The sequence below is a fragment of the Siphateles boraxobius genome, unplaced genomic scaffold, assembly GCF_051911475.1.
Source record: "Siphateles boraxobius isolate OS27281-9 unplaced genomic scaffold, OSU_SipBor_1 25, whole genome shotgun sequence".
Lineage (NCBI taxonomy): Eukaryota > Metazoa > Chordata > Actinopteri > Cypriniformes > Leuciscidae > Siphateles > Siphateles boraxobius.
Window position 1 is genome coordinate 18,042,603 of NW_027508866.1, and position 288,358 is coordinate 18,330,960.

At 37.7% G+C, this 288,358-nt stretch overlaps 12 protein-coding genes across 19 annotated transcripts; 6 read left to right on the top strand and 6 right to left on the bottom strand.

Moving 5' to 3' along the window:
• Positions 1–28,128: 28,128 nt before the first annotated feature.
• On the bottom strand, positions 28,129–29,797 carry ccl19b (chemokine (C-C motif) ligand 19b). The gene is made up of 4 exons (XM_077242008.1): positions 29,641–29,797; positions 29,324–29,444; positions 29,104–29,222; positions 28,129–28,899 (listed from the first exon to the last, which is right to left on the bottom strand). The coding sequence occupies exons 1-4, from the start codon at positions 29,717–29,719 to the stop codon at positions 28,877–28,879; spliced, it is 342 nt and encodes a 113-aa protein (XP_077098123.1). The 5' UTR covers positions 29,720–29,797; the 3' UTR covers positions 28,129–28,876.
• A 5,574-nt stretch (positions 29,798–35,371) lies between these two features.
• pigo (phosphatidylinositol glycan anchor biosynthesis, class O) lies at positions 35,372–48,490 on the bottom strand. Its single transcript, XM_077242972.1, has 13 exons — positions 48,181–48,490; positions 47,148–47,629; positions 45,949–46,092; positions 45,670–45,793; positions 45,403–45,562; positions 44,631–44,810; positions 42,945–44,490; positions 42,266–42,469; positions 41,855–42,042; positions 38,585–38,655; positions 37,924–38,049; positions 36,420–36,508; positions 35,372–36,090 (listed from the first exon to the last, which is right to left on the bottom strand). Exons 2-12 carry the CDS (start codon positions 47,626–47,628, stop codon positions 36,451–36,453), a joined length of 3,282 nt encoding a protein of 1,093 aa, XP_077099087.1. The 5' UTR covers position 47,629; positions 48,181–48,490; the 3' UTR covers positions 35,372–36,090; positions 36,420–36,450.
• Positions 48,491–50,781: 2,291 nt separating this feature from the next.
• On the top strand, positions 50,782–54,771 carry LOC143750144 (uncharacterized). 2 transcript variants are annotated; one of them, XM_077243022.1, is made up of 12 exons: positions 50,782–50,883; positions 51,693–51,746; positions 51,852–51,884; positions 52,073–52,105; positions 52,208–52,240; positions 52,342–52,374; positions 53,034–53,066; positions 53,790–53,819; positions 53,946–53,966; positions 54,112–54,129; positions 54,327–54,365; positions 54,584–54,771. In XM_077243022.1, the coding sequence occupies exons 1-12, from the start codon at positions 50,829–50,831 to the stop codon at positions 54,616–54,618; spliced, it is 417 nt and encodes a 138-aa protein (XP_077099137.1). In that variant the 5' UTR covers positions 50,782–50,828; the 3' UTR covers positions 54,619–54,771. The 2 variants fall into 2 exon arrangements, with proteins under 2 accessions (XP_077099137.1, XP_077099136.1); XM_077243021.1 differs by lacking the exons at positions 53,946–53,966; positions 54,112–54,129 and having other exon boundaries at positions 53,790–53,861; positions 54,309–54,365.
• Positions 54,772–55,128: 357 nt separating this feature from the next.
• Positions 55,129–67,694, bottom strand: slc20a1b (solute carrier family 20 member 1b). Of its 2 annotated transcripts, none has more exons than XM_077243018.1 (11): positions 67,366–67,694; positions 65,507–66,254; positions 65,243–65,383; positions 65,050–65,135; positions 64,830–64,926; positions 60,454–60,573; positions 58,520–58,744; positions 57,878–58,424; positions 57,598–57,783; positions 57,411–57,495; positions 55,129–57,292 (listed from the first exon to the last, which is right to left on the bottom strand). In XM_077243018.1, exons 2-11 carry the CDS (start codon positions 65,856–65,858, stop codon positions 57,137–57,139), a joined length of 1,995 nt encoding a protein of 664 aa, XP_077099133.1. In that variant the 5' UTR covers positions 65,859–66,254; positions 67,366–67,694; the 3' UTR covers positions 55,129–57,136. The 2 variants fall into 2 exon arrangements, with proteins under 2 accessions (XP_077099133.1, XP_077099134.1); XM_077243019.1 differs by having other exon boundaries at positions 57,878–58,421; positions 67,366–67,682.
• Positions 67,695–68,603: 909 nt separating this feature from the next.
• On the top strand, positions 68,604–81,939 carry stard7 (StAR related lipid transfer domain containing 7). The gene is made up of 8 exons (XM_077243020.1): positions 68,604–70,612; positions 74,652–74,812; positions 75,022–75,071; positions 75,460–75,570; positions 76,374–76,456; positions 76,549–76,648; positions 76,734–76,818; positions 79,493–81,939. Exons 1-8 carry the CDS (start codon positions 70,158–70,160, stop codon positions 79,657–79,659), a joined length of 1,212 nt encoding a protein of 403 aa, XP_077099135.1. The 5' UTR covers positions 68,604–70,157; the 3' UTR covers positions 79,660–81,939.
• Positions 81,940–88,073: 6,134 nt separating this feature from the next.
• Positions 88,074–95,094, bottom strand: drg1 (developmentally regulated GTP binding protein 1). The gene is made up of 9 exons (XM_077242973.1): positions 94,899–95,094; positions 94,560–94,683; positions 94,244–94,419; positions 93,296–93,365; positions 92,989–93,158; positions 92,120–92,250; positions 91,871–92,038; positions 90,476–90,598; positions 88,074–88,466 (listed from the first exon to the last, which is right to left on the bottom strand). The coding sequence occupies exons 1-9, from the start codon at positions 94,935–94,937 to the stop codon at positions 88,367–88,369; spliced, it is 1,101 nt and encodes a 366-aa protein (XP_077099088.1). The 5' UTR covers positions 94,938–95,094; the 3' UTR covers positions 88,074–88,366.
• Positions 95,095–98,482: 3,388 nt separating this feature from the next.
• Positions 98,483–131,678, bottom strand: kcnn2 (potassium calcium-activated channel subfamily N member 2). Of its 2 annotated transcripts, XM_077242979.1 has the most exons (8): positions 130,745–131,678; positions 129,372–129,467; positions 117,089–117,507; positions 115,891–116,032; positions 115,705–115,815; positions 114,455–114,582; positions 101,084–101,153; positions 98,483–98,892 (listed from the first exon to the last, which is right to left on the bottom strand). In XM_077242979.1, the coding sequence occupies exons 1-8, from the start codon at positions 131,519–131,521 to the stop codon at positions 98,617–98,619; spliced, it is 2,019 nt and encodes a 672-aa protein (XP_077099094.1). In that variant the 5' UTR covers positions 131,522–131,678; the 3' UTR covers positions 98,483–98,616. The 2 variants fall into 2 exon arrangements, with proteins under 2 accessions (XP_077099094.1, XP_077099093.1); XM_077242978.1 differs by lacking the exon at positions 101,084–101,153 and having other exon boundaries at positions 98,729–98,892; positions 130,745–131,626.
• Positions 131,656–157,828, top strand: smarcad1b (SNF2 related chromatin remodeling ATPase with DExD box 1b). 4 transcript variants are annotated; one of them, XM_077242976.1, is made up of 23 exons: positions 131,656–131,735; positions 137,020–137,143; positions 137,995–138,157; positions 138,247–138,295; positions 138,467–138,564; positions 149,500–149,598; positions 149,695–149,773; positions 150,238–150,629; positions 150,723–150,919; positions 151,026–151,116; positions 151,228–151,327; positions 151,414–151,473; positions 152,062–152,137; positions 152,500–152,635; positions 152,832–152,963; positions 153,179–153,274; positions 153,478–153,595; positions 153,686–153,801; positions 154,961–155,149; positions 155,488–155,606; positions 156,996–157,178; positions 157,282–157,397; positions 157,481–157,828. In XM_077242976.1, exons 1-23 carry the CDS (start codon positions 131,711–131,713, stop codon positions 157,540–157,542), a joined length of 2,820 nt encoding a protein of 939 aa, XP_077099091.1. In that variant the 5' UTR covers positions 131,656–131,710; the 3' UTR covers positions 157,543–157,828. The 4 variants fall into 4 exon arrangements, with proteins under 4 accessions (XP_077099091.1, XP_077099092.1, XP_077099089.1 ...); XM_077242977.1 differs by having other exon boundaries at positions 131,670–131,735; positions 137,041–137,143; XM_077242974.1 differs by lacking the exon at positions 131,656–131,735 and adding an exon at positions 134,350–134,786.
• A 3,721-nt stretch (positions 157,829–161,549) lies between these two features.
• On the top strand, positions 161,550–165,878 carry ska1 (spindle and kinetochore associated complex subunit 1). The gene is made up of 7 exons (XM_077242981.1): positions 161,550–161,658; positions 162,273–162,362; positions 163,177–163,301; positions 163,495–163,598; positions 163,765–163,905; positions 164,670–164,839; positions 165,096–165,878. Exons 2-7 carry the CDS (start codon positions 162,275–162,277, stop codon positions 165,242–165,244), a joined length of 777 nt encoding a protein of 258 aa, XP_077099096.1. The 5' UTR covers positions 161,550–161,658; positions 162,273–162,274; the 3' UTR covers positions 165,245–165,878.
• Positions 165,879–166,009: 131 nt separating this feature from the next.
• On the top strand, positions 166,010–173,240 carry LOC143750119 (solute carrier family 2, facilitated glucose transporter member 11-like). The gene is made up of 12 exons (XM_077242980.1): positions 166,010–166,187; positions 166,258–166,356; positions 166,578–166,738; positions 168,504–168,628; positions 168,714–168,843; positions 168,989–169,137; positions 170,289–170,479; positions 170,758–170,868; positions 170,973–171,074; positions 172,185–172,260; positions 172,360–172,487; positions 172,960–173,240. Exons 1-12 carry the CDS (start codon positions 166,164–166,166, stop codon positions 173,176–173,178), a joined length of 1,515 nt encoding a protein of 504 aa, XP_077099095.1. The 5' UTR covers positions 166,010–166,163; the 3' UTR covers positions 173,179–173,240.
• Positions 173,241–174,502: 1,262 nt separating this feature from the next.
• Positions 174,503–200,612, top strand: nt5c2l1 (5'-nucleotidase, cytosolic II, like 1). Of its 2 annotated transcripts, XM_077242983.1 has the most exons (19): positions 174,503–174,886; positions 186,177–186,250; positions 186,337–186,454; positions 191,172–191,267; positions 192,912–193,003; positions 193,087–193,144; positions 194,655–194,748; positions 195,075–195,128; positions 195,262–195,345; positions 195,474–195,515; positions 195,640–195,741; positions 196,771–196,837; positions 196,953–197,123; positions 197,222–197,273; positions 198,772–198,840; positions 199,195–199,255; positions 199,391–199,567; positions 199,808–199,894; positions 200,093–200,612. In XM_077242983.1, the coding sequence occupies exons 1-19, from the start codon at positions 174,849–174,851 to the stop codon at positions 200,174–200,176; spliced, it is 1,620 nt and encodes a 539-aa protein (XP_077099098.1). In that variant the 5' UTR covers positions 174,503–174,848; the 3' UTR covers positions 200,177–200,612. The 2 variants fall into 2 exon arrangements, with proteins under 2 accessions (XP_077099098.1, XP_077099099.1); XM_077242984.1 differs by lacking the exon at positions 198,772–198,840.
• An 18,667-nt stretch (positions 200,613–219,279) lies between these two features.
• On the bottom strand, positions 219,280–264,183 carry sppl3 (signal peptide peptidase 3). Its single transcript, XM_077242982.1, has 10 exons — positions 263,729–264,183; positions 240,920–240,997; positions 235,290–235,381; positions 229,387–229,506; positions 229,175–229,253; positions 228,068–228,180; positions 227,825–227,931; positions 226,268–226,622; positions 225,466–225,575; positions 219,280–221,484 (listed from the first exon to the last, which is right to left on the bottom strand). Exons 1-10 carry the CDS (start codon positions 263,749–263,751, stop codon positions 221,413–221,415), a joined length of 1,149 nt encoding a protein of 382 aa, XP_077099097.1. The 5' UTR covers positions 263,752–264,183; the 3' UTR covers positions 219,280–221,412.
• Between the last annotated feature and the right edge of the window lie 24,175 nt (positions 264,184–288,358).

Genomic DNA, 288,358 nt, shown 5'->3' on the forward strand with positions numbered 1-288,358 from the left:
TTTAATGTAATTTAAGTTGACATGACTTAAACATCCAAGTTGGTTGTACTTAAAAATTTAAGGCAGCAACTTCAATAACGAACAAGAACCAAACCAACTAGCTATAAGGTGATTTACAACATTACTTTTATTAGAAGCAAAACAAATATTTTAAAATGAGATAAAAAGGTACAAGACTGCATTCTTAAAGGCTTTATTGAAGGAAAGAACTACAATCCCATTAAGCATTGCGAATGACATAATTGAATAAAAAATCTGGTGAAATATAAAACTATTGACTTAAAGATGCAAAATATGCATATGCACATAAAAATATTTAAGTAGTTTAAGAGCATAAAGGGAGACTACAATTTGATTGCTGCAATGCTCTAATTGGTGGAGATTTCTCTGCAGAATCATGGGTAATGTAGTTTTTCACTAGGAATTTTGCTGTTAAACAATTATTTAACAAATGAGTTAATATAAAAGATGGCTTCAACAAAAGCATAAACAATTGCTTAACAACCACTTATCTCACAGATCTATCTTCTATAAAGGATTATAAGTTATGTTGTAATTCTAGAAAGCATTTGATTAGAAAAAAAAAAGTAAATGTATAATGAGTCATTCATATTTTGGTCCATTAAGAGGAAGTCTGTTCATTTTTAAATTTGTAATTCCACTAAAGTTAAATAATCATGTCCAAATTAAAAGTATTAAATGTTGTCAAAATTAACTAACATATAGATGACATATAGACTCTAACACACCCAAATTAAACGTCACAAAATGAGCAGTGTTGGGGCGCTTCAATAGCAGGATTGAGAAAACAGTGTTTGCGCCATATCCAACAACTACTTGTCGAGGTATTACATATTTTTCTGATCTCAAGATAGTCCTATTATTGTTATGGAAATTCCACAGAAGATGGAAAATAATTATCTTTTTCCAGGGCATGACAAAATTTCTTGATATCATGTTATGCTTTTTTTGTTGTTTTTGTTTTTGTTTTGTTTTTTTGTATGGCTTTTTCTTGAGAAAGATCTCTTTTGATGAACTTTGCTACTGAAAACTGGAAATAAACCAGGAGATCTTTTCCTTAGTTCTTTACTTAGAATGTCTACATTCAACAAAGTTAAAAAGGATGAATATTAAAGGTTTTGATATGGGATTGATATTTCCTAAATACACTTATAATAACTGTAAACAGAATACATTCAGCTTGGCTAGGATCACAGGCACAATGTTCGACAAGAGCAGAGGAAACTGAGCTTCAAAGGAATAACATTCATACAGGCGAAAGAAAAAAGCCCCCACTCCATTATCTAACTAGAGTCAATGCCCCAGATGTCATGTAAAGCCTTCATGCACACTGTCTAAAGACAGAGCCAGATTGGGCCCAATGAATGCCAGAGCTCACCCTAAGGATATGTCTCAAGTAAAACAAACAACCACAACCCTATAAATACTTTAACAGAATAAAACTTTTATAATGGCTTTCTTATTCATGCTACAGTTCTTTTGAATAGAGTTAAAACAACTGCCTGCTTGCCCGTGATGGTCAAGGTTGTTTGCATGGTTTTTCATTATATCCTCTAATGCATTTTGTTTATGTTTCCGGGAACTCAAGCCATAAAAGACATAGAGATCTTTAATGTGGTCTGCAAGTTCACAGCCTATTTCTTCAATTGAACGTTTGCTTTAGTACCATGTCTTTTATTCAGTAAATCTTTAGAGTTTATTGATCATCATCCTCTTGTCCTTTTTCAGTAGAACAGACTGACCTTTTCTCCCAAACATCTCTGGCAGCTCTCTCAATGACTTATCTAATATCGTCAACCGTCACATCCTGGAAAATTGGCGCAAAATATCTGTAATGAAAATGGAAGTTGCAGCAATCGAGGAAGCCACTATGGATCTTTAATTCCTCAATCATAAATGACTTATGTGTCAGAGTGAGCAGACGAAATTAATGCGATGAACGCTGTCATGTTATCTTGCGTTCTTGCTGTAGCCTACAAAAAGATCGTCCGGTGATTAGTCCAGAATTATATGATCAATAAGTTATAACAACATATGTTCCCTTTCGAGAATGGTCACTTCGTATTGTGTAGCTAATACGCAGTGGGGAAACTCCTTTCCTCGAGAAATATTGAAGCCTATATTTTAAATTCTATGTTAGAATTCCAAACCAACATTGACGTTTTATTGTTTTATTAGTACTAGTGTTTTTTTATCTAGCTACATCTCACAGTGTTTTATTAACCTATGATAGACAGCAATTATTGGACATTAAAACTGCTCTGGAACTTACATTATGGTCTAGAACGTCTAGTTCGGCAAACTCCTTGAAATATCCATTGATGTGCTTACCTGTACAATCACCTGGAATACGACGTAAACGAAGGAAGCGGGGAGGAGTCCTGATTCGACTGCGGCTGCGGAAAAATCGTGCTCCCCTCCCGAGCATTCTCCTGGCGAACGTCCAGTCATTATACAACAAGCTGGACGAGTTAAGGTCCAGGTTAACTTTCCATAGGGACACCAAGAACTGTAACATCCTGGTTTTCATTGAGACCTGGCTGGAACCATCAATCCCAGATGCGGCTATTGCTCCGGGCGGGCTATCTGTCCATCGGCAGGATCGAACAGCAGAGTCTGGTAAGAGCAGGGGGGGTGGTGTTTGCTTTATGGTAAACAACCTCTGGTGCTCGGATGTGGACTGTATTTCTAACGGATGCTCTCCTAATCTCGAGCATATTACGATCAAATGTCGTCCTTACTATTTACCCCGCGAGTTTTCATCCGTGATTTTGACAGCTGTGTACATTCCCCCGTAAGCTGATGGCAGGTCTGCGCTTGAAAAACTTTTTCGTGTTATCGATGGGCTTGAATGTTCACATCTGGATGCTGCCTTTATTATTGCGGGTGACTTCAACGGCGTGAATCCGAAGAAAGTACTACCGAAGTTCAAAAGGCATGTTAACATTCCGACGCGAGGTGAAAATATACTGGACAATGTTCACTCCCCTTTTGGTCCCGCATGGATACAAGGCCCTCCCCCGTCCTTCTTTCGGTAAATCAGATCACGTGTCGATACTGCTGCTTCCTGCATACAGACAGAAGCTTAAACAACAACAGCCTGTGACAAGGTCCCTCTGCGCTGGACAGCCAAATCAGAAGCTGAACTACGTCATTGTTTCCTCACCACAGACTGGAATATGTTCCGGGAATCATCTAGGGCAGTGGTTCCCAACCTTTTTTGGTCTGAGACCCCCTTTTTCCCAATAAAATATTTTAGGGCCCCCCTTTACATTTAATGATATTATCGCTCTTGTAAGCTTGCAGCAAGGATGACAAAATATGTTGTTTTCAAACAAACGGTATATTTACTATAACCAGATATGTTTATGCTCAAATAATAGCCTATAATATTGAAAATACAATAACAAAAACATCAGTAGGCCCTTTGTAATTTAAAAACGTAAGCCTAGGAGAAGCCTATATATTGGCCCTTATTTGAAATGCAAAACCTGAAAATATTCCCACTGGTGTGTAGGTAAAAAAAGAAGTAATATAGGCTATTACTAAATGACTGCTGTCTGGGGCCTCAATACTTGCCAGTTATTTGTGAGGCTTTATTAATGTGAGGCTTTATTTTTTACGTTTTTGGCGCTTCAGCGAGCGATAATAAACTTGCGTTTATTAACAGAATAATGCGCAGGGCTCGCAAAATTTAAAAATTGCTGGTAGCCCTTCGGGCAGGCACTCTTCAGATTTTGGTAGCCCGAAATGAATTTTACTAGCCCAAATAAAAAGACAATTTTTAATGTAGAAAATTGGTTAGGAGTCAAAACATCAATCAAAAACTTTTTAAAAACACAAATATCAACAATTGGATATAAAATAATCAAATTAGAATCATCAATACAAATATGCCATCTGGTTCTAACTGAACTGAAATTTGTGTGACCAGTGTGGAACATGAATCAGTCTGTGGCTCAGCACCCAATGAGGGTATGATTAAAAAAGTTAACACTTTAGTTTAGAGTCTAATTCTTACTATTAACAAGTTTCATTAACATGCAGATGGCAGGGTTTTATAATTTCTGAGGTCCCGGATGTGAGGTAGGCTAGTTAGGGGGGTTCGAGATAATTTGTATTTCTCTGATCTACATATCCCAAAAATTGGATAACAACAACTTTAAAAACATGTCATGCAGCTGATTATTTTTCTCTCCTGATGCCAGTGAAGAAAGTAAACATAGGATCAACTGATAGGTTGATGTATGAATCATTTTCTCAGATGCGTTAATTTACTGAAAGCTACTAGGAAAGCTAGGTAGCCTAACTAAGTTTATTAAATGCATTCACAATATATACACATTCATTATTGATCTTATTCCTAACACAGGGCCGTAGACAGGGCTTTATAATCAAAGAGGTCCTAAATTTAAGGTTGTCAGGGGGTTCAAATTTTTTTATTTCTCTGATGTGTGCATTTCAAGACATTTGAAGGACAAAAAAGGATAAGAAATAGCTTTAAAACCATGTCAGTGGCAATAGATTTTTTGTCAATACCTGCTCTCTCCTCATCTCCATCACTCTTTCTTTTTCTCTGTCTCCTCATTTTGCCCTGGTCTCTTCCCCTCCTAAAAATTAACTTTTTTAATTTACTGAAGGCTACAAATTGTATTATATTAATTCTCAACATGTACACATTCATTATTAATCTTGTGCCTAACATGATGCAAACGGCTTTAATGTTTCTTGTCACCTCACAATGACAGTAAACTAATTATTACATTAGGCCTACATGAATCACGTTAGATAAGCCTATTTTCAGTATATTAGTTTGCCTGATTATTTTTGAACTTTGAACAATTATTCACGTACACACACACACACACACACACACTGTCCTCTTTTTCTGACGTGCACTCTGCTCGCGTGCCGCTGCGGTTTGAAGATTATCGCGCTGAATCTGATTATAACAAGACTGAAGCGAACACGAATTTGTGAAGCTTACACTTAATCACACATTTTTAGGTGGGCGAGGCAGAAGTTTAGGGGAATTTGATTACACTATTTCAGATAGCCCGTCGGGCAGGCCGGTTATGCATTTTGTTAGCCCGACTTGAAAACACAATAGCCCCGGGACGTCGGGCTAGCGATTTTGCGAGCCCTGATGCGTCTTTCGGAAGAACATTGTAGCCGGAACTACTTCTCTCTGTGTACGTCTATGACGAGTCACGCAGGTACTGGGCTACTCCTCAGCGGCAGCGATCCGAACCAGTGTAAAATAGTCCCAATGTAAACACTTATTATAGGTGTACCATAGTGGTTCAGGATAAGACAAAAACACGGATTGATGGAATCATGATGAACCCGCTCATTATATAAATTTTGAACAGGAAAAAGTTAAGGACTTTTATTTAATGCTCATTGCTCCAAACTTTTCAAAATATGACGCGACCCCCCACAGAGCTCGCTGAGGCCCCCTTGTGGGCCGCGACCCCCCTGTTGGGAACCACTGATCTAGGGGAAACATTGACGAATACACAGAGACTGTGACCAGTTTTATTGGCAAATGCATTGAGGATATTGTACCACGTACAACCTCAAGATCATTTCCCAATCAAAAACCATGGGTCAATAGGGAAATACGTACTATGCTAAGGGCACGGACTACAACGTTTAATTCAGGCAATATGGATAAGTACAAGGAATCACAACGCAATTTAAGGAAGGCAATTAAGAGTGCAAAAAAACAATACAGAACAAAAATATAATCTCTCTATCAGGGCTCCAACACCAGAAACATGTGGAGTGGTCTGAGAGCCATTACGGACTATAAAGGGAACACAGATAGGGTGGTGGAGGTGTCAACCTCTCTCCCAGAGGAACTTAACACCTTTTTCTCACGGTTTGAAACCAACATTGATGGCACGGTCACTGAATGGGAACAGGGCGGGTGCCCCCTCCAAGTAAACAGGTCAGATGTATGTAAACAACTTAAAAGGATTAATATTCGTAAAGCTGCTGGACCGGACAATATTCCTGGCCGCGCTCTTAAAGTATGCGCTGACCAACTGGCTGATGTATTTACTGATATATTCAATCTTTCACTACTCCAGTCAGTGGTCCCCATCTGTTTTAAAAAATCTATCATTGTCCCTGTTCCTAAAAAGTCCAAGGTACTTTGCTTGAATGATTACCTCCCGGTAGCACTAACGTCGAACATCGTGAAGTGCTTCAAGCAGTTAATCAAAGCTTACATTATTGACTCTATGCCTGCGACTCTGGACCCGTACCAGTTTGCCTATAGACCTAATAGATCTACAGAGGATGCCATGTCTCTGTCACTTCACTCTGCTCTCTCTCACCTAGACAAAAAGAACACGTATGTGAGAATGCTGTTCATAGATTACAGCGCAGCATTCAATACCATTGTGCCTCTTAAGCTTGCGGTGAAGCTCAGTGAACTGGGTCTTGATACCGCCTTGTGCGGATGGATCTTAGACTTTCTGACGGCCAGATCTCAGGTGGTACGGATGGGCAACATAACCTCTACCTCACTTATCCTCAGCACTGGCTCCCCCCAGGGCTGCGTGCTGAGTCCCCTCCTGTACTCTCTTTTTACCCATGACTGTGTAGCTACACACTCCTCCAACACCATTATTAAGTATGCAGATGATACCACTGTTATAGGCCTGATCTCTGATGATGACGAGTCGGCCTATAGAGACGAGATATGATCATTGTCTCTCTGGTGTCAGGAGAACAATCTACAACTCTACATCAGTAAGACAAAGGAGATAATTGTGGACTTCAGGAGGAAGCGGCGAGGAGAATATGCTCCCATTTTCATCAATGAGTCTGTAGTTGAGAGAGCCAATAGCATAAAGTTCCTTGGGGTTAACATTAGTGATGACCTGACCTGGTCCATCCACTCTAATATGGTGGTTAAGGAGGCCAGAAAACGGCTCTTTTTCCTCCGACGGCTGAGGAGATTCGGTATGGATGCAAGAATACTGTCCAATTTTTACAGATGTACTATTGAGTGTATCCTGACCGGATGTGTCACCGCATGGCACGGCAGCTGTACTTCCCACGATCGTAAGGCACTACAGAGGCTTATTAAAACAGCAGAGCGCATAACGGGGTGTGACCTGCCATCCATGCAGGATCTTCACAACGAGAGGTGCAGGAGGAGAACAAAAAGGATCATTTCTGATCTTAGTCACCCGGACTATCGATTGTTCATCTAGCTGCCATCGGGCAGGAGGCTCAGAAGCATCCAGACCAAGACCAACAGGTTCAGGGACAGCTTCTTCCCCCTAGCCGTTAGACTATATAACTCGTAATGCACTTCCTTCATTCTGCACCAAACATAGACTGTCTGTCAAGTGTTCTACTTCTTTAGCTGTGCTTTAACCCTCACTTGATAGGGATGTACCAATCATGAACATTAAACTGTTTCACTCAATAACCAGGCCTCAATTGGATCTTTGCCCTTTTTTCTTTTATTTGTCTTCACCTCTTGAAGCCCAGACATTACAGGTGAAAAACCTTCAAAACCAGAAAACACCAACAATTTACTTTTTTGCATGTTTGAGGTAAAACAGACACATAGAGCTCATAAGTGATTAATTATCAAACTTAGCACTAGACATATATATAAAAGTAAATACACAGATCTCTTCATGAACTATTTAAGTTTAAATTCATTCACAAACATTAAATTACTATTTAAATTACAGGAGGCACAATGAATTGCATGAGTATTTAAATATTCAAACAGTGAATTTAACTCATTTTTTACCCATACAAAATATTTTCAGTGCATATTCACTCCCATTAAAATTGTACAAACTACTACTTTAACATTTAAATATTTTTAATTTCCATTTTAGGCAAATATTATATAAAAATAGGACCATGCACGATTTTAAACCATGTCTTTCCAAATCAACAATATCCCAAATGTCGGAGCACATATCAGAATTAAATCACTAAATTAAGTGATTTCGTAAATACCACGTGAGTGTCTACAACACACAAATACTACAGCACGCAAACATAAGTGTCTTCTTCCACCCGCTCCTCAACGCCTCATCAGCGTGCAACAAAGTCTGATTAATGTGGCGATCTTACCAGCTGTCTGTTCAGTCTTTTGATTTGGTACCGATATCTGCACAGCTTCAGTGAAGTCTGATTAGAAAGCCGCTTTCCTTTCTCGCGCTGTACTGGCGTTGTTGCTGGTACTAGCTGACACATTGAATCTGAAATGTGCGTGTCTTTCCTGCTTGATTGCCCACAGGTGAGTGATAATTTGTTCCGCCTGATCACTGACGAAAAGGGGCGTTCGCCGCGACACCTCCCACTCAACCTTTTTGTTCTTGGATGGAAAGGTTGCAGAACTTTAAGCGAACTTAATCACTACAGAGACTGCTCCTCTACAGGCAAAAGGACTACAAGTCGTTTGACATCTCTGCGCAATATCACTCCATTAGACCTCTTAGCCTGGTCACTAGAAACTAAGGACTGGGTCGCCGGCTCTTGATACTGGACTGAGCGACAATTTCCTGGTGTGACAAGAATCTCAACATCTCTCACAATGCCCTTTGAGTCTGGAGCTACGGAGACGACTCTGCCAAGCCTAAACTGACCCCGCAGAGCGTTCTGACCACATGACAGCATCCCCCTTATGGTCTAAAGGCGTCAGTTTGGCCTTCGATTCGACCAGCCGTATGATCACATCATGTGGTAATTTCCAACGTAGATACAATACAGCGCCGTATGAGCGCTCACTGCCATCAGAGAATGTGATACCGCAGGGCTCGGCGGCAGGGTCAGAAGGTGTTAAAGCCCTGGTGAATCTCAACCGACCGAGCTCAGCATAATCTTCAAGGAGGCAGATGGCGTTTTCCCGGAGGTCCTCAGACAAAGGTACGTCCCATGTGTTTTCTGATGGACTATATTTGACCTTCGCTTCTTGAAAAGCTGTCCTCACCAAGATAGCTCCCTTCTGCTTAACGGGTGTCGCAAGACCGAGGGGATCATACAAACCAGAAACCTGACTTAGGAGCTCTCTACGGGTAAGTGGATTTGGCACCTGCGCCCTTACTTCTTCTTTCAACAGGTTTTCTCCCAACCTCATTTTCTTTTTCTTTTTGGAGAAGTTCACAGCTACCATCAAGCGAAGTTTGTCACCTTCTGGATCATAACCAAGGCCCAGAGCTTTATTGTTGTCTTCGGAGAGTTGATTTGGAAGGACCATCACCGAGGGTTCTTTCCTCCCCAGGTCTCTGGGTTCTGGCCTCCCACTTTGGCCAGAGTAAACCCACGGCTTCAAGTAAAATCCGCCGGCTTCCAAGATTTGCACAATATTGGCTGTTATTTGCTTGAGCTTGCCCAGGTCATTGTGCGAGGTCAGGATGTCATCTACATACGCATCTTGTTCCAGCACACGGCGCTCTTCTGCAAAATGGTTGAACATTGGCAGATTTGCTGTCTCACGCATGGCAACTTGCGCAATGCACCCAGCTGGTTTGTCTCCGATGTTAACCCTCGTAATTGCAAATTCCTGAACATCCTCTTCTTCAGAGTCTCTCCACAAGAACCGATGAAGATGTACCTCCTGGTCCTCAAGCCATACAGAATTATACATTTTTTTGATGTCCCCAAGCGCAGCAAAAACACCTTGCCGGAACCGTATGAGGACAGCACGGATGTCATTGAGTACATCTGGACCCTCGATGAGTAGGTCATTCAGGCTTTGGCCCCTGAATTTCTGACTACTATTCCACACAAGGCGAACCGGTGTGGTAACAGAGTGGGGGTTTGGTGCAATTAGATGACTAATGTACCACACCGGTCCAGTCCATCTCTCCAGTTCTTCAGCTGACAGCTTGACAGCAGCGTTCCGCTCAACCATATCGTGGATTTGTGCTTTATAGGCTATCTTCCATTCCAGCTCTCTTGCCAATTGCTTTTCGGTCCTCCGGAACGTTGCTTCGACAGCCCTTCTATTGTTGGACAATGTTACCGGATCCTCCAACCAGGGGTACTTTACATGCCAATGTGGCTTCTCACTGTGACGATCTCCAGTTACATACGTCAATCCACTTTTTATTTGCTCCAGCTCCCGCTCCTCAGAAATGGTCATCTCCTTCCCCCCAGGTTGACAATTTCCACATCTACAGCCACCGCACCTGGGTTCACAGGCAGCCCCGATACTGTCCCATCTCCACCAATCCATGAAATCTCGCCTGGCAGCACATGAAGTGGTTTGGGTAAGTAGAGATGACTGGACTGAGCCATTACAGATGATTTCCTTGTACTCCGCAGCTGCTGTCCTCATGGAGCGTGCAAAATGCGTTCTGGAGCTATGGGCAGTGACTGTAACATCTTCCAAGAGATCCGGGTGAGAACCACCCACCGTTTTCCCAAGGGGACCATCCCATAGGACAAGGTCACCGACGGAATGCACCTTCTGAGGGACGAGCCGGCCTTTTTTATGACTGATGAGGAGCTCGATCTTAGTAGGACGGACCAGTTCGTGAAGAGGAACGTCCGGGAATATTTTTTGCAGTCTCTTGGGTGGCACATGCCGATTGACTTCAGCGATGCTATCCAGCCCGTAACACACAAGCTGGTGGGATCTCAGGGTTCCCTTTGAAGTTGTGACCCGGATCTTCAATAGATATCGCTTAGTCTCGACCGTCACTTGCATCCCGCCAACTCCATGGACTATAAGTGTGACATCCTCACTTCTCAAATTCAGCTCACCTGCAGCCTCATGAGTGATGTAATTGGTGTCGGATGCCAAGTCTAACAAGGTCCCAATCTTTTGCCCAGCATTTGCAGTAACTTCGAGGATCATCATTATGACTGGAAACTCCTCAAGGCCCTTCTCCACCATGGCTGAACTGAACGTTTTTGAGACAGAGTTACAGAACGCATCCCTACACCGCTGAGCCAAGTCAGGGGCCAGGCTTGTCAGGAACTCCTCCTGGGTCTCAGTGTACTTTCTCAATTCGCCTCTTGCTGGGCTGGGCTTCAATCTTCTCAGCCCATCTCCCTTGCCTCCAACCTTGGGACAGAGGTAATAATGATGAGCCAGGCCTTGAGTATCCTTACATCCCTCGTTTTTACACAGAAAGGTGGTCTTGCACTCTGCATCGTTGTCGTGAACCTCGAGACACCTCCCACAAGCACCAAGTTTCTTAACTGCTTCTTTCTTGTCTGCTACTCTGAGCATTTTAAAGGGATACTCCACCAGTTTTTCTTATTAAACTATGTTATTCCCTTAACTAAGACGAGTTGATACATACCTCTCTCGTCTCAGTGCGTGCACTATATCGCTCTGTATTGCCGCAAAACTATGTTAGCACTTAGCTTAGCCCATGCATTAAATATGGGCCAAGCAGAGAAGCGACCAAACACTTCCACGTTTTCCCTATGTAAACACAGTTACTCGAGTAGTGTAACTTGACCTGGGCTGGTGACACAAAATAAACCGTTGCGCTTTTCTAAGCGTTTAAAATTGATGACTATATTGTGTGGCGGAATACCATAACAAGTGCTTTTGAGCACTTCGACTTGGCGCAATAATATCTTCACTCGTGAAAAGTCCTCTTACCGGCTCCCGCTTCCTCTCCCCCTCCCTCTGACATTCCCGTCAATACAACCAACGTGACATGCGCCGGTAGCAGTAGTAGTTCGAGTGGAGTTGACGAAGTAACAGGTTGTTGGAAGCTAGTTTGTGTTCAATAATGGTTAAAGCGTGCATCGTAAAGGGTTGTGAAAATAAGGAGAATGTACATAGTGCTGTCATTTTTCACCGAATTCCAACACACCACATACAGCGGAGAGCTTGGTTGAGTTATACGGTTTAAGGCTTATACTACATGTTTCTTTCTGAGCTCAGTCCTTATCTAAATAAAACAGTAACTTTTTATTTCCTGTCTCAGAAGCGCACTGATTTCACAGATATGTTACTCAGCTAAGGTTACTGACACTTCCAGGACAACTAAATACCATGCAAAAGTACACTTACAGCGTTGGGTGATGATCCTCTTTCTTGTGTAAGTGATCTGAATATTGTTGGTGTAGCCTCATCCTTTAGGCGTGTTCCTGTGCAGGTATAGTCCTCCTTTGTGAAATGTTCGGAGCAAACACGCCACTTCTTCAGAGTCATCAATGGTGTTTTGGGATTCTTGTTCAAAGCAGCTAACCAAGCTCTCCGCTGTATGTGGTGTGTTGGAATTCAGTGAAAAATGACAGCACTATGTACATTCTCCTTATTTTCACAACCCTTTACGATGCACGCTTTAACCATTATTGTACACAAACTAGCTTCCAACAACCTGTTACTTCGTCAACTCCGCTCGAACTACTACTACCGGCGCATGTCACGTTGGTTGTATTGACGGAAATGTCAGAGGGAGGGGGAGAGGAAGCGGGAGCCGGTAAGAGGACTTTTCACGAGTGAAGATATTATTGCGCCAAGTCGAAGTCCTCAAAAGCACTTGTTATGGTATTCCGCCATACAATATAGTCATCAATTTTAAACGCTTAGAAAAGCGCAACGGTTTATTTTGTGTCACCAGCCCAGGTCAAGTTACACTACTCGAGTAACTGTGTTTACATAGGGAAAACGTGGAAGTGTTTGGTCGCTTCTCTGCTTGGCCCATATTTAATGCATGGGCTAAGCTAAGTGCTAACATAGTTTTGCGGCAATACAGAGCGATATAGTGCACGCACTGAGACGAGAGAGGTATGTATCAACTCGTCTTAGTTAAGGGAATAACATAGTTTAATAAGAAAAACTGGTGGAGTATCCCTTTAAACTTCTTACAATAATACAGCTTCCTCCCGTGGGCCCTCTCTCCACAGACAACGCACAATCCTTGGGAGTTTGAGGAATTGGTAGACCTTGTCCGGGCGTGCTTTTGTGGAATTCTTGCCTCCCTCTGACAGGAGTCATCATCCCTTAATTGATCTAATTGCTCATAAATCTTCTCCTGACTTCTCAGAAACTTAAGGAGTATGTCGAACCTGTCTTCAGGTGATACAGCCTCCTCTCCCTTTGATACATAGACCAGCCACTCCTTTTTTAAACTTTCAGGTAGTTTGCTCTCCAGGGACTTTGTTACGAGTGGATTTTTCAAGGCGCCCGTGTTCCCCAACCCACCGAGGTCGTACAAGGCTTTTTCCACAACCTGGATCAAGTCCACAATCTTCCTGGGTTGGTGGCTTCTCACTGGTGGCAGCGCCTGCAGCTCCTCAACAATTTCCAGGGCGATTGCTGTTTTGTTTCCAAATCGATTCTCAAGGATACGAAAAATTTCGTCCGCCGTTCCGTAAGTTGACAGGCGAAGGTCCCTTGCTACCTTTTCCTCAAGGCTATCCAACAGCTGGAATTTCCTCACCTCCTTGGAGCCGGTAGGTTCCCCTTGCTCTTGCAGCGCCTCCCATTCCTTTTTCCAGAGATGGAAATTTCGCTTATTTCCATCAAACTTCGGGAGTGCTGTTGGCCTCAATTTGATAGCAGGTGATCGGTGTGGGGCTTCTCCTGGGGACCCCTCGTTTTCTAACTTCACTTGTAATAAGGTAGCTTTCCCTGAAATCAAGTCAAGCAGCCGCCCTTCCGCATCCCTTATGCGCTGCCGAAAGTCAGGGCGCTCTTCATCTGGGACCCAGCGAGTCCATCGGCGAATGGCTTCCTTTGCTGCTTTCACCAAAACCTCAAGGTTATCAAGCATTAAGTCATATACCTCCAATTTCAGGCCAGATTTATTTTTCTCCAGCCGCTTGCACTCCTTTTCAGCTGCCTCCAATACCAGGGACAATTCAGGATAGCCAAACCCTTGCCACAGAACACTCCGGACTGCCTCCTCCACATCCCCAAGCTTTTGCTCACACTCCTCTGCTGTCCTTTTAACGTCTTGCACTTCACCCTCTTTGGAGGTAGCCGCGAGCTCCTCTTCCTCAGTCCAAGCAGCATTCACCTCCTCATCTGCCTCCATTACCCGGTCAGCCTCCAGTGCAACCTTGCTGAAGGCTTCCTCCAGTTCTTCCGCCGACATCTTCTTGCAAGACTTCATCACTGAGTTTGCTAGTCGGGAAAACCGCTGTTTGGCAGTCGTTCTCTCTTTCTTTAACTGCTGCAGAGACTTTGACTCAGCCATCTTGGGCTTTGGAATGAACTTTAATTCGGCTTACCGGGCTTGGCTTGGCAGGAGCCGTGGGTAGCTCGGACAGAGCAGTGGGGCTGGGGACTCAGCTACAGGTGGACTTGGCGGGAGCTTTGGATGGACTCGGCGTCACAAGAGCTGTTGGGCCAGCTTGATCGGAGTTTCTTCAAGCAGTCTCAGCGGTTTTTCACTGTCAAGTGTTCTACTTCTTTAGCTGTGCTTTAACCCTCACTTGATAGGGATGTACCAATCATGAACATTAAACTGTTTCACTCAATAACCAGGCCTCAATTGGATCTTTGCCCTTTTTTCTTTTATTTGTCTTCACCTCTTGAAGCCCAGACATTACAGGTGAAAAACCTTCAAAACCAGAAAACACCAACAATTTACTTTTTTGCATGTTTGAGGTAAAACAGACACATAGAGCTCATAAGTGATTAATTATCAAACTTAGCACTAGACATATATATAAAAGTAAATACACAGATCTCTTCATGAACTATTTAAGTTTAAATTCATTCACAAACATTAAATTACTATTTAAATTACAGGAGGCACAATGAATTGCATGAGTATTTAAATATTCAAACAGTGAATTTAACTCATTTTTTACCCATACAAAATATTTTCAGTACATATTCACTCCCATTAAAATTGTACAAACTACTACTTTAACATTTAAATATTTTTAATTTCCATTTTAGGCAAATATTATATAAAAATAGGACCATGCACGATTTTAAACCATGTCTTTCCAAATCAACAATATCCCAAATGTCGGAGCACATATCAGAATTAAATCACTAAATTAAGTGATTTCGTAAATACCACGTGAGTGTCTACAACACACAAATACTACAGCACGCAAACATAAGTGTCTTCTTCCACCCGCTCCTCAACGCCTCATCAGCGTGCAACAAAGTCTGATTAATGTGGCGATCTTACCGGCTGTCTGTTCAGTCTTTTGATTTGGTACCGATATCTGCACAGCTTCAGTGAAGTCTGATTAGAAAGCCGCTTTCCTTTCTCGCGCTGTACTGGCGTTGTTGCTGGTACTAGCTGACACATTGAATCTGAAATGTGCGTGTCTTTCCTGCTTGATTGCCCACAGGTGAGTGATAATTTGTTCCGCCTGATCGCTGACGAAAAGGGGCGTTCGCCGCGACACTGTCTTTTATACTGTCTTTTTATTTCACAATTGCTAGTTAGCTAACTGGACTTTAGCATATTATTTGTATATTATTTGTATGTATCTATGGCTATTATATTTATCTTACTGTTAGTGTATTTATTTATCTATGTGGATGTGATAGGATGTTTTTATCGGCAATGTCGGGGGGTGGGATCTAAGCATTTCATTACATAACCTGTTATTGTAATGACAAATAAATTACCTCGAACCTTGAACTTGAACCTTGAACCAGCTAGGATTACTGCATATGCGCCCCCTTCAGCACTGGCTAAAGCGCCGTGTGCCAGTCCATGCGTGGCGGTCAGGTAGCCTGCACGTTCACGCCTGCACGGTGAACCATCGCTGCAGAAGAGCTCTGATCCCCTGGAAAGCCCAAAACTTGTACCAGGTGGGCGTGACCATGGGTGTGGCCTCCTGGAGAACGGTCAATTTCACAGATGCCTCCAACCAAGGTTAGAGGACGCTGTGTGAGGGCAAGCCTGTCTCCGGCCTCTGGTTGAGCCTGGAGAAGAGCTTACAAATCAACTGCCTGGAAATGAGAGCAGTTTGGTTAGCCCTGAACGCATTTCTGCCAGACCTCAGAGGACACCACATCTTAGTCCGCACTGACAATATGTCAGTGGTGTCCCATATAAATCGCAGATCGTACAACCTGTATGTCATGGCTTGAAAACGCCTCCTTTGGGCACAAGCCAACCTGTGCTCTCTGAGAGCTGCTCATGTCCCAGGCGTCCAAAATTTGGGTGCGGACATACTATCTCGAGACAACCCTACCCCAGGCGAGTGGTCTCTCAACCCACAGACGATTCGTCTGATATGGAGTGTATTTGGCAATTCAGAGGTCAACCTCTTCGCCTCAGAAAGCAACACTCATTGTGCCATGTTCTTTTTGAAGAACAGGGACGCGCTGCCCATTCCTGGCCCAGACGCTCTCTATATGCATTCCCGCCAGTCTCTATGATCCTCAGGTCATCAGACGGATCAAGGAGAGCGGATACCCAGTCCTCTTAGTAACCCCCCTCTGGAAAACCCAGGCGTGGTTTCCGGAGCTAGCGCAGATGATGGACATTGTTGCCTTGATGGCTTGTTTCTGTGAGCCTCGGGTTGCTTCCCTAGGTTCCAGTTGGATTAGAGCCAGTTGCTAATAGTGTAGCGTGTTACGTTGCGCCCACACTGCGCATTAGCTACGCAATACGAAGTGACTGTTCTCGAAAGAGGAATTTACTCGGTTACTAACATAACCTCGGTTACCTGAGAGTAGGGAACGAGTATTGCGTAGCCTGCCGCACTATTGCAATCTGTCAGTGTTTGTTGCTTCAGTCGATATAACCTGTATATGGCAAAACATAGGGGCTTCTTATAGCCATAAGCCACACCCATTCTGGCGGGCTCTGACGTGCTCTGGCGCCAAGTCACCTGATTGGTTCGCGCTTCACAGGCGCTTCGCCATAGGATGTGCAGTTGCCGCAGCACAACCAATGGGCGAGCTAGACGCTCTGCTGTGTTTGCTGTGCAGCTGCACTCGGTTTTAAAATATAGGCTTCAATATTTATCGGAGAAAGGTGTTTCCCCACTGCGTATTAGCTACGCAATACTCGTTCCCTACTCTCAGGAACGGAACCAAGGTTACGTTATTAACCAAGTATGTTTTTACGTTGCTTTAACTCAAAATAGGGTTAAAAAATAAAAAAATAAAAATAAGTTATACAAGAATCAACTATTTTTTTTTAAGTCAGTTTGATTTGATGTTTCAAAGCTACAATATATAATATTATTCACAGCTAGGGGTCGCTTACAATAACAAAGTCATAGGTTGATGATGCATAAGCGGAATTATGGAACTTGTCGTCATGCCGATGGATCTAATAATGTTTATAGATGAGTGAATACATTAATGTTGTTTAACATGACTGTGGTATGAAGCAGGGCGCGATTGCTAATGAGAAACAGATGTGCGCCACACACGGGTCCCACGGATATAAAGGAATAAGGACATTTAATTCTACCTTACTACCCGCAAGTGCTGAATTACTACTCACACCGTTTATTTGACAAATTAAACTTGTGAGGTAACGCAGCACTGTTTCACTTGGTTTACACTATCATACTAAACTGCATTTGAGTGTGTTGAAAGTTATAATGTTATTCTATGTGTTAGTTTGTTGACTGTATGAGACTAGCAGTAAGATAGATCAACATTAGAATAACATACTGATCATATTCTAACATTTTATCATGTTGAGCTATATAACATTGATTCGTTTTATGTACATTTGCTCACCTGTCTAATAAAGTACATGCAAGAGCGGCGTCTCTGTCAAGTCATGACTTGTGAAGCTCTGTCAAGTCCAAGTAAGTCGCGGACGTGGAGCTCTCTGCACCTCGAAAACGCCATGCTGATATTGATCCTCGTTTTATTTCTTCTTTATTCCCAAAGTCTGTTTGCCATGGTCCATAATGTTTGAACGAAACAAAAACAATGTGAGCATGCCGCTAGACTTGTTGTCGATTTGTAGACTTGTAGACGCAGTTGTCCACGTCTGTCGCCATGGTTACTATGGCAGTACAAGCGGAAACCAGGGATAACACAGATATTACGTCATTGACAGGCAACAATGACCAGGGACGGGCCATTATTTAAAACTGGAATTTCTCTGAAATTAAAAATCTTTGAGAACTTTTGGGATATTGTAAGTACACAACTGCAGGAAATATATCACACTGTTCAAGTGATTTTTGGATATTTTATTACAAAAATCGTACATATTGTACCTTTAAAGGGACAATGTGTAGTTTTTTAGGTATTTTATTATCTAAAATCAATATTTGTATTCATAAATATGTCCTCAATGGTGTACAAATACCTCTGCCAATTATCTGACTTAACCTCATAAATGAAGAATTTATTGTCTTTATATACATGTGACGGGTAGGACCACAGAGGCTTCCATGTAGTTCCGCCATCTTGAAAACCTATAATAACAGAGAGGGTCAAAAAGTACTAGGCCAACGCGTTTCCACAACGCATTTTCGTTCAGAGCCAGCATCATATAACTGAAAGCAGCAGAAACAGAGGATCAGCAAGTCAGTCAATAATTCATACTGTAACATTCGTTTGTTCGTTGTGTCAAGTTGCAGTTTGTTTGAAATAACAAACCTGTTCACCTGAAGGAAAATTCGATGAAGTGCTATTAGAAGACATCCTGACATAGCTTTTTGGTACATAACAGCTACTGTAGATGCAACACGCATTTGAAAAAGAGAGGCACTGGAGAGCACAATTCGTTTGAATGCAAAATTACTACAGAATGTCCCTTTAAGTCGGTGTAATTTAAGTTGAAATGACTTAAAAATCCAAGTTAATTGCACTTGCAAATTTGACGCAGCAACTTTTTTGTTACAGTGGTATGGTACAACATTAGTTACCAGATGAGAATGTGAAGACTCACCTCTGGTGAGTTAAGGAGCTAAATACATCTGGTTGGTTTTGCTTCCGGTCAGGGCTTGGGAACAGGTGGATAGGGTGGGCACTGAAAAAGTCTGCCTGCCCTGCCATGAAGGCATTGTGCTCATCTTTAAGATGATTGTAAAACCAGGTCACTGTGCTATTAGCATCCGAAACGTCCTTGCTTTGACTGTCCTAGAGCTACAGCCACAGGTAAAGTCAGTAAATATGAAGAAAAAACATCTCACAGAGTAATTCTTAACTGCAAATGTCTTTAACATTTTTCCTCATCAATCCTTACTGATTATCATAATGACATTGGGTAAAAACACCATATGGTCTAGCACTTCAGTTTAAATGTCACTCTTTGTCTGTGGAAAGGTCTCTGTGGCTTGACAGCAGTTCTAATAGCACATGATTTATATTGGGCCTTCTTGATTTAGATCTCAAAGCCTGATATGTCTTCCTTTCATCCAGATGAAGTCTGAGAGGAAGTTAACCACAAAGCTTCATCTGAGAGAGTTGCGTCATCTTTTTTTGCAGGGGTGTGCAAATTCATTTTTAATGGTTGACTTATCTTGTCACAGCCTGTCTTGAACAGGCACTATCCACAAGTTATTGTCAAACTGAAATAGAATAAACTGTGTGATGCAATACATTTACAGCAAGTTTTCACTGTGGAAAGGGCTACCCTAGTGCAACACAATAGAAATAACATCTTGTCTCTCATCACAACTGATTATATACACCACTGTTCAAAAATTTGGGTCAATGATGTTTTTTTATTATTCTGTTTTGTTTTTTAGAAGAAATTAATACTTATATTCAGCAAGAACGCATTTAAAGACTTTCGTTTCTTCGGAAATCTTCGGAACCCAAATAAAGATCTTTTTAATGAAATCTAAGAGCTTTTGGTCCCTCCATTGACAGCTTTCGCAGCTTCCACTTTTAAGCCCCTAGAAATGTAGTAAAGACATCATAAAAGTAACAGGTGTCTCCAATGATTTAACCTCAATTTAATGAAGCAACACGAGAGCTTTGTTTGCGCACAAAAAAAACATAATTTACCACTTAATTTGCAAGGGCTGGAGATTAATATTTTTTAAATAGCAAAGACAATACAGGACAATGAATTGAAACAAACTCAGGGCTTCAATACACAGGCTAAAAAATGGCACAAACAAGACCCAGGTGAACATAATAAGAAATCACGGAAACCAAGCAAACAGGAACTAAACACAGGAACAACAACATAGGAGTCTACAGACAGAAATAACCATTACACACAGGAATAAATATATTAAAATAGAAAACAGCTCATTTAATTGTAATAATATTTCACAATATTCCAGTTTTAACACAAGAAATGTCTTTCAAAAACATTAAAAAAAATCTTACCAACCCCAAATTTTTGAACGGTATAGACTTTATGCCGAACATCAGATGAACAAACAGGAAAACAGGTCTCGTTGCATCCGCTTGTTGGAGAGTGTTAACGGCTGTATGAACTGACAGCGATATCTATGCATTTTTAAGGTAATCAGCCAACCTAGCTAGTTCATTTTATTGTTGATATTTTATTCGATTAAATAGCCTATCACAATATCAGTGAGAAGTAGGCTTGTTATGATAGTCGGTGTTGCAGGTGTAATGAGTGTTCAGCTGCAACAACAGTTACGTCACTCACCCACCGCGGCCAAAAAAAATTCATTATTTTGAATTTAAACCCAATGTTAATAGGGATCCTGCAAAGGATTAGGCCTAGGTGTTTGTAGTTGTCTTTTTTTTTCATTAAGAATAATAACCGGCAAACATTTGGACGTTTAATGACCGGTGAAAAGACGTCCCTCCAACACGTCCCGTCATGGTTCCAAAATGAATGCTGAACGGACGTCTTTGACGTTATCTGTTCTGTGTTACATATTTTTACTAATATGCCGTCTGTCACGATGTGGGTTTGTGTCCTGTCATGTTCTTTGGTTCCCTGTCTTGTTCATTAGTTTTCCCAGGTGTTTCTGATTTTCCCATGCCCCCTTGTTATCCTGTTAGCTCGTTTGTCCCTGATTATTTAAGCCCTGTGTTTCTGCCCTGTCTTTGTGAGTTGTTGTATGTTTCAGGATCAACGTGAGTGTGGGTCGTTCCCTGTGTAAAGTTTTCTTGTTCCACGTTCTGAGTCTCTGTTTGAGTTTATAGTTTGTTTAAATAAAGCGTGTACACTGCGTTTGGATCCAGCCTCATATCTGCCTTCACCGCATCACGTTACAGAACAACTCACCACGAAATGGATCCAGCAGTTGTCAGCAACCGGGCTCTGGGAGAATACCTGTCGACGTTATTGCAAGAGGGCCAGTCCGTCCAAAGGTACGCGAAGGATTTTCTGTCCATTTGCCATCTGGGAGCGCTAGATGAGATCCAGCTCATGGACCTGTTTTGGAACGGGCTGGATTATAAGATCGCTCGATGGATGCCGAGGGATCTTACTGAATGGACTCTTGACCGGTATATTGCTCAGGCTTGCTCCTTGGATGATCTCTTCTCGATTACGGGCTTGTTCTACTCGACACCTGCCGGGCTCTCGTCGCCTCCCGTAAGCCCAACCGAGGCCGCGCTTCACGTGAGCCTCGATGAGCATGCAATTCACGTGAGCCCCGACGAGCATGCATTTCACGTGAGCCCCGACGAGCATGCATTTCACGTGAGCCCCGACGAGCATGCATTTCACGTGAGCCCCGACGAGCATGCATTTCACGTGAGCCCCGACGAGCATGCATTTCACGTGAGCCCCGACGAGCCCGCACTTCTCGTCTGCGCCGCCGAGTCAAGTGACGCCGAGCCAGGTGCCGCCGAGCCAAGTGAGTCAGATGCCGCCGAACCAAGTGAGTCAAATGCCGCCGAGTCAAGTGCCGCCGAGCCAAGTGAGTCAAGTGCCACCGAGTCTACCGAGTCAAGTGAGTCAACTGCCGAGTCAAGTGCCACCGAGTCAAGTGAGTCAAGTCCCGAGTCAAGTGAGTCAATTCCCGAGTCAAGTGAATCAAGTGCCGAGTCAACTGCCGAGTCAAGTGCCGCCGAATCAAGTGAGTCAAGTGCCGCCGAATCAAGTGAGTCAAGTGCCGCCGAATCAAGTGAGTCAAGTGCCGCCGAATCAAGTGAGTCAAGTGCCGCCGAATCAAGTGAGTCAAGTGCCGCCGATTCAAGTGAGTCAAGTGCCGCCGAGTCAAGTGAGTCAAGTGCAAGTGCGTCAAGTGAGTCAAGTGCAAGTGAGTCAAGTGAGTCGAGTTCCAAGTCAAGTGAGTCGAGTTCCAAGTCAAGTGAGTCGAGTTCCAAGTCAAGTGAGTCGAGTTCCAAGTCAAGTGAGTCGAGTTCCAAGTCAAGTGAGTCGAGTTCCAAGTCAAGTGAGTCGAGTTCCAAGTCAAGTGAGTCGAGTTCCAAGTCAAGTGAGTCGAGTTCCAAGTCAAGTGAGTCGAGTTCCAAGTCAAGTGAGTCAAGTGAGTCAAGGTCCAAGTCAAGTGAGTCAAGTTCCAAGTCAAGTGAATCCAGCCAAGTGAAAGTTTCTAGCCCAGTGAAGCGCCGTCGCAGGAGGACTCGTTTTGCTCGCCAGGCTCCGGAGGGCGTTCCCAGATGCCTCGCCCTGCCGGCCCCGCCTCTGCGCCTCGCCCTGCCGGCCCCGCCTCTGCGCCTCGCCCTGCCGGCCCCGCCTCTGCGCCTCGCCCTGCCGGCCCCGCCTCTGCGCCTCGCCCTGCCGGCCCCGCCTCTGCGCCTCGCCCTGCCTGCGCCCTTCAAGCTCCGGGAGGGCTTTCCTGAACCCGTGGATTTCCCCAAGTATTTTTTGGGGGGGGGCCAAGGGTCCGGTGAGGAGACCATGAGGGCTGCGCCGCCATGGTCGTCTGCAGGGGCTTCACCTCCATGGCCGCCATCACGTCCTGCTCCGCCCTGGCCTTCGCCTCGTCCTGCTCCGCCCTGGCCTTCGGTCCAGTCTGGTCCGCCCACGCTCTGCGGCCCAGGCCCGCCTTGCCTAGGTCCAGGTCCCGTTCCCCTGCATGGGCCTGGCCCCCCATCCCTCCCCCAAGACCGCCCTCCTGGACTTTTGTTTGTTTTATTGGGCTTCAGGAGCCGTCCTTAAGGGGGGGGTTATGTCACGATGTGGGTTTGTGTCCTGTCATGTTCTTTGGTTCCCTGTCTTGTTCATTAGTTTTCCCAGGTGTTTCTGATTTTCCCACGCCCCCTTGTTATCCTGTTAGCTCGTTTGTCCCTGATTATTTAAGCCCTGTGTTTCTGCCCTGTCTTTGTGAGTTGTTGTATGTTTCAGGATCAACGTGAGTGTGGGTCGTTCCCTGTGTAAAGTTTTCTTGTTCCACGTTCTGAGTCTCTGTTTGAGTTTATAGTTTGTTTAAATAAAGCGTGTACACTGCGTTTGGATCCAGCCTCATATCTGCCTTCACCGCATCACGTTACACCGTCAACTTCCATAAGAATAAATTGAAAGCGCTCGGTCTGCTTTTATAAATGCCCAAGTGAATGAACGATATAAAAGCTAATACGTCGCACGTCGATTAACCGGCGGGAAAATGTCCTTACCATCACATCCCTAGTGAGAAGAAGAAAAAATAAATAAAACTTTAGATATCAATCTACATATGCGATGGACATTGGTTATGCTCATCTTTGCTTGCTCCTTTAAAAGTATCTTGAGTAAAACAGCTCTATATTTAACAAAGCACGTAGAAAAGACTCGAACCGGAAGCGATGTGACCTGTTTTACAGAATACGTTTATGTATTCTGTAAAACTGTTTATTTGTTCCACATAATGCAATTTTGTCTCACATTCTTTATCACAAAAAAACATTCATTTACAAAGCCTATAAAACATGTTTTTGTCAGTTAAGGCCTAATTATGGATTTTTCTGGCAGGGTCACCAGAATAACAGAACATTCAAATCTTTGGAAGAGAGAAAAAGTCATTAAGGTCCAAGATGGATGACACAAAATCCACAAAAATACGGCAAACTCCATCTCATCATCCCCTTGGTCTGCTGTTCCAGGGTCCAAATGATACCATAAATTTCCCACCATTATTGATTTCTTGTCTTTTTCTAAGGAAGTAAACTAGAGCAGGAAAAAGGGCTCTCGCTGTTTCTCAAGCCCCTGCTTTGAGTAGTTTGTGAAATGGCACCTGACAGATAAAGAGTTTCAGAGAGCCACTCTCACAACGTGCTTTGTCCTCCACTCCACCATCAATAAGAACAAGAGACACTCTTGCTAATTCTACCATCATCACTTTGTGAGGTTTCCAGGGCTATATGTACATATGTATGGCACTTAAGGGAATTACAGGAGATGAATGGCCAAACAGAGAATCCATTCAACTGTCACTAGACTGCAAAGTGTCCGTCAATAAAACTGCATCAATTAGACAGGAACCTTAAAGGAACAGGTCACCTATATAAAGAAATAAAAACCAACCTCATGTCTTTCCAAACCTGAATGAACTTCTTTCAAAAGATGATTTTTTTTAAAGAAAAAAATGCACGAGGCTGAAGCTATCAAGCTCCACAATAACAAATAAACACACTTGTCTTGTAAGTGCTCTTTATGATTCAAAAAACTATATTCCATGTCCATATCCCAAACAGCGGTTTAATGTGAAGAACAGACCATTGTTATTCACTGAAAATCTTGTTTACGAGAGACGTAGCAAAGTCCAATTTGTGAAAACGGTTTACATTGAATCAGACTGATTGAGTTTTTGACTTAAACTCACTAACCCAAATTTCAGTCCCACAAAACTATTAAATGGCTTTAGAAGACTTGGAATTTAACACACAAGTCACGGTTCACTTTTATGATGTCTTCTTATCATTTTGGAGTACGAGGTAGCTAATTTGTACAAATTTCCCAGTAATGGGTAGGTTTAGGGTCGGGGTAATAGGTCATTTGTTCGAATTCATACGAAATTGGGCAGCTCGTAAAATATGTACGATTTAGCAAAAGGAAGTTGTATCAATTCGTACGAATTAGCCACCTCGTAAAATACGAACGAATTGCCGTGAGATCGGGTTGGACAAACCCAGTCCTCATTTGTAAAAGACTGCCAAGGATACTCCTAAAAAATACAGCTCGTAGTCGTACCGGTTTGGAACAACATGAGAGGGTGTAAATAAGGACAAATTTTCATTTTTGGGGCGAACTGTTCCTTTAAACACCCTTTGAGAACTCAGCTTGATGTAGTGATAACCCTGAACCTTTGCATTTGGAGATATGAGCAAATTATTGTTCTTTCAACATCAACTATTATCATAATTACAGAGGGAATATCAGAGAACGCTCAGTACTCTTTTTGTACGGCTGTTCAGCCTTCATCCAACGTGCAGAATAGCTGCATGGTGAGCGAATGCGGGGGAGGAAGGTCGTAATTGGCCTGTGAATAGATTTGTCATTAGAGACGCGGTAGGGGAGACCCCAATCATGGTCGTCCTGTGACACATCTGCCTGATTAAAGAGGTCAATAAGCCAGTGCTATGACACAGATTGCCAATTTCAACTGTCCCCGCCCCGATGTTACATAATAAGGGTTAAAAATATTCTCTACACAGATATTTTTGTGCTTTGTTACCACCAGTTGGTGTTTTTGTCCTAAAAGTAGTGCTAATCAAAGATATTGATTTTGTACAAATGAGGGAATGATTGATCACTGCCAGATTGGTTATAAGTCCAATTATATCCTTGGGGTAGTGTAAATTAATACGGCAAAAGAAAATTAACATTTATAGCACGTCTCCTGGTTTCTGATGATGCTATCTCAAGGGAAGTCAAGGGGAAACTGACACCTTTGCCTCAGAGGTCTGATATCTATGTATAGCCATAGCTATTCATAAATGTTTAAAATAAGCCCCTTTGACCTTTATATAGGGAGTCCCATGCAGACACCTCAGAAAATGTGTGCAAAAATAATAGTAATTAACCTCTTATTTTCCTCTATAATTTTTGTATCATGTGAAAATCAATTGCATTATAATCATGTTTTATATTCTGGGGTCTGTATGAATAAATTATATAAAAAATAATTTTAAAAAAATCTGACTTTTGAATGGTATGGACACTGTGACACTGAAGACTGGAGTAATAATGAAAATTCAGCTTTGCATCACATGAATAAATTATATTTTAAAATGTACTCAAATAGAAACAGTTATTCTAAATTGTAATAAAATGTCACAATATTACTTTTTCTCAAATTAACTTAGATAATTAATGTGGTTTAGATCTCTAATTAATGTGGTTTAGAATCTAATATTTTGAGATTCTATTTATTAAACCAATCTCCTTCATTGTATTAACTAAGATTTTCATTTCAATTAACTCAAAATTTTAACGTAAACTTTTTATTTTAAGTTAAACCAACAATATTTGTTTACAGTATACTGCATTTTTTGGTCAAGTAAATGCAGACTTGATTAACGTCTTTCAAGAACATTAAAAAATCTCTAAACTTTTGTGTATAATCATCTTTAAAATATTAGGATGAAATAATGAAGTGTCAACCTTTTACTGATGTTTTTCAAGCAATTAAAATGATCCCAGAAAATGAATGCCAAAGTATCGCCTACTTTATATTCTTCCTCCTTTTCTGTTTCTATTTCCTGAAGGTATCCATCCAGATTTCTCTATGAAAAATTAACATGATGCTTGCAAGGGTGACTGACCTCTCGAGCACAATTTAGCTCTCATTTTAAACTTCTTTTCAGGAGTATAGCGAGATTGTCCGTCTGGTGGAAATTGTATAGTTAAAACACTGACCCGGGGTTACATGAATTGGGTAGAAAACGGTCTTTCAAGTATTGGTCTGAAAGACATTTTGATGCACTAGATCAAACTCAAATGCAGACAACTGACATAAAAATGAAAGAAAAGAAAAGCATAAACTGTTCTATATGAAATGCTAAGCTTGCTAGGATAAATCTTTAGCTGCCATGTGATCCAATTCATTTATTATCCCTTCGACTAAAAAACGATGTGTCCCAGATTAAAGTACATCAAATGTTGCAGGAGAACACACGGCCAAAGCTACCGCAGCAGCTTTTAAATGTATGACCTTAAGTAATAATTAATTTTAAGGTAATACTTTTTGCTGTTGATTCTACTATGGGGATTTAGCTTTTTGCTACTAGGGGGTTTTGCTAATTGCTTTTAATACAAATTAAAACATAACATGTCAGCATTACAAACAAAAACATTACATACAGTTTGTAAATAATATTCGTTTTTAAAGTATGCTAAAGGGCATACCTGTAGTGCTTAGTATAAGTAAGTGAATTGGGATTGGGCCCGGGTCTCTTGACCATGTGGTGCATTAGCACATGTGTAGGGGGTCCAGGAGCTGTAGCATACTAAATGATCTGACCCCACAGGCTTCATCCATTAGATCTAATGTGCCTCGCTAGTCCATTTAGCCTGCTAACCCCACCCCCACTCTCTCTCTCTCTCTCTCTCTCTCTCTCTCTCTCTCTCTCTCTCTCTCTCTCTCTCTCTCTCTCTCTCTCTCTCCGATCATTCCCTTGCTTCATCAGACTTCTCCTCCAGGATACAGCAAGAGAAAGCAGGGCAACAGAGCAGGGCTCTTTTATCCTCTCCCAGGTCTGCTGGGCACTGAGCAATGCTGAGTCTCGAAGACTGAAAGAGTGGGAGAAAGAGAAAAGACAGAAACAAAAAAAGAGATTCTGAGAGGATGTTTGAGAAGCATTGACTCAAAGAGGAATGAAAGGAAAGAATAAAAAAGGGAAAAAATAGAATACAGAGGCTGTATAAAGGGCAGGAAGGTCCGTTGAGTCAGTGGACAGTTCCTTTAAAATATTAAAGGAACAGATTACCCAAAAATACAAATCTAAATATGAAATCTATCTATCCATCCATCCATCCATCCATCTGCCTACGAGTCTTACTCTTCATGTTTGTCCCGCAACAGAATCCAGTGATATTTCACTTCAGTAATCAGTCCATTTCTTGCTGGAGGGCTGCAAAGAATTCTGTGGCATCTGGATAGTGGGTTTCTGGGTATTTCTGTGCACATTTGTATGTGTGCATATGAGTGTTTGTGTGTACAATACCACTTTCCATGGGGTAAAACTTTCTCCTAATCCTTCAGAAAACTGGAATCAAATGCAGCTTCATCACACAGCTGAAAGCAATGGTCTGGATTAACGCCAGCCGATGGGGTGTTACAATGTCGGCAATAAGAAATACAGTCAATGGTCTTCTATCACATGCACAGAGCTGATATTACCACATATATACACAAAAGATTAGTCATATAGTTGTTTAAATATTGCATTTTTATTATTTAAAAGAATATATAGAGAAAAGCACAATGTACATGCAATGTACTGTGCATTAATTCATTATCGGAACTATATAGAAATTATAGATAGTTCAAACAGGGTTGAATACCCCTTCATTATAGTGTAGAGTGTAAATACTTCATATAATAACCATTTTAAAGATAACTTTGGCTGCTAGAGCTCTCAAGATGTGTATGCTGCTGTTACTTTATATGCAGTGCATGTGTCGCACATATCGTATATATAGCTGGTTATATTGATTTTGAGAATGATTTATTTTAAGGTCATTAGTTCATTTTAAGATTCTGCAAATTGACCACACACCAAAAAAACATGCACCCAATTTTCATGTTTAAAAATGTATTTATAATCCCAAATACAGTGAAAATGTGAAAAAGAAAAATATAGATTTTCATTCAGTGGCTCAGGAAACACAGTAACTTTATACAATGTAGAAAAAAATACAAACTCCACAAATGGTTGACATATTAGCTTAAAATCTCTTCATATAGACCAATGGGGGAAAGGATTCACATTTAAAAAAGATCTCATCTTCCCATGATATGACAGTAGATTCACACTTTGACCTGCTCTATTAGAGTACACATGTAGTAAACCTGAGAATTATCATTTACTAAGGATGAGTGTTATCAGCTATCTGTTCCAGGATCAGTGCTGTACATGCACATAGTGTGACTGAAGGCTAGACCTGCATAATCTGATTCACTGTTGTCTCGGTTTCTTTCCTGTAAGAGAAGAGAGAAACCTTGAGTTACGTGTTGAGTACAAAATGTCAAATTATGTTATGCATTTTGTTTTATCTTTGTTACGTTGCTATGTGTGTGTCATAAATGATATTATTTTTGTCATGTGGTGTGTTTTCTATTATGTTACGTTCTAAATATTATCTTTTACAAACATTTGATGATGAAATAGATACAAACACATACCTTTAGGTTTTCTGGCTTTTGATACAGGTGCTGCCAGTATTTGGTCAATCAGTTTGCTTACCCAGTTACTCTCACTGGGAAAGGGTGCACAGAGCTTAAAGCCCTTCTTTGTGAAAAATCTGTGGAAATTCAATCATATTTAAATATGCAAAATCCTATACACCTTGAAGTCTGTAGCACTACTGAGGCATCATTTTGAAATGCATGTAATGCGACTTACATAGTGGCAGGAATCCTGCAGGCTCCATCACTGGTCTGAATGGTGAAGGACGTCACCACCCTCTGTGGGATGCGCCGGTCGCTGGTGGTTAAACAGCAATCCGCTGCCCCATCACCCTGAGCTGTGGCAGTTAAACAGTGCACAGAATGTTAACCATTAGCCATTTTCACAGTCTCGCCTGCTAAACAATGACGAAATAGCCAGATTATCTTTACAGATAGTTAAGAATTGTAAAACGTTGTTTTATAAATGATTGTAATGATAAATGAAGCACTTGCATTCTTGCTCGTTTAACATTCAGATAAATTTTTCCTCACCTGTTGTACAGCTCCATAGACTGACGCTCAATATAAGCAGAGCACCTGTCCATAATATCATAGAGTTAGAGTACATCATATTGTCCGTCTGTATGTGTTATTTCACTTGTCCTCAGCAGATGTGTGGCTCACTGGTGCATTAACGCCTTTTATATGTTTCATCACAAACTTTCACTTTCTTTATCCTTTAAGGCAACCGTTTCCTGTAAATCCATCCCTATTAAAAGAGCCCTTTCACCTTCTTTTGTTAACTGGAAATGAAGGCGCCTGCCAAGCGAGTTCATTCATCTGAGGTGAAGGGAAAGTTTCGACATGTCTTCGGGGCTTTTAAAATGTGTTTATCAGTGTCACTGTCTCATGAGAAACAAACATGGTGAAGGTAAAGTTGTATTAACGCGTGTCACTCATTGCTGGAGGGAACAGGTAGCACATAAGTGGCTTTTGAACAAATTAGATGTTGCTTAAATTCCACTAAGTGATCATTCTAGTGTGCATCAGCCCACTGTTAGGTTTCTTTTGTCTTTATCAGAATTTTTGAGTGGATTCAAATACATCAAATAAATTAAATAATGCAGCTCTGTATTGGATTCTCATTTGCGCATAGGATTGCAACTAAAATAAAAATAAAAAATGAAAATATTGATTTTTATATTCATTATAAATAAAAATTATATATAAAAAAATGTAAACCCCTCAAAAAATAAGTGCATGAAGCTCTGCATTGAATTCACAATTGCTAATAGGTTTGCAACTGGTCTTATCTGCATATAGACTATCAGTATCGGGTTAATCATATGAGCACACTTTGCATGTGGTTATCTGATGTGATATACCAATTATTGTCATAATGGTTGCGATAATGTTCATCTTTATGACTCTTTTGTGTAACATATCAACTTTTAGAGAAACATACCTTAATATCAAAGCTGGCAAATTCTTACCAAACCAGGTATGGTTTGATTGACAGCACTACTAATGTGTGGGTTCATGTGCTTTTGGATGTGACCCAATAAAAGCTGCAAGAACATGTACCTGCTGTTGCTGGCAGGTAAGCAATGATTGCTGTTGGAAAATGATGATTATCTAAGTTTTACCTTACAGTCATTGACGACTACCTATATTTTATGTTACTAATAATTTCACTGATTTGTATTCTACATTTCTCTGCTATTGTGTTTTGAACCACAAATAAAGAATTTCTTATTTTCTGTGAATGTCTAACCTGTTCAAAGCAGCTGAAATGTGCATCATAATATTCTAATGCACAGAAGTGTTTTGGCAATACTGGTAGTGTTATGTTTCAGGCGTGCATCTACATGTAGAAGCTAAATATATGCATGGAATACAGCCAGCAAACTGTCTAAAGGCCTCGGACATGTTAATCATGCAGAACTAAAATCATTTTTTTGAATTAATGGTCCCATAGCCTGAAATCCTGCTCGATTAACAGCACCTCCAAACGCCAACCAGGTCTTTATTCGATGATGTGATCCGAGTAAATCTCCTAAAGAAGTGAGCCCTAAAGAAGCTTGAAGAAGGAAACAGATTGCTGATCTTCTACTTGAGTTCAAGCAGTTTAATTGCTAACTAAAGCTGCGTTCAGTTTTCACTCATCACTTCAGGATTGTCAGGGAATGAGCAACATGCCGTGTCACTTCCTATCTGATGGCTCACTTCCACCTGGGCCGCAGAGACTTCAGCAGGTCCAGAGGTAATCAAGCTGCTTTGTCAAAGCATGTGACGAGGCAATTACAGACAATCAGGACTACTTGAAGGCTAGTCAAAGTGTGCGATGAGAGTCTTTACAGCCCCTCTAATGAAAGTTTTTTAATATGAAATCTATAACAAATGATATAATATAAATAACTTTGAATATGCATTTTGTATATAGGTAAAAATTAACAAAGAACCCTGTGAAAATAAATCCACATTGTTAATCCTTTTGATCTTTCGTTCAAAACATTGGCAAAAATCGAATCTTTCAAAATAATTAAAAGTGGGGGGTAAATCACATTATGAAATAAATGTTTTTCTCCAAAACACACTGCCCATATTTACATTCAATCATTTAACAGACGCTTTATGCAAAGCGACTTATAAATGAGGAGAACAGAAGCGATCAGACCAACAAGAGGGCAACAAGTGCTGTAACAAGTCTCAGTTAGTCAAGCACAGTACACATAGCAAGGTTTTGGGGTTAGTTTATCAGAAAAACAAAACAAATGGAATAGAAAAGGTAAGTGCTAGTCTTAATTGGTCAGGTGCTGACGAAAAAGATGTGTCTTTAGACATTTTTGAAAATGGCATAAGACTCAGCTGCTCGAATTGAGATAGGATAGATTCATTATTTAATGGCACCCTTTTATTCAGGACTTTTTGTAACCTCCTTTTGCCGAGATAACAGCTCTGAGTCTTCTCCTATAATGCCTGATGAGTTTGGAGAACTCCTGAAAAGAGATCAGAATCTCTCCAGATCCTTCCAATTCACAAGTTCATGTTGGCGCTTCTTCTCTTCAGTTCAGCCCACTCATCTTCTATAGGGTTCAGGTCAGGGACTGGGAAAGTCATGGCAGAAGCTTCATTTTGTGCTCATGAACACATTTTTGTTTTGATTTTAATGTTTGTTTAGGATTGTTGTCCTGATGGAAGATCCAACCACGGCCCATTATAAGATTTCCAGCAGAGGTTATCAGGTTTAGATTTTTTATCTGTTGGTATTTGCTAGAATCCATGATACCATGTCTCTGAACAAGATGTCCAGGACCTCCAACAAAAAAAAAATAGGCCCAAAATTTCACAGATCCAGCAACTGTGGGCATGGGGTACTTTTTATCCCTGTTTGGACCAAACCCACCTGATTTTACTGCACAAAAGCTCTTTTTTTAGCTTAATCTGACCCTTTTGAAGTTCCAGTCGTGTTTGACTCTGACAACTGAATATGCTGGAGTTTGTTTTATGATGAGCGAGGAGGTTTTTTCTTTTTTGAAACCCTCCCAAACAGCATGTGGTGTTGTAGGTACTGTTTGATTTTCTTTTCCTGAGGCTAATTTCTGCAATTCTCCATCTGTGATCCATGGAGAGTCTATGGCCACTCAAACTATTTTCTTACAGCCACTTGCTGTTTTGTGAAGCTCAGCAATCTTTTGCTGCACATCAGAACTATATTTTTTATTTATTTATTTGTTTGTTGTACGATAACGGTATCCTTTTCAAAAACGTGCACTTTAAACCTGTTTTCAAAAGTTTGCGCTTTTTTTAGGCCTCCAAAACGCTGCTGTTGTTTAAATGAATGACCAAAAAGATTTTCGTTTTTAGTTGAAAACAGTGTTGTGTAAACAGCCCTTTTTTTACTTTGACAAAAAAAAATCTAAATGAATTTTAATATAGGAATTAAAAGTATGCTCATCATAGAAGATGTGTACTGAAGTCAGTGTATTAATGAATTGCTTTTTTATGCATTTTTGAATATAAGGGTCTGTTTTAATGTTGATAGCAACAGACCTCCACTTAAAATCACAACTAGAGTATCACTCCTAAAATATTGCATTATAACATTCATCCAGTTATACAATAAATCTGTTATAACACGTTTCTTCATCGGTATTGATTTACTTTTTCTCATTTACTGTTGAACATTGGTTGGCTTTCATTTACACAGAGAATACATAAAACATGTCTTTCAAATGTACATTTGTTCTCAATCAACAGATATAGACTTGTCATAAGTTCCGAGCAAGATTCATGAAATATTTGCGGTTAGTAATTTGCCAAAGATGTTTAACTTGCAAAAGGCTCCAATAACAAAACGTTCTGTTCGTTTGGAGGTTCAACTTTCATCGTGCTCATGATGAACAGCAATGATCCATCTTCCTTGTATAGACTCGCCCACATCTCTAAGCGCTTGTTTATATTGGAGGCTCAAATTTACTGTCCTCCAATGAACAACAGAAGAAAAAGGAAAAAAAATCAAGCCACTTCCCGCAGTCAGGCTGTGCACTTGCCAGATCTGTCTGGAATCCATACAAGATAAACTCATTGCAGAAATCTACAGGTCACCAAAGAGTTTGATCCTTATCATTGATGCCCTGAAGCTAATGAGTTTCAAGTTAGTCACGTATAGTCACAAACCTCACACATACAAAAGTTTTATGGTATTTTCTATTACAAAAAGCAATATTTTTGTTTTTATCATTGAGATTTATATGCCTATGTCTATGGATAGAGATACAAATGTAATCGAAATTACATTTGCAACGGGGGTTGAATATTTTCGATTACAACTGTAAACGGACGACGACAATCTTCACAGTTGTGTAGAATCAAGCTATGTTTGCAGAAATCCCCCTTTGACTGTCAGATAAAGTTACACGGGAGTGTCATATTCAAGAAGTCAGCTGTCAGGCATGCAAGATTGTATAGATCTTTCTCTGCAGATAAGCAGGATATTCCGAGCAAACTTTGCACCCGTAACACAGACTGGACCTGAGGTCTGATTTTAAGCACATTCAGAATCGCTGAAGGTATTTTTGTGATAAATAGCAGCATTGGTTTGCTAAATGGAGCTTGGAAGTTTACGGTCACGCTCAATGGGACGTTTCGTTGATAAAATGTGCTTAATCTCTCATCTTTCCTTGTTTTGAATCTGTTCTTTATGTTTGTGCAATGAGCCTGCTTTAATATGAGAGAGTGCAGGGACAAAGGCCACTGGAAAGTCCATAAGATTAGTTTGTTTATGTGCCAACAGGTGGTCATGGGTAATTTCTTAACATGAAGGATGGGTATTTCCACTTTGATGTAGGGCACAAAGGGGGACAGATGTCTTTAGGTGCCCAACTTGTATTGGTTAATTGTGTTTTGTAGGGGTGGAAATGTAAACTTTGTTTTGTATAGTTTTTTTAGTTTCTTTTATTTCTGCATTGCTGTCATGTGTAACAAACAAACTGAAGCTGAGGAAATCACCTGGTTTGGTTTGGTTTTGGTTGCGTTTCTGCAATGCGATCAGAAACATCACAAGTCATTCCTAGAACATTTTCATGTCCCAATATATAGGATAAAAAAATGTAAATCGTATTCATTTGTTTTCTTTTATCATTTTACTACTTTGAATGGGTGTTGTAATTTTGCAATGTCCCTGCGCACTGTGTAATTCGGAAGCAAATAATATTTAATTTCTCTATTCAAAATATCTAAAAGCATGTTTTTTGGTATATATTCTTATCTGTTAATCCATCCATTACTTTCTATACTTTTAGTTTTTAGTAAAAATAAAATAACTACTTAACTAGTTATCGCCATAACTAGCAATATGTTTAATAAAAAAATCCAGCTCCTAAATCTGTTTTTTTGTTTTGTTTTGTTTTTCATATTGTTAATTAGCTTTTATTTTTTATATTTTGCTAATTTAAGTTTAATTGTTAGACATTTCTTCATCCGATTTTGTAAATTTTTTATTATTTAAATTTTGTTCTTGGTTTAATTTATATTTATTTCAGTTTTAGTTTTAGTAAAGTTTTTGTTTTTATCGAATTGCTTCAAATTAAACTTATTTCAATGTATTGCCAAGGCAACATTTAATTAAATAAGTTTGCTAAAAATATATCTGATTTCAGCTTTATTTCAATTACAAAATATGTTTTTAGTAGTTTTAGTTAACGATGATATCCCTGGCCTGAATGACATCATATCCAGGAGGTGACTATTTATGGTGGAAAAAACAACAGGGCAAACTTCAGTAGGTATAAGCAATATATTTGATGAATTATATGATGTTTTTATGAGTGTTCTCATTTTAAACACTCATATACAATAATCTCAATTTAAAAAAATGAAAATAAAAGCATCAAAATGAAAAACGTTGAGTCCCTCATGTAAGCTAATTTTCAATCTCTCACTGAGCCTTGACTAACTTTATTTATTCCATTCTGTTTGCTCCCATTTTGTTCATTTTCTTAGCATTGTGTAAATAAAGTAAATATTTAGACACAGACAGAATATGATTTGGTTGTGCTTCAGCTCTGCGTGACTATGTGGATCAAATAACCCTTCACAATAGATAATGCTTAAATTAACTCTTTTAGAGAGCTACATATGGCAATTTAGCAGTTCAATAAAATAACTTACTCAGCAGTTGAGTAATAAAAAAACATCTCCGCATGGCTTTTACAACACATCAAATCCCTGTTCTCCCCATCTCCAAAAAGCCAAGCCCAGGTTGATTCCTGTTCTATTAAGGGCTCTGTCGTGTTCTCTTTTTACCAGCAGACTCTCCTCTGTTCTGCGTTTTTTTTAATAGATTCCCCGGAGGTTCAAGATGAATGCATTCAAGATTTAGCAGCTCCATGTCAAGCTTTCTCACTCGTTGTGACTGAAAACTAACCTATAGCACTCTCCATAGGTGGAATTTCCGGGTGTAACATGTCCCCACAACTTTTTGCCAGGGTCTATAGCAACCTTTTAGGATAAAAAAAAACAAACATTTTTTGCCACAGGACCAATATACCAGACCCATAACTACCATTGAAATTAGAACATTACATTATTCTTGTGCTTTACACCAAAAATTTAATTTTATTTCACTTCTAACCATAGCTGAATTGAATGGTTGAGCTTGTAAATATAATAAAAGTTTTATATAATATTGTTCTAAAGAGGAAATGTCATAACTGGGTTGAACAGAAATCACATTGACGGATAAATTCTGCTTGTTGGTCATTCCTGAGCTTAATGTCCACTTATACAAAGAGAACGACCTATGACAGGGCACTTTGTAGTGAATTTACCCTGGCACTTGCTGACCCACCGCAGAAGGAATCACATTTCATAGGGTGTTTCTAGATCAACAGTGCACTCTGCAGGACAACAGCTGCTCCTGCAAACACAAAGAAACTAGAATGCACACACAAACAACCATTTCAAATTGTACAAAATATTTAATTGATTTTTTCCCCTTTATCAATGAATTTAAACAATTTTAGGACAATTAAAATGATTTCTTTCACAGCTCTAATTCAATCATCAACCACGCATTAAGATGTTATTAAAAGCCGACTGTATTTTGCTTAAAAAAAAAAATACAAAAACCAGCCTCTCACACACACAAACAAATGCACACATGCAGAACAGACTATTATATTGCATTATGGCTAAATTAACCTGAGCATATGATCATGTAATTATCTTCCCCATGCATTTCTCACAAAAATGAGATGAGTAAAATCATTTAATCCATTAGTGAACTAAATATATGACAGCTAAATAAATAACAGTCATTGCAAATTGAATGAACACAGATTTCATCCACTAATATCAAACAAGGCAACCGTTAAAACTAGTGACCTGATATCTAGGTGAAGAATTTACCTAGCCAAAAAAAAAAGGTTCAGAACACAACATGTTATTGGTTCAATCCTGATGCTAGTTATTGCTAGGGAATAGACAGGACACCACATTAACAATGAGCTATTCTCACACACACACACAGAAGCAGGACAATATAAAGAGAACTGAAAGAAAAAAAATCATGAATAGTTCAGTCCAGCGGTGAAATTACTGATGCCCTCAAGCATGGCTTTTAAAGAGACAGTTCAACCAAAATACAAAAAATGATTCTGTCATTTACACTCCAAATCCTGCATGACTTTCTTTCTTCCATAAAACACAAAGGGAGCGCTGTTGCAGAATGTTCAAGCTGCTCTCTTCTATTCAATGAATGTAAATGGTGAGAACAATTTTCCCTGGTTACAATCCACCATTATTGTATGGAGCAGCTTGGTCAGCTAGATCACGACATGAGGGTGTAAATGATGACAATTTACATTTTAGTTGAACTAGCCCTTTAAATCTTTTGGTCAGTGGGGGGTTTTTATGAGTTTATATCATTGCAACAATGTGGATTTCATGTAGCCCTTCAATAAAATATCTTCTAATATTCTCTTGAATGACCTTGTGGACATGGCAGTAAAAAAGCATGCACAAAGATCTTCTCCCTTTCTCTCTCTTTCTTTCAATACAAAGGCAGTTAAGCAACCAATGCCAGTCAACATTTCAATAGCTTATTGAAAGCATAATGACTGTTGCAGTCTTCTAAAATAGCTTCGGTTTATTGACTTCTCTCACATGTTCAAAAATTAGGAGATGCTTTAGACCTCTTTGGTCCAAAGTCAGATGCGAAACAGATCTGGTTTTCATTTGTATGGTTGGCAGTGGAGCTGAGGAGGATGACCAGGTGTCTTCAACACATCTCTGAAAAGTTCTAGATCAGGTTCTTTGGGTGACAAGTGCTACCTGGAGTTCTGAGGGAGGAGTTTCTTAAACAGACCGCCCACTGACATGTCCACCCTCATCACCATGGCAACCCCCAGAATAACAAACACGCTGCCCATGATGAAGCCAGACGCCTCAAACATCAGTCTGCCGGGGGGGAAAAAAACAGCTTAGGATAGAGTTATGAGGAGTGTTTTTTTTTTTAATTGACTTGTGCTGCAGTAGCGCTGTGTCATAATTACAGCAATTACAAGATGAAAACTACTCAGGTTTCAATGCCAACGCTCAGTGCCACAATGGGTCCCTGAGTGGGTTTGTTCGTGATGACAGCAAAATACTTCACTACATAAATTCACCTAATGTGAAAGTCAGAGTTTTCAAAACTCCGAATTTATGTTATAGTTATAATTCAGTGTCTGTTTAGAAAGCACTGGACTGGAAGTCTACGCTGACAGTTAGCTTGCTAAACCTTCTCAACATGAAAAGCAAATGCTGCGTGGGTGAATTTTAGAAAAGTTTTAAAAGGACCTTGTACAAAACAACACTGTCAAACAATACTGAACTATTCGGTCAACCCACCAACAAATCTATTTCAAAAATGCATTTTGTAAATTTAACAATACGTTCAAATAAGCAAGGGATAAGAGGTCAAATAGAGAAAGAGATGGAGATGGCAACTCACTTCGGTGCAAACACTTTCCACACCATTAGGTGTCTCCTGAGGATAGCAGCCGCACAAACCGATGCAAAAACCTAAAGGTAAACAAGTTATTTATCATTTATTTTCCATTTTACATAAACAATGTTAGATGAGAATACACCAGCCTGCTAAGCCTGTTCACACCTAGTCTTACACGACTCTAGGGCTGGACCCGAATATTCGTTCGGTGGGTTGGTATTCAATTTTCAATTTTTGGATTCGAATATTCGGGGGAATTATTTTTTTTACCGCACACCTGGTATCCCCCTCGAAACGATTGAAAATGTTTACACTATCAAATATGCCGAAATACAAGACTCTTTTTTACGATTATCTTAGCTTAGCCGTTTTTATAAGGATGGACAGTTGAAGCCAGTATAACCTTGTTATATAATACATTTGCTTATTCTTAGCCTACTAAAGTATTTACCTGCACCTGGAGTCTTCTCGTTCTAAAGTGCACAACTGCAGCTTGTTTTTTGGGTTAAGCTAAGTTGCTTTGACATTGTGGAAAACAGAATAATAGAAACAAAATGCATTAGCCTTTTTACTCGTTATTTAGGGCTGTGCTGGTAAATTTGACAACGCACCTCCACGGCACCGCAGCAAGTAGCACCGGCGGTGGTCCGCAAAAACTATTTTGTTTTGTATGTGAATGCTGTTTAACTGTTTTACATGAATATTATGACACGGGTGAAGCACAAAGCATTGTTTACAAAATAGACAATAGATTTATTTAACAATTAAATGTTACATCGCAGCCATGGAAACATTTGGATTCATGACAAATGAGAGAGTTGTGCGTGAGCCCATAAAAATGTAAGCTTTGTCGGCTTTGTATTCTGGTTTGCGATCTGGTCTCCCGATAATCAGAATTTAACAAGATTCAATTAGTTATTCCACTGGACATGGAATCTTTTTTTCTTTTCCCAAATATTCACTCACATCTCACCCATTTTTGCAGAGGATTATAAATGTTTCTTCCTTTTTTTCGCTTTTAATTAGGCCTATTATATTCGCATTCTTTACTGTGGTAGCCTGAAGTAGGTAAAAAACACTGTAGGACAGGTAGCCTAACTTTTTACTTGCATGTCAAATTCTTTTTAACACAGCTTGTGCTTGTTATTAGACTTGGTAATGCACGTCAAATTTATTTGTAAAGCGCGTTTCACACACACGTGTGATTTTAGTTTCGATTTCTCTGGCAGCGCAAAATCAAACATAGCGTAAATGTCTTGACACTGATGAAGATAAAATTCACTCTTTTACAAGAAGTAGAAAACATGAAGATATTAGAAAAGAGATGGTCTCTTTCCTTCTCGTGTCCCACATTCCTGATCCCTCTCAGAGCGGTAGGCTTAGGCTATATCATGCGTCTTTGTGTGGAAATATAAAAAAAAAAAAAAATTAAATAACTTTATTATATTATTTAAGTAACCATTATTTACTGATATTTATTTCAGTGCTTTACATGCATTGGTGTATTGTTTCAAATAAACACGCATGTCTGTTACGAAATGGATGTTTGAGCCTCGTATATTATTATTTTTTATTTCCCTCCAACGTTTTGAATATTCGATGTTGATTACTACGGAAGCTTCGAAGCTCAAAAAATGGTATAAGGACCAGCCCTACACGACTCAACACAAATGTATGACATTCGCAAAAAAAAACTTTGACCAATTCACATCTGGTGAATTTATTTTTTTTAAACTGCCTAGCCTACAAAATAAATGATCACTGTGGAATGCCATTTCACTTTAAATGGCGATCACAGAAACATACGGTTTGGTTTAAAAAAATGTTCTGCACGAATTTCGTGTCTGACTTAAATGGTTAGTTTTTGAAGCTCCAAAAAAGTAAATCCATCATAAAAGTAATCTATATGACTCCGGGGGGTCAAAAATGGCCTTCTGAAGCATTTTTGTAAGAAAAAGATCCATTTATAACTTTATAATCTAGAATCACTGGCTTACATATGAGAGTCTAACGTGACGCATTGACGAACACGGAAGTGCAGAGGACAGAGCAAAACAAAAAAAACGTCACAAATTAGAAGTCTAAATCAAGAATTTTTACAGAGGAATGTTGGAGGAGCTTGAGTTTGTTGCCAAGCCCTATTTGTTTGAACCGCGAGAGTCATCTACTCTCACCTAAGCTTAAACGCTGCACCTACATCCTACGTCATACCAGGCATCAATCCCGGGACGTGTTTGCGTTCACACAGAATGCAAGCTAGCAATTTTACGGCAATTTCCCAGAATCAACGCAATGTGAAAGGGGCTTAGGATAGCTTGAGGGTGAGTAAATTAATGTAAACCCTTTAAAGGATTAGTTCACCTCAAAATGAAAATTTCCTAATAATGTACTCACCCCAATGCCATCCAAGATATCCATGTCTTTCTTTCCTCAGTGGAAGAGAAATTAAGTTTGAGGAAAACATTTCTGGATTTTTCTTCGAATAATGGACTTCAATGGCAACCAACGTCCAACGTTTTGAAGTCCAAATCAAGGCAGTTTCAAAGGTCTTTGAAGTGCTTGAAACGGCTGTGCACGATCGCAGCTGAGGAAGAGGGTCTTATCTAGCAAAACGACAAGTCATTCAAAAAAAAAAATATATATATATATATATACTTTTTAACTACAATTGTTCGGATTGAGCTGACCTGCAACGCGCCAGGAACTACGTCATCACGTTGAAAGGTCACTGTCGATGTCGCGGGCGCAGGCGGAAGTACCGCCCCACTCGACCATGCGAAGGAGGATAGTTCAAATTGTATTGGTCACTTTGTAAACAGGAGGGCGGTACTTCCGCTGGCGCCCGCGACATCGTCAGTGACCGTTCAACGTGATGACATAGTTCCCGGCGCGTTGCAGATCAGCTCAATCCGAACAATTGTAGTTAAAAAGTATATATGTATATTTTTTAAAATGACCTATCGTTTCACGAGATAAGACTCTCATCCTCAGCTGTGATTGTGCACAGTCCGCTGAAGCACTTCAAAGACCTTTGAAACTGCATTGATTTGGACTTCAAAAAACGCTGGTTGTCTTTGAAGTCCATTATTCGAAGAAAAATCCAGAAATGCTTTCCTCAAAAAACTTAATTTCTCTTCCACTGAGGAAAGAAAGACATAGATATCTTGGATTGCATTGGGGTGAGTACATTTTTAGAAAATTTTCATTTTGAGGTGAACTAATCCTTTAATGTGAGCATAAGGCAATTTGAATGTAGGCATAATTTGAACGCACCTGTGCTCCATTCACAAAGAGGTAGCGTGCAGCGAGCTGCAGGAGACCCGAGCTGAACTTCTGAGGGTTCTCTCTCAGTCTCATCTCCATGACAGCGTCCTCACTCTCCTCTGCTCCTGCTGAGCATGTAGATCGGGTCCCACGCACCTCGCACACCAGTGGCCAGAACAGCAGTAGAGGACAGCCAACTGCATGTGCGAATTAGACAGTGATCATTAAAAATTGAGAGAATGTATGGACACAAAGGAGAATCTCAAGCTTCAGACAGATTCAGATTGTTTTATTTTGTGCCATGTCTAAGCTTCAAACAAATGGCTAATCAAAGTTATGACTGGTTGACCAGTATAAGGTGATACAGAAACATCAAATGTGAATCATGTGTATCCTGCACCTAAGCTAAGGTCAAGTTACCCGCAAAGATGATGTGAGAGGAGAAGGTGTTGAGGGTCACCAATGAGGCAGGAAGCACAGTGCCTGTGTGACCTTGAGGAAAACCCACAAATGCAGCACCCCACTGAATGGAGGGGAAGGTTGGGAGGTGTCCAGTAGCGTGGAAAAACTGGGTGGCCGCCAGAGACCATGAAACCACTGGACCCCATGGCACACTGAAACCATCTGGAAGGGGTCAAATAAGAATATTTGAGGCATCAGTAAAAAATTTAAAAATTTGATGCTTTGTATTGTATTTGAATCGTAAACACCTCTGATTGGCCATTGTGCTCACGATCGCTCATCGGATATGTCGGTGATTGGCTACAATGATCAGCAAACGGGAGTGTTTGAAAGTGTTTTAAAAGCGGGAGCGTTTGAAAGCACAAGCAGGTGTCTCAAACGCTCCCGTGTGCATCTGTGTAAGCGCTCAGTAAAGAGTGTCATTGATGTATATTTACAACATGTTTTTGAAGCACTGATCATTGTAGCCAATCACAGACATATTTGATGAGCAAGTGAGTACAATGGGCTATCAGAGGTGTTTACGATTCTGCTGAACGATAAAATTTCAGTACCGAAGTCGGTACATTTTGACAACACTAGTAGTAATAGCTTAGCAAGGCATAAGGGGTGAATGTAGAAATGGAGTGCATCTTACTGGAGTGTTTGTACAGGCTGGAGAGGGTGGTGCTACAGGCGTGCATGTGCAGCACAGCTCCGGCCTCCAGCAGGAGAAGCAGGAAGGCAAGGGCCATTCCCTCTGGATGCAGTAACAGAAGCACCAAACCCAGGAGTTCGCACAGCAGGACCAAGGGCGCAGAGTACACTGTACCCAGCCCGTAAGCCTCCACGGCCGGCCTGCTGTCCTCTTCGTTACCTTCCCTGACCCCATCCTCCAGCGAGTGTCGGATACGCTGATACAGCTGGGGAATAAGGTGGTGCAATTCAGCCTGTGGACTGATTCCCGTGCTGGCTCGGTACTTGGGGGGTGGCAGAGATGTTCCTCGAGAGTTCAACGGAGTCCTTGACTTGATGAACACAGTCATGGGATCCACCCACAACAGGAGCAATCCCAGGCCCAGCAGGCAGAAAGTGGTCCGCGGCAGATAAACCTGGGCTAGGCCGATTAGTTCTGACAAACTCCGGAAGGTGTCCTGTGGAGTGGCGCTCACTGCCCAATGCAACCCCATACAAACACAGGCCAGTGGTACAAGGAAGCAGGCCAGAAACAAAGTCACGCTGGAACAGTTAAGGTTCCCGTAGTGTCTGAGCCAACGATGTAGAAGGTACCCCCACATGGCTAATGAGACCACGGAGAGGACATAGTGAAGGTTGCGCAGTTGGCTGTCCTGTACACGTGAGAGCGGGGAGAGGAAAGGTGAGGGCTGGCAAGTACCCTGCTCCTCTCGGCAGTTGTGGAAGGAGAGGGATAGGTAAAGCGATCCAACCAGTACTCCCAACCACACCAGCAAGATGGTGGCCTCCTGTCTAACCACTGAGGACGGCAGAGCTGTTGGGAGCAGCCGAGGTGGCTTCTGGGTGTCTGGTGGAGGAAGTGGGACCAGGAGTCCATCCCAGTTGAGACGGAGAGGAACATATACGCTCAACGTGAAGAGCAAGAAGGTAACAACATGGCCCTCATAGATGACATAGCTATCCGAGAGTAGCGAGGCACAGCGCAGGAAAAGAACCAGCAGGGCCGGCGTGAGGAGGCCAGAAGGTGACCACCTATCTTTTGGAGAAACTCCATGAGTTCTCCATAGAAACAAAACCTCAGAAGAAAGTGCTGCAACTCCTAAACACCATGAGAGCTCCAAATAACCTTGCATGAACAGCTGACCTGCAGCTACTACTAGTCCCATCACCAGCCCTGAGAGTATAGGCAACTTCAGGACGTTCTCCTGAATTACTACATGAGACAACTCGGAAAGGACATAGCACAGCATACAGGAAACCCCTAAGATTAAGAGCCCAGCAGCCATTTTGAAAGGGTTGAAACGGGCCCAGGAGGCTCTACAAGTCTCTCTGACAGCCGTCAGATAGTTCTGCATGGAGACGACTAGCTTAGGAGAGGTAAGATGGCCATTGTGGGCAGCGGCTAAGTACTGGGAGGAAATGTTTGAGAAGTGAGCCCGAAGCTGAGACAGACTGTCTGGTGGGATGTCTTTGGCCATGTTAGAGTAGGTTTCCAAGAAGCGGTGTACCTTCACAGAAATGGAAGAATCAGACAGAATTAAGCTAAGCTCAGCACAATTGTAAAAAAAAAAAAAAAAAAAAATTTACTATAATGGAGGCAAAAATATAATTGCATCCTAAAACATAGGCTAAGAGAAATTTCTCTAACCTGTTTGACGTTAATCCACAGCGCCTCAGCCTGGCTGAGTCCTGTAAGTGCACCTCGGGAGCCATTCTGAGGAAACAGTGGCAGAAGAACCTGGCCCACACTGCTATAGGGAATGGGAACTCCCAGCAGAAGTGCTAGGGTGGGCACCAGATCGGTCTGAGGTACTACCTCAGGTTCCACCTAAAACAATATAAACATGCAGAACTCCAAATGTATGGAAAGAGTCCAAAGATAACCAAAGCACTAAGGTTTTATAAAAAAAAATGTATGAAGTGGAAATTGTGAAAAAAGGCTTATAATTCTGCTAAAAATTAAACAATTTGTTTTTCTTATATTAGATTATGATATGGACTGAAAGTAACATATACGGATTATGATTTTCTTTCCAATTTGAGATTATTTGATATTGAGTAACTATGTTTTAATGACACAACTGAATTAACGCTGCACCTGCCATTTGATTTTGGGGAATGCTTCTGACTTAAAGCTCATGTGCAGTCAGATGTGTTTAAACTTGATGTATAAATGTAACATCTATATAAACAACATTTTTTTATTTCATTATACAAAATTAAAATCTCTGCACTTATAGGTAACACAAGTAAATAACTAATGATATTATCATGCAACACAGACCCGTAGTGTTTACTATAGGCTTACTACAGTATATATACTCTATCTTTCCACACAGCTATTTTTTTCCTGGACACCACAACTGGTTGTGAAATATAAATATAGACAAATATGGACAAATCATAACAGTGTCTTTTACCTGGGAGCCTGGTGCTGAAAATAAGGGAGAGGAACTGTAGAGGAACAGGGCAGCATCTGTTTCTTTCTGGCTCTCTCCACCATGATCCCCAGTGTCTGTCATTCCATGATCACCCATCACAACCAACAGGGTGTCATTCTTCAGACGCTTTATTACTGACCTGGGGTTAGTGGTGAGACAGCAGCAGATAATATTTAAGAGAATATATTGAAACTGTAACAACATGGCAGAGTGTGGGTTAATGAAGCTAACAGCCATGCAGCTAACCTGATAACTCCATCCATCTGGGAGAGTTTCTCAGCCATCGCAGGGTGATCCGGGCCAAATCTGTGCCCACAGTGATCCACACCCAGGAAGTGAGCAATCAACACGTCCCAATCATCCCCCTCCACTGAAGAGAGCAGACAAAACCTCTAAGCCACTAATTCAGCCACTATGTTTACAGTGTAAACATGAGATGTGTACATCTATTTACAAGGTAAACAAAGTGAGATCTTAAACCAACCAGGCAGGTTCCTAATTGATAGGTGAAATAATTCTGCTTACTGGTAGGATAAATGTTTTGGAGAATGCCATTGTCCACGGTGTGCAAGTCCTTCACATTGAAGGAGGGGAAGGGCAGAGATTTGTGGAACTTCTTGGGGAAGAGACTCACCCATGTATCATCCCCCATAAAAACAACTCTCTTGCCTTTAAACCAGGAGAGAAAACACAACTATTAACAAACCCTCTAGCAGAAAAGCTACATTTTATGATCATTTCAATCTAATTATTTAAAGCACAATATGTAGGATTTGTAGATTTAAAATATCCAAAAAACACTATAACAATATTATATATTTTGTTGACTGGTGTGCTTAAAATATCCCAAATATTTGCAACAATGTTTTAACCAGTGTCTCAGCCCGTGTCTTTACATCGCCTGTCAATGATGTCATATCCATTTTACCCTCCAAACATCTTTTGCAGCGATTTTTGTGTGAGCATATCAGTGAACACCCCAGACCACTCGGTGAGTTTCACGTCTTTGTAAACTAATGTTTAATGCGTTTTATGAATGATTGTTCAATCTTAACTGTTCTATTTCATCAGAAACGATCTTAAAACAGGGCTTTAAGTGTAAAATACCTAACTTGTCCTTTAAGATTCATTTAATTCAATAAAATAGTGACTAAATAAAATTCTATTAGTTCCAATAATACATTATTGTAAACAAAAGAATTATGAAAATATTCTGCAATGTTATAAATATTGCTTTTTAGCAAAGCTCACAAATGTAATAAAAAAAGGCCCAAGTCACATTTCACCATAAGAATCCAAAGAAAAAGAACGTCAAACTTCAAAAGTTTGGAGTTGGTAAGATTAAAAGATTTTAAGATCAAAAGTCTCTCATGCTCACCAAGGCTGAACCGAAATACAGTAAAAACAGTAAAACTGTGAAATATTATTTTCAGCATCATTACTGTTTTCAGTGTCACAATCCTTAAGAAATCATAAAATGATGATTAGGTGCTCAAGAAACATGTTAGATTTTTAAGTTAGAACATTATTTTATGTAATATCAGCACAAAAAAAGTGTAGGGTACTTTGTAAATAAATAAATATATATATATATATATATATATATATATATACATAAATAAGATATACAATTCTGATTGGTCATAGAATACTATTGTCTTAATATTCTAAATACTCTTGACAGGTTTGGTGAAAAGGAAAATGCCAGTTGCAGATTCACTCACCCACTTGGCCCAGCTGGTGCACTAGATTGTCTTCCAGGATGGCATTGGATGCAAAGTTGTTCCCCACATCAATGAACGTGGGCAGGGAACCAGTCGTAAAGCCTTTGATCCTCTGCATGGTAGTGGTGGGTGGATCGGCCCGGAAGGTGTAGAGTCTGGCATGTGAGGGGTGTGATGATGCCATCTCATCTACCACCGGCAGCTTGTTCTCAAACGGTTTGGGTGCTGTGTTCTCCGGATCATATCGGGTGAAGTCGGCCTTCAGGGCGTCAATGATCAGGACCACTGCCCTACGAAATCGAGGCTCGTTAAGGCAGAAATCTCCCTTCATCTGGGCTCCTGGAGATAAGACATCCGCACAGGTGCTGGTTCTGTTGACCTCCAGCCTGACGAGAAGGAAGCCTCCCACAAACAGGAAGATGCCCACATAAAACACTGAGCAGACCCAGATGAGGGCGAACAGGACAGGAAGTCTTCTCATTCTAGGCAAGACGGAGATCATGGAGAATCAATATATGGCTGATTTTAAAATTGGGGTACATTTCACATCAACAAAACTGTGATTTAAGGCATTTCCAAGCAAACTGAAACATTAGAGATACAAAATATTTGTGTAAGATAATATGCTTTCCTTTAATGAAAATTGTTAGAATCATTATAATTTAACAAATGACACGAAATTTACTCTAAATTGTAGAATGACTAATATACATTACATTTAGACATACAATACAAATAGAGATGTTGAGTGCCTTTCCTAGACATTGTGCATTCACTGTTCACAAAAATGCTGTCTAGGTAACGTTAGGCAACTCACTAGGTTGAGACACAGACCGGCACAAGCAACGCTCCATAGTAAGTCAAAACTGAAACAACACAAACCTTTAGGACTTTGTCTAAACGTAAAGGGAAATGTGCTTTATTGTATGTATGCACCAGGTCAGACTAGTACGGAACGCCATAAATGTAAGCAAGCGAGCGCGCGTGTGTGTGTGTGTGTGTGTGTGTGTGTGTGTGTGCATCTAGTACTGACCTTGCTTTTCTGTGTTCGTCCTCTCTCTCTTCAGGGATGTAAATGTACACCGTGCGTCCACTGCAGGGGGACTGAACTGCCGCAGGTTCACCCACATCTGGCGGCGGTGCTATCAGAGCCTCACTGCTGCTCTACACTTCGACTTCGGGACATGCAGCCTAATCCATGTCGGTTTGGTTTTAATATTGGTCATCTCGCAGCCCGGTGTCCACTTCCGCTAACATGCGCAGTACGCATGACGACGGTTACAGGTAAAGCCGACTGTCAAAATAAAAGACACTGCTTACTGATGTTCAAAATAAAAGACACTGCTTACTGATGTTCAAAATAAAAGACACTGCTTACTGATGTTCAAAATAAAAGACACTGCTTACTGATGTTCAAAATAAAAGACACTGCTTACTGATGTTCAAAATAAAAGACACTGCTTACTGATGTTCAAAATAAAAGCCTGCTCGCGCAGAATCTGTTGTACTGGCTCGAATAATTGTCGATTGTAGTAAAAATCATTGTGTCCAGGCAGAATTTGTATTATTATTTATTATTTTATTATTATATATAACGAACTTATTTCAATACGAGTAAATATCGTTTCAAATATTTAATATCACGTTAGGTTTAAATTAAATAAACTTAATTTGTCCTAAAAAAATACTGGGTCTGTTTGTTAATGGACATTATACAGTTTAAAAAAAAGGCAAACCAACTATACTGCATTTATTCTGGCGTAGAACCCACTAAATGACCATTATACATTATACCTGGAACATGACAGATTACTTCTGAAAAGACACGTTTTATTTCGTGATTTTTTAAATTATTTTATTTTTGAATTTATTTTATTTTCCAGGAATATTTAAAACAAAGTTAACACAGCAAAATACATTATACCTGGAACACGGAATATGACAGATTATTTCAGTACGCAGCCCCTAAAGGGACATGGTGATGGAAAAAAAAGTTTTGGGAGCGAACACACAGTTTATTGGTGGAATGCTAACGTTTTACTAGCGAATGCAAAGTTTATTGGGTGAACGTAAACGTTTTGCGAGCAAACACAAAGTTTCTCAGGGGATCACACATTTTGCGAGGGAAGGCAAAGTTTCTCAGGGGAACGCAAATGTTTTTCGAGTGAATGCAAAGTTTCAGGGGAATGCAAATGTTTTGCGAGTGAACGAAAGGTTCTCAGGGCAATGCAAACGTTTTGCAAACGAACGCAAAGTTTCTTGCGGGAACACAAAGGTTTTGCGAGCGAACTCAAAAGCATTGACTTATTATTTTTCCTACCATCTCATATTTTATTTCCACAATGTCCTTTTAGGGGCTTCGTATATAAGGACTCCGTAAAAAGTTTCTTGGGGAACGCAATAATTTTTCCGAGGGAGCACAAACGTTTTGCAAGTGAACGCGTAGTTCTCAGGCGAATGTTAACATTTTGCGAGCAATCGGAAAAATTTCGAAATATAATTTTTCCTCCTATCTCATGTTTTTCATGCAGTTTCTCAGGGGAACGCAAATATTGTGCAAGCAAACACAAAGTTCTTGGAGGAATGCAAAATATTTGTGATTCAACGTGAAAGCATTGAAATATAACTTTTCCACACATCTCATATATTTGTTTCCATTACTGTGTCCCTTTAGGTTCTCCACACCAATGGAATACCAACATTGTGATTTTTGGTAAAGTTTATTAAAGTTATCTAAGTGGCAAGTAACAATAAAAGTTCTACCATTAAATTCTTAATTCTTTTTAGATTAACAAAGGCTAAATAAATCTAAATTGGCCCTAAAAACTTTTGTAAGCCACATTTGATTTGTTTAAATGTCATTTCCATTACATAACAAAATATAAGTGGAATATATTGTAAATACTTTTAAAGGTCAAAACGGTCTGCTAAGGTTAATAAAAAATAATGTACACTTGATGTACACATGCTGTGCAAAACAGGTGTGTATAATGTTTGTGATTTTTCATGTTTCTGAGTGTGGATACTTTTATGTGACCATCATGTTTGTGATTAATTGGAGAACATGTGAGAAGTACTCAAAAATTATTTTGTTAAATTACAATTTCTACATAGCAGCTATCTCAAAACAGATTGGAAATATCATGTTGGTGACTTGCTAATATTTAAACTTATTTACCCAGAGTTACTTTTCTCCAAAATGGTATGGGAAAAAGTGTGACATTAATGTAATCATCGGTCATGCTTATCATTTCCTCTAGAAGAGTGTAAAACATAATCTCACTCTAAACACAACAAACCAATGTGCCAACTGCAGTGACAGATCTCTGAGCACAATCATTTCCTTTACTAAGATGCCAAACGCACAACAATTTGGAGAGGAAATGACCATTTACTTTTGAAAACACAAATTAACATCTATCACATTCTCACACCAGTCACCACTGAACACAATAAATTTACGTCTGATCACAAAGTCAACAATACAAGTCATTCAATGAGGGAATAATGCCACATCTGTGTGTCGGGCGAGGGGTGCCATCCAGCTGTTGGCAGGTAAACAGAGACGAGCCTGTTCCACCAGAGCATGTGATGCCAGCTAGCATATAAAAGGCGGGATTTAAAGCACACTGAAATTTAGCACTTTGTTTCAACTTATTTGGCATCCACTCTTCATTCGAGATGAGAACTGGTATACCCATAATGCTCTTTGTTGTTGTGGCAGGATTCCACAATGGTAAGATTACAATATAACAACATTTGTGTCTGTTTAGTTTATCTGTTTTTGCTGTTGTTGTATTGCCAGTATTGAACAAACATGCACTGTAAAAATAATAAAGGTGCTGCCTTAAATTTTTAAGTACAATCAATCAAATCATTTAATCTTAAATTACATTAAACTGACTTTGAAAAATTAGTTGAATCTTGTATAACTTAAAAAACAGTTGAAATTGCTTAACTTACTTTGATGAGTTAAAGCAATGTAAAAACATATGCTGTCATAAATTATTGATCATATATTTTTTTACTGCGTGTCTCGTTTTTTAATTTAATACATACAATGTATAGGCCTATATCTATTTGAATATACATTATACACACACACACACACACACACACACACACACACACACACACACACACACACACACACACACACACACACACACACACACACACATATATATAATACATGATATTTATAATAATATTTAATAATATTTTAAATAATATTAATAATAATATTTTATTTTGTTTCTGTTATGAATACTAGGCCATGGATATGTGCAAGGTTTAAATCAGCAGTAATTGACCAAGTTATTTACATAGCTGCATCGTTTCCATTTGTTTTGCTTTGCAATTATCTGTGCTTAGTTAACGTTAATGTATGAATTAATTTACGTCATTGATAACCATTTATTCTTACTGGATTAGCTGGCCAAATTAAAAAAGAATTTTCTGTACATAATCTGCATGTGTAGTAGCCTAATATGAAACCTGTGTATGAGAGAAATTATAGTTATGTTTACATTTTTGTTTTTGTAGCGATTTCAGCATCTCTGGAATTCGATGATAGCAACAAATCCCCCGAAGAGAAAAGTAACTATATTCAGCTTGTTTCGCATGTTTTCCCTCCAATACAACATACAGTCAAAGATTGACAAAGATAAAAAAAAATTTTTAAAAAAATGTGTCTGCCCTCAGTGTATGAAGAGAACGTCACGACAACACAACCAGGTGGGTCAAAGTTTCTTCTAAAAATATATATATGTATAGCCTATATTATATAGACAGAGTAACTGACTCATGCAGCACTGATATGGTTTTTGCCAGACAGGCTCTTGTAAATCTCGCGCACATTTACTTATCGCAGCAGAGTGCTGAGATTCTCACGAGCTGACGTCATTGTATATCTGTTTCCTCAGATGAATCGGAATATGCGGCTGCTCATGTGAACGGTAGGCCTACACACATATGGAAGTCAAAAGCTGATCGATTCAAATGCTTCAATTGATGTTGGTTTTGGGCCATTTACTCACTCTCAATATTCTTTGGCTCAGTGACAGAAGATCTCATAAAAACGACTCATATAGGTGAGAGATGGGTCTTTTTTTTTAGAATCTAAATCATCTGAAAATGTCCAAATAAATAGCCTATTTGTTTATTTCCAAATTTGTCTTGAAAACTTTAACAGATGGAGAGACAGAGGCACTAGCCTTTGATACAGGTAAAGGGAATTACTTTTTCAGAACTTTATTTCCTGGAAAGATATACATTCAGTGCAGAACATAATATGATTGATGATGCAGTGCAGGCAGCTTTAAAAATGTTGTAGATTTTATCAATAAATAATATAATTTAAGCCCATTCTTCCAACTTAAATTCCAAATAACTCTCCAATACATGCAATAACCAGCTCAAATCAGCTCATAATATCACACATTGGGTCAATTTGTGTGTCTGTTGAAAAAAAATATATATACCATGATATTATTTTCATGAGTCTTGCCACTAGGTGGCCTTATAGCTCTATATGGAGCGAATTAGATGTCCCGCAGGGTCCTAAACTCAGTTCTTGAGTTTTTCTCTTCAGTATGCATTCAGATCATAGACTGTGGGATACAGATACACATGTAGACATTATAAAATATTTTTTGGTAAAGCTTTAACATTTTAAGTTTTAATTTTGAGATTTTTTTAGGTTTTTCTGAGGGTTTTAATTACAGGTTATAATTATAGTATTATGTATTATGGTATTAATATATATATATATATATATATATATATATACATATTCAGTGCAAATGATGGTGTATAGTCATATTTGTTTATTTCCAAATATGTCTGTTTTTTTCTAACTTTATACTCCATGAATAATCCTAACAGATGGAGAGACAAAGGCACTAACAGTGGATACAGGTAAAGAGAAAGAGTATTTCAGAACTTTATTTCCTGGAAAGATATACATTCAGAACATGACAGATAATGCACTGCAACATACATGTATATGGCACTTTACGCAAATGGGGCCTGGAAAAAAATGTAATTGGCATATAATTAGCAAAAATGTTGCTTGTCAAGCATTAAGATGCCAAACTAAATATTATATGAGCTGTTTTATTTTGTTCATTTTATATTAGGTTTACAATGTTGTGTGCAAAAATAAATGTTTTTGGTCATTACAATGAGTTAGAAATAATGAAGTTCCTTAATATAATTTGAAAAGATTGTGTCAAAACGATGTCATAGTCATATGATTTAACTGTTGGATACAGGAAGGTTTAATACTGTATAATGGTGGAGATACAAACATTGGATGCGTTTAAAAACTAGCTAAATTTCATAGATATGGCCTAATAGTTTATGCTGTGTATTAAACAAGGGTCCTAATGTTTATTTAAAACATTTAAACATTTTAAATGTATAATTATAAAATATTATAAAATAATATTAAATAAAATAATATTAAAATATTATAATTTATATTTACATTTATAATTATTTAATAATCAAGACCCTTCACACATATGTCTTTCAATGGACGGTATAAAAACTATTTGTTCTTTATGTAAATTTTTATGGTAACAAACTGTGCTAAGGCACATGTGACGAAACACTTACGCAATGTTTGTTTTGACGTAGGAGAGAAATCCGGAAGTGACGAGTCCGTGGGTACGTGCGGAAATCCATTCGTCACCACACGAGGGCGACAGTGTGTCACTTACAATGCAGACTGTACTTTGAAAAAAGATCACGTGAACTGACCGCAGGTTGTGTTGTGTGATTTTGTTTATTTAGATAAAGACTCTGAGGAAGACAGTAAGTATATTCATTTAAAATATAGTAAATTATATAGGCTTATATTTTGTCTTATTAACTCATCTGTTATTTGATTTCTATGATTGGTGTGGCTGCTGTAAACTGCTAGTGTAAAGTTGTGTAACACATGTCTTTTATTGCACAGCCTCTCAACAGAAGACAGGTAAACGCTTCACGTTACATTATTTGTATCCATAATTTAAGACGAAAAACAGTTAGTAGTCTAACATATGTCCTTTCATTAAAATACAATGATTGTATTCATGCATGTGGTATATATTGTCAGTAATTTAATGGATGATTTTTGCAATCTTTTGATAATTGACCTGTTCTCTTTTATAGCCTCTTGTTATTTTCTAGAGCACAGCAAGCAGGTTGAAAAGACTGTGAAAAGTACAGGTGAGATTTGCGCTCTCAGTACTTCTTTTCACTGTTAATCTGTTCATTCAGCAAATGAAATAAAAAAATAATAATTTTAAAGAATATGTAACAATGGTTTAGCTTCATAGTACTCAAATACAGACAATGTTGAGGGCTGAATCTTAAAAAATGTCAAAAACATGACAAATTAAATTAAACAATAAAAAAAATTTTCTCAATGTGACCTTTCTTTCTAGAGGATCTCATTGAGGAAGATTACGAAGAATGCTAGTGTGTGTGAAATTTATGTAATATCTTTTAAACCTGAATGTCTGAAATGCAAAATTGCTAACCTGTGTACTACCTGGACAAAAGCCACTGCGTGTACTTTTGCACTCACAATTTCAAAGATCAGTTTTTTTTAAATAAAGACTGTAAACACTGATGTTGTCCAGCCTTCTTGTAAATGAGAGGCTGCAGGTGGGTGTAATAACATGATTACATGTCTTCTCACAGGCAGCCGATGTAGGTGGTGTTAGAGAACATATCTAGGACGGTTATCCAGGCCAGCGCCGTCTACAGTCCACGGGGGCTCATTTGGGCTTTATTTATATCATCTGCATTGTCCTAGCTTATTTTTGGACCAAAGATGCAAAGTTGCATATACCCAAAAATACCATTAGAACTAGATGAAACTGTATACTTAATTCAAAATTAGGCATCTAGAAATATTGATGTAGAGTTATAAAAAAAAGTAAAGTATACTTATCTATACTAAGAATAATTCACAGCAGGAGATCAGTAACAATTGCATTTGATTTTAATTTCATGTCGACTTCAACACTTTCGAATCTTAGCATGGGATGGGGTGGGGGAATAGTAAACTGAATGAGAAACAAACAAACAAAAGTATAAAACTATCAGCATAAATATGGCAGAAGAAATGTGATCTCATTCACTGGTGAAATTAAACAGGCAAAGACAGGTGATAATCAAAAAGACATTTTAATCTTTAAACCCCAAAGCGCAATATACAAAATAAAACATGTTTTTTTTCCCTCTTTGGTAAAAAAAAAAAAAAGATCAATCCTTAAGGCAACTACGTAAGGTCTAAATGTGTTGAGTTTATAACCAAATAACCAATCACAAATGGCTCCACAGCAATGCAGATCCTCACCTCCAGTCAAGGAATGCTGGGATCTTTCTACACCACTGGTACCTTCATACCAAACCATTTAACACCACTGTCCCACACCTATCTAATAAATTGGGCAAGTCATAGTTGTGCTGTAGGGTTTGTAAAATATATACATATGTTTGTATTGGTATACATTCAAGCACTACAGTAGGTCTTTGAGAAGGCTGGAGCAGATGAGCTACACCATTCAACTGGATGCCATCTAGTTTTACAGACACACCAATGGTCTCAAATCAAGCGCTAGTAAACTTCAGTCACTTCATCAAAGTTCAATTCACTGTGTCAGATATTGAGCACCACAGCAATGCATTAATGTAATTCACTCAAAGGAAGAGAGGCGTATTGGTTGTTTTAAACATAAAGAGGTCCATTTTTGCAGGGGAGTTTATATATATAAAAACTTAAATTTCCAAAGACGGATCTTTTGGCCCCTGGCCAGCCTTACACTGGTAATACGGGAGTTTGGGTATCTTAGTAACACTTCAACCAACAGCCATGGTGACTGAACACAAAGGGCCAAAATCCACCGTATGGAGTTCAATTGTCTACAGCAAACATTCGAGGACGCGCTGCATTTAAGAGAGAGTCGCCAATAGCATACCAACTACAGCAGAGTTTAGTCTGCACATTCTGTGCTTTAAGGAAAAGCTGAATCTTAGCAGTAGCTGCTGGGATGTTTAACTGCATCTCCAAGTACAGGTTGGTCCGTTATAGTTATTTGATGCTGGGCAAAGCAGAGCAAATATTAACAGCTCAATTACAGTGGTGTTTGATATTCAGGAACCCATTAATGAAAAAAAGAGGACTAAAAGAACGATAACAGAACGGCTGGACTACACATTTCTGCAGACTGCGTAGTTTACCAAGAGGCTTGTTTTGTAGTGTAACCTACAAAATAACTAAAAATAGATCAAGACATCTGGAAAAGGGCACTGAAATTTTATTAAGGAACATGATGTGAGCGACCAATTTCCTTTGCAAATTAACCCTCACAAGACTAAAAATGTGAGTCATAAGGCTCTATTTGTGAGTTAAGTCAGGCCTGCTTAAGAAAAAGTCGAAAACTCATGCTTACCGAATGTATTGAAGGAAAACAGAACTCCATTGCTCTTCCCTAAATTCTTCACACCGAAAAAAAAATATATATATTTTCTACGGAAATCAAATGACAAAGTAATGAAAAATGCATGTCAAAGGAAGGCTAGCTAATACTGCATTGTATTTGTTGTTTTACCTTTAAAAAAAAACTTTAGTTATGTACATAATTACATTAAAAAAACAAAAAAAACTTGTGATTTAACATATGTACAAGAGGGAATTTAAATGGCAACCATTCTAGTGATGAAGACATTTTCTTCCCTGGCCAATGGTATGTGACTTGGTGCACTGCAATGCACACAAATCATCAATACAGGCTAAAAATGATGCAACCCAGAATCACAGGCTCAATCGAAAGGGGCCTTTTCATCCCCCACTCATCACGAGGATGACAGGAGGGAGGAAATTAGAGCGAGACAGAGAAGGGAAGGTTGAAACATGCCCTCATCCTCTCTCTGGGGATCCTTGTTCCTCCTTGAGAGCAGAGAGGGAGGCAGAGAGGACTTTTAAGGCCTCACAGAATGACGTAGGTGAACACGGCCATGATGGCCGCGCTGATAAGGCCAGAGATGGGCACAGTGACAAACCAGGCCATGAAGATGTTTCTAAACAGCCGCCAGTCCACTGCCTTCCTGGAGCGCAGCCAGCCGACAGACACCACTGACCCGACCTGAAAACGACAAAATGATACGCCCTCAACAACTAGCTGTAGTTATCAATCTCATTCAAATAGTCTCTGTCTAGCACTTGCTTTGCATCAGTTTGTTTTGCATATAGGCCCATCTTACCTTGCAGTGAGTGGTGGAAACTGGAAGACCGATGTTAGAAGCAACTACAACAGTGATGGCTGAGGCGAGCTCGATGCTGAAACCACTGAAATTAAAAAAGTACTGTTTAGGGAAGTCTGCCAATTGGGAGGTTTTGCTCTGTACAACACGTGCTGTCTGATATTACAACATGGGCGTGTGTTTATACCTAGACGGGGTAATGGGGGTCAGGTCCTTGCCCATGGTCTGGATGACTCTACGGCCCCAGACCCACAGACCGACACAGATGCCTACTCCTCCATACAGCAGCAACCAGATCGGAGTTGGTGCACTTGATATAACAGACCCACTCTCATAGACCAGCCACAGGGCAACCAAGGGACCAATTGCATTACTGAAAGCAAAAGAGATAAGACATTCTCAAATCTTAGTTTTAAAATCTGTGAACACAATTTTAAGCACTGTACAGTTCAATACATCTGCATTACCTGACATCATTTCCTCCATGAGCAAAGGAGCCAAAACAGGCGGTTAGAATTTGCAGGAACTGGAAGAGCATCGACACCTCAGGTCTGTCAGCATCGGCTCGATCCTCCTCCAAAGAACTACGGCTGCTCCCAGGATCTTCGTCAACGATCTCCAAAGTGACCTCACCCTCGCCGAGGCCTTCAGATGCACCATTCTCTGCCACTGCATTACAGTAACTTGTGTAGCTGTCCATGCGGACACGCTTCTTCTCCTGGGTGCTGGCTTTTTCCTTGTCTCCATCTTCGGAATCACGGAAGTCAGCTTCTTTGGGCTTGATGTCTCCGTACATGCCAATGATGGCCATAGTGTAGGAGGTGTAGCTGTTGTTGCGGCGGATGGGCCGGTCGCCACCCTCCCCCATGCAGTCTCCCACTTTTGCCAGATGGAGTTTGTGCAGCAGGTCCTTGTAGAGGCCGGAGTCCTTGTGAACTGTGTGGTACTGAGAGTAACCATTGCTAGGAATCTGACTGGGGCCGGTGGTGAATTGAACGTGGGTCCTCGGAGCTGCTGAAGACAGAATATAGATACATGATTGATCTGCAACAAAAACAGTAAGCGTGTTATGATTGGCATGGCATGTGAGGCATCACACTCAGACTTACCATTGCCTGTCTCTGACTCTTTGCAATCTTTTTGATCTGGGTCATCTAAATCCCCAATGTTAAAGGTGACCTTGCGCTCCTCAGAAGGAGGTGGGGAAGAGGGGGTGTTAGAGGACAGGGCACTGGATTCCTCAGGGACAGGTTTCAGGATGGGACTATGAGCTTCTTGCAGCTCCCTCTTCTCCATCAGAGGACTCTCAGAGGGACTGGAAGACTTTAATTTACCTGTATATCAAACAAGATAGATTAAAGATGATTGTCAGCTCCACGATTGCTAGCAAAAGAATAAAAAAGTAAAAACAAATATGTTCTAATTTTTTTTAAATCAAATTTGTATTCATTTACGTTTATTGGTGTGTGTGTGTGTGTGTGTGTATATGTATACATGTATATATATAAAAAGTTTCTCAACTTTTCCACAGACCGCTTAACACTTCCTTGGCCTCTTGGGGGTTAAAACCCCTTATTCTGATATTTATTATAAATATTAATAAACTTACATACTATATTTTAAAATATTGACTGGTAGCTTGATAAGATAATGAACTTTGGTCAAATAAAACAAATTAAGACAGAACAGCCTAGTTTATTTGCTTCATTTACATATCATTGATATCATTTATGGAATGCAAACTTTTAGTCTTTTCAAATAATTAATGTTATTAACATTTAATAGAGAACCATAATTAGTTCAGTAAAGGTGAATCTGATCAATCATTTGTGAGACGTACAAAGGCTGATAAGACTTTACTCATTGGCAATTCACATGGCCATCACGAGCGCTCGATTCTACAAACTTTAAGAGGCAAACACTCTGCTTAAATGTTTGTTTAAATTGTCACTATAACCCTACACTTCAAGGACGGTCTGACATAACTCGGTCCATCGTCCACTGATCAGCCGAGTGGTGTCAAAGCATTTGTATTCTATTTTAGTAGCAAAAGCCACCTCAAACTGTAGCCATACACCTTAATCCGACGAGACTACTTCCGCCAACACCTCAACTGAACCACGGCTATTTCGCTTCACTAGCCAAAGACCAATTAGTGGATCACTATGACCCAATTAGGCTGTTAATAAACAGCCAGACTATACAGCTCTAGATAGACAACACTAGAACGACTTGGTTTGTTTGTGTTAAAGAACCATATTACAACAAACAGATTGTCTTAATCTAAAGCTGGTATTTCTTGAAAGTGCAGTTGGTATTAGAATGTTTTGTGTGTTTTTGACTGTCACATGACTTTTAGGGAATTAGGAAACATTTGCTTGCCATAAAATTTCTGCTACTGTGAACTGTAATTGAAATCAGAGATGTTACATTACTGATACTTATTACTGTATTTTTCAACTTTAGCTGTGCGACAGGAAAGTCTTGGGTTCAACACAAATGAAATGTTATTTTATATATATGTATATATATATATATATATACTGCTTACAAACTGCTTACAAAACCATTCTGCATAGATTCAGTATTTTTGCACAGCATGCGCAAGCATACAGACACAAAACATTTACACAAAGAGAAATCCAGAGTTGACAGAGCTTAACTTGTATTGAACCCAGAACATTCCTTTAAACAGTATAACGTCTTTCTAAGTGACTAACTACTATCCACTCCTGTCCACTGCCATAATCTGTAGGGTATTATCCTCACAAACAACTGGTGCTAGGCCTAAGGCTAATAAATCTCTCATGTCCACAGATTGCTATCCGGACTTTTATAGGACCTGAATTTCTGATTTAAAGTGTGTACTTCTTAAATAAAATTTACTGTAATGCTGCAAAATAAAAAATACTGACATTTTCAGTAGTCTACTTGGCATTGGTTAAGTTACCCAATCGTGTTGTGGAAGTGATATTGTGCAACCAGTAATGACAGTTCTTTTGGGACTGATAAACAATTACAAAACTGAAAAATGGTTACTTACATTCAATCTTCTTCTTGAGTCGAGGGCAGACAACAAACCAAACGAAGATGCCGGTGACCAGGCCAAAGCCGATGGAAATGAGGAGCACTCCCCACCAGGCCAGCCTATCGAATCCCAGCACTGCAATCCCATCAGTCACAGGGGGAAAGGGACCAAATGGGGTTTCGAGGGAGAGGAGGGGAGGAAAGGAAAGGTGCTTTTGAGACAACAGGCAGCATGTGCTACCAACAACACAAACAGCATTAGGGAATGGACAGGGACATTGTGGAGTCCCGGTTGTTAGTAATGGTGTTGGAGTTGAATATTATATTGAATATGTAAGAAGTAGATTCGCTGCATCTAGAATTTGCTTTCATGCCCTTTCCGAAGAAAAGAAATGCATATTCAGAGAATAATACTTAGGCCACTGGCTCCCATTTATCATTTTCAGTTAGAAGACTATTATGAAGAGTTTTAGAAATTAACTTGCTCCACTTGTTTAGGAGTGCATAGAAACGCAAACCAAAACAACCGCTGCAACCAAGTGTCAAATATCCTTGTCGCATTCAGAATGCAAGAGCAAGGCTTGTCCTCTTACATAACACTTCAGGTGAGATGTGAGTGCAAACAGCAGCAAAATGTTGCAGTGACAAGACAGCGCACAAGGCCAACATACCATGTTCAACAAGTGCGGGTGCCTTAAAAGGCAACTGCGGCAAGATATCACCCCCCACCACTTTGGGAGGACGAGTGGGGGGAAAAAAATGTGACCACTCCTGCAGAAAGGTTATATCTGAGCCAAGACTGCGGTGTTAGCTGTGGTAATGAAGAATGTGTGCTGCATGTTCAAGAAAGAGTGCTGGCTGAGCAAGTCAGCCATTTACAAATTCCCATGGGGTCCAGAACCACAGACAATGAAATGTGTCAACATAAGTTCATGGGACCAAAAAGGTTTTGGAAATATTTGGTGCAAGACTTTGTCCAAATGAGATGGAAAGAAAAGGGTTTGGTGGAGCAGGCATGTGAAAAATAAACAGAAAGAGAGGTTTAGAGATAAGAGGACAGGGAGTAGTGGGGCATAAATTCCCGTGCCTTGCCACAGGCACGTACTACTGCAGGGCATGCAGTGACGCTGTGTGCTTTGGTTATGCAACTCCAGTTCAATCTCAGGAGACAAGATTCAAAGAGAAGAGTCACATTCTTTAGAGAGAGCACTGAGGTACATAAGGGAGGAACAGATGAACTTTCTAACATGACTTAGCAGCATCTAAAGGGACAGAATAGGTGTGGCCAGCAGAAGTGAGGGGGTGAATGATGGAAATAAGAGAAAGGACGACAAATGGGGCCCAGTTATCACTTATGGCCGACTTGTACAGATCCTGCTCTGTGTGTGAGAAATGCAGCCCTGTGCATGTGGTTAGGCAGGGAATGCATTCATGCTTGCATCGACGTAGTTTGAATAACAATCTCCCACAAAAGGGGAGCAGCCAGGCCACAACCATACAGTGGGATGAATGAATGGAAGTGGATTCATTTCCTGCTTTGCCTCACAATAAAATCTGCTATCCCATGGCCTTTATTACACAATAACACGAGTTGTTTTTCCAGACACGTTCAAGCACTATACCTCATCCTGGTGACGTGTTGATGATGGTTTATGAGTCATTGTGGGCTGGGAACTGGTGTTTATGCCAATTGTGGTATTTGACTGCCGTGTGTCTCATTGCAAAAGTTACACAGTTTTTGATAATTAACAGACATGAAATAAATGGTGTCGTGATATTCTAACTCTACCAGAATATTTGGTGTGGAGACAGACCCAGTTTTTTTTTTTTTTACCCATGCCACTAAGTCTGGCATCCGCAAATGAATCTGGTGCTTCATACAAAACGTTCTTTTTGACACCGTAAACTGTTTTGAGTCATGCGGACTAAGTCTGGGCAAATATAAAAACATTCCATTTCAAATCCACAAAGTCTGTTATTGCTGCATTTCTTGTTTGCTTTATATCCCCAGGGCAACCAAAACACCCCACTGTCTGTTTTTCCAAAGAAGAAGCAGACCGGAAAACAAGCATAGACGCACTGGGGGCGGGAGGGTGTAGCCAATCATTATGGCCCTCATTATTAAATTAAGAATACCGATTAATAAGTTAATGCCTGAAACTACACAACTTTTAAAATCTGAAAAGATTTTAAACATTAGGCATCATACACTTAGTTGCAGAGAAAAATTAGGCATAATACAAATTAGGCATAAACGACTGAGGATCATTCACAACCAGGGGCCGGATTCACAAAAATCTTCTAAAGAAATTTCTAAAGACAAATTGTAAGGAATTCGTAAAGGAATTCGAAGTGCAATTCTTGAAAAAATTCTTACGTTTTCTGATAATTTCTAAAGAACTTCAGGATTTTTTTTTTCTTAAGAAGAAATGACAGGCTTTGTTGTTATTTGATTGTATGGTGGTTCTTGTTGAAGAATCGAAGATAAACAAAGAAAAACACATTAAAAAGTGTTGTTTTTTTGTACTCTTTTTTTTAATCTTGACAGAAGTTCAGGAATTCTTTTTAATGCGCATGGTCCCTATCCGAGTCATTTTTGTAGCTTTGTTACTAAATTTTTAATTCAGCAAAAAGTCATATCACACAATCATGACTGATCATTGTTTACATTATCTACCATCCGACGTTTGGCAATTAGTGCCAACTCCTCCAGATTGCAAATTAGGACAAAAGTCATGTAGTTTATTCCAGCTTTTAAATGTAGTCATTTTGAGAACTAGCTGACTAACTGAAAGTAATAATTCAAACAAATAAAACAAACAAATAATTGTTTGCCTACTTCGGTTTCAAATGCTGAGGGCTGCAGGCATTAAAAACAAAAACAGGGTTTGTGTGTCATCTGTATTTTGCACGGGCAGAACTTTCCAGGCTGAATGACCGCATGTCTGTGTGCTGAAATTGGGGGTGGGTTACAGCACCATGTTAGGGAAAGGGGGTTTATTAGAAAAGGTCCAGTGACTAGATGAATGTGCGTTGGAATGAGTTGTCATCCTCATATTTCAGAAACAGTTAAAGTAAAACCAGAAGAACAGGGAGTACCAAGTACCAGTGCAAATATACTGCTTCAAGGAAACTCCACCTAGTCACGTTCTGACTGAATTTTTACAGGTCAAGTGCACCTGCATTCAGCACCCTTTAGAACACAAAGGAGGGTGATCAACGATTCATGACATGCCGCATGACACCCCCCCCCCCCCCCCCCCCCCCCCCGGCGAGGGCTGGTATTGTCCTGTCCTGGGAGAAGCTCTGTAACAACTGAACTTGCGTGAACAGCCTTAAACAGGTTGAGAGAGGGAGGAGTTAAGACGGTGTCTGGTGATCTGCTGCCTTTAAAGCTAATCCAACAGCAGTGTGGCTACAGATCAAGATAACCCTATGTTAAGATGGCTCTATTACTATATTGACCTGAATTGACTATGAGAGGATACATGTCCTTGTCCTGATGCTTTCAGACAACTCAGCTATGAATTTGACTGATGAGAAACCTCATTCTAATTGATTCAGGGTCCTGAAGTGATATTGCAATTATTAAGTGGGCTCTAGAGGACAGACTTTTAATTTTGAGAGACTATAAATCTTTAAAGTCATTAGAAACTCCATGTATCAGATGAAAACCATTAGGCATAATCTGAATGGATTTATCACTTAAGTTTTGTAACAAACTTAATCTTATTCTAATATTTGAGTACTAAACAGAGACTTTAGTCAGAAAGCACACTGGCATCTCATACCTATGACTGTCCAAATATGCAAAAACTTGATGCATTAGGGTGTTTGAGGCAGAATGTATGTGTGCTGCTATGTGCATGTGTGTATGCTGCACCTTGCTGTGCCTACGTAAAGAGCACCCGCCTGGAGTGCACATGTGTACACACTCCTAGGCTGCATATCACGTCATACTCTGGCCTGTAGCCTTCATTTAATGGCCCAGGCCAGTTGACTTCTTGAATTGTTGAGCCCTGTAGGTAAAGGGAAACAAAAAGGAGCAAAAGTTGCTCATTTAATAAGGTTTCAAATAAAAAGGCAAAATTATTCAGAGCTCAACAGTTAGCAGCACTCAAAAACGTAGTGCTTCTCTACTGAGGCTGACGGTTCGTTTTGATGGGCGTGAATTCTTTATTCCACTGTTTTTTTCTCTCCTATGATGGAGAAGGAATAAACTCTGAGGTCATGAATACAGACACCACATGTCCATGTCATGAGTGCTCCACAGAGTTCTCCAGAGCACACTGGTTAAACACAGCCTTGCCTTATGCACTGTAAACACAGTCTAGCAGAGTCTGGGCATCTGCTCAGGATGTTAATGGGCATGAAAAGGGCAGAAATACTCACACGGAGCTCCAGTAAACATTATGGAGAACAGGTTGATTCCCATTGTAACAGCGTAGAAGAATGGCAGGGCCCTCAGACCATTGGGCACTGGATCCTTCTGCAAAGGACAAAATACACTCTTAGTCAACACCCAACCTTGTGTGATATATTATATTCTTCTTATTCTACATCCAAGGTACTCATTAAGACCAAGTTTGAAAGATAAGATAATTTTATTTACCTTATGTAAAATGAGTTTGCGAACAAAGTAGAAAAGAACGGCAGACATGATGCCGGAAAGGAGAGGAGAGAGGAACCACGAAACAACTGTAGGGGAACAAAGAACAATGAACTATAAGGAAACTAACACACCTCCAGTATCTTGACAAGTTCATATGACAAATGGATTGTCTTCGTGAATGCAGCTGACTCACCGATTCTAAGAATCTCCCACCATCTGACTCCCTGCTGACCTTTGGCGACAAGTGAAAAGCCAATGGTAGCACCCACGATGCAGTGGGTCCCAGAAATAGGAAGCTTCAGAAAAGAAGCAGCCAACTGCCACACAGCAGAGCCTGTTGAGTGGTGGGGGAAAAAAGCACACTCAAAAAGAGAAACCTCAAATTGCGTATATAAAAATAAGTAATAACATATGATGTACAAGCACTTCATAAGCTACTCCTTCATAAGCTACTCACCAAACATAGCGCTGACTGAGCCAGCCATCAACACATGCTCTGAGCCGTTGTACATGGTCACGTCGATAATGCCTTTGCGGATGGTCTCGCTGACCTTGGCTCCAAGCAGCACAGAGCCCACAGTCTCAAAGATAGTAGCAAGAATACAGGCCTGCCTAAGGGTAACTACACCTGAACCCACTGCCGTACCAAACGAGTTGGCGACATCATTAGCACCCACTGAAAAGGCCAGGATAAACGCTATGACGAAGCCTAGGATTAAGAGCCATAGATAGTCTGCCGTATTGATTCGAGCAAACTCGGCAATGGTGCTGCTCACAAGCGCTATCGTGGCCAGAGTTGTCGATACCATGGTGCCCAGATGGTTTTCAAGTTATACGGATTTTTTTTTTTACTTTACAATCTTACAGGTAAGAGAACCAAATATGTATAAATAATTAAAGCAGCAGCACACTGGATATTTTATCCCCAGAAAATTGAGGTACTAGTGTTTCTAAATCCGTTTTTCTGCCTCAGACCTACCTTCGCCCTTTACTAAACCAGCAAATCAAAGCAATCCAGACACCAGAGAGAGAATCTGCACTGCTCTAAACTGATATGTATCGTTAAGGGAGAGGGTGGAGTGAGGGCCTATTGCTATCCTCTGAATAGACTAGATCTGTTACGGTTTGTTTTGGCTTGGGCAATTAGGCAGACAGAGAGGACATCCATTGTGCAACAGACACGATGGGTGAATGGTAGCTCATTCCTGGAAAAAAAAGAAAAAGAAAGTGGTAAGGTTCCCGTGTTACGCAACAATTTCACTGCAAATGGCCTAGAACTCGGACATAAGTCCACCCTAACGCATCATTAGCAGTACTTTATTCGCCATAGAGGGGAGCTGAAAGTTTCTAGAAAACTCTTTCACTGTACAAAAGGGAACGCATCGAGAACAGACAAACATGAATGCATGCATGATCATTCAACAAAAACCTTTGAAAATATATGGCATCTAACTATGCATGAACTAAATACAATGTTAATATGGCTTTTTGGCTACAATCATTAAGTCAAAACATTCAAAGTAAGAAAATGTAGCACTAAAAAGCCGATCTTGTTTAACATGCCCGAGGATGCAACACTTTGATTCATATTTTAAGCATTGTGACAACAAACAGCAACTTGCATTTAAATTAAGCTGCCAGCGCATCCGTGTCATGTGGCTTTCCAGCACATTACTGCAATGCAGCCTTTATTGGTAAAGAAAACGCAGAAAATAAAATCACGAAATGCGTTTGACTGTCACTGTAGGGCTGTTTCAGCCAGTTCTCTCCGCTCGCGCTAGACACGCACTTCCTCGCTAACGTTAGCTTGAGGAAACAAATCACTCACGGACGGACCCTAAATCGTCAGCTTTCAACCCGTTTTAGATTCACTGATATAAACATGACAATAAAATGGTACACTAGTGAAATAAACGAATTTGAAACGGCTTTTTAGTTTAACAAGGCGAAATTCATCTTTTCTGTGCGCGCCGGGTGTCCTCTCCGCACTACACGTGTCGTCATTCATTCACACCCACATAAAGCTACTGTTATGTTATAAATCATAAGTACTTCATTAAAACATACCAAACTAACAACAAAATAAATATTGCATACATATAAACAACATATATCAGTGACACCGTTTCAATTACTAATGGTAAATAGACGTGTGTATTTTTTCCACATTCGATCACAGCGAGTCAGCTGACAAAGCCAGGAGCTCGCGCTCATTCTAACCGTTCACAAATTAGCAAAGGGAAAAAACGTCGACGACAAAGTACGACAAATACCACTAAGTACTAGCTAGAATAATAAAAAATATTTTGTACTCACCAGTCAAAGAAAATTGTCGAAGAAATCGATTTAGATATTTTGACACAGTAGCCCGCCCAGTCAACTTCCCGTAGACGCTTTCCGCGCGCGCGGGGGTAGATACAATAAATGCTCTCGCTCTTTCTTAAGCACTAACGTCGGGTGAATAAAGTAAATTCAGATCTTAAAGCGACAAACAAGACACTGACGATTGCTTTGAGTCCTTGATTAAATAAATAAAAAAATCCTAATAAACCGCTTTTAGCCGGCTTTAGATGATGAGTTCCTGCTTGTCCACGCAAGACATATATCATCGGACTGTGAGGGCGGGGCCGTCTTCAGTTGATGGTGGCGTCAAACAATAAACCCCGCCCTCTGGCCTTATTTGGCGAGTAAAACGACTTTTCAACCATTGGCAGTACTCTGTAAATGTATAATCTGGAAAATGCATGGATGCTGCTTTTGCATTACAAATAAAGGTAAATTCAACATCTACCCCACAAATACATTGCTTTAAATGTTTCAGATGCTGGAAAAGAATGTTCTTTTTGTAAATCTAAAGCATTTGTTTTTTTTAGTTTTAAGCTACATGTTTACATATGTAAATTATATATTTTATATTATATATTTACATTTTGTCTGAAAAAAATGGAAGTATAACTGGCTATTAAAGACATCTGTATTTGTGAGTATGAGGATAAAAGTACAGACACATTTAACTATTTATTTTTTATTTTATTTGGTAATTTGGTCAGAATAAATGTAAAATAAAACGATATATTAAATTCAATTCAAATTTATTTGTATAGCGCACTTCACAATAAATATCGTTTCAAAGCAGCTTTACAGAAAGTGCATGCCTACATTACAATAGAGTGATCTTTTATCAGAGCTGACTGTGTCCAAGTATGTATTTCAGAAATGTACATATCATGCAGTTAGCTAACAATGTATTAATTGAAACAATGTATTAATTTAAGGCAGAAACATACTGCCCTTGATATAAACAGGAGTGCAGATCTGTTGTAAATTATATTTTAAAAAAAAGTGGAATATCTAAATTGATTCAAAAATGCTTTTTGTAAAACATCTCTCTCTTCAATGTGGCCCCTAAATTAAGAATAGGAAAAGAATGTTTATTGCACAATGTTAGAATCTCTCTCTCTCTCTCTCTCTCTCTCTCTCTCTCTCTCTCTCTCTCTCTCTCTCTCTCTCTCTCTCTCTCTCTCGTATATAAATATCTCTCTCTGTATATACAGTATACATTATGTTTGTGTGTGTGTGTGTACACGTGTATAAACACACACAATGTATACTGTATATACAAACAGATTCAAATATAGCTGGTTTGGAATTATACATAAAGGTAAAACTGGCCTAAATTGTTGTCTGTTGGAGATGATTCATGCTGGTCATGTGTTCAATTTTCAAATTTCAAAGGGGTATCCTATTTCCCGTTGTTGCGTCCTCACTAATTCATCTATGTGACCATCATTGGATAAAAAAGTTCTATGAAGATATGCTGTAACCATAGACAGTAAAAGGCTGTAACTCCCCCACCTGGCCAAAGCAAAACAACTCTAATGGCAAGAGCATTTTTACCTTTCCTGGTCAAGGATTTATGTATTTCAAAAAAGGGCATTTATTGCCCATGGAAAGAAAGAAAGGATGGATGGAATTTTTTTAAATAGTTCTAAACACTGTTTTATGATCTGTCCTGACAGTTATATTTAAAGAATAAATAGGATACGTTAATATTACAAACTGTTTCTATGCATTTATTTTAGATAGATAGATAGATAGATAGATAGATAGATAGATAGATAGATAGATAGATAGATAGATAGATAGATAGATAGATAGATAGATAGATGCCTATGCATGAATTTACCAAAATAAAAAAATAAAACGTCGTGGTTACTCCAAAGTGTGATGATGTAATAATAAATAATAAGTAGGTGTGTCCAAACTTCTTACTGGTAGTGTACATACATACTTATACTAATTCTGAATATACATGAAATAAGTGGTTTATCAAGTCATTTCATCGTTACAGCACGGACCAGCCACGTGGTAAATGTTTAACCTTACAATTGTAGAGGACCTTTACCATGGGGTTGACTTAAGGTGAGTCATGCAAACGTGCTGGTTGATCCACGGTCTGGAACAATGAAGACAGACAGCCAAATCAGCCTATTAGAAGGAAATGTGCATCCTTGATGTAAGAGACAGCCAATAATAACTCCCAAAGAGTGAGATGGGCGTGGCCAACAGGCTTGTTTGTCACGCAAACCTGCATTTTACTAGAGAGGCGTGAGGGCATGAAGCTAACGCACGAAGATAAAAGTAAGATTAATTTAACCATAAGAATACGAAAATAAATGTAGCTGTTATAAAATACCGTGTATGATATACCGTTAAAACATGCGAGTTGTTTTCGTTGATTTAATCATAGTGCCCGTGGTGGCATGTCTAGAAGGCTTGGCTAGCTAGTCAGTTGATCTGTTTTTGCAGTCGTTCGCAAATGTCAAACTGTTTGTTTATTTAATAAATGACTCGTATAGCGTTTATAACATGAGGTGAAAATACGAAAAATTTGTTTATTTTGCTCGTGCATTTCAGCTGTCGTTACCTAGATTGCAAGATAATAGCTAACGTTAGTGCACGTCCACTTGACATTGGGTTGCACTTATTATCTGAGCCCTATGAACGTTACCACATGGGAACTAATTTGTATAGTAAACCATTGCTTTTTAGCTAATTCAGTGCATCTCTAAGTCGAATTCTAGATATAATCGATTCGTGGTTCTAGAATGTTCTCCTCCGTCCAGCATCGCCCAGTGTGTATCATGGGGGCCAGTGCTGTCCGACTGCAACGCTTTAGCACTTTTAACGTTAATCAAACTGGTGCGGTAAGTAGCAAATCGTGGAGTTTCTCGTGGCTGGGTGAGCGCGCGGGCCTGCTGATGTCATGGCTCCAAAAATCAGGAAGGGGAAGGAACAAACTGGCCTCCGACAATAAGAAAGGGAGACTATTGTCTCTATTCGCCAGCCACTGTAGTTTTGTGACAGGCCAGAGGCTGAGAAGGGCTCTTCAGATAGGAGAGCTGTACTCAAACCTGTACTCGGAGAGAAGTAGGTGGACACTCGTGAGCAACATATGGCGGCGACTGCAGAGCAGACACGCTCCCGCGGGGAAGCTCATCGCGGCACTGGCTGGAGTCTTCATGTGGGAAGAAGAGAAGATCCGAGATGATGAGCTGATAAGGTACTTCCCTCACTTCTGGATAGTTTTATGTAACATCAAGGTGCTTTATGTAATATTAGAAATACGACACATAATGTCTTCCCATTATTTGAAATTCGCAGTGCTTAAAGATAGGGTAGGTGATTTCGGAAAGGCTAGCTTTGAAAGCATAAGGTCCCACTGTCCCTTCTGAGTGTCTCCAAAGCCACGCCTCCTCCAAAACACATGAACGCACGCAGCAGAGTCTGCAAAGCATCACAAGACAAGAGAGACATGTTAAATTACCTCATGTCACAAAGCACATTAAACATTACAATAATAATAAACGTAAACAACCTACAGAGCTCTTATTGTACCACTTGGCAGCTGCGGATTCATTTCGGCATTGATATTGTTAGCATAGAAACGCACAAATCTGAATCAGGATGTGAACCACTCCGGGTAGAATGTCATAGGTTGACATCCCGTAATTACAGTTATGACATTGCGTGAACGCAGCATAAGCCCATTTTGGTTCTCGAGGAACTGTAAAAGGCGGCTGCCGTATGGAACGCGCTGATGACGTGTTATGTGATGTCTGCGCGAGCAGGGTGCATGAAGGTATGGAAATACATATGTTGACAGCATAGACTGTAAAAAAATATGGACGTAGTGTTCATGACGTCACCCGTAGGTTTCTGATAAGCGTTTTTGAAGCCTAAAGTGGGCGGAGTCGCTCGTCGCCATCTTGGAAGCGCGTCACAGTGCGTCACTCCCGGATAAACGAAAATGGGCAAAAAGGCGGGACGTGGGTGGAGTTGAGGTGCCTGGATGCTGAAACTATGCCCACCTTGCTCGAGTTTGCTCAGGCTAAGAGCTAATGTGCTACTGGCCTCGTGCTAAAGTAACAGCTGACTTGAAGAAGTAGACCTAAAGCCAATAGTTAAAGTTCATGTTTTTGCCCCTTTGAAATACTATAATAGTTAAAAGACATAACCAGACGTGAGTAGTGGTCGACCGATATGGGTTTTTTGATGGCCGATGCCGATATCTTAGAGAGCAGGGTGGCCGATATAAAGCCGATATTTATAAATATACACACACACACACACATATATACATATTTTATATATATATATATATATATACACACATACACACACACACACACACACACACTTTATATTTATATAAATCAATTTTTAATAAATTTGATAAATTTAATACATATTTAAAAATCTTTAAAATAAACATGCTTAGGCCCTATACTTTAGATGGCAACTTCTTGAATCTGCAATCCTATTACAGAATTTTTCACAAATAAAGTAATTGTTTAAAAATATATGAATATGTGAATAAAAAGGAAGTAAACACTGTAACAGGGCACTCAGTAATCTGGTAATTAATCAGTAATCACTGATAATCATATTTTTTCAAATAAACACTTTTTACTTTGACTTTTGACAAGGTAACGCTAATTTTACATACAGCACACAGTGAAAACGACATGAATATGACACAGTGGGCCACTGGATATAGCACAGCATATTTTAAAATGAAGGATTTAGAGTGTTTCGATCGCGTCTCCTGTGAAGCTGATCTTCTGTTCGCATTCACTCACTTCGCACTCGCAGGAACATGTTTATGCAGGCTACAAATGCACACTTCACAAGATATCACAGCTGGATTCGATTAAATCTGCAAGGTTTGTGAAATTAAATGTTTATTAGATATTCAGAGATTTGTTTAAATTATGTAGATGCACATTTGCTGAATGTTGACGGTAAATGAGAAAGTATTTTAGTCTGATTGTTTGCCTTTTCGGTTACAAATAATATAAAAGCAAACATATTACTTTTTCGCATACCATTTATTTTCTTTGACCAGTTCTGTAGCCACCGGTTCTGTCTAACAAAGTATTAGATCTGACTGACAGAGATCGTAAACTAATGAAGACGGAGAATGTGAGTGAGCGCTGTGTGATCAGGCGCTGCCGTTCTCTTCCGGTGCTGGTGTTCTCAGCGCCGCCCGTCAAAATAAGAGTCTGCAAGGCCGTCAAAATAAAAGTCCCGCTTCCAACACATCGGCCAATCAGAAAAACTTATCGGCCGATGCCGATATTTTAAAAAAGCCAAATATCGGCCGATATATCGGCCATGGCGATATATCGGTCGACAACTAAACGTGAGACTGTGTATTGTGATGCATTATTATTCTGCTAGATAAAAATGTATTATCATGCAGTAACTTACAATATTTGCTCTGAGCGTGTGTGTGACAGTGATGCGCATACATGTCAGTCAGCGCGGCACCGCACGTCAAGTTCGTAGAAAGCTTTATTCAGTCCATTTTAAATTCTGATAGATATTACCTAAGAAGTTCAAGTAAATGCACTAGAAATACGCGCTCATTTAAGGGACGAATAGAAAGCACTGACACCTGCAGGATTTAATCTGACGATACTTTTTATTGAACACTAAAAAGTGAAATAAACATATTATAGTCTATCTGCTCCGTAAGATCAACGGTACCGCAGAAAGAGTGTAGCCTCTATATCTTAGACGTTTTTAAATCTGAACTCCAAAAAGCAACGATATTGTCAGACATCCATGAGTGCATGTTCACAGAGGAAAACAACTGAAGAACAGCGCTGGTTGTTCACTCGACAACGACGGAATCCAACGGCGTGGGCGAAGGTAAGGGCGGCGTGTAATAAACTGTATGAAATAATACCGAAAAAAGTACAAACACGGCAGAAATGACAAGTTCAGCAGCTGGAATCAGCTGAGGTGACATGATGGCTAAAGCCTGTTTTATGCTTCTGCGTCGAATCGACGGCGTGCCCCCGCAGACCCCTCTGCGTCGCCGCGAACCCCTCCGCCGTAGCTCGACGTGCACCTCCAAAAAATTGTAACTACGCGACGATGACCACAAGGGATGTGATTGGTCAGATGCACCGCGATGCAACTCAACCTGACGCAGAACCATAAAACGGCAACGACGCCGTAGGAGTGACGGCGTAGCTACGCCGTGGAGTTGACGCAGAAGCATAATGAGGCCTTAACAAAGAGCAGACAAACAGCTAGTAACAGCAGCGGTAATCCACTGTCATGAAGGGTAGAATTAGCTGTATAGACCAAAACAACTTAAGACACCAGGCTGTAAACATTTTTTTTTCTGCGGTAAAGTTGGGCATTTTAACATGGGGGAGATACAGATTTGGCTCACTTTTGCAGTCAGCCTCAAGCGGCCAGGCGATGAATTGCAGTTTAATTCACTTCCGTGTTGGTTTCAAGAGAGAGACAGGGAGGTTGCCGCTTGGTTGACAGGCAAGTAGGACATTGTAATTCAATGATTAGACAAAAAGTTTTTTGGTCCTGTGAATTCAACAGAAGATATATGTAGGCTTACATGTTTTAGTATTTAGACCACTTCTATTATTGATTGCTAAACACCTCAATATAGGGCCCTGTGATTTTCGCGATGCAGAAAACCAGGACGGAATCGCGGAATCCAGTCATAAACGGAATTTACTGTATAAAGCGGAATGTCACTGAATTTGTCAACTTTTTGATGAATTAATAAAAAGCAGGTCTGTACAAATCAAATCGAATATCAAGCCGCAAAAAGACTATTTAAACATAAATCCTGCGTGTCTCTAAATGAATGGCGCAGACACGTGATTTAATTTACCCCACACACTGGAGAACGCGTGACGCTTGCACTGTTTTCAGCCTCAGCCGCATCATTATATGAGGACATGATTGCATAAACATCATCTTAGAGCCGCTTAGTCACTTCACAACCTTAATTTTTGTTAAACTAAATAAATTGAATAAGTTTGATGACTTCAATTAATTATAAATGCTTTTTGATTACTAAAATGCAATTTAACCATTAAAATACAGTCCCGAATCACTTTTCGCGTTCAGGTGTACTGACATCAAATTGGCTGTGGGGATTTCAAGGGTGTGGTTTTGTTGAGGGGAGAAGAACAGTTCAGCAAATTGTCATATTTTAACACATTTTGCATCTTTTCATGTTCTTATTTTTAAGCAATTTGTGTGAACTTGTGCTTTAGGTGTGCATGGGAGCTGCAGGCCATGGAGTCGGTGAGGAGCCAGAATGTGACCCCAAAGACAGCCGCATATGTGGATCCAGGCTGGGAGGTGGTCATGGAGAAGAAAAACTTCAGAGTTTGGAGGAGACCTATCCAGGATAGCCATCTTTTTGAATACAGAGGTACGTTTTAAATGGAAACATTACATGTATTTGTTGTCTCATTACTTCATAATAAATTTATTTTTGTAAATTAATTTTGTGTTTTGAATATGTTTGTGAATAGGATATTTCTGCAAGGGCACGTGCACCTTTAAAAACGTTGATATTTAAATGATAATCCTCATAATCATTTGTCTAATACTATTCAAATAATATTTACATCTTTACAGTGTTTGGTTCATATACAGACGTCACCCCCCGGCAGTTCTTCAATGTTCAGGTACTAAATAATTGAATTAATAATAAACTTGTGCAGTTTATTTCATTATTCCAGCTAGTTAAAAACTACTTTTTGGTTTGTCTTGGGTGATTGTGTGCCTCAGGATTGCTCAGCCTTTCAGCACATAGCCTAAAGCCCAAAGTATACTTCGCTTCTTGCGTGTACACTAGGTTATGATCATGACGCGACTTTTGGCGTCAACACAGTATTCGTACACCATGTGTGCAGTCATTCACATACGCGTAAAGAACGAAGTATACTTTGGGCTTTACACTTTTCAGGCATCACCTGCCTTGCACTCTTGTTATCTTTGATATTTCTAGGTGCGTGCATGTGGTTGGAATTTGAATGTTATATTTAGACTCCCAAATATTTCCCTTCACACCAGTTGGACACAGAGTACAGAAAGAAGTGGGACGCACTGGTTATCAAACTGGAAGTGGTGGACAGGGATGTCAACACAGGCACCGAGGTCGTTCATTGGGCGACGCATTTTCCAGTAAGCTATGAATCCAGTTCTCTGCTGCATTCTGTCATAAGACATTTTGCAATGGAAAGTGAGTCGGCCTGAGTTGAATTAAAGGAAGTGTAATCTAGTACTAGTTCACAGAAGATTTAAAAGCCTTTAATCTTAATCGGCTTTGTGCTTGTGAATTCGTTGATGAAGGAAGTTGCTTGGATGATTCAAACTCCAAAATCTTAATAGGTTGACTACTTTAAGTGTTACCAAGCTTACATAATTTATTTAAGTGTAAGGACTTGTGGGTATTCACAAGTTAACAACAGCCTTGATTGTGTAGTTAATCAATTGATTTATTAAAATTAGGATTTTAAGTATTTATCACATTACAATAATGTACCAGTAGTGTTCACAGTGTAACTTGTTTAAAATGACAAAAATAACAAATTACTAGTTGTTTTAGAGGCCCGTTTACTGGACACCGTTTTTGAAAACAATACCGTTATTGCCTCCATGTAAACTACAAAAACGTGAATTTGTATGGGCGTACATATCACGTATTCAGTCTATAGGCGCGAAGTGTTTCTTTAAAAAGTGACATCGCCATCTACTGGCCTGGCATGAATAATACAGCCGTTTTCGCGTATCCGTGTGAACTAGGATCATTTTGACAACTTTGTCGTCTGTACATGAAAAACGCAATAGAAAACCGTTTCCATTTTTAATACATCGTTGTCATGTAAACCTACCCGTAAGCTTAGTTTTTTAATTTGATGTATCTGTTAGTATTTACATTGTTTAATAGCAAAAAATGTTATTACTTGTTGACCTTTCCTGTGCAGTATCCTATGTACTCCAGAGACTACGTCTACGTGCGCCGATATCACATTGATGTGGAGAACAACTTAATGATGTTAGTCTCCAGGTAAGTGTTATTGCCATGTTTTAAAGGCATTATTAGTGTTTATTGGTTTAAGTGTGTCCCTTATATTAAGTTTACCTTTTTTCTCCACGCAGAGCTGTTAAACACCCCATTGTCCCAGAGACCCAGGAATTCGTCCGAGTGCACTCTTACCAGTCTAAGTTGGTCATCCGCCCACACAGGTCATTTGATGAGGTGAGAACAGGGAATCTCCTGTGTGTCAGTCTGTCTGCGGTTGGTCTTAGTATGCAGTCTTAAGTTAATTATGTTGTCTTAACAGAATGGCTTTGACTACCTTCTGACCTACAGCGACGATCCCCAGACGGTCTTCCCTCGCTACTGCGTCAGCTGGATGGTGTCTAGTGGTGAGCCGTCTGTCTTGTGCACTCTCACTGTTCTGAAACGTACGCTCCTATTTGGGCAGTAAATATAACTTTAGAGTTTTTTTTTTAAGTGGGTTGTATCCAGTAGGGGTGTTGAAATTAATCGTTTCTACAATGCATCGCGATGCAGACGAGGACGATTCGGTATCGGTTCAGTAATAGACCATAACCGATTATAATGTACTGACGCTTTTCTGACGTCATTTGTCGCGTATGTGTTTTGTCGCGGTAGCATACAATGGCAGAGGGAGGCGAGGCGCGAGTGAGTAATTAAAAATGCTCCAACTACTTTAAAAGACTACATCTGGGCACATTTCGGTTTTTATGAACAACCTGGTAAGCACGACCTGGAGAAGACATGCGCTGTGTGTGCTCATGTCACGCACAAATAGAATATGCAGGAGGTAATACCACTAACTTGATAAACCACGTTAGCCGTTTTAACCCCGAGCTGTTAACGCCTGGCAGAGTTTGACTGCTTTAAAGTAAGCAGATGAGCTCCAACGTCACCAGAATCCACAGCCAAAAACAAATCATCCACCCGCCACAATAATTTTCTCTGATTTAAGTATCCGCACCCGATGGTCAAATTATTCTGTGTTGTTACGCGTGATTATAAATGCATGATCGTCACCTTCAACAGCGGACTCGGCGACGGTTGATGCGCGCTCTCTAGGATAACATTATACACTGAATGAGCGCTGCTTTTAAATGAACATTTCTTTAAAACAAAATTGATTTGCCAGAATTTCATTTTCTTAATTGCATAAACAGGCTTTACTCCCTTGAAACTTAAACTGGAATGTCACTGTTTCTGTCACTGTGACTTCCCGAACAGGCGAACACACACACACACGCACGCACGCACTCATCACTTTTGAAGTAAAATTTTAAATTTAGGATGCAGTGCATCGTAATGCATCGCGATATCGAATCAAATTGAATTGAACTGAATCGATGACATAATCATAATCTAACCGTGAGACCAGTGTAGGTTCACACCCCTAGTATCCAGTGTTCAAAATGACCTTTTTGCCACACTTTATTTAGCAAGGGCGCTTTAAATTGATCAAAAGTGACAGTAAAGACTTTTATAATGTCAAATAAATGCTGTTCTTTTTAACTTCTATTCATCAAAGTAATAATATGTCACTGTTTCTGAGTATTAAGTAGGGCTGCAACTAACGATTATTTTGATAATCGATTAATCGGACGATTATTTTTTTCGATTAATCGGATAGAAATTTAATTAGATTTTTTTTTTTTATTATAACTAAATAAAACCGTAAATCAGGGTATTTATGTGTAAAAGTGTACTTTAAAAAGTGCAAAAGCCACACATTGAGTTTTACTAATATCAATATTTGCATTGTTTTTAATGATAATTGCTGATGGCAAGTTGACAAACATGATTATTGTTAAAAAAATGATATCCAACATATTATGTTTTAACACAATTTTTGTTAAAACAAATTTACACAGACATGTTGCTCAGATGTGAATATCTGAACTAAAAACAAACTAAAAACATCTAAAATATATAATTCATTTAATTTTTATTTAAAATTAATTATATATAAGGAATATAAGGACAAAGAATATAATATATATTATATATATAATATATAAAAGAATATAATATAAGGATAAATTGATTGAATAAATATAGAAAGACTGAAAACAATTGTGTGAATGTAGAGCCGCAGTAGATCGTGTTTGAAAAACAATTAAAACTTAGTAGACAAATGCTATAAAAAGAGAACGGAATGGAGGTAACGTTACCCAGCAAGATAACAGGCTTGAGTAAAGGACAGGAGAAATTATGCATTAGTGCACAAGCATTCGCTGAAAACCACTGAGTACAGTGACTAAAAAACAATATTTTACTGCTGCTGTTATTAACTGCCTTTGTATTTAATGCTTCACTTTGAAAACACCGTTTTAATTTAACCTATTTCTGCGGTAGCGCTATTTTAATCCATCACTTACGTTGCGAGCGAACTGATTGCACAACCTGATGCTCGAGACAAAATACAGACATCCCGGAAGTCCCGGGAGTCTCCCGCATATTGATTGCGGCTCCCTGATGCCCGCGAATTAGTTCAAACTCCCGAAATCTAGAGCGCGCAAGCAAGAGCGTGCATGCGAGACAGAAGAGACTGCTCCAAACCGTGTAGCGCGCGCGCTCGGCAGAGCGCCTGAGGGAGAGAGACCTTGCGTGTGTGTGCGTACCAGTAAACGCTCCCCGTGACGTAAGCAGACCAACTAATCGATAATGACATTCGTTGACAACGATTTTCATAATCGATTATAATCGATTTTATCGATTAGTTGTTGCAGCCCTAGTATTAAGATGAAATATTAAGATGATAATAATAAGAATTGTTCTTGAGCAGCAAATCAGCATATTACAATGATCTTTGAAGGATCATGTGACACTGAAGACTGGAGTAATGATGATGAAAAATCAGCTTTGATCACTGGAATAAATAGTATTTTAAAATATATTCTCATAGAAAACTGTTATTCATGTTAGTATCACAGTTTGGAATTTCACAGATGATTTGGTTGCCGTTATGAGAGTCGTCCTTGAGTTCTGCGGCTGCTGTTTCTTTACGCCTGTTCGCATCGATTTCACTTCCTCTCTGCCCCACAGGCATGCCAGACTTCCTGGAGAAGCTTCACACTGCTGCTCTCAGAGCTAAAAACATGGACTTCATTGTCAAAGACTACGTCAGCGTCGTAAAGCCTACCCAACCCACACAAGACCGACAAGGAGCTGACAACGCTCACACCAGAGGCCCAAGCCAGATCTACGCCTGAGCGTCTGGCTGCAGCGATTGATGTACTGTGGCAAATTGACCCTGATCCGAATTTTTTGTTGTTGTCAGGTCATTAATTAAAGCCACAAAGAGATCCGAACCATCTCTTCCCAAAATTCATTTATGCCATTTGACCAACTGAACTAGCTGTCAAACTGAGCGCTCGCATCCCTCACTTTTTGTGCTGTTAGTTTACTTCCTCTTTCTGTAGGGTGCATCTATCTGAGATGAGCCAAAATAACGCTTTTATGAATCGTAGACGCTCATACCAAAGCAGTATTTCACTGCGCATTTCTGCATATCACGCTCATCAGAAAAGATCATGCAGTTGAAATGCAGAAAAACAACTGGAGAACCGTGTACACGCCCTACAAGCTTCAAGTTCAGGAAGTTGCTTCTGCACAAAGCCACGTATTTTTTCTCTCTTTTTGTGGTTCATTTCTCCAGCTTATACTGTGGTGAACTGCTCTCGGCAGAGCCGGATTGACTCCCCATCGTCCTCATTTACTGTGTTGAATGTTCATTGCCAGTAAAACCCAAATAGCCTTCATAGGATCACCAAAACCTGCTCTGGAAACAAAAGAGAGGCGTGTCTTATGTGAACCGCAACATATTGCAGCACTCACGAACCGGCTGGACTTCCTCCTGCGTTCTACAGGGCTGTTTGAAGTCTAATACATCTTTTGTACTTTTAACTCCAGCAAATGAGGATGCTATGAGAGACAGTTATGCTGACTGAAACCATATTGTAATGAAAGTGGAAGGGCAGGCTGCATACAAACTCACTGCAGGATGGATTTTGTGCAAGTGCAAAGAATAATGGGATTTTTTTTGTGTGTGTGTTTGGGAATCCACTTTAATAGGAATGTCTGTATTATACATGTTTATACAAAAAAAAAATTGGTAGAGTCAAGCTTGGCTTCTTAATGCTGATTACACACTTTAAACAGAATGACTTTGAACATCCTGAGGACATACCGTAAATCAAGTTTCTGGTCTCCGTCCTATCATTTCATACTGATGTTTGTCATAATGTAGCAGCAGTGAAGCTACAGATACAGTAGCACTTCAGTTTGCCGTGTGGAGAAAAAAGTATGTTAATCGTCTGAGGAAATGCAAAGGTACATGCACGTTGACTTTTGTTATCCGTTTCTTTTCATTGTTTCTTTAGTGGGACAATTAAAATTAAAGCAGATCTATTGAATCCCAAGGTGAGATGTTACTTGGTGGATGTGTGCAAAAATATACTCTTGTATGACATCTTCATTTCAATGAAGCACTTGATGGAGACTCTTTCTTGAAACATCAATTTCCTGTGTTGCATATTACGTTACTGGAGTGGTAACTAAACTTTTAGTGGAATTATGATTCATTTGAAATGTGATTGGTCCCAAAAAATGCATCCATGTGACTTTTCGCTTTTGAATATCCATCCTGTTCACTCTTATATTTAATGAAATTGTTAATTCCCCCAGTTGTTTGTATTGTTGTGTTCTTGTTTTTTTTATTCAATCATAATACACTTGTCATGCCAGGTTCATAAAAAGATGTATTTGTGTTTTTAACACTGATAACTCCGCCCTGTTTACATTCTGGTGTGTTTAAGTAAAAAAAGGCTGCAGAAATACTATTTTTGTTTTTGTTTTATTGAAATCAACTGCTCTGTCATGGTTGGTGATCATGGTTTTCTATGATTTTGTTTCATCTTCAAAACTATTGCTCACAGAAGTCAGTCAAAGGTACGTCGTCTTTTCCTAAGGAATATTCCAGGTTCATAGAAGTTACGCTCTATTGACATCTGTGTCATGTTGTCGAATACCACAGAAAAAGGCTCTTGTAACTACACTTTTTTTTTTTTTTGCTCAATACATACAAATGCAAACTTTCCAGTGTCATATCCTTTTCTGTTTCCCAAAAGTAACCGTGTTTATTTCCAGGCGATTTGACATGTCTCTACCGGTCCTAAATATGGTTGTTGAGCATGTTTACTGTTTCATCATGCTATTTCATCATGTTGAAATCTCATTCTCTAGTACACTGAAAAAAGTACATTGCTGTGGTGTCTTGAGTCAAAGCACCGGATGTTGTATAAAACAGAAGTTTAATGCACTTGATAGCATTTTCACTTTCTAATATCTAAACTAGAAGTGTTCTACTGTAATATCAAGTGAAATAGAATGAACGAGTGAGAGGTCTGGAGCATGAGTTCGTTTTTTTGCTCTACTGTGAAAAAATAACCACCTAAATTATTAAATGGTGAAAATAAATTCATTTTAATTCATTCTGAGTTTTGTTTAGTTTTTATTGATTTAGACATAGAATCGAGTAATGAAATTCAAAATAGTTTACTAAGTAATGTTTTTATAGCTTTTAATCATCAACTTCTGGGTTTAACAGCAAACAAATGTTAGTCCAATAACATCATATTTCATAGATAGATTGTAGTCTACATGTTTATTAGTAGTGTTCGGTAGGGCCATGCATCAGTATTATTATTGCTCATATTTAGGGTTGATCTAAACATCCCGATAACCTAAATGTAACAGTTGTACCGAATGATTTTCAGTGGATGATGAAATAGGCAAAAAAATAAAATAAATAACATCATATGTGACCCTGGACCACATAATCAGTCACATCATGGGTCAATTTCTTTTAAATTGATTTATACACAATATAAAAGCTGAATTAATAAGCTTTCCATTGATGTATGGTTTGTTAGGATATGAGATTATTTGGGCGAGCTACAACTATTTGAAAATCTGGAATCTGAGGGTGCATAAAAATCAAAACATTGAGAAAATCGCCCTTAAAGTTGTCCATTTATGTTCGCGATTGTACTGCATTCACTCACAAAAATAAATGTTTTATATATTTACGGTAGGAAATTTACAAAATATCCTCATGGAACATGATCTTTACTTAATATCCTAATGATTTTGGCATAAAAGAAAAATCGATTATTTTGACCCATACAATGTATTATTTGCTTTTGCTACAAATATACCTGTGCTACTTTTGACTGTTTTTGTGATCCAGGGTCACATAGACAAAATTGACTTTTTTTGTTTGTTTTTAGACTTTATTTGTCCCCATAAGGCAATTGGTTTTGCAGCAAGATAAACACAGGACAGTCACAGATGCACAAATACAAGACAAAAACAGGCCCTGGATATAAAACAGAGTATTGAGAAAAATAAATGTGACCAATAAAACCATTGTTAAAATAACATCTGACAATTCATAATAAAGCAACATTTCCATAACCATCCCTATTTCAGCAGCAACATCATCAAAAACAAGCAATACTATACATATTATAATAGTAATAACCCCATCACTATTTAATAGTTATAGTCTGTCTACTCCTCCGGGCTGAATTAATGAACAAGATGGCTCTCGGGACAAATGAATGCTTGTATCTGTTATTCTTCACTGGAGGTAATCTGTACTGAGACCCGGAAGGCAATATCTGGAACTCAGAATGAAGGGGGTGGGAGCTATCAGAGATAACTGCATTGGCCTTCCTAACTACCTGTCTATCATACAGGTCAGAGAGGCTACTCTGCCGGACACCTATAATTTTAGTGCTGACCTTCACTATATTGGAGAGAGACGTTTTGGCCTTGACAGTGAGACTACCATACCAGCAAATTAATGAGAATGTTAAAACAGACTCAATGTATGATTTATAAAAAAGGGTCATGAGAGTCTTATCTACACGAAATTTTGACAGTTTGCGAAGACAAAACAGTCTCGCAAACTTCGCATAATTGCAAAGCAAAGCCCTGGCTACACCCAGCAGTGTGTTCAGCAAGCTTTGCAAACACTACTGCCATTTTCATTGGCTGGAATTCTCTGGTAGCATTTATTGATGGACATATTGTGATTGTAATACATCTTTTTATACCGCTTGACAAATCAGCTAGTGTTCATACGGTGCTATAAACAATGCGAGCTGCTCTCCTGTAGAGGTTGAATCTCAAAGTATTAAATAAAAGATACTTGTGCACAGACGAACCGATGACACAATATCCAAGCAGAGTCCTTTACTTTGAAAGTGACTCGAGCTGAGCAGTGCAACCTACCATGACCTCTGACGGTAAAACAGAGTGGTTCATTCATCTGGAGACTGACTGTAAATGCTGCTCTCTCTGCAGTGAGCTCCACCCATCATGACCTCCCCGATTTCATCTAAGATTGCATTTACTCCAAGATTTACATTACTAAAGCCTTTTTGCCCAGCTTGTTTCAATATTGAAACGGTGGCTGTCAAATTTATCCATACATATTTTAGGATGAATGGGGATGCAGCTAGACTTTGGCAGTGCAATTGCCTTATTCATACCTTATTTTCAAACAAATTGTAAAATTAAAATAAAAGCAAAAATCTACTATTAAAAACACTCTCCATGCGGATTCGGGGGGTGGGAGGTGGGGGTATGTGTCCCCCCGTATGTTTATATGATTATGGCACATATTTTTCTAAAAGGAAATTGAAAATACAAAGAGAGAAATATGCCAAGCCATGGTATCAGCTTTGTTGAGGAAGTGCTGGTTGGCAACAGAACTAACACTATTTTGACCACACTGTCACCATTTCCACTCGTTTCTTTTTGTCCGCTAAAATGATCATGTCACACTCAACAAACAAAACAACACAAGGGATTTTATTCTTTAAAACACTCTTGTTTGGGACAAGAACATTACACTTCAACAGACTTTTGCACAAGGTTTGATTCTTTAAATTGTGGAAATTAACAAAAAGTAAGAAGAAAAACATGGAAGAAAGTGCACACAAGTCTCCAAAGTGCTTGGCACAACCATGGACAGAAAGGGAACTGCATGGTTAGATCAAGCACAATGGTGTCTTGCGCAAAATCGTAAAGTCAGTAGAAACTCGTCCAGGTTCTGGATCTGTTACAAAAGACAAGATAGAATGTTCCATGGACATTAAAATGCTGTTCAAAATCATGCCGATTACAATAAAGGATGTCTGGGAACTGGTCATGGCTCCAAGTCAAGGTGGAACCGCAAACTCATGGATCACTGGTTGAAGGTAATTCAAAAAGACCATCAAAAGTTGTCATGAGGAGTCTTCTTTGGCCATCCTTCGATGTTGTATCTATTTTAATAAGGACTGTATTAGGGTTTCCGAAAACTGGAAGACACATGAAATTGAGAAGAGCAGGAGAAGTGCTGAAAAGGTGTTTGTGATAGACTGCGACTAAGGAGGTCTGCAAAATTTAAAAAAAGAAAAGATTACTCATAGGTCACGTTCTCACTGCAGAGATTCGTAGGCACCGCCCTTACTGCGCAAAAACTGCGTCAAACCCCACCCTCTCCGAAAATCGTACACGTCCCTACTACCTATGCCTGATGACCAGTCAACAAAACTGTCAATTTTCAAAAATTTCAGTAAAATAGTGACATTGAACTCAAGAGAGCTCCAGAAAGGGGGTTAACAAACGAGAGTGGTTTGGTAATTAAATGAGTTTGCTGTCATTCAATTCTTCAGAGGTTTTCAGAAAATCTATAGAAATAGAGTTTGTTGGAGCAAAGGTTGTCTTGTTAAGGGACATCAATAGCTCCCCAGCTTCTTGACTTGCCCAAATTAACTGCTCTAGGGGGCAAATAAGAATAAACTACTAATGTCGCTTTCTTTCACAGCAAGCCAATGTTATCTATCCCACAGCAATTGGACCTTAGGTCTAATTCTGAACTTGATACTACAAAATCTCTTGTGGTAAGGTTTCCTAAGGTATCCCGGAGTATCCCTAAAAAAAACCTGGCTAGATTCTGTCCATTTATCTGGGTGGTAATCACATTACCCTCTTTCTTGCCATGCCCCATGGGACATCTTAGTGGGAATGGGAAGGAAGGGTGCGCTAATCAACTCTAAATGTCGGACAACTGAACCACTTATCAAGATGAAATGGAAGGAAACATTTTCAAGGATGATGGTTTGGGATGGTGGTGGAGAATGGAGGGTGAGGACCAGAAAGAACAGTTGATAAAGAATGAATGGATAAAGACATCGTCTATGCCTATATTCTTCGACAAATTTCATGGTACATTTGGTGTCTCACTGACCCGTGAGTCTATCCTATAAGCGTGTTACAAATTTAAAGCAAACACTACCTCTTACCTAGTTGGTTCAGAAGCGTATTTCGTCCCCCTCTCTTGCACAAGGAAATCTGTTACCTTGAAGAGGACTTGTCCAAAAGGTTTAAAACAAATTCCTAGAGTGCACTAAAACTGTTCTAAGGAATTGTCAGAGCACCTCTGTGAGAAGAAAAGAAGGAACGGTTAAGACATTCAACGACTTGGCGCATAAAGGACTCTCACCTCAATCTTGCAGAAGACCATCTACAAGAGGTCTTGTAGAGGATCTTCCAACAGGTTCCCAGAGAGGGAATCTTCATGCAGAGACCAATGCCTCTTGCTCTCGACTCATCGGCGACTAAGACCAGCTGAGGGCGAGGAGGAGCTGCTGTTCTGAGATGGGCGTCTGGACTGGACCTGTTAGCCAGACTGAAGGCAAATTGTCCAGGATGTCTCTCCTCCAACACCCCCATACTCCGCCCCTCCCTCCGCCTTGCGGAGGGGGGGGGGTCACACAATATCACCCAGGATAGGTGGTTTGCCGAGGAGAAGTTGGGTGGTGTGGGCCAGGGTATGTGTCATTGGGAGGGGGTAGAGGGTCCAGCTCCGCAATTCATAAATATTAATACAGAGTCCTCCCTCTTGAGGAGGGGGCAAATTCTTTAATTTTGTTAGAGGGGGAAGCGCTTTATTCACTTAATGGCTTTTATTAGTGCCCGGACTTCAACTCTTTCATTAGCTAAAGTGCTGCTATAATTTACAGGGGAAAGTGCAGCAGGGGGAGATGGGTGGGGGAAGGGCGGAGCTTGATGGGTGAGCACTGGCTCCTCTACCATTGGCGTACGTCCCTACCATCTTAAAAAATAAACTCGAATCAATGCCTGAATATGCCTCCATTTCATCTCCATGAACCCAATAACCCCACCAGAAGAAACGAACGGCAGACTAAAGCGTTTGCTGATGCTGCGCTTTAAGTTCTCAATGATAACATACTGCATCTTTCAATTACACTTTCTTTGAGAAAATTATTTATTGTACTGTCCACATTAGCTATTGTTTTGCGAATAGGGTGACTGGTATGATGCTTTTTAATCAGTCATTTTGAATGGAAAAAGACCAGACCTGAATAATTTTGGAGTGTACACAATTTTCCAAAACAAGAATACCAACGAAGCATTCAGTGCATCCCCATTTTCTAGATGATCTGAAAAGGTAGATCATTTTGCTGTTTAATCTCAACTGATTTGAGAAACGATTTTGCACTGGCACAGCTTAAAGCAAACTGCCCAATAACTAAATAGAATCTGCAGTGTGAAATATATGTAAACTTTTGTAGTCAACACAAGATGGACTTCTTTAAGGATACCTCACATTTTAATTAATTTGTTGTTTGTGATTACTAAATAAGCAATGTAAGAAATTGTTCTATACACACTCTCACAGACTCTCATAATGAGCAATTACCAGCCAAGGAACATTGAAAATCATAACATAACTTGAAAGGTGTATTCACTCTACAATTTTGTAATTTTCATGAGTATTCCAGGTCTGAAAAATCACAATTTAAAAGAAACTTATCCAAATACACTTGCGAAAAGAATTGCTTTTTATTGTAGTTTTGTTGAATTTCTATTAGCTCAAATGCAAAGGCAACAAAAATGCTTTTTGGTTGATTAACCTTTGAGGCAGCTTGCACCCATCACACATTCATAATGTCAAATGTCCCTAGTGAGTGGGGCGATTTAAGGGCATCAGTGCTTCTGACGGGGTGTGTATCATTCCCCGTCCGTTTCATCCGATAAGTGGCCTGGTTATCCTGAGTGATTGATTGTCACAGCGGGGGAGGGTTTTGTGTGAACACAAGACTACTGGATTAAACCATATGAAGTGCTGGTTACTAGATATCTCAGTTGATTTTTTTGTTATATCTCAGTTGATCTGGTAAACAATGCTGACAATTCCACAAAAAGACTTGAATCAAATGTTTTGTCAAGTATTACTTCAATTAGCTCATTGTTTCTGCCTTAAATTATTACATTGCTTAAATACTTTTTTTTTTTGTTGCATAAATTATTGACTTGCACATTTCATTTGTACATTTATTTTAATACATTTTTAGGTAACTGTGATTTGTATATGTACATTTCTGAAATACAACTTAGTTACCTCTAATAACAGATCACTTTAAATTGTAATGTGGACTCATGCATTTTCTGTAAAGCTGCTTTGAAACGATGTATATTGTGAAAAGCACTATACAAATAAATGTGAATTGAATTGTCATGAAAAACAGTCACATTTAGACATTCATGGATTTTTATACTAGGGTTTTATTGAAGTTCACTTTGTTTTGCAGCCCACATTAGCACTTATTCTATAACTGCATTCAAGCCATTTCCGATGCCGAAAAAAGCTAAATCCATATGAGAAGACATATTATTTAATATGCTAAATGAATTTTTGTGATTTACAATCATCCTTATCCAAGTCCAAAAATAATATGAAAGAAACAACAATGGTGCCATGGGAACCTTCGGGGCATTTAGAAATGTCTTGTTACTTCTTTTTTGAAGTGTAATGATCATGCAAAGCATCAGAGTCCTTTATTTCTTAACCAGCTGGATTACATCCTCATCTTCTAGCACATGGTCTTTTCCGACTTTCTGTGGGTTATGCTTCACTGACGACCCCCACACCAATGCACTGCAGAGAGAAGAGAGAAATGATGCTAGTAGGCACGTTTCAACACAGTAGCATTTTACTAAATGTTTCACATAGAGTTTTAAATCTTCTTTCATTGACAAGGGACAATTTTAAAAATCTGCACCAAATTCATTCTGACAGGTTATAAAGTCTTGCTAGTTTGGAGAGTCACTTGAAATGAAAAAACAAAACAAAAGCGCACATTAAAAAACTTCCTTACTTACCGCAGTTTCAGGTTCTGCGGTTACCATTAATGAGAATTAAAAACTGTTACCAAGAACTTGAACTAATTAAATAGAAAATAAGAAATTAAATGATATACAAAAAATGAATAGCCTAATAAACCATACATTAATAGGGGATCTCCTTTAAACAGTGCGAGTTGTACAATAACTGCAGTAACTATTGGCGCTTTTCCACTACATGGTACGGCTTGGTACGGCACAGTGCGGTTCGGCTCGCTTCGCTTTTTCACTGCGTGGTACGGCTCGGTTCGGCACGGCGCGGTTCGCTTTAGCTCGGTTTGCTTTTCCACTGCAGTTAGTACCGCTTCAAAGTGGGTGGGATTTAGACTGATCGTTATAGTTTATCCGCTCCTCAGCAAATAACGAGAGGAAAGTCTGCACTTAGTCCACTGACCACGATTCAGCCATTTCTTTTTTTGGAAGTTTTTTTTCCTTTATTTTTTCTTCAAGCAAGTCAAGCAGGTGCTACAGCTGTGTCAGTTACTGGCTATTTAAATCTAGCGGGTTTGATGTCTCGCAAATACAATGACGCTGGTAGTGACGATTCTGTCTGACCAATCAGTGATCTGCAGTGTTTTCACGTTACATGTTAGTATCGGTACGGTACGCTTGGAACCTCAACAGAGGTGGTACCATTTAAAGTGAGCCGTATTGAGCCGAGCCGTACCGTACCATGCAGTGGAAAAGCGCCACAAAGTGAGCCGTATTGAGCCGAGCCGTACCGTACCTTGCAGTGGAAAAGCGCCACAAAGTGAGCCGTATTGAGCCGAGCCGAGCCGTACCATACCATGCAGTGGAAAAGCGCCAAAGCATGCCGTACCGAACCGTGCCGTACCATGCAGTTGAAAAGCGCCATATATCATTTTGGCAAAAAGAAATTGACATCTTTGAAAGGCTTCATAAACCAAAAAAAATGTAGGAGATAAAACCATTTAAACTAAATTGTTACACTTTTTGTGTTCGGGTCAGTTTTAACCCGAAAGTGAAGTGTGGATTTACACATGAAATTATGCAGTTTTTTTTTTTTTTAAACATTAGGAGGGTTAAATTTGACATTGTTATCTGATTCTGTCCCTTTAAAAATCAGTGTTGCAATTGTTAAAGTATTAATTGAAATAAATAAAATGTAAATTTTAAATGAAAAACCTTTAGTTTAACTTAAAATACTAAAATTACTAAAACTAAAAAGCTTAACATAAATATAAAACACTAATACAAATGACAAGCACCAAAAAATTATTAAAATATAAAATTAAAATAAAACTGAATAAAAAAACTAATACAAAATACAAATATTATAATACTATATTAATAAATAGATATTAAAATTCATAACAGACTAAATATAACAATATATCTAAAGGTTAGAGATATGTGATCAATGTGTTTTCTTTTCTTCTTTTTTACCGAAATGAAGGGCTCTTATGCAGAATTTAGGAACAAGGTCTTCCCATCCAAAGGAGGTAACGTAATGTACACTGTAACCTTGGAACTGAGTTTAAGATACTGTGCTCATCATGTGTGAGAAATAAAGATACCCAGTGCTGCCATTACATCAGAGCCATTTGCTATCAACACAGATGAAAAATGACGCACATCATAAAAAGGAAATAAACACTTTCAATTTGACCAGACTAAGTTTCAAAGCAATCTTAACTGAGATGAAAATCAATGACATCACTAGTTCCAGTCCACTTGCAGAACCCCCCCCCAAAAAAACAAAAAAAAAACAAGAGCCTCCTTAAACATTTTAAAGTCACTTACTATTTAAACTCTTTGATGAGGTTTTTGTGAATCTTTAAGCAGAAGTCCTCAACAGCTGTCTTTTCATCTGGAAGCACTACAGGTGACGTGTAATCAGGAAGCTGTCCTTTCGGCTTTGTGTAGCTGTGAAATATCAGTCAGTGTTATTACACATTATGAAGTGGCTTTATGATACATAGTGCCCATTGTAAAACATTAAAATAAATTATTCTGCGTTATGTTGCTGCAAGTTTCACACAGGCAAAAGGACGTTTTCACTGAAAGTGACATTTCAGTAGACAATGTGTAAGAGCTGACCCCTAATGTTCGACTTAACGTTAGTCAACGAGAAGAGACTTAGACGACCAAGATTTTATTACCCGGGGGGGGGGGGATTGAAACTTGTGAGGGACAGATCATTCACGGCGGTTCTTTGTGGTAGGTCTAATTACAGTATGTCGGGCAGGAAATCCAAACATTCGCCTTTCATCCATCAACCTCAAATATGGCTCATCATTTGAAACATGCAACTTTACACAGCTGCTTGCTCTAAGGTTAACCTTGATTAAATGTGCGCTACTATTAGGCGCATATCCGAGTGTTTGTGCGGAGTGGGAAAGCTGAAGTATAGCAGGCTAACTGCATGACATGGAGGCGCCAGCGCCATCACTAGCATTTTTTTCCTGATAACAGCGGAAACGGCTCATCATTTTTTGTTATGCATAAGAGTAATACATCATTTGAAACGGAATGAAATGAACTAAAGTAGGGCGGCACAATTAATCACAAATTCTATTAAATCGCACTTAAACCGATTTGGCCTATCGCGGTTATGAAATCGCAAAGGATGCGATTTTTTTTTATGCGCAGCTTGTCATTGATGTACGGCTCGGTAAATGCTGCTCAATCTGAAAGCACTGAGTTTGAGTCACTTATAACGTGCATTTGAAAAAGCAACACGCATCAAACAGCTTTCCAAACATGAGAAGCATTTATGAACCTCGTACAACAAAAGACAACATTTAATAACATGCTTTTACTCTAAACTCACTTCATAACAGTTGAGCACCCTTCTGTGAGATGAGGCTTCTTACATAGAATAAGGCAGTCGTGTGTTTAATAGTCATGTTTAATCAAAGCGTTTCAATCTTCTGTTTATTCAGCTACAGCGATGATGCCCTATAGGGATTTCCTGGAAGGATGTGCATTACCTACTTCTGCGGCAGGGCATATTTGCCGTGTCTGTGTGAGAGCAGCACTACAATATGTACAGCAAATCACTTATTTTCACTTTTAATTATTTTTATTAGTGCTTGCAAAGTACCCGCTCCCCCCTAAAACAAGTTGTTCAAGCCAAATTCTAAACATGCAATCCCAGAATGCATTGCAACAAGCTCAGTGGAACATGTAACTCACATGCGCACTAGTTGCAGGTAGTCCCAGATCCTTTCCAAAAGGTCGTCAAAGTTCCAGCGGTGGTGAGCTGAGATTGGCACACAGTGAGGGATTTTGTAGATAACGTCCAGCTCCTCAATAGAGATCTGGTCGATTTTGTTGAGTACGTAGATGCAGGGGATGTAAACCCTAGAGGAGAATAACCAACATGTAAAAAATCTCTTCTGAAGTGAGAATGACTGAGGTTGGATGATGTGAGTATGGTCCTACCGGTTTCCCTCCACCACGTCAATGAGGTCGTCAGCTGTGGAGTCGCTTCGTAAGGTTATATCAGCGTTGTGGATCTTATACTCTGAAAGGATGCTTTTCACAGTCTCAGCATCCAGCTCACTTTGAGCACACTAAAACATAAAAGCATGACGACAACTGTTAACACAACTGATCTGATTTATAACATACACTAAGAAACAATGCAAAAGATGGAAAGGAAATGGTTCATAATGAAGAAAAGACTTAAAAAAGTAAATTGCTTTTTCTAGTATTTAGAGTAAACTTACATTTAAAAACATTTAGAGACATACAAATTATGTTCCTGTCATAAAGAACTGCTTAAAATCAGCATGAAACCAAAATTGCTGCCATCTTTTCTTCTCTATTGTGATCTATATTGTGAAAAGGCTTATCAAGCGGAAAGAAACTTGATTTTGTCCATCAGGAATTGATTGGCACATGTCGTTTGCTAATTGCTATGATCTCATGTGAGTGACAGGTTATAACAGGGAAGATATTATTTTTATAATATAAAAAAAATGACATGAAAGGATTAATCTATTATAATAGACACCGCAATATTGCATGATAAATACAGATTTTTGTATTATTATTCAAGTACATAACTTATTAGCATTTACTTAAATTACAATTACTATTTATTAAACCAGGAACAAAGTCAAAGTGTTTAAAAATGGAATAAACATTTATTTCATAAAATAAAAACCTTTGATTAATATTATATATACATATTTATACTTTGATTATATATATATATTTTTTTTTTTTAAGTTCATTTTATGCAAGAAAAGTGACTTTAACAATGCTTTTATAAATGTATGCGGGTTAATAGCACACTGAAGTCGTACAGTTGCAGTGAAGTTGATTCCGCCCTTGTCTTTCTTCTTGAAGCCAATATTTGGTGGTTTCTTGTTGAGCCGGATACCAAAACCTTCCAACTCATGTTCAATGAGCTTCTTGTGTCCGAGAGGCTTCAGGACGTCCAAGACGATCAGGATAAGGTTGCAAGTGCGAGCAACTGTTGGAAGGAGGTAAGATTAGGGAAACGCTAAGATCGGTGAGTGAGCGTAACTGGTACTGAAGCACACTTAAAAAGAAAGAAGTGCACTGAAAGTGTCTTCACATAAGTCTGTGTGTTAATGGTTTGTTACCTACCAGCAATGACTTGTCGTCCTCTGCCCTTGCCATCTTTGGCCCCCTCAATGATACCTGGGAGATCCAGAAGCTAATAAAACAAATAAAATGTCAAACTTTTGAATGCCTCATTTATTTTAGTCACTCACCAAAATTGTGAAGATTTGAAAATCCACATTCCAGGATGTTGAAGCCAAGGGAAATATATTAAATACAGCGTATTGCACTGAATCTGCACATATTTTGCTTACTTGAACATGCACGTCACTATGCAACAAATAACGGCGCGCTTCTTCATTTGCATTGAAGCAATAGCGAAGATAAAAAAGCATTTGGTTAACAGAAAAGACATTGTTTTTTCCCCAACAAACTACATTATTTTGATGTTCTTTATACTGTATTGATCTGTCCACCTAAAATACATTTTGGTCGAAGGGATCACGGTGAAAAAGGAAGGGAGGAGATGGCTGGATGACAGGTGACATTGTTTGAATATGAAATGAATATATGAATTACAAACTTATATATTGATAGATATAGCCTATATATTTACAAGTTGTGACAAGGTTAACCTGGTTTATTTCTTTACGGTTCTGAATGGCCAATAATTAAAAAATGTAGCAGCCAAATTGGCCAGTGAGTGAAAAAGTTAATTTCAAACCCAGTATCCTTTTAAGCTTTAATATTGTCATAATGTACACACTGACGGTACCCTGCATAGTTTACAGCATTAGTTGACATGAAACTTTTTCCTTGAGAAAAATTAACGTGTACTGTATCTCATGTACATCCAAATGAATCAATACTACTGAATCGAATTTAGATTGTTATCGAATCACAAGCTTGTGAGTCGAAATCGAGTCGAACTGTGAAATGCGTAGAATACCCAGCCCTACAGAACACACTATTAAATATCACAATTACAATCACTCTGCCTGGCATATGATAAACTTGTGCGATGAGTTTCACCTGAATTTTAGCTCCTTTATAGCGGATGACTCCTGGTACAGTTGTCAGTGTGGTGAACTCATAGGCAGCCACCTCAGAATACACACCAGCCAAGTTACTCAGAAGAGTGGATTTGCCCACTGACGGGAAGCCCACAAACCCAATACGGGCATCCCCAGTCTTTGCCACATCAAATCCTGAGGGGAATATCAGGTTAGTGAAAAAACAAAGCAATAACAAACCAGTTTAATCACTCAGGACCCCCTAATTAAAACATGGACATGAAGCTCCCGAGACAAGATATTGCAGGATCTGTGTGTGATGGAGCAGTACTGACCCTCTCCAGTGCCTCCTCCACTGCCTCCTTTAGGAGTGATGAGCTCCCTCCTCAGTTTGGCTAATCTAGCCTTCAGCAGGCCCAGATGATGAGCTGTGGCCTTATTCTTCTGAGTACGAGCCATCTGCAGGACAGGCACTTTATTAAACCGCACATTTACCATGACAGTGTCAAGACAACAAAAACATTCCACCGCTTTCACTGTTATGTGAGATTTAACTGCTGGGTTTATTGAATACCAGGTTAATTTCATCAAATACAGCAGGATTCACTATTGAATGGCTTTGGCGCTAAAGTGCTAACGGCTATTTTCATACATTAGTGTAAATCTCAACCCACCTCGTTCTCGATTTCGGCTATTTTGGCGAGCAAACTCATTTTAGCGTTGGTCCTTTCAAAGCCGTTACTTGAAAAATAAAAAGTTGATGTTACTTATTTAGTTACTAAACGTGTTGGCTCGTAAGCACACCGTTGACATGCTTTGCCATGAGTTGTTCACGCCAGACGCCACGCTCTATTCTCGCGATATTTTGCCTCTTCTCCTGCCTGACAAAAGGGCTCCGCCTACTGGACAGGAGCGAATACTTTCCAGAGATATTTTGGAATACCAAGCATAAATGTTGTAAGACTGGAAACACTGGAAGAACTGCCATTTGAACTGACTCTTGTGCACCATCGAGACGCAAGTCTCACCCCAGAATCATTCTAATACATCTTTTACATTGACCCCCCATTCTCCCCCACACACTTCTTTCCTCTCATGCTGAAATAATCTGAAATTCATCCAAAATATTTAGAGTTTTAATGTGAACAATTATCATACAGTTTTATACATGTTTGGTATAATTTGAAATGTCTCAGTGCGACTGGTAAATGTCTCATTCCCAAAGAAGTAAACCAAAAGGTAATAAAGTTCTTAAGAGTTTAGAAATATCTTGAAGAGTGTGTCTTACAGACAAATGGTCAGAAGGTGTTAACTCAATGCAAATTTCCAATGTTCTCAAATGGTTGTTCCCCCCCCCCCAGTGTGAACTCATGTTTATATTTGAAATGAGGTCTGTCTATATAATGAAACGCAACCAGAGCTCAGGCCCTTTCTGTATCTCAGGTCAGCCGGTGAATGCCTAGACTTTCAGCATTCATGTACCTATTTCCTAATGTCGGGTTTGCATCTTTTCTCTTTATTCCAGAGCATTTGATGTTATTGTATTGATTATATTTGAACTGATTATAAAAATTGGCATACATTTACCTGACATAATAAATTATTACATTTGATTATTCTAATTGACTTTGACATTATTTTCATTCAAGAGTTTAAAAAGAATAGTAAAACATTCGCTCACACTTAATGATGCACAGATATAATTAAAATCTTTTCATTGATGGAGTCAAATGAAAAAACGAGAAAATACATATGAAAAATGTATTGCATTTAATCAAAAATACTTGTGTTCCAAAAATGGAAAAAACTCCAAAGAAAACGTCTGATTTCGTCAGAAAAGAGAAAGATGTACAAATATTTTCTGCAACTTAATGCCAAGGTTATATAACACAAAGTAAATGTACATTCATTTTAAATTTTAAATTATATTAAAAAAATAATTAAAGATATATAGGCTAATAAAAGGTTTTACTGTGGATCCATGGCGTCATCACGAGAAGGATACATAAGATAAAATGCTATTTCACCAGGCCCCGAGCCGTTGAAAAACATATTTAACGGCTCTAACCAGGCAGGCCAATCAATAGTAATGTACTTTTTTTTCAACTAATGATTTAGATTCTACCTAGAATTAGGTAATTCATTAATTAGTTGTTAAATATTCATGGTGATCTCAAAAGCTTAATTGAATTTGTTATAGACATTATCAGCCACGACATAGGGAGCCCTGCAGTTTTTTCTTTGTTGACGAATTATAAAAATGTATTATAATATATTAGATATGATATAATATACATTATAGGCCACTGATTGTTTCAAGGGCTCAACCAGATAAAAGATAAATAATACACATTAGTATTTCCATGTAACTGCCATTATAATAAACAAAATAAAAGTGCCACTTATTTTAATAACCAACAGGCTTTTTTTCCTATTGAGGAAGTTGGCATTAATTGGAGGGGCATTCATTCCCACTCTAGAAAGTAACTGATTGGACAAAAAAATGTACAAGAAAAAAAAAAAAGACTACATTTTACAGCATGCTAACTGTTATATAGCATATACAGCCTCAAAGCTAACACGACATGGGTAAAAATATATAAAACATCAATGCTCAAACACACCTTTTCTGTTAAATAGCTTCATTTTATTGTTTATATTCATTTTGCATACAGTATTTAATCACTCATAGTTTCTATGTTGGTGAAGTTGCTCGATCCACCATCGTTTCGTTAGGTTCTGTAACCCATTAATGACATTCTGGGATGTGTTGTTGCTGGGCCAGGTTATGAAATGCACCAATATATCCAACATGAACCCATCATATATCTTTAGAATCTAAAGTGCACAGATCTATCAATAACATGCTATCAATAAATGATAGTAAAGTTTGGTGAACTGGTCGTATTCTCTTCCACAATAAATACAATTGTTTGCATCAGACAGACATTTGTGTTCACATTTAGAATGGCGTGAGACAGATCGCTTGGAAAATAAGTATGAAACTCCTTTATTTTGATTTGTGCTATGGATTTGTTTAACCTTTAACACCAGTATGAAAAAACAGAGGCTGAATTCACAGGACATGCCAGAGGGCCATCCCAGAGAAACCCGTTACAGAACAATGGTACGGTTCAGCTTACTGGGAAACCGTGAGGTTTTCCAGACGACCATCCATTTCCCTTCTTTCTGCCCATTTTGAAAGCTTTGGTTCTACATCCACTTACACACTCAAACACAGTTCTTTACCACACATCCTTCGAGAAAGACATACGCATCTGGAGGTGTGCTTGTCCTCATTAATATACAAAAATAGGCATTTCCAAACATATACAAGATAGTTGCTGCTCTTAAACAGATCTACAAACAGATCTATAAATAGCATCCAGTAGATCTCTTCTCGTTTTGAAGACTGTTTAAGCGTAGAGCACACAGTGAACCAAGAGCGTTTCCTCTCAGCTAGTCCATAGATTGCCGTTGGAACTAATGGAGAGTTTGAAACGTTGGTGCATAAACAGCAGCAATCTAACATCTACATTTTAAGCACAGTCATTTCAGTCGAGGTCTCATTGCTGCCCTTGCCGTAGCCTACACAATCATTATCGTTGTACATTCTGGCCATTATCCTATGACTAAAGGTGTCTGTCTATTTGAATGAGCAAAATAAATTCATATTATAGTCAGTAAGCATTGAAGTGCAATGATAAAAAGTGCAAGTATAGATTCAGATGCATTCATTTCGTAAATTGTTTGCAACAGGGCCCTCGGAATAGTCACTTTTAGAGGCATCACAACAGAAGAACACTACAGCTGATGCCGTTTCTAACCTAAAAGATATATGCTTTCCTTTGAGAGTGAAAATCTAGGGTTTTCGCCAGTTGGACAGGGAGGGGAAGCATTCCTCATCTGCCCATCTTGGGTTCAGACATGCTATTAGTTCCTCGATAAAGTGTTATTAATGCCTGTTGATTCAAGGAACAGGTCAAATCTCATTCACATATGCAGAGACAGACAATTCGGTAGGAAGCACTAGTAGCACTGTTCAGTGCCGTTTGAGGTCATCACATTGCTTTCCTGAATTAAGTCCCCCGGAAGGACTTGCTCACCTGATAGCCCCATCTTTCCATCATTAGTTACTGAGAAAAGTCTCTCTGTGATCCTGTCAACAGAGAAACAGCATCATTTATTGATGTAAAAAAACAAAAACAAAAAAAAAACGACAAGATATGTGTGGAAGCTATCCATTTCAAACGCATTATCCCCGGTAACCTCTGATGGTGCCATCAGAATTTGGATAATACTTTATTGAAACCGTAAGGCTTTACAGTAAAATGCAACTTGGCCATATGATGGCGAAAGTCTTCTCCGGAGATGCCGGCTAGGCTGGGAGCTCTAGCTGCTCTCGGAAGAAGTGGGCGGCGCGGTGGAGGACGACCGGCGCCGGGAGGCGGACTGCGAGCGCTCGTGGCTGTTTTTGTCGAATGGCTGGAGTTGCACCTCCAGAAAGTCCCGGTGTTGCTGGCTGATCACCTGACTGATGAGGCCCGGAAGAGCCTGTAAGTTGCTGAGCAATGTCTCCAGTTTGGTCTCCAGCAACCCAATCCTCTTTTCCATGTCTTCGCCTCGCTCATTCAGGTCCGAGACCAGGTCGTACATGATGTTTTGAGTCTGAGATAAAGTGAGGAAAAGGGTATAGTTAACAGAGATTCATTAAAGATTGGTCAAATAGAATGGTATTATAAGACTAGCGCTGCGTAGTCAGTAGCAATGCTAAAATACAACTTTCAACTGCGAGGTAATGCTTGCTATTCACTCATGCTAAGGTGTAGAGATATGCCGATGATCCATTTGATAGATATTTTTTACCAATATTCGCACTTTTGACAATATCTTAAAAATCGATACTCAGATTTGTGAATATTGGTAAAAAAAAATAAAAAAATGAAAAATTGCTACGTTGCCAATAATTGGTCAATGACCCATTGGTAAACCAATGTTTACCAATATTCACAAAAGTCTGAATATCAGTAAACAAAAAAACATTGACAAAAGTGCAAATATTAGCAATGCATAATTTATTAAGGAATTACAACTTTACAAAAGATCTTTTAAAAATATTGAGTCAAACAATGGCAACATTTGATGGGGGGGAAATGCAACTAACAACAGTATTAATTAACAGATAAAGTAACTTATTTAATGTATTATTTGGATAATTACATGTCCCTTTGAATAATAGCCAATTTTTCTCGAATTAGAAATGTGTAGCTTAACAACAACAGCAGTTGTTGTAGTCTAATGCTCATTTAGTTATGCCATAAAGCATAAATAAAACAACAATAAAAAAACAGCATATCAGTTTTCATACGTTTAAAAAAATAAATCGCTATCATCAGTCTTAAAAAAGCAGTATCGGTCAATCTCTACTAAGGTGGTCTCTCTATTTTTAGCACATTATTATGTAGTCGCTAGGGAGTTCTGTGCATTTGCTAGTACGGTATTATGGGTGGCTGCTTACTGACATAAATCAAAAGAGTATAACACTGATATTCTGGTCTCAAGATATGGCTCAGCTCCCTCCTTTAATTTAATTAAATGTGATTTTTTTTCTCCTATTGTCCACCAGGTAAAACTCATTAGGCTGATAGCTTAGAAAAATAACAGCACACCTTTTCTCAAGAAGCCACATGATTTGAAGCACAATTCATGTCTGTAGCAGACAGTGTGTGACAAGTTATGCAACGAAGTTTAATACTTTGGCTTAGAGGTTTGTTTAAATCCCTCACCTTCAGTATTTGCAACAGTGACACTGTTAGCAGACACCACTAAATATGAACAATCTGCCTTCATACATTTCTAAAGAAAAACTTAAAATGAAATAGAAGAACTTGAAAAATCTGAAAAACGGGTCACAGAAGTTGTAGACGCGACGTATCTGGGTCTGCGGGCTGTCTGAAGGTTGCAGAAGCACTGCAGCTGCTTAAGTTATTTTAAGCTGCATTATAGGATTCATTGCCTCTGGGAGCAGCTGCTGCCATGATTAATGTTATACCGCCCTCTTATGGTGAGAGGTAATTATGGCAATGATAAAAGGAGGCTGAAACCAGTATGAGTCATATCACGCTCCGCCTCAATGTCACCCTCTCCGGTTTCTTCGGGAGGTGCGGGACAGGAGGATAATTGGGTAACACTAACTAATGACTCTCATGGCAAAGCCCAGACAGAGGTTGCTGGCATATGACCACTGCGGATGTTTGAATGTCACAGCTTCGGCGTGTGTGCTCGTGCGAGAGGCTGTTCCAGCTGACTCATCAGATCTCAAGTGTATCCCTTTCCCAGGTTGCTGTGGGTTCTGCAGAGTCAGGCTGGCACCATGCCTGGTGTTCCCCAGGGCTCGCTCTTAAGCCCGTCTAAAAAATGGTAATAAGGGAAGTGCAAATGCAGTGCTTCAAATTTATCAGGCTGTTTTAACATCTCAGGTGTCTCATCAGTTATTCTTTTTTTCTCTTAGGAGATGAAAGCTTTTACGGACCATTAAGCAGCATGATGTATTGTGCGTAGAAAGAGGGAAATAAATAATAAAAGCCAATGTGAGAATGTTTCGTGAAGAAAAAACAATAAATTAACTAACATCAACCATTTGCTAAGTTGCTCTTTGAAAGGAAACAATTTATCTGTACCATATACGAAAACCATATTGTAGATGAAACGTAAAGAATTAAACAAATTTATAAATCACGTCTGTTCATTTGACACCTGTAGACTTACAATATGTGCACTTTAGAATTTGTACTAAAACTTAAACGGGCCTCCTATTTTCCCATGATGCATTAGTCAGACATTCAACTCATTATCTTACCTTTGCAAGGTCCACTAGAGAGTTTGCTTGGTCATTCAGCTTGCGTTGCTCCATTTTTACACTTCTTAATCTGAACACAAGACCATTCAGAGCCCAATAGTGGCAAGCGGTCAGTACAAACATCTTTTGACAGGTTCTCCACTCACAAGCCACACATTTCAGAAGCACTCCTAGGACATGCACAAGACATGAGGAGAGAATGCAGGGATTGAAGGAGGACTGAGGCGCATGCAAGTAAAAACTTCAGAGGGAAGAGGCTGTGGGCACGGAAGGTCTCTTCAATTTTTGAGGGATATTCTTTTCCACATCTCTTACAGGAACAAAGCAATGCTTTATGTTGAACTTATTGATGCATACTAAATTACACCAGGTGCTCTGATGAGAGACTTTCTGGTTATTAGTGACGTAGGGATAAATGATATATTAAAAACCTATTAAAAAATATTACAGAATTTACATAAATTACTTACAAAATATTTACAAAACTTTACAAAATTTTCAAGACAAACCAGTCACTTCTGGTCCTAAGAAGATATTAGAGTTTAGTCTGAATTAGCAGTAATAAACTTATGGTAGAAGTCTATGGGGTAAAATAAATGTTCAATAAATGTTAAAATATACAGTGTATTAAACTTGAAGAACTGTAATGTGATAAAATCGCTTACTGACTCTATACTAAATCTATACACAGTTATATTAATTATTCCATGACTATGTACAAACAGTGATCCCGCAAACATTCAAATTAAACGTGTAAAGGTATGAAACACAACATTCAAAGATATTTACATTTACATTTATTTATTAAAGGGGTCATGAGATGGATTTTTCATGGATGTTCTTTGAGGTTCCCTTATAATGCTAATAAGTTGGGTTTTTTTACAACAAAAAAAAAACAAAACAAAAAAAAAAATTATATATATATGCGGAAAAAACTAATTTGCAACTTTCATACTGACCTTCTGTCTGAAATGATCTGTTTTTAAGGGGAGGCTTCTTTAAGGCTTGGTAGTAAGTGGCCAGTGTTATGATTGGTTAACATCATTGCGTATGTTTAAAGGACTTAAAGGAACTTATGTTACAGGCATGCTTACAAACAAAGAACATCGTCTTATGTTAAATTGCTTGTAAGGGAAATAAGTACTTCATTAAAAGGATAATTTATAAACTTTGTAGTTTTTTCGAAGAATTAAAGGGTTAGAAAATGAACAAAAATTTTAATTATCCCATAATTTACACACCCTTAAGCCATCCTAGGAGTATATGACTTTTTTCTTTCAGCCATATTTATATTAAAAAATATCCTGGCTCTTCCAAGCTTTATAACATTTGAAGATTTGAACATCCATCCATCATAAAAGTAATCTATATGACTTCAGGGGGTTAATAAAAGCCTTCTGAAGCAAAGTGATGCGTTTTTGTAAGGAAAATATCTATAAACGATAACTTTATAAAGTAGAATAACTGGCTTCCAGTAACAGCTGTGCGCGAGTCGTTTACGGCGGAAGAGCCGACATTTGGCTGAAAAAAGTAAGTCATTTACACCTAGGATGGCTTGAGGTTGAGTAAATCATGAGATTGAACTAACCCTTTAATATGAGTGCTTTAACAAAAATATGAGCATCACATTTTGCTTTTAAACCCTTCTAATACCTTGCCCCATAGACTTACATTAGTGCCCCATAAGTGCATTGCTGTAAATGCAGTATTTTTTATTTTTTTTTACAAACTGAAGAATAATCTAACTCAACAGCATGTACATATAGAGTGTAATTTGTTTTTAACCTGGAACATTGCTTTAAACTAACGACTATATTGGTTTCGCTATATTCTAAACGGATCACTGTGAACTGTAAAGAAGCGGAGATAAATAGCCTCTAAGAACTGAACACTACATCACACAGCTTTGTAAACCAACCCTCTCACTCAAATCCATACCACTAGCATTAATTATTCATCCGCTCCATTTAATTAGGTTTCATAGGAGCTACTTATCTTCACTATACATTAAGTGCTTTCTTCTCTCGTTCTCAAGGGCATATGACACACATAAACGGTTTGCAGTATGTTTCCACACTCACAAGGGAGAAACACAAGAAAGCTGTACTCCGTTCTGGGGGAAATAGATTGAATCACAGCTGGAGATATTTGTAATCATTGCTGAGAAAGAGCAACAATTTCACGATTCGTTGTGGAGGCTGGCGCATTAAGCTCAGGGTTAAACTCTCTAATGAAACTGATCAGATCAGAGAGGAGAGAATAAGGGCGGCCTCTGGGGACTGGAAGGTGTTTGGCCCAGATGTAGCCATTTCCGCCCAGGAGAGCTATGGCAAGCCATTTTAACATTTAATCCTTAAAACCTACTAGTCTCTATTTTCATGCTACTAATACTTATTTTTTAGATACTAGTATCTATTCCATTGAGTACTAGTACTTATTCATTAGCTACTAGTGCTTATTCTTTAGATACTAGTGCCTTTTCTTTAGATAGTACCCTTTTAAAAGATACTAGAAGTTATTCATTAGATTAGTGCCTATTAAATTGGTACTAGTATGTATTTATTATATACTAGTACTTATTCATTAGCTACTAGTGCTTATTCATTAGCTACTAGTGCTTATTCTTTAGATACTAGTGCCTTTTCTTTAGATACTACCCTTTTAAAAGATACTAGAAGTTATACATTAGATTAGTGCCTATTAAATTGGTACTAGTATGTATTTACAACGCGTTATCATCCCAATGCGTCATATACAACGCTTTAGGAAAAGCGTCTTATATGACGCATTGGTATGAGGACGGGCTGGTATTTATTATATACTAGTACTTATTCATTAGCTACTAGTACTTATTCATTAGATACTAGTACTTATTTCAATAGTGACTAAAGTAACTATTCTTTTGTTACTAGTAACAATTTCTTTCTTTTTTTGCCATTGACTTCTATGGGGATCTGTCATTAAGATATCAACTATTCAGTTCTGACTAGTATGTATTCCGATTGTGACTAGTACATATATATTAGATACTAGTAGTTATTTATTAGGTACTAGTACTTATTTTTAGATACTAGTACCTATTACTAGATATTTATTCAATAAATACTAGTACTAAGTCATTAGATAGTACTTATTAAATAGATACTAGTACTTATTCATTAGCTATAATTATTCAATACATACTACTACTATTTATTCAGTAGATACTAGTAGCCTAGCTATTAATTAGCTAGTACTTATTCGCTAGATACTAGTATATTTATTAGATATACTAGCATTTATTCCAAATGTTACAAGATTTTTTTTTACTAGTAAGATTTTTAATTGAACTCTACAGTGGCCGTCCTGACTATTAATAGCCTAAGACGAGTAAAATAGCAGTTGTGACTAGTAAAATAAAATATAGTTAGTAACAATTACAAAAGATACTAGTGTTTAAAAAATGCAATTATAGGGATCTCTAATTTAATTTTTACTAATAAAGAAACTAATTAAAGATATGTATAATTGCAGAGCTCTGTAATTGAATTAAAGAGCTCTGCAATTCCATTCTTACTAGTAACAACTGAAATAGAGAGCTCTCTAATTTGAATTGTTACTAGTAAAAATTGAATTAGAGAGATCTGTAATTGTAATTGCTAGTAAGAACTGAATTGTAGAGCTCTCTAATTGAAATCTTACTAGTAAAAATTTAATTACGACGAGTAACGCTGGATACAATTTAAGCTGATACGGCTTGCCATTTAAGTACTAGTATCTATTTAGTAGGTACTAGTATCTAATGAATAAGTACACTAGTATATAGTAAATACGTACTACCGATTTTATAGGCACTAATCTAATGAATAAGTACAAGTAACAAATGAATAAGCACTAGTATCTAATAAATAAGTACTAGTACCAATTTATTAGGCACTAGAATCTAATGAATAACTACTAGTATATTTTAAAAAGGTAATATCTAAAAAATAGGCACTAGTACCTAAAGAAAGAGCACTAGTAGCTAATGAATAAGTACTAGTACTTAATGGAATAGATACTAGTATCTAAAAAATAAGCACTGGTAGCATGAAAATATAAACTAGTAGGTTTTAAGGATTAAATGTTAAAACAGCTTGCCATACGAGAGCAGCATTAAAAGGCTGCAATTCTGCTGCCAACCACTGGAGGGCGCAAATCAAGCATCACACAGCAGAAACACATGTCCAGAGTCTGTCCAAAGATTACCGAATTAATCACACAAGAACAAGGCCAGATCAGATTTTACCACTTAGTAAAAATAATAAACAAGGAATTATATTTTGTATACAGAAAATTAACCCTGTTTTTAAGAGTATTAACATTGATTGGATTGACATTTTCATAACTTTTTACCCTAAAGTTCTCATTATTGTAATACTTCAACTTAAATTTACTTTTGTGTGTTTTCCCCATTGTTCTCATATATATATATATATATATATATATAAAAATTGTATTTATATAAAATATATTAATAATTTGCAAACACTTATACTAATTAGAATGTTATAATAAAAGTAATTCATGTAAACAAAATAAAAGTTACAGTAATAAAAGCAATAATATATTTTGTTTAATTTGTGTGGAATTTGTGTGTGTGTGTTAGAATTCCCATTATAAATAAATAGTTTTTCTATTTATGTATAAATATTTAATTTATATTATATTAGAATATTTTAAAATATAAAATAGCTGATGTGAACAATTAATTTACGGTAACATTTGCTCTACATTAAAAATATATATAAAGTAAAATAGCTTATGTAATCAAAAAAAAAATTTTGTTATACAATGATTAAATCATAAAGAATATATATATATATATATATATATATATATAATTTTTTATTTTTTTTTCAATTTACTTTAGAATAAAAAAAAGTTTATTTTATTTTAATTAGCAAAAAATAAAGTAAATAGATACCACCATTTTAATCGGCAATGCCTGTCATGAAAATAATGTCAAAATATGAATGGTCCTAAAATAATTAGGATTTTCTTTAAGTAAGCATTTTTGAGTTTTTTTTGCGGTGAAATATGACTGGGACATTCCCACAGCAATGGGTAATCCAGGCACTTCATGTACACAAACATAATTGCTTTTTAATTCCAATTGGTGAAATATTGTAATTATGTCTCGAGAAAATGGCTCCATTGCGTTCATTTTACAGTTGGATGACCGATAGCGTTTAGAGAGAGAGGAACTACATTTGACATGAAAAGCTTTTCAAAGCATACAACTAAATCTAATTTATTTGGAGGGCTTTGCATCACATTTATTTGTCTATTGTGCTAATGCATTTGGCAAGCATCCGCTTTTTACATCACAGGGACATCATAAAGCGGTAGCCTGCATGCTGTACCTGAACCAGGTTTCATTCATGAGGCTCTTTGTGTTCACTGAGACGGGTGTGTGGTGAACATTAGCTCCTGCTGGGGCAAAGGGAGCAGAGCATTTTGGGATAAAAGTCATCCAGAGGTTCCCTCGGGCACCCGCTGACCTTCGCGTCTGAGAGCTCTTGTTCGCTCGTACAATCCCACACAGAGACATCGAGCTGGTTCTGTGTCTTTCTCCCTGTGTGTGTCAGTCTGATTCACCACATGCTGCTCTGGGCTGCAGTGAACAAATGTGATCGTTCATAACAAGTGTCGTGCAGATGAAGCAAACTTCATCCCCGTTTGCCTCGCTGCATAGGCTTCACGAAATAATTCAGTGTTTGAATTCGGCAGCCGGCCGATCCACATCATGACTCGCTAACATCTGCACAGTTATCGGTCGTCCAACTGGGAAATGAAGGGGCGGTGGTGGGGTGTTTGAAGGAGGAGGAGGAGGGTGGGATATGCGGAGACAAATGTTTCGGATTCCATGAGCCCAAAGACGCTTAAAGCCGTATGAAACAGATTTGAGAAACAGTATGTAAATGAAACATTTCAGGAACAGTCATCCTTCGACTCATGGAAGCAAAGTCAAGTTTTAGTTTTAATCAGCGGCTGTCTGATTAAACGTCCCAAATAATCACATCCATGCAACAATGGAAAGAAAACACCCTCTATCATTGATAACTGGAATTCATTCAGTAAAATGGTAGTGTATAGCTGGTTTAGTTTGTTTGTAAGCTCTGGTTTTAGGACAGTCCAGAAAATGCCGAAAATACTAATTGCACAAGATTTTCAGGTCACATTTCAGGCCAAAATAAAAATTATTTAGAAAAAAAAATTATTATTTTTTATAGGACCATTGAGATATATTGCTTTGTGACTATATATATATATATATATATATATATACATTAGTACAACAAATTCTACCATATGTATATTATATACATCATTTCATAATTTTACTAATATATATTTATAAGAATTTATAAGCTTAAAAAATACACTTAATTGAAAAAAGAATCCAAATTATTTTCAAAGTATGTGTAAGTAAAATATTTAATAATGCCTGATGCACTTCAAAAATATTTGTACATTTTTTTTAGAGAATGAATTTCACTTATCAAATGAGGGCGTGTACATTTTGTTTTCTTCTCAGTTCATCAGATAGAAATACAAGCTCTCATTTGCATGCACACAACATATCTTTATCTAAAGGTGAGGCGAAGACTTACTTTCGAGCTCTATTGCATTGTGTTGACACAAACAGGAAAAAAAGGAAACATAAAATAGACAAATGATTTATCACAACAAGTAAAATGTGGCATGATTATTGTGTTCAGCTCTCCCTGCAATCTCCATCAACACACAGTCATCAGGTGATACACTTTTATATTGACGTCCCCAAAATCCCAACACAAGTCCTTTCAGCACAACATCCACAATTATCCATGCTTTTTGCCCTTTTCTGCATTATCATTTTCGCACTAGTGGCACCAAACTGGATTAGCAAAAATAAGAGTGTTTCCGAACAAGATTCCAAAAACATTCCCTTTGGATCCGCCCCTGACTGCCATTGTTAAACTTACCAAACTACAAACTACTCATAATTCAAAGCTAGCCTTTTTAAAAAGTAGTTAGCTACTAAAACAAATACAAAAGCTACTTTCACTTTTACCTATGAAACCCCATTAAATCGCAGTAAAATTGCTAGATTCACTTATTTTTATGTAAAATTACCACATTTTGTCATTCACACTTGCAGCAATTTTCCATCTTTTATCCGTATTTTTATTAAACTCAGAATCTATACAAGGGGCCGTTTAGACAAAACGTTTTAAAACGGAAATCTTTGTATGCGTTTCGGACGTTCATTTACACGTCAACGGTGTTTTGAGGGCCTGAAAACGCAAACTTTTGAAAACGGGTTTCAAAGTGCAAGTTTTTGAAAATGATATTGTCTCTGTGTAAACTACAAAAACTTGAATTTGTGAAAACGGTGACGTCATGCATATTACGTGTTCAGTCTATAGATGGGTTTCCATCCAATCATGAAGCAAATCTTATTCAAAGTTCACAAAAAAAAACAAATGTGAATTAGGTGTGTTCGAGTGGATGACCGTGGTATTGGTAACCTATTAACCAGCAGTAAGTAAAACAATATCATGAGGATAGCCGATTTATTCCCATTAACTCTTTTTCGCACAAGTCAAAAACCAAGCGAGCGTGAACTTTTTTGCAAATTATGGAATTTTGCTTTCGAAATGTGGTAATTCCATCACTCGTTTGTGATGCGATTTTTAAAATTGCAATAAAAACAGGTTGATGGAAACATAGCTTATAGGCATGAAGTGTTTCTTTACAAAGTGACATCGCCATCTACTGGCCTGGCATGAATGATACAACGTTTTTACTCATGTGAACCATCATTTTGACAATGTTGTCCTCTGTACATGAAAAACGCAAAGGTCATTTTTTTCGGTTTTTAGTACATTCTTGTCATATAAACGTACCCTATAAGCGACTAAGTGATTTGTAACAAACAGCAGCAATTAACTGGACATCGTAAAATGACATTGCGACAAAAGCATAGCATTACACCGTTAAAGTAAAGACTTTTGTGCTACTGAAAAATGGCGTTTAACAATTCCACTGCATGACTTTTCCATTGTATTTCTATGTAAATATGCACTAGACGGATGTGTTGCACTCAAGTTCAAAGTTCAACTTTGCGTCTCTAGACTGTGCTTTTTTGCCTTCATTTCAATACCCTGCATGTTTTGTGTGAATTGCCCCTTCCGCCCCAAACTCACGGCATTGGTTGACGTAGATGATGACACACTGGTTTTGAAAGAGCCACAAATCCATAAAATTTTTACTCTTTGGACACTCAACCCTTTATCTTAAACCATAAAGTAAATATTTTAACATCATCTTTCATAAAAAGACACTTTAAACACCAGCATCTTATTACTAGAGCGTGTCAGATTGGGCCTGACCTCCATCAAAGCGGCAGATGTGCTGTGTGTCAGTCTTGTGCCACTCATTTAACTAGCACCTCCCTGGCCCATATGTGCTGATCCTACAGACCCCACTGTTGATTAAAGCAGGTGGTTGGTGGCACAGTAGGCGGTACATGGGATGTTAAAGCTGGCACCACCCACGCAACCACCTGCCCCTCTCCTCATGCTCTGCATGCGCATACGTGGATGTTCTCTCCTAGTCCCCAAAGCCACCGCTCGCAACCTTCATCGTGACATGCCATCAACAGCGCATTTGCTTATCGCAGCTCGGCACCTGTTTCCACAGCAAAGGACAAACAGACCTCCATAAACAAGATGTGCTCCTTATTTCCTGTGTGGCCCCGGCATGTGTAGGACACAAAGATGACCTGAAGATAATTTCAGGGCTATACTAGACTAGCTAGCCTAGTACTAATACATGGTAAGAATGGCTTCGATCAGTGGAAATCGATCCTAGTCGTCCTCATTATGCAAAACGGCATGATTTCTGTGTTAAAGGACACACGCCGGAGCCATTAGTACAGACAGGGCCAACTGGGAAGTTTTAAATTTGGCCTGCAATGGCAGTTTCCTGTCTTTATGCATTTGGAACGGGGCCAGGTGCTCTTCAAATATAAAGGACACTGAACAGGGAAGTGAATTAAAGTAGAAGATAGAAAACCACAAAGGTCTGTTAAGATGAGTGTGTGCACACCTGAACGGCCGTATTGATGCTCACACATAGTCTAAATGAAGGCATGTGAACTCATATACAACCATAAAAACAAAGGAGCACACACTAATGGTTTTGCACAGAGCCGGGAGCGAATTGACCATTAATCTGTGGTGTCATGTGTGAGCAGTAGTCTGTGGTTTATGTGCGCTGACTGAACATTAGCCCACTCGCCTGTATTCCCAACATCTCTGCTCCAAGCAATCTCAGCCTCTTTTCTTTCAGCTATGCATGCACCTATAAAAAGAGCCAGAACATTGTTTGACGTTACCCTCAGCGTTATTAGTTGTGATGCATCACGCAAACCACAGCCCGACGGCGTCTAATTCCATCTCGTGGCAAGAGTGAAACAGCAGACAAATCAGAAGTTTGAATACACTGTCTCTGTCATTATCAACTTAACATAATGAAAAAAGGTAATTTTGCAGTGGTTGATAATGGCTAGCTGGTGGTAGCTAAATCTTCTATGTGGTAGCCTATCTGGGCAGTTGCAAGAGGTTCTGGCTTGTTGCTAGGTGGTTGATAGGATATTCTAGTTTAGACCCGGTTCTTGGCCGCTGTAGAAGTTTGGACTGGCAGAAATAATGGATGGGTATTGGATGGGTTGGTGGGTGGGTGGGTGTGTGTGTGTGGGGGGGGGGGGGGGTAAACACTAGAACAGATAGATAGATAGATAGATAGATAGATAGATAGATAGATAGATAGATAGATAGACAGACAGACAGACAGACAGACAGACAGACAGACAGACAGACAGACAGACAGACAGACAAATAGATAGACAGACAGATAGACAGACAGAAAAATTAGATAGACAAACAAACAAAAAAACAGACAAATAGAAAGACAGACAGACAGACCCAGACAGACAGATAGATATAGACAGATAGACAGTCAGAGAAATAGACAAATAGAGAGACCCAGACAGACAGACAGATAGATAGACAGACAAATAGATAGACACAGACCCAGACAGATAGATAGAAACACAGACAGATAGACAGACAGACAGACAAACAAACAAATAGACAGACAGACAAACAAATAGACAAACAGTCAGACAGACAAACAACCAAACAAACATAGACAGACAGACAGACAAACAAACAAATAGACAGACAGACACACAAACAAATAGACAGACAAACAAACAAACTAGACAGATGGACAGACAGACAAACAAACAAATAGACAGACAGACAGACACACAAACAAATAGACAGACAGACAAACAAACAAACAGATAGACAGACAGAAAAACAAACAAACAAATAGACAGACAGATAGAAAGACATACAAACAAATAGACAAACAGACAGACAGACAAACAAACAGATAGACAGAAAAACAAACAAATAGACAGACAGACAAACTGATAGATAGATAGATAGATAGATAGATAGATAGATAGATAGATAGATAGATAGATAGATAGATAGATAGATAGATAGATAAAGGACAGAACGTATTTTTCCATTCCACTGTGCTTCAAAAAAATCCAGCAATAAAGTTAAAAGAAAGTTTTTAAAAATGCGTTTCTAGACCTTGTTCTATTTTTCGTGCCACTCACTGTGTCGTACATTTTTAACAACAAAAATGCATTCTCTGTGAACCGGCCTAAACAGATTGAAAGATAAAGTCTTATTTCAGTGTTGTTATTTAAGCACAGTTTGCCTTGTACATTCAGTTTTTCCGATTTAGCTAATTATGCGGAAAGAACATCTTTCAATAATGAATATTTGTCTTTATGAGTAGCATGGTTGATTTAGCTAATTAAAAAGACCAGTGCAAAACAAAACAAACAGAAGGGATTCAATACAAGCTTAAAACGGCGACCACACATTTCAAAGCTTAACAGGACACATAAATCTTATCACTGAAAAAATGTAATGTTTACTTTATAGCTAGCATTAAACTGGTCACAACACTAATGTCATAGAGCAGATGAAAAGTGGGACAGAGTGATGAATAAAGTTTAAATGAGCAGAGAAAAGAGAGAAAGGAAGAGAGACTGACAGAACCCTAAAATGAAAGGCGGTGAAACTTGTCCCTTGACACCTTCATGAATAGTGAAACAGGAGTAAAGGACAATAGGATGTGCTCTCCACATCCGTCATGGTTTCCAGTTGCTTTAGAGATGCTTCTTATTCAATATTAGCTTACACGGCCCTCAATAACAGCGCCAGCCATAGACTTCAAAGCCATTCACTGCTTTGATACTGTTGCTTTGAGATATACACCTAAATTCAGCTGTTCAATTACAGTATTTCCTTATGTCTTGTTGAAGAGTGTCTCCTGACCAATTCAACCTTTTCACAGGTTTTGGTAGAGCACTTTTTGAATTATGATATACTTCTGAAAAAGATTTTTGAACTAAACTTAAAGGGTTAGTTCACCCGAAAATGAAAATTGTGTCAATAATTACTCTCCCACACAGAAGAAAATGAATAGTTGAATAAAGTCGTTATTTTAGGTTTTTTGCTCACAAGTATTATCGTCGCTTGATAAACTTGAGGTTGAGCCACTGTGGTCACTTGGACTATTTTAACGATGTCCTTACTAACTTTTCTGGGCCGGCAGAATGAAATTACATAGAAGTCTATGATGGAGTGAGCCAGCTCTCAGATTTAATCATAAATATCTTAATTTGTGTTCTGAAGATGAACAAAGGTCTTACGGGGTTGGAACAACATGAGGGTGAGTAATTACTGACAGAATTTTCATTTTTGGGTGAAAGTAACAAAAATTATTAGTGAATGAGATAATGAAATTCTGTCTAATATAGCGAAGGTGATAATCGTGGTCGTGGACTAAATAAAAAAAATAAAAGCTAATATCAATCGGTTTATACAATTTAGGCATTGCAACATTATAATGTACTACATAAAAAAATAGATTTTCGTTTTGAGATTCGCTAAAGGTTACATTTAACAGCATTATACAATTTTTTGTGTTTTAAAGATTACCTTTAGAGTAAGTATTTGGAGTCAGTAAAATTAAAAATAATAATTTTATTCAGCAAGGGCGCATGAAATTGAAAAAAAGTGACGGTAAAGACTTATGATGTTGCAAAAGATTTCTATTTCAAATAATAACGTGCTATTGAAATAGAAAATAGAACAAAGATTACATCACAGTTTTCACAAAAAGCATAGCATATCGTGTGACACTGAAGACTTGAGTAATGATGCTGAAAATACAGCTTTGATCACAGGAATAAATTACATTGTTTTAAATATATTCAAATAGAAAACTGTTCTTTTAAAAGGTAATAATATTTCACAATATTACTGTATTTTGATAAAATAAATGCAACCTTGTTGAGCATAAGAGACTTCTTTCAAAAATATAAAATATCACTAACCTCAAACTTTTGAACGGTAGTGTAAATGGTTCTGATGTATCATGCATTTCTACTATTTTGACTCATTTTAATAAACTAATATACTTTATATAGATAAAAGACTGATTTATATCGTTTAGAAGTTTAACATAACCTACTCTAATTAAAGGACGAAGGGTGGTGATAAGTACATGTAAAAGATAGAAGTGGATTCAGAATGCTGAAGTCTCTTTTACTATTACTCTTTTACTATCTCAGCTGTTTGGTGGAGGCTCATAATACAAGGTTTGTAATATTTCCTTTAATGTATCATATTGTATTTCTGAGAAAAGAGTGTTGCTGTGGTAAAGACTCATGGTAAAGTGCTTTATAACCCAACTTTAAAGGCCACAATTTCAAGCCAGTATCTCTGGAAGTGGCTGAAAATAAAACCTAGTGAAGAAACTACAAACCCAGAAGGTTTCAGCTGAAATTAGGTGGTTTTATATTACCACATTTTCCCTTTTGGGTATGCCAAATAATCAGTCACTGGATGAGTGTGACATTTACAGGGCACTTACGTCCTCTTCTAGATGGCTCATAAATACCAAGAGTGAGACTGATGGGGGAAAACAAAGCAAGTGTCCTTACTAGTGCCTTACTGAGGGCTGAATTAACTCTATATTGGAAGAGCAGAGCATCAATACAACGAGCGATACTAAATTTCTCACATTAGCAAAATAGATACGGTACAAATGGATTTACCCATTCAAACATGACAAAAATTAATCCATTATCAGCAGCTCCTACACTGGGCTACAGGTGTCAAACAATTCAGAGCTGGAACCGTTTAACTCTTACAGAAAAACAGAAACAGTGAGAAGTTCTCAAGGCTCTCCAGAGGTCTGACTTACTGGTGAATGGCTTGAAGGAACTTGCGTTGATGTTTCCTGACTTTGGCGTGGTCCATCTTCCTCACCAGCTTGGTGTTTTTATAAATGAGCCACGTCTCCCTGAGAACATTAGCAGCTGTGTTTTTCACCTGTGGGAGAGAGTTAGCATTGTAGCATTTATCAATCAGTTCTGCTGAGGCGTCCTGGGCCCTGATGTTTGAACGTGGCTTACTTGGTTTGCATAATATGTTTTAGTACAGAGTAAACCTGGAATTTCTACTGGAATAGTTAGCTTGCTAGAAATCAAACAAGCTAACTAGCTGCTAGCAAGCTAAATAACTAGATTTAGCTAACTAGCTGCTTTTTAAAGCTATAAAAGTGAATAGGAAAGGGGCTCAGGGACAAGAGCTGCAAAAATGTCCAGAAAAAAAGCGCCATAAAGGTTCACCAAGAACATCAGCTTTACCAGTATAGCAGATAGGAGACTGCTTGGGAAACCTGTTCGAAAAAAATCCTTTTGGTAACACTGAAAAGTGTAACTGTCAGATTCCAGAAGTAAAAATCCCATTTTCTCCGTAGGGGAACTGATTTTTAACAATAACTTTAAACCATTAAAAAGATAGATCTACTGTGACCTACTAAGTTTTTAATCAATAGTATATGCTTTTGTTGAAACCATCAGCCTGCATTACTCAAATGTTTTTTTTTTTTAAAAATTATGTTCAACGTGAAAAACTACATTACCCATGATTCTGCAATGATTCTGCAATGATTCAACAAACAAATTCTCTTTGAAGAACTTTTTAAGAACTCTTTAGTGTCCACCCACTCCCATGAGGCACTGAAAATGACAAGTCAGTTTCTCTATGGCTGCATCCGAAATCGCATACTTACCTACTATTTAGTAAGCGAAAAACAGAACGTGACAAAAGAAGTAGAATGAAACCTTGAATATTTAGCCTATTCATTGACATGTCCAGCCTATTTCTCACATTTCTGTCAGGCCAAACATTACTGATGATTTCTTCTCAAAAAAGCTTATAAACCAACCACTAAGGTGAATTTGTTTATTTAGATTTTTTTCTTTTAAAATACTGTTCTGTAAGCATAGTGTCACATTAAATGAATTCACACATTTTGTTTATATTTAATAAATGCATCTTATTTTCCACTTTGCATAAGCTGGATATTATTTTCAAAGGTTTGCAGGGATTAAGAATAAACTGTGACATAAATCGCCACAAGGCTAAGATTCGGGATTTCAGACTTACCCTTTTTGTCAGCTGGGTGTCCATCATAAAGTTATGTACATGTTTTTCGGCTTTGGTTAATTCCAGTTTCTTTGCGACCACAGCGACCACCAAAGCAGTGCACCCGGCACCCTGAAAAAACAAACACCAGCCTTAAGCACTCAGTCAAAAACAAAAGCTCTGTTATGCCTGACATACGCTACTTACCATGATGCCGGTGAGGAGACAGACCCCTTTCCCACAGTATGTATTAGGAACCATATCTCCATATCCAATCGTTAGAAAAGTTATTGAGATCAACCACATGGCTCCAAGGAAATTGCTGGTTACATCCATGTTGTCATGGTATCTAGTAAATTTTAAATGACATATTAGAATAACAACTACAGTTACTATACATTGACTGACTTAAATGTAAGTTAATCTATCAGCCATGAAAATGTAGCTAGTTTGTCTGGCATTATAAATAGTGTTGACTCCACTACAGAGTATTGGACATGCTGTTGTTGCTGTAAGCTAATACTTAATTGGCTAATTGAGAGATCTAGCCTGTTGGGACACAATTGACTCAGTTTCCAAACCTATTTAACTGCTGTTTAAAAGGTTATGCAGCACACAGGTCTGCAACATGAGAAATGTGATACTCCATAGGGTATAACAGGTTGAGAAAAAGGCACAGTATCTTTTTTCTCTGAAATTATACATTATGATACTTAGATCTCATTTTGTAAAAATCACCTAGTAACTGTGAATTATTACAATTGTATACAATGAAAAAAAATCCAAAACATGAATTAATGATAATTGTATATATATATATATATATATATATATACACACACACACAGACAAACACACATACATACATATACAATATATATATATATATATATATACACAAACACACATACATACATATACAGTATATATATATACATATACATGCTTTTTGGAAAATTAGCACAATTGTTGTGTATACTGCACACACACACACTTAAATATAGTATAATAATTAAATAATACGTATTCATTATATACAATTGTACAACAGTCAAATTAATAATATATCAAGTTTTTCCAAATATTTATATATATATATATATATATATATATATATATATATATATTTATTAACTATACAATTATCATGAATTCATGTTTAGGATTTTTTCCATGTTATACAATTTTAATAATTCACAGTATATACACAATTGACAATTGATCTCCTTTCTGAACTGAATTCATGAAGTCATGATAATTAACTGTATATATATATAGATATATATATATTATATATAATTATTTTCATAAAAAAAAATTTCTGACTTAAAAATAAAAAATTTCCCTATGAAAACTGATTTCCATTATTGCTGATTTCTATTGTCAGAGCAACAAACTGGTCCACCTTTCGCACGCCCTCACAGTCCAGGCGGCGATGATCCACAGAGAAATGGTGAACACCAGCAGCACTGTCCCGGGACATATAGTCATGAGGGTCTTCATGACAAAGCGTGTGTTGAAGTTTATCTTGTTGAGAGCACCGATACTGCGTGACGAAGCATCGGTAAAGAGTTTGCTGTGCAGCAGCATGACGCGAGCAATGAGGTACAGACGGAGAAACATGGGAATGGACAGGATGATATCCACGTCGGCGTCAGTCTTGGAAGGGGCGTAAGAAAAGGCTAGCCGTGCCGTCCACGTGAAGGTGTAGTTGCCCGGGATGGGGTGTATCGCGCACACCAAGATCTCCAGACAGATGAAGAAGATGCGCTCGTAGGTCATGGCTATCCTCCAGTCGTCTGCGGCGTTGTCCACCATGAATAGCTATTTGGAGAAAAAAAATTAAAAGCAAAGCTGTAGAAGCAGGAAAAAAACGAAACAATTTCATGTTCCTCCAGAAATGTAAAACAGTATAGGGTAAGAAACTTAATTCAATTTAATTTTTTAAATAATAATTATATGTAATAAAGATTTTTTTTTTTTTAAATGAAAATAAGTCAAAATATCTCAAATCTTTTTGCACCTCAAGTAATTTTTTCTTTAGCAGCAGGATTTATTCAGTGCACATCATTTTCCCCCACTAGACTGTATTTTCAACCTTGGCCTGTCAGATTCTGCCAAGGTGCGCTGCTCAAAGGCTTCTCTCGGGTTTCTCTCCATTTGACCAGCGGCCCTGGAGCCTCAATGCTTTATTCTACTCTTGCTACATAGAATTTCCCTCTTTCCTCTTCTCCACAATCCCATACATATTTCTAGGCTAAAACAATATATTTTAAGTTTATTGTAAACAATTCAGACATATAAAAATATGATCGAAGTTCGAAGGCCAGTTCACACTAACACAAATGCTCGGAATGAAGACTTACACACACATATATATATATATATATATATATATATATATATATATATATATATATATATGTGTGTGTGTGTGTGTGTGTGTGTGTGTGTATATGTACATATACATATACACAGGCACACGCACACACACACACACACACACACACACACACATATATATGTAGGCCTATTGAAAAAACAAAGTCGCACAGTATTTTCATGTTTTCAAACAGCCATTCAGATTTTTGTATTCCCTATGGTGTTTTTCAAATAACACCAAACACAAAAGTATAGAGACAAGAGAGCCAGATTCTTCATCTCCTATTCACTGTAGCTTAGGAAAATACTTTGTTTGTGAATGACACCAAGTCCGAGTTTTATGTAGCAGCAGTGTCTCTAGGCACATGACCAAAAGCACAACTCAGTTTAAGTCGCAGTGCAATGGAAAAGAAGGAAAATGGAAAACAGAGATTAGTACTCAATTGAGGGCATGCTAATTTTCATTTCAGACAGAACAGACGCATTAACTACCATTCAATTTAAAATGTTTACCGCACCAAACATTTGTGTTGGGACTGGGAGTATGTAAACTCTTTTACATCATTTGCAATGCTTAATGGGAATGGGCAGTCAGGTTTACAGACAACATGTTACAATGACTGGTACTGTGTTTTAATTAGGGCAGGGTATTGACACAAATTTCCCAAATCCAATTCAATTCGGATCAATATCAATTAATTGGGATACATCAGTCCATACATATTAATTTTCTCAAATGCTGATAAACTAAACAGGGAACCCTTTCAGCCGGTACTATAATATTAAAGGTAAAAATGAACTAATTAACTCTTTTGTGTACAATTGCATATAATGCAGTTTTTATATAATAATAACGTTTTTAACATTACAGGTAAAAACCACTATAAAAAGTAAAAATATAATAAATATGTAATATAATAAATACTTTTGCATTATAAATGCACCTATCTGGAGTTTAGTCTTCTAGCTGACTATCGAGTTTATGGTCACTGAATGGCTTTTCTGAGGTAAATGTAATGTCATGTGACATATTGTTAAAAAGTTTGTTGAAACACTGATTGAGCGAATACATGAGACATGATACTTTTCAGTAAGTTGTACTGTATCTTTCAACATTCCTTCTGATGTTCATTCATGTTTATTTCATGCTATAACTAGTAGTAAAGAGGAAGGGATGATCGGTTCACTTGCCTAAGGCGCTACAGTCATCGGTCACGCCACATTAAAGAGTGCCAAAGCCACATTCATTGTTTGAATTTCATAATAAAATTGACAGAATTAGAAAGCTGACACTTTGTTTCATATCAAAATCATAATTATAATAACAAACTATTCATATAGCACTTTGTTTTCAGGAATAAAATGCAGTTCAAAGTGCTTTACATAAAAATGATATAGTTTCATATCAACAGCAACATCACATTCAATAAAAACATAAGAAATAAAATAAATAAAAAATAACCTGCTCTGTCTTGTCTGTCAGCGCGTTTTTACTGCGTGAGGATATGGACGTGTGGCGTGAGAGAACAGTGTCAATTGAGTGATTCTAACGGTGAATGTGTGAGAGTTGGCAGCTCTGCCTCACACCACAGAAAATCTGATAAGATAATCTGTAGAACCATCATGATAATCGGGACTTTGTCTAGCATTGTCAGAAGGGGAGAATTGGGCCCAAAATCGACCCATTTACCTTGTAGTGTGTGGGTGCCTTAAAGGGTTATTTCACCCAAAAATGAAAGATGAAAAACTAGAATCACTGGCTTCCGTACACAAGTCTAGTTCTGTCGGAAGAGTGACCTCTGACCCGACGTATGACGCATTGATGAACACAGAAGTGCAGAGGACAGAGCAAAACAAAAAAACGGTCACAAATTAGAAGAATTTTTACAGAGAAATTTGTACAGAGAAATGAGGAGCTTGAGTTTGTTGCTCAGCCCAGTTTGTTTGAACCGCGAGAGTCGTCTACTCTCACCTAAGCTTAAACGCTACGCCTACATCCTACGTCGTACGCCGGAACTCAACTCTCGTGAACTTGTGAATGGATGTTACCAGAAGCTAGTGATTACGGTTTATAAAATTATAAATATGGACATTTTTCTTACAAAATTGCATCGCTTCGCTTCAGAAGGCCTTAATTAACCCCCTGGAGCCGTATGGATTACTTCTATGATGCATGGATTCACTTTTTTGGTCTTCAAAATCACTAGTCACTATTCACTCCCATTATAAAGCTTGGAAGAGCCAGGATATTTTTTGATAACATTTTTTTTTTTCAAGATTGTGTTTGGCTGAAGGAAGAAAGTCGTATATACCTAGGATGGCTTGAGGGTGATTAAATCATGGGACAATTTTCATTTTTGGGTGAACTAACCCTTTAATTGGTCGAGGTCTTTTCGGCATTATGGAGAGTGTAGTTCTTCACTAGGAATTCTTCAAAAATGAAGTTGAAATCACACTGATCTTGATACAGTAGGTCTGTCTTGAGGCTTGAAAGATTTATTTATTATCGTCAAAAATCTACTTCTCTTTTGAGATAGTGAATGGTATTTTACTCGCGGAAGCCGTCTGTTGCGCTCAACCGTCAGATCCCTGCCCTCCCTGCCGCTCTGTGCCGATCATCTGCGGTTTCATCCTGTGCATTCAATCACCTCAAGGTACCCGACAGTCAACATCAGCGAGAGATATCTCACTGGAGTGGTGCAGTCAGCACAATTCAAAGGCTTCGGCTGACAGATTTTATCCAACGAGACTGTGGCTATCTGATATGAGAAAAGGCGCAAATGATGAACCCCCGATCCAATATGTGCAAACAAGTTTCCTGCCCTCTCACATCACCAGGCTATTTCACGAGTAATGGGTTTATGCGGTGCGTAACTGAATTATTCTTTAATATGACTCTTGCTTGCGGCGTTAAGAGCTTGCTTCAGTGCTGTCCTGTGGTTTTCCACTCGCGTAGTATAGCACATGTATAAAACCTTAACGCTTGGACAGTTTAATCACATTTATGGTCACTTATTTACTCAACCTGGTTTGCTGGATCCACAGTATCTGAATCATCATACAGGTGATGTTTGAATTAATCAAATAAAACCTGGCAAAAGAATAATGAACGGTTTATAATATAAACTGACACCCTGCCAAATAACGGAATTCCTAATATCTAAATTCTTCATTAAGAAAAACAGCACCACTTCTGGAGGCAAATGAGATTAATAACATGGATCATATAGTATATTCAGTGATAATACATTAAAACATTACTTTAAATGGTGCTAGACCGTACAAAATGGTGTTGGAGTGACTGCCAGCACATTGCTATACTGTTGCTAATAACTTCTGAGTAGTTGCCAGGATGTTTTGGCTGGTTGCTAGGTGGTTGCTAGGACACTCTTTGTGGTTTCTAAGTGGTTGCTAAGCCATTCTGTGAGGTTTCTAGCTAGCATTCCTTTCTTCAACAAAAACTGCATGATTTGAGGTATTGATGTCCGTAACAGAGACAATGCAATGATTTTGTTACAAATATAATTTATATTTCAGATATGTTTAAGTAAAATATATTTTTACTTTTATGTTTTGTAACAGCAAAAATTTCAGCAACTCAAAATTGCTCATTTTTATTTAGGCCCTTTAAGCTCTAATATAAGAGAATACAAAAAAATAACAGCAATATTCACCTATTGCATATTAACCAAAATGTATGAAACTTTTAATGTATGAAACTGCCAAAATGCTTTTTTTTGTATTTTCATATTAGGGCATAAAATTATTATATATCATTCTTCTTCTTTTTTATTTTGACTGTATTTTAAATTTTACATTAAATATATTTAAATGTACTTGGCTACAAGTTGAAATTATGTTCCCCCGATAGAATAAAAAAAAACTTTTATAGCAAATACATATATTTTGAGATTGAATATTTAAAAAAAAGCCAGAAAATATTGAGATTAAAAAACATTGAGCTCCTTTTCCCAGATGAGCAATAATAATTAATGGTGATAGTAACTCTTGCTTTAGCGATCATCACTAAAAATCTTGAATCGTTCGCACGGAAAATAAACCCTTCACGCTTCAAAGCTTTTAGTATGTTTTTTTTTTAGCCCAAAGACTAATAACAAAATGAACATCTCAATTTTAGACCCTTGTAGTCCCACCTACACATGTTAGTCACATGAATCATACAGCCTCAAAATACGACACTAATCCTTCATATTCATATGACGCTCATGCAAACATAAAAGCACTCCTACAGCATACTATAATCCAAAGTATCAAAATAACATCAAAAACATGGGATGCTCCCAAACATAAAAATAGATCAAACCCAATCACGTTTTGTTTTGGACATTCTCATCTACACTGACTCACCACAGAAATCGTAAGGCCAGAAGAAAGGGAGATTTTAGACCAGATAAGACACATCAACTGTCTTAAAAGGCCTGACAATTGCCAGAGATGCTGTAACATTAACCAGCCTGTCTGTTAGTTTAGGCTGTTGTTCGACTTTCCGTGCGGGTGTAACTTAGACAGCGAAACACAAGCTGCCTTTCTGAACGGTGACAGACGCTGTCTTACTCAAAACTTAGCAACAACAACAACAACAACCAACAAACCACATAGCCTGCACAAAGGATGATAAGCATGAAGCTTTAATTTTGTTCATATGGGCAAAACATGTCATCAAGACACCGCTTTTAACTTGCTAGCTTCAAAACGGAGCAATTAAACATTTAAAATGGGTTACGTGAGGAAACCTACTGGGTAGGTAAAACCAATTATGGTAATGGATGACCTGCAATACAATACTCAAGGGTGCTTCACCTTCAAGCATCCAATATTTCAACTGAGTGCTTGAGCAGGTAGTTATGGAAAAATGCTGAATTTGACAACAGAGGGGGAAGGTGCACATGTAATGGCCTGGTTACAACAGCTAAGGGTCGAGCAGATAACCTCAACAAGTCCGAGAGCGTAACTGCGGCAGCTAACTCAACAAAGACAAAGCAGAAGTGCATATAGAAAAATGATCATTTTAGATTTGTTCCTATCTGTTCCTTTCCTATGAGGCATTTTAGTAAAATGGATTGGTATTTTTAGGGCTTTTGAAACTATATTTTTTTTAATGACAATTATTTCAGGGAATGACATTTTTTTAATAGTACTGCTTGCTTTAGTTGTCATCACTAAAAATCTTGATTCATTCGCAAAGGAAAAAAACACTTCAAAGCTTTTAATAAATAATCATGAAAACAATAATTGATCAAAAAACGGCCAATTGTAGATTTATTCCCTTCTGTTAAAGCATGATGATGAATTTTAGTAAAATGAATTGGTATTCTGTAGGGTTTTAAAAAAAAAAAAATTCTTTCTGACAGTTATTATTATTATTATTTAATTTAATATTTTATTAATGTTATGTTTTTGCAGTAAAACAGCATTAGAATCTTTAAGTTTGATTCATTTATATTTACAAACTGTCCATTTCAATGTTTCCATTCAGAACTCAACTCAATTTAATGATTCGCTTACATTGTCATTCATTGCCAGTCAACATTCATGTGGTACTTTTCATATATTAAAATGTTTGAAACTGTATGAATGCTGATAAATATTACTGTTTAGTGCATATGGGGCCTATTTTAAATAACTGTTATTGTAATTTCTCATTGTAATCTTCTTTGAATCACTCTTTTAAGTAATTTTAGAACAAATACACATATACTGATATACATGTACATATCATCTTTAATATGTATATAATATATACAGTAGTACATATATTTTTGTCAGTTAATATGACGTTTACACTGTTGCATAGTATCACCAGTAATGAAATAGAAATTGTTTGGCTAAACTGAACAGTTTAATTGTATATATTATAAAATGTACAATTAAATCATTTACAAACACATTATAAAACTATTTAGTTGAAGACTCGACAACATTCAGTATTTATATAGTTTTTCTTATCAAGTCTATTAATGTTAGATTTACTTTTGACGCATTTCTGTTCTTGTATGAAAGAAGGCAGCAGGTAGATTTGTAGTATTAGCCCCCCCGGTCTCCTCTAATACAGAATGAGATACAGCGCTCAGTGGAATGATGGATGCAAGGCTGACTTTGGCAGAGCATGTGGATTAATGAAAACCGCAATAAAAAACGGCCTAAACTGATCAGCGCAACGCGAGGTCGATGGCTCTTCTGAAGCAACCGCACTCATTGTTGCCTTACCAGACCTGAACTCTGTTAAAACACAGAGACAACAAAATAATCTATTAAACACGTGTCCATACAAGGGGCTTGGATTGTGCTCCTGTTGACATTTCGCCTTGACAAGGGCACGGACACAAGGTCGTCTGCCTTCGTGCTATCCGTCTGTCTAGTAGGCAGCAGGGGTTGGTTACTGGTTTCAGAAGACCTCAATATAACTAATGGAGCATGGCTCAATATTTAATCTGTGTAATGTAGAGAATGGGAACATATATCTTGTCGCTAAGAAAAGAAATCGCTCAGTCTCATTAGAGAATTAGGTAGAGAGGTTCAGCCCAATTACAAATTAATGCAATGGTTAATTTATGATATCAAAGTGTGTCCTAAGAGGCCACTTTTGCTAAGTAAATCCTCAGTTGTAGGTTGCTTTTTAGCTTTCAAGATTCTTTGAAGAAGGACCCGCATGCTTTCAGAGTTTGCATTTGTGTAATTGAACGGCGTCAGTAAACGATGACAGCTGTTGTTTTATTAAGTCAACGGTAACTCAGTTGAACTCTGTGTGTCTAGTGATTTAAATTCAAAATTTATATAATAAAATAATATAATATAAAAGGCACTGGTCATCTCAAATTAAATGAATTCAATTAAAAGTAAAAAAAAAAATACTTAGTTTAATCTTAATCCATACTGTAATTTCACTTAGACAAAACGCATGGGTCACTATTTTAATAAACTGTAACTCTCTTTATCATTTTAAATAAATAAAAAATACATTATTAAATCCAATTATTAAGGGATTTTAGATCCTATTCCTTTAACTGAATTTGAATGCCCACTAAATGTCTTCAAATTTTTTTATAATGTTAAAATGATAAAACCTTTCATTTCTCTGAGCTACGTTACAATATATTTCCAGAATTTTAAATAAAATAAATTAAATTAGCAGTTGTCTCAAATGAATTTACTTAAAAAAAAATACCGTTTAAATTAAATCAGCTGTTGTTTCAAATGAATCTAATAAAAACAAGAAGCTTCTAATTGAATCTCATAATAATCCAGCTCAGTGAAAACTCAGGGGTCAGTGGTGAAGGATGGATACGTGACACTCAGCAGTCGTCTCGGGTAGAGTTTAGCTGTCACAGAAAAAGGTAGTGCACATCCTATAGTGCATCAGCGCTGCAGCTCAGTTGCATTAATCACATGTTTCTGCCTTATATGTTATGTTAAACACACTGGAAATCAAGTGATTTGTGGTTCAATTGCAGCTAACAATCATATATAACTGCTTCTGCAAATGAAGGTTATTAGTTAAAAGAATGAAATATTTTGTATCAATATGGCAATGATGTGCATGTATTTCTAATGGGTAGGGCCACCTACCAGAACATTTTTCTGGTAAAGCATTCCCATGATTGATGTCCCTCAGAGGCTTTTGGGCCCTAAATATTACAGAGCGCAACTGGCTCATGAATACACGCCGTTATAATTCAACAATGTGAAAAGTAATAAAACTGCTCAGGCATTTATGGTTGCAGAGCCAGGGCCCTTAATGGCTTTTTTTAAGGGGGTGGATTTGCATGCATATTACAAAACAGTGATTTTGTTTCATGTACACGTCACACAGACATGTACAAACACACCTATATATGCTTTTATATATATTATGTGACAATTTCATGTGTGAGATTGAACTTCTAAAACATCTCTACGCAGTGCACAAGCATTATTGTATTATAAGAACAGTACAACCCCAAAATGAAATTTATGTCATTTATGTTGTTTCAAAGCCATATTTATTCATCCGTGTAATACTTGAATTGAGCAATTTCTTCTGTGCTTATATTTCCTAGAAATTGAACCCATGAGCTTGGTGTTACAGCCAGCATGTACTACTTTTGGCAGCAGAAAATCAATCATTATCTGCATCTATTTTGTGGAAAAGAGCAGCTTAGACATTGTGCCAAACATCTCCTTTTAACGTTTCACGGAAAGACATAAAATAACATAGGGGAAGAACAACATCAGGGTGAGTAAATGATGACGGGATTTCTATTTCTGTGGACTAATCTTTTTTAACACTAGTTCTATGAGAATACAAGATCCTATCCAGTAAGTTGAAAACTTAAGGTCCACTTTCTGCACACTGCATCCTCTTCATCAATGCCACAGAGGTCATCAGCCTCAAGTTAGATCATCTGGTTTCACTGTCATCATATTGCATCATTATTCTCATTCCTCTCATCCAAAACCACTCATTGCCTTCAAATCAATGGCCACAGTGGGGAAATCTCAACATGGGTCTTTGACATCTCAGGTGGAAGGCTGTTCATCGCCTGCGGTCTTGGCAAATTCTACGTTTTTCCATCCCTGTTGAAGGTCAATGTATTTTCTTCTTGTTTTGACTCCCAGTCCATCAAAAACCATGAAGTAATGCTGGATCACACCGCAGAAACAGTCTAATTGAGCAACTTCACAAGTCAAATTTGAAGGGATAGTTCCCCTAAAATAAAAAAATTCAGTGATTATTTACTCACCTTCAAGTTGTTCCAAACCTGTATGAAGTTATTTCTTCTGCTGCACTCAAAAGATATCTTGAAGAATATGGGTAAGCAAACAGTTGATGGACTCCACTGACTTTCATAGTATGGGAAAAAATACTATGGAAGTCAATCAACTGTGATTACTGACATCCTTCAAACTATCTTCTGTTGTGTTCAGCAGAAGAAAGAAACTCATACATGGAACAACCTGAGGGTGAGTAAATGATGACTGAATTTTCATTTTTAGGTGATCAATCATTTTATCATTCTCATGGCCTTCACCGGCATTAGTCATAGTCAGCTACATTACGGCAAATGGTTTGACTTTATCCGCAATGTGAGCTTTTACAGGAATAATTCACTGGAAACTGAAAATTCTGTCTCACCCTTATGTTGCTCCAAACCTGTAAGTCTTTCTTTCTTCCGTGGAACGCACAAGGAGACGTTTTGAAGAATGGTTATGCTGTTCTTTTCCAATTAAAAGTGAATGGGGATGGATGCTGTGAAGCTCCAGAAATGACAAAAAGAGCCATGAAAGCAACATAAAAGAAGTCCATATGATGTATATTCTCAATATTCGTATGATGTCCCATCAAACGTATGTCAAACCTGGTGTGATGTGTCTTGATTCACAGTTTTCCAATACCAATAATTGTATGCACGTTTATGGTACTTTAGTTATACTGTAAGTAAAGAAGCAGCGTGAACATTCTTAAAAATATCTGTTATATTAAGGTGTGTACATGATGATTTATTTTTTTTGTAATTTTTGGGTGAATTACCCGAAATGCTGCTACCTGGTCACTAAATGAAATCCTATGTCATCCTTTTGAACAGGTGACTCTAAAAAAACATGCGCACTATTAACTAATAACACTTTATCCATTCTGCCAATAGAACTACAATCTTGTTGGCACTATGTACCTACTGGCAGTACAAGCTTATTGGCGCTCCTTGGCCTTATCTAAGTGCTTGATTTATATATTTTGCCATTAACGCAAGTATCACTCAAAACCAATATATCCACTACAGTACGACAGCTTCAGCCATAAAAATAAATAAATAACATTCTGATCAGCTAGTGAAAATATAAATGGGCAAAAAACAAAAAGCAAACAAAAACCTTATGCAATATGCATACATGCAAAAAAATTATAAAATTAAGCTTTTACAGACATAAAATTCAAACCCCAGGCAATAAACGTATGTTAATCAATATGAAATTGACATTGCCCTCTGTGATTAAATCCTTTTGGGCTAATCTGTCCATCCCACAAGAAATTAAAAGTGATATTTCCCTATTGGAAAAGCCACACTTGGTTTCACTTCATAATAAGCCTGTCTGATTCAACTTGAATGAGATATTTGTGTTTGCAAGTTGAATTAAATAATAATAAATTAATAAAACATTCCTACAGGGTTCCCACACTTTTGACAATTGGATATGGTTGTTTAAACATGTTTAATAGTGCACATAAAGAGTGATTTTTATTATTTGAATTGTTATTCAGTTCATTTCTGATTTTATTATGAATTTTAATCTATTTTGCTTATTAATGAATTAATTGTATTCATTTTAATTATTTTATTCGTCTCCCTGGCCTGTAACTCAGTTTTAAAATCCACTCAAATTTCTTGGTTTCATATGACCATGTGAACTCTGAAAGCATGAATATGAAAGAACGAAACAGAAAGAAGTGGAATACATCAAATAAATCTTTGATGCTACATTTCCTTGGCTGCAGAGTATTTTAAGAAACATCACGGAGACTGTTCAGAAACTTACAGTATTTCATTCTCGTCAGCACAGGATTAATGGCATCGTTTGCCATTAATGCATTACTAAATGCATAGAAACGCATTACAGAGATATAGATGCTGAATTGCATAAAGTTCACCAGTAATACAGTAAAACAACAATTCACTGATGCAAGGTCATAAGACTGAGTGCTTTCCAATACTACAACCCTCAAGTGAAGTTCTTTCTCTCAACAAATATGGGCAAAAAACTGCCTCAAGTGCAGATTTTGGCGTTAACTAATAACAATATGGAGACATTGTACTGTAAGCTTCTACCTAATCTATAAATTACATTTCTGTTTAGAAAGCGCAAGTGCCAATCCATAATCAACACAGGTAATAGACTATGAATCTCATGTTATGCTCTGGTAGATTTCTAAAACGATTCTATGAAGATGAATAAATACTCAACATATTTTATAGGGTATTCAACCAGGACTTGTCTATTCAACTAGCTAATAAACTGTTAACAGCCACTGTTTAAGCCAGGTCAACAAGTCACTGACAGGATTGCATGGCATGATTCGATTAAGGAGAGGATGCAGTGCTACTGAAGATAATCCGATTGTAATTCAATGGTAATGGATATCATTCAAGTGCAATGTGTTAAGCATTAGTCTGTAGGAGAGAATGTGTTAAGAAACTCACCGACTCTCATGACAGCAGAACCTTCTGCAAAAACCACCCAATTTGACAACAACAAAAAAACAGCAAAAAAAAAAACAGTAAACAGCTCTTGCTTATTTTTGAGTAAGTTACCTGGATTTCCCTGGCATGATATATGATAATCAACCCAAGAAGAATGATTGTAGAAAGACTTATCAGGCATTTTAGGGCTAAAGAATACAGTGACTCCTGGAAAAAAAGAAGAAAAAGACAAATTCAGCTCATTTGGATTAGTCAGTTTAAACATACACTATGATTGGATATTGTTTGAACCTGTAAAATAGCACCGCGACACATTACAATGTTGTTTTTTTTTTTTTTTTATGATTATGAGACATTGTACACTTTCGTGAGTGTTTGGATTAAGTTACACCTTCCTGAAAATGGTATCAAAACATAAGAACGAATGCAAGCGCATTTGACACCATTATCAAAAACAATATTATACTGTTTTAAGACAGGACCATTGATTTTCCTGGGGTTTTCCTTACAGGGGAGAGACATGCTGATATAACTCATTCTGTTCATTTCTTTCAGATGTGAATTTTTCTGATGTAGTTAAATTGCTGTTATTGTTCAAAGATCAACTATCTAACATTGTTTTACAATAGAATATATAGATGTAAACTGAGAATAACTAATTCTATGTGCCAACTATGTGCCAAATTGAATTGAAATAACGTATATCCTCTTTTGGATTTTTATAGATAGAGGCATCAACTAAATTACAATTATTGAAATATTTTAAGTATTTATAGTAATATATAAGCATTTAGAAAAAAACTAGTTATGATTTTTTTTCAAGTAATATTCTATAGAAAGTCCATGAAGAAGGGTGCACAATTGGCTCTAAACGTGAGGATAGTTATAGAATTTTAACTTGATTTATAACTTAGGCTACTTAAGAATTTAAGTTTCAAGCTGTTGAACTACAACAGTTAGTTCCAGTAATTTGATTGGTTGAGCTTCCCAACTTAGTGCTGATATTTATTATAACAACATGAGAATATTTTAGTTTGTTTGTGTTTGTGACATTACAGTGTTTTCTATTAAACAGAAAGGGAGTTGTGTAATTTGTGCATGCACTGAAAATAATTTTGTATATTGAGTTGTTCTTTAAATGCAATTTCACCTACATATTACCTTTATGCAGCCAAATCACAGCCATGCTGATATAACAAACAACAGCACCCTTGATTGTGTATAAATATGTAATTCATAAAAGAAACATTAATTTAATCGGAGTAGAATTTGTGAGAAAAATATCTATACAACAGTTTTTATTTGTTATTGGAAAACAAAGCAAAACGTTCCCCAGAAAACGTGACCTTGCCACAGTTCTTCATACATCCACTTTCCAAACTTGTAGTTTTCCCTCGCTCGCCAGCAGGCAGACTCGAATTAATGAATTCTGACCTAGATGAGGGGGGTAACCTACAGGATTTGGGGACTATTGAGTTACGCACCTTTCCGTAGGCTCCCCACGAGAGTTCAGTTTCAATGACCATCACCACGATCCCAAACATCCCAAAGATGAGCGCGTAGTCGCTCAGTCGCTTTCTTTTCTCAAACAAGGCCCTCCTGTGCCCGAGCTTCTGTCCGATGTTCTGGTTCTTCTTTTTGCCCGATTTGCTCCCGCTGTGGCTACATCCACCCCCTCCTCCACCTCCTCCTCCCCCGTCCCCCGTAGCGTAAGGCATGAGGGTGGTGGAGTTGTTCTCCGGCTTGGAGGCGAGCGTGTCGGACGCGTCCGCCGCAGAGACTGGCTGCAGTGGCTGGGACTCCGAGTCAAACTCGTGCAGGTTTCTGCGGGACGAGCTCAAGTTGCTGAGCGGCCGCATCACGCCGCCGTTGTATCTGCAGCTGCTCATGGTTATTTGGGTGTAAGAGTTACTCTCTCTGTGGCTGCTGGCCGGACTGCCCCGAATCTGCTGCCGGTTGAGCTCGCGGTGAGGATGGTGGTGGTGGTGGTGATGATGTCTGGATGAACTACCATGACTAGAAGGCGTGAACTCGCTGTATTGAGCGCCTTGCCTGGTTGAAGATGAGACGGACGGTGTCCTTAAAGTTCCCAGCGGCGTCCCGTGCGAATATTGGCTTTTCCTCGCATCCTCCCAGGTGGAGGAGTTGTTGCAGGTGCAGTGCCTGATGGAGCGCTCTTCCTCCCGCCCGCAGTAGTGCTGGTGCTGGTGCTGCTGCTGCTCTGGAAAGAAATCGTTCTGCAACTGCAATGGGGTTTCCATGTCAGAGCTGCTGATTAAAGCAGAGCCCCGTTCATGCACCCTACCGAGGGGGCGTTGTGATGAGGAACGGAGGATAAAAGCTGGCGCGAGGATGGACCCACATCGGCTTCTGTAGAAGTGCGAGCCTGCTTCCGATTGGTCGAACGACCCAAAACAACTGGACTGACGTCACGCAAGGAAGGTGGCAACATGCGGTTCAAATGTGCAGACCGTGGTAAGTTTTACATTCACAAATGTTAATGGTCTGAAAGGATATCACGCATTTCAAGGCTGACTTGAAGGTTTGTTTTGAAACATTACAAGGACTTTCAAGCCGCGAAGCAATCAGAAATATGGACATTTTACAAATAATTAAATTCCTCTTCTTTATTTTGATTACACCCCGTACATCTTCCTCTTTTATATGTGAATATATATTTCTTTAATATCTTTGATATTAATGTTATCCCCAACGTTCATCATATACAATATTTGTTGATAAAATGTTATTAATGTTTTATGATGATATGGAATTATTTAAAACATTATTTGGAACATATCTTTGGAACATGTATCTTTTGAAATGTTACATGTAGGCCTATATTTTATGGAAATTAATGTTGTTTTTTTTTTAAAGTTCAAATGTGCTGATATTCACATCTAACTGATCTTGGTTGTTTACTCTTAATTTTTGGAAAGATTTGGTCTTCACTGATCATAATGATTTATAGACTTATTCTTGGACTTATAGGAATACAATTTCAGGTTATAGACTATACATTCATGTTTTATTGTGAATTTAATTTTTAAGCAGAGAAAGAGGGCAGATGAATTATAAATCACTTAAATAACTGATGGTCATAAATGCATGGTTCTCTCTCTCTCTCTCTCTCTCTCTCTCTCTCTCTCTCTCTCTCTCTCTCTCTCTCTCTCTCTCTCTCTCTCTCGATAAAGGTTTTGACCAAAATGGAGCATGTTAGAGTTGTAGGCATGCACATTTTTAATTAAAAAAAAAAAGTAAAAGTGAAGGATTCAATAACTCACTCATAATTCACAAAATACCTAGTTGGCTGCATCTGAAATCACATACCCTCTTGAGTAATTGCTTATTTTGAATAAGTATCACTATGTGGCTTAAAAAAAGTTCTATAATAAAAAAATGTGTGCAGTATTAATGTAATCTGGACATACATTCGCCATGTTGTCATTATCATGTGACCTACCGCATCAGTTGCGTTGCTTTACTGCCTTTGGCTGCACCGAAATCACATAGGCGAAAAACAGCATGAGACAAATGAAGTATGTCTGAATGGATGACCGGATGACCTACTACTTCCAGCAAAAAATCTGAAGAGTACATACGATGAACACTTTACTATTCCATGAGGCCACGGGAGATGATTTATGAATGACAGTGCAGCAAAGAGAACTGACACTAGGTCACATGATAATGATAACATGGTGAATGTAGCATGTCTAGATTACATTCATACTTCACACGAATACTAGGCTATAGAACATACTTTTTTAGCAGTAGTGAAGTAATTACTTATTCAAAACAAGTACCTACTCAAGAGAGTATGCTATTTCAAACAAAGCCATTCACAAATCCTCTTCTGTGGCCTCATGGGATTGTAAAGTGTCCATAGTATGCACATTTCAGAATCTTGCCAGAAGAAGTAGGTCATCCGGGTACTTTTTGCCTACGTCTTTGTGAGAACTGTGAATTCTGATATTCTTCTTTTGTCACATACTGTTTTTCTCCTACTAACCTATAGTTGGGAAGTAGGCCTATGTGATTTGATGCAGCCATTCACTTGTAATGATGTTACCTTTAGAAAGTATCTGAATGAATGAATTGTTTTAGTGAACCGATTCAAAAGATCCGATTCACTTGGGTGAATAAAAATCGCCACTATTCAAAGTAGTGACAGCTAGGCTACACGTGCATCTGACCACCTGGTTTACTCGCGGGACGGACATTTTAAATGGCAGAACACCACAAATTGAGTGAAAGCAAACAAGTAGCCTATATTTCAACACTTTGCCGACAAAGCCAAACTGGTTCATTCTCAGTGATTAAACAGCGGGTTCCTTTTCAAAGCCTATTATAAATGATGGTGCACTTTCGTTTAATGTAAGTTTACATAGTTATTATACCATGCGTCTGCTCAACAAAACGGTGTCTATATGGATCCAGGGAGAATTAGTCCGCTTATGTAAATCCATAATTTGAATCTCAGCACTCGTGAAAGAGTCGCTGCAGTGTTACCGCAGTCAAAGTACGTCACCTCGCAGCGTCAGCAGCCTCTGAAACCCGTTTGTTATTGTTTTCTCGCTTCTTGCCAACCTGCATCTTTATGAAGCGAGATCACAGGACTGCTGTCAATCAAATCACCAGCTGCTCACAGTCGGGCATCACGGAGACAAAGTTTGAATGAAAGGAAAATGACAGGATGTGCTCGGAAACGAGATCGATTTACTTGTAACAGTGCATGTTTCAACCCATGCTGTCATAATCATTCAAAGACATGTGATGGTTCTGTGCTGCTGCATTCTCCCATAGGAAACGAGTTTCATGTCAGTTTAATTCAGTTATGTCTCGTGTTTTAATTTACTTTTATATAATTTTTATTTTATTTCAAAAACGGATGAAACAATTAGGCCCTACTGTTTTAATTTTGGTTTAACTATTCCCTTTCGTTTACTACACTACAAGTATGTCAATACATTATTAAATACATACATACATATATAATAAAAATTGAGATACAGTACAAGTGTAATGTATTTAAGTTCATAGGCTCTTTCTCAGTCGACTGTGACTACACGTGGGTACCTTTACGGCCACCGTAGTTACAGATGTTACAACCGGCTAGCGTATGATTACGCTGTCTTCATTCATTAAATACACTAGATACACAATTCAGCCGGTGAAATATCCCAAAGACTCAGAACGTGCATAGAAATGGTTCGAGTTAAACAGGGTTATCTGGTCATTACCGATGACCGAAGCCGATGCGAGGTTGTTTATTGACAAAGCAATCATTCATTAGCTCGCCGTGCTTTGTTAGAGAGAAATGCTACTCTTGTCCAAAAAATCAGCTCATTACAGTTGATAGATAGTGAATTCGGTCAGCGACGAATGATTCTATTGATTGAATCGATTGATTTGCATGGCATTATGCGAGAACCTGGATTCAGCTGATGTTAACGTATAAGAGAGAGTGAACAATGAGGAGAAAGAAAGGACAGTCAGCATCCTCACATCATGTGGATCCCTCGGGTAGGCTGTGTTAAATTTGACAGTATGAACTTGAGATAAGAGCCTGTTCATTCGCTTCCATAATGAATGATGATGCTTTAATAATGTTTTATTTAATGTGACTGGTCATCCTACAATGGTTAGATAAAAGAGCATTATTTTAAGTGTGCAATACTCATAGCAATGATAAATAGATGCAAATGAATAACGTTACCAATATTCGTCATCGCCGTTTATTATATATTGATTTATATTTATATAACTTATATAAATATAATGATATACACACACACATACACTCACCTAAAGGATTATTAGGAACACCATACTAAAACTGTGTTTGACCCCCTTTCGCCTTCAGAACTGCCTTAATTCTACGTGGCATTGATTCAACAAGGTGCTGAAAGCATTCTTTAGAAATGTTGGCCCATATTGATAGGATAGCATGTTGCAGTTGATGGAGATTTGTGGGATGCACATCCAGGGCACGAAGCTCCCGTTCCACCACATCCCAAAGATGCTCTATTGGGTTGAGATCTGGTGACTGTGGGGGCCATTTTAGTACAGTGAACTTATTGTCATGTTCAAGAAACCAATTTGAAATGATTCAAGCTTTGTGACATGGTGCATTATCCTGCTGGAAGTAGCCATCAGAGGATGGGAACATGGTGGCCATAAAGGGATGGACATGGTCAGAAACAATGCTCAGGTAGGCCGTGGCATTTAAACGATGCCCAATTGGCACTAAGGGGCCTAAAGTGTGCCAAGAAAACATCCCCCACACCATTACACCACCACCACCAGCCTTCACAGTGGTAACAAGGCATGATGGATCAATGTTCTCATTCTGTTTACACCGAATTCTGACTCTACCATCTGAATGTCTCAACAGAAATCGAGACTCATAAGACCAGGCAACATTTTTCCAGTCTTCAACTGTCCAATTTAGGTGAGCTCTTGCAAATTGTAGCCTCTTTTTCCTATGTGTAGTGGAGATGAGTGGTACCAGGTGGGGTCTTCTGCTGTTGTAGCCCATCCGCCTCAAGGTTGTGCGTGTTGTGGCTTCACAAATGCTTTGCTGCATACCTCGGTTGTAACGAGTGGTTATTTCAAGTTGCTCTTCTATCAGCTTGAATCAGTCGGCCCATTCTCCTCTGACCTCTAGCATCAACAAGGCATTTTCGCCCACAGGACTGCCGCATACTGGATGTTTTTCGCTTCTCACACCATTCTTTGTAAACCCTAGAAATGGTTGTGCGTGAAAATCCCAGTAACTGAGCAGTTAGTGAAATACTCAGACCGGCCCGTCTGGCACCAACAAACATGCCACACTCAAAATTGCTTAAATCACCTTTCTTTCCCCTTCTGACATTCAGTTTGGAGTTCAGGAGATTGTCTTGACCAGGACCACACCCCTAAACGCATTGAAGCAACTTCCATGTGATTGGTTGATTAGATAATTGCATTAATGAGAAATTGAACAGGTGTTCCTAATAATCCTTTAGGTGAGTGTATATGTAAACAAATAATTTTATTTTAGATGCGATTAATCGATATATTAGCCTACCTATTTTTGTGAAAAAAGAGGGATGTTTTGAAATGCGCAAAAAGTGAATAAATGGATTATAACTATTGCATAAATATAACTTAGTACCATAAAATCCACTAAAAATTAAAAATAGTAAATAAAAAACATTATCGACCTAAAATATAGTACAACCATTTCATTGAAAGAAAAAAAAAAGACTATATTGATCGACATGCGAACAGAACCAGAGGGTTAAAAATTAATATTTTAATCAATTTTTATATTTTAATTAATCAAGACCGAGATTTTCACTGTTATGCCATCCTTTCCTCATTGGGACGCTCTCATACACATTATAAACATCTACGTTTGAGCTGATTACCTCTGTAGTCTGTACCTCTCATTGGTTTCATATGAAATACACAATTAAATTAGATTTTGACTTGGTTTATTTAAATGTTACATTTCAGGCTTCCTATAGATATAATTCTTATCCTGACCAAGGGACGTAAACACTAAGTTTTGACGTGCTCCAGAAAGGGAAATCCCCCTCCGCCCCCAAGCAAATCGCCACCTATAATATCACATGTATACTGCATATATACATATATGCAGTATATATGCTCTGAATATTAGAGCAGTGTTGTCTTGCTAGCACAGTAATAAGCCTCTCAAGGGCATGCATTGTGGTTTTGCCACAGTTAAGGAAATGCTTAATTCCAACAGAGCCAGACACTATCATTCCAGAGACTCCTGAAACCAAACGTCCATCAGGATCATCTTTCTCCACTGCCCTTTCTGACTCTGACTCAGATATTGAGATATCAGGCAGTTCCATGATGCCAGTCAGGTCAGTCATCAACTTTAGTATTTGTGCTTGAGGCATTGTAAATATAAATGACATAATATAAAGCACCCTCTCAATTAAATATTTTTGTAATTTTACACAGACACTGTATGCTGCCGTAAAGTCGGCATGAAACAGAAGTTACGATAGTCTTTTCTTCCCTTTTGTGACGTATATCTGAGTGAAAAGGCTTCTCGAACAAGAATACAATGTAGGGCGGGACTTTTGTCATTGGGGAATTGATTGGATGGTCGGATGGTTGTGGGGAGCTATTAGTGGATCTCATGTGAGTGACAGGTTGCCCCGCCCTCACGCCAGTAAACACATCATCAGAGAAAAGATAATGCTGCAAGAGGGAATGATTACATTTCAATTAAAGATTACGAGGGCACAATAATTTAAAAAATGAGCATGGAAAAATTATTTATAATAAATAGCCTACTGGAACATTCCATAAAAAATTAAGAATTGTCCATTTTGATTTCATAATGACTTTAATTGGTTAACTGTAATTTACCTTACCATATATGATGAAAACTAGATGGTTTATCATTGCATTATACAGTACAGTATGTAATTTTACTGTAAAATGCTGTAAAATGTATGGTTTTTGAAAGGAAAAAGTATGAATTACTGTGAAATTTATGGTGAAAAACGTATAAGGACATTCAAATCCTTGCATAATCATATATGGTTATATTTTATATAAATAAATACTAATTTTTGTAATCAGTAATGTAAATTAGGGTGTTTTGTGTTACATTTATTTTAAATGTACTGATAATTAAAATGATTCCATAAAATAGTTGTAGCCTTTATGCTTTATACGGTATGCTTTGTACTTTGACATCAAGACAAGTAGAGCGTAAGAAAAAAGCGTCATCGTCTGAGGATGAACTATCACTGTCTGACGAGGAGGAAGTAACTGTGGTGAAGACGAAGAGAAGACTGAAGCACAACAGAACAACAAGATCTACCTCAAAAGCTCCACAAACACAACAGAAGGGGTCACGAATGGTAAAAACAAGCATTTTCTAGACCCAGTGTGACAATTTTGTGTGCATCCCTGCCATTGTTTGGCAATAATCATCTCATTGACGTTTTAGGTGACCAACAACGCGCACCCCTCGCCCCTGAAGACGTCTGGGATAGCAGGTACAGATGAGCAGTCACTCCATCAATCTAAGCTGCTCCCATGATAAAAACTCATTGATCGCTTGGATGGTTTCAGTATTGCTGAATCCAGCTGAGTCTGAGGTGAAGATGCATTTGCTGCATTGATTCATGTGTTGCTGAGCTTTGTTGACATGCTGCTCTCCTTTCCAGCATCTGATTCGGTCCAGGAGAGGAGACAGCAGCAGATGTGTGGCACTTCCCAGGAGAGCGACAGCTCCCGTCGCAGCAGAAAGAGGCGGGCTTCTGAGGTGAGCTCACACACAGTCATTGGATTAACATGGGTCGTTCCCTCTCTGATCCTCTCAATATTGACAGCAAGGAGTTTTGAGCCGCTGCAAATCCACTGAGGCTAAATTGAAGAGAGTGTCCAGATCAAGGACACCAACAGTATGTCTTTCTACCTGTGACTGCCAGGTTACGGTTAATCCCTTTTCAAGATAATGTATTAGTCTATTTGTCATTGGCGAGGGTGTGTGCGTTCGCACTAGGCTTATGGAGCGCTGCAGGGATGATGTATTTTTGTTGGCCAACCCAGAAGTTTGCATCACCCTGGTTCCCACGACAAAAACCCAATAGGATTTTTCCATTGGCCTTTGAATTGCAGAAAATAAGATCTGATATCAACAAAAGTTTACGATTCTTACGTTTTTTGTTCATGGTAATCTTCACCAATTAACTTTTGAAGCCTAAATACAATCTGCAGAAGTAAGGAGCTAAATATAGGTTATAAATGAACAAGACTATTTTAATGTTATGATTGTAATTAAGTAAATGATTAAATGATTGTACTATATTTTAGTTCAATAAATGTTTTTACTAAATATTTTGTATTTTTAGGGGATTTTGAACGGGTAAAGGTCTCTGCGTGTTACTGTCTTTCCGCGTGGCAAAGTAATTTAATTCCATTTAAGCTTTTATCTGACACCATTTTATATATGACTCCATTTTATCACGACTTTGAATTTAGGTTAGATTGCCAATTGTTTATTGGTCAATTATATAATAAGTAAGCAATACATTTGATTGTTCTATTTAACGCTTAACTTACATTTTACTCGTTCATATTAGAAAGCTATATCGCTCAGAGGTCCTCACGCCTTGTTTAACGTGGGTCTCACGATCACAAGGTTGTCAGCTTCGGTCACCAAACAGAGGTAATTGCTATATACCTGAGATCGGTCGCATTCACGCTTACACAATCAAAGATACTTTGGTATAGCCCCCATGGAATGGCATACACTTGAAATTAAAGTAACATTTACTTCAGTAGAGTTATGGCCACTTCTACAGATATAAGTCAAACAACTTTACTTGTCTTATAATAGCTTTGGATTGGCCATGCCGTGGTTTCCCACGTACACTTATCTAAAGTAACATTAAATTAAAACAGAGGTAAGACACCCAGATTTAGGTTGGTTAAGCAGCACTTTTGCTGCCCTAAACATAAATTCACTTCTTGTCACTAATATGACGCAAAATTTGCGGTTTCCGTTTAATCTACTTGGGAAAACAATTTCAGAGTCAGTCAGAATAAAATCAAATGTAACAATTTATCATGTCCAGTACATGTATCAGGTCAATTTCCTAATCAGTTCAAAGATAATAAATACAAAACATAAAATGCTCTGGGATAAAGAGAGAAGATGCGAACCTGACATTATAAAATACACTCTGCATCACGGGCTAATTTGAGTTACAAATTGCCACAAGCCTTTTTCAGCATCTTTCTAAATACTCAGACCAAGGCAGAAACCTCTTTTCAAATTTAAACATGTCGAGTTCACAGTGGGAATTTGCATTAATCACCGTCCCAGAATTACTGGGGACAGAAGTTGATTTACATGGGGTCACACTCACAGCAGTTAACAAGATTTCTCTAAACTCTCCTCACCCTATTACCTTTTTAGTTTACTTCTGTGGGAATGAGACAATTCAAATGACACCAAACATGTATAATACTGCATGATAATTGTTCATATTAAACCATATAGATTTTTGGTTGAATTCAGGTAGAGATGGGTGAAGGGAATGATGTGGAAATTGGGAGGTGATCAAGTCAAGTCAGCTTTATTTATATAGCGCTTTTACGATACAGATTGTTTCAAAGCAGCTTTACAGAGATAACAGGAAAATAATGTTGTAATAATATTGTTAAATATAAAATTAACTGTCCCCAACTAAGCAAACCAAAAGCCAATGGTGAAGAAAGGTGAAAAAGATGACAGTGGCAAGTAACCAAAACTCCATCAGGTGGCAGAATGGAGAAAATAACCTTGGGAGAAACCAGGCTCATTTGGGAGGGCAGTTCTCCTCTGGCCAAAGAACGAACAGTGTATGATTATGATTCAGGCAGCATTACAGGTCAGAAGTCAGATTGGATCAGAACATTATATTATGCAGTTGATCTGTTTGAAGACGGGAGTCATCACGCGCGTATGGGGACGAGTTTGTTGAGGATCAGTGCTGATGGCTGTCGTGTCGATGAGGCCTTCACAGGGGAGAGTCTAGTTGACACAAGCTCTGCTGACACTTAAGGGATGCGTTGTGGTCGTGTCTAGGTGCAAGTCCACCATCTGATCTGGATACGGCCTGGGTTCGGCTGATTACAGTTAACCTTGGAATAAACAGAAAGGCTAAAATCAGCGTAGATGCCATTCTTTTTATGATGTAGCGAGTACACCAGGTGTTATAGGAAGTGTTCCCGGTTCCGGCCGACCTAATCTATGCAGCCTAATAATCATTTAACTGATTTGAATAATAGGAATGTATAGTGTTCTATGTGTATGCCAGGTTGAAGAGATGTGTTTTTAATCTAGATTTAAACTGACAGAGTGTGTCTGCTTCCCAGACAATGTTAGGAAGACTGTTCCAAAGTTTAGGTGCTAAATAGGAAAAGGATCTACCGCCAGCAGTCAATTTTTATATTCTAGGTATTATCAACTGGCCGGAATTTTGAGATTGCAATAGACGTGAAGGACTATAATGTGTTAAGAGCTCGCTCAAGTACTGGGGAGCTAAGCCATTTAGTGCTTTGTAAGTGATCAGCAATATTTTAAAATTTATACGATGTTAAATAGGGAGCCAATGCAGTGTTGACAGAACCGGGCTAATATGGTCCTACTTCCTGGTTCTGGTAAGAACACTAGCTGCTGCGTTTTGGACCAGCTGTAGTTTGTTTATTAAGCGTGCAGGGTAACCACCCATAATAGGATTAAATAGCACTATCTATAATTATGCCATAATAGCAATAACCTAGCCTTGATGTCATGAACGCATGAACTAATTGTTCTGCATCTGTCATTGACAGCATATGACGTAATTTAGATGTATTTTTAAGATGGATCATTTATTTATAGAGCACATTTAAGACACAACCAGGGTTGATCAAAGTGCTTTACAAAGATTAAAAGACACACAGACCTAGGATTTATAAATACACACAAGGATAAGTAGCCTTATCAATAAAAATTCATTTTCAAACAGAAGGTAGCTATATAGTGTTAAAAGCTAAAGAGAATAAAATAAGTCTTAAAGGGTCATTCCACCGGTGGAGAAATGAATATGTATTGAAAGGGGGTCATATATGTAGTAGAATAGTATCATAAATTTCTAATTTGGGACCTTCTTGGCCGATAAAAGGCAGAAAATTACTTTTTAGTGCTTGTCGATTGTAGACAACAATCCCCATAGTGCATTGCAATGCTCAGCTCCGCAGACCACTCCCACTACAGTAGCTAGCTTAACTGCAAGATATTTGTGCAATGAACCTGCCACGTTAGCGTGTTAACAAAATGAAAATAAACTTACTTTACAGAAAGACGACCATTTGACCCTGTAGGCTTTGGCTGACGTTGCCAGTTGACGTTAGGTATTCTAAAGTAGGTCTCCAGGACGCCGCTATCCATATGGGGTGCGAAACTCGGGTGAGCAACAACACACACGTCCGTCATCCTCCGATTCCATAGCACCGCTGGAATTCTCGGCAGCAGACAGACTCTTGTTCTGTGTCCATTGGCGCACAGTGAGAGCACAGACACCACCAATCTGCCCCAGCTCGAGCCATTGCAGGCTCCTCGTCCGCGGCAGGCAGATCGTCTGCATCGGCTGTGGTGACAGCAGCTTCAACCGCCTCCGGTTCCTCCATAGCCCTCAGCTGCTCGTCGCTATACTGTGGCTCATAAAGGTAGCCACAAACATCTGTTTCTACCATAACTTCGTCAAAATCCAGATCCTCCATAATGCATCCGCCCGCGTATTCAGTACCTTCGTCCATATTTTCAAAAAGTTTATGCCGGTGAAATCAAACGAACTGGCACTGATCTGTGATAGGTCTGTTAGCGCATTAGGTCCAACCCCCTATGGGCGGGTTTGAAAGGGTGGGAACTAGTGCTTGTAGTCTTCACAGAAATCCCCCCATTTTACACTTCCTCCTACAATGACGTAAAATGACGATTTTTGCGTCATTGTAGGAGGAAGTGAAAAAGGTAAATAGAGGATTTCTCTCGTCTCAGGGGAAAATGAAAGAGTGTTGCACGACCATTCAATAGTATGACTGGATTTCTAACAATGGAAATCTTAATGCAAATGGGTGGTGTGACCCTTTAAGCTGAGTTTCAAAAGTGGAGATAGATGGAGCATGCCTAATAGACAGAGGAAGGCTGTTCCACAGCCTCTGTCCAGCAGCGCCAAAGGTGCGGTCACCACGTTTTTTACATTTTATTTTAGGGACAGTTAAATGAAAGATTGGTATCAAAGAGCACACCCAGGTTCCTAACCGACGACAAAGACTTTACAGAGCAGCCATCAAGTGTTAGACAGTATTCTAGGTTATTACGTGAGGAAGTTTTTTTGTCCAATAATTAGAATCTCTGTTTTTTCAAAATTAAGTAGTAGGAAATTACTAGTCATCCAGTTATTTATATCAGCTATACATTCCGTTAATTTTGTGAATTGGTAAGTTTTGTCAGGGCGTGCAAAAATATAGAGCTGAGGATCGTCAGCATAACAGTGAAAACTAATGCCGTGCTTCCTAATGATATCTCCTAAGGGTAGCATGTACAGAGTGAACAGCAGCGGTCCTAGTACTAAGCCTTGTGGTACTCTATACTGAACTTGTGATCGATAAGACATCTCTTAATTTACTACTACAAACTGGTAACAGTCAGATAAATATGATTTTTAACAATGCTAATGCAAATCCACTAATGCCAACATAATTTTCAAGTCTATTTAAAAGAATGTTGTGGTCAATAGTATTGAATGCAGCACTAAGATCGAGTAACACTAATAGAGAGATACAACCATGATTGGATGATAAGAGCAAATAATTTGTGACTCTAATAAGAGCTGTCTCAGTGGTACGGAGACCACTACTATGGTACGGTCTAAATCCTGACTGAAAATCCTTGCTGATACCATTTCTTTCTAGAAAGGAACATAGTTGTGAGGATACTGGCTTTTCTAGTATCTTTGACAGAAAAGGTAGGTTCAAGATCGGCCTGTTATTAACTAATTCTGTAGGATTAAGTTGCGTTTTTTTAACAACCAGTTTAATAATAGCCAGCTTAAAAGTTTTTGGTACGTATCCTAATGACAAAGATGAATTAATGATATTAAGAAGTGGATATATGACCTCTGAGATGATTTAACAAGTTTGGAAAATTCTTCCTCTCCTATAGCAATGAATGAATCAAATTTTTCCTCAAGGAGACTACAATGCACTGCCTGATGCGATACTGTAGTAGACGGTTGCATAGTTATAATTTTCTCCCTGATATCATCAATCTTGTAAGTAAAGAAGTGCATAAAGTCATTACTGCTGTTCTGCTTCAAAAAGTCTGGGGTTGAAGCTTTATTTTTAGTTAATTTAGCCACTGTTTAAAATAAATACATTGGGTTTTGTTTATTTTCTTCTAATAGGGTTGAAAAATAAAAAGATCTAGCAGCTTTTAAGGCCTCTCTGTACGCAATTGTGCTTCCTTTCCATGAAATGCAAAAAAACTGTAGTTTTGTTTTCTTCCAGTTGCGCTCCATTTTTCTGCCTGCTCTCTTAAGGGCCTGAGTGTGCTCATTGTACCACGGTGTTGGACTATTTTCTTTAATCTTCTTTAAGCGCAAAGGAGCAACTGTGTCTAAAGTGCTGGAAAAGAGAGAGTCAAAAGTTATCGCAATATCAAGTTCTTCTAAGCTATCTGGGATGCTGAGGAGATGAAACTGATCAGGAATATTATAAATAAAGCGATCTTTAATAGCAGAAGTGATAGGTCTTACATATTTGTAACACAGAGTTGACTTTGCAGCCTTGGCTAAAGCAAGTTTACACAAGACTAGATAATTATCTGAGATGTCATCACTCTGCTGTAGAATTTCAACGGCATCAACATTGATTCCATGTGACAATATTAGATCTAGAGTATGATTACGACAATGAGTAGGTCCTGACACGTGTTGTCTAACTCCAATAGAGTTCAGAATGTCTTTAAATGCCAATCCCAATGCATCTATTTCGTTATCTACATGTATATTAAATATTAAAATCACCAACAATTAGGACTTTATCTGCAGCCAGTACTTACTCTGATAGAAAATCAGCAAATTCTTTGATAAAGTCTGTATGGTGCCCTGGCTGCCTGTATACAGTAGCCAGCACAAATCTCAAATGTGATTTATCATTTACACTAGATAGTATTACATTAAGCACCAACACTTCAAAATAATTATATTTAAAACAAGACTTCTCAGTAGTTCTGAAGATGTTACTATAAATTACAGCAACACCTCCCCCTTTGCCTTTCAGACACGGCTCATGTTTATAATAGTAATCTTGCGGGCTGGACTCATTTTAAGTAATGTAATTGTTTGGTTTAGCCAGGTTTCTGTCAAACACAGCACATTTAGGTTATAATCTGTAATCGTGTCATTAACAATAAGTGCTTTTGAAGTAAGGGATCAAATATTCAGCAACCTGAGCTTTATCATTTGTTCATCTGTATTATATCTGTTTTTTATTTGTTGAACATAAATTAAATTTTTACTTAAATGGATTTGGGAATTTTTTGTATTTCCCTTAGTTGGGGAACAGACACAGTCTCTATATGATGATATCTAGGTGAAAGAGTCTCTATGTGATGGGATTTATCTGACCTCAGTGACGTGAGACAGCTAGCAGACGGTCGGTTTAGCCAGTTTGTCTGCTTCCTGACCTGAGCCCCAGTTTGTCATGTTTGAGCATGTGCCATATTACTAGAGAGAAGAGCAGCACCATCCCAAGAGGGATGAATACATCTCTTTTCAACAGGTCAGGTCAGGTCTGCCCCAAAAACTTTTCCAATTGTCTATGAATTCTATATTATTTTGCGGACACCAGTTAGACAGCCAGCCATTGAGTGAGGACAGTCTACTAAGTATCTCATCACTCCGAAGAACAGGAAGGGGGCCAGAGCAACTTGCAGTGCCTGACATCATACTTGCGAGTTCACACACCTCTTTAACTTTAATTTTAGTATCAACTCAAGCAATAATGATAATAACCTTTATTTTCTATAGCACCTTTAAATGTACAACTCAAAGCTCTGTACAAAAACAATTAAAACAGCAAAGATACATCACACAAAGAAACATAATACACAATAAAATAAACATTAAAAAAACAATAAACATAAAATACAATAAATCAATTAAAAGCGAACCTAAAAAAAGAGAGTTTTAAGCTGAGATTTAAAAATACCAAAAGATTTGGCTTGCCTGATCTCAATCGGGAGAGAATTCCAAAGTTTTGGAGCTAATGAAGAGAAAGCCCTACTTCCCATTAATCTCAAACGAGTTAAGGGAACAGTTTAAAGACCAGTTTCCGAAGAACGAAGATGACGTTTTGGAGTATATGGCGTTAAAAGTTCGGTCAAGTATTGAGGTGCCAAACCATGCAGTGCCTTGTAAGTAAGCATCAAAATTTTGAAGTCCACCGTAAACCTAATGGGAAGCCAGTGCAAAGACTCCAAAACCGGAGTAATATGGTCTCGTATATTAGATCTAGTCAGGATTCTGGCAGCCAAATTTTGCAAAACCTGCATTCTGTTTAAGGTAATTTTTGACATGCCAGCTAACAAGGCATTACAGTAATCAATATGTGAAAACACAAAAATGTTTATCAATCTCAGCAACAGTAAATAACAGCATTGGACGCAATCTGGCAATATTTCTAAGATGGAAAAATTTAATTTTAACAGTATTCAAAACATGTGGCTCAAACGTTAAATTGGCATAAAAAATTACTCCTAAATTCCTCAATTTTGTTTGAAAGTCCACAATAGAGCCATCAAGAGTTAGAGTGACCGGCTCTGCTTTGCGTTGTCGGTCGGGTGAACCAACAAGCATAATCTTAGTCTTTTCACTGTTAAGACAAAGAAAATTATCTGTCATCCATTCCTTCATCTTAGAAATACACTCAGAAAGAAAATTAGGTAACATTTTATTTCGATAGTCCACTTTAGACATTCAACTAACTATAAGTAACTTTGCAGCTACATGTCAACTAACTGTCATTAGAGTATTAGTAGACTGTCTGCTTAATATCTGCTAACACTTTATTTTGTTGGTCCCCCAACAGATATTCTACTGACTATAAGTAACTTAACAACTACAAGTCAACTTGTTCTCCTAATCCGAACCCTAACACCTAACCATAACCTACCAGTCTACTGACAGTCTACTACAGTCTACTAATACTCTAATGACAGTTAGTTGACATTTAGTTGAAAAGTTACTTATAGTTAGTAGAATGTCTAAAGTGACTATCGAAATAAAGTGTAACCGAAAATTAAGAGGCACAATTTCATTAGGTCTAAAATGAATGTAGATTTGGGTACCATCTGCATAGAAATTAAAGTTTAGATCTCAAAAATTGGCCAAGAGGATAAACATAAATATTAAAAAGAAGAGGGCCCAAAAATTGACACCTGAGGGACGCCAGACTACACAACATTAACCTAAGATCTAAATCCACCCATGGCAACAAACTGCTTCTGATCGAAAAGGTAGGACTTAAACCAATTAAGAACAGTATTTGAAACCCCAAATGCAGTTCCAAGACGAATAATTAAAATTGAGTTATCAACAGTGTCAAAAGTGGCACTGAGATCAAGTAGGATTAAAACTGCAAGACTGCAAGAATCTGAGGCAATTAACAAGTCATTGGTGACCCTAACCAGAGCTGTTTCTGTACTATGTAATTTACGAAATCCTGATTGCAGAGGGTAAAAAATAGATTATTCTCACTAAAGTGAGAAATTAGTGAAACTAGTGAGAACTAAGTGAAAATTAGCGAAGTTCTCATAATCAATATTTGACTTTTTAGGCACAGGGGTAGTTGCAGCAGTTTTAAAAGATGCTGGCACAACCCCAGTACACAGGGAGTCGTTCCTTTTAAAATATTCAAAACGAAAGGGCACAAGGAAGCAAAACATGTTTTAAAGAGACCAAATGGTATGGGATCTAATAAAGAAGTAGCTGCTTTCATTTTTGAAACCTCTGCTAAAAGAGAATGTGCTAAAATATACAGAATTTAGACAACTTAGTACCAGAATAAAAAGGAATAGTAGTGGAAGACAGTAGAGTTGAAGTGCAAAAACCTCTACAAACATTTTCGACTTTGGTGACAAAATAATCCAGAAATTTATTACAGAGATGATCAGAAGCAGAAACATAAGAGACAGTTTTATGGTTCAACAAATTGTTAATTGAATTACAAAGTTGTCTAGAATTACCATCAATCATTTTAGAAAAATAGTCAGATCTTGTAGAAACAATTCCAGCCTTTTATTCTTGAAAACAGTCTTTCCACATTTAATAATGAACAGTCAGACCTAAAAGATGCCACATAGGCTCCATTCTACGGCAAGATGTTTTCATCATACGCAAGTCCTCATTATACCATGGAGCAGGACGTACGAATGAAACAGACTGAGACAAGTGTGATAGTGTCTCGAATGGGGATGGTAATATAGCACGAGAGTTCAAATGTTAATTTCCTTTGTTTTCTCAGAGAGTAGCCCTCTCTTCTAGTTCTTCCAGTTCTTCCAGTCTTACAGTAATAAATTATATTTATGCAGTAATATATAATGTATAATCCATTTATTCACTTTTCGTGCATAGACCTGAAAATTAAATCTCCAACTTAAACTGTCATAAATCTTTAATGCTTTGAAGCACATACTTAAGTTTTTAAAGAAGACATTTGGCAGATTATCGCTGAAGTGAAAAAAGTTTTAAAAAGTGAGCTTGAAAAAATTTATACAATTTTACATTTATTGTTATGAAAAATGCACAAAAATACAATTTTCAAATTTTATATGAAATATATATTTTCCAAAACATGTTTTACTCTAAAACTGTGAGAAAATCAAAGCCATAAATGTAAGCAAGCTTTGTTCCAAATTTGAGGTTGATATCTGAAAAAATTTGCTTTCAGTAAGAATCTGTTTGTGCACAGTACCAAATGTTTCCACTAGATGAAATTCGTCATTTTTGACCGTGAACAATACAAGTGTGACTATTTTTTCAGGACCATTTAGCCTTTTTGAATGATGTCCATGATATTTTTGTGTGTTCACACAGCAAGAGCCAAAACCTTTACCAAGTTTCGTACCTTTCCAATAAAGTAAAAAATGTATGTAAAGATTTTTGTATTAAATTGTAAATTTTTAAGGTAAATAATGACCGAACAGGAACATATTCCCTGAAAGTTTGAGTTAAAATAGTTAAAGAGTTCCATTATAAACTCAACGAGGCTGTGAAAACGGACTAGTGAGCAGATGAGTTTATCTGTTCGACATGAAGATGTCTCGAAAACATCTGTAGTCCCATTTAGACACTTGTTAGCGAGTAAAAAGCTTTAAAAAAGACAAGTAAAAGCAGACAAGTACACAAGTAAAAGCTTTAAAAATATCACAAGGGGGTATTACCGATGTATGTAAAATAAAACATCCATCAAAACATATAAAACATCAAAATACATTTAGTTTTTGTTAATCACAGACCCTTTCAAATTGAAGCAAAAATCCGTTCATTGACTTAATGGAAATGGAGTGCTAAAATGCGAACTTTTTTCTGGGGTTTGGCCTACAAAAAAGCATCATCCCTGCAGTATTCAGGGAAGTGGGCCACAACAGTGTTTCATGTCTCATTAGATGGATGATTCAGAGGAAGAGGGACCTGAGCCAGGATCTAAAGATCAGGAACGTATGCTGAGAAAACTCCAGAGGAAGTTCCCTCATCTGAACAAGAATGTGAGTCATCACTGACAGAAGCTGGCCATTCTGGTATGTACACCAGATATTTATTTGAGCTTGAGGGCTAAAGTTGAAGTGTGCGACTTCCCACAGGAACTCAGGGATGTGCTTCAGGAACACAGCTGGCTTATTGAGGATGCCTTGGAAACACTACGAATGTTCTCTGATCTTGGTGAGGTTTGATAGGATATTTATTGTTTATAGCTTTAAAATCGCAATTGACATTATAGTATTATAGTATTTCAAAAGCAGTTTGACAGTAGTAACACGGTTCTCATGAAACAATAGCCAAGGACACTTTACTATCCCATGAGGCCACTGTACAGAAGTATTCATAGTTATAAATTGCAGAGAATGGTGTTACAGTTGACATTGTAGATCACAACAATGACGACATGGTGAATGTAGTATGTTTGCATAAAACAACAGCATAAATCAAAACTGCCTAACATTACTGAATGAAATGTACACCCAGGACGAGCTTTTGGACTGTGAAGCTTTGGGGGTGTTGATGGACTGCATCTATGTTTTGATTATCGTTTTAAATCCGATCTGGATGAAGTCTTTGATAAAAACACGAGATTCAACGTAAGTGTCATAATTGTCCTAAAGCTTACATTCTTTCTGTACGTTTAGTGGTTGAGTCTGAGGATGATGCCTCTCAAGTATCCACTGCTGCCAAACGCACCAGACAGGTTGCAAATACCCGCCAACAAGCTCAGGTTCCCCAAATTCCCAGCCCACCCCAACCGAAACCACGCAGACCTCTTGCAAAGCAGTCGGTAGTCACAAAAAACATATATGTGAGCTCGTCTGAGGAGTGCAGTGACTCTGAGGCCTCTATGGTGAATGTATTACTGGACTCTGACTCTGACCAATCAGATGAGACTCTATCCAAACTCAAATCAGAGATCCTCAGCTTCTTTCAGACCGCTTCTGTGGATGAGCTCACACTCATTGCAGGATGCTCTTTGAAGAAGGCTCAGAAAATCACAGAGCTGAGACCCTTTAAAAGGTGGAAAGACCTGGTGAGAGAACTGTAAATTTTGCTTTCTGTTTATAACTGCCAGATCATTTAGGTCATGATCAAAGAGCAACACTTTTGCACATCTCTTCATTAGGATGATGTCATGCACAGAGGAAATGGTCTTTCCATTGAGCTGCTGGCAGGATGTCGGGAGGTTCTGAAGGAAAGGGAAGTTGTTAAAGGTCTCATGAGCAAGTGCGAGAAGATATCTGTAAAACTGATCCAAGACGTGACCCAAATGATGAACAATGACCTGGGCTCTATGAGCCAGCCCCAGATCCTCACTAGCACGTAAGATTTAACATCATAGATTGTGGAAAGATTGGCATTTTCATTGTCGAGTGATTGATTCTTTTAATATTTCTCTGAGTTAAATATTTTTTATGTTTTTGTCTAGATTCCAGTTGAAACCGTACCAGCTGATTGGACTGAACTGGCTGGCTTTACTACATCAGAACAAACTTAGTGGAATCCTGGCAGATGAAATGGTAATGGAATAATAGTCCTTTTATAAATGTTTAGTGATATTTATGATCTCAATGTTCATTACATGGCAAGGAATGCACATTTAATCACTAGAATGTACTATCTTAAATTAGGGTTTGGGGAAGACCATCCAGGCCATCTCGTTCCTGGCATACCTATATCAGGAAGGGAACCATGGGCCTCATCTGATCACCGTTCCTGCTTCTACACTTGGTGAACAGAGCAATGCGCATCTAAATAACCATCAGTATAAAACAGCCAACCATCTGAATCATCTCAATTTGTTTTTACTTTTACAGATAATTGGGTTCGGGAACTGAAACTTTGGTGCCCCAGTTTCAAAGTGCTTGTATATTATGGTAAAACTATGGTTTTATATCTTTTTGCAATTTTTTTATACATGATTTTTTTTTTTTTTTCACTAAACACACAAAATGCATTTTGTAATATATATATATATATATATATATATATATATGTGAGGGGTGTACTCACTTTTCTGAAATACTGTATGTATGTATGTATATATATATATATATAGAGAGAGAGAGAGAGAGAGAGAGAGAGAGAGAGAGAGAGAGAGAGAGAGAGAGAGAGAGAGAGAGAGAGAGAGAGAGAGAGAGAGAGAGAGAGAGAGAGAGAGAGAGAGAGATTATTCTTCAGGTTATTTTCCCCAAACACTCCCTGAACCTACTGATGGTCGCCTCACACTCACATAGTTTGGTTGAACCAATGCTCCTGTTTTTGGCTCGTTCGGAGATAAACCAAGGCTTTGATAGCACTACAGTGTTTACACTTTTGTGGGAGAAAACAACCTACAAAAAGATTAATTTACATTACATTAATTACAAAGGAAATGTGTTATCATGAATAAATTATACACTTAACTTTTAATGTAACATTTCAAAGAAAATGTTGGTGTCAATCTAACTGATTTATTTTGGTAGGGTCTGCTGAGGATCGCAAGTATATGCGCTACGAGATTCTGAATCAAATAGTGGATTACAACATCATTGTCTCCACGTGAGTATCAAAATTCAAGCTCTCAAGATTGCCCTGAACCCTTGAAGAAAGCCTCGAGGCGTCATATCCTTCATAGACCACCTGCATGCAAATCCGAGAAGGGTACCAAGCATGAGGCGTCTGGGGAAATATGTATCTCTTGAACTTTGTTACACACACAGAACCACAAGCCATGAAGCTAGCATAGAAAAGCACCCTTGTTAAAGATATAATAATGATGAAATACTCAGCGTTTGAGTGAACGTGAAAAGGTCCAAGTAAAATGACCCTGTCCCATTCATTATTTATGGTAATGAAACATGGCTGTGCCTCATGTCCTGCCCCTTAATAGCTCAGCTCATTAAATGGTCTCTTGTGCACAGTTACAACCTGGCTATTGGAAATAATAGTGACCGCAGCTTGTTCTGCAAGCTCAAGCTGGAGTATGCCGTGTTCGACGAAGGCCACTTGCTGAAGAACATGAACTCGTTGCGCTACCGACACCTCATGGCCATCAACGTAAGATCCCTATAAGTTGCATGTATAGCTGTCGTCCATAGCAACGTGTCAGTGGTCATTAAGAATAAATGGCTTGAGTTCTATTACAGCCACATGTCTGTTTTTGTAAAAGCAGGACTGTGTGTGGCCCGGATGGGGTTAAACTGCCTTTGCCCCCTCAGGCATTCAGGTTTCTCCTTCATTTGTGTCCCTCCAGGCCAAATATCGACTGCTGCTCACTGGAACCCCACTGCAAAACAACCTACTCGAGCTCATGTCCCTGCTCAACTTCATCATGCCCAGCATGTTCTCCAGCAGCACTTCACAGATCTCCAAGATGTTCTCCATGGTAGAACTTGCACACACCTAAATGTCCATCTTTTATCCACCTTAGCAACCACCTAGCCATGACCTAGAAAGCATCCAGAACACTTTAGCGATGTCCTAGCAACCACTTTGCCATGCCCTAGAGACACCCTAGACTCAAGACCAGCACCATTCCAATTGTCTTCAGTAAATGTAAAAAATGTAGTTCCAGATATTTCTTTAATCTGTCTCCACCAGAAATCTTCCGAGGAGCAGAGCAGTTTTGAGAGGGACAGGATCACCCAGGCCAAACTTATCATGAAACCCTTCATCCTCAGACGTGTGAAGAGCGAGGTGCATCAGCATGCATAGTCCATAAGCATTTTGCATAATGCATGTGCTCTCAGAATGCATGCCAATGTGGGAATATGTTGGACAACATCTCAAATGCATTATTCAGTCTCACAAGCAGATGAGGCACTTTGCTTGTCATGTCGACCCTCTGTGACTCTAGGGCACTCTAGTGGTTCACTGACAGATGATGATGTGCCCGACAGGTCCTGAAGCAGTTGCCTGCTAAAGAGGAGCAGGTTGAATTTTGTGCCATGTCCGAGAGGCAGCAGGAACTCTACAACACTCTTTTCCACAAACTGAAGTGCTCCAGTAATAGAGAAAGTATGTATTTGAGGGAGATAGTGTTGTAAAATGTACTGGCTTCAGTATACAGTATGTGAACCATAGTTTTTTAACCATGTCTTTCTGCAGAACGTGAGCTGACCAATGTGATGATGCAGCTGAGAAAGATGTCCAACCATCCGCTCCTTCACCGGCAGTATTATACCACAGAAAAACTCAAAGCCATGAGCAAACTCTTGCTCAAGGTCTGAGATATTTTCATATGAAGTTTTACATGTTGATCAACCACATTTTAGGTTCAGATCTTATCAGGTTCAGACTGAATCTGTGGAATTCTTACATTTTCTGGCTGATTTTAAGTAAACAGAACTCACTATGGCACTATCATTTCCATCTTATTCTATCCAAGAACCATACATTTATTAGGATTATTTATGAATATGAATATGAATGATGTTTATGCAACAATTATTATTGTTATATTATAAAAAATTATTGGTAACACTGGTGACATAGTTACACATTACTACATGTACTTACTATAGTAATAACAGTAAATTATGGGTAATTACAAGTAACTAACCCTAAACCTAGCCCTAACGGTAACTCTATAATTTAAACTCTGTAGTACATGTAATTAATTAATATTACTCGGTACTTATTCAAGGTAGTACAATACAACTACATCACCTTAAAATAAAGTGTCAGCAATTATTGAACAACAAAAAAATATATAATTTTTGTATAAATATATTTTAATTATTATTTTTATTGATAAAGAATTATTATTATTATTATTATTATTAGGCTGCTGAGGAAAGTATGCATTTAATACATTTCAGAGCAATGGTTGTCAATGAACAGCTATTCGGGAAAATAAATAAATAATTCTATTTTTGTGATTATACAACAACAAAAACAATTACTGAACATATTTTATTTAAGAATTAAAAATACTATGTATTAGTAATATTATTATTATTATTATTGGCCACAAACAGCTGTGTGGACAATAGTTATAATAATAAGTTAATTCTATTAATTCTTTAATTCTCATTATTAACAATAATAATAAAATATTCTTGAAAATATGTTAATTTTTAACGTAAAAATTTAGTTAATTTTTGTTAAGCAATTTTTAAAAATTGGTTCTGCATTTTGGTCGTACACAAATAAAAAAGTATTTGTATTAGTATAGGTCATAAAACAGATATATTGGTCAGTCTTGTCTTTGTGTTTCATAAAGAACTGCAGCTGGGAATGAGCACAAATAGGGCAGATATTTATTGGGATTGTAGTTTTTAGGTTGCCATCTATAACTGTATATAACATCTTGTATTGTTACGTGTGTATCTTATCTGAAGAGTCTGTGTGCTTTACCGTTAATTGGCTGAAACATTCCAGGAGCCGAGTCACCGTGACGCAGATCACGCTCTCATCAAAGAGGACATGGAGGTTCTCTCAGACTTTGAGTTACACCGCCTCTGTCAGCAGTATTCTGCACTGCAGGAATACCAACTCGACACCGAAATAATGCTGGACTCGGGGAAGCTCAGCCTCCTCGCACAGCTGCTGAACTCCCAGAAGGAGAAGGTTGGGGGAAAACAGATTCCTGTTTATGTTCCGCAGACCAAATTACATTTTCAATAACCCTACAGAGTATAATGAAAGTTATTTACCTGTGCAGAGAAATGCACTTCCAAATTACACCATACTGCATACTTTCAACTATATTAGAAGTAAGTATATACTTGGTTTTAAGTAATGCACACAGTAGACATCATCATAATCCAAACCCGTATGACTTTCGTTCTTCTATGGAACACTAAAGCAGACATTTAGCAGAATGTTCATGCTGCTTTTTTCCATACAATGAATTTTGTCCTCTCATTTCCATCAGTGTGGTCACTTTCTCTCTCTTTTTCCCCCAGGGTGATCGAGTGGTGCTGTTTAGCCAGTTCACGATGATGCTTGACATTTTGGAGGTGTTCTTGAGACACCATAAGCACAGATACATTCGGCTGGACGGTTCAACACCCATGAGTGACAGGTAAACACACTTATATGTCCAATCTTGCTCAGTATAGGAGTCGTGAGAATCTACCCTTCCTTCCTTCAAATCATCATCATGTATGTCCTTCTGGCATCGGCTCAAGTCCAGACTCATGACAGGAATGAGGGACAGCGTTGTTGTTGGCAGTGTGTGATGAGGTGGACCTGATGATTATTGTGTCTTGTCACAGCTGTTGTAAATCAAGGATGGTGTCTCCTTCAGTGACACTCAGGTTCCCCATCCGTGTCCTTGAAGACTTTGTCTGTCTTAATTTGATGGTTTTGTTGGGTTACAGGGATCTTACGTTATGTTTGAGCCATCTTGTTTTGTGTTCTACCTGTGCCGTTTTTGTTTTGGGTTTTGTTTGCAAGTAGCTGTTTTGTTTGATAATTTGACCTTTGGACAGCCTGATGTTAGAATATTATAACCCATTTAATGAATGTTATGAAAAATGTATAATATTACTACTACTACTGATAATTTTTCTAGGATTTTTATTATAATATTTTATTCATTGATTGTGAGATTTTATTGTTTTGAGAGAAGACTCTTGTGTTCACAGAGGATGCATTTACTTGAAAAAAATATATAGTAAAAGAGTGATATTCAAAAATATGATTAGCATTTTAAATGACTGTTTCCTATTTTAATATATTTCAAAATATAATTTATTCCTGTGATCAAAGCTGAATTTTCAGCATCATTACTCCAGTCTTCAGTGTCACATGATCATTCTAATATCATGATTTGGTGCTCTAGAAACATTTATTATTATTATCATCAGTTTTGAAAACACTACTGCTTAAAACGGTTAAATATTTGAGTGGATCACGGTCATCAGACCAATCAGAGATGAGCAGACCAATCACAACAGACTCTGTCATCTGACCAATCAGAGACGAGCAGACCAATCAGAGCAGAGTAGACCAATCACAACAGACTGGGCCATTTGACCAAGTTGGTCTGACCATCAAAAGTTTTTTTGGACCGCGGATGCTTGTACACCTATTGTAGGAGACCTGCAAAACTAAATTAAGAACATTTAAAACAGCATAACAGGGGCACTTTAAAATATACTAGATATGAATATAACATGAATATAATAGATATTAGCTGATAACCGGTGGTACCAATATATTCTGCATATAATGCGTGGTAGATGTCCACCTTAATTGAATTATTGTGACAAACCACACATTTATTCATATAGATCACTGCCCTGTTCCACCACCATTGTTTTCTTGGCCAAAGCACTTTACCCCATTATCCATAGGAACCTTTGCCACTTTTAACGTACTGTAAATCACTTTTTCACTTGTAAATCAAAGTGAAGTAAGCCAATTAAGTAAATGGACAGTAACTGTAAATCTGACTGGGCTTTTACAGAATTGGGCTGATTGACCAGTTCAACACAGACCAGGACATATTTGTGTTCCTGCTGTCCACCAGAGCCGGAGGGCTGGGCATTAACCTGACTTCTGCCAATGTGGTCATCCTTCACGATATTGACTGCAACCCTTACAATGACAAACAGGCAGAGGGCCGCTGCCACCGGGTGGGACAAACCAAGTAAGAGACATTGCACATGTGTGTCCCACTGTAGTCTTTGCTGTTGTTTCACTGGTGTTTTGTCTTCATTCTTTTATATCTGAGTGCATGTGTCCCGTTAAAGGACGGTGAAGGTGATCAAGCTGATAAGTAAGGACTCCATAGAGGAAGCCATGCTTCGAATTGGAGAGAGAAAACTCAAACTAGAGCAGCACATGACCGCAACTGCAACTGAGGAGGGTGAGAATACTTTAATGAAACTCGCAGGGATTTTCGCCTGTGTTTTGTTGTAAAATGAATACATATATGTTTGGTTCTTCCAGATGAAGAGGACACGTTACCTGATGATATGACCTCGCTGCTCAAAGCTTCTCTTGGACTCTGAAATCTGTCTCAGACACCAAACGTACTGTGATATCATGACACTCGACTGAATCCGAAAGAAAAGAAGTACTGTAGCACATTTAAGTTTGAATTTTCCTACAACACCTGCAAAATGAGGTTCAAATGAGCAGATATGTTTACTTTTCTACTGTACTTGGAAAAAATACTGTAATGTTTGTTTTGTTTTTTCTTGTGTGTTTGTGGATTTTTAAATCTGCATTTGTTTGAATACAAAAAAAATGTGGTTAAAATGATTTTTGTTTTGCAAATAAATTGTTTATTTGCTATTTCCGGAGTTAGTCTTGATTTTGTGGTTTCGGTCTTGACTTAGCATCTCAGATAAGGTCACAGTCAATTTCCATGTGATAATTACCTCAATCACTGATTGGAACGGTATCTCCACCTGTACAGAACATGGCATGAGAATCAACTGAATTACATGGCCCTGATTTAGCTACTGTATAGTGTGGCTCACTGCCTAAAATATATGCTTCAGTTAATTAAGCATTTTCTCTTTTTTTTACATTTTTTTTTTTATTTTTATTTTTATGTCAAATCCAGCAGTCAAATCTACGGAAGCCCCTGAACTGCAAGGTGAGAAAAAAAGGGAAAACTTATCTCGTTATTTCGACTTAAGTCGTTATTTCGACATAATATCTCGTAATTTCGACATAATATCTTGTTATTTCGACATAATATTTCGTTATTTCGACATAATAAGTCGTTATTACAACATAAGTCGTTATTTCGACAATATGTCGTTATTTCGACATAAGTCGTTATTACAACATAATATCTCGTTATTTCGACATAAGTCGTTATTACAACATATTATCTCGTTATTTCGACTTAAGTCGTTATTACGACATATCTCGTTATTTCAACAAATATCTCGTTATTTCGACTGTTCGACATAATAAGGGGACTTATACATTAAGCTACATTTAGCTTTAGTTTCTATGGGAGGAAAGTGCTTAACGTCAATTTAAACGCTTTGCGTTCATATCCTGGACTTATCTGATTTTTGTAGTATACTTCATTATGATTTTAGTAACAGATTGATTAATAAATGCACACACAATTATCCATGAACTTGATAAATGTTGAAGATATGTTTTAGGCTATCCACAAACAAATTGCTTTCAATTATGTGTGCAAAATTCAGAATTCAAAGAATGTGCAGCAATTTGTACAAATAGAGACATTTTTGTGTATAAAATAGCCTACATTTGTTTTATTTTGTATTAGTGATTATAATTTGCTTGTCCATTTATTGACGTCTGAGTCGATCTCATTTGAGTGTATTCGGCAATTTGCTTAACGTGTAATTAAACGCGTTGATTTTATATTCTGAGCTCATCAGATTTTGTTGTACACATACTTTATTAGTATGATTATTTACTGTGTTTGGTCTGTTAGTAAATAACACTGTCCGTTATGTTAAGGTTTGTTTCGAAATGCCACTAGAGGGCAGAATAAGACCGGGAATTAAAGATAGCATTGTAGTTATGTTGACCTACTGTTTTCATAACACTGGATATTCTACTAATTTATACTTTTCTAAAACGTTGCATATTAATGCCAATTAACTTATTTAGCAATTACACATAATTTTGTGCTAGTTTTGTTGTCAGTATTGATTAATAAATGCACGCACAATTATCCGTGAACGTGATAAATGTTGCAGATATGTTTTAGGCTACTATGATGGCGTTATTTTTTAGTCAAAAGTTATGAGCGTGTAAGACATGCTCACGAGCACATTATGTTATTTCACACGCGCAAAAATGAACCTTCAGCTGGCATGATAAAAGTACTCGCGCACAAATTCAACAACCGAGAGGTGTACAGGTAGCTGCGAGCGAGCGCCTGGCATACTCTCATAGGTTAACTCTGCTTGTACAGTGGAATCCTGCTCGCGCGCAGCGGGCTTCTGCTCGCGGAGTGCTGTTTTGCTCGCGCAGTGGATTCCTGCTCGCTCAGCTGATTTCTGCTCCCTCGAGTCTACATGACTTTTGACAATTTGGGGGCGGAAACCAAGGAGGGCACTGACCCTCTTATGATTGGTCACTTTCATCGTAATCGCAACCACAGGGACATCTTTGTACCTTGATTGACAGCTCTCATTACAGGAAGTCAGAGTCAAAGGATCTGACGGAGTTTTTTTTATTTTATTGAAATATCAAGATTTACAGACAAACATGGCTGCATAACTTCCTTTTCTTTAGAATAGGATACAAGGACAATATAGTCAGAGGGAGCAGCTCTTAATATAACAAGAATATAAATGTAGTCTTAGTACAAAAATAAGGATATTTGTAAGCAAAATAAATATTTTAATAAATAAACGGTAAGGAATTATAATATAACATGACATAAGGGGAGAATTCAGTCTTTGTTCATCCATCTATCTTAGTTGGGAAGTGTTTTAGGGTATCATATATTTTTTGTGCTTTAGGACCTTTCAAAGTTTTTAAGGATTTTATATACAGTTTAAATTCATTTAAAAAAAACAACAACAAAAAAAAAAAACTCCGTCAGATCCTTTGACTCTGACTTCCTGTAATGAGAGCTGTCAATCAAGGTACAAAGATGTCCCTGTGGTTGCGATTACGATGAAAGTGACCAATCATAAGAGGGTCAGTGCCCTCCTTGGTTTCCGCCCCCAAATTGTCAAAAGTCATGTAGACTCGAGGGAGCAGAAATCAGCTGAGCGAGCAGGAATCCACTGCGCGAGCAAAACAGCACTCCGCGAGCAGAAGCCCGCTGCGCGCGAGCAGGATTCCACTGTACAAGCAGAGTTAACCTATGAGAGTATGCCAGGCGCTCGCTCGCAGCTACCCGTACACGGTACACCTCTCGGTTGTTGAATTTGTGCGCGAGTACTTTTATCATGCCAGCTGAAGGTTCATTTTTGCGCGTGTGAAATAACATAATGTGCTCGTGAGCATGTCTTACACGCTCATAACTTTTGACTAAAAAATAACGCCATATACTATCCACAAACAAATTGCTTTCAATTATGTGTGCAAAATTCAGAATTCCACGAATGCAGCAGAAGCAACAACAATAATACTTAAATTAATATTATTAATAATAGACCTACTACTAATAATAGCCGCATTTAGTGCTAGGCTAAGGCACTGCCTTATCCTACTACTGCGACTATTAATAATAATAATAATAATAATAATTTACTTATTATTGTTGTTGTTGCACTGCATTCGTTGAATTCTGAATTTTGAACCTTGCGGTTCAAGCGGGTTCAAGGCTTCCAAACACTGATTCGTGAAAAAAAGTTTTAAGTCACTCATATAGTAGCCTACCGTAATTCACCTAGGCTATACTCTCAAAAATATGCTTTATTTGCATATTTAAAATTTGCTTTATTTGCATTTATGGTACCATAAACAATCTTTAACATCAATGGAACTTTTTCATCACACAAAAAGTTCTTTATATTAAAGGAATATTCTTCACACTCAGAACTGTTTAAGAACTGTTTACTGAAAAGCTCTTTGGGGAAATTATTATTCTATCTATGTCATAGCTGCAAAAACCTTCTTTTGAAAATATTTTAAGATGCAGACACAAAATGTGTTTTTACAACCATTATGAGTCAACCATCATCAAAAATAAATAAATAATGCCATGCCTTAATTGCCTACTCAGGTGAATTCTGGAAAACATATTAAGATCTCTGAAAAGATGCTTGTATCAAGAATCAGCGCTGCTAAAGCTAAATCTTATTTTTTTTCTTATCTTTAGTTGTTGACGTTCAGTGAAAACCCGAGCATAAATAGATTAATATGCACAGCATTAACAAAATCAGAGAAAGACTTAATAATTACACATTAAATCGAGATATAGCCAGTCTTAGCAAAAATACAATAAAAATAATTCAAATAACATAACATTTAGAATGGTCTTATCAGAAAGTACAATTTATTACGTTATTATTAATTTGTGCTGAAGAGTTTCTCTCTGACGAAAGTGCGTGGACGAATCACAAAGTGTCTTCTGCGCATGCGTGTGTGTTTAAAAGTTGGCGCGATCTGACTTCATCACGTCCCCTTTCAGAAATATACTACTCAACCCCATAAAATCCATAGGACAGGTAAATCTCATTAGTTTTGTTTGTATTTTCTTTCCTAACTGGTGAAGTTGGTGATTTATCCACAACTGTGTCTTTAGATTGAGAACGGGACTGTCCATTGTCGTTTCTGCTTTTTTATATTTACACTGATGAAGAAGTGTTTGTGGACAATGATTTATGTCTGTAACAAATCATTTTGACTGAAGAAGTACCGTTAAACGGTGTTTTATGTGTGCAGTGCGGTCTGTCAGTCACTAGATTATTATTATTATTTGTTGTTGTTGTTGTTGTTGTTGTTGTTGTTGTTGTCGTCGTCATGTGGCTGTAGCGTTCATCGCGCGAAATGCTTAAAATCAAATAAATATAATTTGAATTTTGTTACATGCCTTGTAATTCTGCAGGGTTGATGCTAAGCGGTTTGATAATGTGCTCTGAGTGTGCGTTTGCTGGTTTATTGGTGTTTAGAGTGGTGGATGTTGCTAATGTGTGGTTGGTGGGCCGTTGCAACGAGCATCTGTCTTGCTCTTAGGGTGTTGTTAGGCGGTTGCTAGGTACAGTCCTGTCTTTGGTCTGCATGGTCTGTCTTTGAATAGATGCTCTTGTTGAACTCTAATATTTTTATCTCCCTTTTAAAGAAATGAATCACTGTGAGCTTGAAGAAGTAACACAACATATTAACAACAAAATTTCCATGATCAAAAGACTGCTGGAGCTTCGAGCTGTTGGTAAGCTGAATTTATTGTACCTGTTACTAGTGATGCAATGAAATCTTGTTTTTTTTCACACTTTTTTTTTCTTCATTTAGGTTAAAAACTAGGATAATTCACCCAAAAATGAAAATTGTCATCATTTACTCACCCTCAAAGATTTCTTTCTTCTGTTGAACACAAATATAGGCTAGATATTTTAAAGAATGTTGGTAATCAAACAGTTGATGGACCCCATTGAATTCCATAGGAGGAAAAAAAAATCCATTGAAGATAACTGTCTGGTTACCAACATTCTTTAAAATATCTGCTTTTGTGAGAAAGAAACTCATACAGGTTTGGAACAACTTGAAGGTGAGTAAATTATGACAGAATTTTTGGGTGAACTATCCCTTTAAATTGGGATAACTGGATAATTTGCTATGCTGTTCAGAGTGTCGTGTTCAAATGTGATAAACTAAACCAGTCATAGTAACGTTTTTTCGCAATGAGCCGCCTCTAAAATATTTTAGCCCAACATTTTTTTGCATATTACTATACTAGCATCATTTCTGTTATTGGTGAAGTGTGTCCACACTGCTGACATGTTTACCAGTCAAAACAAGCCAGTGGATGAGAGCTAATTAAATGTCACTATTTAGGCCCTCCAAAATTAATTTATTTAGCGGTTTCAGCCGAATATTTCGGGTGCCAACATTTTCGGTGCATCTCTTCCCGTTAATCTGGAATAATGAAGGAGCTCGTAACTTAACTTATATTTTGTCATTTTTAAAGGGTATTCCTTGTTGGTGCTATGATTCGTTACGGTATATCTCGTGTGAATTTTCTTTAGCAAAAGATCCAGACAAACGGGGAACTCTTCTCAAAATCGAGCAAGAAGTTGCTGCCATCAATGAGCTTCTTGATCGCTTTGAGAGATATGTGAGCCAGCAGAGAGACTTGCTGAAGCATTTGAAGGTGTAATATTTTCATTAATATTTATTTTATTTTGCAGATATTCTCTGTAATTGTAACATTTAGTGATGGGGGGAAATTAGGTCTTTGTGAATCAATTGGACCTTTTTTTTTCAGATTTCAAAAGTGCATATGTTCAAAGCTACATTTTTACTTTTGTTCTCTTTTCGGAATCTTTTAATTATCTTGCCAATAGGATCTAGAAGGGTTTTTCCAGGAGGACGAACAGGATGCCCATCACCTCAAGGACAACACCCCTCCGCATATGCCCAAAAGAGGCCAACAAGCAGCTCCGCAAGGGTATTTCCTGTTTTTTTTTATATCTCTCTATTTCCTAACTATCCCTCTGTGGGATGGTGCCTTATTCAGTTCGGTTCATCATTAGGAAACCCCACAAAAATCTCAACAACATAAAGCCTCAGCCAGCTTCTCTGAAACTGATGAGTTTGTCTTTTTTTGTCTTCAGTGGAGGACAGGTGGCAGTTCAGAGCAGGCAGACAGATGCGCCCCCCGCCCCTCAGGAACAGGGGCCGCCCAGGAAACCTCAGCGCAACCAGATCAAAGAGATGGAGTTCATTACCGTCCCAGAGTTTGACAGCATACCACCGTGAGTCCTTCCACAACTGTCTAAACAAACTCTGTGAGCAGATAATAGTAAAGAACAGTAAACAATAGCTGTGTTCCAAAACCCAGTGAGCCTAGAGCCTAGAACTAGACATCATAGTAGGCGGGATCCTGATGTTGTGAAGGATGTTTCGATCCCTCCATAGACCGCTACGCAACTACCACTTCGATGCTTCAAAAAGTTCATATAGAGTTTGAGCGGTTTAGTTCCAAGTTTTCTAAAAAGACATGATCGCTATATATGATCAGCAGATTGAAGTGTGAGTAATTAATGACAGAATTTTCATTTTTGGGTGAACTATCCCTTTAAGCAATTGCGTTTTAGACCATACGTGGAGTGGCGATTGAGTACTTCCTGAATGCACATGTCTCTGTATCATGTGAGTGATCTTTTATTATGTTTTACGCATTCGCAGTAAGATGATTTAAGTGTCTTCTTAGGTTTCAGGATGATAAACTTTCTAGTGTGGAGGGAGAGCACTTTGAAACGAAAATGCAATTTTCAAATGTATCCGGATAATGTAGACACAGCCTACATTATGTAAAAAGGTATGTAAGGAAGGAAGAGAGTTCACTAGGTTTTGGAACAAGCATGCCACGATTGACCAATCAGAGTCAAGTATCCCAAAGAACAGTTTTTTTTATTTTTTTATGAGGTTTCTGTTTTGATTCAGCATCTTTCAAATGTTTGCTAAAATTCACATGCAATTTAATGAAGTTTCTTCAACTTCACTTGTGCCGTTACAGGTACATGAAAGGCCGTGTGACGTACGACCAGCTGAACGCGGCGGTGCAAAGCATCAACACAACTGTGACGTCAAAATATAAGATCCTCCATCAGTCTGTCAAAACCCTGAACAACGTGTCCCGCACGCTCCACCAGCGCTTTAAAGACCAAGAGACAAAGGACACCAAGGGTATCACAGTTTTATCTGTCTGTTCTGGAGCCACAGGTCAATGGCTGACCTCATTTAGCTCTGCAGTCCGTCATGTATTAACAGTCTTGTCATATCAAGAATTGAGAGTCAACCGTTTGCTCCAAAAAACTATTAATGCCACGGGAGCATGAACTGGTATAATTCTGCAATAACTAAGGTCATTTATCCTGGTCTGGAGTAATAAGCTCTAATAGGCTGAAAGAGGTAATCCATCAAATATTTTTGTGTCCCAAAGGTCAGTTTTTCATCGTGGAGCAAGACATCAGAGAGTTCACCCAGCTGAAGGTGGACAAACGGTTTGTGGGCATGTTGAACATGTTACGCCACTGCCAGCGTCTGAAGGAGGTCCGAGGCGGTGGTCTCACACGCTTCATCTTGCTATAAGGGTCATGGACGCCCACAGGCACTGTGCACTAAAGGATATGTTTGTTTGAGAGCTGTTTGCCTTGGAATGAACTTTGGTATCCAAATTATTTGTCAAATCATCCTTATGTACATTAATTACATGTGTAGGCCTTAAACCTGAAGAGATGGATTTATGTGTAAAATACGTTATTTTATTGCCTGAAGAAACTTTCACATTTTGTTCTACAACATAAATCATACAGTACACAGTCAAACATCAAATGCTAAAACCGTTGTGTGCTCAATTTTGTAATAATTCATGAATTCACATTTGAGGTATAACTATGTGTAATTTGTTGCTGTGCAAAAACTCATTATTTTGCTAAACAAACTTCTCTTCAATCAATGTCAACAACAGACTTAATTTACTCATAAATCTCGTTCTGAAAACCCATTAGAAATTCTCAGGAGCACCACATGGCGAATTTGCGTTCTGTGGCCAACCTACAAATTGGCTTTGTGGATACACACTTACACAGTTGATGATGTAGATGGGTCACTTTATCTGTGATGATGAAATTATAAATTGATTGCTGTTGTATTGTATTATTTATATTGGTGTAAAGTGGAACAATATTGGAGCTCAAATAAAATTGCATTATTGGTAACCTCATCTCAAATGTCAGTGTCATTTCAAAAAACTGCGAGATTGCTGTATTGACTTTTTAGTATTAGTTTTTGAGACAAAAGAAGTGGCTTCAGTTAACAGTACCCAAGGGACGTGTGAAGATGAGTCTGAGTCGTCAACTTTACTCCGTTTTCTAACCAAAACTCAACCAAGCATGAAAAGTTACACATCAACAGTAAGTTAGACATTTTTTTTGTTCTTGCTTTGTCATCGTCATTGGCTTAGAAAGACATCAAGACTACATGTAGAGTGCGCTGCCTTGCACATACAATGACGGATGCTTTAAGGCAACTGGTATGCTAACTGTTAAATTATATGATGGTTTGGTTGTCCAGTTTTCACAAAAATGTTTCATTTTTTGCAGGCAAGAAGTCCAGTGCTCGTTGCAGCCATTTTCATAGCAGGAATAGGAGGGACCTTTCAGTATGGCTTTCATATCTCTGTCCTGAACTCGCCATCACTTGTAAGTATCTGCTTGTTTGGTTATAAGTATCTTAGGGTGATTTACTGCCTCTTGAGCTGCAAATTGGGGGGGTTGGAGGGAATCCGTATTAATCACATGCATTTCTGCTGCTGTCTTGAGATGGGACATTCCCAAAGAGAATCAATACATATCAGAGCTTATGAGTTCAATAAAATGAAACGAATGGCATAATCAACTGAGGCTTGTGCTTACATTGCAAGTTTATTAAAGAGCTGGTGAACAGCACATGCCAGCAGCGTTATGGCCACTCTCTTGAGCCGTGGGAGTTGTCGCTCATCTGGTCCTTCATTGTGTCCATATACTGCATCGGAGGACTGGCCGGAACCCTGTATGCTGGACATCTGGCTGGCGTGTATGGAAGGTACTGGAAGTGCAGTCAGGTCATCGTCTGATGCTGAATGAAGTTACTTACTGGGGATAGGTCACCTTAAAATATAAGATATTTTAGTATTTTGTCCATACAATGAAAGTTAATGGGTTTAAGCGTGTGTGTAATATATTTGTGGAAACCATTATCATTTTTTTCCAGGATTCTTTAATGCTTAGAAAGTCCAAAACACACAGCCCAGGGAAGGGAGGGTGAAATAGAAATAGAAATCTTTAAAAACATAAATGTCTTTACTGTCACTTATGATCAATTTAATGCATCCTTGCTGAATAAGTTATTCATTTCTTTAACTAACAAAAAACCTTTTGAACACTAGTGTAAACTAGGTTGATTTTCAGGATCCTAACATGGATCCCTCCACAGCTCTTTATTCTATATTTTAAGAAGCAACTTTTGTATCAAACATTCTTAGCATGTGAATAAATGACCAAATGGGAGAAATTAAATGAGCAACATGGACTTTTAGTTCCAAAATTGTCCTGAAATAATGCTAACATAAAGCCACAGATATTTCTTTAAGCCAGTCTATCCTAGATTAAGCCTCTTCAGGTTATGTTCTGTTCCTTTAACCCAGCTGGCAGAGCAAAACATTTCAAATGTAAACACTCTGGCTCGTTTTAATATTTCTTAAAGGGACAGAAAATTTATCATCATTATTGGCGCTTTTCCACTACACAGTACCAGCTTGACTCGACTCATCTTTGTTTGGTTATCCACTGTGTAAAAGTTGTACCTCTACCTGCTTTCGGGTACTTTTTTTCAGATCACCTCCGGTGAGGTTCTAAGCGGGCTGAGGCAATACTAAAATGTGACGTGAAAACACTGCAGACTGCTGATTGGTCAGAGAGAATCGTCACTATTCACCGTGTCATCATTGCACGCGCCAGACGGAGCTATTTTTTCAGCAGTGTTTCGTTTTGCTGCCCTCAGCCTCTCCTGAAACAACGTTTGTCTTTTAGCTGTGAGAAATGGGCACATCCCGAGGATCAAAAACAGCATACACTCGATTTCCTCCATTGTCCTGTGTGTGTGTGGGTAGCGGGTGTGTGTCACTTAGTTCCTGAGGCGTCGCTATGACAACCAGGTACTATTGTGGAGGTACTATCTGTAATGGAAAGGAGCGAAAAGCGAGCCGAGCCAAGTTGAGCTGATACTGGTAATGGAAAAGTGCCATTAGTCAACCTTATGTTGTTACAAACATGAATACATTTATTATACTTCCACAGGGGAAAAAAATGTTTAGGAGAATATCCATGCTGCTCTTTTCCATACAATGAAGAGTGACCAGGAGATGAACAGCTCCAAAAATGAATAAATGCACCATAATGACTTGTGCACTATATTGTTCATGTATGGCTTCGAAAAACTTGAAACATGGTGCATATAGACTTCATTTATAGGGTTTTGTAGCCTTAACATCCCCTGCTCATCATTCACTTCTATTAAATGGTAAAGAGCATGAACATCCTGCCAAATATCTCTTTGTGTGTGTGTAGAAAGAAAAAAAATCATAAACATTAAACATTTTGCTGGACAGTAATAATTCTACCCCTTTGAGTTCTTATTTAGTTTTATCTTTTAATAACTAAACCTGGCACTCGCCATGAACATAGCCATAGAAGTTGGCATGGTGTTAAAGGATTTGGATTTGAAATGACATGAAAATGACGACAAAAAAGATTTTGGTAACCATTGCATTTTTGCTATTTGCACAGTGTGCGTTTTTAACCCTTCACAGGAAGAGAACTCTGCTTTTGAACAATGTGGTGGCAATCTGTGGAGCTGTCCTGATGTTGTTGAGTAAAACCGCCCTCTCGTTTGAGATGATCATGGTGGCACGCGTCCTATACGGCCTCAACGCTGGTCTGTTGGAAAAATCTGTACATGTATTGTCTGTTTTGTGATGTGCTGTGTTTCTGTATAAACTACTTGAGTGATGTCTGTGCAGGTGTGAGTTTGACTGTACACACCATGTATATATTGGAGTGCGCCCCCAAGAGGCTGCGTGGGATGGTTGGTGTTTCTGTGGCCTCTTTTGTCTCATTGGGGAAGTTCTTCGGTCAGCTGCTTGGGATTAGGTGGGTCTTTAACAGTAGGTTCATTCCCATAGCATTTTCAGTTACTTTCACTGTCCGCGTGTTAATCAAATGAACACGTCTTCATCACACATTTTAAAGATTTGAGCTCTGGTTTTGCGTGTGTGTGTGTGTGTGTGTGTGTCAGCGAGGTGTTGGGCACTGAGGAGCGCTGGATCTGGCTGCTGGCCTTCAGTGGGGCGGCTGGTCTCCTGCAGATGCTAACTCTGCCCTTTCTCCCAGAGTCCCCGCGGTACCTCCTGCTTGAGAAGGCAGACAAACACGGCTGTGAGACGGGTCAGAACCACAGACTCCTTTGACTTTTACACATACATCACTGGTTAAATGTTACATTTTTAACGTCTTTGAATTAAGTCTCTGTTGTCACCAATTCTATAAAATACAGTAAAAAAATAGTAATATTGTATAATATTATTACAATTTAAAATAACTGTTTTCTGTTTGAATATATTTAAAAATGTAATTTATTTTCAGCATCATTACTCCAGTCTTCAATGTTACATGATCCTTCAGAAATAATTTTATTATGCCTATTTGCTGCTCATTTACTGTTGTTATTATTATCATTGTTCAATTATTAATAGTGGTTCTTATTATTATCAGTTTTGAAAAAAGTGTTTTTATATATTTTTGTGGAAACCACAATATTTTCAGGATTCTTTGATGAATAGAAAATAGAAAACAGCATATATTTGATAAACATTTAAACTAATATTGTATATTTTATGTACTGATATTTTGTAACATCATACATTTCGTAACTGTCACTTTTTATCAAAGTATTAATTTATTTTTCTTTAATCTTACTTACCGCAAACTTCTCAATAGTATATCAGGGTTTCCACAAGCATGTTAACTAGGCAACAAAAACTGTTTTCAACATTAATAATAATAAATGTTTCTAGAGCAGCATATTAGAATGATTTCTGAAGGATCATGTGACACTAGCTATGTTTCCATCCACCTATTTCTATCCGCGTTTTGGGAAATCGCTTAAAAAAGCGCTGGATGGAAACATCAGGATGTGCATAAATTCTATGAATTATGAATTAAAAGTCGGATAAACTTTTTAAAATAAATTCCTTGATGCGCATCAAAAAAAGTCATGATACTTTGCAATGGGACGGCATAGCTGGACTAACCAGCGGACCGATCTCATTGCACAGAATCTGAACATGTTGTTTTGGTCGTTCTGAGCAAATGCTTGAGCAAAGTGAAAAACGGTGCTTTATTTGCAAATGTTTTATATTTGATATTACAATTTAAAGTTAAATTCGCAACTTTGGATGAAAACGTAAATAATGAAAACTGGAGTTTCTCAAGCCCAATTGTGTAAAACCGGTATTTGTATCGCAACGCATCATGTTCTCTTAAATTTTACAGTCTGTATTCTGTCATGTTGTTTGACGATGTTTGTTATGGCCCAGCTCTGCGCAGGCTGTGGGGGGCTAAAATGGACCCTGGACCAGAGATGGAGGAGATGTTGGCTGAACACACCACCCTGAAAGGAGTGAAGATCCAGGGGCTCATGGACCTCTTCCTCGACCACAACGTCCGCTGGCAGCTCGTCACCATCCTCGTCACGTTCGTCACTCTGCAGCTCTGCGGCATCAATGCTGTGAGTCACAGAAAAGACACGTAGCCGCCCGCACCTGCTCAATCAAAAAATAATGGAATCGCGAATGCTTATTTTATCAAAACGCACAGCTACATGCCACGATCTGCTCAGGAAATTGACTTCACACAGCACAGAAAACACATTACCAAAATTGTCTTTCCCCCCATTCTTCTTTTTTAAGAAAGCCACCGTAATTATTTTCATCATTCAGTTTCAAAGATGAATAATAGAATAAAAGGTATTGGTGTTCATATGGCCTGTGATTGATGTCTTTGCAGGTCTATCTCTATTCGTTTGATGTGTTTCAAGCTGCCGGCATTGCCAAGGAGAGCCTGCGCTATGCCGCTTTGGGGACAGGCCTGTGTGAAGTCTCCACCTCCATTGCCTGCGTGAGCCCCTCTTTACCACCTCAACCTCAAAACATGATGTGACCTGGTTTAAAGGAAGCTTCTGTTGGTTTTGTGTGGTTGTTTACTGTGCTATTTTTACCCAGGTGCTGATCATTGAGAGTACAGGGAAGAGAGTGCTTCTCTTTAGGGGTTACCTCTGCATGGCGGCCTCGCTTGCCCTGCTCACACTCACTCTTTACCTACAGGTTTGCTTATTTTTTTTAAATTATGCAATAGTCCAAATATACATTGTGTGGTCAATTTTTGAATGAGAATACAAATGATAGTTTGTGTATATGGCTAATAATTCAGTTGTTAACAAGATAAGTAGTGATTGTGAGGCTACATTTAAAGGAATAGTTCACCAAAAAAATTAAACGAGCCAGCATTTACTTAATCTCATTCCAAAGCCATATGTGAAAGAGATGTTTGTAGAATATCCAGCTGCTCTTTTCATATAATCGCTAAAAATAATGTCAAAAAGGACAAAAAGCATCATGAAAGTACTGTATAAGTAGTTCATATAACTCATATTACAGATTTATGTGAGGAACAGACTGAAATTTAAGTCATTATTCAATGAAAATCTTCACCGCAGCTTTTCAAATCTCAGGTTGCTGTTTTTCATATAATGAAAGGGACTGGACTTTATTGTTTTAATTTGAATTTATGTCTTTTAATTTATTTATTTTTTATTTTTTTGAGGAATGGGCTAAATTTAAGTTATTCACACAAAAAAAATCACCACAGCTCTCAAATGTCAAGTTGATAATTTTGTATAATGGAAGTGAATGGGGACCGCAGATGTCAAGCTTTAAAAATGACAAAATAAAGTTATAAAAGTACAAGGAAAGGACATCTATTTTGTGAGGAACAGGCTGAAATGTAAGGCTGTTATTCACAGATAACCACCATATTTCAGGTTGCTCTTTTAAATGTATTAAAAGTGAATGGGGACTGGAGCTATCAATCTTTAAAATGACTAAAACGTATCATAAAAGTACAATAAATGTAGTTCAGATGTAAGCTTTATTCCATGTCTTCTGTGATCAAATGATTGTTCTGTGTGAGGAACAGACACAATTGAACTGTATTCACAGAAAACCTTATACATATATCCACATATTTGGGATTTCATTGAAGAAAGAATGTCATAAGGGTTTTGAACAACAATTTTAAGTGGATTATTCCTTAAAGACAAATCAGGTGAATTAACAAATGCGGTACACATCAAAGAAAAACTGTATGACAAACAAGGTACTGTTTATATTACATGAAACTATTCATGAGATTGGATATGTCTGGTTCTCTTATAGGACTCTGTATCCTGGATGCCATATTGCAGCATGGTCCTCATCTTCACCTACATTTTCTTCTTCTCTAGCGGGCCAGGTACATCCACACACTTTTCTGACGTTCAGAGTGCATCTTAGACTCGTGTTTGTGGCTCTATTGCTCAAAAAATACTCCAGTGAATTCTCTCTTCCACAGCCGGGGTGACCGCACCACTTCCTGGTGAGATTTTCACTCAGTCTTATAAACCTCCAGCGTTCATGGTGGCTTGCATCCTCAACTGGGTTGGACTCTTCCTAGTGGGCATGTTGTTTCCTCTCATAGTGGTGAGATGGTCTGCCTCAATCATTTTATGACCCATTTTTAGCTTAGAATTTACACATGCAAAAATTGTACATAATTTTAAACATTTTTCAAATGTAATCTCACATGAGATGAAGACTCCACTCATATTAGTACACTCCATGTGTCCATTTTTTTACATGGAGTGGGTCTCCTTACGAAGGCTGCCATTTTTAGATAACATGACCAGTTTAACACTACTCAACTTTATTTGGTTACTTCTTATTACCCAACACTTTCACTTGAAGAATAGCCTAAATTTATTATGGCTTAATGTGAACATTGCATTTCATCAGTGGAATCTGAAACTGAAAACAGAAGGGTGCTTTTACATACACCCACACCACTAGGTGTCAGTATAAGTGTAAGATGACATAAACCACAATATATAAGGTACACTTTTGAAAACATGCCTATTTGCACCTTTTTTTTAACTAATGTTTTTCTACATTGCAGGAACATTTGGATTATTTTTGCTTCCTCGTATTTTTTGTGTTCTGCTTCTTCTCTGGTGTTTTTGTGTGGTTCCACGTGCCTGAGACAAAGAATAAAACTGTTCTGGAGATCTCCGAAGACTTTAAGAGAATGCACCAGAAACGCAGATACTCACTACAGTCCAAACTGAGCTCAATAAACATCAAAAACATACAAACTGCCATATCTACCAAGCTTTAGCACCAGAATTAGTCATGTAGCAAAATCAGAAGCTGACCAATAAAAAGTCATCTTACACCCAATATTCATTTCTTGTTTTGATGGCTGACGACTCTGGGATCTGTTTGGCTATTCTGTTGGTGACATCTAGTGTGTTAAACTGTAAGCCACATCCTATTTGTTAACTCAAAATCTCATTTTAATTAGAGGCGAACTGAATGTTTAATCAATTTATTTGTACTTTGTCATGACGAGAGACACCAATTCAGGTTTGGCCTGATACAGTTGTTGTGGTGCAATGACTTTATTGACATTGTTCCTTGGATGGTTCAGTAGTGATTAGTAAGGCTTGAGTATCAGTCCTCAGAGGTGTGTTGACCTCTTACCACACCATAAAACTATCAAATTAAAAATTGGACTCCACCAAAATGACTGTATAATGTGACATCTCATATAAATCATCCATACTTATGAAGCATACCCAAAATAGTCTAAAAATTGCTTTAATGTTTATGCCAAGTGGCTGTTATATCCTTAAATATTATACAATTTATTTGAATTACATTTTCTCTAAAACCATCACATTTTTTACAAAAAAAAAAATGAACATTTGAGATTTAAAATTTTCTAAACCCATAAACACCAGAAGAAATTTTGCTTCTGTATAACACAAAATAAGATATTGTAAAGAATGTTAAAAATCAAAGAGTTTTGGCTAAAATTTACTTCATTATGGACATGAATAAATAAAAAACGTGAATCAAGACTTGTTTTCGTTAATTGAAGTAAAGCTAAAATAAAATGCAAATATTGGTTGAAAAATTTAAGTAAAAATTTTAAAAAATCAACAAATAAATACAATTGTCCAGAGCACATTACAAAATTACTCAAAAATGAAAAACTGAAAATATAAAAATAAAAGCTAATTTAAAAATATTCCTGAGAATGGCTTGATCTCTATTATAGGACTTTATCATGGATGTCACATTGCAGCATGAAGGAAAATGGTATGGACAAAAACCACAGACATTTCTCAAAATTTCTTCTTTTTTGTTCAAAGAATAAAGACGCGCGCACACACACACACACACACATATGCAGGTCTGTATAGCTAATATATTAGCTTGAAATTGAATTGTTTACATTTTATTTGTTCAAAATTTAAAACAGTTGACAAGTTTGTCTTTCAGTAAGCGAGTATCATAGCCAATGTGACAACCTACCCCGGCGTCAGGGACGCACTCTCTAGTCGCGAATATGAATGAAGGGAGGAACTCTCATGCGCTAAGAAAAAATATTATTGCGCGGTTAATTTGTAAATGCTCATGACTGTAGTCGCATTGGTGGCGCAGTATCGATGGTCTCGTGTTTGGGCGCTGAACGGGACATTTGCGTCCTGAGGCGAGCGCGCGCCTGTCTGATACTGATAACACAATCTACGTGCTCGAGCTGCGCGCTGGAGCCTGTCCACAGCGTCCGATTTCAAACTTCACTCGTGTTCGCGTGCACCTCATATACGCCCAAACTACGTACTTAGGGTTCCTGTTTACAAGCCAAACCCAAGGTAAATTCACACTGGTGATGTCAACATCATGGTACAATTTAAAGCGCAAAAAGGGTATCGGGACAGCTCAGAGTGATCAGAGAGTGATTCGGGCAGCGCGAGCGAACACACAGACCGGACACTCGCGATGGAGATGCGCAGCGCCAAAAAAGAAATACATCACAGGTAAGAACAGGTACTTTTACACTGTCATACAGGTGAATACCAGCCTTTAACCAGCTTAAACCATCTTTAGAAACACGGGTCTTAGTATGCTGTTATTTAATCATATTTTCAGTTGATTTGTTTGTGTTTTTATTTAAATTGTGTTGTTATTCAACTGCAATACCACTTCTCTCTCTTTGCTACAGTAATTCTTAGCAATTGTCTCGGTATTTGTCATATTTCATGCTGCCTCATGGGATATTTATTGGACAAAAAATGGCATTTCGTGTAGTTTGATTTCACAATAATGTGGCAATACTCTAGATCCACTGACAGGCTTTGAGTTTCTTGCCTCTCAATGACATAAAATTACTTAAAGCATCATTAGACATAAACCTGGGCCAATGCTCTAGATAATATCTAAACAAAATATAACTTTTTCAAAAAATAATAACATCAGTTATAAAACAATAATTAGCCTACATCTGAAGAAAAAAATAATGAACAAAAATATTTTTGTTTTTGTTTATTTGGTTACACTTTATTTTAAGGTTTCCTTATTACAGTGTAATTTGAACTGAGCACTATTAACACTTATAGGTTTAGTTGCTTGTAATTATGCATAATTTTTGTTTTATTGCTATAGTAAGTACATGTAACATGTAACAAGGACACTTAGATAAAGTGTTATTTATTTGTTTATACATTCATTCATTTGATTTATTCACTTAGTTTGTCCTGCAGTCTTATCTATTCAAAGATAAAAGACTGATTGTTTCTTTTCTAGTTGAATATTTAGTCACAGAGGACAAGTCACTCATCTATTTTAGGTAATTAACTGTGCTTTTTAATCATTAAGACTTTGGACATACTTAGGAATAGTTCGCCCCAAAATTTAAATGCTTTACTCACTCTGATGTCGTTTACCAAACCTGAGTTTATTTCTTCTGCTGAACACAAAAGAGCGAGTGAATGATGACAGAATTCTCAGGTGAACTATTTCTTTAGAATTCATGTGAGTAGTTAATACCATATGGCAACTGTCAAAATGATTGATTGACAGGTGGGCGTGGCTTTCCTTTGATCTTCCCCCGCCCCTTCCGGTTCCTCCCCTTCCTGTCCCGCCCCTTGTCCCGCCCCTTCCGGTCCCTCCCCTTCCTGTTACCTTTGACCTAGTTCCGCCCCTTCCTGTTACCTTTGACCTAGTTCCGCCCCTTCCGGTTACAGCTTCTGTCAAAATGATGGATGGTTACCTTTGACCTAGTTCCGCCCCTTGCGGTTACAGCTTCTGTCAAAATGATGGATGTGTGACAGTTAGTTTGGTCGTTTGAAGTTCATTTGATCAAGAAAAGGGAGGTATTGGCCTTTGATATTAACATAAGCTTTGATGTTACAGTTACAAAGTGATGTGACAGTCAGTTTGAGACGTATTGGCTTTGATGGTGACAGTTACTTTGATTGTTTGAAGTTGGTGTTTTGGTCACTGAATTCCTGAGCTTTATCAAGGGGAGCTGTGAAAGTGATAAGAAAAAATGCTGGAAGTTTATCTGTTCTGTAAAAGAATATAAAATAAAACCTCACACAAAAAGTTTAAATAAAATGGAGTCACAAAAATATTCCAAACAGTTAAAAATGTATTAGAGAGTTGAAGAAAAAACATACAGCTTATGTAAAACCTCACACAAAAAGTTTAAATAAAATGGAGCCACAAAAGTATTGCAAACAATCCAATGTATGAATGATCTGACTCTGTCTCAAAAACATAGGGAGCACGCGCGTCTATGTGTGTGTGTGTGTGTGTGTGTGTGTCAAAGCAGGAATTTCCCCCCCTCCGCATTGCTGAGGACCTTGAAAGTTTATCTCACACAGAAGTTGAAAAAGCATTATGTTCATTTAAATGAAATGATTATAAAATTTACATTTAGTCATTCACAAATATTTGACACTGACTCAAGTTGAAAAACCATGCTGTTCAATTAAAAGTATATAAATTAAACAAAAATAAAATCATCTTACTGTTTCACCATGGTTGAAAAAAACCCACAAGTGTTTCCCCTGAAGTCTTTTCTCTCTGTCACACCAGCGTGTGGCTGGCCTGGTATCTGTTTTTGTGACACGTTCCTGAGCCCATTGAAAAGCATTGTGTTCCTTTAGAAGTGTATAAATTAAAATATATCATATATAAAATAAATAGTTTACTAATTGTTGTTCATTTAAAATCTTACTAAATTACTGAAGTTGAAAATCATGCCGTTCATTAAAAAATCTTACTAAATTAATGAAGTTGAAAAGCATTCTGTTCATTTAAAATAAATATTTTACAAATTTACTGTAGCAATTATGTTAGATTTAGATAAAAATAAAATCATCTTACATTTTCACCAGGGTTGAAGTAGCTCCTATCACATAGATGTCCATATTGACCATTTAAAGTTGAAAAGAACCCCAGAGTATTTCTCTCTTTCTCTCTCTCTCACACCAGCGTTTGACAGTCAGAGGGCTGTGTTCAGTGATCAGAATGAGACTGTGAATGTTTGCTAAATTTATTTCATAGTGTATAAGCATTAAAAGTTTGAAATAGTTTCAAACTTATTCAATGAATTCATAAAAAACAATTATGCTATATCGATGGTCTCTGGGGAAAACTTGACTATATTTTTTTATTTATCAGGGTGCATGTAAAGAACTTTGAAATTTGCGGCTCTCACAAGTTATCTCACACATTGTGTGAAATGTTTAATAATTCCTCAAGTAGTATCTGTGAGAAAATCCCCACATAGGCCTATCTGTAGTGAGAGAGCAACAATGAAGACTTTGAGAATCTGTGATGCCTCAGGCCGAGCCCCATTGATAGCCTGCTTATAAGCTCCTTCCGATCACCAGCACATCTTCAGAGAAATACGTTACTTTACAATAATGTTAGCTTCAGGATATAGGGTGACAGAGCAGATGAGCCTCTGTGCATCACGTAATGTTAGTCTGCTAACGCCTTTCCAGAGCCAAAGTTTTGTTCGTACTAAATTTATTTCAAAGCATAATCGTAAAAGTTTAAATATGATCTTTTAAAAATGAAAAGATTGTTTAAATGAAATCTTTACATCTTTACAATCTTTTTTTTTAACGGTGCCCCAAAGTATAATTGTTATTAATATAACCATAATGATTTTTGTACTGTAACAGCATATTCTACCCCGTACACCTAAACACGACCATCACAGAAAACTGCATTTTTACATTGTTTTTTACATACTGTTTTGCACTCTCACACACTAAGTTGGTTCCATAAACTCAAATAAAGTATATAACTCAATGTATAATGACAAAATGTATTCAAACAATTTAACCTTAGTTTTAGCTAAATAATATATATACAAATTATATATATATACAAATATAAAATATAAAAACTCCTTACATTTTCATAGAACTGAAGAAGTAGTAGAAACTAACAATAAAAAAACAAATAGTTTAAGATGTCATAAACAAAAACCCTCCCAGATCCTTCAGGGATAAACTACAGGGTGAGATGAAGCTTCACACCCTCACAGAGACGAGAGGCGTCACAGGCCAGATGAGCCTCTGGGGTCACAATGCCCCAGCATATGCAAAGTTAGTCTGCTTTCCACTGTTTTATTCATATTAAACTTGTTTAATTAAAAGCATAATCTTAAAATTTTAAATGAGATCTTTTCGAATTAAAAGACCGTTTAAATCAAATCTGTAAAGTTTTATTAAAATCGTATCTTCTATTTATCTTCTACTTCTGTATGATATAAATGAATTTCATAAATTTAACCTAAGGTATTATTTTTTTACTAAACATCGTTTGTTCAAAAAATAAAATACATTTTTTTATAAATCAAGAATTGTGCTTTGGCGTCTTAGATCTTATTTCAAACAGTATTTTTGTCCATGCGACATGAAACATGTTGTCACAATGTTTTTGTTGTTTTAAAAGAAATCCCAGGACTCTACATTGCTCTTATTTAGATTAAATTGTATCATTTAGAAAATCACCACACATGTTCAGAGACGCGATGTGCCTCTGTGGTCCATGAGTAATAAGTAAAGTTTGTCTTGAGCGAATATATAATTTTACTCGTCTTAATTCAAAGCATGATCTTACTTTTTCTACGGTAGCTATGATCTATTGTACGTATAAGATCATTTTTACTTTTCTTGTATCTCCCAAACTATCCTTATTCATTGTGGAAACACACAGGGTGAACCCCTTTACTGAGAGTATACTATCGGTTATCTACTCAAAATATATGTAGAATTTTAAAATGTTAGCCTTTGTTGATGCGACAGGCCACATGAACAGACTTTGGAGAGAGCTGATGATACTATAGCGGGAAGCATGCCCCTTTGACCTCCTCCATTTTTGTAGGCTTTTTGTTAAATACCCTATAGCTTAGTCCTTAATGGTACGCTGTGTAGAAATTTCCCCATCTAGCGGTGATATTGTATTTTGCATTCAAACGCATAGTGCTCTCTAGCGCTTCGCTTTTTCAAATGCGTATTGCAACTACGGTAACCGCTATGTGCCAAGAAGCTACGCCCTGTCGTCCAATTGCACTTCATCGAGTTTAACTATACACGTTTTACCGTTATGTTGCCTATATAATGAATTACACAACCACGGAATGAAAAAGCTTGTAATTTAGACCATAACACTGACTTAACTGTCGAGGAGAAAGCAGGACTTCGGTGTCCCTTTCAAAGTCTTTTCTCCTTCATTAGCTCTATCCACCTGGGAAAAGCCACCCCCATATTTACCCTCGTTTTAAATTTGCCGGTCGCGTTTCCTTTTAGATTAAATTTTTAAGCTTTATCATGGCTACGAGGATTGCATTATGAAGTGCCGTGCAATCTTTCAAGCGCCTCTCACTGACCGCTTCAGTGGTTTCAGTCAGCCGGCTCTGAACGAAAAGGTTGGCTAGTTGAGCTAGGCTAGTGCTTTTTGTCCCTCTCTGCTATTATAGTTTTTCAAGATGGCGGAACGACATGGAGGCCTCCATGGACTTACCTGTACCATGTAAATAAAGATAAGAAATTCTTTGCTTACGAGGATAAGTCAGTTTGTTGGCAAAGGTAATTTTACACCAACGAGAAAATATTTATGAATAAAGACATTGATTTTAGCTAATACAATACTTTATAAAAAAAACTACCATAAGTTTAATTTCAGATGTGTAAATTACGAAAGTCAATTTTTTAACCGAGTGAATCTACGCATGAGAGATCTTCATAAGTCATAACTTCAAACCAAAAGATTAAAAACCAAAGATTAAGCTAAATGACACTAGGTTCCAGCGTACCTAAAAAGTTAAAAAGTTAAAATCATGCATACGTGTTGTGTTCTGACACAAGGCCATTAGCTGATTCTTTTTGTTTTATAAATTTACTTTACTGATTTCTACAAATATCAGCCTGATAATATGTACTTAATACACGATGAAACAAGATAATCATGCTACCAATTACGTCTGACACAATGTTTTTAAGAAAAGTAGAGTTTTAAAATGCAACTAAACCAGATGATTTTTCTTTTGACAAACCTACAGAAATGCATGTCGATTACTAAGTTTCAGGCATAGTGCAAACATGCAATGTTCGAGAAAGTGTAATCTTTGCGAGGTCTCACTACAGATAGGCCTATGTGGGGATTTTCTCACAGATACTACTTGAGGAATTATTAAACATTTCACACAATGTGTGAGATAACTTGTGAGAGCCGCAAATTTCAAAGTTCTTTACATGCACCCTGATAAATAAAAAAATATAGTCAAGTTTTCCCCAGAGACCATCGATATAGCATAATTGTTTTTTATGAATTCATTGAATAAGTTTGAAACTATTTCAAACTTTTAATGCTTATACACTATGAAATAAATTTAGCAAACATTCACAGTCTCATTCTGATCACTGAACACAGCCCTCTGACTGTCAAACGCTGGTGTGAGAGAGAGAGAAAGAGAGAAATACTCTGGGGTTCTTTTCAACTTTAAATGGTCAATATGGACATCTATGTGATAGGAGCTACTTCAACCCTGGTGAAAATGTAAGATGATTTTATTTTTATCTAAATCTAACATAATTGCTACAGTAAATTTGTAAAATATTTATTTTAAATGAACAGAATGCTTTTCAACTTCATTAATTTAGTAAGATTTTTTAATGAACGGCATGATTTTCAACTTCAGTAATTTAGTAAGATTTTAAATGAACAACAATTAGTAAACTATTTATTTTATATATGATATATTTTAATTTATACACTTCTAAAGGAACACAATGCTTTTCAATGGGCTCAGGAACGTGTCACAAAAACAGATACCAGGCCAGCCACACGCTGGTGTGACAGAGAGAAAAGACTTCAGGGGAAACACTTGTGGGTTTTTTTCAACCATGGTGAAACAGTAAGATGATTTTATTTTTGTTTAATTTATATACTTTTAATTGAACAGCATGGTTTTTCAACTTGAGTCAGTGTCAAATATTTGTGAATGACTAAATGTAAATTTTATAATCATTTCATTTAAATGAACATAATGCTTTTTCAACTTCTGTGTGAGATAAACTTTCAAGGTCCTCAGCAATGCGGAGGGGGGGAAATTCCTGCTTTGACACACACACACACACACACACACACACACATAGACGCGCGTGCTCCCTATGTTTTTGAGACAGAGTCAGATCATTCATACATTGGATTGTTTGCAATACTTTTGTGGCTCCATTTTATTTAAACTTTTTGTGTGAGGTTTTACATAAGCTGTATGTTTTTTCTTCAACTCTCTAATACATTTTTAACTGTTTGGAATATTTTTGTGACTCCATTTTATTTAAACTTTTTGTGTGAGGTTTTACATAAGCTGTATGTTTTTTCTTCAACTCTCTAATACATTTTTAACTGTTTGGAATATTTTTGTGACTCCATTTTATTTAAACTTTTTGTGTGAGGTTTTATTTTATATTCTTTTACAGAACAGATAAACTTCCAGCATTTTTTCTTATCACTTTCACAGCTCCCCTTGATAAAGCTCAGGAATTCAGTGACCAAAACACCAACTTCAAACAATCAAAGTAACTGTCACCATCAAAGCCAATACGTCTCAAACTGACTGTCACATCACTTTGTAACTGTAACATCAAAGCTTATGTTAATATCAAAGGCCAATACCTCCCTTTTCTTGATCAAATGAACTTCAAACGACCAAACTAACTGTCACACATCCATCATTTTGACAGAAGCTGTAACCGCAAGGGGCGGAACTAGGTCAAAGGTAACCATCCATCATTTTGACAGAAGCTGTAACCGGAAGGGGCGGAACTAGGTCAAAGGTAACAGGAAGGGGAGGAACCGGAAGGGGCGGGACAAGGGGCGGGACAGGAAGGGGAGGAACCGGAAGGGGCGGGGGAAGATCAAAGGAAAGCCACGCCCACCTGTCAATCAATCATTTTGACAGTTGCCATATGGTATTAACTACTCATGTGTCATCAAAGAAGTTAACAAAAATTATAAGGAAGGTTGCATATGGCATTGCAAACATATGACTATCACAACCTGTTTTACATCTTCAACTGAACCTGCACAGTGAGTCAATGAGACATACTCACTGTAAAATAAAAAAGGATTTTTAAAATTCAATGCAACCTGTTGCATTCGCATTTTTAGATTCTCTCCATTGTACGAAATTATTTTCATGATTTATCACAACTTTTTCATTTGTAAAATCAACTTTTTGTTGATTGAACTAATCTCTTTCTTTGTAACAAATTGTTTTAGTTTCAATGAACTCAAAATTAAGGCAACCAGATTACTTAGTTTTCTTAGTTAAACCAACAATAATTTTGTGTATTGTGCTAGAAAATGTCTTAAGTAACAAAACAAAACTTTTTGTTCTCAATTTGAATTTGTTCGTTTAAATACAAAATATCTCATTCAGCCAATTTATCAAGGCAACTAATATTCAATTTATAACTGCACTGTGCAGTGTTTCATTATTCAATTTCTGTACCTGTTATTGAGCCCTGATATATTAAAGCCACAGCTAAATACAATGGGTCAACTTGTACTTGGGTCAAAGATTGATTTAAGTTTACTTAAATTAAAAGTTGTTCTTTTTTTAAAGCCTATAAATGTTAAATATGTTAAAACGTTTTAAAAAAAAATAGATAGCTTTCAGTTATACTGTAATGTTGAATGGCTATAAAATCCATGTAATAGAGATATCAGTATCAGTACTGGTATCATAAGATTAATTCATAAAATGACATTATACAAATATTCAAATTAATGTTAGGCATGATTACTCGTGATTAATTACAGAAAAAATTGGGATTGTTAGGCTAGTTATTTTTTAATCGATTGACAGCACAAATCAATATATATATATATATATATATATATATATATATATATAGGCGAGTATATGAAACTGTCAATCGTCAGTTGGTCAGTAATATTTTTTATGAATTCTAGCAATGCAATCATGTGATATACAGATATCAAATATTTAAACCTCAATTCTTTTTAATATTAATCATAAATTGACCGTTAAGCATGCAGCATTTAAAATATCATTAGATTTAATCAAGTTGCATTGTCTTACTATTTTTATATTGCTTAGTCAGTTCTTTCCTTTGGAAATATAAAAACATGACTTGTTTATATTGAAAAATTGCCAAGAAGAAAGAGTGCCAGTTGGCTGTTTCTTCACCCTACGTCTTTACGTGTTTTGAACGGCAGTGACCTCACGCCAGCTGCACTGATGTCATATGCCAGGGACCTGATAAGAACAGACCTAAACTGCGCTGACTTGATATATAGGACAGTGTGATAAGCCCTGCACGTTTGAATACAAACACTATGTAAATGACCACTTTTCTTACGACCACTTTTCTAATGACCACTTTCGTGTTCTTGTTGCTCAGCTGATAGAGCATGATGGCGCTAAAGTCTAGTCAAGTTATCTACATTTCTACAGCACTTTATACAAAACAGATTTTTTAAAAGCAGTTTCACAGTAATAATCGATCAATGATGCAAACTTCATTAAATATTAAATAAATTGAAATTCTGCTGTAAGCAGCTCTAAAAAAAAACAATGGTGTCATTATTCAGCTTGAGTAAGTTCAGTGTTGATTCAGTTTAGTTTAATAACTGTAACATTCATCACTATTGAAATTAGTTCAATTCAGTCATAAGCAGCTCTACAGAAGACAGTAGTGTCGTTATTCAGCTCGAGTCAATGTTGATTCAATTCAGTTCAATAATGTTACAAAATTCAGCATTTATGCCAGAGTTACTACACTTACACTGAGGTTGTGGCTTTAATTATAAGTTAAAGGATGTTTATTTATTTTTTTACATTTTCATCTTTCTTCATGTGTAATGTTACTGTTTTAGCATGAAAAATGTCTGCCAAGTCACAAAGCATGAAGACTCCAGAGAGTGATTCTCTATATCAGTGTGCACTGTTTCTGAGCCCCCTGAAACGCTTTGTTTGTAGTCTTGAGTTTTCTTCCAGGAACAAACACTTCACAATATTCCTCATTTAAATAATTCCCACCCAAGTCATATGCAAAAAACAAAAAAACAAAAAAAAGGCGACGTGGTAGGGCTGGGCGATAAATCGATTTTATCGATTAACTCGAATGTGTAGTTTACGCCGATTTTTTTGAATGAAAACCGGTTTTCTCTTTAACAACCGCCGACGCTCCCATCTGGGCTCCCGTAGTTCCGACCGGGCTCAGCGCTTGCCATGATAGAGATACACAAACAACATGGCAAATGAGCGAGACCGCGGCATTAGAAGCACACCCGTCGAAAACATTTAGGCTACAAGCTGAATCTGCAGGGCCACCAACTCTCACGAGTTCACTGTGTGAGACGCAATTCTGTCACTTTTTACACGCTCTCATGCCACACATCCCTTTTCTCATGCAGAGAAAAATCGCGAAGCAAAGAGGACACTGACACCGACAGACAAGGTTACTATCGATATGAAACAGATTCTCAGCTGTCAGATTCTGTAAATTTTATTACAAAATTCAAACAATAAACACCGTTTTGGCGCTTGTAATTGTGACGTGAAAGAACGCTGGCAGATCTCAGTTCAAGCGGCACGTGAACCAAACATCTGTTACTCTTTACTACAAACTTACCGAGATGTAATAAAATCGATCGATCAGTGTTTTTCAACCGCGGAAAGATGTCCATAAAACAGCTGGAGAACAACATATGTCACGTAACGTTACATTTACCTCAGGATGGCTTTTAATGACCCATAGCACGCATGTTAGTTAGACGCATTATAAAATAAAAAACGCATTATATTTAATTTGAGTTGGTTTTAACCTTTAATAATACCAGCTGACAGGGCTCTCTGTATGTTTACAGCATTAGTTGAATTTTTTTTTTGGGAGAACAATTAATACATTAACGTATCTACTGTATCTATTTATCCAAATGAATTTATATTGAATCAAGATAAGCAAATCACAAGAATTGAATTGAAATTGTGAAATTTGTGTTAAGCAATAATAAAAACAGTAGCACCAGTAAACTTAATAAAATTATGTTTAGTTACCAAATAATTTGACAATCGCAATACACTTATTGTGATGCAAGTGTTTTTTTTTTTTTTTACACATCCCCCCAATCCCAATCCACCCATTTTATTTTATGTTACATTTTCATTGTTTTCAAAGACAGGGCCTGTCCTCTTGTCTTTTTGGCTTGTTGTTTCTGATTGCACTTTAATGGAGATCAAATCCCAGAAGGGAATATTAAAACAAAATAAAGTTAAAACTTGTTTTGAACAATGTCTTTGTCATCTGCAGATTGATTTTAAGTAGGGAGAGAAAAAAATCGATTTAAATCCTAAATAGGATTTTTTGTGAAAAAAATCGGGGATTTTTTTTAGGCCATATCGCCCAGCCCTACGACGTGGCCCAGTTGAGTTAGTTAGTAGCGTGACATTTCCCAAACACGCTCAAAGCAATTCACCAATCACAACACACTGATCCAGTCGACCAATCGGATCAGTGAGCTTATCAGAAGGAGGGGCATCATAGAGGAAATAAACAGAGCGTTACTGACAGACTGGGCAGAGAGGTGCTGCAACAATGTTAAATGTGTGAAAAATAATGTGTTTTTCATAAAAAAAGACTTAAAATGGCATAAAAGGGTCCCATTTAATGCAGTGGAAGTGTTCTGTGGATGAAAGTATATATAAATCGATAACTATAAGAAAGGTATGACCAACCAATCAAATAAACAACCTCCTGTCTTTCCCTTCAGGGTGTTTGTGAACCGGAGTTTGACACTTGAAAACATCAAGTGCTATGGATTTGACATGGATTACACTCTGGCGGGTGAGTCCATTTATAGTACTTTTGGGACAAGTTGTCAGGCTATGTGTGAAGTGCTTCTTTCACATCAACTCTCATGTTTTCAACAGTGTATAAGTCTCCAGAGTATGAGAGTCTGGGCTTTGAGCTGCTCAGAGACAGGCTGGTGTCAATCGGATACCCACACGAGCTGCTGGGCTATTCATACGACCCTACCTTCCCCACGCGGTAAGTGTTGCGCCATTAATGGGTCTGGATTAGGCTCTATTGGGTAACTGAGCTCATTGGGAAGGCTTTGTGGCGGTGCAAGCAAAACATTGACTGTGTTTACATGCACATCATCTTCTTAATATCCGTATTCTGCTTTACGTTGCATCAGGGAACACGATTATTCCATTAATTTCAATGGGAATGGTGCGTCACTGGGGGGGAAAATAGAAATGTAAGCAGTAACAGTAACAACAGTTTACAGGTCCTTCTAAAAAAATTAGCATATTGTGATAAAGTTCATTATTTTCCATAATGTAATGATAAAAAATAAACTTTCATATATTTTAGATTCATTGCAGACCAACTGAAATATTTCAGGTCTTTTATTGTTTTAATACTGATGATTTTGGCATACAGCTCATGAAAACCCAAAATTCCTATCTCAAAAAATTAGCATTTCATGAAAAGGGTCTCTAAACGAGCTATTAACCTAATCATCTGAATCAACTAATTAACTCTAAACACCTGCAAAAGATTCCTGAGGCTTTTAAAAACTCCCAGCCTGTTTCATTACTCAAAACCGCAATCACGGGTAAGACTGCCGACCTGACTGCTGTCCAGGAGGACATCATTGACACCTTCAAGCAAGAGGGTAAGACACAGAAATAAATTTCTGAACAAATAGGCTGTTCCCAGAGTGCTGTATCAAGGCACCTCAGTGGGAAGTCTGTGGGAAGGAAAAAGTGTGGCAAAAAACGCTGCACAACGAGAAGAGGTGACCCGACCCTGAGGAAGATTGTGGAGAAGGTCCGATTCCAGACCTTGGGGGACCTGCGGAAGCAGTGGACTGAGTCTGGAGTAGAAACATCCAGAGCCACCGTGCACAGGCGTGTGCAGGAAATGGGCTACAGGTGCCGCATTCCCCAGGTCAAGCCACTTTTGAACCAGAAACAGCGGCAGAAGCGCCTGACCTGGGCTACAGAGAAGCAGCACTGGACTGTTGCTCAGTTTTGCATGTCATTCTGAAATCAAGGTGCCAGAGTCTGGAGGAAGACTGGGGAGAAGGAAATGCCAAAATGCCTGAAGTCCAGTGTCAAGTACCCACAGTCAGTGATGGTCTGGGGTGCCATGTCAGCTGCTGATGTTGGTCCACTGTGTTTTATGAAGGGCAGGGTCAATGCAGCTAGCTATCAGGAGATTTTGGAGCACTTCATGCTTCCATCTGCTGAAAAGCTTTATGGAGATGAAGATTTCATTTTTCAGCACGACCTGGCACCTGCTCACAGTGCCAAAACCACTGGTAAATGGTTTACTGACCATGGTATTACTGTGCTCAATTGGCCTGCCAACTCTCCTGACCTGAACCCCATAGAGAATCTGTGGGATATTGTGAAGAGAAAGTGGAGAGACGCAAGACCCAACACTCTGGATGAGCTTAACGCCGCTATCGAAGCATCCTGGGCCTCCATAACACCTCAGCAGTGCCACAGGCTGATTGCCTCCATGCCACGCCGCATTGAAGCAGTCATTTCTGCAAAAGGATTCCCGACCAAGTATTGAGTGGATAACTGAACATAATTATTTGAAGGTTGACTTTTTTTGTATTAAAAACACTTCTTTTATTGGTCGGATGAAATATGCTAATTTTTTGAGATAGGAATTTGGGTTTTCATGAGCTGTATGCCAAAATCATCAGTATTAAAACAATAAAACACCTGAAATATTTCAGTTTGAAATGGTAAGTCTGCAATGAATCTAAAATAAATGAAAGTTTAATTTGTATCATTACATTATGGAAAATAATGAACTTCTTTTAGAAGGACCTGTAGAAGAGTGCAGTGAATTTCAAAATGTATAGTTCAAGGGAATCTTCACTGCAAAATATAATTTTCTTCCTCAGTATTTTTGCCTTATTTTTCAGTACAAATACCTTAATCAAGATTAAATTACTTGAGAAGCAAACTTACATCAGATGACAAGTGTTGTTTTCTGAAAATTATATCAAAATTAAAGCAAGTTTACACTTAAAACAAGATAAAAATGTCTACCAATGTGAGCTAAATAAAACGGATTTCCCTTTAAATTAAGTTTATTTTTCTTACCCTTTCACTTAATTGTGATCCATTTTTTCAGAAAACAAGACTTACTATCTTAAGTAATTTTTTATTTTAATTTAATGTATCTTTTTTTGCAGTTTCAGTATTTGTACTAGTTTATGTTAATTTGCTTTCAAGTCGATACTAAATGCCATTCATAACTTCAAAATCAAGTCATTTCCATCAATTATTGATTGGATTTTGAAAAATAGGCATTATGAATATATGCAGGTACTTTGAGGGGAGGGATTAGGGCTGGACGATTTTGGCTAAAATCATAATCGCGATTAATCGAACAAGTTACCTCGATTACGATTATTGAACGATTATTTAAAATAAATTATTTCTCATGTGTCACTGGCAAGGCTTATACTGTAAATATTCATGGTTATTTTTTTTAATGAAAGAATGCATAATCCTATCTTTGTGATTCTAAAATAAGGAAACACACAGATAGCTTTTAATGCTTACTTATTAAATATTTCAAACAATTGAATCAAACAAAGCATACAATGCTTGAAATAAAAACGTCTTATAAAAAAGTAATTAAGTTTTAATGTAAAAAGAAAGTTTCGTAAAAATGTAGAAAATAGTTATTTTTGTAAACAAAATAAATTATTGTTAATATTGCCATTATAAAAGTAAAATATAACTTGTATAAAACTAAAAAAACTAATCCTTTTCATATTGTGTAGCATTTGTAAATGCTTTTGTTATCGAAACCTGCATTGTGGAGTGGAGGCACTTGTTGCTGGGCGTTTGTCAGTCTCTCTCTTTTTTCGCGTGTTTCTTTGGTACAAGCGGCACATGTTGCTGAGTTGACTCAGTGTTTGAGTTCCCTTTCACACAGAGATTCCGGAAAATACACGGATAAAGTGGCGCGGGATTTAACCCGGGTTCGTTTGACTTTGGTTCATTCACACTGCCAGTGATTTTCCGGAATCAAGAGAGTGCTTTCACACAGACACACACAACCCGCAAAGACACGTGACCTGTCCCAGCGGCGTGTATAGTTTGCTTATGAGCTGCGATTTCTCTCGAGAAACCACGCTTGTGCATTTTTTTTCTCTGATCGATCATAAACTAGCGCATTACGAACCGTTTCACGCTGGCGAACGATCCCGGCTTAGCGCCATCATTACGACACGGCATTCATTACGGCTTTTGTTCACACAGCGCGCGTTCCGGGAATGAACACGGCAATGTTACTATGTCCCCAACCTGCCATCAATCCCGGGTCGTGTTTGCGTTCACACAGAAGGTGTTTGTTCTGGCAATTTCCCGGGATCAACGCGCTGTGTGAAAGTGGCCTAGTTGCTTCAATGTCGCAGACTGGACGAGGCGGAGTTACATGACTACACACACGCGCTAATATGTTTTAAGGGGAAAGTACATTAACACACAGTGGGCGGAAATATTAATAGGATTAAAAAACCGAAATAACCGACATGGTAAAATTACGTCGGTTATAGGCTCTGAATTTCGGTTTCGATTAGAGGGTTTCGTGAACTAAATTTGTTTCAGAATTGGAGAAAGTTATTGCATTTAGATTTTTAATTTAAAATAATGTGCAGTGTGGAACTGTGGAAAAGACGTGTATTGAAAAATTAAAGGATCAGTTTTGATTTATGATGAATATTTGCTTCTTTCTTTCGCTAGTTTTATTTTTCATAGCTTTTAAATTAATTATTAATAATGCAATTAGGTTAACATGGTATACACACTAATATTCAAAAGTTTGAGCTTAATAATATTTTATATTTTTGAAACACAATTTTTATGCTCACCACGACTTCATTTATTTTATCAAAAATACAGTAATATAGTGAAATATTATTACAATTTAAAATTATTGTTTTCTATTGTAATATATTTTGAAATGTTATTTATTTCTGTGATGGTAAAGCTGAATTTTCAGCATCATTACTGTGTGTCACTTCAGTGTCACATGATCCCTCATAAATCATTTTAATATGATGATTTGATGCTCAAGAAATATTTCTTATTATTATCAATGTTGAAAACAGTTGTGCTGCTTAATATTTTTGTAGAAAGTGTGATTTATAATGAAGTAAAAAAGAAAAGCATTTATTTGAAATAGAAATCTTTTGTAACATTATAAATATCTTTACTGTCACTTTTGATCAGTTTAATTTGTCCTTGCAGAATAAAAACACAAATGTAAAGAAACGAAAAAGATCATACTGACCCCAAACTTTTGAACGGTAGTGTAAATTATCAGATAATTCCAATATAAATTGATCTCTCTAGTACAAGATGGAGACCTTAAGTCCACTTAATTTTGTGTTTGTAGTCATTTTTGAGCCTATAAACCATTCCTGAGAAATTTTGTGGGTATCATACAAATAAAAATGCCCTGCATTAATTACACCAGTCTCAAAAGTCTCATAAAAGCAATAGTGTTGCTTGAGGTCATTTTTTAAAACGTGCTGAATGCCAAATGCAGACAGTTTAACTCTCTGCTCAATGATACTGCTGGGGGAAAATATAAATATGAATGTGAACTCTTGTTTTAACTCCTAAGAGGGCCATATTTTGCTATCAATTATTCACTTGTCTGAATGCTCCCAGACTCTTGTTCTTTCCAACATTCTCTCTCTTTCTCCTCTCCTCTCCAGAGGCCTGGTGTACGATACTACGTATGGTAACCTGTTGAAAATAGACTCCAATGGAAACATCCTGGTGTGCACTCACGGCTTTGAGTACCTGAGAGGGTGAGTGAGATGATTCATTGTGGAGCGAGTCAATGGTGTATTGAGTGAGAGTTTGCTCGCAAATGCCCCCTCAACCTTTCTCTGACAACAGAAGATTCCAACAAAGTAGAGTGCTGCGTGGGACAAAACATTCAAGTGAGGCAGGTTGAAAGCCAATAAATCGAACGTGAAGGAATGACAGGGTTGAGCGCTGTTGAAAACAGATAAAGAAATACAAGGATCTGTGCTAGGGACATGCACATTAGCAATGAAGGGGCTTCAAAAAAAAACAATTTTTTCAAATGAATATAGCAATTGTTAGCCTAAACTAAATATCTTAATCACACATGAACAAATGATTCACTGATTCATGAACAAATCTTTTTCTTGAATCATAACAATACAAGCTTACGTAAAAGCAAACAGTAAAAGCTGTTTACTTGCTCATAATTGACAAGAAGTTATTTTGGATGTGTTGACTCATCTGCAAACAGAGTGAAACACACAGAACCTGATTTTTGACAAGTACAACATGTTCCTAGATCAACATTTTTGTTGATCCTGGAACAACGTTCCAATCAACCAATCAGAATTTTCTTTTGAGGAAGTTTAGGCTTACACCCAGGGTTTTGTGCTTCAACATCAGTGTTATTCACCTATCATTTCCCTCTGATTTTAGGGGTATCGTATGGGTAGTGTTTGGTAAAGGTGTGGATATGGTAAGAACAACATTTTTGGAGCAGAATGTTATTCAAGGACCAAAATATACTGACCCAGATCAAAAACTATCTATCTTTCTGTCTTTCTTTCTTTCTTTCTTTCTTTCTTTCTTTCTTTCTTTCTTTCTTTCTTTCTTTCTTCCAAATAAATGCTTTTCTTTTGACCTCAAAGAATCCCAAAAAATCTATTACCTGTTTGCAACATTGATAATAGTAAGAAATGTTTCTTGAGCATCAAATCATCATATTACACTGATTTCTGAAGGCACTGAAGACGACTGGAGTTATGATGCTGAAAATTCAGCTTTGATTCACTGGAATAAATTACATTTTACAATAGAAAACAGTTAATTTGTTTTGTGATAATATTTTACTGTCTTTTGTTCAAATAAATGCAGCCTTGGTGACTTCCTTTTTTTTTTTACTCAAAAAAAAAATAGTTAGACCACCTGAGGAGGAAGACCAACAGAAGATGTTGGTTAAGAAGTTTAAAAAAAAGGAGTTATAACCACTATTTTGTTCCATTTGTGTGGAAAACGTCTAACTTGAGACCCAACACTCTATTTAGATTAGAAAAAGATGAAGTAATGAACTCATAGTAGTATATTTATATCCAACACCTGCCATAGAAGAGCGGTGTGTAGATTTTGTTAATGAGGTTATCCTCACGTATAAGACAGCGTAGTAAAGGGTGATTCATTAGACAGGGGGTATTTTGGGCACGGTTTTATTTAGCAGGGACCAGTTGTTTGAGAACAGTTATTGTTAGCAGTCTCTCAACACTGGCTGGTGATGTGACACATTGGCTGGGCAGCTCAGTGACACACTGTTATTGTTTCGTCACACGCCTTCTGATATGTGAATGTATTTCCAATGATTTTGTATGCTTTGTCATACAGCTTATTTGTCTGCTAGTATTCTCATTAAGACATGTTTCTGTTTGCAGTGAACAGGTTGATGAGTATTATCCAAACAAGTTCATCCAGAGGGACGACACTGACCGCTTTTACGTCCTCAACACGCTCTTCAACCTATCAGGTACAATGATACTGTTGCATCTAAACAACAAGTGAAAGGATAATCGATTCTATTAACATGATTTGTCTCTCTCATGTTCTCAGAGACATATCTTTATGCGTGCCTGTTTGACTTCTTCGCCAAAACCACCAGATACAAAAAGTGAGTTGAATTATTCTTAACGGCAAAAGGCTCTTTTACAGCTTAGTCATGAGAATAATGTTTATAATTTAGTTTTTCTGAGGCAAGCATCACTATTACTCTTGCTTATGTTTAAGGCTAGAGGTTTCAAACTATTATCATTTTCAGACTGTTCATATGGCAGACCCAGAACACCCTAGCGACCAATTTGAATACATTAGCAATCGTATAGCAAATCTCTAGCAACCCAAAAATCTTATTTAAAAAATATCTTACTAAAAATTGCCATCCCTGTTGAGTATATGCCAAAGAAGGAAACTTAGGGTGCTTACTTAAACACTCGCGCATTTGTTTCAGTACCTGGTGCGTTTCTCCCTTGGTTCGGTTCGTTTATTCATATGAGAACACGTCAACCGTGCTCTGATCCGCAACAAAACAATTGCTCCGAGATCAACTAAACATGGTAGTCTTGGGCCAATTGCAAATGAACTCTGGGACGGTTCGCTTGAGGTCTGAAAGCAATCTAACCCAACGGACCAATGAACCAAATGATATTCTAATTCATAACAGGAAATGTGCTATATAAAAGCACATCAATTGTCACAGTTGAGCACCTCTTCATCTTAAAATGTTTTGTAATTGCGCTTCTCAGTTTGAGAATGCTGTCCCGAAGAAGCCTTGATCCCTGCTCTAGCTGCATTATAACAAGCGTATAGTGTTTTACGTGTGTCTTGATTCTAGACAGCGCTGGGAGATCCAGAGAGAGCACCTTTGAATTTGCTGCAGTATTAATATGAATGTAACGTTAGTATAATTTAACAACGAGAATGAGAATCTACATTCGCTTAGCGTTTGCGTGTCTCGACAGTTACAAATAAAGCCACAATAAGCTCATGGAGCGAACTTGTCAGTCATCTTGATGAATGATGCATAGGAAACTTTTCGTTTCTAAAACGCGCTGTAAGCAGTAGAACAATCACAACAGACTGGACGGTCTGACCAATCAGAGCAGAGTAGACCAATCACAACAGACTGGACGGTCTGACCAATCAGAGCAGAGTAGACCAATCACAACAGACTGGACGGTCTGACCAATCAGAGCAGAGTAGACCAATCACAACAGACTGGGTCACCTGACCAATCAGAGCAGAGTAGACCAATCACAACAGACTGGGTCACCTGACCAATCAGAGCAGAGTAGACCAATCACAACAGACCAGGTCACCTGACCAATCAGAGCAGAGCAGACCAATCACAACGGACTGGGTCATCTGACCAATCAGAGCAGAGGCTATCAGGAAAGAGGGGTTTAGAAAGATAGAATTCTTTTAAGACACTGTAAGAAAATAGGTTATGCTGCAATGTATATTATGACAAAGTGAAAGTGTTTTTTGACATTGGATGCATGTAAACCTATTGTAGGAGACTTCCAAAACTAAATTAGGAACCTTTAAAATTGCATAATAGGGGCACTTTAAAAGATGCTCAAAAGATTTCTAAAATCTGTCTCACTATTCCTCTCCCATTTTAGTTGCCTGAAAGGGTTCAAACATGGTGACTTGTTCATGTCACACAGAAGCATGTTTCAGGATGTGAGGGACGCCATGGATCACCTTCACGACACGGTAAATTTGACCATTTTCACTAACATTTTTGTGTAGATTATAAAGGGCCGATCACGCAGAGGACGATAATAATCATTCTAATTCTATGAAAATAGGGAAGTCCACAACTATAACAATAAACACACAGAGGAACGCTGTCGTTGGAATCACTTTCTGAACGATTTTCTCAGTTGATGAACGAAAAAGACATTGACAGCTAATCGGAATCCATTCATATATATATATATATATAATATATTAGATATCAGTTGTCCTCTGCAATTGATGATTAATGCTGTATATTCAGGCATACACACATTACAGTCATTATTATTTTTGTCTTTCAGGGCACTCTGAAGGAACGAACACTGAAGAACCTGGACAAGTATGTGATTAAAGATGTAAGTAATAATTATATATTTTTTTCTCAAATTGCCTGAGAGAAACATTTTGTATGCTAATTATCATTATGATGATTATAGATTATATTATAGATTTGCATGTGCCTAAAAACTCATATATCATTATGTGTAGCCTCGTCTTCCTGTGTTACTGAGCCGCATTAAAGAGGTCGCCAAAGTGTTCCTGGCCACCAACAGTGACTTCAATTACACTGAGGTAAGGAGAGCGCCAGTCCCCTAGAAATTATTTACACTGCCACGGACAGGCAGCATATCATTGCACGCTATCATTAATATTCATAACTGGATTTTAATCACGCTGTATTATGTCTTTTCTCAAATTAGGCTATTATGAAGTACTTACTGGATTCCCCGGCTGGCTCTAAGGTGAGCAGCACGAGTACTCTCTGACTGACACAAAAAATACTAGGCCTACTTAGTATTGTTTACTCTGAAATATTGTTTGCACACATAAAGATATTAAAATTCTGAAATGTTTCATGTTGTCTAGAGCCCCAAGAAACCCTGGCGCTCCTACTTTGACCTGGTGGTGGTGGACACTAGGAAGCCCATGTTCTTCGCAGGAGGGACAGTATTGCGACAGGTCGACACGGTGGGTTCCTGGTGTCTGGTGGAGTGCACTGCTACTCAGGGCCGGTCCGAGGCATAAGCAAACTAAGCGGCTGCTTGGGGCCCGTTGGCCACCAGGGGCCCCCCCAATCGAGTCGAAAAATCAAAAAAAAAAATGTTAGATGACTTAAACAAGTGACATAAATGAATGAATTAATATGAATGAATGAATGAATGAATAATTAAAGACAAGAAAATTCTGTCAGGGTTTAAGTCATGCGCATATTCTAGACACCTCGCGCGTGCATGGACAATTCGTGCGCAACTGCGCATAGTCGCGGTAATGTTAAGCCATGTCACAAAAAATGACAGAGGAGGAGAAAAAAGAGCAAGATAAAAGTATGTTTGCATGATTATTTACAGTATTTTTTGTGCAGCAATTGACCCATTCCTATCTACAGCAAGCCCCTGGGGGAAAAAACATTGCATACACACATATACAACGAGCGCCAGTACATCATTACCGGTATTATAGTAACAGATTCTGTCATGTACAATCCAACAAAGTCTGTTACAATAATAATCAAAACAAAACAAAAAGATTTTGAGGACAGTTACACTGTATTGACACAGTTGAGAAATAATAATATTTTTAGTTTTACGCAAAAAATATCAGCATCTATAATAATAAGAATATTTTTCTTGAGCAGCAAATGATTTCTGAAGGATCGTGTGACACTGAAGACTGGAGTAAATTCAGCTTTGCCTCACAGGAATAAATTACATTTTAAAATATATTCAAAATGGGAAAAGTTATTTTAAATTGTAATAATATTTAACAATATTGCTGTTTTCACTGTATTTTAAATCAAATAAATGGTGAGCATAAGAGACTTATTTAAAAACGTTAAATCTTACAGACCCCAAACATTTGAATGGCAGTAAATAAATAAATAGCATTGTACACTATATATTTTTATAAACATTAAGGCACTTCATGTTCAATGAAATATCAGGAACCGTCTTGCTTGAGCTTGGATTGTACTAAACTTCTGATCATTCCCTGATGTAGGTCACTGGTAAGCTGCGTATTGGCACATACACTGGAGACCTCCAGCACGGGACAGTGTATTCTGGAGGTAATGCCAGAGGAGTTTTCACATGTTGTTCTCATCATCTTCATGATCTGTTTGCTAGGCTTGCATGAAGACACTACTTTTGCTTATGTCAGTTATTCTTCAACCCCTTTCTTAGGATCTTCTGATATTGTCTGTGATTTGCTGGATGTTAAGGGCAAAGACATCCTCTATGTGGGGGATCACATCTTTGGGGATATTCTCAAGTCAAAGAAACGTCAGGGCTGGAAGACTTTCCTGGTGGTTCCTGAGCTCGTGAAGGAGCTGCATGTGTGGACAGACAAAACCAGTAACTAATACCCTTTCATTTTCATCATTTGATAAAGAATTGATTTGCAAAGTTGACTGCTAGAAGCTAAAAGTACTGTCTCTTGTGTCTTTTTATAGGTATGTTTGAGGAGTTAAGACATCTTGACATCTTCCTTGCAGAGTTATATCAGTAAGTGTGATTCTTTCTCTGCCAGAATCAGTGCAATACTAGGCATGATGGATAGATGGCAGTACAGTACTCCATGTACTTGCATTTCTGTGCACAGACTTCACATACAATCTAGTGTTGTTAGTTCTAATTAATTAGATCAATCATTAATTATATTTTATTTAGGCTTTTATTGTATAAATCAAGTCTCTTTTTGAACCTTTTTTGGGTACTTAGAGACAGCAAAAGCTGAAACGCTCACAAATGAACATTAATCTGGTTCTCCTCATTTAGGGGTCAAAAGTTATTTATTTAATATTTTGTGGGAATGCCACCAAGTAATATTTATGCAACAATTATGCTCCATTTATTTCCACAATTGTTTACAATACAATACAATTCATTAATCCATACCCATTTATTTATTTATTTTTCAACTATTGTTATGTACCCTTCAAGGGATAGTTCACCCAAAAATAAAAATTGTGTCATCATTTACTCACCCTTCGTTCCAAACCCATAAGACTTTCTTTCATCTTCAGAACACAAATGAAGAAATTCTTAATGAAATCTGGTAGCTTTCAGTTCCTCCATAGAAAGCTACGCAACTGACACTTTGACGCTTCAAAAAGATCATAAAGACATCGTAATCCATATGAATTGAGCAGTTCAAATTGAGGAGACTCAATCTTTAATTCACATTTCAACATTCATCAACACACATCAGTTGTGATAAACGGAAGTGTATTCCCTTGATGTGTGAGAACCAATGAGGTTCATTCTCATGTTACGCAGCACGTGTGAGCTTCAGCAAGAACCAATGAGGTTCATTCTCATGTTACGCAGCACGTTTGAGCTTCCTCAAGAACCAATGAGGTTCATTCTCATGTTACGCAGCACATTTGAGCTTCCTCAAGAACCAATGAGGTTTATTCTTGTGTTACGCAGAATGTTTGTGCTTCAACAAGAAGTTTGTTCACACGTGTGAAGCAGGTCTGTTTGAGCTTCTGTTTATGTTCGCTGATCCATGGTCATGTGAATAAAAGCCTAAATTCAATCTGTTCATCATATAAACGATCATTTTTGACTGTAAGGAGTACAAGTGTCACTTTGTTTGGACCATTTAACCTTTTTAAATCATATCTGTGATTTGTGTGTGTTCACATGGCAAGTTCCACAATAGTCACAAAGTGTCATACCCTTCCAGTGTTGGGAGAAACACATTACAAGGAATGTGAGTTATGTAATCAGATTACTTTAAAAAACTATAAAGTAAAACATTACTTTTAAATTTATAACAAAATATCTGAATTACTTGTTCAAATAAGTTTTTTTTCCATATATTGACTGACACCTCTCCTGTCCCCATGTTGAGAGAAATCGGGAGTAAGTGCAGCAACGTTGTGTGTGCACTGTGTGTTTGCTGCTGACATTCGATGATCCAATTCAAGGATAGTCATAGGCAAAAATAACCTTAGTCAAACATCACATTTGTGTTTCTTTTGTTGTTGTTTTTAAGTAAGAGTGATGAATTTTCTTCTCCTGAGTCCTTTTCTTCTGCAGTCCAGAATGGCAGCACAGCTGAAAGGTTTGTTTGAGCTGCGCCTTCTTCTGTACCGGCGTGAATTCGCATTTTCTTTAGCCTTAGGCTGATTTGTTTTTTTTTGTTATTAAAAAAACAAACAAGCAAGCCGAGCCCAGATGAGGAAATGGAATACATAAGTAACGTAACGCATTACTTTCCGTAAAAAGTAACTAAGTAACGCAGGTTGCATTTTACAAAAGTAACGCAAAATTGTAACTTTCTCCGACATTGGATCATTTCGATGAAGTAAAACATAAAAACTATTTTTTTTCTTGGTCAAAAGTGACCAAAGAACACCAGAGGTTAACACTGAATGACATTGAACTTTTCAGCTGATCTCTTATTTTATCCCATCAGGCATTTGGACAGTGGAAGTCAAGAGAGCCCGGATATTAGTGCGATTCAGAGCAGGATAAAGGTGAGTTCTCAGGATCATCTCAGCAAGTTTGCCACACATCATTTAGCCCTTTTCATTCAAAAAATATTCTGAACTTGTGTTTCTTAAAATTGTATTCCTTCCTGTAACATACTATTTTTTCGATATGCATTACAGATGGTGACATACGGCATGGATCTGTGCTATGGGAAAATGGGCAGTCTTTTACGCTGTGGTTCCACAAAAACCCTCTTCGCCAGTCAGTTACTGCGCTATGCGGATATATACTCTACCACCTGCCTCAACCTCTTAAACTACCCCTTCAGCTACCTCTTCAGAGCCCCGCACGTCCTGGTACGCTCTCCAATATAGTTATCCAATTAATTATAAATAATATTTAATAAAGATGTTATAAAATGATAATATAATTTTAATAATTATAGTAAATAAATATTATAATTTTTTAATAAACTATTTATAGCACTATTTTAAAACTACTAAATTGCTCTAAAAAAGAAGTAAAAAAAATAGGTGCTGATATTTTCGTCAAAATTCCTAGTGTGTGTTGAATGAATGTTGTGTCACTCATAACAGTTGCCACACGAGGCCGCTGTGGAGTCTCAGACCAAAGAGCAGATCACAGAGCTGCCAGAGCACATGCTCAAAAGCACAAGCATCAAGGTTTGAATGGCAATCTCACTTTCACTTTTTATATAATAATTATTAATGTTTTGTTATATTCCTAAAATGTACTCTCAAACATCGTAATTTGCATTAAGTAATTTGCATTCATTTAAATGTAACAACATTGTTTTCCCATGTTTTTGTTCTAAAATTATGTTTTTTCTTTGCTAAGTGATTTACATCTTTTGCACACAGCGGCAGTGTGAGTGTGACGATGGAAACTGCGGAAAAGATGAAAATTGTGCCCGAAATAACCCAGCTTCATCCACAGAGACATGAGGACTGATGTTTTTATTTTTTATTATTGCTGTAAATATGAACCTTTTTATTTAATCTATATGTTGTACTTTATCAGTTTCCATATACCTTAAAACTGTGTTTTGATACACAGCAGCGCTTGTGTGGTTGATTTGTAGTTTAGCTTAACTTAAGTATGATTCTGGCAGAAATGTGTGATTAAAAGGAATTTGCCAAGTTTGCATTTCATATGGTTTAAGTTAACAGCTGTTTTGTTATTATTTGTAAAGCAAGTGTAAAATCATTATTTAACCATTTTATAAAACTTTTATATTTTGTTTATTCGGTGTTAAGAGCTTTTGATAAAGTATTTAGCCTTTTGTCTCATTGGTGAAATGTTTATTTACTTTTGTTTATTATATCATTGACCTTATACAATAATGCAGACATTGATCTATATAATAACTTAATCTAGAAAGTAACTCTAAAACTGTTCTATTCTGCCCCTATGACTGATCTAATATATATAATATTTAAAAAAATAAAAAATAATATAGGCTATATATGCTATATTTTTTGTTTATGCTTTTAGGCTACTGTTTTTCATAAGTAGCCTATAATGAATTGTCATAATTAAAGAGCTTTATTTTAGACTTATTCTGTTGTCATATTTATTTCTAATTTGATTTACCTCAGACACATGTGAAAATTTCCTGTTGTATAATGAGTTAAACTTTGTCCCTGCATGGGAGCCTTTATTGCTGAATGAGATTTTTAATATGCCATATGGAGGTCGAGGAAGCGTAGGCCTACTGAAACGGCATGTTCATGAAAACGGGTAAATATATATTACTTTTAATCAATAACGAGTAAATTAACTAGCATACGGATATCTTAGGGCAAATTTCTGAATGTTGTCCGTAAGATGGCGGCAAAGATTAGTCTGTGCTCGCGACTTGAATCGAGAACTTTCATTTGATCATAACCAGCTTCTGTTAGAGCATGATTAAAAAATTAGACCATATGCCCTGCCTTTATACAGCTCATATAGCCTACCACACACCGCTACTGTGTTCAAACATCAAGATTTCGCGCTATTTTGTCCTGATTTCCGCTAGGAGAACAGCTAACCTGGTGAACAAGGCCTGCCTTTTTTCTTTTTCAAATGACCATAAAACGGGCAGATTAATTTGCTGCAACAGGTATCGATTAAAATACATTTAGGCTAAAATGATTATCCTAAAAATGTAGCACGTGTAGCTAAAGAAGAAGGGTTATAATTTACTGTTCACATCAAGCATAGGCTACTTCCGATAAAACTCAAAGAATAGCGTGTTGTTGGAAACAAAGTATTTTAAATAATCCATAACTACATTAGTATTCAAGCCAATAAATGTCATGTGACTTTTTGTCTCAAGCATAGAAGGCACAAATCGCGTGTTTTTGTCGTGATAATTACATTTTGATATGTTTGTAAAACTAGATTGTTTAACTTGAATCTTCTCTTGACCTTCATGGGAATCGAACACTTAGTCATGCATCAAACATCATTTTGACACTAAATTCATTCATGTACAACCTTTTACTGAACATTTTGTTTTTAAAAAAAACAATTTAGCATTCAGCCCTGTTGCATGATTTAAGGATTCATCATGAAATAATATCACCCCATTCTATTCAAATAATTGTAAAACCTAATAGTTGTTCTAACTAGCCCTTTGGCTACTTAATGCCCAACAATTTGTTGAACTTATTGTACAAATCTAGAAATATGTACTATTCATATATGCCTTTGTTACTCAGAAAACCCCAAATTAAGATTACTTGATTGGTTTGATTACCAGTTTACCAAGCAAAATAGTTTGAGTCAGGGCAATTCTTAATATAATTTTCACTCATTTCCTTCACTGCAGTCATCTTTCTCCTTAGTGGGCTTGACATTTTTGAGAGAACATTATCACATAAGTTGACTTCATAAATTGAGGTTGATTGAACTTAATTGTTAACCTTAACTTAACATCACCATTATGGTGATTAATATTCCATTTGCAACCTCATTTATATTATTATATTATTTTTGGTTTCAAAGGAAGAGAAGTAGCCTAATAAATATTTTGTTTTAAAGATGACCCTATTCTCATTAAATCACTATTTCATGTTGAATTGGTCTATTATAATTATATTGCTAACAAAAATTGTTACCATATTGTGAAACATCAAAAATGTAAGGGGGTTGATCCCCCTATAGTTGTAGAAATATGTCTTGCAATCAAATTTGTCACACATACATCAACATTCAGCATGCATTAATTAATTTTGAAATTAATTAGACTCTGACCATTGCAAAACAACTTTATTTTCTGTCTTTATTGTGCTAATACTGACACAAGATGCCACATGAAATTGTCAAATAAAGCAAAAAAGATAGTAAAACAAAGCAACTGCTTAATTTAATCATGCCACAATGCATTCTGGAAGTACACTGTTCCTCAGATCGCAGATACAATTAAGTTAACAACTCTAAGGAACACTTTTAATATATACTTGATAGAATTAAGTTAAGGTTACTAAATTGAATTTAGGCAATGAGTTTGCACAATTTAATTAAACTGAACAAATTTGTTTTTACACTGTAAAATTAGTGAAAATTCTATTACGAATTGCCCTGTCTTAAAAACTCTTTAACTCTTAAAAAACTCTTTAACTGTTTTCCGAGTAGCAAAAACATAGTATGTAAATTGTACAGATTACTAGACTTTTACATTTAAGTTAACAAATAGTTAGATATGAAGTAAAGTTAACTAAGAAGGGTTATAGAAAAAGTGTTAACTGCATTTGTCAAGCTTCAACCATTCAAGCCTGTTACAAGGAAATGATCACACAAATATTTTTCTTTAACTTACAGGAACAATCAAAATAGAGTCAAAATACAAAAATGTTGTATAGCAGACCTAATTAAAAATGTATAAGAAAATTGCAAAACCACACAAATCAGGGAGTTAAACTGCCAACAGGGTTGCACAAATTGCTAAACCAATATAAAATGAAACTTGTATAAAATTTAGCATGACCTGTGGCTAATGACCAACATTTGTACTTGCTTTTTAAGTATTTCAGACAGTAAATTTTCCTGGAAAGGTCCCTTATGAATACAATTGGATAAAATATGAGGTCTCCAACAGAAGACATTGAAGGCTTTGATCAGTAATAATGATAGATACAACGGGATTTCCCTATGTGTTGAGGAGGAAGTCTTGTGTACGTGCTATTCCTGTGCTCTTTGAAGGTAATGGGATCTACTCAATTTCAAACAGACCCATCCAACCACATTTAAGTTTGCTGTAAAGTTAAGTTACTACATCACGAATAACATAGTGCTCTTAAGACACCAGATATGGACAGTTTCATATCCTTATAGGCCTGAGATGAGGCGAGTTAATGAACACTTAACACTCAATTGTTTAACTCAAGTGGTCTTTGACCCTTTTTGAGTGACCTTCAAATGAAACTCGATAAGCACAAACACTAGAGTGCAGTTCGGCAGTAAATAACTTGTTACATCATGTCTAACAGTACTAAATCGGGTTGAAACAATGCGTAACTGGAATTAACCAAACACTCATAAATGCATGTTTTTTCTCCATAATCAAGCGGTTGTGACATCGCATTGAAGACGAGCAGATTGAGGGCCCTGCTTGTGAGAAGCGAAAGCTCCGTGTGATGATGTGTCCCGAGCACCACAGACACATATCATAGCCATTCCTCGCATTCCACTATTTCCCAGCAACCTTTGCAAACGTGCCCTGACAAGTCACATTCGTTACTGAAGTATTTGAGGTGCTCCATTCGCTGAGAGTTTACCACCCCCATGAATAAACAGGGTTAACATTTAACCCCAGGCGTATTCCTAAAATTATGCCACTTCGGTGCAAAACCTTTGAGGAACATTTTTATCACTTAAGAGCTGGTAGCACGTTTACAGCCTTAACGTGTGAGTTTCTGTTAATGGAGTAACCTAAGCTTTAGTATTCTGCATTTCAAGTCAACACCAGCATAGAAGTATAGATACAGGGCAAGTACAGACACCTTGTGTGTAGCGACTCGCCCCTATAGGGTTGATTCCCTCAGTTATGTTAAGGACTGTCTCAGAAATGCCGAGAGACATGTTTAGCAGTCCTGGGCCCCTCTCCTGCCCATCCCCCACCCCTATACTCACAACTGGACTTGGCTCACTGCATTCCACTGAAAACATTCCCTTCCCCCTGCTAACCTGCGACAAGGGAGGGTCCGACCGTGCACCTTTATTTCGGGCCCTTTAGCTCCAAACTTAGCCTAACGCATGGCACGAATACCCAGCCAAAATGGCGTGGTCGCCAAAACAAATGACGGCTCAACTCAGTTTAAGTCGAAAAAGAACCGATTTTATTTATCAAGCGTGCGTTACACCGGTTACAGTTGCAGGGTAACGTAAGGGGACAACCGTAGCAATCCGGCACTTGTTTCGGAGCGTTTCCAGACCGTTGAGCATATCAGAGGCTAAATGCTATGACAATACTATTGCACTGCTAGAATAGATGGTACAGTAGTGCAACATCGTCAGAGCAGCTGACCTCAGCAAATCAGCACATCCACAGCCATCTTCTCTGGACAGTGACTGCTGCCACACACTCTTTTCAACTATTTTACACATTATTTATATTCTATATGCATTTAGATATATATATATATATACATACACACATACACACACACACACATATATATATATATTAAATAAAATGCAGCAACAACTATAAACAAATAAAGACAATATTATACTAATAATACAACAACAATTATAATAATATTTAGAAAAATAAAAACACAGACAAAAAAACAAGAAAACATAAAAACGTTAATGTGTATATATATAGGCTATATATAAAATTACTAAAAATATTATTTGCAATTATTCATTTACAGATAAATTGCTTCCAATTATATATATTTAATATGTAGTAAGCAAAAATAGTACTTTAATTAAACTGATTCAAAGCAAGTTTGTCAAAAAAAAAAAAAAATATTTTCAAATTATTTTAATTTACATTCTCAGGCCTTTTGCTATATATATATATATATATATATATATATATATATATATATATATATAAAACATATAATAATTTATGCAATATATAAATATGCAATATATAAAACGCAGCCACAATAACTACATATAAAAACAATATTATGCTATAACTTTATTACTATAATTTAGAAAAATGCTGCTTCAAAAACAAAAAACAATATAATAACATTATATAGCCTATATGTGACGTAATAAGTGAAAATATGTAATAAGCAAAAATATGTGATATTTAATAAGCAAAAATAGCACTTTCATGTTTGTCAATCAATCAAGTTTGTCAAACGTTTAGAGTTTGTAATAAATGTGCTTTTGCAGGTTTCCAGTGTACTGACTGTAGCTCCACATGTTAAATAATGTCAAACAGAGAGGGGTGAGAGGTGAAGGAAATAGAGGGAGGTGGAGGTCTCTGTTCTATCAGCCAATGCCCTTTTAATATTGCACTGCTCTTCTGATTGGCCAGTAGTACAACAGAAAAAGGGCAATGGACAAAACATGCTCAATATCACAATTCCCTCATCATGTTTGATCAATTACAATACATACAGATTTATGTGTGCTTGATTTATAGAGATTTCATGCACTTTGGTTATAGAGAATCAAAGGAAAGAGCAGTGAACTCTGAGTGGTTCAGTTCAGCTTCAATCATTACTCATGACCAAATAACTAATCGACAAACAGCAACAACAACATCAGCTAAACAAATTTAAGGCGGCATGGGAAAATAAAATAAAAAATGTACAGTAACATTTTACCACTGAAAGCACATTTTTGTCCACATCTGTTTCCTTTTTCTCTGTGAGGATCTGCTTTACAATGAAAACGACTTTAGTGTTTTTGTTTTAATAGTACAATTAAATGAAAATGTATCTTTTTAAACAGATGTCTCTCTGATCCTCCGGTAGAGTCTTGGAAATATGCCAGGACTAGTGACATGTTTAGAACAGAGAGAATCATAGTATTCCTGAAAAATGTTGAGACATTGATAGTTACAAAAGATGAAGTGAAATCGAAACAAACTTTAAAAAAAGTAAACAAAAGCAGAAAGAGGCACCTTTTTTAAAAATACCAATGTTGATTTTAAGTCAGGTTTCCCACACTTTCTTAGTGAATTTCCATAATTCGTCTATGGCTTTTCAAACCTTTTAAGACTGATTTTGGATTTAAAAAAATAATAATAATTAATTACAGACGCAACATTATATAGTGTTTATCTTGCTTAAAATAGTTTTGTATAACTTGGCATAATTAAACTTTATATTGACTAAAGAAATTTCCACGACTTTTCCATGCCTGGAAATTAGGCTACTTATGAAATACCCTGATATTTGGTTTTCCAGGACAGTGGGAACACTAAGTTTAGGAAATTATGCGACTTTATAAACCTTTTTTTTTTAAAACAAAAACACATTTAAATGTGTTGTTTTACTGTGGTGAGAGCTATAAAAGTAATTAAACATTTTAACAGTTTGCTTAATTCGCATTTACATTTTCAAAGACTTGTTGATAACCGTTACAAACTTCCCGAATTACTATCCAGCCTTCCTTAATTATACAACAATTTATATTCTCATTAGATGCATTCTGACCCGGTTATTAATAAATATTAATCGCCGTTTGACACTTTCTCGTGTTTGTTTTGATTCGGATTAAATGTAAAGCATCACTAGACCAACTAAACTTCAGCAAACGAATTTACATTCTATAACGGTGGTGTTTACATAACCTCACATTCATACATTTAAAAGGGTAATTCGTACCTGATCACACTATCAGCGCGTGCATTTAAATAGTGACAATTCATTCAGGCTTCTCTGTTTTCTCAGACAGCAAACATAACGCGCATAAACGCTGCAGACCACAGAAAATATCTCGTACCCAGTGTTTGATAGCACACGGTCCTGATGCGCATGAAAATGAGGCGAGTGGATTGGTCCCATCCATCCAAACTCTCCTTTACGCCCCACAGCTCCCGCCATTTCCGCCCAATCATCCCAAATGCTTGAAGAGCACATAGTGAACCCCAAATTCATGAATGGCAGTGAACCAAGGGAGGGACACTCCGTCAGAGAGAAAAAAAACGAAGAGGGAGAGTGAGAGAAGAGGAAAAGTTGAGTAAAAGGTGCAAAACCTGAACGTCTTCTTCTTCTGTCCTTTTTCAAATGGTCAATGTTTTAAGACTCTCCGTTTTCGAGAGCACAAAGTTAAAATCTTATCGCGCGGTTCAGCGAAATAAACGAGTGAATGTAAAGACGCGCGGCCTCGCGGCCATCCAGCGTCAGACTCCATCTTTGACTAGTTGACATTCAGATCCAGCCGGAGCAAATGCTTCATTTGCATGCGCGGCGCTGATTGGTCTGCTGCTGCGCTAGTCTCTGCCGTACGATGCGCCATTGGTTGAATTCTCAGCTTCTCGGCGCTCTGACTCGCGAAGTGATTGGACGCAAAACGGATACCGCCGCTGCATAATTTAATTGAGCAACAAATACGCGTCGCACTGTCTCTCATTCACAAATTTCCATCGCCGCCTTCCGCCTATCCCGGGTGATAGCCTATTACTACTGAAACACAATTTCATTTCACACATCTCGTTTCCATTTTCTATTAACATCATTATAGACTATTAACAGTTTTAATGCAAAACAATACTTTTTTGAGTTACTTAATATGGTTGGTTAGGTTTAAAGAGTTGTTTATGCCTATTTCACATATCTGTGAACTAAGTAAAAGTTCGGACTGTTTTGATTTCATGTGAATAGTTTTACATGGCTGGTGTAGTCAATTTTAATTCATAGCTGTGTAATTCAATTTTACCCTTTGAAAGATGACATTATGAAGTAGCCTACACAAAATGTTTGTTTTTATGTAATATTAAGATTACTCTGTCTAAATCATGATCACATGGCAGTCGTCAATGTCAAAGTCGACTTTTTGAATAAGTAGCTGATTCTCATTATAAAATTGTAGATTTTAAAGTATTTTATTATTAAATTAATCAAATAATGATGAAATAAAACTAAAATAGCCTACATTATGCATTGACTCCTATATTTCATATTGGCTATAACTGTTATCAGAACAGGAGTCTTTAAACCTTTTTTTTTTTTTTAGAAAAGGTCTGCAAAAAATATATACATCTTATTCACATACACTGTTTAAAAAAGTTGCTGCCTTAAATCTTTAAACACAATCAACGGATGTTTAAGTAATTTCAACTTGAATTACATTAAACTGATTTGAATAAATGAGTTGAATCTTGTAGGCTATAACATAAAAAAGGTTGAAAATTGCTTAACTTATTTTGATGAGTCACCGCAATATTAAAACATATATTGTCATAACTTAGGGCTATTGATTTTTACAGTGCAGGCCTATTTACATATATTTGGTGTTTACTTTTATAGCTTATTAATTACAATTGTTTATTTTATTTGGAGGTTTACAGAGCAAAACAGATGCACAGATGTCTAAAAATACATCTACATTTTAACTAATTACTTTAAATTGTTGAAACCACTTTTTTATTTCTCTTATGAGGCAAACATAAAACAGTTTATGGAAGATGGATCAGAGGAAGCAGTCAGATTTTGTGGGCGTGGTCACAGTGGTGGGCCGGTCCTGGGAGGAGCTAGAGTCGCAGTGAGCTTTGATTGACATCTGGAGGAGGGTAGTGGGCTGTGAAATGTGGCATTCTTGGCCAAGGGAGCTGAAATAATGGTATTGTTTGGTGAGAAAGGGCCCATCTCCCCCTCCCCTCTCTCTGTCCCCCAATCTGAAGGGATCTGATTGTGCGCTTACTCTGTTTAAAGTGTTTGATGTGGGCAATGCATTCAACAGGCTGTAAGGAAAACTATAAGGGATGTTCTGCCTCTGTCTTTCAGTTGGCTATTTGAGATGATAACTAACAGAGATACACCTCGCCTTTTTTGTTGTAGCACACATTATCAGTAGCTTTTCAACAAGGCACACTATTTTGCCGTTTTTAATAAAAAAAAAATTCATTTATACACTGTAAAAAATTATATGATCAATAAGTTTCACTCATCAAACAATTTAACTCATCAAAATAAGTTAAGCAATTTTCAATATTTTTTATAAGTTATATAATATTCACCTCTTTTTTAACCAATTTAATGAAAAGTTGAAATGTCTTACGTTGAAATCATTTAAAAATCCAAGTTGATTGTACTTCAAGTGAAGTTTTTTTTACAGAAACCATTAATGACTAATTACAGCTGTTGCATTCTGCATATCATTTGAATTCACATACACTCTAGTTTCGACAGAAAAAATAAATGTATATGTTCTGTAGGTTGATTCTCTTTAGGTTATAAGGTTATCATGTCATGCTGTTCAAGGGTTGATGTGCAACTCAAAAATCCACAAGTCAACAATCATGCATACTGCTTCTTTGTAGCATATTGACAGAGAAAACATTATACAAATCTAGGCTACATTAATTGAAGCAAATATTTTTTGTCATGTAACTGTAAAAGTGCTTATTAAAAGTAGCCTGACTATTCATTTTAATTCAGTTATTTTCATTTGTTTCAAACTGCATTGGCTTGTTTAAAAAAAGTGCTATAAATTGATAAACAAATTAGATTGATTAATGTTATTAAAAAGGTCAGTGGAAATGTATTTTGTATTTGTAATGATTTTGGAAAGAACAAAAACAGTTAAAAGAAATCATTATTCGAATTAAATTTTTTTCCTTATACTTGTATTTAGTAACAACATGTTCGATAACATAATCAAATGAATACAGTATACAGAATAAAACCAATCTTGAAATAAAGTAAATATTTCTCTAAAATACTTTATTAAACCTATATATGTTATTTACTGTTTGACAGGTAAAATATTCAGAGAATTAACAACAAAATTGCAGCTGAAGTAATCCTCAAGGAATGATTTAGAAAAGTGTGTTTAAATGATTCAGAGATCTAATTCTTTTGAATGGATTTCATGGTACGAAAGACAGGCTTTTTTGATTACAAATGTATAATAACTATGGTATTACACACACACACACACACACACACACACACACACACACACACACACACACACACACACACACACACACACACACACACACACACACACACACACACACACACACACCGATTTACACAAAAACAATCTACATGAAATAAAATACATTTGAATGTAACTGATTACCATGATTCAAATTCAAATAGTAAATAAAGACATTTATAATTAAATAACATAGTTTTAAACAGACTTCCTAGAGAAGCTTTTTTACATTTCTCTGGAGTCAGACTCATATTTGTTATGTGTCCCCATATGTGTGTCTCTTCGGGGGATTGATTTAATAAATAAAAGCTAAGATAATTTCTCTGAGAACATGTAGCCTACTTTAGTGTTTTCAATACCTAAAATATATATTTTTTTCAGGGTTCTCATGATATTAATTGAATTTTTAATTCTTGCTAAATCTTTAAAAATACAAAAACATGTTTATAGGCTACAATTTAAATTTGTTTTGTAAACGGTCTAATTGCATATCATTCTGAGTTTAGTTTAAATCATTCAGAAGTCCTTAAAAAACAAACTAAAAGTCACACACATTTAAAAAAACATTTTGTACATTTATTTCAATAATAAATAAATAAAAGAATAACGAATGTTAACAGAAACTGTTATGTTTTGATTGTTAAAGCAACATTTTGACTGTTAGATTATTATTTGATTTCCATCTTTTAACTGGTTTTAAACGTGTCCTGGATGATGTTCAGCGGTCATACCTGCGAAAACAACAGAATTCGAGATCCTTCAGACCTGGGAGGTAAAGTTTTGTTAACTAATTCCCTTCCTCCAAAAATGTTCCTCCCCTCTTCCTCTGCCCTTTAACCTTTCCCTGCCTACCCTCTTCTCCTCCATCCCAATCCTCTCCCAAGGAAAATCAGCAGTGATAGATAGTCATTGATCATTTCCCTGAGCCCAACAGAAGGTTAATGGATTAGCTTCATCTATGGCCATCACAGTGGGTGCTGACATGGACGATGGGATGCGAATCCTACTCTTTTTGGAGTTGAGAGTTGAGACCCCACCTCCAGTAGCCCGACTTTTCCCCCCCTGTCTTGCCTTAAGAAGCGTCGTCAACCCTTTCCACCCCGAGTTAGCGCATGCCCCGCATTCCAGCTGTGTGTGTGGCGGACCAGAGCAGGGCGAGGAGTTTCCAGCTGAACGTGACACCAAACATCCTGCGCTTTCTGGAGGGGGATCCCACACGCATTCAGGGCTTTAGAGGTGTTCATGACAAGGGAGTTTTCCTTCATTTTGCCTTACACTATACCTTACACACTGTTCTTCATTACCTAAAGCCGTTAACAATGGTTGACATAATATTTCAGAGGACAATCAACACAGTTATGAACTAATAATTCAATGTTTGTAGAATTTGATGAAATATTTAGGAACCAATAATGATTTATTCAGAAATCAGCTAGGAATATGTGCTTGTGTCATGTTATCTCTCTTTTGGAAAGTTGACATCCTCTGATGTGTGACGTGCTAAAACTATTTTAACAGCATTTTGCTCTTTCTTTTGGTATGCTTATTCACTGCTAAATTTTGGGGCTGGTAATTTGTTAATATTTTTTTAAAGAAGTTATGCTCACAAAGGCTGCATTTATTTGATCGAAAAACAATAAAAAAGTGAAATATTTTTACAATTCAAAATAACTAATTTCTGTTTGAATATGTCTTAAAATGTAATTTATTCCTGTGATCAAAGCTGAATTTTCAGTGTCTTCAGTGTCACATGATCCTTAATCATTCTAATATTCTGATTTTGTGCTTATATTATTATCAATGTTGAAAACGGTTTGTTTTTGCTTAATATTTTTGTGGAAAACATGATTTATTTTTTCCCAGGATTCTTTGATGAATAGAAAGATCAAAAGAACAGTATATATTTTAAATAGCAATATTTTGTAACATTATAAATGTCTATTCTGTAATGCATTCGTGCTGAATAAATTAGTTTGATTTCTGACAAATGTTTTTTTTTTTGGTTGTAATTATTTTGTCATATTTTTCAATTACTCTTTTACCTTATAACTAGTTTGCTTTGACTGGTTGTGCAGTGTAAATGTTGGGCTTTTATATTATATTATTATATTAAACAGCATTGTTATACATGCCTGGGATATTGGTACTTAATATAAAATAATTAATAAACTGTATAATATTAAACATAATATAATATAGGCCTAATGTATATATTATAATTTTTACTATATATATATATATAATAGTTCAAAATGTCAACATTAATTTTCAAGAAGCTATTTTTTTATTCTTATAATGCAACAACCATCCAACAATGTTTACAATTGTGATTCTGAATTAGAAATGGTGAGTTGCACCTATAGTTACAGTTACACCTAAAATATACATTTCCAATAAATTAGTCCATGGCCACAGTATGCATCAACAGCCCAAAAGCATTGGGTTTCGTCATGACCTTCAACACATCCGTGCTCTTTGAGAGCCTGAGGTCCAGCATGTGTTCCTCAGTAGCTCCTCCAATCCATTAACTAAACTTCAGAGGAATTCCTCACTTCATTTCACAGAATACACACGGAATGTCCACAGGGGTCAAAGGGCAACGGGCTATAGGGAGCCTGAGCAGACCTTATTCAAACAAGCCCTGAGGGTCGAGGTGAGGAGCGTTGAACTGCTGCTTTAGAGATAACCCAAAACACCGCCCTGCATCACGCTGAATCAAATACAATAGCCTACTTATTTCTTACTAATTTTGTGGTGCTGATTCTAAAAATAGTGTCTGTTTCACGCTAGCACGTCAAACTTTCCCACAAAATATGATGTGCATTAGGTGAAGTCTTGTGTTAGAGACATGATTCCTCTCTTCCTCTGAACCAGGTTAATATGTTCAATTCTCGGCCGATTTCCACATTATTTTATGTCTAATCCTGATTCCAAGATTAGAATTATGGCCAGTGACAGAAGAAAATGCAAACATGATCCAGATTTGGGACCCAGTTTCTGGCATCTGTTTTGCGCTCACATCCAAACAGGGACAGTGACAAAAAAGTATTTATTTGTAAACTATGTAAAGTTTTTTTTTTTACATTAAATCGAGTACCCCCCCCCCCCCCCCACACACAATTTTGCAGAACCTTTGACTGCTTTTATTATTTTGATAAGTGCATTAAAGCTGATTTACAGAGCTGTGTAGTAACTGATTACATGTTATCTGAATTAAGTAATCGGTTTCCAAAAAAGTACTTGTAATTAGATTTCATTATGTTTAATATGTAGGCTACATTTAATAAGTAAAATACTCATAATCAGGCTACAGTTACTTTTTTATTGATTACATGTTATTTATTCTACCTACTACTTTTTTCTATCTATAAAATTTTCTAAAACAAACGAGCCATATTTCATATTTCTTCAGGTTTTTAGAACTGCACACAGACCAGCCACTAGTCATGTGACTTTCCATAAAAAAACTCTGAATTTACATAAATCATTAATCTTTTAAAAAGGGTTTTTTTCAACAATGCATATCTAATCCTGACAAACACATTATTATTTGTATTATCACTCAGTGAGTCTTTGAGTATTACTGTCTTTGGAAGGCTTTTGTCTTTCATACACATTAAAATGCATAAATTTACATTTATATTTACATGCAATGCAGGGAATCCACAACTTTTTTGTCAGCTAAAGCTCTTTGACCTAATATATTTACTTGAACACTGAGATTAAGTGAGGTCCATAATAAATTAAGTCAATAAATAAGATTTAGTTCACGGTTCTCTGAGGTCAGTTAATTGCAGGAAATGCAGGTAAAAATAAATACAACTGTTTTGTTTAAAAAGTGTTTTATTTTTATTGTTTTTATTTAAAAAATATATTAATTTACATTGTTTTATGATATAATTATTTAATAGCTTTTTTTCAACTCCCGAACCTCTTGCAGTTCCCTCATGAACCCCAGCTTGGGAAACTCTGACGTAATGTAATATTTCAATAATACTTTGTTGTTGATAACAAATGGAATATATTTTCTTTCTCTTTGTACTTTTATATCAATATGGTCCAAGATTATCCTATTCAAATCAATGTAATAAACGAGTTAGATCAAAAAGTAATCTAAAAGTAATCAGATTATATGACCTAAAATGTGATGTAATGGATTACGTTACTAACTACAATTTTTATCATTTGAAATAGTAACTGACTACAGCTTGTAAGTAATCTAGCACTGCTGACACATTTAAATAAATAAAAAAATCTTATTTTGTGAAGGGGGGGGGGGGGGGGGGGTCGTACTTAGCAGATTTTTTTTTTGGATAATTTATTTTATATTTTAACTCTGCATCATCATATTAATTAACATTAGCCTTTTTTCAAAAATTTTTTGTTGCAGAAATATGTTTTTCAAGATGCATGGCTGTGTAATAACCGGCCTGCATCAGTCCTGCGCAGTAACTCTACACCCATTTTATGAAGTACGCCACTTATGTGTGTAAATCATGTATTTCTATTAGAAGCAAACAAACTGGCACTGCTACAAATCTCAGGCTCTACGGAACACCCTCATTGTCTTCCTGTCATTTAATATTGCACTTTCCTGTTTATCTAAAGTAAATATTCCATTCAACACACTCCTCGTCTGCAACGCAATAATTTTTTACCCCACAGATAACATGCTACAATCCACAACGTCCCAATGGAATCCTGCATGGCCACGGGACTTTCGAGCCTTTGGGTGCACTGGCCAATACGTGAACAGGGGTGGACCCTAGAAATTCCTCAGCCCTAGCGTCTCTCTAACACTTGCTTGACCTTATCGACCCCCAGTAACCCCCCTCACCCACAACCCTGATGCCCTGAAGGCAAGCTGATTAACCCTACAATTACTACTGGATCATATTCGATACATTCATTTCTAAGAACTCTCAATTATCAACTTGAGCAAAACATTTACGTACTGCCTTCAATCGTCTGATTGATCGTTTTTTAGTAAGTAAAAGGCATTTTAGTATAATTAAAAATCCACTTTCATGGTTCATGCATCATCAAGTAAACGTAAGAATAACTTTCACATTGTTAGTAGGAGATGAACACTTACTGGCTTAAAGGAATTTAGGGTATTTACTTACATTTAGATTACTTTTTTATATAGCCAAGAAAAATCATAAATGTATATGATACATAAGGCTTTGGAAGAACGTTTAGCTAGGCTATTTCTCAATTATCATTGTATCGTATAGCCTGTTTTGACAACCCAAATAGGCTACATTAAATTATACGAACAAAACTAGTTTTATGGGTTAAATCAGGTAAGGATAGCTCTTTTAAGGCAATTAGCAATTTATAGTGTATCATATAGCCTAATACAAAACATAAAATATATCAGCTACACAAACTGTTTTTACATTATTGTTCATAGTTTTTACAATGTTAATACGAGAATTAAAGTGTAGCCTAATGTATCATTTATTTTATGTTAAAAAAAATTCTCCTCACTATGCAGACATGTTAAGGCACTGATTCTTCTGAAAAAGGCAATCACGTCACAAGCTCGATCAAAAAGCTATATTCCACGTCTTTTTTTTAAATCCAGATGTAAGATTTGAGCTGTATTAAGAAACTTTAGACTAACCCCCACTCATCTTGTAAAACTTTTTACACTGGTGTGTTAGAGAGAAGTCAGCAGAGTTCAGTAAGCCTCTCTTGTGTTTACAGCACTAGCTTATTCAGCGCTCGCGCATCACATGAATGAGCGGCCATTTTCCCCTCAAAGCATGAGAAGAAGTGACGTCACAAACTAGTGGTCACGCGATAATAAATTGAACAGTTAATATTATTAACTCCAGATAGGCGTTTGATTAAGAAGCATATAAGGAAAGATTTTATCGTATTAATTTAGGAATTGTATAGGTTATAAATACTCTCAACACAAGCGTATTGGTTATATTTTCCATATTTAAGTTAGGTTTTTCACTACAATCTTATTTAATTATACTTATTTTAGCCAAACTAATGCTATTAAATAAACAGTAATGTCCACATAATCATAAAATAACGACGGCAGCTGTTGTAACCACAGATATTATGCATAATTGCACATACTATATCTAACAGTCAGCTTCAGTCAGTGAGGTTACAGTGCCACATTATGGACGCAAAGTGAACTTCATAATAGAGCTTCCAATGTGTGTGACTTCATCAGAATTTAGATGACATATTTTAAGGACTTCTAAACCATAATAATGAGAACATTAGACAAGTAATACGCTGAAAGACCATCCTGGACCAGGAACAAATATCAGCTGTGGCAGGTTGCATAAACTGATTAGACTATAGTCTTAAAAGTTAGTCATACAATGTTTTTTTTTTTTCAAAGATTAGTCCTAACTTTTTATGGTCAGTTACAGAAAAAGTTAGATCGGTCTAATTTAAATGTGAAAGGTTAGCCTGACTGCTCCATTGTTGCCAGTTTGTCAAACTAGTTCGTAAACAACAGTCTTAGTGGAACTATAACGACCCGATTTGACCATATAACCATACCAGTTTTGCAATATACTGCACTACAAACATTCAAACAGAATGTATATAATATTATTTATCTCCTCTTACTGGGAATTCATTACTTACTTAACGTTTGTGAATTATGATGATCTTATAGCAGGCAAAAACTCACACACATTAAATGAAGATTGAATTTGAATATGCCTCATCTCAAACTATTCAATTTGTGATAATATTCCCCACAACTTCACAACTCAGTCAAAGAACCAATAGCATCTTTAATTCTTATGCAGGTTATAGCTTGTTTGCACATGACGTCGCAGCTGCGGTAGGAAATGCAGGAGGGCAAAGAGCAGACACCATCACAAACTCAAAATGCACAGGTTTTGCGATGTTTATGGTTGCTCAAATTAAACCGAGAGACCACAAGGTGTTAAAAAATATAAAAACGCTAAAAAAAAACGTTTTAATCGTTTTTAACTTAAAACTTTGTATAGGCCTATCAACCAGGGACACATTTAAGTGCATTTTATTTTGTGATTTCATCGGAACGAATAGTCTCCGAAACACATTAAAGCGCGCGTCCGTGTGAAGACTGTGCGGTGTGCGTGAGTCACAAGAGAACACTGTATCTGCACCACTGATCGCAGTTAACGAGCACTTTGATCACTTCAAAAACAACACATTTCAGCATGGTAGATCACCTCTTATTTAACAAACGAACGAAATGAATACTCTGCAAGTTAACGATGTTTTATTTATTTGTATGGGTACATCCGTGCCGCGAGATGTGTCAAAAGCTCTTGAAAGTAGTGGGGACATTATCAACCTTAGCAAAAAGTGGTGGGGACATGTCCCACCCGTAAATTACACCCCTTAACCCCTTCGTGGTATCGTTTGCAGGGAAGAGAAGCTATTTTATTCTATTGCATTATCATTTGATGTTTTCACTGATGTTTTGTAGAATTCCGGTCAGATGTTGATCTGGTTACCGTGAAAATAGTCCAAAAAGTGTAGGCTACAATTCGGAGGGTCACATTCAGCGGACAGACAACTGACACACTGTATTTTTTATTATATTTTATTTTAAATGACAACCAAAATCAAATCCATATAGAGTTGTGAACAGTTTTGAAGTGGCTGCGTGCAAGTCATGCTAATTCACAAGCCGAGTGAGTCCAAATGTAATGTTGATTATTAAATTAAACAAGCTTTCAAAAACACTCAGCAATGTGATTATTTTATTGAGGCAGTGGTGGGTTTAATCAGTGACATTATTACTAGACTACTGGCAGTGTTGGTGAAAGTTACTTTTAAAACTAGTAATGCATACAATATTGCGTTATTACCTAAAAAAGTAACTCATTGCGTTACTTAGTTACTTCTTATAGAAAGTAATGCGTTACATTACTTCTGCGTTGCGTTTTAAAAAAATGAAACACAAATGTGATGTTTATCTAAAGTCATTTTTGTTTATTTTTATGGTTGAAATGGGTCACTGAAGGTTAGCACCAAATGCATTGGTTAATAAAGATTAAAGCATATTTGTGTAATTTAATATATTTAATTATTGCAGGTTTTTGTAATATTCTGAGCTTGTATTTCACTGTTTTTATTCATTTTGAGTAATAGTACTAACTGTTTTTTTATGCAAGTGAAATGAATAAATGGCTGCTCACATTTATTCTAAAACCACAATAACCATCATGTACAGCAAACTCAATGCCTGTGAACTTATTTCTCTCAAAATGGGGACAGGAGAAATGCCAGCCAATAAAAAGAATAACAAAGTAACTTATGTTACTTATTTGAAAAAGTAACATATTTTGTTGTAAATTTAAAAGTAATGTTTTACTTTACTAGTTACTTGAAAAAAGTAATCTGATTACATAACTCATGTTACTGCATTACACCCCCAACACTGATTATTGCCCTAAACTCACTAGCAAAAAGGCAACACAAACCAGACCTCAACACAACAGCTTCACAAGTGTTTCAATTCAGTCGATAAATCGCTCCTCTTCATAACATGAGGATCACGTCAAACATTTGTCGGGATTTTTCTGTTTATACCTTTCTAAACCAGCACAGTACAGACTTTCCTCCATCTCGTCCATTCTGCTTTTCACTTCCTGGTCTCCATCTGTATTTCGTCATCAGAATCACATGTCTGGAAACAAGCTATTGATGATCACAGCTCAGCCATGATATGTAGGTATGGCTCACATGACATCACCTCTTTCAATGCACATCTATGCAATTTGGGCCATTTTAATGTTGGCCAGAAAAAAAAGTAAAGATAATTTAAGGAATCATTCTTTTTTGTAGAACAAACATTGTAATATTTACAATATCAATACTTGAAATTGTGTCAGGTTTGTTCAGATCCCAAACCCACAATAAAATGATGATACCATAATAAATCACTAAATAATAATTGAATTGTCTTGTTGCGGCACTTGGAAAGGAGACCACTTGAACATACAGTTAGAGTCATGTTTATTTACAGCAGAATCCTGACTGAGGAGAAGAAAGGTTATGAGAGCTGAAATGCTTTCAGTACAGCTCATTTGGATCCACATTTCACTACACCTTTTAATTTATTTATTCAAATTTCTATACAGAATCCTTTCGGCTGTTAACGTTGACAGCCAAACAGAGCTTAGTGCCCTCTACAGGCAGGGAGGACGATGAAAAAAAAAATCAAATTACAAAATGAAAAACCACAGCATTAAATGGGAAAGTTGAGAAAAATACAAACAATGGGATATAAACAAATCAAACAAAAAAGCAATCTTTCATTTAAAAAAACAATAAACATTTGCATTTATTTTTTAAATGCAATCACCATGATCATCATTTATATTGTTCTCTTTTTTCGTGTAATGTCTATAAGGGTGGCAGAGGGACAGTGAGGAGGCTTGTGAGTAAAACAATGTCCGTGATGCTCAGGTTAACTGTGTCTCAATGCCAGGCAAACGTTCATATTGAATATTCAGGCAACACACTGCCAAAGTTTGCGCGAGGTCCTCCCCGGCCGCGGGGGTCAGAGCGGTCCGGACTTGTTGACCCTTCTCCGTTTTATGAATTATCTTGTGCGACTGTTTGTCCACGACCCCATGTCTGCGTCTCAGTTTCAGAGTGTCGCACTAACGCGCTTGCTCTGATAACGCAGCTTTGAAGAACGACACGCTGTACAACTGACATGCAAGGCCAGACGACTAACAGATTAAAAAACAGGTAACAACAGGTAAAAAAAGAAAAGAAACAAAAAAGCAAACCTCAAGAGACTGAGCCAGCAAAATGCATTATTTTCTACAACATTACACACACACACACACACACACACACACACATTCAATCCCACAGAACTCACTCCTCAATTCCAGTTTCATCATTACAGAGCCAATTGTGTTGAAGGAATGACTACAAACAAAACAAATTAATGCTTGAAATACTAATGGAAAAGAAGAAAAAAAAACTTGGCCTTAAATAATGGAGCTTAGTACAATCTTTAAAGATTCCCTCCAGGAGCGTGATAGAGTTCCTCTTTAGTGGTCCATCCAGAGCCCATGGAGGTAATGGCATACATTCATACATAAACACAAGCACTCCCTTCTCTTCAATGGCCGACTTGCACAAGCGGTCCATGTGCGATGTTGCATGGAAGAGGATGTGTACATCACGCAAAAAAAGTGACATAGATTGAGCTCTTAAGACTCCTTTATAGGGGGAAAAGAAAGGAAATGAAAAAAATATTTCCCATCTGCGCGTTTCGTTTATGACTCGTTTGGATCTAAAAGCCCTTGCCCTTGTTCTCATACGCACGCGATCTCACGCACACCTCGACATGATAACCCCTAATACATGTGTACACATATATACATAGAGCTGTACGCCCCCACAATTTATAATGCATAATTTCTGTATATGCCAAGAATAAAATCTTTCTAAATAAAATACATGTTTCTGCGAAAGAAGGGGTGGTTAGAGAGGGAGACGGGCGGGTGGGGTATTATCAGAAAGGGAAAGAGGAAGAGAGAATGAAGGAAGGAAGGGGGGAAAACAACGGTGTCCTCTAATGTGTGCTGGTCCCTTACAGGGTCATCGTCATCCCAGGCTGTGGCAGAATCTATGTTCCTCATCCACAGTTCGCTTAGAGCAGTAAATATTAAAGAAATCTCAGTCTGTAAATCCATAATGGTGCCAAACGGTACAAATGGAAACACACTTGGAGCTCAAAGGGGCTCCAGTCACGTCCAGACAAAGACTGATCCAGTAAAGTGTGGCTGAGTTCAGTAGAACAAGAAAGGGATGATTGGATAGAAAGAAAAAAAAGAGAGAAAGAGAGAGATGGCATGACAAACATGGAATGGAGCAGAGAAAGAAAAGATTTAAAGAGAAAAAAAAAAAAAGGAGACAGAAACTGTAGTAGGATAGAGACGTGTGGAGCGCATGAATCCATCTGGCAGTGAAGTCCGCGTACGTCTGTTCATCCGCTGGCTGGAGGATGACAACAGGAATGAGGGATGACGAGAAGACGAGTGCAGTTCCTCTCTTCTGACCTCTCTCTCTCTCTTTCTCTCTCCGGTTCCCTGTGCTGGTCAGAGCAGCATCATACCTCCAGGAAGCGTGTGCTGCTGGCCTTGGTGTGGAAGGGCTCGGACCACATGCGGCGCAGGTCCCCCTGTGGAGCGACACACACCCAAACAATTAACACCCAGTCACACGGAACGTTAGGGCTGTCACGATTCCTCCATTAAATTCCAGTACTCGTTTGCAATTTACCCGTGTCGAGTAACCGGCAAAATAATGGAAGTGACTCATTCCACGGGGTGAGAATCAATGAACCGCATTGTTAGACTGTTTTCTAAGGCTGCATGATGTATTAATACCATTAAAAAAAAAAACATACTATAGACCTTATGTGCCAGGGAAACAAGCGCGCAGCCATCTTTAGAACGTCTTTGAACCTCTGATGTCTCTGGCATTGCTTTCGAAGTGTAATTGGCAGGTGGAGTGGATTTACTTATTGTAGAGTTAATGAAAGTTATCATGAGAATTGTATTGTTTGAAGCGGATGTCAGTAGACCGGGAAGATTTTAAAATGATCGGTTCATTCATAAATCTATAAGATCTTACCTTCATGCTGTGGAAATACAAACAAACGAGCACAGCACTGGTGTTATTGTGAATTTACAAAGGCTGTGATTTGATTGAATAAATATATACCCTGCGGGTTTAATACATATACTGTACTGTATTTATTTACATTTTAATTTTTTTTATTTACATGCATGTTCAAAGTAAATGCTCCTCCACATGAACTGTTATTTACATGTGTAAAGTGTGTCTCAAACTCTATCACTGCATATGCTGTGAGTGGGTTGCTTATAATGCAATATGCGCTATTTCAGCAGATTGGTAAGGAAAATCATTTATAAACCTACGCCAACACAGGAGAATACATCAATATCTTTCTAAATATGCAAACTGTTCATCGCAATTTCAAAATAAACGTTTTGATTCCACATGTTCTTGTTCAAAAAATTACAGAGGCCATAGGATGTGGCCAAATATGAAAGATTAAGTAAACATTTGAATTAAAGGATTTGATTTTATGTAAACTGTTACACAAGGCTGCTGGCGCAATCTGCAGGCATTTGTTATAATGGACATACGATGATTGTTTGTATTTGTATTTTATATGATGTATTTTACTTCTTGTACTATAAACCTGATTACTTCTTTTTATACTTTATTTGAACCAAATATGATTAATGACAGCCCTACTGAAAGTGAAGACATAACATCAATACAAGCTTCTCTCTCAATGGTCAATATGTTTTTTTTAAAAGAATAAATAAAATAACGGTAATAATGATAATAAACATTAGTAATAAAATAAATTTATATTATTATAATTAACTAACTTTTACTTTACACATTTTCCTTATAAATTTTAATTGCATTAGTCTATATTAAAGGGGCTATGTGTAGCTTTTTACTTAAAAAATCTTTAAGATAGAGTTTTCATTTGTACATTCATGAGCCAACCATAATGTAATAGAAAGAATGACACCTTAATGTCCATCACGGTTGCCTCTATCAGCCTGTAAGCTCAACTGTGTGGGGAGGATTCGGGTCCAAATTAGCGCGAAAATTCACAAAATGTGACGTCATGCGTGTTCTCGTTTACTTGACAGGCTTATATCCGTACGGCAGCCATTAGTAAGCAGCGGCAATCGCTAGCAGTAACGTTAGTGTTTCAAATGGACTCTGCGGACGGAAAGAAGCGACCAGCCTCCAGCACAATCCAGACACCCACGGAAACTCGTAAGTTAAAAAAAAAAAAAAAGCCTTATCTAGTGCGGGCAAAATAGAGAGTGACTGGCGTCGGGCAAAGACAAGAGTCAACATCGGAGCGGCATTTGATTGGGAGCACCGGTCAGCGCTGGGTATAAAAACAGACCCCGAGCTGGCTTTCTTTTTACTGCAAAGGTAAGACGTAGTTACAACTCTCTGGTTGCTGTGGTCGTGCTCATACGAGCGTGCGCACCGAGAACGAGCATGAGACTGGCTGCAGTTTCTCTAACGGCCACTGGTGTCAGTAAGGTTAGAAATTTCAGAAATTACGCAAAGCTCCTTTAAGTAAATTTTTCCACATGTTTGTCAACCCATTCAAAAAAATGAATAGGTTCATATTTTATTGTTATTTTTGTAGTTGTTATATAATAATAATAATAGCCAATTAAATTATTTATTTTGTTGAATCGGTCTATTATTTTTAATGCATAAAAAAGTAAATAAAACTAAGACTTCTGCAATGAAAAATGTACAACAAAAATTATATTGTTCGAGTAAAAAAATGGAATAAAGTTCAATAATAATTTTAAATTAAAAATAAAGTTCAATCAGAAGTAGTTCCTTAATTTTTTTGGTTTAATAACTAAACTAACTTTTTTTTTATCTTACTTGTAAATATATTGTATATAATAAGTAGCATTTAAACATTTTTTCTCACCTGCTATATCTGGGCTGAAATGTTTAATTAGATGAATAAAGTACATTAAATAAATGGTCTATGTGAATGGACTCATGCATGAGATAAAAACATACTTTCACAACAAAACAAGTCCGTCATTTCTGCACATTCATTTGACCCATTATCCAGCATTATCTGGAGTGCGCACACACACCACAGCTCACAAACGTTCTTCCACAGATTATTATAGTAAATGTCAGTGGGTCTGCATCAGCATTACAGGAAGTTACAGATAATTGCGCCATTTTGCTCAGTACACTAAAATGCGTTATATTCTGAGTTACAAGAGGCTTAATGATGGGAGCATAAATTCTTGACTGCATGTTTTTCCTTCTACAAATATGTCCATTAAAAATAGTACAAACCTGTGCAGATCAATTTACACATACCATAATTACATCCTCTTGTTGTTAACGCCCGTTCACTTTCTTAAACAGAAACATTTTTCTGTCAACAAGCACACACGCTTACGTTGCCTCACCTTCTCTACTGTGTTTGCACAGCAATCAATATTGCTTTTAAGAGTCAGAAAGGTTTCAATAATATGTTCAATTGTGCAGAAGCGCTGACGAAAACAGCACAAACCTGTGTGGTTCTCCTTACATCAATGCTTACGTGCCTTTTCAATCCACGAAGATCACACACGCACGCACGCACGCAACACACACACACACACACACACCTACCCATCCACCCACCCACATACCCTTCCACACACACCCACATACCGATCCACACACTCATCCACACTCACATACCCATCCACACACACACCCACACACACACACACTAGGGCTGGGACGGTATGGATTTTTTCGAACCGTGGTTGTAAAGCAAGAAATTCCCGCGGAACTAACTAACACTCACACACACACACACACACACGGGAAAAACACTGCTTCCTTTTTGAGAAGTTTCGAATCAAATTTATTCTAATGCAAATTTGCTCTGCCTACTTCTGTTTTTTGGCACACACAACATGCTTTAATAGATTTCATCTTCTTGACTGTTATCACACGTCCAACAAGTACTAAAGCATATCTTGACACAAAAAAGCATAGTATTTTAAGCACATGTACCATGGGCTAAAATAATGTGCCATGCATATGATTTAACATGAATGGTTTGGGTTTAGCACTTAATGAACTTTTAAAAGATGTCAAGAAGTCCAAGCTGGTCAAGCTCCATGTAGCTACTGTAACAGCATTTCAACTACCGTGTGCAAAATCGTTCCCACAATTGTTCGTTTCCATGGAAAAGTGAGACTGTTGCTATGGTGACAGCACTACACAGAACTGATCAGATTATGTTGCAACACATGCAGAACAAAACATCTGCCACAACAAAAAACGGCCTACAATTGATGCTTCAATAAAATGAATGCGGAGTACCTGCACAGACGTACATGTGCTATCGCATAAATAATGCAGCGCAGTGCTACGGATATGGCACACACCCAGCTCAAATAACCGGATAACAACACCATGTAGACTTCTGCATTGTTTCTGAGCAAGTGAGTAAATGGCGATTCCACGAAATGAAGTTGACACTGCTTGGATGTTATTAGAAATGAGGCATCTCGCGCCCCACTGAACTTTCAGGTGTCAGCTCAAACCGACGTACCTTCAGGTAGGCCATGGTGAGCAGAGGCAGCAGGGTGAAGGGCACCAGGTACAGGAGGGCAGGCTGGGCCGCGCGGTGAATACGAGAAGCCACCGTCGCCGTCAAAAGACCTGAGAGTGGAAGAGAGAGAACCATCTAACGTGTTGAATCCACAATGAGTCAGTCAATACAATTACATGTAGCACAACCAGTGCAGTCTGTTTGCAGAAAAAATAAGCTAGCTTTACAGTGAATCAGAAACGAACAGCGCAACCAGAGTAGTCCAACTGATTCCCAAACAAATGACTCTTATGAGTTAATCGGAATCATACAACACAAACAGCAATTGACAAACAAATGACTCTAATAATGAGTCTTTCAGACTACTTAGCACACAGACAGATAGATTAACAGATGAGACTGATAGATAATAGACAGACAGAACGACAGATAAACTGATAGTGCGCTAGCCTGGAAAGATTTAGGGCTGTGCAACAATTAATCGTGATTAACCGCATCCAAAATAAAAGTTTGTGTTTACATAATATATGTGTGTGCACGGTGTATAATTATTTTGTATATATAAACACACAAACGGATGTATATATTTAAGAAATTTTTTTGTGTGCATTTATATATACAAAATAATTATACACAGTCCACACACATATATTATGTAAACACAAACTTTTATTTTGGATGCGATTAATCACGATTAATCGTTGCACAGCCTTAATTTCTATTGGAATTATTCTATCAATCACAATGCAAACCACAATCTTAATAGGAGGGTGTGTTGGGATGATAGCGTTGTGACACGCACCAACAAAGTAACCAATGAGGGTGCAGTGGAAGTAGGAGACCCGCTGCATGCGGCCGGACACGTTGGCAGTCCCGGGCACTTCTCCAGAGGCCTGCTTCTTATAGTTGTCGTATCGGAGCACGAAACACAGCAGCAGACCCGGCATGACGATATCACCGATGCCCAGCATGGAGAAGTGGCTCCCGGTGGAGCTTGGGAACACCAGCTTGCCGGGCAGGGAGAGGCGCGGAACGTCCCGCCCCATGCCAGGGCCCAGATGCAGTTTGCGTGAGAGCACGTCGAGGGGGTTGTCGGCAGGTTGCGTGGCCACCTTTACCATCACATTGCTGTTGAAGATGTAGGCGGAGAAAAAGACCTACAGGAGAGAGAGGGAGATGAGTCAGAGGGACAGGCCAGCTTGCCCTGCTGTTTGAAGACGCTGAGAGAGAGGGATGTCAGGCTTGTGTAAGCGTGTTTGGAGTGATTTTCCACACTGACGAAAATGTTGGACGGCCAGCACTGGGATGGGATGGGGAACACGTTTCAGGACATTTTGATGTACTAAAGTGGGTGGTGTGATCTAGTGGTTTCAATTCTGGAATTTGGCAGCCAAAGGATTTCAGCTTTGCACCCAAATGGCACTCAACCGCTGGTGCATTTGACTAAGTAATAAAGCATCTGTTAAACGGTGACTCAAAAGCAAATAAGTAAACCGTTACAGGATTCTTTGAATATTTTATAACAATCTAATGAGCTGTAACTACAAGTTTTATGACAGCAGCAGGGTGGAGTGGTACAGAAGTTCATACCATGTGATGATAGACGTGCCAGTCTTAATGGACATGATTACTTTACAGTATCTGTATGTAAGAGTGACAAAGAAACATGGAAGAATGTGAAAATGCAGAGCAGGATGTGTCCTACACTGTCAAGACAAGGAAGAACCTGTTAGGCTACTAAACAAAGCACATGTAATTTTTACAGCTGCCAATCACCACCACTTGCCGCACTAATATAGAAAGCAATAGAGAATATGATGAAGTGTGTATATTTTTTGAAAAAAGTCAGGACTATCCATTTTATAATATTAATTTCAGAGTTTTTTGTTTTAAAATCAAGTTACACAATACAGAGTTTTTGCACTAATGCTAGGCTTATTTTTTATGCATAATTATATTGCTTGGTTTGAATTCAAGTTCCTAATAAAAAAATAAAAATAAAAACAGTAACTTGTGAGCTATTTAATTTACTGGATTATCTAAAAATTCACAAATAAAATTAAATAAGATTATCTTAAACTTTTTTTTGTTTGTTTGTTTAAAAGCAGAGACTCTTCATACAAATATTCTGGGGCCCATGAAATATGAGTGAAAATTATAAAAAAATGCTGGCAAAGGCAACTTAAAAAAAAAAAACATAAAGCAAAAGGCTTTAGATCGACAGATTTATATAAACTTGTCTAAACCTTAGACTGGTAGTGTATATGCACATACTGTGACATTAAATTACTCATGGCACGATTTAAAGACTCCTCCCATTCCTCGGAACCATGTATGACTTGCTGCATTAATTGCTTACCCAAAAGACATCATAGATGAGGAGGCCTGACAACAGCAGGCATGACACCTTGAGACTAGGCAGCCGCACAAATGCGATCATGGCCACACAGAGACCCATTGCAAGCGCTGCAGGAAACAACACAGTATTGAGAGCAAAATAACACCACTACATACGGGAAAAGGTGGTAAGAGGTAAACCAGAGGACACGTTTACATCATCTTCCTACACACACAAACACAGAGTAACAGCATGCTGACGCACCATCCATGAGCAGCCAGTGGCCTGTCAGCACCCAGATGAGAACCAGCAATACAGAGAGAGAAAAAGACAGCAGCTCCGCCAATGTGAATCGGCCACAGCAGCCGAATGAGATCCTGCAGAGAAAAGAGACATGCTGAATACACTACCAACCGCATCACATCACATGGCTGGGACATGAGGCTCTTTTTCACACCCCAGCATCTGATTTCAAACACTGTTGTCCAGTAATACACAAGCAGATTGTTCCACCCAGATCAAAAAAAGAAAAGATTCTAGATTACAATGTGAGATTGAGTGAAGCCGCACGACGAATCCCTACGAACAAACACGAGCATTATCGGTTTGAAAAAGGTGATTTTAAAAGCTGATTTTGTATGATTTGGAGCATTCTATCAGTCAAAAAAAACAACGATCAAGTGTTAATAAATTGCATTGAACATTAAAGGGGTTTGCACACCGGAGGAGAAGAGGCGTGCCATGTTTAAAATTCAAACACATTGTTTTCTATGAGTGTATGCACAATTTCTCCCAAACTGTCATCAATGTACATACTGACTTCAACTTGTGCTGCAAGATACATTTAGTATTACAGCTTGAATAAAGTCTAAAAACACAGGATTTTTTTTTATAAAAAGTAGCCCTCTCTAATCTTTCATTTTGCCCAGTTGTCTGTTTATTCATCCATCTAAAAAAAAAAAAAAAAAGCATATTTAATTTTTTGGTGACTTTTGCCTGAAGTGTCACAAACCTCTGATTCTTTAAATACAAAATACGAAAATCAGCTGCATCAAGGAAGATTGCTGATGTAATACAAAATACGAAAATCAGCTGCATCAAGGAAGATTGCTGATGTAATAGGATTTCCAGGTTTAATTGTTAAACAACATAGTAAAGATGTAGATATAATTTATTTCTACATTTAATTGATTAATAAAAAGTTGTCATCAGCCATTCATTAGACATTATAAAGACGGCTTTCCTGAGTGAATGTCAAATTCGATTTTTACCTGAATAATCTGAATCCCAATAAGACAAGGTTTGTTGACATGTGAACTGAGGTAACTGCATTTAAAGGCAAAACCACATGAGCGAGTAAACATTTCTTACTTGTTCTGTGGGGAGCAAGGTCTGGTCAGATACTGGCACATCGGCAGCAGGAGGAATGCAAAAGCGATGGTGGCTAGAACTGTTGAGGAAAAACAAACAGAAACAATTACGTAAATATTACTCAAGCATGCTACAGCGCAGCGTATAAACTAGGTCAGTGTGTTAGAAAGGAGCAGTGGATGGTCACTAGTGAGTTTGCATGTGGCACGTACCTGCGGTGCATATGGTGAACACCACCTGAACAGAGTCGAAGAAGAAAAACATGACGAGCAGAGACACTGAGGCTCCAATGGGTAGGAACAGAGCCTGTGTGGAGTCTATGGTCTGAATACCTGTGCAAACACATTCATATGAGGATTCAGGTTCTGTTCAGAAGAGCATACTAACATACTACTGCAACTGCATGCTATACTGTATCCTACATGCATCCTACATCCTTCCACTTCTAGTGTGATTAATAAAGCAGAAGTAATTATAGCTGTTTTTTAATACTCTTTGTGATAGAAGTGATTTTTGCAAAGGCCTTAGAATTGGTCAAAAGTATATTAACTTTGAACGTGCAGAAAAGTGCAGACTAAGGATGCTTAGGTCAAAGACCATGTATACATCACAAAGAATTTAAACTTACCCAAAAAGTGCTTAACACAGTAGAACTAACAGTCATATGATTTGCTTAGATCAGTACAAAATAGGGCTGCCCTCGACAAAAGATTTTTCTAGTCGACTAGTTGTTAATTTAAGTGAGTAGTTGACTAATCATGCATTTACATTAATAAGCCATAAATCATAATAATGAGCCTTTAATTTTATATATATATATATATATATATAAATAAATAAAATTAAAGGCTATATATATATATATATATATATATATATAAATAATATTAAAGGCTATATATATATATATATATATATATATATATATATATATATATATATATAGCCTAATCAGCACTCAAATGCATGCATAAAGCTTGCCACGGCGCACCAGCAAAAGTAATGATTATTAGTGTGTCATGAAAAAAACTATTTATTGATAATGTTTTCTGTGTTTCGACTGCAGAGATTAAGTCGACGATGCTGACTCGTCATCTCCGCAGTAGTGGACGCGCCTAATAAATTTCATACGGATTACATAATCTGAGAATGTTTGTTTTTTATGGAAGCATACGAGTAGCAATATTCAATTTGAAATGTAATATGCAAAATGACAATGCAATATGTAAAATGGCAATACATTTCTGTATTTGAATTTACATTTTCCATTACATTTGTGCAACGTTGGTGCAAACTGAAAAATCAATTATATGATTTACATTTGCCATTTCATACACTAGTTTTAATATGTAAATAGAATACATATTTTAACGCTTTATAAGTTGCAAAATTAAAATTAAAATGTATGACAGAAATGATTAGATATTTTAATGTTCAAGCAAAAACTGTAGCAAAACGATCATTTCAATGTTATTTTTCTTAATTGCATTTACACTCACAGTTAAGACACTTGCGATTGCATTTTCATTAAATGTCCCGCAATGAATGTCACAAAATTCAATGTGCAAATTGAAAATGCATTCCGAGCCGGGGCTCGGCAACAGGTAAACATAGTCTATATATGTTACATATTTTGAGTTGCTGGAAGGGAACATGGTGGCGGCAGAGCTGATACGAGCATTAAATTTACTGTCAGATGAAGGGGAGCGTGAACAGAGAAATTGTAGTGTTTCCGAAGATTATTACGCGTCTGCAGGTGATAGAACCAGTATGATGTTGGAATGTCTGTGATAATTTTCTGCCTTATACGGAGTCGACACCCGTTTGGTGTGACAATTATGCTGCGCTGTTGTTGTCTGATGCTGGACTGTGTTAATGATGATTTCGTTTTGTATTAAATATTCTCATTGTCTGATGCACATTTGCTTACTATTAACTATAATTACCAAATAATGTTGAAGATCCTACAGTTTTTCCTGAGATCACAGAATATGACGGGTCAAATTCATAGCTACCGAAAAATGTGACCGCTCTTTATTTCTTCATAACTGACTGTAATGTTCAATAAAGTGACTTATGTAATGTATACCATCTCCCATTTATTTTTTAAACATATTGCTTAGATGTTAATAAATATATAAGGTCACGGAATCTGACGGGGCAAATTCGAAGACTAGCCTTTTTTGGGTGAATTGTGGAGCAGGTCCGGGGCTGGTGACATCATCGTCTATAATTCAGTGTCTAATATTTTAAAAACCGAAGCAGCAAAAAAGTAGACTAGAAATCTAGACGCACCCTAGCGGCAGCAAAAATTATTTTGCAGCAAAGTGTGGTCTAGCAACTCTCCGTTGGCATTCGAGCTGGAAAAACCAAACTCTGGTCAGGCCAATCACATCGTGTAGAGAGTTGGTGGGCGGGCTTAACATAATGACGGCAGAGTTGTGACGGTTCCCCCGCGTGATTTCCATAGGTGATTTGAATTCCCTGCTACTTGAAAACAAAGAAGATGCTGCTGGCGAACAGCAGTCTTTCGAATCGGCTTTGGCCGCGACTCTGGATGATTTGGAGTTAATAGAACGTCACTTAAGTCATTCTTAAAAAGGAAGATGTGTTCGGAGTTTTGAAGACCGGATACGGCAAAAGTTTAATACATCAACTAGCTACGCTGGTGGAAAAACGCATGGGACTCACTCAGCCACAACCGTTCGTTGCTCTGGTTGGTTGTAGCGCTGTCCTATTGCGTGCAGAGGGAATTTGAAAGACAACCGTTTATCCCGCCCCTCGGATTGAGGTATGCCAATTGGGAGACTTCACGCAGTGATTGACAAGACCAGGGCGGGACGGGCACGTGAACGGCTCGGAATGCATTTTCAATTTGCACATTGAATTCTGCTTCAAAATGCAATCGCAAGTGTATTAACTGTGAGTGTAAATGCAATTAAGAAAAACTAGTGCAAAGCCCGTGCAAAATGCCTATGTTTTTAGTAATTGTTGGTTTGGTATGTTTGAGTTGCTGGCCTAAACTCTGAGAAAACGATAACGTTAAGCGCACCAGAATAAAATATAATCTTCAGAATTAAACAGTGTAGCTGACTTAAAGATACAGTTAACATCCACAAATGAATAAGAGTGACAATTCAGGGGAGGTTCAGACCTTGGCTGGAGCAGCGACACAGTGAACTCCGAGAAAACGCTAGACAATAGACAATGTTTAAATACTAATATCAGCTTACGAGGGAAACGGAGGCTGAGTTAGTGGTGCTTCGGAGGCTGCTGCAGGAGATGATTCGGGAGAGGTCTGTGCCCCTTTACTGATCAGAGCGCGGGCTGACACAGAGTAAAGCCTTGTTTACTCGACGTATCCGCACGAGCACGAAGATGCGCCCGGCAAAAATGACGCGTTGGGTGCGCAAGACCGGTGTTGTGCCGAATTTCGACCGCCTGCCACTCCATCTCGGTTGGCTGTGTGCACGGCTTTTTTTGTAACAACGCGCGCGGCGCCGCATCCGAGGTTGAACACTTCAAGCCGAATCTGCCCGAGCATGTACGTCTCACCGCACCGGCACCCAGTTTGTGCGTCTAAATTGCAGTTCATTGCAAAGTTTTTTTTTTGTTAAGGTTTTGTTTACTGTGTGTGATTTATTTAAAACAAAGCACGTTCACTTCTAGTTGTCTTGCTTTTACTTTTAAATAAACGTAGAGCAAGTAGCTAATCAGTGTCTGCTCGTTTATTCAAACTAATGGCGCTTTTCCACTGCATGGTACGGCTCAGTACGGTTCGGCTCAGCGCGGAATGGCTCGGCTCGCTTCGCTTTTCCACTGCGTGGTACGACTCGGCGTGGCTCGGTTCACTTTAGCTCGGTTGCTTTTCCACTGCAGTTAGTACCGCTTCAAAGTGGGTGGCGTTATAGTTTATCCGCTCCTCGGCAACCAACAAGAGGAACATCTGCACTTTTTCGACCACTGACCACGATTCACCCATTTCTTTTTTGGAAGTTTTTTTTCGTCAAGCAATTGGTTTTAAAACAGGTGCTATAGCGGTGGCTATTTAAGTCTAGCGAGTTTGATGTCTTGCAAATACAATGACGCTGGTAGTGACGATTCTGTCTGTCTGACCAACCACTGATCTGCAGTGTTTTCACGACACATTTTAGTATCAGTACGGTACGCTTGGAACCTCAACAGAGGTGGTACCATTTAAAGCGAGCCGAAGCGAGCCGTACCGTACCGTATCATGCAGTGGAAAAGCCCCACAAGTGAGCCGTACCAAGCCGAGCCATACCGTACCATGCAGTGAAAAAGCGTCAGAGTGCCGTACCGAACCGTACCATGCAGTGGAAAAGCTGTTGTCCTATAACAGACGAACGTCGCAACGCAGACAGACACACAGACATTCCTGTAATTTATAGATATATAACATTTAAATGATCATTTTGCTACAGTTTTAGCTTGAACATTTTAAACAGATCTAATAATTTCTTTAATACATTTTAATTTTGCAACTTATAAAATGTTAAAATATGTATTCAATTTACATATTAAAACTAGTTTATGAAATGGCAAATGTAAATTATAGAATTGAATTATCATTTTGCACCAAACGTTGCACATATGTAATGGAAAATGTAAAATTAAATACAGAAATGCATTTCCATTTTACATATTGCATTATTATTTTGCATATTACATTTCAAATTGAATAATGCTACCCATATGCTTCCATAGTTTGCCACTTGAATTGGTTAATTTAAAACTAGACATTTCAAGCTTTCTATAAATAAGGTGCTGATGTCTGTGAGGCAAGTATACACTGAGTTTCTGTTCATTTTTGTGACGCATTCATTAAAGTATCTTTCATCTTTCTTTATTAGTTCAGACCAATAATAGACTGCGCAACGCCACAAGCTACTCGCCAGTCGCGGGCCAATCTCGATCATGTGACACAGTTACTACACAGCACCGGGAAATCCAGTGAAGAAATCCATTGAATTCGCCAGAGAATTAATAACATCGCTGCGAGATCCATCGAGAAACATTCAGATTCGACGCAGAGTTGTGTTATAAACCATAGATATCAGATCAAACAACGCTGGCTTTGGAAACCAGGGAAAACAATGTGCCATGAATGAACAAGTTATAGAAGGCTTTAAGTCCACAAATCACCAACATTCACCATGGATTTAATGTAGTAACACTAATCGTAACTACACATCTTTTACCAGCACTTCAAAACTATAATATCATAATTGTTATTTTTATGTGATGACCAAAACATTTTTTGTTCATCCTTCAAAGATTGTCCCCATTTAAGAAACTAAAAATTTCAAATTGTAGGAAAATACACTTATTTAAAAATATATATATATAAAAAAAGATTAAATTGCCATTGTAAACAGTAGGTAGCTGCAGAGGATGCTTATTGGATATTTTCAGTACCTACTATTTTTTCACTCGTTTTACTTTTGAATTAATATTAAGACATTATGAATGATTATAATTAAATTTAGTAAGCTCAGTGCTTTGTCAGCCCTCCATTGCTACCAAATACTCTCTGTAGAACTCAGTGGCTATGGTGCTGCTGCCCTCAATTGTTAGTCTGGAGCCCCTGTGAAGTTAAAATAAACTAAATAAAACTGCACATTTTAATTTCTGTTCGTTAAGTCTATTTATTATCAAAGCATTTGTCAGTAATAAAGATATTTTGGGGGGAAATGTGAATAATTGCATTGCAAGCTGATTTAAGGTGTGCCCCTAAATTTTCTGCTTGCGCTCCTAAATTTTTTTGTCAGGGGCTCACGTGCTCCTAGAAAAAACAGTTAGTCTGGAGCCCTGGAGAGAGTATAGATGCTAAAGACCTGTGTGCTCATGTGTGATTGAGGTAGTGATAGTACATTCTTGACGGCACGCCGTTACCATACTTCAGGGAAATATTATATGGTAAGTATTCGGGAAGGGAATTACCTCAAGATACTGTAGTATATTATTTTATTATATTAACAACTGTAAGCTGCTTGAATTATCCGAGGTGAAGGAGGCAGATTACTAGGCTGTATTCGTATTGAGAATTTCCACAACACTTTCTTGGCTCATGACTAGTAACTAGTTCAGGACTCACTGTTGTTAGTGTTGGCATTGTTGAAGGAGCCAGGGTTGGTGGGGTTTCCATCCTTGTCTTTCTCCTGGTTCTCACAGTCCATGTTTAATGACCTGTGTGGACAGACAGAATTTATCCACAATCCACAACTTTTTCCGGCCCTAAGTGAACCAACATTGGACAAAACAAGGATGTCTGAGCTTTATGTTCTATGACAGAGGTTTTGGACACAGAAGTCACAGATGGCATATTTAACTCGAAGAGAAACTAAAGGCTATAAGGAGCAGAAGTACAGTCCTTTTAATAGTGATGTACAGATCATGATTTTTCATGGCCAATTATGATTGCTGATTTTCGACCGGTACATCTCTACTTTTTAATATGTTATACTGTTTAAGCCACATCTAACTTCAGTCCATGATTATAAGAGTTGTTGTCCACTGAAAATTGGGAAAGATATAATTTCAAGGCTTCATCAGATAAACAATCGACACTTCTGTACCTCACAGATTCATTTTCTTTCACAACAAATTAAAATTGTCATAGAGAAAAACAATTATGCCCACTGATTCATTCAATAGATATGTGTAAAGGTCCAGGTTCTAAGTGTAGATTGTTTTCTGCCAACCCAGGCAAGTAATTATTTTTCACTTGTAATGACAATGTTCATTGGCTACGCTACATCACGTAAAAAAATACATTTTATAAGCATTTTTTAAATATGTACCAGAAAAAAAAACATTGAAAGAAAAATGTAAAAAAAAAGTATATAATCCCCAGTATAATAAATATTTGTGATGACGTTTTAAAATCAACGTAATTCAACAATGCTCAAAAATCATCAGAAGACCAAATGACAACGTTTGTAAATGCAAAACGTGCACATGATCAACAAATATATTAAAGCTGCGAGCTACATTTATCGGGGTTCAAGCGGTTTAAGGATTTTGAAAAGATTTGGCATTTGAAAGATTATATTAACCTTTGGTGGACAAACATGCACCTATGAAAAAATGTACAGTGAAGAATGTTAGGGCACCATGGATATTTTACGGATTTTTTGGGCGGGGCAAAAAGGGTACTCGATGACGCACTGGAGTGCCTGAGCTCCTGGCCGCGCCCCTACCTAATGACGCACTGGAGCCCCTGAGGCTGGCCGCTCCCCTAACAATATAAATAGAGCACATTCGCATCAGTTTGCCGCTCAATCGCGAGTTACTGTCAGTATTATTAGTTACTACAGCTTACAGTTTGCTAGTTACTACAGCTTACAGTTTGCTAGTTAGCTATGTCTTCGTCACGGAAATGCGTACTACCTGGATGCGATCACGTACAAAACAGATCAGTGTCCTTATTTAAATTTCCTAAAAACGATCACATCAAGAAGAGGTGGATTCATTTTGTGAAGAGCCACCTTGACGGAGAGCTGAGGATCACCACCAAAACCCGCCTCTGTAGTGATCATTTTACACGGGATTGTTTTATAAACTTTAGTCGGAGACAACTGGGATTCACTGATAATCCGCTTTTACTGGTGAATGGGGCCGAACGACTATCTCCCGCCTCGGCCTTCATCCTGTCGCGCCGACAACTGGTGCCATCATCGGCACTGCGTGCCCACCAATGAGTTTAAGTAGCCTTGTGCGCTTATGTTATAATTAACCTAATAAGCTGCTAGGAGCATCCATTCCGGCTGTAGCGGGTGACAGTTGAGTGTGGCAACGGCAGCTGTCCCGCGAGTGGGCCTGGTTTCAGCGCAGCCTGCGGACACGCCCCCAGCGTTTGAGAGCAGAGACTACTGCTCATTTTTTCAAGATTTTGATAGCTTATTTTATGTACTTGCCGGCTTTTTTATCATTCAAATTTGGCTGGGTGTCTAATAACACATTTTTCTGTGATATGACAAACTCAGAACACATACTTCATTTTGACTTTACAGGGACTTTAAGAAATCAAGTACAAAATAAAAAATAACAAAATTAAAATAGGTGAATGTTAATATGATTGTAAAAAAAATGTGTAGTACACTCAATGAAATAATGGATAAGAAATAGTCAAATTCCTTCTTTTATTGATAGAGGTGACTCATTTTTAACTATTTTTAAACCATATGAAATTGGAAAGTATTTTAATGATTTTTTCATAAATAAAGCTGATAAATTTAGAGAATAAATGTTGTTTGGGAGAACCAGTTTGCCACACCTTTAATATCAGTATTGAAAAGGGATTTTTCCTTTAGCTTGGAAAGATGCAAAGGTTATTCATCTTTAGAAAAATGCAGCACTGGGTTTTAATGGTCATAATAGTCGACCAATAAGTTTGCTACCAGTTCTTAGCAAAGTATTGAAAATTATAGTTTGTGAGCAAATTCAATTATTCTTTAGGGAGAATAATTTGCTCTCTAATTTTCAGCATGCATATTGAGAGAGCACAGATTGATGACAATGACTTAGTAGGAGCAGTATTGTCAGATTTTATTTCAGCTTTTGATGTAACGTTTCAGTTTATCCAGCAATAATGTATGATCCAGTACAAGTTTTCTTCTCATATACTGTACATTGGTTTAAAAGTTAACTGTCTAATGGGACAATGTGTATTTTATAATGGAAATTATTCAGATGTGAAAGAGTTGCAATGTGGTGCGCCTCAAGGAAGTTGTTTAAGACCAATGATCTTCCTCTTGTTTTAAAGTGTGCATGGACAGTCATGTATGCAGATGATAAAACTTTATATTTACCTGCAACTTCAATTAAGCAGTGGTCTACTGCTTTGGATGAGGAAATACAATTGGTCATAAAATAGTTACGGAATAATAAGTTGGTTCTAAACTTGATAAAAACTAGGGCTGCAACAACTAATCGATAAAATCGATTATGAAAATCGTTGTCAACGAATGTCATTATCGATTAGTTGGTCTGCTTACGTCACGGGGAGCGTTTACTGGTACGCACACACACGCAAGGTCTCTCTCCCTCAGGCGCTCTGCCGAGCGCGCGCGCTACACGGTTTGGAGCAGTTATGTCTCTTCTGTCTCGCATGCGCGCTCTTGCTTGCGCGCTCTAGATTTCGGGAGTTTGAACTAATTCGCGGGCATCAGGGAGCCGCAATCAATATGCGGGAGACTCTCTTTTACTGTCTATGGGGAGACTCCCGGGACTTCCGGGATGTCTGTATTTTGTCTCGATCATCAGGTTGTGCAATCAGTTCGCTCGCAACGTAAGTGATGGATTAAAATAGCGCTACCGCAGAAATAGGTTAAATTAAAACGGTGTTTACAAGGTGAAGCATTAAATACAAAGGCAGTTAATAACAGCAGCAGTAAAATATTGTTTTTTAGTCACTGTACTCAGTGGTTTTCAGCGAATGCTTGTGCACTAATGCATAATTTCTCCTGTCCTTTACTCAAGCCTGTTAGCTTGCTGGGTAACGTTACCTCCATTCCGTTCTCTTTTTATAGCATTTGTCTACTAAGTTTTAATTGTTTTTCAAACGCGATCTACTGCGGCTCTACATTCACACAATTGTTTTCAGTCTTTCTATATTTATTTAATCAATTTATCCTTATATTATATTCTTTTATATATTATATATATAATATATATTATATTCTGTATCCTTATATTCCTTATATATAATTAATTTTAAATAAAAATTAAATGAATTATATATTTTAGATGTTTTTAGTTTGTTTTTAGTTCAGATATTCACATCTGAACAACATGTCTGTGTAAATTTGTTTTAACAAAAATATTAAAAATATTGTTAAAACATAATATGTTGGATATCATTTTTTTAACAATAATCATGTTTGTCAACTTGCCATCAGCAATTATCATTAAAAACAATGCAAATATTGATATTAGTAAAACTCAATGTGTGGCTTTTGCACTTTTTAAAGTACACTTTTACACATAAATACCCTGATTTACGGTTTTATTTAGTTATAATAACAAAAAAATCTAATTTAATTTCTATCCGATTAATCGAAAAAATAATCGTCCGATTAATCGATTATCAAAATAATCGTTAGTTGCAGCCCTAATAAAAACCAAAAGCATTGTGTTTGCATCAAATTGCATAAAAAGTTTTACTTAATGCGGAAACGATCTAAAGACAAAACGCAAAAGTGGCATTGCGTTATCACTTTTTATTCTGCGTTTAGACAAGGGTTAGGGGGGGAAATCTGTGTGCATATAGTTACGCAAAAGTGTGTGAAATTCGATGTAGTATGCACTCCAGGCGGCTAGGTGGCAATGTGAAGCACTGCCACACAACAACACCAAGTATGCGTGCCTGCGAACAACCGTCCTTCTACTTCTCTCGCTAGTAGCGCGAAATCAAAACATGGTGAAGCTAACAGCAAACGACTCTTGTACGTTTATCAGAGCTGCTAGGGCAACATGAAGGTCAGACGTATGGAAATAATCCAACATGCTGGTTGTTTTTTTCCTATACTGGCGCATGCCTGTGACATAAATGCGTACGCAACGAGAGCCACCGTGAGCAGATTTGCGTTTTTACCCTTTAGACGGGAACGTGACAGTCGAGTGTTTTTAAGATTTCCACTCTGGTGGGTGGTTTCACTTTTTTGTGTTTTTAAGCCCCAAAAATGCCGTCGCTGTGTAAACGAAAGGCAGATCTGATAAAATAGTTTTACGTTTTCACCCACGAGCGTTCTCGTGTAAACAGGGCCTTAGACAGTAGGCTGAAGTGGTCAAAACAGTAGAAAATATGGTAACAGGTTTGGGAAGAGGTTTGTCAGTTATTAAGAGATGTATAAACTTTTTACCACAACACTATTTCTAAAATTGTGCAAAAAATGGTTCTTGCTTAGATTATTGCCCAGTGGTGTGGTCGAGTCCATCAAGTGAAGACAAAAAATTGAACTAATTGAAAAATTACAATTAGTCCAGATCAGAGCGACACAACTCACTTTAAACTGTAATAGAAGGGCTAATATAATAAGAATGCACTGGTGAAGGATATTCTCTCTGCTTTGTTTTATAAGAAATATTCCTAATGTCCCCTCAACTTTTGTATTGTAGTACTAGTCATAATTTTAACACCAGGCATGCTGAAAGGGATGTTTTTTTATTTCCTGTTTCGAAAACCACTGCAAAACAACGGACTGTAATGTATAGAGGAATGAAAATATGGAATGATTTACTATTGATATTATATTTTTTTTTAGCAAGAAAAATTAGTTTTAAAAAAATATTTAAAGGAACATTTAAATGGCAGAATATATAGTTAATTGTTGATTTTGATATTTGGAATGAATGTTGGGAATTTGGAACATTTTGGTTCCCCTTAGCGACCGCGAATTGAAATTTGAATTTTTTTGATGATTATTGATAGTCACTCTCCAAAGAAAATGTCTGCAGTGTTTTTTTCAAAAAACCAAAAAACCTACTTGAAAATGGCGGCGGAAGGGCGAGCAAATCCGAGGCATGCATTGTGTCCACCTTGAGCCAATGATTCCAACGATATAAGACACTTGAGCCTACGCCTAACGGTTTAGGAGTTATGAGTCATTTCGTTCTACGTGCCTACTACATGCTTAAACCCCTAAATATTTTGTCTCAACAAAGCAATGGTTCAGTCCTAATAGCTGAGCCCCGAGGTCTGCAGTAGAAGAGTTGAGAGCTCACCTGAAGCTTCCATACACGATGAGGAGGATGGAGATGAGGAAGGTTGACACCTGGCTGGAGTCCACAAGGGAGTACGCCCTGAGGTGAGGAGAAAGGAAGTTATTTTTTTTCACAACAACAACAAAAGGATGGGTACCAGATACGTCATACATCAGACACAAAGACAGCCACCCTGTACGACCCTTCCTGGTTCAAACCCTGCACTTGAATGTGCTCACTATTCACACCATCAGCTATTGATCCAAGTGTGTGGGTGAAACGTGAATCAAAGCTCAGCCTGGTCGAGTTGTTACAGAGCTGTGCATGAGAAATCTCATGTTACGGCATTCCCATCCTCCCAGAGCTCTGTCGAGTGTCTTGAGACCTGCGCTTGGCTTTTGTAAATAACAAGCTTTTAGAGAAAGAGGTCAGGCTGTACATTATGTGCCAAGCCGACTCTTAAAATATGATTACAGCGAGCAAGTGACAGTTTGTTTGCTGGATAAATAATGTGTGGCAGTGAACAAAAGACTTGATTGTTTGCGTTAATGTTGTATACTATGAATAAGGAAAGCGAGAGCGAGAAAAAGTATGACGGGGCGCTGACCTTATCCTCAAATGAAACGCTTTGTTATGGACAATAAATGGTTTGAAGAAAAACACAATCACAGTAGTCACACACAGGCCTAACCTCGACTCTATACGTAATGATCCGGAAACACAGAATAGACGTACATCCAGACTGTAGAAAGGACAAAAAGCGAGGCGAAGAGGACAAGGGGTGTTTGAGGATGTGGGTGTGATGGGTTGACACTTAGCCTTGGTTCAAAGGCAGGCCTGAGGAATGTGTGCAGGCTCTGTGAGGGCCGTCTGGCCCCCAAAACCCTATAAAACAGCTCAACTGAGCTCTGACTGCCACAATGTTGTTTCAGAATCACAAGTGCCCACTGGGAAAGAAAAAAACACATGTAAGGCTCAAATGTGGTTATTTAGCCATTTTCATTATCTTCAATTCCTGAGGTTAAATAGACTATTTACATAATTAGTGGTTTTAGCTAAGGCAAGCATGGACATGCATGTAAGAAAGGACCAGACCAGAACATTATACAGACTTGAAGGTGGGCCTTTTTGATTTAGGTTAGTAAGCCACCACTTAACAACCACCCAGAACAACCTAGCAAATCTACATAGCACTACTCGCATTTTCTTATGCAACACTTTAATTGCATATTACTTGTGTGTGTGGTGATACTCTTGAGAAGAGATAAGAACAGACACGCTAAACAAACAAGCTAAAGTCTATGGAAGTGTATTGTTGTCCAAGTTTAAACATGAGTGCATATTCAATGTGAACGTCCTTTTGGTTATTTCTGTTTTCCTGTTGTAGGGTACGTGTACTTCTATTAACCGTGATTTAAAAATTCTTTGTATTGTGTTTTGTGCACATAATAGTAGGGCTGTTCAAATTAATCGTTGCATCGATGCAGTAATAGACCATCATTGATTATAGCCTACTGATGTTTCTCTGATGTCATAAGGCTATCCGCCACACTGGCGGGGGAATGTTCATACCAAAATAATAATGTAATAATGTTTATTACAATTGCATTTTGTAATGTTATAAAACATCTGGCATGATGGCTCTTAGGCATGCTCATTTCGTTTAATTTTCCCGACCGACAACCACTGCTCGTTATCCGATTATTAACCGTTAACTGATAAGATTATAATATTGAATTGGCATTAAATAAAAATAAAATTAACGCGTGTCTGTGAACCGTTAAAAATACAACAACAAAAAAATTACCACGGGTTTATTTTAACGTGCAAACAGCAGCATGCAGAACAGATCAACAACAGAACCTGGATTCACATCACATTTTCACTCAACTGCAGCATTTCTGACAGTGACAACAGAGAAAAACAGAATGAAATAATAAAAACCTAAAATAGACCTACACTAGATATATTTTTTTAACTTAAATAATTAGCCAATTAAGATGACAAAAAGAAAACACTGAATCAGTTTGAAGCTTTGAAAAAACTGCTTTTTTCCCCATCAGACTACGTTTTTTTCCGTCAAATAAAAATAGCAGGCCTACCTCAATCCACAGCTTGTCTAGTTTTTACTTAAAAAAAAGTAACATGTCTACATGATGTGGGGTTAGTCTGGGTCTCCAGTGGCACAGATGTCCCGGGAATACACAGATAACGTCTCGCTAGCGTGGCCAACTTCTGAAAGCGCCTTTCATTTGCTTGTGGATGTTTGCTTCGCAAATGATATTGCATGGTACTTGCACTATATTTACATTTATTCATTTAGCTGACGCTTTTATCCAAAGCGACTTACAATTGCCATATATGCACGCCTCTGGAGCAACTAGGGGTTAAGTGTCTTGCTCAGGGACACATTGGTGTCTCACAGTGGATTCGAACCCAGGTCTCTCACACCAAAGGCATGTGTCTTATCCACTGCGCCATCACCACCCCTAGGCCTACTGCTTTATTTTAATACCGCGTAGCATATTTTGCAAGTAACTTCATTTTTTGCAAGTAAAAATATTTAACCATGCAGCAAACAAACAAAAAAGCAAAAAAAAAAAGAAATATATATATATTTTTTCTTACTTTTAAACCGTTTAACTGATAGTATTAATCAGTATTTTTTTTTTTACTTTGGGTAAAATATCTGATAGTTTTACAAAACCTTCAAATGTACTGTTATGAGCACTAGTTCCATGCTCACATCTTCCATGTCTTACTATTTGTTGCTCTGTTTTGACTTCTATGTACTCATTCAACATAATACATTATCTCAATTAAATGTACTGAAATGAATGTTTGTGACACAAAAAGGCTGTTTATTATTTTGACCGGTAAAAAATATGCTTGGCTGGTGGATTTTTTCATCTACCTGTCCCCGTGGCAGATGAGCCAAAAAGTTAATTTCGGACCCTGCATTCGTCACATACGCGATTACTCGTGCTAGCGGAACATGGCGGAGGGAGGCGAAACACAAAAGAATAATATTGAAAAGTAAGGATGCAAGACATCGTGATAACGAATCAAAGACATGATAATAGTAATCGAATTGAATAGTGAGACAAGTGAAGATTCACACCCCTACATAATAGTGTGAACAAAAAAAATGGTACATCATGAATATTTGAACTGAACACATAGTTTTTACATGCATTTAGCCTATGTTATTATAGTAATGGCAAATGTTTTACTTGCTGACATAAATGCATTTACACAACTGGAACACTGGCATAAATGTATTTACACAACTGGAACACTGGCATAAATGCATTTAATCAAATGGAACACAGGCACAAATGTTTTACACAACTATCTCATAATGTTATGAGATTAAAGTGTCCCTATAATGCTGTTTTAAAGGCTCCTAATTTTGTTTTCGAGGTCTCCTACAACAGGTTTACCTGTACAATCCTCAGCTATTGTACGCACTGTAAAGACAGCAACCATGGCGTCGATTTTACCATATAAATCCGAGCGTGAGTGCGATGATGAAACACTGGAAGAACTAGTTATTCAACCCGAACCTCCATCCCAAGGATTACTTGAGCAGGACGTTTCTCAGGGATACGCTACTTAGATTGAGATTCCTCACCATCATTATTAACAAGTGTATGTCCATCAACAAACCGACGAGTAGATATTTCAAATTTATTGCATATATGCGGGAACTGTATCAATAACATTAACCAAGCACTAACGTGATTGACTGATGTAAGAAAGTTAGTAAAAAATCTTGCTCCATCCTTTATCTTTACTCAAAGTAGGAAGAAAGACAGACAATCTGCATTAATGGACACAGTTTCAGGTAATAGTAGGACCACAGCTGATTAGTATTTCAGTAGGCCAGAACTTGCCAGAGACCTACACAATATAAAACACAAAACTACGTATTTTGAACACCCGGTAGTTATGAGTGTATCGCGATTAGCGTGTTAGGATGCTACAAGTGAGAAAAGTGAATATATGTGATAAATATGTGAATTAAAGAATAATAAATGTATACATGTTATATATATGTGGTTTTAACCGGATGAACGATAAATTGAGCTCCCTCTTATATCCGTTAACTTGAGTTGATGGTTGTAACGGTTTATATTCAAATCTTCAGCTATCACAGACAAGGAGTGTTTTATTATTATTAATCTTAGTAAATGTTTAAATTACTGTCTTTTCAAATGTCTATTTCTTCAATTTTATTGTTATAAAATGAGAATTTGAGTATTGTAATGAGAAAAAGAATTTAAATATCCATGATTTAGACATGTTTATATACTGCCTTTTATTATAAGAGTACAGATGAAGAAGAGGAGTTGTAAAGATGTACTTTCAGTTTTGTTATGTTTCTGTAACAAGTTGTTGTAAAAAACATACATTCATGGTGAACTACCGCTGAAAAAGTTTCTTTCTTTATTTCTCTCCTTTTTCAGGAGTACTATACTAGACAGCATTTTATAGCATTAGAGTTAAGAATTCATTACGCGATTACATGCAAGTCTGTAAGTAGGAAATCTTTAAGGTTTTATTCAATACCAATTTGGTGTAGTGACAAGCCTAATTACTATTGGGTTATGTGTATCACTGTCACTGTTAAAATATACATATAAATGACATGGTTTAAGATTTAGCTGTAAGGTTTTAGCCCAGCCCTAAGAAATTGACCTGAAAGTTAATTGAAAGTCATAATACTTCTGCAAAAAACTTTTTTTTAAGAAAAACTTTGTGAAAGACGGTTCCAATAGCATGTCTCGTAGAAGTGCCTGAAAAACACTGGTTTATTTATTTTATTTATTCATTTAAATGAATGAAAATTTCAAGTGTGATCTCATAGGTCAGAGAGTGATTGAAAGGAGTTGTCTGCAGATGCATGTCCTGGTAGATTACACTTGCTGTGATTTACATGATTAAATAGTCTGAATCCTCCCGGGCTTTATTCTTGCACTAGTGCCATACAAAGGCCTTTTGCACACAAAAAAGGAGGTATGTGCAACTTCATGTCAGTGACACACTTTCAGTATTTCACTCCAGACAGAAATTTCAATTGAGATTTCAGGACATTGTCGCTGCTGTTCTATTCGCTTAATCTTACAGCTGATTGTGGCAATGGACAGTCCCTGTAAATATACATTTTTGCAAAAGCTGACTTATATACCTAGTCACTAGAGGCCAAAACTGCAGGAGCTAAGGATGTTAATTCGGTAAAATCACAAAATACAGTGCAACAAAATACTATTTGATTATTATTATTATGTATATTACACACACACACACACACACACACACACACACACACACACACACACACACACACACACACACAACACACACACACACACACACACACACACACACACACACACACACACACACACACACACACACACACACACACACACACACACACACACACACACACACACACACGTAAAAATTCACAGATCCTGGTACCATAGCAAAACCATTTTATTTTAATAGTATTATTTATTTAACCATTTGAAAATAAAATATTAAATAAACTAGTTAATTATTAATGCTGTTAATAATTATGAGTAAATAATACATTAGCAAATAGTCTACTAATATTGTTAAATTAAGTAAATTTTGCATTAAAAGATTAAAGTTAAAAAAAAACACTTAAAAAAAAACTATTGCAGGTCTTTTACTGTTACACTGCAAAACTTAATGCACAGATCTACTTTCTACAATACTCGTTAATCATTGCTTTTAACAGATCAAATTAATTGACTGTTCTCTACAATGGAGAATACTACTTAAGCCAAAGAAGAAAAATAAACCAGTGTAAATCAAAAACGATTACAAATACAAGAAGAAACAAAGGCATTTCCCACTACAATTTAAGTCTAGTGCTGCACGATTAATCATATCGCAACCACAATGTTAATCCTATGCGATAACATGACCCAAAATGCTGCGATTTAAAGAAAGAAAGAAATGCGTATGTGGACATGACAACCCATTCTCTCTGAGAGCTGTTCGCCCATTTTCTACACCGCTGATAAAAAGAAGATCAGTCAGTTTCGGTTTAGGCAGTGGCACGTGTGGCGCGCATGGGCACGTTGTAACTTTCTATGGTGTGCAGCGTGGAGAACAGGTGAAGATGATGCCGAGCAGACGGACACTGAACTGGTGGCCGGAAAAAATTCTACCTCTGTTATATGGCGATATTTTGGCTATAAGATAACCGACACTGAACAGAGAGAGAAGAGCTTCCAAATATCACTCATTCAGCGTGAGACTCACGCAATTGACACTCTTCACAGGCTATCACGCCACACATCCATTTTCTCACGACATTTTCTCAAGCAAAGAGGACACTGCTTCATATCAAAAGTAACCTGCTCTGTCTAGTCTGTCGTTGTCAAATCATCAGCTCTCAGATTCTGTCAACTTTTTTTTTAACGAAATTCAAACAATAGTGTTTTGGCACTTGTAAATGTGACGTGATCATGGTCGTGAACCGAACATCTCTTACTCTTTACTAGTTAATAGTAAATAAACACGAATGAACAATAGGTGTGTTGAAAGATACAGTACAACTTACCGGAATGTTTATGCCTCATACATAATAGCGATCAATCAGTGTTTTTCAACCGCGGAAAGAGGTCAATAAAACAGCTGGAGAACAATAGGCTATGTCACAACTAGGCTTGGGCGGTATCCAAAATTTGATACCGTCAAACCTCCTCCCTATTTTACCGGGGTATACGGTATTACCGTGACTAATTAAAAATTATGACATAAGGCTCAGACAGCGTCACCAAACTGTTGGCTTGTGTCTACACCGTTCAGAAACTGAATACCAGATCGGGCATAAAAAACACACAAAAAAAATCAAGGCCAACCCGTGCACGTTGTGTCTGATCCCTGTTGACGGCATTAAATGTAATATGAGCCGTAGCCCTATTTAGACTCGACTATTTTTAATACGTGGGCCGTTATAATATGTTGGCGCCAAATAATTGTTTAACCCAGGTGCTGAGGGGGCGGTAGATATAAATACCATTTATAAATGAGCAAAAATGGGACAATTAATAATATTTAATTATTTTAATTATGACAATTGTATTCATTTTATCAATTCATTTAAATTAAATTAACAAGCAACAAGCAAGAAGTGCATTTGTAAATCCGGTGACACGCGTCCATTGATTTTTATTAATACAACTTTTCTGTCAGTGCTGCAAAGATTAAGTTGACGATCGCCATCTCCTAGTGGACGCGCATATATAGAGAGAAATGCAAATCATGGATTACATAATCAGAAGGTATAGGCTAGCCTTTTTCTTTTCGTTTTGAATTGTTTCGTTTAAAGAAATTGACGATTGATATCTCCGTGGTGAACGCGCGTATAGAGAGAAATGCACATCCTGGATTAATCAGAGAGTATGCTGCCTATATTTCTTTTCCTTTTGAATTGTTTCGTTTAAAGAAATTGACGAATCGCCATCTCCATAGTGAACGATAGAGAGAAATACACATCATGGATTAAATAATCATAGAGTAGGCTAGCCTATTTCTTTTCGTTTTGAATAGTTTCGTTTAATTTGATGATCGCCATTTCCCCAAGAACGCGCATAGAGAGAAATGCACATCTTGGATTAAATAATCAGCGAGTGGCCTATTTCTTTTCGTTTTGAATTGTTTCGTTTAATGAAATTTCAAGCTTTATTTAGATATCTGTCATGTCTGTGAGACATACACTGAGTTTCGGTTAATTTATGATGAGATTTCAATGCAAGTGATCGCGGCGCGCCAGCGCACGATCATGTCATGATTATGTTGTCTGCTATATTTGATTCTTATTTATTATTGGTTGATTAAAAAAAATATATTAAAATTAGGATACAATTTATACAAAACGAAATTCACTTTAAAGAAAGGCTTTCTACAAAATGAAACTTAATTAAGTGGTCAATGTCTGACTCCCGATGCATCCCATCTTACTTCTACAGTTCAGTTTTCATTATCAACGTAAAAAAACCAATATTATAATATTTTAACAGATATAAACTAATGCGCTTATTTAATGAACTCGGGGCAAAATGCATTCTCGCAGCAGTGAGTGGGTGGTTGTTTCGGAGATGCGACATTCGGTTAGAGAGAATTAGTTAAAAATTAGTTAGTTAGTTAGTTTAAATAGTGTTGTTATGTTAGTGCTAAGGGAGCATGTTTTAATAAAACCTGTGATTCTTACCTTTCAAATGTATTTTATTTCATGTTTCTAAGTGCTACAGAGGCTTAGATATTAAGGTTTTGGTAGACGTTGACACTTCTTAGTATTTTTTCAGAAAACCCTCAGGAGATAAGGATATTTATCCTAGAATAACATAGGTTTTTATAGGCGTTTTTAGCAGGCGTTTTAGGAGTAAATGGGTTAATGAGCGAGTCATTGAGTCATTCATTCAAACGATTCGTTCAAACGGTTGATTTATTCAGAATGAGGCCGTTTATGAATGGGTAATTGAATCTTTCACTCCACCGATTTGTTCAAAACGCTGAATCATTCAGTAATGAAACATGGCTGAGTGTTTCTGTGAGATGCGTTATGGTTCTGCTGTGATCTTTGTTTGGAACTATTTTCGGTGCTGAAACAGAACAAAAACAGTCAATTAATTTTAATTTACTTAATTTTTACTTTGTTTACTGGACTGTTATGAAATCAGTGTCTCGGTTTCAATCGTGATGGTAGCTATTCAGGAAAACAGCACTCTGGTCATGTGATGTTTCTTAACTGTATAATATGTTATAAATAGCTGCGCGAGCCTCAACAGCGCAGCTGTGTTACCGTCAGTAGGCCTATATTAGGTAGGCCTATATTATCAACTATAGACTATCAATCGCCACTTACATTAAATTAAATCAGAATCATCCTTGCGATTTCGGTGATTCGGTCATTTAATTTTTTTTATTATTTTTTTTTTGTATTGAAAATTGTTTTAATCAGGGCATTTGTCCGGTTGGGCAAGTATAATCCTCTTTCACTTGTCCCTTAAAAAAAACAAAAACACACGTGTCCCGGACAAACGTTAATGTCGAGCCCTGATATGTTTTCCTTGATTGGTTTTCCCTGAACAGAATTAGGTTGTTGAAAATGAAAGAAAGAGTGACGCACGTTTATTGCGTTTTACCGTGATGAGAGATCTGTGTCTTTATTAAACTCAAAACATTATAATTATTTATCTGTCATCCACCCTCTGGCGCGCAGCACTATCGGCAAACTATTGGTTTGAGAATAGACATAGGTCGGAGTTGTGCCGAATTTCGACTAACAGAACCGTCACAGTGGAAAAAGTGTAACTGAGCATGTGACTGTCCGAGTTTTGTCGAGACCTGGAGGACGAAAGCGGCCACCTCGTAATTCTCTATGCAGGACAAACCCTGCATTACAAGGGCCCTATAATTTCCGCGATCACGGAATCGCGCAATTGGCGCGGTGCGCCACAGAATCAACACCGGCTGCCACATACTGCGTTTCGTTATTCATTTTTTTAACGCTTTTAAAACACACAGCGTATTCTTTCAGTTGCATTTCCTTTCCCTGCTCTCCCTCTGTCTCTGTCACTCACGCGTCTCTCTCACATACATACACACACTGACACACACAACCCCTCCCCTCCGTGCACACCAAGGCGTTCCGGACTGGACAAAAGCGAAGCGAACTCCGAAAGCGACACTGCGTGAGACCGAGTGTGTCCGAGAGCGCGCTTTACAGTGCGCGAGAGAGAGACTGAGTGTGACTTTCATTTAAACTTATATAAACTAATATAATTTATTTTACTGGACAATTTAAAGCTCATAACCATTAATGTTTTGTTGTTACCTGAAGTACTTCGAGTGCAGTGTTCGCATCATGCAGTATTTGTCCTGAAAAGTAAATGATGTTTGTTACCTCAATAAATTTAAGGTCATTCCCGTTTTATTTGTGTACATTTTAATCATTAACATTAAAAGCACATTCTTTTTACGACTAAAATACCAGTAAAGGCAAAAAAAACTGAATTCCCCAAAATTAAAACAGAAAAAACGGAATTTGCAAAAATTAAAACGGAAAACATGGAATTTAGGAAAAAATTTAACGAATTTGGAAAAAAATAAAACGGATTTTATAGGGCCCTACATTACCTACCTAATTGAAATAGGCCTAAATAATAAATTACATGACTAGTAGATTATATAACATTATAAACCAAAAATATCCTTACCTCCAGTATACAAACCTCCTTGTTGCAATGTTGGATCCTTTCCAATATCCTTAACTCCTTGTTGCACTGGCAGATACCATAGACTAGGGCTGCACAATTAATCGAATCTAATCGCGATTACAATTACGGATGCCACGATTACGTAATCGTTCAAAGCCGCGATTACAAAAGAAAATCCACTCTGCCTGTGTGTGTTTAGAGCATAATTATGTTATGAGATGCGAATCACGACTACTTCAGAAAACCCGGCACAATATGTCATACCAATCAGTGACGTAAGTGTACGCTGAAATAAAAAGACTTTCAACTCAGAAAAACGGACTTTACTGTCCTGTCCCGTTATCCTGTGCTCGTAGCGCACACTCTTCAATTGCACGCGCAAATGCGACGGCGCGCGCTGTGTATCGCTTCACTGTGTAAAGTGCAAAAGAAACTACGAGCATGCAACGTCGTTACAATGTAAATTAGTAAGTCACGAAATAAAAGTGAAATACCAATAAATCACGTGTTAGCTGAGAAGGATTTGCATGCAGGTATGATTTTCATGCTATTCACCAGGAGCTGTTTCATTAACAGTTCTTGTTAGTATTGTGTATTCACCATGGTAAGTGTCATTTCCATAACCCCAAAATGCAACTTTATTTACACTTTGTGTTATTTTTTATATTTTTAAATGACTGTGGTGGCTCATATCAACATTGTATTAATAAAAACTAGTTTGGGACTGCTATTTAATTGCTTTAGCATATTCCTAATGTTTATCTATTAGTAGTCTTTACTATTAGTCATTCTTACAATTGATGTGTATGTTAAGTAAAGGGGGACAGTACTTGTGTGTGTGTGTGTGTGTGTGTGTATGTGTGTTAACAATTTTTGTGTAAACATGTATTATAATACGCCTATATATATTCAATGTAAATTGTGATAATCGTAATTAATAATCGCAATTACAATTTCAAGGGAATAATCGGCAATTATGATTTTTGTGATAATCGTGCAGCTCTACCATAGACAGTAAAATATACGCTGTAAGAAGAAACACCAGTGGTTCATTCCTGCGCGCATACTGCTGTTTTGGCACGCAGTGTTCTGATTTGCTTATTTCCTATTTACTTGTTTGGTGGAGGCAATCCAGAATTACTGTTGGTGAAATTATAATCAGTGTGTGCATTTTCCTTGAAAACTAAGCAAGTTGACTCATGAACCCATTTGTTTATTATATCACAATCACATTATTGACCTCAGTAATCACAATATGACATTTTCCCCAAATCGTGCAGTCCTATTTATGTCCATTTCTTTTAAAAGGTATTTGCTGCATATTCAACATCAGGGTCCAATTCATGCTTCGAGTCAGATTGCTCACTTATCACATGTAAGTCTGAATGAATTAACAGCCTATTGCCAGTAGATTGGCAGAAGTGGCACCATGCCACAGCTTTCAAGAGCAGGCATTTCCCTCTCTAGCTATCACTACCTCATTTATCTTTCACAGTGACGCATGACCACGGATACCTGAAGATTTACACAAATTTGAATACCATATCATGAATTAGTTGGGGACAAACAGCACTAAAGCCTAGCACACCCTTCAAGACAACATTTCCCTTGAAGCACTTTTAGCTAATTCATGAAAATGATGTCATTCATGCTGACAAAACTGTCAGCAAAATGCCAGAAGGACCAATAATCGAATAGGCCATAAAGGTGTGGTGGTAAAAACTGCTCTGGTATACTACACAATATCCTGTACTTGGCACAGCACATATAGGTTTTTGCATTGATTTTGCTTGCTCTTAAATGTGATTCAATGAAATAATGAAATCGTTAAAAAAAACTAACGATGAAATATTATGATATTATGATATTTTTTAACGATGAAATCGTTAAAAAATAAAAAAAACTTAGTATTTTCGATAGGAAAATGTCCTGGGCCCGATATACTGCAATATGATAATTTATAATACAGCTGTTTGTTGTAATAAATAGGCTATATTTTAGAAAATAATTATGCCATTATTAGAAATGGACAGCTCTGGATTAGTAAAATGACAAGGCTTTTTTGGGGATAGTTTTTTTCTAGAGGTATATCACAATTATCTATTAAATAACTTTATAATGCGTTAAAGTTCACGTTGGCACCTCATTCATTACTTGTCACTTTTCAGTGGCTTTTTGTGTCTGACTAACAGTACAGTAACAGCAACTCCAATCACCCTGGACTAATCTAGGGTTAAGTGCTTTGCTTGAGGCTTAAACCACTCAGCTGTCAGTCCACATCTTTCACAATTAGATTACCACAAGTTAAAGTCACATTATGATTTATTTCAGTTTGGCATATAAACATTTGAAAAAAAAAAAGTTTAACCATGTTTCTATCTGAACTTTCACATTAAATTAAATATAAGGCTACTGTCTAGGTACTAAATAGATGAAAATTATCTTTATACTAAAAACATTCTGTCTACCTTAGGCCAAAACAAATAGGGGTCTACATACCAAGTGCTTTTTCACAAACTATTTTAATTTAATATGTATTTTTGAGCAAAAAAAGTGTTAAAAAATTAAAACTGCACGATTTTATCTATTAGGATGGAATTGGATGGTGTAAAGTAGGGTGTTTTAAACCAGAAAGGAGCCAGACCCTGAAAATATTAGCAATTTCAAATATTGCCAGAATATTGCCTAAGAAGGTTTCCTGACCAGAACATGCAGACTAAAGGTCAAATTCACCATCAAAAGCTTCTCAACATATCCCATTGGTAATGTTGCTTGATTTTTTTCAGATATTTCATTATTTGCAATTATTGCCATGAAAATTATTTTTGAATAATGGTTAAAAAAACACATTGCCAATCAAAAAAAAAAAGAAATTAATGTTTGTGCTCAATTTCAGCCAAAGTAGACATATATGAATGACACTGTCCCGACCTGGGGGAAACTCAGAGTTCCAATTTGCGTTCAGTGTAAAGCCCGGGAAACACCAAGCCAACGTCAAAGAACTAGGGGCGAAGAAATCTGACTGTGTTGTCGCCACTCGTCGGCTGAGTTTCGGCCAATAAGCTGCGCTTGAACACACCAAAAGGACTAAAGGTGACTGTCAACAAGCACTTGCGTTCTACATCTGTGTATGTAAATGTCTTTCTATATCAGCAGGTTTCAATAGTCTATGTTTGTTATTCAAAACGGAAACCGTAACTATAACGCTTGCTTACCATTTTGAACATCAATCATGCTGACCACCATCTTCATTCCAGTCAGTGCATTCGAATGCTCAAGTAATTTTAACAAGGGCCCTATAATTTCCGCGATCACAGAATCGCGGGCAAATTAACGCGGAATCTACTGTTAATGTGGAATTTTACATATTTGAAATGAAATTATGTTTTTGTGTGGGAGAAGAACGTATGTTTAGAGATGCAGACCGGGGGAAGCAAATCTGGGTGACAACCTCTCCCGTCATTTCAGTTGCCCCGTTCCCTTCAAAACAATGAAAGCATGGCGAAGCGGCTCTACACGGCTCTGCTTTTGTCGGCGAAAAAGTTAAGAAACTTGACGCTAAGTCCTCAGTACCGAGCCGAGCAGTTCCCACATGACTTTTATGCAGTGATTCCCACACATAGACTAATTCGTGGCGGGGCGCCACAGAATCAACACCGACCGCCACATATTGCGTTTCGTTTTTCTTTTTTTTAACGCGTATTCTTTCAGTTGCATTTCCTTTCCCTGCTCTCCCTCCGTCACTGTCACTCATGCGTCTCTCTCAGATACACACACACAGCTCCGTGCACACGACGTCTGACTATGAGGTGCGCCGGGACTTGACAAAAGCAAAGCGAACTCCGCGAGCGACACTGCGCGAGTGAGTGACACTGCGCGAGTGAGTCTGAGAGTTATATAAACTAATATTATTTATTTTAATGGACAATTTAAAGCTCATAACCATTAATATTTTGTTGTTACCTGAAGTACTTCGAGTGCACTCACTGTTTGCATCATGCAGTATTTGTCCTGAAAAGTACTGAGTAAATGTGATGTTTGATACCTCAATAAATTTAAGGTCATTCCTGTTTTATGTGTACATTTTAATCATTAACATTAAAAGCACACTCTTTTTACGACTAAAATAACAGTAAAGGGTGAAAAAAACTGAAATCCCAAAAATTAAAACGGAAAAAAGGGAATTTGGTAAAAAATAAAACGGATTTTATAGGGCCCTATAACAGCCTTCGGTCTGTACTGTCTTGATTTCTTTGATTGGCTGTTCAGCTTAGTGGACAAGTCAGTGCACAAGAATAAAAATGATGAATGCAAGCAGAGTTCTCAATATGCTGAATCGGCCCAAAAAAACAAACAGACGGCGTCCAACAAGAGCCAACGGTGCAAAATACACAGAAAAAATAAAGCCAGCCAACGTTAAAAATCGGGCCGACATTGCCTGAAGGCCGACCGCCCGCTTGTTGTTTCTTGTTTATTTAGGCTAATATATGTTTAAATAAATCCATCATGAAAACAGAAACAAAAACTGCCTAATGTGCAATTTAAATCTTCGTATACAGATCAGTTGTTAATTTTAACCTTTAATATTATTGTAACATACCAACTGACAAGCTTCACTGTATAGATTTTCACTGCATGGTACAGCTCAGGTTCCAAGCAAGCCTATATTAAATACTAAAATGTGACGTGTAATAGACGTGCACGATATTGAAAAAAAATTTGATATTGCGATATCGATAATGAATATTGCGATATCGATATTAATTTTGATATTTTTTAAACATATGTAATTTTAAAAAAGCACCAAAATAGATTCATAACAAATAAAACTAATTCTTACAACACAAGGTTTATTTTCAACAGACAGTCATATTGGACTGGTACAACATGAATAAATAAATAATAACCATGTCTACTACAGAACAGGACATGTTTTACAGGTTGTACAGTATAAAGATATAAATGAGCATGTCTATAGAACACGAAATGTTCGAAACAATAAAATAAATCTAAAAAAAACAAGTAAAAAGAAAATGTCAAGAGAAACAACTGTGCAACCGTCTTTAGAAGGCAATTTGCACTTTCCCCGGCACCTGGCCAGTCGTAGTGGATTGTAGAGTCCGTACGCGCGATCATCGGTAACTAAGCAACAGTGGAGACTCAGACTGTCAGCTGTCAGCCGATGACGGTGCTGTGTGGTGTTCTGAGAATATCATATATAATATAATATTATATGTTATTACATTATAATATACATTACCAATGATCGCGCACGCGCACTCAACAATCGACTGCTGTGGACTTCGACCGAAAACAGGAAATAGGTTAAAAGCAGGTTTAAAACTTGCCCCATTTAAGTCAACATGGTGCAAATTTTAAAAAAGAGGATAACACAGTGTAGGCAATAGGGCTGCAACAAACGATTATTTTGATAATTAATCTAACGATTATTAGAACGATTAATCAACTAATTGTCGATTATTTCACCGACTAATCAGTAAGTTGGGAACGATTATTCAGCTTTTTCAATTAGTTAAAACATTGAGTTATACATATTCTTACTATAATATAAAAAATTTAAATCAGTTCAGCTTTTGAAATAGTTGTTTTAATGAACTTTGAGCCAACTAAACAGGTCATTCTCTTTAAGTTTTCAGATTTCGGTCCAACTCAAATCACACACAAATGCTCTCTAAGCATTGTTTAATAGGCCCACTGCTTTTCTTAGAAATGAAACAGAAAAAAGGACATTTACTTCAGGACACAAAGAATGGTTATTAGAATATTAATCTGCAAACCATTATTATAAGTATAAAATTACAATCTTTTTTTTTTTACATGACAATTGAGATGACAGAGACGTTCTCATTCACCTTTTAATTTACAGTATGAAAAAGTAACTGCCATGATATTCTTCCTAACATCTCCTTTTGCAAGTCATGATTGTGGAACAAAATACAGGTTAGTGATAAGACTATAATACCTAATAGTGTTATAATAATAAAAACAGCCCTGACTCCTAAGCTCGATCAAGCTTTATTTTATGCAAAATAAATCATCACATTACTGTAATTATATTGTTATTGATACTATTATTAGTAGTATTTCATTCTCTAATAAAGAGATTTACCGCTAGTTAGTTAGCTCTAGATGGAGAACACTCAATTCTCACCGGCTCCTCTTTTGCCGGGATGTTTCCTCTTTAAGTGCTTCAATGTGCATGTTGTGCTCCCGTGAAAAGCAAGTTCCGCCCAGTTTTTACCACCACACCTTTATGGCCTATTCGATTATTGGTCCTTCTGGCCTTTTTTATTGTCGACATTGTCGACTAATCGTTTCAGCCCTAGTAGGCAACACTGATTTTTGTCGTTGTTCTCTGTACTGACAGCACTCCAAATTTACAACAACAAAAAAATGACCTCAATGTTAAAATTGACCGGAGTTCTCCTTTAATGGAGTTCACGTCACCGAAAGCAACAGATATGAGCTGCATTTTATTGATCATCAGCTAAAATCAAAATCAAAGACAAGTAAACAGCACCATGATCATTTCGTTTCTTTACTTTTAATGATGCTGATGATTGTGTTTTAAGCGTCTGCGACTTACTGTCACTTTGATTTGCGATAGTTTGCTCGTTGGCTTGATGAATAGATGCTCATGTGCGGTAATGCGTGTTGCAGTAGTGCTGTCATATCTGGCTATAACATTACATATAGCCTATAACACACTCCCACATGTTTATTTTTTAGCATTTTTGGGAAGAGTAAAATTTACATATGTGGTTTCAACCATCAGATGCATTTACACTTGTCCAGTTTCGTCTGGAACTAAAGTTTCCTCTTCAATCTCTGTTATTTCGTCTTCTCCCTGAGCAACACTATTATCTTTTGTATTATTATTTTTGCTCCCTTTGCCCTCTCTTTAGGTCCTTTCTTTTCCTTCGCTTCATTTTGTTGACTCGTCTATTTCTTCACTGATTTATGTTCCTGTGGAGGCTCCACGCTAGCCTGGCCCCGCCCTCCTACGTACTTCTGCTCAATTTGCATGTCGGACGGAACACATTTATAAAAAAATGTGTTTATCCGATACAATTTGATAGGAGGCGCCGTCTCAAAAAACGAGGGGTCTGAGAGTGCGGGACTCTGGGTGCAGGGGGACTGTAGATGCAGGTCTCCGAGTCTGCAGCTTCATACTACTACAAGTTTCAGCTACAGAATGAGCGCCCCTGAACGCAGTACAAATGTCACTTAACAAGCTTCCACAAGTGAGGAGAAAGCAGACGAAATAGTTGATTAGAGAGGAAAGACTAATTCAGTGGTGTTTCGGCTGAGATCTCAAAACTTCAGGTTTCAGCGCGCTGCAAAATGAGACGGAGAGTGGTACCGACTAGCAGCGGGAACACATCAAATCTGTTCCACCCGAGAGAAGCACCACAAACAACACTTTAACCGGCACCAACAAACGAGACTTTTTTGCGTTAATTTGGAGCATGTGGAGATGCTGAGTGACCTCAGAATGACCAATACATATGATTTTAATATCTAAGAAACCGAAACTTCACGCAGTGATTGACAGGGCGGGAGGGGGCGGGACGTGATCGGCTCGGAATGTATTTTCAATTTGCACATTGAATTTTGCTACATTCATTGCGGGACATTTAATGAAAATGCAATCGCAAGTGTCTAACTGTGATTGTAAATGCAATTAAGAAAAATAACATTTAAATGATCATTTTGCTCTAGTTTTTGCTTGAAAATAAATGTTAAACATATCTAATCATATCTGTAATACATTTTAATTTTGCAACTTATAAAGCGTTAAAATATGTATTCAATTTACATATTAAAATTAGTGTATGAAACGGAAAATGTAAATTAGATTATTTTATTTTGCACCAAACGTTGCATAAATGTTATGGCAAATGTAAATTTAAAAACAGAAATGCATTGCCATTTTACATATTGCATTGTCATTTTGCATATCACATTTCAAATTGAATATTGCTACCCAAATGCTTTCATAGTCTTGTAGCAGGTATTGAGAAGAGAATATTATTGTTATGATGGGTTATTTCATTGGTTCATGTAGTTTGTTATGGTGCCAAAAAACTCCAGTAGGTTTCATAGACTTGGCCAATTCATTTTTCAAAAGATTGTAGGTACAGACATCTGTTGTGGGCGTTCTTGGCAGTTTTTCTGAGGCTTTTATATTGTTCATATTGATATCGGAATTAAATCGTATCGACCGAAATTAAGAAATATATCGTGATATAAAATTTGGCCATATCGTCCAGCCCTAATGGAAAATCAAACCGAGCCATACTGGATTCTGCCAGTGCAACCAAAATTTGATAAGGTCACACTGGCACAACCACAACGTTGCCCAGCATCAAATGTGAAACGAAATGTCAAATGTCACTTCCTAATATCAATTTTTTTTTACTTGCTTTGCTTTTGAATTACGTTATGAATGATAATTAAAGTTAATTTTATCTACACCTCAAATTAAGCTCAGGGCTTTTTGTCAGCCCCGCATTGCTACCCTAAACTTTCAGTAGAACTCAGTGGCTCTGGTGCTGCTGCCCTCAAATGTTAGTCTGGAGCCCCTGTGAAGTTAAAATAAAACTGCACATTGTAATTCTGTACATTAAGTCTATTTATTACCAAGGAATTTGTCAGTAATACAGTCAAAATGTGGGGAAATGTGAATAACTGCCTTGCAGGTTGATTTAAGTTGTGCCCCAAAAATTTTCTGCCTGTACTCCTGAAATGTTCAGTTAAGGGCTCCAGCGCTCCTAGTAAAAAAGGTTAGTCTGGTTTCCTGCATAACATGCAGTGGAAAAGTGCCATAAGGCAGGGGTGACCAAACTCGGTCACTCAGTTTAGCTCCAACTTGCCTCAACTTATCTGCCTGGAAGTTTCTAGTATGCCTAGTAAGAGCTTGATTAACTGCTTCAGGGGTGTTTAATTGGGGTTAGAGCTGAACTCTGCAGGACAGTGGCCCTCCAGGAGTAGGGCTGTCGCGGTGAAGGAATTTCCCTTGCGGTAATTTTGAGTGGCTCAATACCGCGATATGCGGTTTTACCGCCATTTATTTATTTATATTTATTTGTTGCTATATAAATACGTGTTATGATGTGGTCAGCATACACAAAAACAATGTAACCAATGTAACTGAAACTAAACAGCGTCTCTGCACATTGAAAGACTGTCACTCAGCGCGCAGTTGTTATGCCAACGGACTGTCTTTGAGTGAGTCATTAAACCGTTCATTCAACAAAAACGTTCAAAAAAGCTGATTCCTTAAATGATAGATGTAATGAAACAAGGTGTTAATTATTTTTTAACTTTGAGCTCCACTTTTCAAGGCTCAGCTGGCCAGCAATGCTTCACTTTTGGGCAAAGCTGAAGCAATTTCTCACTTAATAGAGACCAATGGCATTGATTCATGCGTGACTCGCTGCTTTCCCCCCACGGCTTTCCTCGCGCTGTGTAATGCTGACCAGCGCTGACGCCATTCATGGTAAATATCCTTACATGTTAAAAGGATGATAGCCTACGACAAATATTTCGCTTTCCTTGGAAACGGCAACCTTTTCACGAATGTCCTTGACTTCAAAGACAGATGCAGGTAATCGCACGCGCTCAGTCGAACACATTCACTGTCTGTTTAGGCTTAGGTCCAAATCCACGAATCCTCTGTACAAATCACCATGATAAACAGTCTTGTTATCATTATTAACTTATTTATCATTCAATACACATGGTATGAACTACGAAGGGTGGCCTTATGAAAAAAGAAAACGCGGTTCGCGGTTGCTGCGGTTACTTGCATTCCTCTGCGGTTGGCCTGTCAGTAGCGCGGTACTGCGATATTGCGGTTATCGCGACAGCCCTATCCAGGAGTAGGATTGGACATTTACAGAAATGAATCTATATTGAAACCAATTGTGAAATGTGTGTCAATATCCAGCCCCAACTATCAATAGTTTTAAAAAGACCCATTTTATCACATTATAAGCTAATGATAAAGGCATTACACAAAATGCATGTCATTATGGCTTATCCTTTAACAACAATTTCACTTAGTATAACAGCAGTGCTCTGGTGGGTAAATTTACTCATCTGCCAGCCACTGTGGTAGGTGACCTATAAATAAGAAATCGGATGTGTAAAAACAAAAAATGCATGCTTGAAGAAACATTTTATTATATCTTGAAGACAGATAACCAAAGTCATCAACTTGCACACCGAGAACACACGCATGTGAAGAGTTTACACTTTTCTTCATGTCAGCCGTATTTAATGCATTTTATTAGCAGCCTTAATATAGATTTACCAGCCACTTTGGCTGTTGGCTACAAAAAAAAGTTTGGTTTTCCCACACCGATTACAACACTGGTTAACATTTAGCGACTTCTAACAACTAGACAAAGTGCAAGAATAAAAACTAGCCTACGTATTCCACTTCTCAATATATCGATTTATAACTGCATTGCAATTTCCTTCCAAATAAGCACATCTTAAGACCTTGGATGTCTGTATATCAAACTAAGCAGACAAGTTGAAATGTCATTTAGAGGCAAAAACGGTCAACTGCCCTGGTGTCACAGTTTTTTTTGCTGGAGTATTAGTTATGAATGAATTAGACATTTGAAGACATTTGTTAAGATACGGATTATAGAAGTATACTAGGCAGATTGGTAAACAGGATTAAAAGAACCACCATATTTTAAAGATCAACCAAGTGTACTTCTACATGCTAAGCTTATGCATTTTGAATATTAATGTTTGAAGTATACCCATTTAATCCGAATGAAGACCATAAGATTAAAGACAAAAGATTTGCTTTGCCATTACTCTTTTAAATGGATTAGTGTAGGTAGGGCCTACTTGTTCACATGCAAATTATTCGTCTAATACTGAGAATTTTAGTTTTGCGGCATGTGGTCACTGAATAAATATTGTATTGTTTTGTGTTGTGTACATTAACTATAACATGTATAAGTCAGTGTGACCGATCACTGATAACATCAAGTGTGCATTTACTTAAACTACTTAATTAAAGAGCTGCTGAATAAACAATTATTGGCAAATCATAGCGTTTTGCTGTCTGACAACTCCAACTGAACAATACCAGGACTGTTCAGGCAAACAAAGGTCACTGAATGCCACCCGGCCAAGGCATTAGAGATGCAGACGGTTATGAACACCTACACGCCAGTCAAACTTCCTGGAAAGTCCCTTTCATCAACCAGGCCTAGGATAACTAGATGATTGAAATTTATCTGACGAAAATACCAGAAATCATCTTCTATCAGTATAAGCTACTGATATAATACAGACTCTACTATTTGTCTTATAAATACAGATATGGCAATGACAAACTTCTGAACACTATTTACGAACATGCCACATTTCACCTATCCACTTACAGCCATAAACAAAATATTGTATATAATGGGCATCTAATACACACAAACACACACACATATATACACACACACACATATATATATATATATATATATACATACATACATATATATATATATATATATACACTTTTTTATATTAATGATTTTATGTTCTGAATTACACACAATATGCATATAAGGGGGCAAATTATCAAAATCTCAATATAGGCCCAAAACAAAACATATCATATGGACCTCCAAATTTGCAATCTGTCTCCAGCTATTTCAATTCCTGTCCTGAAAGAGTCAAATAATGAGGCACATGCTGACATTCATATTTACCATGAGAAGCTACGTCATGCGTGAGCTGAAAAGAGTTAAAATGAAGACAACGGAGTTCACAATGAGTTGAATATCTTGTTTACACGTCTCGGCCTTGTTTCAAAACCTAGTGTGCTGCCTATCTAGAGAGCATTTTAGGGCATCATATCCGCATCACATTTGGAACGTTTCACGTGCGTTTATGACACCCGAACCGGTTGTCTATAAAGTCAGCTCACTAGATTGTTTAAACACAGCCTATTTCTTACATACACAACTCTCTTCCTTAAAGACAGGATTAGAGCAGCTAATGAGCTAAAGCACCGCCACCACGACCCAATCTACGATTACCGGCCACTGATTCAGACGAGAAACAATAAAATAATGATAAAATCAATGAAAATATATTTATTTAATAATGTTTCACGTTTAATTGGTCGTGCTAGCACGTTAGCGCACTGCATTTCCCTTTGTGCCTCTACTGAATCAACCGTATTACAAATAAACACACATACACACGACGGGAAATGCGTATTTTTAAGAGCTTAACGATTGTAAATAATTTTTGAGATAAAATAAATTAAATGAATGCTGGTCTAACGGCGGTTGAGATTAAAACACCAAACCCGTATAAGAGAGCTATTCGGCTACATTAACGTAAGACCCCAAATACGCCTCGAACCTTCACCGGAGTGTAATGCAGCCGTATTAAAGGCAAATACTGAGTTAAAATCACACCTTTCAGGCGCTGACAGTGGTTATACTTGTGTGTTAAAGCGGGTGAAATGTCGGCGTTTTGTGTCAGAATGGTTATATTTGCTGGCACTCACCAGGAGTAGCTCTGCTCCGCCATGTCAGTCAGTCAGGCAGCGGCTGAGGACTGAGGTTCGGCTCAAAAGACGAGATTATCTCCTCCACACGCTCACGGTTTTCGCCTTCTTCACTGAGCCCCCTCCGATAACAACATGGCGATGTGTTTCCTTCGGCGGCTCGCAGCAGAAATGACAATGATTGTGGCTGTGCTGCTAGCCGAGGCTAAGAAACAAAAGCAGTCCAGGGGGAAAAAAACTGAAACGTTTCGCTGACTTCAGTTGCCTGTCTGTCCTCACAACAGGCCCCGCTTTCAAAGGCCCTTAGATGAGCTGCAAACCCATCTTGGGTGTGCATGCAGAGAGAAAGAGAGGGAGAACTGTGTGCTGGGTTTGCCCCAATAGCTGTAATGGAAGCGCACGGATAGCTTTGTTTTCTATGGCGAGCGCGCGACTGTCGCCCCTACCAGAGAAGTGCGCGTGCACGGCTTTGCCGACACAGATGAGATTGAAGGGACAGGCTCTACCACTAGGCGACATGCAGTATTGCAATTTCGGGTTGACATGCTTCTCAAAATTGGCTTAGCTAAAATAATACAGTAGTAGGCCTACATTTGAAACGGACAAGTATTAAAAATGCCATGCAGCTGCATATAATTCGCTGATGGAGTCCATGATAAAAAAAAGGAGATTGCATTCTCTTTATTTAATTTTCTGTGTAAATGTTGGCTATGTAAATTTCTGTATGTAAATAAAGCTACTCTATATAAACATATACTGTTTTCCTTGCCATCACTTTTGGGTTGTTGTTTTTCTAGCGAAGACTGGGGCTAGTTGTCAGATTTTCACTCTATCATTTCTCAAGGTAATTTCTTTTTTGAAAGTCAGTTTCTACACATAGCTTAAAATCTTGCCAACAATGCTAAAAATATACAGTTCACTGAGCATGTTGATGCCAGCGGGGCATGTTGTTACAATGGAACTCGACATTTAACAGTCTAAGCTTTTTAGCAGCATTAAAGGCAGGGTAGGCGATTTGTTCGAGAAACATTTTTTATTATGCTGGTTGAAAGTCTCTTCACATCCTGATGATAATCACTAAGTAAAGGGGTGTTCACACTTAATTTGAATAAGTGTGAATACTGCCATCTGAACCCACCTCAACCGAAACAGCAGCCACCTATTACTGTTCCTGCTGAACCAAAACAACGAGCTTATGGTCCTGTGTAGGCTACACCTGGTTTTAAGATGCGTTTTGGTCGATCGGACTACAAGCAGACAAGGGAGGAGGACATTCCCGTTTACACCAAGTGTTTTAATCAGTCTCATTTGTTCTCTTCCAACCACTTCTGTCTTCGAGGGGAGGGTCTATGGGTGGGTAAATGTAGGCCTATGGTTTTTTTTTTTTCAGATCTTTTGATCTAATGGATTTAATGTTTTTTTTTTTTTGTTATGCTGGTTGAAAGTCTCTCCACATCCTGATAGCAATCACTTAATTAAGAGGTGTGTTCACACTGCCATTTGAACCCTGGTGCTGTGCACACCAAACAGGCAGAGCGAGACTGCTGAAAAGATGCGTTTCCAAAATGAACTCTGGTGGGGTTTGAATGAAATATAGACGCAACACGAATTAAAGACATGTAGCCTAAATGAAACAAAAATGGGACATGATGTCAAAAGATGAGACCCTAAAAAGGACAGAATGCCAAAGCATAACTGTTTTTTTCCGCCATAGAAGCAATGTTGCTCATCACAGTTCGGTACAGTACAGGCATGAGAACCGCGTCTCCTGGCTGCAGATCGTTTTTGTGTGACAGGAGGATTCCTGCCGCTGTTTTGACTCCTTTAAGTTTATTAGCTCTTCACGAGTTCTCAGCTGGTCAAAATACCATCATACGACTCATTCCAGAATCGCGGGTACATTACAAGTAGAGAAATAATTTTTTTTTCTTTTTTCTGTTAAACTTTTTTATTTTCATAGAATGCACTTTAAATTCAACATTTTCATCATTTGCTGATCTTAAACTTGTAAGATTTAAAATATTAATACTGAACATCAATGTACTAACAGAAACATCTATCAACTCTGTTATAGACAAATTGGGTTGATGATAACAGTTGACGATAACAGAGCTGACATTTTCCACCATTTTGTGCTTTAGCTCAAAATGCTAACCTCAAACCAGATACCACATGGCATGTCTAAAAACTGAATTTTATGGGTTTTCGCCATATTATCATTTTTTTAAAAGTGAATGAGAGATTCACTGCAATATCACAATAATAGATTTGACAAATAATGAATCTACTGTAGGTGTATCCTAAACATTTTGTGCAAAAATTAATGAGAGAAGAATAATGACTGACATCACTGCTTTCCAGTGTTTCCCGCCAGAGGAAGTGACATCACTTGGTGCAAGTCATGCTTTTTCTACAAATGCTTTGGAGTTTTTGTTTTATAACAGAGGTAACAGAGTTGACCAGGGGCCTAGCTGTTTCAATAAGGAGGTTCAACCTACTCTGAGTTAAAACTTGAACTCTGAGTTGACTTACCCTGAGATGGGAAACTCTGAGTTTTCGGTTTCAGAACAGCTGAAATGAGTAAGCTCAATAAGTTGACTGACTCTGAGTTAAGCGCGTGCACCACAACTATAAAAAGCCATTATCAATGGAGCGCAGATATTATGAGTCACCATGGTCACAGCGCCAGACAAAAAGAGGTCTGCATATTTCTCACCAGCAGTACGCAATTTTTTTTTTAAGCAACAGGGCAGCAGCGGCGATCGAGAGAGTTAGTTTGGACGAAAATAGTTGCTCGAGTGAGTCAATGCGTAAGTTTACATTTTAATTACTGCACAGTGTTGGTTGTAATTACCAAGTAATCTAAGAACCGTAATTTAAAGCTCCAGTAGGTAACTTTTGTAAAAAAATATTCGTTAAAACTGTCATTATGTCCTGACAGTAGAATATGAGAGAGATAATCTGTGAAAAAATCAAGCTCCTCTTGCTCCTCCCTGTGGTCCTATTGACATTTGCAGAAATACACCGCTCCCGGTCAGAAACAACCGGGAACAGCCAGGAGGAATGTCTTAGCAGTGTCAATCACGCTCGTGTAAACGCTGATCACCCCTCTCTTGCACAGCGCGAGCGCACACCGTCGTTCGTGACTCTCCTGTTCGAACTCGTTCATCCAAATGAACAAATCTTTTTTCAAGTCATTTCGTTCATTCAACGAACGAAATGACTCGAAAAAAGATTTGAACGAGTCTTCAATAGGACACAAAAACGTTTCAAGGACCAAATGACCGTTTCAGTGCAGCTTCAAAGGGCTTTAAACGATACCAGACGATGAATAAGGGTCTTATCTAGCGAAATGATCGGTCATTTCAAAAATAAATAAAAAACTTTAAGTTTTATAAGCACAAATGCTCGCCTTGCTCTGTTCTGTGATGCACGTTTGTGATCCTGTTCGAACTCGTTCATCAAAATGAACAAATCTTTTTTCGAGTCATTTCGTTCGTTGAATGAACGAAATGACTCAGAAAAAGACTCGTTCAAAATGAACAAATCTTTTTTCGAGTCATTTCGTTCGTTGAATGAACGAAATGACTCGAAAAAAGATTCGTTCATTTGGATGAACGAGTTCGAACAGGAGAGTCACGAACGACGGTACGCGCTCGCGCTGTGCAAGAAAGGGGTGATCAGCGCGTACACGAGCGTGATTGACGCTGCTAAGACATTCCTCCTGGCTCTGATTGGTTGTTTCTGACCGGGAGCGGTGTATTTCTGCAAATGGCAATAGGACCCCAGGGAGGAGCCAGAGGAGCTTGATTTTTTTCACAGATTATCTGTCTCATATTCAACTGTCAGGACATAATGACATTTTTAACAAATATTTGTTTACAAAAGTTACCTACTGGAGCTTTAAGTCAGTAGGCGGAGAGTAGGTGTCTTTTGTGGCTTTTCGTACACATAAGCATTTACTCTATGAAAGCAATCCGGTCTAATGCGTTTTTGAACTACCTCTGGAAGTGGTCAAAAGTGGACGAGCTAAAAACGTTTTAGACCCCGTTTACACCTGTATTTAGCCTCGTCCACTTGTGAACCGATCAACCAAAACACATCTTAATACCATGTAAACTTAATAATATGTAAACGGGGCCTATGCTCCGTTCACGCCATACTGTATTTTGGAACAAATGGAAACCTGTGACGTTATACTTGGAGCAGTTTGTGACTTGAATCAATTCGTTTCAATGGCAACACTATCAACACCGAAATTAATCTGCAGCAGTCAGGTGGTACAGGTCAGTGCTCTTTAGGTTGTTTATGTTTATTATTATTGTAATGTTATGTGCTTTGAGACATGAGGTAGTTTAACGCCATCTCTCATGACGCTTTTGTTTGCTCTCAGCTGTACACTAGTGATGGGCCGAACATGAACATTTTTTTCATTTTGACTAGGTAGCAACGAGTTTTCTCAGAGAGTGATTCATTAATTTTGTGTTGACTGCGCATACTCAACATCTATAGGTTCTGTACAGGAAACAAAAATGATTAATTCACTTCTCGAGTCTTCAAGTTCGGGTCTGAGTCGTTCGTTCATCCCGTGACAGCCCCATAGAGGCTATGCTGTCTGTACAGGAAAGAGAAATTATTTGTTTACCTCCCGAGAGAACGAATGAAAGAACAAAAGAATGAATGACTCAGGTTTGGAGGTGAGGTAAACTAACTGACTGCCTAGCCTGAAGACCAGCTAAGCCATGAATTAATCATTTCTGTTTCTCATAATTTGGCCTTGGCCTTGCATTGCAGTTTTTTTAAAATTAGAAATGTGATCAAAGTCGTCGCGTAAGTATGTGTTGGGGAATTTGGCTATTAACATTTTAAATATATTCTGCTGAAATGAACGAAATTACTTGAAAAATTATTTGCTCATATTGATGAACGAGATTCAAAGATCTGAGTCAGTAAAATGATCCGTTCTTCCCATAGCTACTGTAAATTTTCATGTGTTTTGGAGGAGGAGTGGCTTTGGAGAGCGCTCTGAAGTTATTATATTATATTATTACCAGGGCTTGACATTAACTTTTTTTGCTCACCAGACACTGTGGCTTGTGGTTTTCCAAAGCTACTAGCCACTCAACATTTTCACTAGCCACAATTTTGACATTGATATCATGAGGAAAAACTGCCATATAAATATTTTAATATCATCTCATAAATTGACAGCAGGAATATTAGGCTGCTGTCACTTTAAGAAGGGATGCACAGATTATACTGTTAACTTGCACATGCGTGTTTACGTTCACTTAAAACATAACTGAACGTACGTGAATTCTCGCCAAGATTATTTTGTGCGTATTTGACTGTTTAAGCACAATATATAAGCAGTGGAAAAGAACTCAATTTAGTACTGAGAGGCAGCTTTATGTTCCACACTTTGGGTGTGAGCACAAAATCTGTGGGGATGAGTAAAATTATGCACAATACATGCAATCCCACACCGAAATTCCAGCCCTGAAACACCAACAATATTCATCTACACTGTAAAATCTAACAGTTGTTCTTACTAAGACTTATTAGTTAACTTTACTTAATGTCCAATAATTTGTTGAACTTACTTAAAACAATTTAGTAATCTGTACTGTTTGCATGCTATGCCTTTTTTACTCAGAAAACCAAACTAAACATTACTTGACTGGTTTGAGTACCATTTTGCAAAAGCAAAAGCAAAAAAAAAAAAAAAAAAAAAAAAAAGACAGGCGGGGCAAATCTTAATAAACTTTTCACTAATTTCTTCCACTTCTGCAGTCATCATTCTTAGTTGCATTCGCTCATTTTCCAGTCATCTTGAATTTTATTGTCAATAAAACTAAAATTTTTGAGAGAACGTCACATAAATTGACTTCATAAATTCATGTTGATTTCCTAAAATTTCACATCATTATTGTGATAAGTGTTCCCTTTGGTTGGGCACTTGTAACTTCATTTATATTATTGTAATTGTCTTTCAATTGATGAAGTGATGCAACATGAAATCACAGTTATTTCATTTCAAAGGAAGTGAAGTAATATATATTATATTTATTTATTTATACTTAAATTATTTCCATGTTTTGAATGTATGTATTAATGATATACAGCATAACTATATTCCATGTATAATAATGATCTTTTACCATTTTATTATACTTATGGCATAAACCTTTAATTGGGTTGATATAATCCCTCTATATTTGTGACAATAGCTTGCAATTTTGTTTGAGTCACACACAGACTTCAACATTCAGCATGCAAACCACAACAATGGTAACACGTTTAATTTTTTTTTAAATTTAAGTAATTAGACTATTTCAATTATATTTAATTTATTTGCTGTCTCTTTTCAGTATAACCCCTGTAACTATATCAAATAAAATAAAATAAAATAAAGCAAAAAATAGTAAAACAAAACCAATTAATTTATTCATGCACTAATGCACTCTGGGAGTACACTTCCACAGATCACAGATAGAATTAAGTTGACAAAACTTAAATAGATTAAGTAAGAAGAACTTGATGCATTTTGTTTTATAAGACATACTTCAGTTGACACAGTGTTTTCCACTATATTGTTCAGTTTTGGAATAGGAATAATCCCATTGAGATATAAATCTCTTCTACCAGGGAGTCATGGCCAAAATTCATTGCTCATGTATCAACACTTTTTTAAACATTCATTTTAGTTTTTTTTCACCTTTGTACCATCATGTACAGTATATCTCGAACACAATTTAGTTATTTCATTTGAATAGCATTTTTTGGCAAGGGTCACAGGAAGTTTTACCTTGAGTTAGGTTCTGGGTTCATATATGGCAGAGGTTATACGAAACAGATGGTGTACCAATTATGGCTGACCTTTCTTGAAAATGTTTTGCGCATTGGGTACTTTATCAGTGACTCAATCAGTAAGAGGATACAAAGCTAATACAGGAAAGGGCAAACCATTGTTCTTTTTTCACAGTCCAGAAGCTCAAGAGTGTAAAAGAGCTCAACGGCAGGGTCTTTGTAAGTATAGACAGGAGTCAGATAAATCCCACCCCTGGGATGGCTTCAGCCTGGGATTACAAAAATCTGCAAGGAGCTGTTGTTCCCAGAGATTATTCCCAATCTGCCCTTGTAACCACAACAGTTGCTTATAGAGAAGGAGCTGCCCAGTGTCAGCGGCACATTGATTTTTATTTATGCTATCATCTGTAGTGCTGCTGAGAGTATAAACCTATTATTTGCCCATTTAAAACTCACTTCTACAATTTTAAGGTTTGATAGGTGGTTTCCTGGGCTTTGCTATGGGTGCTATAGGGTATAGGGTGTTCTGGGTAGCTGTCATGGCGTTTATAGGTGGTTTTTACGGTGTTCAACTGTTCTATCATCCAGTTAAAAGTTAGAAAAGTAACAGCACACCTTTTAAAGCTTCTTGCTTCAGACCTGTTTGTTTGGAAAGTCCTAGTATTTTTACAGCCCCCTGAATGCTTGACAGAGTGCATGCAACACATTATATTGTGTTTTGTGTCATAATTTAATATTGTTTATTAAAACTCCTTAGGTTTTGACATCTTTTGAGACATTTATTGTGTATAAAAAACACGCCTACTTCCTCTCATGCCTAGTATGACGCATAACCACTAGATGGCATGCCAGTGAAAGAGATTGAGAAAATCAAGCATCAGTGACCAGTGAATTACACTGTGGGTGAATTCAATGATCATCATTTTCCTAAATATATTTACACAACCTATCAAGTGCATCTTAGTAATTGAACCAAAACGATTTTTTTTTTGTTGTTGATGGTTTTGATGTTTTCATATTGTAACTAGAATAATGTCTTACTCAATGCAGCTTTCTTAAAGGGGCATGAAACATTTTTTGAGAGACAAAGATGTTAAAGGGGGATTCGCCAACCCTAGCTATTTCTTCGCTGAATTTCACTTTTGTTTTCTCAATGAGCTCCCCCTACAGCTTTGAGGCCTATATTTCACAACAATGTCGTAAAAAAAAACCTGACTTGGGGCACCCTTCTCCCCCTTTCTACCGCTGCTTATGTGCATTTGTTATTATTGAAGCCGGCCGACTTTATCGTGTGGAGCTATGTCTACCGAGGTGGGTAATACATCATACACATTGAGGGCGGCGTGTGTGTGTTTATGTCGAATTGCCGTAAAGCAGTTTGTGTTTCTGGCTCGTTCTCATTTCTCACGAGACTTCCTATTTCCAACTTACCGGGACTCTAATCCTCATGTTGCAAGGTTGGTTTTCCACCTGGAAACGTTGGGGGGAGCGGGGAAAGTCACCATTCTCACCAGAACAGGTAAACCATCCAAATGATTTCTAAACGGTTTTATTAAGTTGAAATAGTTGCCGAATCCCCCTTTAAACATAATGGAGGACAGTGTAATGGAGTAAGCAGTGTAAGCAAGTATTAATATAAATAACAAAAAATATTGTTATTTATATTAATAATAATACAAATATTATTACTAAATAAAAGAAGTATTAAACATAATATGAATATTACTATTGGTATATTTCACTGTAAAATAAAAAATGACTATTTAAGAAAAATATAATAATACTAATTTCATTTCACTAATCATTTTATTTTACAGTACATCATATTAATTTTCAAACAGTTAACATTGAGCTTTTGATTTGGCAGGAAACCACAGAGAGTTCTTAAAGTCCGTGTAAAAAAGGAAGTTGTGATAGTCTTTTTTTCTTATTGTGACGTATATCCGAGTGAAACAGCTTCTGAAACAAGAAAAAATGTTAGACGGATTTGATTTTGTCCATGGGGAATTGAATGGTCGGATAGTTGTGGTTTGCTATTGGACGATCTCATAAGGATGACAGGTTGCCCCGCCCCCACACCAGGAAACACATCATCAGAGAAGAGAAGAGATGAGCTGCATGAGGGAGGTGAAGTTCAACTCCCTGAAGTTATATTGATTAAAGATTACAAGGACACATGACTTTGCGTGGATAAATCATTTACAATAAATACTGTAATATTCCATAAAACTTTTGATTTTATGGCAACTTTAAAGCTTCTCTTTTGTTGACAACAACGGTAATAAGTAAATAACAGTAAATAAGCACTTTTACTTACAAATTTGACTAATGGAATATACAGAAAAGAACTGAATCAAATTCATTTGTGAATCTGGCATCGTTAGTTCTGACTTGATGATATCATCGCTCTTTAGTTGCACGGATTGATTGTCCACAATATGCATTTAGAAAATAGGTAGGGTGAATTTTCCTTTCATCCCAACTTTTATTTATTCACCTATTTTTATTCTGTTTTCTGTTTGTGGTGCAGCAATATAGACACAAATGTGTTGTACAGACAAAGTGAAAGTGAGTGCATGGTTAAGAAGAAAGGAGAGTAATGTGTTAGCTGTGGCATGCTATCTAGGTCATAACCGGGGAGAGAGTGAACCCTTCCTTATCATGGCTTAAATAAGGGATTTCTTTACAGCCCGCTGACAATGTGAAGACTAATGATCCTCATCTAAATCAACAGGCATCATTGGACATCCGTTCCCATACTCACACTTGCACCGCTGTCAATCTGGTTTCAGCCTTTAACGGAAAAAACAGTGGTGACGGGAACTGATCACTATTAGTGGCTGACACTGCAGAAAGAGATGGAGGAGATAGAGGCTCATCGAGGTGGTTGACTATCAGATGCTCTACTTCCTGTGCACAGCTGGGGTGCACCTATGCTTGCACCATTCTGATACAAAGCACCTGATTACAGATTGCATGCACCTGCAAAACCAAGTGGAATTAATAAAAAAAAGACCACATGCAAGAAAAACATTTCTCAAAAACCTTTATTCTGCTAGAACACATGTGTGAAACTGAGGGCAAATGATTCATACATATTTCATATAATGTAAATTCAGGTCAGTAAAGCTCAAGTCACTTAAACCTTACTGGACTGTTGACATAAAACAGATTCCTTTAACACACAACAAACCCAATACTATGCTTAACTCACGAGATAAGATGTCTGGGTTTGCTGAGTTCTCTTCCCTTGAGTATAAAGTTTCTGTCCATGTCTAATGGACACCCTGGTTACCCGTCAGGGTATGAGATATCACTGTGTGGAAAGTCTGAATCCCCTGGGCGAGCAAAGCTCCTCGACAGCAGACATGCAGAGGGTTTGAGACCTGCAGCGCAAAACAAACGCCACAGCTGCTGGTTCAGTACATACATATTAAAAGAATATTCCTGTTTCAATACAAAATAAGTTCAATCAACAGATTTTAATTGCCAATTAAAAAAATCTGACTTGTCCCTTTTAAAGTCCCCCCCCCCCCCAAAAAAAATATGTCTATGTATGTGGTGTTTTTAATATGCCTTAAAGACCCCATGTGGTGCAAATCAAGTGTTTTTAATATGCTTTAAAACAAACAATGTGCAAATTCATAAGTCAACGCCATTGCTGAGTATTTTCTCCTTAAAACTGCAGTGAACCAAAGACAGTCTCAGGGTACATTTAAACGACAATGATATGCTTAAAGCGGAGAAGTTTTTCCTTTCCTTTGAGTTTTCCGCGTACAGAGGACACCATTGTCAAAGCAATCCCCATTCACACAGATCCGTGAAAACGACTAAAAAAGCTGTATTCTGCTGCCAGGCCATTCGATTGCGATGAAACACTACAGACTGGACACGTAATACGCATGTGCATGAAGTTATCGTCTTCAGAAATTTGTGTTTTTATTGTTTACACAGAGACCGTTTTCAAAAACTTGCACTTTGAAACCCGTTTCCAACATTTTGCGTTTTCAGGCACCCAAAATGCTGTTGTCCTGTAAACAAACGGCCAAAACGGATAAAAAGTTCTACAATTTTAGTTGAAAACGGTGTCGTGCAAACAGACAAAAACGTGGTTAGAAATCGCTGGTGTTTCTGATGTCACAAACTACCTTGTAATCAATCACGTCAACGTGTGATCGTCAACGAGTGGATCTCTGAGCTGTTGTGAGTGAGTGGAGGCGGGGATAATTTGCATATTCATAGAACCGCATATACTAAATGAAGCAACGGTGTAGAGTTACATTTCAGCTATTTTAAGGCATGAAGGAAAAAAATGCTCAAATATGTAATTTTGGTGATCAAAGTTGAGTTTTAAGGGATAAAATGATTGACTACGGGGGACTTTAATATCTGCTCTTTTTATGTTGAGGTACTTACAATGTAAGTGAATGGGGCAAATTTTGGGGGGACTTCAATCAGAAAAGAGAAGATTATTTGTAATTTTATAAAAGCACTACATAATTTTTTCCATTAAAAAGTATTTTTTGTAAACATTATTTTTCTGGCCGTTTTAATATCATTGTCATGGTGATAAAGTTGAAAATGTACACATAAAAGGTTGGTAAACTTTTTTTTTCACACTGAAATATGCCGTTTACATTTTGTGCCTCTACTATTGAAACATCGAGAATTGTAACATTTACCCTTCCTCTTGCTCTTCACCAAATGTAGCATTTAGCGTGAGCTAGGGTGTTTCTGATTCTACTCCGCAATTCCCTATGATTTGATCAGTGTTATTTCAAAATCATTGATATAGTGTTATTGTTTTTTTTTAATGATTTTAGTTGGTTTTAGTTACAGTTAACTATAATAACCCTAATGTGAATAATATATGTTGAGTATGCATTCGGCACTAGCAAGGGTCTTGATCTGCACTCTTCATGTGATTTTTTTATGGGATCTTTACATAGCACTATCCCCTAAATGAGTCTGTTTAATAATGAAAAATCCAGTGGCAGGTTGTGATGCATCATTTAGGATGACGGTGTCTGGGCGTTGATGAATTGTTGTCAGGAGCGCCTGTCCCTGGGCTCCAGGGTTCTGTGGAATCCGGGTGAGCTGACATCGAAGCCACCGTTGATATGAGAGCCTGATCAAAGCCGCCCTGTTTCGCCTGAGCGATTTTCACGGGATTACGGATTAGGGAGACAGGAAGCAGCGAGAGAGGCGTGGAGATAGGCAGAAAGAGAGAGGGGGAAGATGAAGAATGAGAGAGACAGACACACAGAGGAATAGAGACTGCTATAATTATGTGGAATCAAATGCTGAATGCAGAAATGCTTAGTACAATAGTTGTGAAATGTGTTAAAACTCGAGACTAAAATTATAAACACATGGGATAGTGCAATGACAGTACGCCATTAACCCCTTTGACCCCACAGTAAGCATTTTTTCTCTGTTATAGATCATTAACACTAAATACAACATCTGTTTTTGCCAGAATAACACTTTCAATATATTCATCAGAATATGTATATATATATATTCTCAGTCGGAAAATTGTTCCTGCCTCAAGTGGATGAGTTCAAGTATCTTGGGGTCTTATTCACGAGTCAGGGAAGGATAGAACGGGAGATTGACAGACGGATAGGTGCAGCTTCTGCAGTAACACGGTCGATGTACCAGTCTGTCGTGGTGAAGAAGGAGCTGAGCTGCAAGGCGAAGCTCTCGATTTACTGGTCGATCTACGTTCCTACTCTCACCTATGGTCATGAGCTGTGGGTCATGACCGAAAGGACAAAATCCCAGATACAGGCGGCCGAAATGAGCTTTCTCCGCAGGGTGGCTGGGCGATCCCTTATAGATAGGGTGAGGAGCACGGTCACTCGGGAGGAGCTCAGAGTAGAGCCGCTGCTCCTCCACATCGAGAGGGACCAGCTCAGGTGTCTCGGGCATCTGTTCCGGATGCCTCTTGGACGCCTTCTCGGGGAGGTGTTTCGGGGTGTTTCAGACCCCGGGGAAGTCCTAGGACACGCTGGAGGGATGATGTCTCCCGGCTGGCCAAGGAACGCCTTGGTGTCCCTCCCGAAAGAGCTCGAGGAAGTGTCTAGGGAGAGGGGGAGAGGCAAGTCTGGGTGTCTCTGCTTAAGGCCTGTTCACACCGGGACGAATTTCGCGCGCGATATTCGCCGACATTTAACGCCTCGTGATTAAACAAAGGGCGCCAATGTGAGTGTGCACACTGACGCGAAAAACGCCACGCGTAAAAGCGTCATTTTAAAAAAAAAGCCTCGGGTTAGTTTTTTTGGTTTGACGCGCCGCGTCAAAAACTATCCGATCAATGAGATTGGCGCTTTTGCTCACGTGTCTGGAGCTTCTGAAGTTACAGTAAACACAACTTGGGGACGCTCAAACACAAAACGGTCTTGCCGAGCACACATACATAACGGCGAAGAAGATATACGCCAAGTAGCGTCTACCATAGACATCTATGACGTCTACACACTGCCGGGAAGAAGACGAGGATGATGCAAGCCAAGATAAATGTAGAGCTGCTACACACACAAAAAAAGCAGGTGGCGGTAAATGTCAGTTGGTGGCGGTAAATGTCTAAATGAGTAAGTCATTGAGTCATTAATTAATTAATGCATTTGATTCGGTCAAATGATTGATTCAGTCAGGAATAAAGTAAATGACTCTCTTTATGAATGGGGCATTGAATCATGATTCACCCTATTGATTCGCTTAAAGGCACACTATGCATGCAGGAATTCTGTTTTTGTCAAACAGCGACCCCTAGAGTCACTGTGGAATACTTGAACTGTCATAAATACACCCACCCCACCCCCACACTGGTACCTGTTCGGTAGGATAGAAGCATCGGCCATGCAACAGGCACAGATAGACTCCGAAGATATTGACCAGGTAATGTTTCACGATTTCATACAAATATTAGGGTACTGCATACTGCATAGTCTACTGAACTACTGATGATGATAAAAGGATAATAATAACTATTATTATCCCCTTTGACTGGCCCCCCAACCCCTCTGCCCCCCACTAGTTGAACCGACCCACTACTTGAACCGGTGTTACACCAGATTCTGTGACCATCATTATCTGTGACAGTAGAGGGCGTGGTTATCGCTGTGCTGCGTGATCTACGGAAACAGCGTAACTTCTAACTAGAAGAGCCTAACAGGACTTTGCGAAACTTTTGTTTAGAAATGCACACCATAAATTATTATTTGCATGCCCAGATTAAGCACAATGTGGTCGTTTTCTGACTGAGTAGCCTACTACGTGGGTTGTTCATTAAATATTCGCGCGAGAACGACCCTGGCGACCGTGCAAGTTTAACGAGAGCGCGCTTTTAGGAAAGTTTTTTTTTCTCAAGTTTTGCAATTTATTTATCGAATAACCAACATAAGGCTAATACAATGACACTATATTGTTTTTTGTACATTATTACGCAATAATTTCAATAATTCCACTCAGAATGGCTGTAAAGAAACTGTTTTAAAAGTGAATTAATTATTTTACCCACCTCTATTTCACCCAGAATGTGTAAATGAGCTTTTTTTGTGATGTTTAATCAAACATAACTTGCCACGAAGAAGCATCGGTTCCCGCTGAACTTTTCCACTTCTTACAGTAGAAATCATTTTGGGCTGACATGAACAGAAGCAGACATACAGTACAGGTCCTCCTAAAAGAATTAGCATATTGTGATAAAGTTCATTATTTTCCATAATGTAATGATAAAAATTAAACTTTCATATATTTTAGATTCATTGCACACCAACTGAAATATTTCAGGTCTTTTATTGTTTTAATACTGATGATTTTGGCATACAGCTCATGAAAACCCAAAATTCCTATCTCAAAAAATTAGCATATCATGAAAAGGGTCTCTAAACGAGCTATTAACCTAATCATCTGAATCAACTAATTAACTCTAAACACCTGCAAAAGATTCCTGATGCTTTTAAAAACTCCCAGCCTGTTTCATTACTCAAAACCGCAATCATGGGTAAGACTGCCGACCTGACTGCTGTCCAGAAGGCCATCATTGACACACTCAAGCAAGAGGGTAAGACACAGAAAGAAATTTCTGAACAAATAGGCTGTTCCCAGAGTGCTGTATCAAGGCACCTTAGTGGGAAGTCTGTGGGAAGGAAAAAGTGTGGCAAAAAAACGCTGCACAGCGAGAAGAGGTGACCGGACCCTGAGGAAGATTGTGGAGAAGGACCGATTCCAGACCTTGGGGGACCTGCGGAAGCAGTGGACTGAGTCTGGAGTAGAAACATCCAGAGCCACCGTGCACAGGCGTGTGCAGGAAATGGGCTACAGGTGCCGCATTCCCCAGGTCAAGTCACTTATGAAACCAGAAACAGCGGCAGAAGCGCCTGACCTGGGCTACAGAGAAGCAGCACTGGACTGTTGCTCAGTGGTCCAAAGTACTTTTTTCGGATGAAAGCAAATTTTGCATGTCATTCGGAAATCAAGGTGCCAGAGTCTGGAGAACTGGGGAGAAGGAAAAGCCAAAATGCCCGAAGTCCAGTGTCAAGTACTCACAGTCAGTGATGGTCTGGGGTGCCATGTCAGCTGCTAGTGTTGGTCCACTGTGTTTTATCAAGGGCAGGGTCAATGCAGCTAGCTATCAGGAGATTTTGGAGCACTTCATGCTTCCATCTGCTGAAAAGCTTTATGGAGATGAAGATTTCATTTTTCAGCACGACCTGGCACCTGCTCACAGTGCCAAAACCACTGGTAAATGGTTTACTGACCATGGTATTACCGTGCTCAATTGGCCTGCCAACTCTCCTGACCTGAACCCCATAGAGAATCTGTGGGATATTGTGAAGAGAAAGTTGAGAGACGCAAGACCCAACACTCTGGATGAGCTTAAGACCGCTATCGAAGCATCCTGGGCCTCCATAACACCTCAGCAGTACCACAGGCTGATTGCCTCCATGCCACGCTGCATTGAAGCAGTCATTTCTGCAAAAGGATTCCCGACCAAGTATTGAGTGCATAACTGAACATAATTATTTGAAGGTTGACTTTTTTTTTGTATTAAAAACACTTTTTTTATTGGTCGGATGCAATATGCTAATTTTTTGAGATAGGAATTTTGGGTTTTCATGAGCTGTATGCCAAAATCATCAGTATTAAAACAATAAAAGACCTGAAATATTTCAGTTGGTGTGCAATGAATCTAAAATATACGAAAGTTTAATTTCTATCATTACATTATGGAAAATAATTAACTTTATCACAATATGCTATTTTTTTGAGAAGGACCTGTATACGGTCACCAAATATGATAAGGCTATTTTAATGGTCACCGAATTCTGTTACCCTCATCTATTTCACTCACAATGAATGTGACACACTCCAAATTCATGTGTGAACTCTTCAGCTTCTTACAGTAGAAATCATTTTGGGCTGACATGAACAGAAGCAGACATACAGTAGGGTCATAGTGCTAAATGCATGCATAGTGCATGAAGTGCTATACATTTGTTTTTGAACTGTTTTTTTGTTCTTGTCCGAAAAAATAAGTTGCAAAAAAAACCCCATCACATTCATTATGAGTGAAATAGAGGAGGGTAACAGAATTCGGTGACCATCAAAATAGCCTTACCATATTTGGTGACCCTACTGTATGTCTGCGACTGCGACATACAATTCAGTGACCTTTACAACTTGTTACAGCAATTTTGAGTTATTTTTTTTGTATTATTATTCTGTGCATTAATATAATAATTTACACAAAAATAATATTTTTGTGTCATACATGTCTTTCATTGACTACTGGTTCCACAAATTAAATATAGCCAATATCCTAATAAATAATATCCAATATAACATATATTATTCTGAATAGCAAAACACACTGAGAAAAAAACTTTTCCTAAACGTGCACGGACGTCAGGGCCGTTCTCTTCTCGCGTGAGAACATAAACATTAATGAACACGCAAACACACGTAGTCGGCTACTCTGAAAAAAGAAAAACACATTGAGCTCAATCTGGGCAAGCAAATAATGATTTATTGTGTAAATAACCATCATTTCTAAACAAACGTTTCGTAAATACCTTACCTTAGGCTTATAGTCAGAAGTTACGCTGTTTGCGTAGATCACACAGCACAGTAGCCATGTTTCCATCCTCTTGTCAACCGAATTATCTGAAGTTCGGTAAAAAAACTCATGCGAATAAAGCTGGTGAAAGTGTGTTTCCATCCAACGGCTTTAAAGCGAATAAAAACCTGTACGTAATGACGTCACATGCTGTTTTGCGATCAAATTGGTATATTGAATTGATTTGAGACATTTTAAGGTGTTTCCATTCATTTTCGCACTGAATCGAACAACATTCAAGCAAACTTTTGCGAACAAAGTTTTGCTAGACAAAACGGAGCCTAATAGTGCTTATGTGCCAGCTGATAGCGACATATGTAAGGGAAAATGTATAGGCGGTTGTTAGCCTGAAGGGGTTGTATTCGCTAACAACCGCCTCGCTATACATTATCCTGCTTATTACATGGCTACCTACCAAATAAATCAATAATTTGACACAAAATATTAACTTAAAAAGGAGTTTATTGATTTAAAACGAGTAGTGCTTCTGCTAAAGAAAATAGTCTGTTCCGTCCATGGCAACGGTGTGTTATACTTAGCAGCTCCGCAGTCTGTTAACAAGAAATAACACACCGCATTCTACATTAGAATTCAACCAAGCCACGTAATAACAAGCAAACCTAACATAAGAAAACAACGACGCTATAAACACATTGCTATGATGATGCAGATGCACGTAAGTTAAATGCCCGATGACAACGGAGGCAGCCTGTGGTGTGGGAACGACAGCGCTCCATCAGTTCTGGGAGATCGTGGTTCAGAGACACTTCACGGAAACCCTTTGGTTGAAGCATTTTTTTGCTTTGTCCACTTACATCTGTCTTTGTTGACATCCGCAATGTGTGCGCAAACAGAGCGGGAATACTGGCCGGAAATGAACTCGTCTTCTTCTATGTTTGGTGGCGTGTTGCAATAATAAAAGAGCCTAAAACTTAATCGCAATTCATTATTTATTCGGCAAATAACGTTTCCATCAGCTTTTATCGCATTTGCCGTATATCGATCAAGATAAAATCCGATGAGACCGAACGCATTTCATTTGAGTCGATATTCATGAAATTTAATCGTATTTTACTGTTTCCATAAGGCATTTTTCATTCGATATCACTTAATTCGGATAAAAAGGTGTGGATGGAAACATGGCTAGTGACAACAGCGCCCACTACGGTCACAGACAATGTTTCCATCCTCTTGTCAACCGAATTATCTGAAGTTCGGTAAAAAAAACTCATGCGAATAAAGCTGGTGAAAGTGTGTTTCCATCCAACGGCTTTAAAGCGAATAAAAACTTGTACGTAATGACGTCACATGCTGTTTTGCGATCAAATTGGTATATCGAATTGATTTGAGACATTTTTATGTGTTTCCATTCATTTTCGCACTGAATCGAACAACATTCAAGCAAACTTTTGCGAACAAAGTTTTGCTAGACAAAACGGAGCCTAATAGTGCTTATGTGCCAGCTGATAGCGACATATGTAAGGGAAAATGTATATGCCAGGCGGTTGTTAGCCTGAAGGGGTTGTATTCGCTAACAACCGCCTCGCTATACATTATCCTGCTTATTACATGGCTACCTACCAAATAAATCAATAATTTGACACAAAATATTAACTTAAAAAGGAGTTTATTGATTTAAAACGAGTAGTGCTTCAGCTAAAGAAAATAGTCTGTCCGTCTCTGAACTGCGTCCATGGCAACGGTGTGTTATACTTAGCAGCTCCGCAGTCTGTTAACAAGAAATAACACACCGCATTCTACATTAGAATTCAACCAAGCCACGCAATAACAAGCAAACCTAACATAAGAAAACAACGACTCTATAAACACATTGCTATGATGATGCAGATGCACGTAAGTTAAATGCCCGACGACAACGGAGGCAGCCTGTGGTGTGGGAACGACAGCGCTCCATCAGTTCTGGGAGATCGTGGTTCAGAGACACTTCATGGAAACCCTTTGGTTGAAGCATTTTTTTGCTTTGTCCACTTAGATCTGTCTTTGTTGACATCCGCCATGTGTGCGCAAACAGAGCGGGAATACTGGCCGGAAATCAACTCGTCTTCTTCTATGTTTTGTGGCGTGTTGCAACCATAAAAGGGCCTAAAACTTAATCGCAATAGGCTCTATGCACGATCGCTTCCGCGTTTTGTCTCAGCCCGCCCAGTTACATCCGGTGCTGCGTCAGAAGCCGGGTTTGCCTTAGGTGGAGATAATGGCAAATTACACTCGCTGTTTACAAAAACTTCCTGCGGTTGACGTGAATGATGTTAACAACACTGTGAGGCAGTTAGCTGTCACACATAAGAGTAAGAAAGAGAAGGGCTTTAAATTATATATTTCGACCTACATCGACAACTTTGAGGGTGAGTATTCTCTCATATCGTGCGAAATCCGACTAGCGAATCAGTTTCTAAAATCGTTGTCTCCGTTTCTGAGAAAATGAATTTTATTAAAGTTGTGCCGCTATACACTTCGCGCTATGCGGAAGTAAAGACGCTGGCTGAGATCCTACCGGAAATACGTCAGCAGCGTTCGTGCATAGAGCGCATTCATTATTTATTCGGCAAATAACGTTTCAATCAGCTTTTATCGCATTTGCCGTATATCGATCAAGATAAAATCCGATGAGACCGAACGTATTTCATTTGAGTCGATATTCATGAAATTTAATCGTATTTTACTGTTTCCATAAGGCATTTTTCATTCGATATCACTTAATTCGGATAAAAAGGTGTGGATGGAAACATGGCTAATGACGGTCACAGATTCTGGTGTAACACCGGCAATCCCCAAAAGTCGTCATGGCCTATATTTTTTAATTGCTTTTTGGAAAATAATAGGGGTGCGCCGATCCGATACTCAGTATTGGTATTGCTCCGATACTACCAATATTTGCCGGATCGGGTATCGCCAGACGAGACCATCCAAATCCGATCGATATAGCCTAGTACGAATGTTATTGTTATACAACACAAAAGGCACAATAACATTACAAAACACTATAATGTTTTCGTGTACTATATTCCAAGTTTTCTGAAGCCATTACATATAGTTTAATGTGAGGTACAGATTTAAATCGTTGAATTAATCTTCACCTAAGTGCTTCCCTCCGCTGCGGCTGTCAGTCATCCTCCATTCAGCGCGTCGCGCTCGGGTAAAACAGTCAACACGATGAAACTCTCTCCAAGATGAGTCAATGTTCCTATTATTATACTGTAGATCTGTAGATAAAGGTCTATGGTTTGCATAAAAGGACTTTAACGTGCTGAAGTTTCACATGTTACTTTCTACCGAGTGTCTGTTAGATCACAACACAACTGATCAGTGATCACAACACTGGAGTAGAGAGCGATATAATTGCTCTTCACGCGCACTTTAACTGAAATTTAAAACTGTTAAAAGGCTCAAACTAATGAACAAATAAATAAATATATGTATATCTTACTTTTGTGCTTTGAACTTTTCAATGCGAAAGTGCTGCGCGCCGTGACTCCATGTTGCTTCGAGCGCATCATTCTGCGCAAGGGATACGCATAATGTTTCGTGCCGCTCTGAATTGGAGCCTTTCATATTACGATACTTTTGCGCAATGGCAGTTTATTGATAGCCTTAGTTGTTCTGTCCAATCTATCATATATTGCTGCTTCATTAAAAAGTTGCGCTAAATTTTTTAAAATAAATGTCTTTTAGTATATATTTTGTCTACATTGTTTCACAAAGTACACTGTAAAAATGAATACGAATGAATAAGCTAAATCTAATCAATAAAATTGAGGCAACAGATTACAAGCAATATTATTAATTAAATTTAACAAATTAGAATTGAGTAATAATTAACCAAATGAATTCCTTAAAAGTTAACCATTTAAAATGAGTAAATTTTACACATTTTCTTAAACAAAAATATCGGAATAACAGACTGACGTCAAAGATGATTTAAGAACACTTTTTTTTGAAGATTGAACATTGAAGACACCTGATGTTAACAAGCCGAATCACTGAAGGAGAAAACCGTAATTGGTATGTTACCATTATGGAGATTAGTGTTTGCTTAAGTTGGGCTCTTGACTCTTAAATCATTGAGTTTAGATTTTGTTTGGTTGTTGTACTTCAGGTATAACAGCCAGATGAACAACTAGAAAAGGTGATCTGATGGTGTTGGTTGTGTTTTAACAATCATTATTTCACAATCATTTGACCTGAGTCACTGATCTCATATAGAGTCCTATTTCTCAGTTAAGTTTACTTTATATTTGAAAGTAAATAATTATAGGAGCCCTGTCCTTGTACAGCTTCATATTTTTAGCGTTTTCAATGATAAGTTCAATGACAAATCAATAATAAGACATTTTTAAAGGTACTTTATGTTGCCACACACAGACATCAAGAATTATCGTATAAATCTCAACAATGGTGACAAACAGATCAACTCTGAACACAAGCTCATTATTTATTCAATCAGCAATACATGATGGGAGCCATGAATGAGTTTTGATTGGTGGCATGCAGAATTCACTGCAACATGCTTTATAATTGTCACCATTGTTGAGATTCACAGGCTGATTCTTGATGTATGTGTGTCTAAAAACTAAAAAAAATAAAAAATTGTATTTGAGATATGTTTAAAAAATTCTTAGGATTACATTGTAAAGGTTACAAATATTATGCTGTACAAGGACAGTGCTGCTATAATTAATAAAGTAAACCTAAATTGGGCTCTATATGAGTTCCATGACTCAGGTCAAATGATTGTGAAATAATGGTTATGTTAAAACACAACCAACACCATCAGATCACCTTTTCTATTTGTTCATCTGGCTGTTATAACTGAAGTACCACAACCAAACAAAATTTTAAGTCAATGATTTAAGAGTCAAGAGCCGAACTAAAGCAAACATTAATCTCCATAATGGTAACATACCAATTACGGTTTTCTCCTTCAGTGATTCGGCTTGTTAACATCAGGTGTCTTCAATGTTGGCAATAAAAAAAAGTGTTCTTAATTCATCTTTGACGTCAGTCTGTTATTCCGATATATTTGTTTAAAAAAAATTGTAAATTTTACTCATTTTAAATGGTTAAAGGGTTAGTTCACCCAAAAATGAAAATTAAGTCATTAATTACTCACCCCCATGCTGTACCAACCCCGTAAGACCTTCGTTCATCTTCGGAACACAAATGAAGATATTTTTGATTAAATCTGAGAGGTGGATCACTGCTACATAGACTGCCTAAGGGAATGAAACTTGACGGCCCAGAAAGTCATTAAAGAACATGTTTAAATATTCCATGTGCCTACAGTGGCTCAACTATAAGTTTATCAAGCGACGAGACTACTTTTTTCCCGAAAAAAACCCCATAAATAACGACTTTATTCGACTATTCCTTTTCTTCCTTGTGGGCCTGAGACGAGAGTTCAAGAGATTTCCACGACGCATGCGCGAGAACTGAGAAGAGGACGTTCTTCTTCTAATACTTCTTGTTCAGTTCTCGCGCATGCGTCGTGGAAATCTCTTGAACTCTCGTCTCAGGCCCACAAGGAAGAAAAGGAGTAGTCGAATAAAGTCGTTATTTATGTTTTTTTTTTCGGAAAAAAAGTATTCTCATCGCTTGATAAAATTATAGTTGAGCCACTGTAGGCACATGGAATATTTAAACATGTTCTTTAATGACTTTCTGGGCCGTCAAGTTTCATTCCCTCTGGCAGCCTATGTAGCAGTGATCCACCTTTCAGATTTAATCAAAAATATCTTCATTTGTGTTTCGAAGATGAACGAAGGTCTTACGGGGTTGGTACAGCATGGGGGTGAGTAATTAATGACTTAATTTTCATTTTTGGGTGAACTAACCCTTTAACTTTTAAGGAATTAATTTGGTTAATTATTACTCAATTCTAATTTGTTAAATTTAATTAATAATATTGCTTGTAATCTGTTGCCTCAATTTTATTGATTAGATTTAGCATATTCATTCGTATTCATTTTTACAGTGGCATACAGATACAGTTTATTAGGTGATTTGGCACTGTTTTTTTAATTATTATTTTAGTATTGGATTGGATCGGTATCGGCCAATACTGAGTCCCAGGTATCAAAATCGGTATCGGAGGCAAAAAAGGTGGATCGTGCTACCCCTAGAAAATAATAACATGTCTGCATCTGGTATTTTGTTGATTTTTTTCAGTAAAAAATGTATATTTAGTTATAAAATGAACTACATTTTGCCGAATTTTCATCACCCGACATGCTCGAGATTGCGCAGAGACAACAACGCAAGCACAAAGAACTGTCAGTGTTCAGGACAGTGAAATGGCTAGCGTTAAACGAAAAGTTGATAGAGAGTGCAGAGTTTTCAAAGAACAGTGGACCAACGATTATTTTTTATTCAGTGTAAGGAAGTGCAGTTTGTATTATATGTAAAGAAAGTGTGGCAGTTTTCAAAGAATATAATCTGCGTCGTCACCACGAAACCCGCCACAAGGAGTCTGCTAGCTTGCAAGGATGAAAGGCAGACTGGCTGCACAACAGAATGTATTCCTTCGCCAAACTCAGGTCAACCAGGCTGCTGTCCGAGCTAGCTATAAGGTAGCTCACCTACTAGCTACCCATGGAAAACTCGATTACTACTTTTACAAACAACTAGTAAAGATAAACAATTATGGCTGTGCCAGGCTAGTAATCTCTACTACACAATGAGGCCTGCTGGTGGTCAGTCTGGTCTGGGTTATACAATTCTATGTTATATATCTGATCCGGCCCGGCCCCCCCATCACAGTCAGGAACGATAATGTGGCCCCCAGAGAAAAAAGTTTGGTGACCCCTGGCCTATAGGACTACTGTATAATTTAATTTGTGTTTCTTGATTGTAATGTAAACATTACAAAATGCCAGATGACATCAATAAAGTTAAATGTACGTCGCATTATTTCATAACATTCGCCGTTGTGATGTCATTAGACATGATTATTGCAATTTATCATAACCGTTTGCTAATTGTGCTCGTTTACACTTTTTACAACCTCTAGGCTTATTTGTGTCCTGATAATTATGTGAGATATTGTCAACTGTTCTCATGATAATTTCATGATAAATTATTGGACTGGTCTAATTATCAACAATGATAATTATGTCAACAAAAAATGACATAGGCTACTACAAGCAAGCGCAACAACATACAATATAGAACGCAAACAAGTTTACAAATGAAATGAGATATTTACTTACTAGTCCATCAACAAGATCGCCAGGTCAGCATTGCTGTTGCATCCAGTGATGCTTTTTAGCTCTCGACAACGAGTAAATGACTGACCGAGCGGGACTCTTGTCCGGTTCCTTATGCAGTCAAATTCGCTTTTCCTTTTCCTAGCCTCTTCCGATCGCGTTTTTTTTTTACTTTTCCCATCTTCGACTCGAGTATCACGTCTGAAATGCGTGCAAGTGTCTTCGTGCTTCATATGTTGTTGTTGATGTGTGTGACGTCGTTGCAGTAAAGCATTTCGTGATTCTCGCGAAATTGGTCGGAGGCGCTCCTCTCAAACTTACATTGCTGGTTTTTCCAGCGGCGTCCCCCCCACGCTTTACTACCAGGATGATTCGCCCTAATATGAGTTTGTTTACCACCGAAATGACTTTGAAGCTGTTATATTAAGGTAAAATTCTTATAGTGTGCGGATTCGTTCAGAAACGAAACAC

What these genes read in the sequence shown, in the direction of transcription:
- ccl19b (XM_077242008.1), bottom strand. Translation starts at nt 29,719, where the DNA reads ATGATGTACTCTAACTCTATGATATTATGGACAGGTGCTCTGCTTATA. An exon ending in TCTATGGAGCTGTACAACAG is followed by an intron (nt 29,445 to 29,640) that starts GTGAGGAAAAAT and finishes TAACTGCCACAG; the next exon opens with CTCAGGGTGATGGGGCAGCG. An exon ending in TGCAGGATTCCTGCCACTAT is followed by an intron (nt 29,223 to 29,323) that starts GTAAGTCGCATT and finishes GAATTTCCACAG; the next exon opens with ATTTTTCACAAAGAAGGGCT.
- pigo (XM_077242972.1), bottom strand. Translation starts at nt 47,628, where the DNA reads ATGAGAAGACTTCCTGTCCTGTTCGCCCTCATCTGGGTCTGCTCAGTG. An exon ending in CAGATGGATGGAGTTATCAG is followed by an intron (nt 45,563 to 45,669) that starts GTTAGCTGCATG and finishes CACTAACCCCAG; the next exon opens with GTCAGTAATAAAGCGTCTGA. An exon ending in TTTCAGCACCAGGCTCCCAG is followed by an intron (nt 44,811 to 45,402) that starts GTAAAAGACACT and finishes ATATTGTTTTAG; the next exon opens with GTGGAACCTGAGGTAGTACC.
- LOC143750144 (XM_077243021.1), top strand. Translation starts at nt 50,829, where the DNA reads ATGAGAACTGGTATACCCATAATGCTCTTTGTTGTTGTGGCAGGATTC. An exon ending in CACCACACGAGGGCGACAGT is followed by an intron (nt 53,862 to 54,308) that starts GTGTCACTTACA and finishes TCTCTTTTATAG; the next exon opens with CCTCTTGTTATTTTCTAGAG. An exon ending in AAAGACTGTGAAAAGTACAG is followed by an intron (nt 54,366 to 54,583) that starts GTGAGATTTGCG and finishes CTTTCTTTCTAG; the next exon opens with AGGATCTCATTGAGGAAGAT.
- slc20a1b (XM_077243018.1), bottom strand. Translation starts at nt 65,858, where the DNA reads ATGGTATCGACAACTCTGGCCACGATAGCGCTTGTGAGCAGCACCATT. An exon ending in GCAAACTCATTTTACATAAG is followed by an intron (nt 64,927 to 65,049) that starts GTAAATAAAATT and finishes TGTCCTTTGCAG; the next exon opens with AAGGATCCAGTGCCCAATGG. An exon ending in ACTCAAGAAGAAGATTGAAT is followed by an intron (nt 58,745 to 60,453) that starts GTAAGTAACCAT and finishes TTTGATATACAG; the next exon opens with GTAAATTAAAGTCTTCCAGT.
- stard7 (XM_077243020.1), top strand. Translation starts at nt 70,158, where the DNA reads ATGTTCTCCTCCGTCCAGCATCGCCCAGTGTGTATCATGGGGGCCAGT. An exon ending in CACACAGGTCATTTGATGAG is followed by an intron (nt 76,649 to 76,733) that starts GTGAGAACAGGG and finishes TTGTCTTAACAG; the next exon opens with AATGGCTTTGACTACCTTCT. An exon ending in CAGCTGGATGGTGTCTAGTG is followed by an intron (nt 76,819 to 79,492) that starts GTGAGCCGTCTG and finishes TCTGCCCCACAG; the next exon opens with GCATGCCAGACTTCCTGGAG.
- drg1 (XM_077242973.1), bottom strand. Translation starts at nt 94,937, where the DNA reads ATGAGTTTGCTCGCCAAAATAGCCGAAATCGAGAACGAG. An exon ending in TAGCCGAAATCGAGAACGAG is followed by an intron (nt 94,684 to 94,898) that starts GTGGGTTGAGAT and finishes CCTGTCCTGCAG; the next exon opens with ATGGCTCGTACTCAGAAGAA. An exon ending in GAATCAACTTCACTGCAACT is followed by an intron (nt 92,251 to 92,988) that starts GTACGACTTCAG and finishes TTTATGTTTTAG; the next exon opens with TGTGCTCAAAGTGAGCTGGA.
- kcnn2 (XM_077242979.1), bottom strand. Translation starts at nt 131,521, where the DNA reads ATGGAAACCCCATTGCAGTTGCAGAACGATTTCTTTCCAGAGCAGCAG. An exon ending in ACACCCAGCTGACAAAAAGG is followed by an intron (nt 114,583 to 115,704) that starts GTAAGTCTGAAA and finishes TCTCTCCCACAG; the next exon opens with GTGAAAAACACAGCTGCTAA. An exon ending in TTCCTTCAAGCCATTCACCA is followed by an intron (nt 101,154 to 114,454) that starts GTAAGTCAGACC and finishes TCTTGTGTTCAG; the next exon opens with ATTAAGAAGTGTAAAAATGG.
- smarcad1b (XM_077242974.1), top strand. Translation starts at nt 134,735, where the DNA reads ATGAGGAGAAAGAAAGGACAGTCAGCATCCTCACATCATGTGGATCCC. An exon ending in AGTTCCATGATGCCAGTCAG is followed by an intron (nt 137,144 to 137,994) that starts GTCAGTCATCAA and finishes TTTGACATCAAG; the next exon opens with ACAAGTAGAGCGTAAGAAAA. An exon ending in TGAGCAAACTCTTGCTCAAG is followed by an intron (nt 153,802 to 154,960) that starts GTCTGAGATATT and finishes GAAACATTCCAG; the next exon opens with GAGCCGAGTCACCGTGACGC.
- ska1 (XM_077242981.1), top strand. Translation starts at nt 162,275, where the DNA reads ATGAATCACTGTGAGCTTGAAGAAGTAACACAACATATTAACAACAAA. An exon ending in ACTTGCTGAAGCATTTGAAG is followed by an intron (nt 163,302 to 163,494) that starts GTGTAATATTTT and finishes TCTTGCCAATAG; the next exon opens with GATCTAGAAGGGTTTTTCCA. An exon ending in CAACAAGCAGCTCCGCAAGG is followed by an intron (nt 163,599 to 163,764) that starts GTATTTCCTGTT and finishes TTTTGTCTTCAG; the next exon opens with TGGAGGACAGGTGGCAGTTC.
- LOC143750119 (XM_077242980.1), top strand. Translation starts at nt 166,164, where the DNA reads ATGACGGATGCTTTAAGGCAACTG. An exon ending in CGGATGCTTTAAGGCAACTG is followed by an intron (nt 166,188 to 166,257) that starts GTATGCTAACTG and finishes CATTTTTTGCAG; the next exon opens with GCAAGAAGTCCAGTGCTCGT. An exon ending in CACTCACTCTTTACCTACAG is followed by an intron (nt 171,075 to 172,184) that starts GTTTGCTTATTT and finishes GTTCTCTTATAG; the next exon opens with GACTCTGTATCCTGGATGCC.
- nt5c2l1 (XM_077242983.1), top strand. Translation starts at nt 174,849, where the DNA reads ATGGAGATGCGCAGCGCCAAAAAAGAAATACATCACAG. An exon ending in CATGGATTACACTCTGGCGG is followed by an intron (nt 186,251 to 186,336) that starts GTGAGTCCATTT and finishes TGTTTTCAACAG; the next exon opens with TGTATAAGTCTCCAGAGTAT. An exon ending in TGGATCACCTTCACGACACG is followed by an intron (nt 194,749 to 195,074) that starts GTAAATTTGACC and finishes TTTGTCTTTCAG; the next exon opens with GGCACTCTGAAGGAACGAAC.
- sppl3 (XM_077242982.1), bottom strand. Translation starts at nt 263,751, where the DNA reads ATGGCGGAGCAGAGCTACTCCTG. An exon ending in CCTTGCTCCCCACAGAACAA is followed by an intron (nt 228,181 to 229,174) that starts GTAAGAAATGTT and finishes TTTTCTCTGCAG; the next exon opens with GATCTCATTCGGCTGCTGTG. An exon ending in CCTCATTGGTTACTTTGTTG is followed by an intron (nt 225,576 to 226,267) that starts GTGCGTGTCACA and finishes TTCCACTCTCAG; the next exon opens with GTCTTTTGACGGCGACGGTG.